The sequence below is a fragment of the Chironomus tepperi genome, unplaced genomic scaffold (genome assembly GCF_022539635.2).
Source record: "Chironomus tepperi strain 1889 unplaced genomic scaffold, CSIRO-AGI_Ctep_v1 contig_93, whole genome shotgun sequence".
Taxonomy (NCBI): Eukaryota; Metazoa; Arthropoda; class Insecta; order Diptera; family Chironomidae; genus Chironomus; species Chironomus tepperi.
Window position 1 is genome coordinate 1890900 of NW_027226215.1, and position 208997 is coordinate 2099896.

At 32.2% G+C, this 208997-nt stretch overlaps 2 protein-coding genes and 1 long non-coding RNA gene across 4 annotated transcripts; 2 read left to right on the forward strand and 1 right to left on the reverse strand.

Moving 5' to 3' along the window:
* Positions 1 to 22848: 22848 nt before the first annotated feature.
* On the reverse strand, positions 22849 to 163770 carry nAChRalpha7 (nicotinic Acetylcholine Receptor alpha7). The gene is made up of 14 exons (XM_070635760.1): positions 163641 to 163770; positions 161706 to 161845; positions 142265 to 142309; positions 138315 to 138424; positions 133881 to 134061; positions 42081 to 42156; positions 37665 to 37709; positions 36694 to 36843; positions 33643 to 33698; positions 32739 to 32769; positions 32106 to 32215; positions 29912 to 30051; positions 28608 to 28878; positions 22849 to 22998 (listed from the first exon to the last, which is right to left on the reverse strand). Exons 1-14 carry the CDS (start codon positions 163762 to 163764, stop codon positions 22849 to 22851), a joined length of 1629 nt encoding a protein of 542 aa, XP_070491861.1. The 5' UTR covers positions 163765 to 163770.
* On the forward strand, positions 90663 to 100646 carry LOC139087067 (uncharacterized). 2 transcript variants are annotated; one of them, XM_070635761.1, is made up of 6 exons: positions 90663 to 90782; positions 97923 to 98138; positions 98284 to 98383; positions 98453 to 98476; positions 98550 to 98831; positions 100392 to 100646. In XM_070635761.1, exons 2-6 carry the CDS (start codon positions 98021 to 98023, stop codon positions 100501 to 100503), a joined length of 636 nt encoding a protein of 211 aa, XP_070491862.1. In that variant the 5' UTR covers positions 90663 to 90782; positions 97923 to 98020; the 3' UTR covers positions 100504 to 100646. The 2 variants fall into 2 exon arrangements, with proteins under 2 accessions (XP_070491862.1, XP_070491863.1); XM_070635762.1 differs by having other exon boundaries at positions 90776 to 90792.
* Positions 163771 to 189619: 25849 nt separating the features above from the next.
* On the forward strand, positions 189620 to 193045 carry LOC139087036 (uncharacterized). The gene is made up of 3 exons (XR_011544097.1): positions 189620 to 189792; positions 191177 to 191300; positions 191404 to 193045. It is a non-coding gene; the product is annotated as an uncharacterized lncRNA (long non-coding RNA).
* The last annotated feature ends 15952 nt before the right edge of the window (positions 193046 to 208997 follow it).

The window sequence follows — 208997 nt, forward strand, 5'->3', positions numbered from 1 at the left end:
AGTAAGGCATCATCATAGCTTAACACACGGAGTTCGTTCTCATAGCATAGTATATAAGATATGAAAAGCGCGCTCCATCTTCAACATCATTTTTTTTATTATATTTAATATACATGGTTGATTTAATGACTATGAATTTGCTGCTTTGGTAGCCATTAATGTCAGCAATACACAGAGAGTTTTGTGCGGAGAGAATGTTTTCGCCATAAATAAGGGATTAAAAAGTCAGTAATTATCATTTCTTGTTGTCGTTTTCTGTTGTTTTCATCCTTATATTAGACGTTTTTTTTATGTATGATGGTAATAAACCTTCCATGTCTGTCTTATGACTTAATTTGCACGGGATTAATTCAGTTTTTTTTTGTGCGTGCTATGGTTTTGGATACGGAATTTGTGAGGCCAGACAATAATGATAAAAACAACATAATTTAGGTCTGAAAATTGTTGTTGAAATGACTTTCTTTGCCTATTAACCCGAGCAGCACATGATTTTCATGGTTGTCATTTGGTAGCTACACAGCGTCGAATTTGCGATTATTGCAGCTATTTGATGACTTTGACAATTTGTGCTGATCGGGCTAGATTTAGTTTCTTTATCTCCCTGGTGTTTTAGGCATTTTAGGATATTTTTTTTGTTATTTACTTAAAAATCTAATAAATTTTAAGGATTTCTTTAACAGTATCACTAGAAAAAGTTTCGACTGTCTCTTTCAGACACAGCTGAAAAGTTACAATTCATCTGGCATTCTTAATTTTACATATTTAAATTTAATTAATTATCCTAATTTTCAATCATTTTTTTATTAATTTATATAAATATTACAGACTATTTTCAACAACTTATCACTTATAATTTAATTTCGCGTAAATTTCCCATAATTTATCATTTCTCGATTTTTTTTCTGTTTATTTGTTATATAAAATATATTTTTTTTCATCTTCATGTTTCTCCTTATTATTTACATTCAATGAACATCTTATTTGCCTTATTAATTACTCTCATTTTAAGGTTAATTATTGCCACGAATCATCATGTTACTCATCAATATTTTTACTATATATATATAAGAGATATAAGGTTCAAGCGATTTCAACTTATGTTGTTATTCCTTGTAGAAAAAGTAATTCTTAATTCTTACGTGCTATGCGATTGTGATGCTTAATTAAGATGACAAATTTTGAGACTTTTTTTAAATGAGATGGAGTTAAGTAAATTAAGCTAATTGTTATGCTTTTAAAAAAAGTTAAGTTAAACATTTATTATACTCATTACGCTCATTATATCATTATGCTTGCTTTCTGTTTCGTCGTTCCTTTATATTCGGTGAACACTTTTTCTTGATAAAGTTTTTATTTCAAGTTTTTTCTTTATTAATTGTAATTAAAAATTCATAAATTTGTTGTGCTAATGAGAATTGTAATTGTTTGAATCATGCAGTTGAGAATGGCGAATGGCTTGCATCTAAGATGCAGAATTAAGTTTTAGGAGATGAGAAGATTGCTTTTGTATTAGAAATTAGAGTTTGTTGTAAAATTAGTTTAGAAGACATAAAACTCGTGAGATACAAATAAAGCAGGCTTTAAGGTTCATAGAACTCTGTCAACGACCCAAAAGAAGTCGCTTGCGCAAGTGAAATTCTTGAATGAAAATGGTTTTTTTGGTTTTTAGTATTGATGCAAAAATTTTAAAATTCCTACCTGGAGCAAAAATCCGAATAAAATTGTTTGCATCAATGATGCGAAAATCATATTCATCTAAGCAGCTCCATGCGTTAAATTCCACTTTTCGCCGTAAAGCCGAGCACAAAACAGCGGTAATTGTGCTGTTAAGGCATGTTTGTGTATTGCCGTTATCGTGGCAATAGAGATGCGATAGCTATTTGAATCAGCTTTACTTTGCATCCTTTGATAGAATCATTTTTAAAATTACTGATGCGAATCTTACAATCTTCAAATTTTCATCATTTTAATGGAAAAATTGCTATTTTAATCATTTTAAAAGAGCTTCAACCATCTCAACCACATGCATACCTCACTTCCAAATTTACCAAATGCATAAAACTTTTTTTCCCATTTAAGGCATTCCTCTCATAATGCGAAATCAAAAATCTTCTGTTAAGAGCTTTCCATCAGAAGTCAACACACATTACAGTAAATTATTGTGGTGTGTCTTTTTATCAAGCCACACAGCCACACTTGAAGCTCGACTGAATATGACATTTATGAAACTATCTGATACTCATTCAGCACATTATCTTAATTGAATTCGTTTTCGTGTTAAAATTTATGTAGAAAATATGTGTGTGTGTTGGAAATGAGGTACTTAAAGAGGAAGCAATTTAGAAAATTAAAATGGTTTTTATTCGTGTCAAGATTGGATAGGATTTATACAGTCAGGAAGTAAACAATATTTAGAAAGTCTAATGTGTGTCATATCATAGATATATGATAGCTTAGTATATTGTTTGAATATTCCGAGAGGGGATATGTTGACACAAAAAATTTTGTGGAGTCTTTCAATTATCGCCATCATTCGTTAAAACTGTCACCATATTGTCTATTGATTTTCATTGATGAATATCTCATACATATCATCATAATTGCATATCTAGACTAATACAATAAAAATGTTAACTTTTTTTCCCCATCATATCGATGTAAAAAATCCAGTAATTGCTACTGCAATCCCTAACTACTATCCATATGTGATAGATATTATTTTTTTTAATTGGCAGTTTCAATGACAATTTTCAATCACCAAACTTCATATCGTCTAAAAAGAGTCTCAATATTCAATCTCTGGATCACATCCGCATAACAATTAAATTCTTTCACTCTATGGCTAAATTTTTACTTTATTATTTTCGTCACGTGGAAATGTTTTTTCTGTGTCAATTTATATGTTATGATTGCTATCCTTAACTCTAGAAAATTCAAAGGACATTGAGGGACGAATGATAGTCACTCATATAAATTTATTATTAACCTATTCCAGTGGTGGACAACCTTTTAATACTTGTTGCACATCTTGATTCTAAGCCTCGATTGAAGCTGCACATGACACATGATTTATGTCATTGTGTCGTGTCACACAGGTTGCACACCACTGACCTATTCTCATATTCTGCTTGAGGGATCCAACATTACTTCCTTAAAATATCCTTTTGAGAATTTTTAATGATGCAATTTAAATATTTTTTTTACCTAGCACAATAAAAAGCTTTTTTACTTCCAATCATTTTCGAAACTTTTCTTTTTTTGAAGGGAAAAAATGAAAATAAAATTTAGTGTCCGGATCTCTCCATTCAATGTTCAATTTTCTCTCTTCTATTCTTCATGTAATTTTTTTTTGTCTTCTTATATAATCTTAGTTTTACAGCCCGCAGATGAGATCATTTTTTACTTCTTTTTTTTCTTATTTTTTTTTTGCTAAATTCTGTTATTAATCTTTTTTTTTGTATAAAAATTTCTTTTCAACTTTCACTGTTAAGTATTTCAATTGAAGATATTGGAATGAGATGAAAAAAGCATTGTTTCTTTTAGAAGTACTTTAATATAAAACTACAGTCAGAGTTGTTATTTTTGGGATTATGCATGTGATGCATACTTCATGCACCAATGTGTCGTTGAATGGTAAACTTACTTAGAATTATAGACACATAAGAATGTCAAAGAATTATAGTACCTTATAAGAAAAGCAAAATTTTGTATAATTCACGTGCTTCTTAAGCTAAGTCCAGAGATAGGCTAACATGTTGCGATACGATTTCAAGGATTAACCGGCAGTATATGTACTAAAAACTCACATTTTAAGATTTTTTTACCTTTCTTAGTCTCAATAAAGGTTATTATTACTTTGGTTGAATTTTGAAGTTCCACGAATTTTCACAAAATTTTAATTTTTCGCCTGCTTAAAAGCATGCGATCTACTGCTCTACAACATGAAATTTAGGAAATTCTTAAGATATTCTGCAAGAAATACTCTTAATTTTGAATCATATGGATGAGAAACGAGAACGAACTCACTTTACAATAAAGGTTTCAAGCGTTGAGTGATATATTTCTCACATTTGTGTATGCCTCATTACGAGAATCAATCTAGCATGCCCAGATTCATTTGATTCTATTCAACAATCATGACATATTGCATTATCTATCATATTCTTAACTTTGAAACTGCAATCAGTCAATCAATATTAAATATGAGATCGTCAATTCAAATCAATGTTCCAATATCTATAATAGTCCACATGCAAATTTTGGTATGGACCAGATTACATAATCCCTTTTACTAATGGGTACTAATGATGTGCAGAAGTTACTAATGGACTTGTACAAAATGTCAAAGAGTCAAGTCACATTCTTAATTTTAACCTTTGTCTTATCATCATCATCAAATTAATCTCAACATCGACTGTATCCCAAAATAACAACTCTATCATGAAAAAATGAGAAGTGAAATTCAATTTTCTTCTTTCTATTAAATTCATCAAGTATAAAAAAACTGTCTCTTTACATCTTTTTTATATGTTGCTCAAAAATTTCTCATTTTTTTCTGCTTACAACAGCAAAAAAAGTATTTTATGTCGTTTTGGCTTTCTTCTGTCTGTTCATTGACATGACATTAAATTGAAGTGAAAATTAATTATCATTAAAATCAATTTTTCAAAAAAAAAGGAACTGCCATTAAATTAATTTAAAGTGAAAAACTGAGGACGGAAAAAAGCATTAAATAAATTTTTATGAATTTATCGTTTGAAGTCTAATGGTTTTTTATGGCCACAAGATTGTCAATTTTTCACATTCATTCATTGAAACTTGTAGATATCAAATGAAAGTTGTCGTGGGTAAGAAAAGGTTGAAAAATTGGAAAATGTTCCTTCATTAATTATATTTGGCACATTTCAGCTAATTTCTTACAGTTATCACCTTTGTTATAAAATTTTTTACAATAAAAGGTATTTCCTTTATAAAAATGGGTCTCAAATAAATCAAACTTTTTTTCTGTTACCGAGATTAAGGGTCAAAAAATAATAATAAAAAGTTTCTAACTCATTAGTTCAAAAAAAGGATTGAGATTCCAAAAACCAAAGAATTTCTATCGAAATAATCCATTAATCTGCCTTTGAGGCCCCATAAAATATGATAAATATTTTACGATCTAAATTGAATTTTCACATCAACACAGGAAAGGTTTGAACAATAAATTAAATGCAATTCTCAAATGAATAATTTTTTAAGCCACTTTAACGATAGGTTTTTCATATCAATATGTTCATCGCTCCTTAGGAGTTACGATTATGCATGAGTGTGTATGAGTGTTTATTTTTTTTGGAAGGAAATAAATGAAATTTATTATCTTCTCTATCTGCATGTGCGTTCATCTCCTGAGTGATATTTTGTAAATTTGAAGAAAGTCATGCGGTAATGCATAGTGATGTTGGACTTAATTTGGTGGAAATGATTTATTGCTTGTTTGAATTCCGGTGGATACTGATTATTAAAATAATTATGCATAGCAATTCTGATCAGTACATATTCGAATATTGTCACCTAGAGGCGCCTAGACGCAAATCGCAAAATGGCGAAAAAGATCGAACTTGTCAATCAATCTCCACTTGTTGCTTAGCACAATTGTCATCTCGGTATCTTAAGGGCAGTATTTGAATGTGTACCAATAGAGATAATGAAATGATCTACTTGATTTTTCTTGAAAATTTGTTTGTAAAACTCACATTAAAAGCTGCAAATTACGATAAATTCATGACAATTCTTGAAAATTACATGCTCAACAAAATCATTGACAATGCCAAGGAAAATTTAAAAGAATTAACTAGAACTGACTCAAAAACAAAGATATTGAGCACCAAAAAAGGCGAATTTTCATACAAAAAAAAAAAGTTCCTATCCTGTTAGCTTCATATTTCCAGCTTTTAGTCAATGACTTATCACTAAAACATTACCTCATGAACATCTTCTCACGTTAAAATATCACCAGATTTAGTTTACCTTATAAAATACTTTTTGAGATGTCTTATTACCTTACAAACTATCTTACATCCTAACCTTAAAATTACAGAAGATTTATATTTATTTTATCGACAAAAGAAATTTGTCAAGGAAGACAAATGCAGAGTTATTCACAAGTCAATGCTTAATCTATTATAATTAAATTACATCTAAAAACTTATTTCTCATATTTTACAAACGACAAACTTTTTTGAGGTTAACCTCAATAATAATTCAAACGTAACCAAATAGGAAAAGAAATGTGGAATGAACAAATGACTTTGGATAGAGAAAGTCAACCTAATTCATTTCCAATATGTCATTCGAATATGAAATGTAATTAATTTAAAATTTAAATTAATTTTCTTCAAACTGAAATGTTGTTATCTACTAAAGTTTTGCCTATATAGTGAATTATGTATATGTGAGGTTACTGGGTAAAGTTATTTCATCTGTTGATTGCTACCGGCATTGCTAATCGATGAGAATTCAATTAGTATGCAGTTATTGATTGTAGATTGTAGGATTTTGTGTTATGCTCTTAATTACTGTTGAATCTTGTTTGTGAATAAAATAATATTGATAGTATAAAGGAATAGTTTTAATCCAAGCAACAAAATGTATTGAAAGTTTTATTAGTTAGATATTAGAATCAAAGTCCTTGATATAGGAGCTTTTTAATTAATTGATGATTTTTTGGAATGCCAGTCGGATTGAAATTTAGATCAGAAAATCAAATATTATTGCTGATTATCTGCTTAGATTCGAATGTGAATTTAATTCAATGTTTAGAACTTGGAAGATTAATTCAAATTGTGTGTGACACAAGGCTACATTTGGCAGTCATTTAAAAACCACACGAAGTTTGGAAAGCATTTAAGTAAATCAGAGTTTGCAAAACCTCATTGTGGAGATGCATCTACTGGAATCCGGACCATCAAAGTTCTGCCAACTCTGATTTAGACTAACCTTCAGTAATTTATGTTGCTTGGCATTAAAACAACTTAAATTCGATTTTCAGGATTCAATTTTTCATTACCTATACCGAATGGTAAAATATATTTCTTAAACTAAAGTTTTCTTAAAAACTACAAATTTATAGCTGCTCTAATTAGGAATTTTTTGCACCGTGCGATGACGAATTTTCCAGAATTGTTTTAATTTTCAAATTTTGACTAATAATAAGCAGAGCTCGAAATCGAATCGGATTTTATATTCAAAAGTCCATATAAAATTAGAATCGACTTCGATCTCTGACAACAAGAAAATTAGAAAATTTTAAAAATTTAACAATTAATTTAGTTAGGGACTTAATTCAATAATTGACAAAGTTTCTTAAAATTAAGAATGAAATGGATGAAATTAGAAATTTTAAAAATGATTGAATTTGCAAAGCTTTAAATTTTTATGGCATAATTTATTGTATGAAGATCTTAATTCATCAATGTTTAATGACAATCACATGATGAAGTTTAAAAAGTCATAAAATTAGCTTGAAGTAATTTTCTTAAGGAATCTGTCAATGAATCTATTATTAAAAATTCAAAAACATTCGAAAATTTTCTTCAAAAGTTAAAACATTCTTAGAATATAATATTTTTAAGCAATTCCAATGAAATTATGAACGCAAATTAACGAAATTGTTTCCTTTGAAAAGCCTGGGGAAGTTTTGAGGAAGTTCTCAAATCTGAATTAATTTTTCTAAGAATCATATTAAATACTTAAATTTAAAGCAGATTGTGATTAAGTACTTTAGACTCCAAAATTTAAATTTTAAATTTTAATAACCTTTTCAAAATAAATTAATATTCAAAAAAATTACAAAAGTCCTCGTGTTATTGATCGAGGGACTTAAGCGCATTTTTGTCCCAGCGATCAGTAATTGATTAATAAGTCACTTCCAGACCTCAAAAACAAGATCCAGTAGGATCCAGGTCACTTCCAGAACTAAGACACAAGATCCAGTAAGATCCAGTTCACTTCCAGAACTAAAACACAAGATCCAGTAAAATCCAGGTCACTTCCAGACCTAAACACCAAGATCCAGGTCACTTCCAGGGCTAAAACCAAGATCCAGTAAGATCCAAGTCACTTCCAGATCTTAAAAACAAGATTTATATAAAACTTCCAAATTTAAGAACTTCATCATTTAACGGATTTTCATAATTCAAACCTCATAACGGTCAAAAAAATTCAAACATTGTTCAGTAAACACTGTAAAAACATCAACAAACATTGAAAAACACTGTAAAACAATGAAAAAACGTGTTGTTGTTTTTGTTGTTGTTGTAAATGAAAATGAAAAACTGTTAATTATAGTATTTATGCGTTGATTTGAAACTTCTAAATGACCGATAACCCAATAACTTGATAGAACGAAGCTATTAAAACAAACCAGAGCTCTCTACGATGTCTAGTTTTCGAGATCTCGCGTTTCAGCCGACCGAAAAAAGTGTCTTATTAAGCTACCTTTTTGAAAAAAATTTCAAAAATGCGCTAAAAATCTCATCTGTACACAAAGGAATGTAATTCTCATCAGAAACCATAAAATGACATTCATACATAAAATCAGTTTCATCCATTTACATCATGCATTATGAAAAAATCCAATCATTGTAATCACGTAAATCCACACGAAAGAGAGACAAAAAAAAAAATTCAATTTTTGATTTTGATCACATGAGTTTTTTATGTATCTGATTCCAATCTCCATTCATGTAATATATTTTATCCACAAGCAGAAATCTTCTTCACATATGCATGCTGAATAAAATGAAGTCCTATATCCTCCTATCTGTATTAATGTTATTACTTCTTTTCCTCCTTCTTTTTCGTCTTTGTCCTTAGTGCTCATATGCACAAAATTTTACATTCTTATTTAACTCTATCCCAACATGAACATGAACAGTCTTTTATTATTTTGTGAGAGACACAAAAAAAAAGCGCAATTGGGAAGAAAATAAAAGTTTGAAGTTGAAACTATATAGAGAAGATATAAAAGACGAAATGGAAATTATCATTATACAACCCGCGCGCGTATTTATATATTGGATTACATTTAAACCATTTTTATGACAATTTTACTCTCGTTCTTTCGTACGCTTTAGTGTTTAGGGGTTCTTAAAGTTTGGAAATGTTTTTGCTTTGGATGTTGACTTGCTTCGTTTGATAGTCTTGTGGGGATTGTAAAATTGTTTTGAAAGGATTTAATTTTGTGGGGAAAACAGGATGGTAGTTGCTCCTAACTGCACGATTATTGCGATATTTTCAAAATTTTCCCTAGAAACTTCTGTCGGAAATCAGATTTTCCTTCCGAAATTCTCGATTTTGTGACCGACCTATTTAAAACTCCTTGATGTAGAACATGGATGAAATAAAGTCAGCTAAATGTAAAGATAGATAAATTGTACAAACTAGATAAAAGAGCCAGCCACAGAATCTGGTGAAAAGCCTTTTGTTGTAATCTAAGTTCCACATAGAACCATGGTTACAGGAAGTACGCTGACTTAGAAATTTAACTCTGCAGTATGGCACTTGGTATTAATAATTGATAATCCATAAATAGCTTAAAACGCCATCTAAATGAGACAATGGACCAAAATTGATCTAAACTTAAGGTGCTTTACTTTAGATTTGAACAATTTATGGAAATGGTGTACTGAAGTATTGATACTACGTAGAAAGTGAGCCAAGAATAGTTTTGACAGCAAAATTTACTCTAATTATCTACTTAATTATATTCTTGACACAGTGTAATTTATTATTTCATTACATCAACCCTTAAATGCTCGAATACATAATCTAGATCAACTCCAAATTCTGTGCTAATTAGGTTACAGAAATCTCATTTCAAATTCAAATAAAAATCGTCCTAAAAAAGCCAAAATCAATATCCATTTAGTCTGTAATTCCTTAATATCGTCTATGACTTGACAAATTGCCAACCATCAATTCCCAAACTGCATTAAAAATTCATTCCAATAACCGAGCATTTATAAATTGTAACCTCAAATCTCAGCTCCATTTGTTTTCCGAACTGAAATATATGTACAATCTACACTTAAATTCTGATTTGTTTTGACAATGGCGGAAACAGCAAATAAAATATTTTTTTTTTAGCATTCTCATCCACAGCTTTTTTCAATGTTACAAATCTATTATCGAGGAGTGTGAGAGCAATAAAAGTTTTTTCTCTCACACTGACTGTTTATATGTTTTCATTCTGAATATTGAAATTTAAAACCCTCACGAAGACTTAGTATGATATGACTGAGGATTTTTAAGTGTAAATTTCATTGCTTTTGTTTTTTTCCTTTTTTCATACAACATAAAAAATGGAAAAAAACGGAGGATATGGATGTGGAAAAAAAAAAGTTTTCGACTATAAGTTAATAATAAAAAGCTAAAATCTCTCGCTTACTAGAGCTGCTGAATATTTTTTTTGTGCTCATCCTACTTTCTCTCTTTTGTTTCAAGTACTGTGAAAAATATTTTTTTAATTTTTGCATAACTATAAAAACATTATTTCTCGACTGAATTGTAATTCATAGCTTTTGTGGTCTCCTTGGCATTTTTTTTTCTTGTTTCTCTATTATTATTTAGTTTCTCGCTGTTTTGCAGCATCTTTTTTTATCTTGGAGGTTATAATTGGAGCAGTTTGGAGAATTGGTGGCAATTTCCCTTGAACTTTAGATGTCTAATTCGACCAATCTGACCTAAATTTCTTAGAATATTCCTGAACAGCACGATGCAATGAATTTTATTTCTCGTCTTAAAAATGCACTGAAATCACCAGCCATGGTTCCTTCACGTTTGTCACGTTTGTTCTTATTCCGGCCACGTATTGATGCTCTGGAAAATAAGTTGTGCTGTTCGCGAGGCAATGCTATGACAATCCTAGTTTTAACCATTTCCTCTGTCATGAAACTGTCTATTGTAAGCAAAGACTTTAGAATATGTAGCTGTAATATGTAACTTTTGAATATGTAGGACCAGGTTGGACATATATGCAATAGCATGACATGTCTAACTAATCCATTACGCAGCTAATCCATTAACCACCTATTTAACCCTAATCACCAATGTCGATGCTTAAATGATACCATGATGAATATCATCGCAGCTTCAACGAACTGGCTCTTCTATGAAAATGCGCTCTAAACCCAACTAAACAACTAACCATCTTTCTCCTCATTCATAACCTTTATAATGTTTTATGCACTAAAAACTTTACTTCCATTTATTTTCTCTTTTTTGTTTCTTTTCCGATTATTTTTTTCCAACATGATTTTAATTTAAATTTCTCTAGTTTTTGCTTGTTTATCGCTACAATTTTTTTCATATATTAAGGAAACAGCAGCACTAACAACAACAACAACAACAACTGCAAGTTTTGTGAACAACTTTTTTTTCATGTCGACGCTACATTCTTCCACGAATTTTTTTCCTATCCTTTTTTTATATGTCTCACATTTTTTGTGTGAAACGATGCGATCCATTTTTTGAAATTCAAATGCAGTCAGTTATAAAAAGAACATGGTACAAAAATTTGTTGGCGAACATGATAGCTTTTTTTCATGTTTTGAGGAATGAAAAGAGACGAAATTTGTCACAAAGGTGTAGTTTTTCGGAAGTTTACTCGTTGAATACGATATGTTAGACGAGAAAAAAAAAATCTGGCATGTTATGTGCTGTGATTGTGAAAGAATTTGACAGCATTGTGAATAAGTGATATGATACCATTGATGGAGATATTGAATTTTTCAGCACCTAAAATTGGAGCTATTGTATTACAAACAAAAGAGGTGCTTATCATTCACTAAACTCTATTCAAGTTCACAATATCCATGATAGATTGTAAATTTTGAAGCTCCCAATGCAGTCATAATTTATGCTAATCAAACCATCATCAATAATTCGTATATTCATTCCCAAAAGCTCTCAATCAATATGATCTGATTGTAATCCCCAAGGAACACAAAAATTAACTCTCATCAATTATTTCCGAAAGCACAAAATCTCAATTCACACATCATAATCTAACATTCAGTCACATCAATTACTTTATTTCTCCAATATTTATATTGATATGACATGGATCCTCATGCAATATTTATCAACCATCTAGTTAATTCAATTTTTGAATTCATCACACTTACTTAACATTCATACTCGATTTTAAAATTCAAATTTATTTATTCGCTTTTCTTTCAATTTTATAAAGAAATTTATTCATTCAGCTTTTATTTAAACATTTGTCAACACCATGAAGGAATTGTTTTCAATTCTCATTTATTTTATGTGCTTTTGAAGATGAGTTGGAATTGCTGGGTAATATGGGATGGAGGCGTATATGAGGTTGTGTGTTTGAAGACTCAATTTGGAAGTTCCAAGAGACAACATATTGAATTTACACGGAGTGAAGTGCCCATTTGGGGTCCATATGAGCTCCTACACTCGGGGTACCAAATGATTTCCTGGGTAGTCAGATCTAGTACCCAAATGTGACTACTAACGTCTATAACAACTTTTGAATTAACTTTTCTTAAATTACCCATCTCTCAACCTCTACATAGCCTCTACCCAGGTCATGACCCCTTTTCTATGCTAAGGATATCATCAACACCATCATTAAGAACATATCACCAGTTTTCAAAGCCTATAACACCCCTAAATCTTACTAATTATTTTTAAAAACCTTCAACAATTACCCAAAAAAACAAACTTTATCAGATCATTAATCTCCATTCCTTAACCCATCCATAAATTTTCTCCATAACAACTCTGAGTGAGAGTGTTGAGTAATGAAAAATTATTTGAACGTTGAAAAAACAGAAGGAAAATGAAGAAAAAAAAGGATGAAATTTCTATTCTTATTTTGTCTCTTACTTTAAAGGTCGATCCTTATTGAGAACATTAAATCAAGAGCAGAACGAAAATTTATTTGGACAACTTCTTGTAGTCGAGGAGGGAACTTATTTCTGTTGTTTATTGATTTAAAAGGTGTAAATATCTATTAATTAATAGACAACAAGGTGCTTAATTTAATTTCTTGTTTAGTAATAATTTAATTGAATGTTTGAATGCCGAAATAGTTGATGAGGTTGAAAAGTTTATGGTGCTTGCTTTCGCGTGCGACACAATCCGGCAAACACGGCAATAAAACGATGGACTAACGACTTTGCTGTGCTGCTCGGGTTATGAATATTAATATACAAATCCCGAGCGTCACTTTGAACACGAATTGCATTTTCTGCCATAATAATGGATCGAAATCAGCAGTCATAGTCCAGTCGGGGCAATTTCGTGTATTGCCGTAAACACTGTGACCTAACGAAGTCCTAGAATCTATAATGTGATGCTCGTGCTTCTTTATTTTAATGTAGCAATTCTGCTTCACGAGCGTTTCGGTTTTGTGGTCGCAACATTACATTTATTCACCATATTATGACAACCAACCAAAGTATTCAGTTCAATTAACCCATAGCAGGCCATATCAGTGATGTTAACCCATGAAAACCAAAAAAAGATCACCGAGGTTGAAATTTATGGCCATCGCTATAAAACAAAAATTTCATTTTGAGAAAATTAATAAAACACAAAAATGACAACTTCCTTTACAAAACTGCCAGTGTACAGTATGTGATTACGACATAAATTATATTAACCATTGCCCCATCCTAAAGAGTTCAACATGAAAAACAGGTCAGATGTCGTTTTGTGCAAATAAATTTTATGTCTCTTTTGTAACATTACAGAATACATAAAACGCAATTAATAACAACAAAAAAAAGTAAGAAAGGGGACGAGGGGATGCGATGTGAAATCTTTTCTTTTCCCAAATGCACTTTTAATTTGATTTCAATCTCAATGGAGAAATTCATCTTCTTTTATCCGCATCCATTTTGCAATTGCTTTTATTTTCTCTCTCTCGCAAAAGCCATGCTTGGAGACAGAACAAAAAGAAAGGAAGTTAAAGCACTTTCATTATAACAATAAAATAAGAGCTTTACACGTTTTTAATGCTCTTCCCAGCATTGCTTTTTTTCTTTAAAGAAAACGAGAGTTGAAAACTTTTTCTGTTCAAGATGAACTTTCCTTCTCGTAAGATGCTGACATGCTGTTAAAAATTCCCCAAACACTCTTACCATTCATATTATGATTCCTGATGAAAATAAATTTCTCTTCTATTTTTTCTCTCGTATGCACATGAATGAGAATTTATGTGAATATAGAATCTTTAAAATGGAAAAAAATACATAACTGTATATTAAAGTTTGGAAAGAATGTGAGATTGAATTTGCGAGTTGTGGAGTTATAGAAGATTCATGAGCTGAGCGTATTTTGAGTAAACTTGTTTTATAGTTTGTAATTCTAATCTATATTAGGATTCGTATCTGAGACTTATACAGGGGTTAGTTCAGACATTAACATTATTTAAGACTGGCTATAGTAAACTCACTAATGCCAAACTAAGGCTCAGTAAATCATTTGAAAATTTAAAAAATTGTACCTGAGACATGAGACAGATGAGCTTTGATCAAAACTGGAAGGGCTTTGTGATTTGGGGCTCTAATGGACTCGCTCTCTAAACAGGTTAGATGAGTTAGTTAGATGAGGGTCTATGGTTTCTTCTTTTCTTCATTGGCCGTTCAAATCAACTATGATCGTAGGCCTTTCTTAGTTGGCGTTTAATGCTGGCTCTATCACTGGCTGTTCTTTGTAATTACAAAAACCTTTGCCAAATATGACTAGGAATAGAAGAAAATTCAAGATTTCAAAAATTTAAAAAAATTTAATATATTTTAATAAAATTCTCTTACCTCTCTCTTGGCACCTCCACTGAAGTCTTGACTCCAGTGGAGGCGCTTTCACATTGGAGTCCTGTTAACTCTTCCTCTGATCATTTAGTAATTTAATTCAAATGATAAATGCTAGTCAGTAATTATGATTTGGGTCTTTGTGTACCCAATCGTGTAAAATATCAGAGCTCAAAGTTCATTCAAATTTTGTATGGAAAAATTGAATCAAGTGTGTTAGATATTATACCGAATTCGAGTCTACTTCGAGTTCGAGTTTAACACTAAGGCTAATTCTTCAAAGTTCATTCTAAAACGACACACAGTACAAGGAAGAATTCAAATGGACACCGAACTATGTATGTAGATGTGTCTTGTGAATGGCTGTCTAATACACCCCTGTATCGTCCAGCAATAATACTCTGTTAGATCCAGAAATTCAGATCAGCAACCTAAACTCTATTAGTTCATTGAAAAGTGATCAATAAAAGTGCAAATGCAGTCTGTCAATTCCTATCTTTTTACTATAAAAATGGTTATTCAAAATTCACTCGAATGCTCTTATTCTATCTACACAAAAAGTGAGTGTAAAGTGCAGCTAATTTATGTATGAAATGATAAACGAAAAGAGCATAACGTATTTAGAGAATAACAAACTTTTCCCATAATCAAGGATAAAAAAAATGAAAAATTTGTAAATATATTTTGTGTGGTGTATTTTTAAGCATTCAACTCGTCGCATTATCGCTTTACAAAAAAATGCGAGCTTATCGAGTTGATTTGCTGTATTTTACGGGTGCTTTTTTGTATTTTTTATGTTTTTTCTTTTGTTTTCATATAAAATTTTTTTGTCTTATATTTTGCTATCTATACTTCTACCATTATTTAGGATTTTCACGCCTAAAAAGTTTTACATCTTTTTCAGTAATTTTTACAGTTTTTTTCTTTGTTTTTATTTTCATTATTATTGTTAAATGGGTTAATATAACATTAACCGCTAAATTTTATATATATATATATGTATATGCATTTTTGTTAATAACTAATTAATGTATATACCTTAAAAATTCTACATTATTTTTATATCCTATTATCATTAATCATAAATTAACATGCATACACACCTAGTGTCGGTCGTATGGATGTGTGGATTTTTGTTTAATAATATTTTCATTTATCTTCGTAATTAATTTCAACAATAAACGATCTTTTTTTTATTAATTAATAAAAACTTTTTTTATTGTTAATAATTTCTCATATATTACAGTTACTCACATGGTTCCGAAAAATTGCGTACGTGAATGCATGAATGTTTATATTTAATGAATTTGTAATTTAATATGTTTGACTTGCAATATTTTATATTATTGCCATTATCTTTTATTTATACAAAAAAAAAATGAGAGTTATGAGACAAGGTGGGGAGAGACAGTGGATGTAATATAATACGCACATATTTGCGACACATTTACATGTTGATGTTTATGTCAATAAAGGAGGAAATAGAAACAAATGTTAACAAAAAGATGATGGAATATGGAGCGGTCATGGTATGTAAAGGAATATCCGGAAAATTTCATTTATTGATGTAAATTAGGGTCAAAATCAGCGGTCGCGTAGCTGTTTCAGTGTACCTTTAAGTCTTGCCGTCAACACGATGACGTAGCGTCTAAGTTACGACTATATTGTGGCTTTAACTCTTTGCAAACCCCAAATGGACGAGTGATCGAGTGGCTGTGTGAATACGGTTTAACAAGTTTTAGACAAGTTAATATCTAGTGACTAGTTCTGAGAATATTTTGTCCACTTAGGACAGAATAAAGCAGGATTCGGCCAAGAACAGACCTACATTTCATCCATTTTAAATGCGTAGGCCTGCAGTTTTCGGTTAAACCTTATAGTTCGTCCGAGGGTGCAAGCCTGTATTTTTGTCTCCAGACCTGCAGTTATGATCGCGACCTAGATTACAGTCCATAGTTATAGTTCCATCCATGATGAAAACTCACAGAACTTTTAATTCAAAACCATAACTTAATGTTAACTTAACAGCAATGCTAGTTTGCTTTACAAAGCATATCGTACGGTCAATAGATTTTTATTTAAATCCCAGCTGAATATGAACAAATAAGAAAGGTAAATGTAGCAATTTTCAATTTATTTAAAAAAAATTGCTGTGAATAATCCATTGTTATCACAAATAACATTTACAATAATGTTCGCAGGTGTGATGCTATTAATATTTATACAAAGGATTTTTGAAATATGTTTAAATTCAGACACTATAATTATGGAATTAAATCGTTGAAAATATATTAATTTTGAAAATTTAAATTTTTGCATTAGGAAGTCTTTTATAGAGAAATCTAACCTTATAGTAGTTATTAAGCTTTCTGGGATCTGGATTTTAGCTCTAATAACTTAATAATATTTAGGAGCTTTTTATAAGCCACATTGAGTTCAGAGTTCATTTGTAATCTACATGGACTTCAACTTTTACTTTTTACTGTTCATGGAAGAGTGAGATTTGAGGCATCAAGCCATATAAAAATGAATCAGCCAGAGTGACAGATAGTAGTCTCTGTGGATAAACAACAGACCAGAAATCTGGAATCAACAGTCTGTTTTTATAAGATAGGGTTTAATATCTAACAGAGGTCAACATTATTACATAATTTGAGAGAATGTTGGGTCTATATTACTATGTGTACCCTAACGATGCTTACGTTAATTAAGATATGTATTAGAGTATTTAAAGCCTCTCATCTAGAAGTTCATTGAATTTGAATCACGAGTTCTCAGACCAAGAGAATCAGACTTTATAAACTAAATGAAAATAAACTTTTGAATTTTCAGAAAAACCAAATATTTTCCACAATTCAACTTTATTTTCAATTACATTAAATCTCGAAACTAAACTAAAACAAGATAAATTTTATGGCTTTTTTATAATAACAATGCATTCAGCCATAGACTAAATAATGCAGAACGTAATGTAAAATTATATTAAATAAGTAAATATGGAAGGCATATCCAATATCACAAAGCATATATATTTCCATAGAATTTGTCATATATGACTTTCATCATATTAACATCATTGAAATTATCTCATTTACTTTATCCATCCATTCCACCCACAATATGCTGCCTATACATTGTTATTGTTGTATGTCGTACAAATAGGAATCTCGTTTTTTTTAAAGCTTTTGCTCCCTTTTGGAATTAGATCACTGTATATATGTGGAACTTTTGTTGTACTTTTTGACGGCATTTTTGTTCTTCCATTCTGCCATTCTCATCACATAAATATCATCATTATTTTTATTTTTTACCGAGCCGCAGAAAATTTTTCTCTTTCTGTGTGCTTTTTTTCTATAAAGCATGCCATAAAAAGAGAGAAAAGAACGCTGTTCTTATTTCAGCATTAAAAGCATTCTTTTGCAAGTCTTCATCACTTTTTAAGCACATAAAAGCATTTTTTTACTGGTTTTATATAAAAAAAATATGAGGAAAAAGAAGAACGTAAAAAAAAATGTGGAACGGCATGAAAAACAATCAACAGAAAAATATTTTCATTATGTGGAAATGACGAATATCATAGATAAGCTAAAAATAGAATACTTGATGATTTTTTTATAAACATATTAAATCTTTAAATTATTATACATATTTTGCCACTGAGATCTTATCACATTTTCTTCGCTCTTCCGTCGCTTCCGTTATTTTTTTTTTTTCACTCTTATGGAATATTCATAATCACGCACGCAATTTTTTTTGTGTCTGTGGGTGTCGAACAAATAAGCTTCATGTTGGAACTTTGTGAGGATTCTTTTTTTTCGTTTTTTCTTTATTTTTAATTAAAATTTTTTTTTGTTCATCATAATATCACCTGTAGTTTTTCTCTTTAAATTTATTCATGATTTTTTATTTAATTTTTTTTAAGTTTATTTTTTTATGGAAAGTGGAAGGTTTTTTTTGGTGTGGATAGTTTTAAGACTTTTTTGACTTTAAAGAGGATCTGATGGAATTTACTCCAACTTGATAGGGACCTACACAGCTGACAGACTTGGACAAGCTTTTGTTTGACGGTATTAAACTAATTGTTCGTTACCTCGAATTGTTTTCGATACAAAATAACCGGTCGACCATGAGCGCTCTTTATCCAAGTCATTCAAGTCTTATTCAATCATAATTTTCAAAAGCCTGTTTCAAGTTCCTTCATAACTACTAATTCAATTTGATTTCATTTCCACTAGCTTTCCCGAATAACACAAATTGATTAATTAATCAAAAGTCTGCATCTAGGCCTTTGTGACTCTGACTTAGTGCTTTATTCGACTAATATTCAGCAACATGTTTGAGTTACGCTGGCCTGAGATTTCCGATCGATTAACCGACTTCTGCTATTCGGTTTTTTATTTGAAATTTTCTACTAGCTTTTAAATAGCTGTTTAAGGCTTTGGTCGCTAGAGATTGTTAATTAGACGATTACTTAATTAGACAGCTCTTGAAATAATTATTTCGAGTTTCAATTAATTTGAAATTTAACGAGATCTGTCACAATGTTGCTCTGTCATTAAATTAATTTACCCACACTATTGCTATGTAGAAATCGATAACGTCATCGAATTATTCATATGAGCCTGATAATTACTCTAGGTATGATTAGACAATTAAGTAATCAGAGATTTAGAAAAAAAAGCCCGAGTGACATAAATGAAGATGGCTTCGTCATGGATATTTTAAATCTCTTGTTGCGGATGCAATTATTAATATCAAATGGTTGGCGTCCAAATGTTCTGTTCGGGTTCATCCTAAAGACCTTCTGAATAGTTTGAAAAGTACTATTTTAGGTGTTTAATGTTACTTTATCACATTTACAGATTTATCACCTTCCCTGTAGCTATTAATCTATAACTCATCATCAGTGAAAAAGGAAATAAAGGTTGGTAATCAAATACTTTCTATCCGTGCCTTTCTACCACTTAATTATAATACTTAAAGTTCTTTTTTTACTTTAATGATGACAGAAATTTACATCATTAGATCATAATCTTATTGATGAGTTCAGAGCAATACCCTTGGACCTTTAACTGACGTTGATATAAGAGTCTCAAATGTCTATTCTAAATTATATTGACATGCTTCAATATTGAACACCATAAAGCCATTATCAACAACTAATGATATATAAATGACAACAAAAATGTTACTTGACACGAGATTTATTTTTGGAAAATTTAGCTCGAGGAAGATTGAATCATTTAATTTTGATTGGAATAATTTTAGAATAGCTCATACTTTTTAATGCTTTAATGTATGAGTTTGTAGCTTTAAAGAAGCTTTAGCTATTTAGATCATTGAAATTTAGAGCTGATGTAGGACGTTTCACAGATAAAGAATGTTTAACAAGTGAGGGTGTGCAAGACCACTGCACTGAGTCAACCTACGGAATTACAACCACTCCATTCATGAAATTACTGCCTGTAAGTCTTTAATGGAAGGCTGTGGAGCCGCGTTTTTACTTTATGTATGTCAGAACTCGAAAGTCGTCTCGATTTCATACAAAATTTGAGTTGACTTCAAACTCTGCTACATATGATTCGAAAAAGAACAATTGAAAAATTTTCCTGTCGAGTCTCGGACTCATGATCTTAGGGTCAATATTGCAATAATTAGGTACCAAAGTACTAAACCATTCCATCGAGTCCCTACGACTCACGACTTTGAGCTTGTAAAATGTTAATATATTCAAGAAAAATTCCAGCAAACTCCAAAAAGTCTCAAATTTCAAAATAATCTCCCCCAAAAAAACATTCCACAATTCCGAATATTTCCGCTATTTTTACTTTTTAAATGTTAATTTAATTAAAATTTCTTTATTTACGTTAGTATATAATTTTTTTTCTTTGATAATTTTTCTTCATTTGTCATTTAATTTCCTAGTGAATCACTTTTTTTATTTCATTTTCACACCTCCATGCGCAAACATGAAAAGTTATTAACTTTTCTCATCATGTTTATCTATGAACATTACATTATGATGATATTAATGTTATGTACTTTATAAAAGATTCTGTTTACATGTTCATCATCATCCCACCCGTCATCTAATTTAATTTTCATTATTTATATTCAGCCACTGAGTGAATTTTTTTACTTTTTTTTTCTTCTTTAATTTTTTACTCATATTTCATGTCTTTAAGTATATCATTTTTTTTGTCTCTAACTTGAACACTTTGAATTCTTCATCATATTATTATTTTCTTTTTTTTTTGTCTTAAATAATGCAGTAATTTAGCCTCTTTTGTCTCCGTATTTTTTGTTTTACCCTAAATTTTTTTATTCGGTATGTAAAATTCGAGAGAAAATTCTTCAAAATGATGTTCTTACGTTGTGCGAGTCGAGAAAAAGGGGGAGAATGTAGTCGTGGGGGAGAAAGAGAGAAATGTAATTGCTTTTATGTGATGTAAGAAGGAAACAAAATTAGAACCCAAAAAAATTTATCGAGCGCCATAAATACATGTGTCAATAATAACAATTTGCCGTTCTCTTTTGTTTCATCTTTTTTGTTTTGTTCTAATTTTATATCGAATATTTTCAGGATTAGAAACTTGAGGGTTTTGTAGCTTAATGAACTCAATTTTTATAAAAACTAGATCTAATTTCATTTTATAATCTGAGCTTTACGACGCGGCAAAATGAATATGCCGCTTTAAAAATAGGCATTCCCTAAAAAGTGCCTCAAATCCCAAAACCAAATGGTGTGATTTCTTAACTTGATTCTGAATTCTACTGAATCTGAACTGGGGCCAGAGTCATTAGGGTCTGTGATCAGATTTTAGTTCAATTCCACGCCTTGTGTCGTTCGGTAGATTATCATCACATCTGGCCGTTACCAAGACAGTGTAGCTCGTACCCTAGCTTCTATGATATGCTGCTCAGGATATTTACTCCCCAGCTGACTAAGATGCTCCGAATTTGCTCCCGAAGAGTTTTGACATAATGTATTGTTAATAATAAGGCCTATGGTCGTCTAATAACTAGGCTTTATGTCTAATTGTCCACTCTGGACGCTTTATTTGTTCAAGATTATTTTCCTATTATATGCAATGATCACCTAATTATATGCATACTACTTTTAAGTTCGAAACTAATCCATTGATATCAAATTATCAATTATTAAATACAGTTGACTCTAATCCTCAATTCTAGTAAGTTTTTGTTCAAATAATTAGAAAATTGTTTTGTGGTTCTATTGGGTTACGAACCCAAGATTAACATTGATTTTGATGAATGTTTGTAGATTCCAATCTTCAACCCACTGACCTACATTTGGTAGATTATTAAAAATGACCAGAATCATTGATATACAATTGAGTGCCATAAGATCTTCTTCAAGTTTCTAACCCTCAAAAATATATATTTTTCACATCAATTTAACGAAAAAGAAATGATTTTTGTGTTTATATGTGTGTTACCGAGAGGGGGAGAGAAAAATTTAGCGGCAGCATTGAGTAAGCAAATATTTAGATGATGAGATTCTTTATTATCTCAATCTCTTTTCCTCCTTTTTTTTCATTGAGAAATATTTCTCTCAAAAATTATTATTTTTTTTTCTTCATTTCTTTTAGCTACAGCTAGATCCTCAATATATATAACAAATCGATACGCTATAGCAATATTATATTAATGACACACAAAAAAAAAGAATGAGAAATGATTTGTTTCGATAGCATTAAGGAGATGGAATTTGATTCGCTATTTCATTTCCATTACATTTCCCGCACAATGAATTTCGATGTAATCGCAATAACGTGAAAAAATGACGCAATTATTTATTTATTTATTTATTTTTTTCCTTACTTTCGCACATATACCTAAGGTATATGTCATTTATGTATATATATATATATATATAGATTTTCTAGTTCTATGCCTTAAAATTGAATTATTGATCATTAATCTTTATTATTGTTATTCTTATATAGCAATAACGTTGACTTGATTTAAAATCACGATGATTAAATGTCGTCAGCGGTTAAAGGATGAAATTTGGTGCACTAAATAAGACTGCTACCGTTGAAATTATTGTAAATAATGTAAATATGATAAGGCACAGTCGGTCAACCACCATTGCTGCAAATTTCCAGTCCTTTGTTATTTCACTTTTCTCATCTTCACTTCGTAGCTGCATTTTTTTTTATTTATTATCAGGTTTTTTTACCATTCATTTTGTAAAGCACAAAAGAATTTTTTTTTTCATTATAATATTTTTTTGCATTACGTATAATAAAGATGAGAAAGAAGATCCCAAAAAGAATGGCATGGCATGAAGCATTGGGGGATGAAAAAGACAAACATATATTTTTTGTTAAAAATATAATTATTTTTTTTTTTTAAAAAAAAATATGCCTTTGTTATTGAAATTGGAAGTGGTGCTGAAATTGGAATTAAATTTTAATTTTGTTTTTTTTTTTTTTTTTGGAAATGTTTTTGTGAATATTGACAGCGAGCTTATGGAGTTGAAATTGTTATTTTTTTTTGGTGAAGTGAAGTGGACTTGAGTTTTTTGAGGTTTTAGTAGCTTTTGTGGTTGAGCTTTTATTTTGAGGCTTCAAAAGCCTGAATTGTATGAGTTAAAAATTGTGATTGTTTTTCCTTAATTTCTGAAAATCCTGAAAGCAATTTGTTTTCAATCCTAGGCGTAAATCAAATGGAAGCTGGAACAACTTGCAAATAAAATGTTAATTCTTGATGAAAAAGTTACGAAACTTCTTTTTGTAAGAGCCTTAAGCATATTATTTAACATTTCACAAAAGCCATACCTGAATAACACAAATCGGGTAATCGATCCAAAATCCGGCACCAATCGTAGTGACTCTGAAATGGAATTGGATCTAAATAGAATCCGGCATCAAGTTAGTGTCCCGGCAGCCTGAAACGGATTTTCGATCGATTAATCAACTTGTGCTATTCGGGATATCTATCGCTAACAGTAACTAGGGTATCATACCGACTTGGTGTAATTCAAACACCGAATCCATTTTTTACATCCACATGATACGAGGTTTTTCAAAATGGATGTATGTAGTTTTCCAACATACAACAGAAAAGTGTCGGACAGTAAAAAATGTGAACTCAAGCAACATAAATGAAGAAGGTTATAACTGTTGAATCTCTTTAACACTAAATGGAAGTCGTCTCTTTTGGCAACCATATGGAAACCACACAGAGCTGGGTTCCATTAGGTGTTAATACAAGAGCTTTAAAGGAGCCTTTTTCACTTGTGTTGCTCGGGTCCGTATAATAAAAATTGGGTTTGGTATATAAATATTGCAGCAACAGCTTCTTACAAAAATTAAGCTCTATTCTATAACAACATGCTACTCTAATCAAAAATCATCGAAAAAATGAATCAAGCCAGTAAAAAAATGTTGACAAAAATCACAAAAACTTCATTACACACAATAGATTCTCAATTATCTTTGCACCGCAATAAATTTCAAGGAAAAAAATCTCAGCAACCTCACAAAATCATCTTTAGTTAGCTCATTCCTTTCGATTCAAAATCACCAATGACATCCAACTCTTTCCATAATATTCGCTTCCATAAATCCAATAAAAAAACTCTTTTTTCCAACGAATGTTAATCTCAATAAATTAAAATCTAATTCCTTGTTGCCATCATCCAAAACAAAAAATAAAAAAAAAAAATTATCAGTAAGGACAGCCAAAACTTCCATTTGATTAATAATTATCTCAGTTTAGTTAGGGGATGTTTACTTATTACGTACGAAGGTTGGGGAGCTTGAAGTTGATTTGGATTTTGTATGGAAAAGTCGACTTGAGTAGACTTGACTTCGAGGTCTAGTCGATTTAAATCGACTCGACTCCAAACAAAATTCGAGTCACCTTCAAGCTCTGTTGGCGACGGAGGGTAAGTGAGATCTAAACAATAGAAATTCCAAGAAATTCCATTTGTTCACTTTCGGAAAAAGTTCATAATTCCATAACGTAACAAGTAAACAGTCCCTAACATTAATTTTTCCTGATTCCTTATGCTTGTTGAAAATAAATCAACTGCCACGCGTAAAGCTGGTAAACAGTGAGATTATTAATTAAATGAATTCAATTTTTATCACATCAGTCAGTAGAAAAAGGGAACGATGAAAAAAGTATCATCATTGAGTCGAATGGAAGAGGAAGCATTTTAAATAACTGTCGTAGCGGGTATCATTAAGGCACAGTGTACTAAAAAAAAAGTATATGAATGAACGCTGCTAAGCAGACGCATTTAGTAATGAAAGGCATATAATAAATGAAAATGTGTAAATCACTGAAAATTATTTTTTTTTTTCATGCAGTAAAGCATGAGAATGGAAGCGAAAGGATGGAACAAGACGGAGTAAGAGAAGAAGAAATTTTTTTTATTTTTTTATTTATAGATGAACGTTAGTCGATGAAAGGAAGGAGCTACATGAAAATAATGACAATGATATAATCTTTAATTTTAGAAGGCAGACCCAAATAGATTCGCTGATGTTGTTAAGGAGCTGATATTTCTTTAATAGAATTTAAAGAAGTTACAGTCTGTATATGTTGAGCAGATGGAAATTTTAGAATGAAGAAGTTTTATTGCCTCAATCTATATCTGCTATTTTTCTTATTTTTTTTTTGAGAAATGGAAAGAAGGAAGAATTTTACATAGTTGCAGTAACAGCAACAGTAGCAGTGGAAAAAAGCAAAGAAAACTAAATTTATAACCTATAAAATATGCAATTTAATAGCTGCAATTTCTGGTTTTTTTTGCAGAAAACTTCCAGTTCCGATTAGTTGAGCTTACAGTAAATAAAAGTAAAAGCATTGGTACGAAGATAGTGGATGTTGTTGAGTGATTTCATAGTTGAATGGGAAGTAAAAAGATATAAATTATTTATGTTGTATGCAGAAAAAAGAAGAAGAAAAGCTTTTAAGCTTCCATCATTTCAGAAATGAGAAGTTTTGTAAAACATTAATCGCTAGTCATTGTGCATTATTGAGATAGAGTTGGTATGTTTACTGACTTGCTGCTGGAAGCTCTTCGTTTTTATGTTGATCGTAAAATTTTCTGGACATTGAATGTAAATTGTAAATTGCAAGTAAAATGTATCTGCTCGATAGGGGCTTTACAGTTATTACTTTAAGAAGGGGAGAGGGGTTGGGGGTGCAGGATTGTTTATTCTATTTGACGTTCGTTCTTCTGTAACGCAATAATTGAACGGCCCTTTGCGAGTTGCTAAGTTTAGTTGAAAAAATCAAATAAATCCCTCCTTCTCTGTTAAGAAGGGAAGAGGGGATAGCGTCTTTTTATATAACACACACTTTGGGGTACTTTTAATATTGAAAACCCCTACAATATTGAAGAATTTCGATCAAAAATTATGTCCACCCCTAAAAACCTCTTCCTAGATAAACCCCAGATTCAACTATTCCTTAAATAGAGCAAGAATATCAACAAACAAATCATTATGCACATTGTATAGGAAAGCTGCATAAACTTTTCATATCTCATTAATGGACTAGTGCTGACGTAAAAATTTATGGAAAATTGACAATGATGCTTCTGTTTGTTCAATATTTTAATGATGATGCTTTTTTCGGTAGAAAGCTTGTAGATTTTGAATTTTTGTCCTAAAAAGTCTCTCATGCATATTATAATTTACTTTTCGAATTATCATCATATTACATTCCATGTTCTCAACTAATGAGGATTTAGTATAAGTCCATCACTCAAAAACATCCACATGGATCGTTAACCTGTGACGTCAAACATTTAGAAAGAGGGATAAGGGACGGCTACGGAAAAGGAATAGAAATGGGAAAGGTTTAACCAGAAATTTTGGATAGGGAGGGACAATTTGTTGGAATGGGATTCTTGTAAAGACCTATCAACGGTATATCGTTTGGAATACAGTTGTAAGAGTAATTCAGAAGATGTATAATTTATATATGGCTTTTTGCCACAAAGTTGAATAACCTCCGATAGCTCAGTGGTAGAAACGTGCAACTGGAAATCGTAAGATGTGGATTTGATCCCCCTGACTGGACAAGACCTACTGAAAAACGATTTTGAGCTACATGATATTCAGCAGAATCATTTTAAGGAACGAAAGGAAGGGAAATTCTAACTTCAATGGACGTCAAAAGTGAACGACTCCAAAAAGCTCTCAACAAAAAAAAAAATTAAAAAATTTGTTTAAAGAGAAAACTTTTCTAGCCGGAAAAGTTGCCTCCGTCTGCATCGTCATAATTTTTTTCAGAGGTAAAAGGCCTTCACAAACTTTTTGATTAGCTTCCCCATAATTTAAACAACAATTTCTTTTCTATCATAAAAAAATTAAGTATATAAAAAAAGAATTTAATTTCTTTAATCCAGCAAGACCTTTTAAAGCATAAAATGGAATATTATTATTTTCCTTTAATCTGTTCTCCATATTTTGCTTCTTATTTCCTCTCGTTTTTCCTCTTCTTCCATCCTCCAACCTATTCTTCTTTTGTTTGAGCGAGAACAAATTTTTTTTTTCCGGAAAAATGTAATTAAATCAATTTTTACCTTTGTAGATTAATAATAAAAAAAATCTCCATACATCCCACATCTTTTTTCATTCATTTATTCCACTTGCTCTTGGAAATAAACCATTACCGCCATTACACGAGTGAGAAAGCAATGAAAATTGTAAAAAAGAATCTCTTTTTTTTCACGCTCCACATAATGAAAGCAATAAAATATTTTGACTTTGGTTAAATAATGCATAAAATTAATGGACATAAGCAAAAGGGAGAAAATGAATATAGAAAAGAAATTGTTGGCAAATAAACTAAATGAAACCCGCACATAAATATATCCTCCACTGACTGGTGTAATAAGCTTTATTTCACGTGTACAAGATAGAGAAATTCATTAACTTTAAGCTGTTTTGACTGTCCCTTAAATTCTCATATTAGCTTCATCATTTGTGGTTAAATTGTTATTTTTGTTATCCCTAAAATGTGTATAATCTATTCCCATGATGTTCTTATTCTACATTGGAAAATTTTTGCATTATCTGCTTAGGGAACAATGTTTGGAAGTGACGTAACGCTTAAATATAGTTTGGTTAGACCATTCGTACCTCCGTTTCTCCGCCTTGCTCCCCTATAAAGCTATAATGAAGGACCAAACATTATAAGCTGGAGCCACTGCAATTCTGTTGTACCACACCCTGACCTTCAGTTTAAAGTGAGATCAGAACCACTTGCAAAGCTTTGAAACAAAATCATAAACTCCTCCTAACCATCACGTAATTTACGAACGTTCCCTTATAACTTTCATTCATTTATTACGTAGCGCTCTTAGGGGTAGGAAGAGCAACGATAATTCAATACGGTGACGAGGGAGGGGTGCGTATTCAAAAATTCGATTGTCACGTTACGTAAATGGACGTCCCTTAATGCGTGTTGTAGCCTTTGAAACAAAGAGTTGAAAGTAGTAGGCGAAATGAAGTGATAGACAATAAGTTAAATCCATCCTTAATCATGGTATCAAGTCAGTAGAGTAAATCATTTAGAAGTGCTCAAGATTGAAAATGACAAGATTCAAATCTTAAAGTTTGAACCTATTTTCAAAAAGTCCCCACCCCTAGACATCACTTCTTATAAAATTCACCTCAACTCAATCAAGATAATCTGCAAAACTTTTCCAAGAAAATCAACCCTCCCCACAAAAAAAGAAGATCTGAAAAATAAAAAAATAATCTTTTTAAAAATCATTAAGCTCACCGCATCCGTTATAACACGAAGCTCTTTTAGTATCAGTGCTAATTCATATTCAGCTGATGAGCTTAGACACGTATGGGAGACAGCTTCATGTAATCGTCCACCGACATTTGGTGGAATTGGAGCGCCACTCATTGGCCCGAGACTAACATCTTCACCTTGTCGAAATACGGTACGATAATATGTTGGATTGTGTGGCAATGTATTGCAACGATGATTGCATCGAAAATCATCGTCAATATCAAGAACATTTGCCAGCAATGACTTTGATGACCTGTGATTGGACAAAATAGACAGATTTCTTTTTAGTGATAATGTGATGAAAATTAAGTAGATGAAGAAGTGAAAATGTGTTGATTGAAAAACAAGTCTGATGATGATGATGCCCATAATACATGACAAAATGATGAGTTCAACTTTAATGAACGAGGCAAAAAGGTAAACACAGACATAAGGACTCTAACAAAAATGTGTATAATATAAATTGGATTTGATTAATGCTTAAGCAATTAGTGTCCATTTCCGACTGAAGCAACTGAGATTCCGCATTCATTTTTATGAATGACTGAGGGCAATGTCTATACAGCACAAAAAAGAAGAGATTCTATTTCTCACATATGGACATACCATGTGTGTGTGGATATTTTTTTTGGTCTGTGCTGTCAGAACATAAAAAACTTTTTACTACATTGGTTGTGGGGTACAATATGATACAGCATGGACAGACACAAAGTTTATTTGTTCAATTGTAAGTCCGGGTGTTAATTTTAAGGGCTTAAACTGATTGTTTTGGAACTTTTTGTCATGAAATTGAGTTTCAAATTAATTGATTGATTTTTGCTGGATGTACTCGAGAATACATCCTATCGGATGCGTGAATTGCCATTCAAGTCATCAATTATGAAGCACAAATTAAGTTTAAAATCCATTAAAATGCTTCAAAAACTGCTCACTGTAAAAATGCGCCTACATAACATCCTCTAACAAATCACAGAGTATTTTACAACCCATACAATTTCCCGTTCATGGACACAAACATAGACGTGTAGAATCAAAACAGGACATATGATGTCGACACATGAAGACAGTGAGGAAGAGGAACAGAGAAGCAAAACAGAAGAGATAAGAGGTGAATGAAATGCGGTAATGTAGACGGAAAAAAGGTAAATGGCACTCATTGCAATGAAATATCGATTGAATGCAATTAAGTTTTTAAGTGAGATTGGGTATATACAGGGTAGAGTGGCAATATCATGATTTTTCAACTGTGAATGAATGAGATGTAAAATTTGTGGTATTTTGTTTACCGTTCTCTTAATTCGACTTCACTCATCTGTTTTGTTTTTTCGTTACTTCCATTTGACGTTGGCGTACAATCGCACGGATCCTGACCTGGACGAGACATACGTAATATACATGGAAGCCAGTAAAGGAATACGACTCGAATCTGTAATGAGAAAAATGGGAATTTACATTAATTAAGTATGGAATGTGATGTGATTGTCCTTATTATAGAGCTATTAATTTCATTTAGTAATCTGATTTGCAACTGATTTGTCGGTTAGTACTTAAGTGCTGTATTGTATTTCGAGGATTGAGTCATTTACAAGGAGGATTGATTGATTATTTGTAGTGCTGGTTGATACAAGCTTACTACAAGAGGCAATCAAGACCAAATTGTGATGTAACCTTTGGTTGATATCTAACCTTTATATATCAACAAGTATGCTCATCTGCATAGACCAGTGTTGTCCAAACTGTTTTGTGTCACAAGACACTTAGAGGATAAGCCTTGATCAAAACCATTGATCACCGATACATTAGCGTACTGCGACACACCGTTTAGATAACACTGGCACGTTACTTACTCCCTTACTGCCCACATTTTAGACAGCACTGGCATACAGCATTCTCTAAAATATACCAAGAAACTCCCAACCATAAAAACTCGTAAGGAAACAAAGAGTCTGTAATTGATTAGATTTCTGCACATTAAATATGCATGGAATAGTGCGGAATGATCAGTATGTCGGGGAATTCTCGTTCACTGACATTTTTATAGAATTAAATTTTTTCACTTGTTCACATTTTCTTATTTCCTTTTTTTTACTGTACAATGAAGAAGCATCGAAGCAATAAATTATGCAACTTTACATCAAGTTTTAACACTTGCGACATGCCATATACAGTCAGTGAGACAGAGGGGATGGTGAATATATGTAAAAGAATTTTTGCTATAGGAGCACAATGTTCTTTAATTAAATTTTCTCTAACGATTTTTAGCATTTTCTACTTGCTCTGTCATGCAATATAACTTGGGGGTCATGTAAATTGTTTCATGTTTTATACAGATTTCTATCTCAAACATTCTCTTGGATGATATAACTTGTATAATTGAATTAAAGTTTAAAAAGTTTTTCATTTTATTGTGCATTTGTTGGGGAGGAAATTCCTATCTTGATGTGATTCGATTTTCAATGAGTGTTGCTTTAAAGATATATGTTAAGAGACCAATTGTCTTTACAAGAAGTGTTTTTATCAATGGTTATTTTTGTGATTCACAAATTGCACTTCGTGACACAAAAATGTGTTGCTGAAATCTCTAGGTGTCTACAATTATTGCAGATATGTACTTTGATGTGTCACATTCAAAAATGATTGAGCATCACTAGAGAAGGGTCTGTTCGATTAATAATCTACTGTACCAAACCTTTTAGATCTGCAGTTTATGATGAGAACCGAATCGTTTACAATCTCTACATATTGAAAGGATACGAATACGTCATAAAACCTAATGTCCCCTACAATATTTCTGGTTACAATTCAGTTACGCAAGAGATTCCACTAAGAAAATCATCTAAATACTGATTAGTTCTAGTTTGCCAAGAAAACATTCTTAGACACTCATTGACCTACTTGCAATAACACATTATGTATCAAAGACCTCAAAACTGCACCTAAGACACAAATCGACCTTATTGACTAAGAACGCAAAAATGGAAGAAGAACTTCGGAAATTAGTCTTGATTGGAAATCGAACCCAGAAACCTTTTACACACTAGGTCAATGTTCTAGCATTTAGGCCACTGATGACATTTCATAGCCAATGTTGTACACACTTAATTTGAACTTGATTTAAACTCCTTTATTTATGTTTCAACTTATAGTTTATAAAATATCATTTAAATTCTAAAATTTTGCATGATATCTCATTTTGTTATTCAATTCGTTCCTACAAAATACTGAATTTACAGTAAATTATTGAATGACTCTTAATTCTTTTGCAATTTAAAAATCTTTTGCTTCCAAAAAATTCCATTCCTGAATACATGAACAATTTTAAAAGCACTCTCATAAAATTTTATCGACAAAAAGGATCCCCACAAATTAATTCATTTAATCCTACAATGACATCACGCTACATATATAGGTGTGAATCTCAGACACAACATACATAATAAATTCAATTTTATCTGCTTATTTTTGCATTAAAATACATACCCATTCTGACATCTCATGTGTATCGGAATTACGATGATGATAATTTAATATTAATATTGTTGAAACTACTGACGACGCAACCATGAACATGATACAATTGAAATACGTTCCTGTGTGTGTGATCAGAGGGAAAAAAAATAGTAAGCAGAAAAAATGTATTATTACTATGAGAACAATTCTTATCTCTCTTGTGGTTATTTGCACATTTACATCAAGTGACATCAACAAAAGAAGAAATAAAAAAAAGTGAAAATAATCTACACATATTCTGAAGACTGATGACAGTAACAATAGACATTAACGTATGTTTTGACTGCACACACATATGTGTGTATAAGATGGATATATATTTCGAGTGTCTAATGCAATATTACGTAAATGAAGATTCATGAAGTGACAAATCTCTCAAGCATTGTCATTACCAATCAAAGTACCATAGTCATACTTGACGTGTAGCATCGTCATCATTGCTTCCTCATGATGAATGAATAAATGTGAAAATTATGGTTTAAAGGTAGAACGTGAATATGTTTTATTATACATCTTATCATAGTCTCATCATTATCTATTCATTCTCAGTGTTTTACCATAATTTCAAGCTATAACAAAAAAAAAGCTGTTGTGTTTACTCACCTAAGAGAGGCACAGCGTCTGAAGTGGCCGGCTATTGAATGATTTATGTAAATATTGAGATAGAATAATTTATTATTCAATTACGAGAACAAGAGCAAAAAAGTAAAGTGAAGTATAGAAGTAAAGTGGATGAAAAAGTAAGCTTATTAAATCATTGAGACAATTGCAATTGTTTGAGTCAAGGTGTGGATGCTTCATGTAGATGAATTAATCTTTGGATAAGTGTTCCTTTATAGAAAAAAAGCTCTGTGGTTCTATAAGTGGTTTTATAGACTTGTTCATAGATTGAGAAGTTGAAAATTTGAAAGACAGTTTTTAGAGAAAATTGATGCTGCAGACTAAGTAAATAGACTTGGAATTAGCCAGATAGGACCAAAAGCAGGAACACTTCACAGAAAAGATGGAAAACAGTATATTTAAGCTGTCTGAAACCACGCTCCAACCACGCAAAGTCTCCAATTTTACCAATCTTCATGCTTGAGTCACCCTGGCTAGGTGACCCAATTTTTTTCTTTTTGAAGCCGTGTATCTTTCGGCCGTACTCAAGTTTAGGATTTTCAATCTCCAGAATTGAATTGTTTGTAACTTCGAGTTCAGTCCCGGAATTCTGATTGCTTTAATATCGGAACATTAGAGGACCGTTAAGTCACCATGTTGTTTTCAATGTCAAAATGACGAAGGTAGTCTATGGTTAGGATCTGAGGCGTTTTTGAGGTCAAAACCATCTCCCCTATTTTCTAGAGTTTACTGAGATCAAAAAATTCAAATCCACCAATCATTCTACCATTGAAACATGTCTGGCTAAGCCCTTTGGCAATATTCATGTTCAAGTATATTACAGGAAGACTTACGCCAATAAAAATCACTATGATCATCTACACCTTGACAATATTAATGCACTTACCATTGTTTCAGCCACCATATTAAGGAAGACGGTAAGAGACAAAAGAATTGTAACTCCTGTAAAACACAGAGATGAAATAAAAGTCAAAATGTATGGTATATAAGTATGCATGTAACCATAAGAACCCTCAAGGAGCCCTCATCATGAGAATAAAGGAGGCAAAGACAAAAAAAAGAGATGAAAATGACGAAGTTGAAGTACAAGAGAAATAGAGAGTGAGAGCAATTAAGAATGATAATTAAAAGCATCACGTTATGTAATATAAAAGGGAAAAAGACGTTAAGCATGCTTTTCATAATAGCACGCACCATAATAGCTTATGAATGACTTTATAATCTCAACAAAAAAGTTTTTTTTCCTTAATTCGAGTGGCTTTCTTTTTTATAAGCAACTGCATTAAGTATTAAGTGCATTTACAGAACGAAGGAAGCAAATTTCTTCTTTTTGTGGATTGTTTGGTGAGGAGCAAAAAAAGGAAGGAGGATAACCGAGATGTTTAAGTAAGTGGAAAATATGAGTAAAGGGCGTTACTGATAAGAGCATCATAATTTTCATTTACGATGATGCTGCAAAGTGAGGATGAGAAATTCACCACACAATAATACACAAATAGCATCGTCATGATGCTCAATTATTTGGAATGAGTTCCTCAGATGCTCTCTGTTTATCGTATGATTCATGATTACTTCCTTTTTGTGAAAACAATTTTTATGCCTTTAAAAGTCATCATTTTTATTTTCAAGCCATACATCAGTGCTGCTCAAACTTTTTTGTGCCGCGGTACAACTTGGTGGTAAGCCTGGACTTGACCTTGACTAGAACCTCATACGGCATTTCCAAAAGTTTACACAGTGTCGCACCACACCGTTTGAGCACCCCTGCCATAAGTCGTATTAAAATAATGGCTGATGATGATCAAGGCATGGTGGTGTCTTTTATGAATTTTCATTTTAAACAAGCACCACCCTGACACTTTGAGTGAAAGATCTACTTTGTAAATTGTTTTTGCTCTCGGGTACGGTACGTGCTGAAAAAAGTTTGGGCGATGAAAAAAAAATTTAATTTATTTTTTTTCTTCCTTAAGTTGATTGATTTTTTACACGTTTAATGGCTGTCTACACAACTCTCATTGCTACCCATGTGCGAGATGGTTTGAAGTTGAAGTAATTAAAGTTTTCTATCTGTTTGTGTTTGTTTTTTTCAATTACTCATGGTATGAAAGTGCGATAAGAAGCTTTTTAATGGATAACCTGAATAAGAATGTGATGACAATTTACCCACAAGATTGATGAGACTTCATTGTAATGAAATGTTGATGATAAATGTGGATGTGCTAGAAAATTGTAATAAGCTTTTCGTGAGAAAGTTAATAAAACTTGAGGAATTCAGAGCTTCTATTTACGGTGTGAATGATAATCGGAGAAAAAGAGCTATTGTGCTTTAGCACGCATTGTTCGATTGTGTCTTTAATGTGATGAAGGAGTAGTTTTTTAAGCATTTAGAATATTAAGAAGGAATATTCATGGTGCACGAAGGAATTTCTCTAGATTGAGCGAGCAGCACATCGAGTTCGCTAGGGCTCCACTATGTCGTCGTATTGACGGCAAGACGCGAAGTTGCTCTGACGGCACTGTGACGGTCCAACTCATTATTACGGCTCAAAAAACGATTTGTCGCGGTTTATTGTTGCTCAAGCATTGTTCCTTAATTTTTTATGAATTTTGAGGGAAACAGAATTCTTAGGTCAATGAACTAAGAATAATAATTTATGTCTAAATCAATTCCGAGCAACACAAATGGAAAAGGCTCCACTTAATGGATGCTAAACTGAAGATGTAACAGAAATTGTATTTGTGATATCGAGACATACGTAGATAAATTTGCAAATGCAAGTGTATGGCTTCTGTGGTCTAGTTGTTAAGCAAGATACCGATCTAATCCGTTCTTTCGTGAGCACATGGGTTCGATTATCATCTAAAGCTGATCTCTCATAGAGTATTGTCGGTATGGCACAAGGATCTAAATATAGCTTCAAATATTAGAATCTTGTATTATGCCCTGCATAGTTAGTGATTTCAGAAAAAGTTCGCTAGACTTTATCAATTAAGTCTGTCTGGATATGCAGTATCAAGTCACCATATACCCGAATCACTTTAGAATCATCAATAACAATGATCGCACGACAAAGCCTTACCAATTATTAAAATTACCTCACAACAATCCAGAAAATTTCATTACCAACCTCAGTATTTTGAAGCAGAAAACATAAAAAAATCCAAGCCTCTATAAACTGAATTAAGCACTTAATTAATTTTCTGCAGTTAAATGTTTTTCATCTCCATCAAAAATTCATGAATAGCAAAAACAAACCATTGTCGGTTTCTGTCATAAAATTTCAATTAACTGCTGTACATCATAAAAATATTTTTTTTTGTGCATCACATGCTGTTTTCCAACCAATTACTTTACGTCAAATTTTATCATATCACATTCCTAACTACCTGTGTGAATAAAATAACATGAAAAATTTTTCTTCATAAATTTTTCAAATAAACAAATTTTTACATTTTTTTCTGTGTTGTGGAGCTTGGGTGAGCAGAACGAGCATCAAGAATGTTGGAATACATTAATTTTGATATCATTGAGATGAATATTTTATAACTTTAAGCGTAATAAGTTGGAACAATAGAAGAAGAAAGATAAACAGTAATTTTTTCTGTGTGCTGCTTCTCCAGCTACAAACAGAAGGTGAATTCATATCGCATAGATATGACAATTCTCATTCCGGTTGTTCTGTGTTGCAAGCAAGTATGCATTTTCATTTTTCATAATAAAGTCATCGCATTATGAGCTCTTGTGAGGTTAACAAAAGGAAATTTCTCGTTAAGATATAAAGTCATTAATCTGTTGACTCATAGCTATGACTATGACTATGCATAGTCTGCTACTATCATGATTCTTTATACAAGCTGCTCATCTCTCATTATAGCGTGAATAAAAGTTTCTCATTTTTTTCTGCATTCTCATGATAATCTATTGTCTTATACTCACCTAAAGATAATTTTTCACCGGAATCAGGCGGCAGGGTGAAGCCCAACAATGCCATCGATGCGATTAAGACACACGGCACAATCAAATTGAAGAAATAGTATAATGTTTTACGACGAATTAATATTGCAAATGTTATGTCAATATAAGGCTCTGTTGGGGATATGAAGAAAATATGAAGAAGAATGTTAATTAGTGAAAGTTTTGAGTAGTTAATGGATGTTATTGAAAGAATTTTGTCAAGTTTGTTCTGTCAATTTTGTTTTGAATTTTATGGATGCCTAAAATTATCAAGGGAGTCATTTTTAATGATAGCTTTTCATTTCATGATTTTAAATTTAATGATTCGAAAGTCAGTGAACTTAGAAATCATAAATGTTGACAATTTAAGACTTTATGACATAAACCAGACCATTCCATTTGACTAATCGATTAATGAAATTTAGGGAGCGTGGAATCGATTCTTCGATAAAGTTCCATTTTGTCTCCATATTAGTTCCCATAGCGATGTCTTAAGAGCCACATGGTAGACCTTTCTTCAATTGCGTTGCACGGGATATAGGGTCAACTCGACTCAAGTTGACTTTTGAGTGCTAAATCTGTATCAACTTTGAGCTCTGAATTAAATGGACTGAACATACAACTAGTCAAATTAAAGTCCATGTTGGCGTAGCTCTGGTCTGTGGTTAGATGTTTCCATGTATTTCTACACCTCGACCCTTCTGAAAAAGCTTTTGCATCTCTGATGCTTAATTACTGTTAAATGTAACTTGACAAAACTTTTCCAAAACTCCAAATGTAAAATTGCAGCCAAAAATTTGCATAAAAACTTTTGACAAATTAAAAACCGGGTCAATTATTGAAAATAAATTAAAACAAAAGCAAAGCTTATGCAACAATTTAAAACACTTGACCCACCTCAAAAAGGAAACTCAAAAAATCCAAAAATTCAAATCATTTGATACTTAACTTACCTGGACAACAGTTATAATAAATTTCGTTACGTGTACCCGGGACGCCTGTTATTATATTCAATTATATTCAGTGCAATAATTCATATGAAATATGAAATTGAAAAACAAAAGAAGTATAAAAGAAAAGATATTAAGATAAATTCAATATTTGATAGTTGCACATTATTCATTTCCATCAAAATATTCCTATAATTGAGCAATATATCGCTCAATATAAATTATGTTGACGTGTAACGAATGTGTATCGGAGATGTATGTGTATCATAAAGTAAAGAATTTAGTATTATAAATGTGTGCTATTAATGAAGACTTTATAGCAAAAGCTCACAAAAAAAGAATGTCTGTAAGTTAACTTTTTATTTGTTTTTCATGTAACTTGTTAAGCTCGTGAGTAACAAGCAGATCTGAGTGAAAGTGATGAGGAAAATTAATGGATTATTGTGAAAGCAATTCTCAAAAAAAAAAAGTATTAGGCAATGCCATGTGTTTGTGGGAACTATGCGAGAAAGGAAATAGAAAGTCATTAAAACTATCAAAGTACTAACAATAAACATAAATAAGTTTATTTCTTCTTATTACAACTAAAGACGATGTTGCTCGTAGCTTCTTTTCTCGCATAGTTGTTTCCTAATTTGCTATCTACGAAATAATAAAGAATTAATAACACACAAGTTAAGGATTGCTGCTCCTGTTGGCCTTGATAACTATCTTTGCACATTTTTTGTGCTCATCTGGGGGATTAATCCTTGTGAAGATTTTTGTCAGATTCCGTCAGATTATTTTGTAGATGTTGATTACAAGTTGGGATCTATTTGGTGCCGTCAGTTCCGTTTGGAGGTGTGATGTATCTGTCTTTGGATACTAATGAAAATTAACCAACTCAAGTAGGTAGTAGTGAATTAGTCATATAAGATGAAAATGCATTTGAAATTCAAAGGTTTTGAAAAAGCTGTCAATAAAGTCAGTATTGCACATAATATTAGATATCGGCAGATGGTGATCAGAAGTAGGCGTCATCTTAGCGACGCCATGGGTCTTAATTGATCCGTATAGCCATCGAAGCATTCTTCTTTGTTAGGGCACAAGTCAAAATGTTATCATTGAATCTAATAAGAAGTTTGTGAGTCCAATTTAGTAAAGAACATTAGTCACCTGTATGAAGTAAGAAGTTTTTCAGAGGGGTGTTTAGGAATATCATGTCAAACATTTATTAAATTGAGTTTTGTCCAGAACAAATCCACAAAGAAGCAGGGGTTTGACCATAATCCACTCTGTAAATGCCCTAAAGTAAGCTTAGTCGAGGATATCTAGACCAGAAGACCTCCCTACACTTCATTAGCACTTAACACAGATAAATCTGGTTCAAATTTAGTATACTTATTATAACTCTAAGGGAGAAGTCCAATATTATCAAGATTCTACTATAATATCCTCATTGTGTCCAGAAAACCATCTACAGAATCTGACAAAAAAGAGTTCACAGCACATTCGATAATCATTATATTGCCTTTCAATTTAATTGAATGTCTACATCATTGCACTTAACAATTTTCTTTCTCTATCATTGTTAAATTGGGAGCAGATATTTTAACTTCAGGTTCATTGATGATATCACATTCCAATTTAATATCACATATGATACACACAATAAAAAAAACGAGAGATAAATGCTTGAATTGAATGGAACTAATACAATAAATAAAAAAAAGAGCGAGCAAGCTCATTCATTACATTTATATAATCATAAATATTTTTGGATGTAACATTAAAAGCCATTTTTTTTGCAACTTTTATGTGTTGTTACTTGGCGTTTCTGATATTTTCAAAACTACCATCTATATCCACCTACAACCTTTTGTGTTTGTGTACATGTCTTCCTCAATTGTTTTCATTTTATATTTTTTTATTTATTTATTTATATTTTTTTTTTTGCACATTCTGGATGTGTTGTAAGTTATTGTTGAAAGTTAAGTTGAGTATTATATTTTTTTATTATACTGGTTATGTGTGGTTGTATTGTATAGTGAATGTTTTGGACTTTTCATTTTATAATCTTATTTTATTGTTGTGGATGCTTCCTGTAGTTGCCTTTTTATAACATTTAATTATTATGGTATCATGATGAACTACCATAAATATTATTTTTTTGTTTTCGAGTATGTTTTGGTCTGGAGGGGATTATTTTCATTTTCATGTGTGATTATGTAAGATGTGTAATAGCTTTGATTATTATTTTGTGGAAATGAATATATTTTAGAATTTAAATACCAATTTAAGCTACTAATTATGCTAGTGATTTGTCATGATTGGGGATTGCATAATGGGAATCGGAAGATGGATGGTCACCACGTTCTAGAACTTGGGGATTTTTGCATTTTTCTTTATTTGAACAATTTTGCAAATTTCATATTTTACCGTATACCTTGGTCTAAAACAGTTTCCAAGTCTTGTTCTAACGACTAGGCTTTCACAATTTCCCGGTTCCGCCTGATTAATAGGACACAAGACAAAATCGAGAAGGGACGGAAAGCTTACTACCGTCTTCATTGTGCTGTTTGGGATTTGTTTGTGAAAATATTGGATCATATCAACTAGGCTTCATAGAAAATATGACTTCGAGCTCTGATTTTATTAGGAATCAAGAAAGAATTTTCGGACAAGCCCTAGAAATTGACGTGAAATTGTCAGTACTGCGGATTCTAAATTGAGCTAGAACTTGGAGTAGCCCCGATCAGCACAAATAGGTTAATCGATCATTAATCCATCCACAGGTTTATGTGACTCTAAATTTGTGCCAAATTTGTTTTAAATCCAATACTTAGCCAGAATCACATTGGCCGGTTCCCTTATCCTCGATCATTTGACCGACTTTAGTCGTTCAGGACCCTTTTATATTTGTACACTCAGACTGTACAATTTTTAATAATGCTGCAATTAAATCTTAAAGCTTTAGATTCTCTGCACTTGATTCTGTCATAAATAAAAATATGTGTCCATAAAAAGCATCATGCAAAAGTCCCACTTTAAATGCCTATAAAAACATACATTTTGCAATCCCCAATCATGTCTACTAAACACATTAAATTTTGATGAATTTTCCCACAAATTAAATGTAGACAGTTGGTCTTGTGGTTTTGGTTAATTGCCTGTCAAAACGCATTGCACTTTGTCGTACTTGCTTGATAATAGTGAATGTCGTAAGCAGATCTTGAAAGCTTTATGTACGAGAATGAAAATGTTGATGTTGATTTGACGCTTTTAAGACAAGTGAGAATGCCGGAAGGCCAATAAATCTACAGAACTTGAAAATTTTGTGTCAAATTTATTTTACAACCGCAATGTCAACAGTTCAGGAAGTTTATGGCAAAAATGGATTATTTATAGCAGTGCAAAGTTCAAAATGAGTGGTTGCTTTTGTGATTTCTTTTAATTGTCTGGTTTGGTGCTTGGATGGCAAATTTTATTGTGAGATGTAAAATGGAACAGGAAGTCGGGCAGACCAGTGATGTGTAATCTGTGGGTCGCTATCGTGCCCAGTTTCGGTCAAAGCTAACAATCAAGATGTCCCGTGAAGGTAGCCACACCACTGGACTAGACAGAAATAATTGTCAATGTTCAAAGGGATTAACAGCTGCATCAGCCGGAACTTAATTTCGTAGAAAAATGGAAATCCTTTTTTTTTGGAATAATTAATAAATTAATATTCATAAAAATGCCATGTGATGAATTAATAATCGACCTGAAATATTAATTTTTTCATCACTTGCCGCCTTTTTGTGTCTTTTCAGTACAAAAAAATCCAATTAATATGATAATCGCTTTGTTAATTAAATATTTGCGATACTTTTTTCGTATCAAATTCCAGACCTTTTAAAATATTGAAAAATAATCATGTTGATTCAGTCGATTCATTAATTAGCCATTGTCAATTAATTAATTCTTGGTATCATTCCGAAAAATAATTATTATTAACACAGAAATCCACTCCTGAATGCGGTTAAGAGAGGCACAGAGAAAAATCGATTCATGATGACTTCATGAGGATGATGACGTAGAACAAAAAAAAAAGGTTATTGACGAGCATCAAGAAGAACATCTCACAAAAATAAATAATATTTTGTTGCTATTGTTGTTGTTGTTGTTGTTGTTGCTGTTCGTTGCTATTTATCACTCACAACATGCACAATACAATACAAATTCACGAGCGATATATAGGGTTTTATATACAATTTTATGGAGAATAAAAGGTCGTAATGGGACATCATGTAATATATTTTTTTTTGATATTCTCGGAGCAATAAAGAAACATTTTTTTTTTCTCAGCCTTCTCTTTTGTTATTCAGAAGAGAAGTGACCAACTTTGAGAAGTACGGTAGGCAAAGGGGTACATAAAAGTACGAAAATATGTTTTTTTACCCAAAAGTTCCCATTCTCCATTTGTTATAAAACTGCTAATATCACCACCAGCTTCATCCTGTAGTTGAACGTCAAGCTGCAAATGAAAAATGAAAAGAAATGACGATTAATTATTGTGTTTTGTAGCTTAGCAAAGCATTATTAAATTACTCGGACCGTTTGTTTCCCTTTTTTTTATTTCATTTACTATGTACACAAGAAACTTTGCTTCTTGTTGTGTACATTGCCTGGTTAATGGAAGAAACAGTTTCATTAAAAAATATTATTAAATTATTTCGTCTCTCATTGCTTTAAGTTATTTCTGTGCTGGATAGTTGCTTTATATTCGCTATTTAGCATGTTTTTTTACTTAAAATGAATTTATTGACTTGCATTTTTGGATAAATTACTGAGTAGAAGTCAAGTAGAAGTATTCACATTTTCCAGTTTTAAAGAAGTTGATAGTGTTCGTCTTAAGTTGATGGCCTGCAGATAAAAAAACACAAACATGCAGTCTTGAATGAATTGTAAGTTATTGTCCAAAACTGCTAGCCTGCACATCTGCACTCCAGATTCTTGGTCGAACCCTAAAATTTTCAGACTCTCTGTAGCATTTTTATGTTTTATTTGAAGGTTTAATAGTTTAGGATCTCGAGTGGTATAGTCGCTAGGGCTTCGCTGCGTTACTTTTTATGGCAAAATGTCAAAATGTCAAAATGACTTGAAAGTGTCCTGACGTATCATGACGGTTCGTAGTTGGTGTCCCTAAATTGCCACAAAACATTTAATTGATCAAAAATTCGACTCCAAAATGCCGTGGCTATGACTTTGATTCGGTTAAAATCTAGCACCATGCAAGAGTCACGCGGGTCTGGTGCTGGATTGATTAACCGACTTGTGGTAATTTGGTTCATATTGCTAGGGTTTTTCCTTACAAAAATCCCTGATTTCTATCATTTTTGAAATTGGTCAGTTCTATACAAATAAGAATTCAACTTATCCCTTTCCTCTTGCTCCTCCTTTGGTTTGAACGAACCCCAGAACCCGAAAAACACAAACATATTAAGTAAACTGCCCTTTTCGCAGTTAATTTAAATTTATTCCATCAAATTTTTCAGCGATCTTACAATTAACAACCACCAAAAACCCACATCATTTTCCATACTTGCTTCATTATTCCCCTCCGTCCTTGCATTGTGTGCAATAAGAAAAATCTTTCATCATTTATTATTGTTGTTTCATTGTTCATGCTCATTTTTTTTAATATTCTTGGCTTTACATGAAGCCATTTTACAGTGCAAACTGGAGCAAGGACTAGATACTGGAAAATCGACAAAAGACTGTCTTTAGAATGAATTTAATGCTCAATGTAAAATTGAAATGCATCAATGGAATTGAAAAAAATTCTTTTAATGAAAATGACAAAAATATTGCAAATTGGTTTTTAGTTTATTGAATTGAATTGGTTCGTTCTGCTGAGATGATGATGCTTGCTTGTAGCAATAAAAGAGATCATTGATAAAATTGAATTTGGTATTTATGAATTTTACAATACAATGTAAAGAAGAAGTATGCAATTCATGTAACAAAGCTTCTTTTTGATTTATTTGGAGATTCATTTATTGCTATATTGATTTCTGTTTGTGAGCCATTTTTGCATCTTTTATATAAGTAATTGTTCAATTTAGTATGAAATTGGATGAAACAATTATTCATTCTTTTGTGCTGATATTTATTGATGTCAATGCAGTTAAACTTCAGAGTAAATGAATCGGGGCGCATAAGAGCTTTTAATATAAGAATTCAACTGTAGAATATAGTGAAATAGATAGGTCTCTAAAGGGAATCGATTCTACTTACTCACAAAAAAGAGTATTGCTTATATCCGGGTCTTGTTGTCTAACAACTTGACAAAGACTTGCTAATATGTTAGAACCAGTGTTTTTTAAACTATATCAAGTGTTCCTCTGTGTGGAATCTATCTAGTTACTAACTGAAGCCTCTTATTTGTGTCTGTCGACACCGACTTCGAGACTCCCCGGTCTTGGTTTCGAGATTTATTTTTGATCTAAAGGAAAAAGTATGATTTCGAATAATGGATACGGAGTAGGGGGACTCGAAACCAACGTTCTACGTTTTTCAGTCGCATACTTCTGCCACTGATCTGTTTTTCCATCTCACTACTTCATTTCCAATGCTATGTAATTGATAGGCTATTAAAAGAGTCCCATTCCAAAATTTTTCATGGCCAAGATCAAGAAACCTTACTTTGAAGTTAATAAACCTTACTTTTCGGGTTAAATATTCACAAAATTTATGACGTGATCAACATTTACTTCCTATAAAGCCATTTAAAAGTTCAAAAACTAATTTTCCTCACCCAAAAACGAATTTTGAATATAAAAGTACCCCACATACATATTAATGATCAATTATTCAAGACACTTTCAAGTCTAAAATTCATTCAAGCAGAACAATGAAAAAAAGTTTAACTACATTTGCAGCTGAATAAGCATTCAATTTCATTTTAAAGGCAATTTGTTGGTGGGAATTATGAGAAGCTAAAAAAATAAAAATTGAAGCATATGAAAGTAGCATGAGTGAAAAATAAGTCAAGAAAAAGTTTTCTTTGCAGGATGAATAGAGGAGGATGAAGACGTGGAGAGACTTTTTTGTGTTGAGAGTGCCAAAAAATGATTTTTTTTCCGCCAGATGAAAAGAAGAAAGGAAAATTTTGTTTAACAAAAGTGGCATATACAATGCTTAAATTATTTCTTCTTATTCCATGCACACATTTTTTCATCCTTGTCGTAAACATTGCGCTGCTGTTTGATAAAGTTTTAGCATAAAGTGTTATTTATAATTCTTTCATATTTCTTCTTATTTTTAGCGCATTTTTAAAAAATCATTGGCTTCACTCATTTCCTTTTCATAAATTCCATTTTAAAAGAAATAAAAATATTATTCTTAATGTTATGAGGGATCGTTTGGATGTTCTGTAACCCTTAACTCAGGGCAACACAGATGAAGAAGGGTCTGCCTTAGAGCTGCCAAATATGGCATTCATGCGGCTGCCAATTAGACCTGGGCTTCATTTGTTGATAATTCGCCGGAGTTGAAATATTGGAACTTGATCGACACAAATGGAAAATGATCCATCAAAGCGAAATAGTCGCTGGCGATTATTTTGTGGTAATGAAAGCAACCTGGATGGAGCCGTATAGAAGCTTTTTCCATTTAAATCGTTCTGGGAAGCTTAAATTAATAGTTTTGAGTCGAGATCGATATATGCTCAGGGTACTTTCGAAGAATAAACAAATTCAAGATATCAGGAGCCTTAACTCTTCTTTTATAAGCTGGTCATCGCTCCTGAATAACCCTCCCTCCTTATCCTCCAAATGAATATTCATAAATATTTTTGAAAGATCCATAAAAAGGAGAAGAAATTACGAAAATGAAAGAATTATGTTTTCACAAACAATTTGCACGCGTCTTATGCATCATTAATTTAATTCTTCTGTTTTTTATGTTTTTACAATTTGATTTCATGATTTTCTTCATCTTATTTTCCTAGAATATTTGTAATACAAAGATAAGAAGTTAGTTGAAAGAGTCAAAAACTTTTTATGAGCTTTTCTTATGAGAAATGAATTTTCTTTATATTTTAAAATTCTTTGTAATTTTGTCTGGCACTAAAAGTTTTACTATGAATAACTTTGGACTTGTTATGTCAATTTGGATTATTATTAGAAATTTACCATATCGATTTTATAAATTGGATTAAAATTAAATTGAAAGTTTTTAGGAATTATAAATTTAATTTGAAGTTTGAAGGATTTATGAAATTGAGAGATATTTACTAGATCTGTGCCAATTTTAATGTTGACCACACGGCATCTAATCTGACAATTTAATTAGAATGTCGTCCGTTTGGTTCTTAACGTTCTGCTTGCTTGGCTGTCGTGGGGACAACACCAAGGAAAATGTCAAAATTTGGACAGAATTGTGCAATTTTTACAACAATTGACTCAGTTTAGTCAGAAATAACAAAATCCTTATGGGCTAACTCCAAATCAGATTCTATCCCCAATACAAAAGCTGCAAGCTACACGACGTAGTATTGACGACATCAATCAATTAATTTTAAAGTGTAATGAATCTTTAATAATTAAACCAACGCCATTGAAAAGTACCGAAATCATTATCTGACATTTTCACAACATTTCCACGTCATCAAACCTTTTAACTTAATTGCATGCTACAAAAAATTTTTGCAACACGAAGCCATATAAAGCACATTGTTTTTTCAGCATTCTGTCATTTATCATGCTGAAAACAAATTGTTTACAAACATAAAGTGATTAAAATAATGGAAAAATTCATCTCATTAACCTCATGTCCAACGAGCTTTTTTTTTCGGAGATCATGTCTGGATAATAAAAAAGTATTGTAATCGCTTCTATTTCAATGAAATGCTGCATCTTTTATTATCCAGATAACAGCTACAAAAAAAGTATTTTTACAGCTTTGAAAATGCAGTCGATGAATGGAACTTCTAAGGTTAATATCTGTTCAAATCTTTATAAGTCAATGAGAAATCTATCCGAATCAATTGTGTGCTTAAAAACTGATTTTCGCTTTATATTTGATTGGATTTCTCTTTTTGTTCTGAAAAAAACTTCTTATTTGAAAATAGAAAAGAAGAAAACTTTTCAATTTACATTCTGCATTGATTGCAGAAAATTTAGTTTCATGCATCATTAAAGAATTTCAAGTTCTTTTCTCAATCATTGATGAATTTTAAATGCTTCATCTTATTTTGCTGAGATTTTCATCTTTTATTGTTCGTTTATTTTTAAAAAATTTAGATGCAAGTAAGAAATGATCATGTCAGTGAAAGATTTGAAAGATTCTAGCATGGGGCTTGATTCGTTCGGTGAAATCTGGCCTAAGTAAAGATTCACGGCTGTCTGGAAGGACTCATGGATTGTGTGACTTTAGTGAATATAGTTAGAACATCAGAGATCTTCATACAGAATGATAGTTTAGACAGCATTGTAAAGCTTGTCCGAATAGCATACCGTGTGCTCTCCAGCACGGCTACGTCACTATATCAACGTTAAGATGCTAAGTTGTCTTGACACCACCGTGACACATAACCTCGACCCATTTTTTCGGCGAAATATACGTTTCGTCTCATTTTTTGTTGGAGTTGAAATCAAACCTTCAATCCTTAATTGACTAAAAGATTCCTCAACAAAGCTACATAAATACAATTTTGAATTCACTCAATAAACTGCACAAAAGTCTTGATTTGTTTAAACATTAATCCCTTAACGAATATAAAAGTAAATTTTCAACTTTTTTACTGAATCTACACTAAACTGCAATCAATTGATGTAAAGTAAATGAATGGGAATGAGAAAACTTTTGAAAAATCGAACGTGTTTCTTCATATCACTTAATATAAAAACTTTTTTCAAAAGTTTTTTAACAAAGTAAAAAGATCCAACAGCAGTTGTAATTGTTAAGAAGTTAAATTGCTTAAAACTAATGAAACAAATTTTTTTTTTTTTTTTTGAAAACTAAAGGCAGCTTGGAAGCTATAATATATTCTAATTGTTATAGTGCACAATGTGCTTTTGATGGAATTTAAGGATACAGAAAGTGGGTTAATGCGTCACTGTATTGCAATGACATTAAGATAATAAATTACAATTAAGATCAAATTTTGTAAGTTTAGGTTTGGGGGATTGTGTTTTGGGGTTGATTTAAGGATCTTCGGATGAGGTGTTTTTGGGTGTATACTATGATAGTGTTGGTTTGAATCCTATGAAATTCAGTTGAGATCACCAAAAAATAAGGAAAAATGATTTATCAATTGGTACAGTTTGCAATACGATAAATAGATCTTCAAAAATGTGAAAAATTGCTAGAATTTAAACTTCCAGACAACAGACTAGTCCTAGACTATACAAAACAACCTGAGTAACACTTTGTTATCTCTAAAGGTCCGCTAAGAAGAACAAGAGGTGTCCTGACGGTGCTATAACGACTATATTTGGTTGTTTTTTACGGTTAACTACGGAATGGCAAAGAAATTTTCTGCAACTAGCAACCCGAGTAGCACAACTCGATTAGTCGATCAACAATCCGGAACCAGATCGATTTGACCAATTTAAGCTATTCGAATCATTGAGATAGTATTCTAATATATTCTATCAAGTCGTGAAAAAGGCCTATAAGATGCCAAAATTCCATCCATGTTAATTTCATCCTAATTTTACTACACCTTATCATAGTCAGTTATGATATATTGATATGATCTAAACACTGTTCACAGAACATTGTCAATATTTTCACGTAAATAAATTAATTACCTCTTAATTAAGCAAATTTGTGGATTAAATGAAACAACAACTGAATATGCTGTTCAAATTAGTCAATTTTCATGTATGTTTAAGTACTTCCATATCTAATTATTGTCTAAATTAAATGCAAATTCATTAATAGCTTATCAAAATAAAGTCCATTGATAGGATCCATATTTGTGCATTGAACCACAAAGAATACAACAAATTATATAAATATTTATTTCAATATGAATAAATTTTATGCTTATGCTATAAATTTATTATGCTCATTAATCAAAGTCTGTTAAAAATGAATGAATTTATTTTAGTAATGGATATTTTCCATCTGTGTTTAATATTTTTTTTCTCTCGTTGTTGTTATTGGACAAATAAATTATGTTAAAGTGAATTTTCTGTATCGTTTGAGAAAAAAAATAATTTAATGGATTGTTGAAAATTGAAATGAGAATCAATTGATGGATGAAAATTCGATTTATTTTGAAAAAAGTTTATTTAATTTGATTATTGAAGGGGCTTATTAAGGAGACAGCAAAGAGCTTAGTCAAACAGATGCGTTGCTAGGGTGGCGGGCTTTTAGAGGCTCTGCATGATTTTCATAGAGTTAAAGAAAACTTAAGTATATAATAAATGTAGTTAAAATCCTGAAAATCCTTTGAGTTGAAAAAATTGAGCCTGCTTCCTTAAATATTTCTGATTTCGTTCCTGGTGGGAGATTCTTACTTACTTACTTACTTACTTACTGCTGGCCGTACAGATCAATAATGATCAATGGCCTTCACTAGATGTCGCCTAAAACTAGCTCTATCGCTGGCTACCAATTTTGCCAATTCCCGATTCCAAGTGCAATTCTGGCTCTATCAATGTTAGTGTCGGATTACAAGTGCATTACTGTCCCTTTCCATGAAAAGGAGATTCATAGATGAAGATAACGGCAGTAGTATCAGGCGTATGGATCGCAAACATTTAAGGTGGGAAGCTGTGATTTTTTTTGACAAATTAAAGAATTTTTCCATAAAAAACGCGGTCTTGCTCTATTTGGATCTCATGCAACCGCTAAGTGGATTGGGTGTCAATAAATGTGTTCGTGATGGTATTATTTCCATTTTTTTGCTCTTTGAATTTGTATTCAATTTGAACTATTTCTATTAAGTATAATATCTTGCCACACTCCTAATCCTTTTGAGAAAATCCAATTCAAATTAAATTCAATTTGCAATCCAAAAATTTTTGAATCAAAATCATCAAGAGAAATCTCATCAACTTATCTGTTCATTGACTTCTTCTAGTCATTGATAAAGTTCACAAATCCAAAGAATTAAATTAATCATTTTGGAATTTGATTCGATAAACAAATGTAGTTTCAATCATAACAGCTTCATGCTTAATTGAGCAATTTAAACAACAGAAAAGTTTCCCCTAAAACATCTCATCTGTCGGCAAATCATTGAATTTCAATTATTTAAACCACAAAATGTTCTCGTTCAAATTTATACACCATACGAAGGGGTTTCCATCTGACTGAGTTTTAAAACTTTAAATTTTGGGTTTTTGGAGAATGAAAATTCACAAAAATGAAACTTTGTGGATGCAATAAGGCAATAACATGCAAAATAGATTAACAAGATGATGTGACATCATTTATAAATAATAATATTAGATAGTTTGGTTCTACAACAGACTTTTGGATTTTATCCGATAAAAAATTTGAAACTTTCTGTTCACAATGTCTTGTGTATACATGTGTACGTGAATTTGCATAAAGACAAACTTTTTTCCTTCCTCTCGATCGAGAAGGATGGAAAATTTTGTGAAACTTCTCGTTCCTCTTTAAAAAAAAAAATGTACATTGTACGTTTCTTATTCACATTAAATGTCAAAAGTTATACTCGCTAAAGAGATACAACAGAAGAACAAGTAGGAAAGGTCAATATTTGTATGATGAAGATGATGAGCATTGACATTCTGGATTTAAGTTAAGATGTATTGAATTGGACTTTAATTCAATCTTTATAATGATGTTTTGTTCAGAGCATGGTCATTGTCTGATGGGGGGATAGAAAGACTATAATTAAAGATTAAAGAAATTGCTTGTATCCGGGGAGGTTTAGGAGCTAGAATTAAGCATTAGCCTGCAAGTTGCAACTGAATAGTTATAACGAATTAACTTGGAATTTAGCACTCAAATATCTATGTGATGAAATCAAATTTTTAATTGGATCTTAGTTACTCAATCTAAAAACTAATATCCAATAGGATTCAAGTCATCTTCCCGACCTAAAACCAAGATACATTAGGAATCAACTCACTTTTCCGACTTATAAAAGCAAGATCTAAAAGACTTCTAGTCTTTTCCTTAGTTACAAAATCAAATATATCCAAGTCTCTTCAAAGTACCAACAAAAGGTTCAGTCAGACAGGATCTAAATGATAAAAGCGCTAAAAATCTCACTCGAGAGAAACAGGCTGATGTCAGTCGATCGTGAGTAGCTAGTATAAGACTATTAGCTACATTATGCTACACAGCGCTTTCTCTCCCTTTCCCTCAGAGCGGATGCAACAATCGTTCTTCGAGCAACACATCATGACGATGACTTAGTCGTATGACAGTCGTCACGAAGTCGTAAATGAATGCTTTTACAATATCATCGTCATGATGTGTTACTCAAGATTTCAAGTTATAAGCATGATGTTCCATGGTAAGCTTCAAAAATATAAAGTATATAACCAGATAAAGAGTCGAGTAATTGCAGTCTGTTCCACTCAAGCTTTGTTTGAGTTAATTAACTTGAGATTGAACTCCAGGTCAAATTTACATAACAGAAGAAACTTTTAGTTCCTAAGATTCTAATGCTAGACTGATATCAATCCAGATCATGTTTCTCGTGCAGCTACTTTTCAGTTGCTCAATACTTTAAATTAAATTTACAGAAAATACAGCAAGTTGCTTAAATAATAAAGTTCTTCATCCATAAACTACGAGAATTTGAAATGCGATATTAATATTTTCTTTACATGTGCTGTCTCTTTAATCCACTATCTCTGTCAAATTTTCTAAATCACCAAAACGTACACATTGCTCTCTCGTATTTCATACAAGCTTAACTTGCTAGAAATACTTTTACTTGCACATGATATTATTTAACCATGCATTGTAGCTTAAAAAAGTTTCCATCATTTGCACCCCACCCACAAGATACTTTTTTTAAGATATGTAGATGCAAACATTGTCGTTGCTACAATTCTTATATGTGTCTATGGGTGCTGTACCACAATTCACTTTTCACGTACTCTCCTTGTGCTAAAAAGCATTTCACGATGAAAAATGATACACTGAAGGGGATAAGAAAAGAGCACACAAAAAAAAGTACAGCATAAGGCGCGCAGCACAAAAAAAAAGTTTTTAAAATTTAAATAAATTGCATACATTCTGCAATGAATATGTGGGGATGAAACATTTCATGACATGAGAAAAAAAAGGTCGCGTAAGTATTGAGATAAGTTATATCATTGAGGAGAACGCAAGACAATTTGAATGCAGCAGTTCTTTTTGTTAAGTTGAGGACGGAAACAATTGTGCATTTTAGAAGCAGCAAAAAAAAAAACGGAATCGAGATGAAAATGTGATAAATTGCACTGTAACAACATCAAACACCATTTATCACAATTAAGAGAGTTGCAATCTGCATTAAGAAAATTGAGAATAATTTTATGCAGCAAAAGATCGAAATTAAAATAAACATGTGGCATTGGATATAAAGTCTCAAGTGGTATGTGTTGAATGACAATCATTTATAACATTTAGAAAGCGATTTTCTTATTTTAAAGCTTTTTTTCTATCCTTCATGCCAGAAAAAAGGCCTTAATTTGACAATAATCTTGCAGATATGTAGACATAAAAAATCCCATTGAAATAAAATAAATGCTGCAATTTGTTTTCGTTCATGTCTTTTGTCTTTTGTCTCACTCAAAACTTTTCTGTTTTTATTTTTCAAGTGATGCTTTTAAGGACTTTAAGCGAATAGTGAGATGGGAAATAAGCATAAACAAGTAGAAAAGGACATCGTTTAATGTGATTGATTGTGAAGCACGTCGCTGCATGAAACAGCTTGATGCTATAACTTAGTAGTTAAATGTCGATAAGGTATTAAGTGTTTGATGCTGTTATACTATAGGAAATGACATTTGTCATGTATCAGGCGCAGTGTTTTGAGATTTTTAAAGGCATTCGGATATTTCTTTGCTTGTTTTATAGTCGATCATATCAAGTTATTGATGTCTTTGTTGCAAAGAGTATCAATATTGCTATGGATATAACAAAATTGTGTCGTGACACTTCCAAACTTGACTATTCAAATTTTTATGAATTCCCCTAATGAACAAAAATCCGAAATTGAGATTCCAGTGATTGGTTATTGTAACAACCTGTCAACTGTATATTAATGGAAATGCTGAAGTAAAAAGGATTGAGAAAATCATAATAACAATTTATATATGCCACTTTGTCGCATCGTCGAATTCCTTTCGATAGCTCAGTGGTAGTCAATTGGTAAGAGCATTCGAATGAAATCCAGAGTATGAAGGTACGAGTTCTACTCGATAATGAACTATTCAGATTTAGGACTTTTTTTTATGGTCAATGAAAGCTTGACTAATGAAAGCTCGTCAAACCACCGCACTCAAGCCTAGATCTACAATTTCTTGTGGGATGTAAACCACTTCTTTGATGACATAACTGCCTTTATCCTACAAAGGGATGGATTTGAGCCATGTTTGCACAACATATGACCGAACCATTTCGACTCACACGATAATTCCTATAATTTCTAGCATAGACCTAGCTCATTGTTGGTTAAGGCTTGGTTAAGGCTCCATAAAAAATGTTTAAAAATTCACAAGAATCTAGACAGCATTTTTAGTCAGTCAGTCAGAAATCTCTACGATCAAAGTCATCCACGACTCCTATTTCAGTCATAAAAAATGAATAGAAAAGCTTATTCCATTTTCATTTCCTTCCCACACAACAAACACTCAAAAAGAGAGCAAAAAAAAAAGAGGAAATTTGCCACTCAACTAGAGAAATGAAAATTATCTTGTTTGACATTTTTCAAATATGCATTGAGCAGCATGTCTTAACGAGATATGCTGAAAAATACCCAAAAGAACTATAAAATTTAGTCCATCAATGTCATACCCGAGTGATATAGTATAGGAGAAGTTTATATGAAGGTGAAATAGAATGCAAGCTTCATGTGACTGCTAAATGGAGCCCTGTACAGCACAGGATGTTCCCCCCATGTGACACAATTTTGATTTTAAAAAGTAAAGATTTCAATTTTTTTCTGACAATTTTTGTACAGTTGTATCCGACAAGTGGATGGACTATTGAGGGTCTGCAGTTGAATTTCAAAAGTTTCAATATTTTTTCAACCACAAAATGTGGTTATGCAGTAAATTGGAACTGTAAAGGTAGTAATATCAATGAAATGAAAAACTTTACAACTCACTGCATTAAATAAGAGGAAATAAAGCATAGGCAAAACTTTTTTTGTGCTTGTTAAATCTCCCCAGATGGAAATCATCATAAAAAATTGTTTCGGACGCTGAATTTCTTGAAATTGGATTAGACTAATTTATTAATTAAGGACGGGAAAAGATTGATGTAATCATTATCGAATTATGAGTGATTTATTAACAATATCCGCTGACTAATGAGCTTTGGAATTTTTTTTTTTTTTGACGATGGATTAAATTCTCTTTTTTTGTCAGCTTTATTGACAATTTTGCTTCTGCTGCTTTTTGTCAAGGGAGAAAACTTTTAGAGTCAAGTGACATTTAGTGCTGTTTTCTTGATCTTTTTTGCATCGTTTGAATCTGAATTAAAATCAAGCAGCGATAAATCAAATTGAATGTAATAAATCACATTTTTGTTTCAATAAGTAAATTTTTTTTGCGATAGAAACGTGAGGAATTTTCCCATTGGGAAATAAATTACCTTTCAATAAAAGTCAGACGGTGTAATTTTGTTCAATATTTTTTTATTTCTTAGGGTTTTTTGAACTTTTCAACATTTGTTAAGTGTATTTTATTAGATTGCTGTTAATGATTTTTGTATTAATTTGATTAATTGTGAGGATTGATCTTTGTAATTTCTCCAACTTCTAGAGTGACACAAACAAATGAAATGTGGCTTCGCCACGTATCCGAATAGCCCAAGTCAATAAATCGATTCAAATTTTGTCACTAAGTTAGCATAATTCTGACAGAGTATTGGATTTAGTTTAGATCCGTTAACACGCTTACTCTGATTATGACTTTTACTTAATCCGACACCAAGTCAGAGCTATACAGCCTTGGGAATAAATTTTTAATTGGTTAACCGATTTGTGCTATTCGGTTGAGTTTTTAAGACTCTACTAAAGTTCTTCTATTGACACCAATCGAACTCGCCACAATGCTACATCCATATGACTACCAAATAAAGGCGGTATATCATCGAACTCGATCAAATCAGGGGTTTTGGGTTAAGCTATGTCGGTTTTTTTCGACACTAAAATTCTCGAATAACATAGTGAGTTGCTAGGGCACCGCTAAGTCACAGTTAGGGATTTCAATCCTGGGATTAAAATTTTGGACCCGTATAGAAATCTCTAGTCAATGTTTTAACAGTAAGATACGAAGTTGACCTGAAGTTATATATACAATGCTTGAAGGGCCCAGCGGTATGAGCCAGATGCACTGCGATTTAAATCTGTTGTACCACACCCTTTACTCCTGCAGTTTATAGTGGGATCCGAATCACTTGACCTGAAGGCAACGAATGATTTCGACCAATTTTTAAAGAGAATCTCTATCAATTTCAAAAGTCTGCAAAATAAATTGCCTCAAAACCTCAATAATCCTCAAAATATCTCTTCAAAATCTAATTTAATAAAAAGTTTATCAATTAAATCGATCCCTTATCAAATCAGATACAAAAATTCAATAAACATCAAATTCAAAAGCTTTACAAAATCTATATTTATCGTCACTTCATGGATACCTGTAGTATGTTGTACATTACAAAATCACATCACGTAAGCACTTACTACAAAGTAACAAGATAAAAATAACATATTTGGGTCAAAGTTACAAAACAAAATAATGTTTTTGATTTTAAATTGTATTTTTATCCTCGATTTGCTATCAAAAAAAGCTAATTTCATTGAGCTTTATTCTTGTGATTCTTCAATGGAAAAACTTTCGAGATTATTTTTTCCTTAAAGTTCAAAAAAAGCTCATTAAACTGCAATTGACATGATTACTAAGCAGTACTTAATACTTTTACAATTTCTCGAAGCTTAAAAACAATGTTAAGTATCAACAAATAATCTCTAATATATCTAAAACTTTTTCATTCTTAACATCTAGAATTGCAGCACGTTGTGGAGTTTTTCCCAAATATATCATTATCATTGACCATAAGTAACTGTAAGAAAGGATTTATTCGAGAATAACTCTTTTTTTTCGGTTTGATAAGAAGAAACTGAGAAAGTTTTGGAAAGAAGGAAAAACTTTTCATTGCAAATAATTCATGAATTAAAAAATAGAAGAAGAAACTAAGGCGGAATGTTTGAAAATGACGGGTGTTGCAGAATAGAATATTTAACTTGAGGGGCAACAAGCTGCAGCAAATTTCATTTTCGTATGGCGCAATTCTCGTGGTTCGGATTCGAATATAAACTGTAGGTGGAGGTTTTTGCGAGAGATCTGGTGAATCCTCGCTCGTTAATCCATCAATAGTCATGAAACGCATATAAACGCACAATTATGGACCTTAAGGTCAGTGAACAGCTAATTTATGGGAACATTCCAAAATAACTGCCATGGCGCTATCAGTGATACTTCATGACATGCTGTTAAGGCGGTGACATAGAGAATGTTTTGGAACTGATCAAGCACATTTTCATCAATTTTGATAATTTTTAGTCAATTTTTGAGCATTTTGATTAAATCTAAGTTTAAAGGTGAATAATGCTGATCTAACAGAAAAAGTACAATTGCGAACAAGATATCCCGACTGAGACTCGAACCCACGTTCTACAATTTCTGGTTGCGTGCTCCTACTATTGTGCTTTCTCCGGTAGCATGCTCTTATCACTGAGCTATCGGAGGTTATTCGTCTTTGTAACTAAATGTCATTTATAAATTATACATTATCTGTATCTCTCTTACTACTGCACTTCCTAATGAAATACCACTACAGGAATCACATTCCAACAGATACTCTAACGACTACATTGTGTTAATCGAAAATATATTCTTGCAACGTTTGAATCACAACAATTCATCCTAAATGCCATACAGCCTTAGATTCCATCTAAATACTAGACATAACTTATAAACAATTCCCAAGTATTATGTGAACGGAAATGAAACTCTCAAGGAAGTAATTTTTTTCTCGCTTTTTTTTTTTATTCCAGATGTGTAAATTATCGCAGCACTAACTCACTTGAAAGATAATTACTGAGGAAAAATATTTGCAGTCATAGTACTTGAAGAAATACTAGTTTTTTTTTCGTTAAATGACGGAAGACAAATTCAATGATGTGAAAAGTAATCAAGAGTTTCAATGTGTTGTTGACAGTTTTTCAAACAAAAGGAGATGAGAGATAGCGGAAGTAAGAGTTTGTTGTTTCTCAAATGATAGTTATGTGAAATGGGTGTGGAATGGAATGTATGAAAATTAGAAGCTTAAATATGCAGGAGTAATCACAAATATATATACAATAATCACATTTAATTTACATTATTAATTATGCAGAACATGAGCAACATCTCAATTTTACCAATAACAAATTTAATTGCATATCTACAGAATGAAATCTTATTATTTGTTGAATTATGTCTCATTATCGGAATGCAATTGGAACCGCACTCAAGACGAGTGAATACACATGCTTGATATTCCATTTGGTATTATTAAGGATGCACTTTAGCATACAATTACTTAATGCACACTTCAAATTTCTCCATAACAATACTGTTTTTGATGCATAATAATAATGCAAATGATATTTTATGTATTTGCATTGCATGGAGAAGTTTGGATTGCTATTTAGTGTCAGATTCCTGCTTTGGATGTTATAACGTACATTTGAGATTTGAATAATGTTTATTGTACATAGTTGATTACCCCTTTTCATACAAAAGTTCAGTTTGTTGTTAAACTCCGAAGAATAAACATCGAATATTTGACAAAAGTTTAAAATTATCTATTTTCTGAGCATTTTACAAGTTGGTAGTGTATTGAATACATAACTTTAAGCAATAATCTATCAAAAGATTGCAAATATAGCAAGCAACTTTGTAAATGAAAGCTTGATTTTGAAAATAACAGGTTCTAAACAAAGATTTGAATTTTTGAAAGATTTTTAACTAACAAATTTACTTTTGAAAGCTTTAAGAATAGTCTGTGCTTTGTTCAAATTGAATGCAACGTGTGTTTCATTCAAAACTATTATTTTTAACTTCCATTAGAATATTAATTTTCCAACAATTATCATTAAGAATCTTTACAATAGTTTATTGTTATACAATAGTTCACTTGCGGGTGGAAAAAAGAGAGTTCCTTATTTATTTTAATTGAAAATATCAAGGAAAGAATAGGAAGAAAATGTCATAAAAGAAACCAAAACGGGGAATTAAATAGAATAGAATAGGATGGTTGCAATCAAATGATTGTTCAACCGTAAGAATAGACGAGCCAAGCAACAATAAAAAATTCTCTTTTTGAATGAAGGATACTTTAAAGGAAGCACAAAAACTGCACCATTACAAAAGTTAAAAAGATTCAATGATTTGAAAAAGAAATGGCAGCAACTTTAAATTGGAATTCTTATGATTTGAAGATTTTTTTAAAAAGGGGAAAAAAGTTCCAATTTGATGATGATGGGAGAAGCCATTTGTGGAACATGCTATGGAATAATAGTTTGAATTTTTTATTTTTATTCAGTTTGACTTGAAATTTAGTTTGTCTTTTGAAAGTTTTGACTGAATCTTAATCTTAGTCACGAATGACAATAGAACTTAAAGTTTGTACAAGTCATTTGTAAAAAGCTTAGTTTGTTGGACACAAATGAATAGTTTATGAGGAATGCTGAGATTTATGATAACTAACATTGTAAAATGAACTAAAGTGAACAGACTTTGATTGGCTGGACAAGTAATTAGAAAAACTGATGAATTTTCGTTATATCAGGTCGTGAAACCTGAATTTATAGATCACAAAAGATCACGAGGGCAGTCAAAGACCTCATGGAAAGAATCTGTGGATAAAGATGATATTGAAACTTGAGTAATCAATGGAATCAGCTTCAAGTGTCATCTTTTCAGCGACATCATGGCAATTTTTTAAAATTTTGTAACTAAATTTTCGATTCTTAATATGAAATTTGAACCAATATGATTACGTGTCTAAAGTAAATGATTCTTATGAAGTTAAGATCTTTTTAAGTTGAACTTTATTCATTGTAGACGTTTAAATACATTACAAATTGTAAGATCTCATCCTATTTGATCCTTTAAATTCCATAGAGTTCACAAGACTTATAGAAACAATTGTTCAATACAATACATTCACTAATTTCTCGATTCAAGTCACACATTACTGACATCCACATCGAGCAAATACACTTTTACTCCATTTCTCATCCGTACTAATTCCAAAATCATCAAAAAGTGCACAATCTCAAAAAAATGCTAGAAAAATTCACCAAACAAAAAATTTCATTTAATTTCAACTTCCTGCTTACAGAAAAATGTTTCTGCGATGGAGTGGCACACAAAAAGATCTGGAAATGGAATGAATGTTATGCAACATCTTTAACATTCTTTATTTTTTTTTCATATGCTACATAAAAAATAAAGATTCATTCATACATGAATTTCTATATAGTGCAAAAAAGAAAAAAAGAGGAATCGAGAATGTTGGAGGAGGATTATAAAAACTGCTGCTGCAATATTGTACGTGCATATGAATTCTTAAATAAATATCAGAGTATAGAAATGTGAGGAAGAATGTTGATTTTCAGATGCAGAGTCAGTCGTAGATGTATATCGTATAGATTCATATAAAAAGTGAGTTTTGAATAGACTCGAAAAAAAAGAGAAGGAAGAAAAGGAAGCAAAAAAAAGTCTCTGAATAAACTTAAACTTTTTCTTGTTATTCTTCCTTCTCATCTCTTTTCTTTCTTCTTTATTCCTGTGTTGCATATCCAAATAACAGATGGAACTCTATGTGCTTCATTTATCATCTTGAGCATGAACGGCAGGAAGCTTTCATTGCAGATCACGTCATCGGAAAGTTTAGATAGAAAACTGAGAGTTATTTGATTGACAGATAAGCTATTGGGAGGTATCGATGGGACTTTTTTTAAGGATCTTTTTTTAATTAAATGCTATTGGCTTTAGGACTTGAAAGCTTAGAATGTTGTGCCAAGCAAATGATTAGCTTTCATTGTGTGTGGAATTTTAAATATTGAGGTTATCTTAGTTGGATAGTCAGGTGTCAATACTTGATATTATTGGCATATTTGTCTGAAGATAGATATTTTATGGGTCATAAGAGTGTTGTTTGAGATTCTTGATGCATGAGCATGTGTATTTAGATGCTGTCTATCAAAAACTTCAATTCTTGCTTCGTGACTTCTTCGTTAAGATTTAAAATTTATTCCTCGACTTAATTTGACCTGACTTGGTGATATGAAATAGCTCGAAGTCGACTTTTATCGTATTGCATCGTATCATGGGTCGATATTGTACTCAACGTGAACTTAATTTTTCTGGTCAAGTGCTAACAACCCTCCACAAACACCTACTGACTCTTTGAATTTGACTGGAATTTTAAATGAATTCGAGTCAACTTGAATCTTTTTAATACACAATCCTAATCGACGTCGAGCTCTGTTAGGCATTCTTGCAAAGTAAAGCCAATCTTGAACAACACTTCATAGCCATGAGCTTGGTTTTCTATCAACAGCCTCAAAATCTTCATTTGTAAACTTGGGATCCATAAAAAGCATCAAGAGACTCATTCCCGATCGGCACATATTGAAATGTTGCCACCACGGCGACGACTCGGTCGTATACTTAAAGCCAAGTGGCTGCCACATGGCGAAAACAACCGAATTTGCCAAGTGGCAGCCACTTGGCTTTAAGTATACGACCGAGTCGTCGCCGTGGTGGCAACATTTCAATTTGTGCCGATCGGGATTCAATCATATATGTATAATTTCAATCAGCTTGACATAAATTCACTAAACCTTTCAACTCTCGGCAGTAAAAATCTCACCACATAATCGTCCTTTTGAACTGAAAACCTCAAAAAAAAAAAAAAAACTCATCATTGAGCCAAATTCATTGAAATAAAAAAAAATCCCCACAAATCAATGATATTAAATCAAAGGAAAAAAAATATTTATTTATAGTCCGATAGTCGTAAAAAAGAATATTCCATTCATCTGGTCTCAATCTGATCTCATGAAAAATTCTTGCAAAAAAAGGAACATAAATCTTTGTGAAATTCAAACAGAAAAAAACGGTTGAATTGATTCCATTCAGCATGTTCCTTCAAATGCTCTTTTTTTTGAAGTATTCTCCAGTCAGACATAGATGTCGATAAATTTTACACAAAAAGTTCGCCTTAATGCAACTTTTTTTTTTGCTTTGATATGAAAGGCATCAAAATACTTTTTAATATCCATTTTTTAATTTTATTTTTCAACTTTTTATTTCGTTCTTAAAGAATCATCGCTGCTTTTTATATCTCATGATTATGATCCAAGCTGCAAAGCTACAAAAAAATGTTAAAATGGAAATAAAAAGAGAAATTTTAAAGGCTTTTACTGGACATTTGAGATGTTCAGATGAAGGAAAATATGTGTTTTTGCAGCATGGATTAAAAAAGTATTGTCGTATTTTTCGGGATTTGATGGTGCACTGAGAAAGTTTTTGGTAATGTCATAGAAAGAGATCAAGAAGTCTTGTTTGGTTGAATGAAATAGTTTAAGTTGGTGGCGGTCAATGTTATTTATGAGTATTGAACTTAAAAACCAGTCAAAACATCCAACAGATAAAATTTGAATTTTTAGTGAATGCCATAGTTCCAGTAATGAAATAATGTCAGCTCAACGTACTGACAGAGAATTTGTACAAAATAGTTGCCAACAAAAGAGTCAGACGTAATGCCTTTTGTTGTAACCTAAGCTCCACATAGGAACATGGTTGCAGTACAAAGTTCTTTTCCTTCATTTTTTTAATGATAAATCCAGTCTGTCACTCTTCTTAGTGAACAGCATTGAATGGACATTAAAGAAATTGTGGAGCATTATATCCAATCGAACCACAAACTCTTGAGATTTCTGAGATTTAGAAACTGACAGATAAAGCAGACAGACAGCTTAAACTGACGAGTAAGCATCTGTACGGCAAGTCAAATAAGTAAGTAAGTATATCAAATTGATGTTAAGTTGAAAGTTCCACTATTCATATATGGTTATGGAACGGAAAAGTCAACCGGAGTGCTGGTAAAAGGTCTCTCCAACCACTCTATTAAGGTCCTACGATTTACAGTGGATCAATAGTAACTAATTATCTTTATAATTAGTTGCATAATTCAAGGGATTTAAGTAACCGAAGCTCAATCGAACCGCTACTTAAAAAAGCGGTTTTTGTTCCTCCGAATTTGCTTTTCCACTGACCGAAAAATCCCATAAATATTCTTGCTGCTGTTCACATAAACCATTGTTATTCTAATTCCTCCTCCAACTTCTTTTAAATAAATTTAAAAATGCTCTATTATTTTTCTAAACTTAAAGCACTTTAAATTCAATTCCATCATACTCCCACATGCACCATTATCTTCACTACAATGTCAATCTAGTTCAAAACTCAAAACTGTAAAAAATATTCCATATCTATGATATTCTTCAAGATCTCACGTTTTATCACCTCACAATTCTCATCATCAACAATACAACACGTCATTCCTGACATTTATCTACTTATCAATAACATTTTCAAATTTAGTTTCAGGTGGAATCTCTTGTCTTATCTAAAGCATTTCTGCTTTATCTAAATATAAAGTTTCTACTTTGCAAATTGAAATTCACATTCAAGATTTTCGAGAGAATGGGGTGGAAGGAGATGGGATTAGATAAGAAGAATTCTTTCACACTTTCTTGTCGGAAAAATGAAAATTGTTATGTAAACTTTCTAAAGGAATTTAGGGTTTCCGGTACCGAGAAATTCTGGAAATGAAAATTGAATCAGAATTTGTGATGGCATAGGAAGCTGTTGGATGGGGTGAAGGTTAAGAAAAAGGTTTAATAAAATCTTGATATTTAATATTTTAGGTTATGTAAATCAGATTTCAGCATAGCCCTAAAAATCTTCATCAAGACAAACTTTCTCATCCTTAAAAGAAATTTTTCTTATGAAGTATTTAAGCATGCATGTATGTAAATCCATCCAATGATGCTTAAGACATGAGTTTAAATAAATTAACATTTGCGGTAGTGCTGGCTTTTGTAAAAAAAGAAATTTATTGACATAAGTAAAGTTGAGCACCAGATCGGGTATTAAAAACTTTCTCCTTTCCTCCAATTTCCTCCTTCATTCATTTATTACAGACTCATATTCATTGCGGTTTCGTTTTTGTGTATGCGGTTCAAAAAATAACAAGTTGGTGCTGCTTTTTCTTTGGGATATTTTCACGAAGCAGTAAGAATGAATTTGTTCAGTAAAAGAAAACCAATTCCACAAATTTACCAACATCGTATTACGATTTTTCTCTTGTTTCCCTTTAACCTTTCACAATTGGAAAGGATGAAAAGAAATTGTGTATTAAAGTCGATGAAATATTTTTTTCTCTCACCTGCCGTTACCTCTCCTCTGTCGTCGTCTACACACCAGCCACAAAAAGGGAATTGGAGTATTGTTGAGCAAGTAAGAAATTTGTTTGTGTGAAGTTTTGAACAGAGTTAAAATTTATTTGACCAGAAATTTATGACTTGAAAGATTTTTTAGATGTTATTTTAATGGCTGAAGTCAGAAGATGAAAGGTTGCCACAGGAAGGGACAATAGGAAGAAGAGGTTACATTTAAGTTATCTCTAAGTAGAGCTCGAAGTGGACTCGGATGGATTTTGGTCGGAAATGCAGACTTGAGTTGACTTGACTCCATATAAAATTTAAGTCGTTTGTCTGCTTCTAACAAACAATCGTTACATTGATTATACGCGTTAGAATGACAGTACACTTGAGACTGCTCAGGAATGTGAGTAAGTTGTTCTTTCAAAATTTGTTCAAATTTCATTCAAAATTCTAATATTTGTTTTAAGATCTCTACCATTTTCTTTAAATCAGGACATTTTAAGGCTTCGTTGGAATACAGCAGCATGGGAAAAATGTACAGTAGTGTCCTGGCTAAAATACTGCAGATGGTAACATTACTGTTAAGGCTAGGTTTTAGGTTTCTAATGAGAATTGACAAAAGTCTTTAAAAAAACTGGCAGGATTCAAAGTCCATTGATTATTAGGAATGTATCCAAAAGATACAATTTGAGTCCAAATTGAGCTTAGCTGAGTCTGACCCCAAGATACACTACCCAAGATACTGTGCTCTATCTAAAATAGAATTAAAAACTAATTTTTGACATTTCTTCTTATTTTCATAATATTTGTAAGCAGCACATTGTGCTAATTTCTATTTCCCGACAAAAAATGACAAAAAACAACTAACAAATTGCCATCAGAGCATCTTTGCGTCATTTTGACTTTATACCATCAATACAGTAACGTAGCCAGGACCTAGCGACTATGCTGTGCCATTCAAGATTGACAAGACCATCAGCCTAAACATAATTTAAAATGACTTTAAATGCATAACCTCATTATGTAATTACAACAGCATTCACGAATTTTCCACTCAAGTACTTAACAGTTCCAGCAGTAATCTACAAAAAAAATCGTCAAACTGAGCAAACTTCTTCCATAAGTAGCTTCAAAAATCATGCTCAAAAGCACACATAAACAGGAGCAGAAAAGGAGAGAAAAAAATTAATAAGTTTACCTTTAGACTGAAAGCGTAAAACTTTGCCGCAAGTTGTAATGTTTGTAAAATAAAATATAAAAAAATGGGGGAGGAAGAGTCGTAAGTGAATGAAAAGGAATAACAAGAAGAAGAGAAGACAGGAAATAAATCGTGAATGTCAATGACTGCGGAAAGTGGAAAAGGTAAATGAAAATGAAAATTTTATAAGCAGTAATGGGTTAAAGGTAGGTTTGTGAGAATTGTGAGTAGACTGAACGTGTTCGCATATAAAAATAATGTTAAATATCTCAAAGATTAATTAGAAAATTCCTTTTGACATAAAAAATTTCTCTGCTTGTTGAGCATTAAAAATGGGAGAAAAAAGGTAAATGGTGTTGATGTGTTTTTTAATGATGTCACATAGAAATCTTTTGCTACTTTTCCTATTTGTTAATTACATTTTTATGCTTAAAGTCATTAGTTTTTTGATGAGAATGATAGTAAATTTTAGTGCCAAAAACTTTAAATTTTTATATCTAACCCGAGCGATACAAATGAAGAAGACTTTGTCAAGAATCCGTTACTGAACTGCTAAGGCTCCGTTAAGGAACTGCTAAGGGGGTCCGTTAAAGAACTCCCAAGGGCCCGTTAAAGAATTGCTAAGGATCCGTTATGGAGTCCTGCAAAGTCTCCGTTACGGAACACGGCAAAGGCGTTAAGATCATTTTTAATGCTCCGCTAAGGCTCTTTTATTAACACCAAATGGAAGCCATATAAATGTAGCATCCAAATGACCTTAAAATCTCCGTTGAGGACCCTTCTTCATTTGTGTTGCTCGGGTTAATCTATAAAATGCTGTAAAACTTCCATAAAATCTACAAAAATTCAACTATTCATTCTTAATTTTATCGTTTCTCCTTCAAAATTAAAGCTTCTGATTCGTAAAATATATATTTTGAAGGCTGAAGCATTCAAGCACATTCAGCTCATGCTACTATACAACAACTTCCGACTCAAGCTTCCTTGAGTTCCTTTTTTTTTTTTTTTTTTTTTAAAATAAACTTTTTATTCATTAAATTTTTAACTTAATTATGTACAAAGTTTGGATACATTTTATTTGTATTTAAATTTTTAAGGATTCTGGCTTATCGCATTCATCACTTAGTTTTTGATTTTATTTTGAAATTGTTTTGCTTTAATTTATGTTGTGGTTTATTCGGTGTTTCGCGACGCAAGACGAGTGTTGAAATTCGCTTGCAACTTTCCGACGTAGTCCTCAATAAGGGTATTTTTGCTTCAGTATGTAGATCTGATATTCTTTCATATCTTGTTTTGTTGAGAACAATTCTCAAGAATTTGTTTTGTAGTACTTGTAGTTTTTGTAGATGTGTTTTTGCCATCCGTTCAAATGCTGGACAGCCGTATGTGAAGATGGGTCTCACGGCTAGCTTATAGATGAGAAGTTTGTTTCGAACGTCGAGATGTGAGTTCCTGCTGATGAGGGGATAAAGTAGTCTTAGTGCAGTGTGAGCTCTGTTGGTCACATATTCTACATGCTGCTTTAATGTCACTCTCTTGTCGATTATCATTCCCAGATATTTAGCTTCGGTTTCCCATTTGATGTTTTCGTTGAGGAATTTGATGCTTCCTTGAGTTCCGTATAATAAGAAAATGTTGAACAATAAGAAAAGTTGAAGCTGACAATGCTTGTTGTAGCTTTTCTTGTGAAGATATCAATATTTTATGTTTTTTTTTGAGAGCAATAAATAGTGGGTTTGTATTTGGAATCTTAAGCTAGATGTATCTGGCCCAATTAGTCCGATTTGAACGAAGTAGTAGGAGGATGAGTCCATATAAAATCCAAATGCTCGAGCAATCAAGCTTGATACTCAATTAAATTGATGGACAATACTTATGAGCACTCTTATTTAGTTGCGTGTGATTATTATCTGTTAGGGATCGACCCCGATCTCAACATGGCTTCTAAGTTGCTTTCAAATTGAGCGAGTCATGTGTTCTTCGGATAGTCGACTGCTAGATACAAAGTACACCCGAAAAGTACAGAGCAAAGGCCCTAGGCTGACTTAAAGCCAGATTTTACGAAATTTGTCACTCTGTAAGGATTCAAGACAGCCTCAAATAGCTCAGCAGAGATTCACGACTACCTTATGTCAGACAACTCACTTGTCAAAGTGACACAATAGTGATAGAAGTGATGAAAATGACAAAAACGCCGAACCTTATCACTTGAGTTGCCTGCTCCCTAATCTCATTTAAATTCCATTATTTATAAAAACAAGCCACAATTAAGAAAATACGGGAAGCTACCCCAGCTTCTTAATAAACAACAAATTCAAAAACAATCTCATCATAAACAAGTTTGTGTTGTAAAATTTACCCACGGCACAAACGAAACTTTTCTAAAAAATAAGGGACTTGATTTCTTATAAAAAGATGAATGTAAATAAAGAGATAATCCTTGTTTTTTGTTGGATGTAAATAAAAAAAGTATTTCGAAGAAAATATAATACAGGCACAAAGTGACGACAACAAAGTTGGCGGGAGTAAATAAATTTTTCGAGTTCATTTTTTGAGATTATTTTTTTATTAGCTTTTTGAAGAACTTTGAAGTATTTGCAGACGAATTTAAAATTGGATAAATTTATTTGATGTCGGAGACTTTTTATTTCTTTGATGATGATGATGATGAGGAGGTGATTATGGTACTCAATAAATGTCACGTAAGAGTTAAATATCATTTAGAGTTAAATGCTTTGATGTGCTTTGACTATGTTAAAAGATTTCCACAAAGAACAGTTTTTGGACATTATTGATTTCATTAAGGTCAAAGGCATATTATAGAGCAGTGATGATCAACCTTTTATTTTTCGTGACACACCTTTGTGGTAAGTCTGGATCAAAAATACACACAGCATACGGTTTATGATACTTCCAAAAATATTTGGCGACACACTAGCGTGCCGTGACTCATAGGTTTCCCACCACGATAATTTAGAGGATTTTAAATGATACAATAGATCCTTGAACGTCTTGTCAATCACAAATCCAACAAATATACCAAACAATATTTAAAAATAAATTTCAATTATAATTGACTAAGCCGTAGATTTTCACAAAAGTATGATTTTAATATTAATCTTCTCTTCAACTAATATTTTTGGAGGATATTTTCTTCGAAATTGATACTTATCTTCTTCCGAGAATTGAGAAATATTTTTTATGACAACGGAAATTGAGTTTTGATTTTTTTAAGGCTTCTTACTTTAAATTTGTTTTCGGGTGATTTGTATTGTATACTGAGTGACAAAAAGTAGTAGAAGTATCAAAAATATTCAAATTACTGGTCAGCATTCCGAATAGCACGAACAATCGAATAGCCGAATAGTCGAACCAGGCAGGCGACTTGGTGCTAAACTCGGGCTAAATCCGGCTACAGTCTGATATGTCTATTACTATTTCATGGTATGACGGTAGTACCAGTCATGTCAGATTTGTGTTGGAGCTTTGATAAGCTTTAATTAGGCTTCTTAAAAGTTTTTTTTACATTTTCACATTTTGCACATTTTATTGATCCAATCAATTTGAGTCTATTAGCTTAAATCAGTGTTGTTCAAACACTTTTGCGCCACGACACACTTTGATGGTAAGCCTCGACCGAAACCGCACAGTATACGGTTGATGGCATTTCACCAGTGTGCCACGGTACAAAGTTCGGGTCACATTGCCTTAAATCATTCAATTACTTCAAAGGTGGACAACCTCTGGGACGCGGGAAATTAGTGTCCTGCGAATTTTATTGAAAATGCCATAAACTGTATACGATATATAGGCTCGATCGAGACTTAGCACCAATGTGTGCCTTGAAAAACAAAAGGTTCCCTACCTCTGATTCACTTACTTAGTCTAATGTGTCAGTTGATATATGCACATTGGGAAAAGAAAAAGTTTTAATAACTTTTTAAAGTCATCCATTTTTCTCCGTGTTCTCCTTCACTCTTACTAAGGATTGGCAGTTACTCAAAGAATGAAAATAAGGAAGGAGAAACTTTTTTCAAGTTAAACATTTTTTATGTGTGAGTTTTTTTTTCTGTATGTATCTTGACATACGCGTACATAAATTTGTACATTGATAAATATCTACACACTGAACCATAAAATAGCTTTTCTGCGTGTATGCTCAATAAATAAACATTCTTCATTCTATTCCAACCCTCCACAGTGTAGATGCTCCACACAAAAAAAGGAAGAAGAAGTGAAAAACTTTTAATTTTGGCCAAATTTCAAATGTTTATATCGTCAGCACATTTTTCTTTCCGTTTTCATTTTTCATCCCTACTCACATGTTTAGCATGTATATGGGATTATGTGCCTGTGTTAAATCTACACTCATAAGTTATTCACCGAGATTTACAATAAAAAACAATTTTCTTCTTTCGTTCCGTTTGTGTGAGAATTTTTCTGATCAAGATTTTGGGATTTAGAAATCGATTAATGCCAGATACGGGAGAGATGAAAATGTACAATGATATGGAAGGGACCAGGAGAGCAAACTGGATAGCAAAAGTTGAAAATCGGGTTCTAGACTGACTTGTCTTTGGCTTAAGGGCGAGTTTCATCGAACCTAACCTAAGGCCAAAGTCAAGCTGTCCAAGAACTTGATTTTTGTCTAAAAGACAATTCGAAAGGGCCACTGGGTAGACAGCAGCTGAAAATCCAGCTCTAGGCCAACTTAAATTTTGTTTAAGGCCAGATTTCATCGGATCTGACCTGGAACTATTGTCTTGCTGACTAGGGGCTGAATTTTTGGCAATTTCTTTATCGTGGAGTTTCCGGGTTAGCTTAATCTAAATAAAAGTAACTTTTTCAGCTTCTTAATTTTCCCGGGCAGCACAATGCAGTTGCTATTACGCCTAGACATCGTCGTGCTTGCTGTGTGATGTGATGGTGCCCTGATGGTACCATGATGTCTATTTTGACTCACATTCCAGTGAAAAATGGAATTATCTACAGCATAAAATGGAAGCCAACTCATATTGAGTTTTAGAGCATCGAAAGTAGGAAGAACAACTAACAATTTTATAAATTCACGTTAATTTCCATTAAACTTTCAGTTTAAATTAAACTTTTGATTTGTATTCTTCTCACTTCCGTAAATTATCATTGAGCATTCTTATTCGCATCGCAATTTTAGAAATAAGCTCCAAAAGCCAACAATATAGTCTAGAAATCTTAAGCACATTTATCTGAATTAACGAATTTTATTGCTCTAAAACTAATCGTGCGAATATTTTTCGACAATTGCAAAAATTTCTTATTCTATTGTATTTATTTTAAATTGAGAGGAAGAAATTCTCGCATTTGTTATTCCTTTCAACATTAAATATTTATGTGAAATAAATTTCAATCGACCACTTGAAAATAATTTGCCGGAAATGAAATTTAACTATGCATATTTGCTCCATAAAATCATTAAAAATTGCTATATTTAGGATTGAAATTTAATTCCCAAAAAACCGTTAAAACATCCAGCACAAAACCACTAATGACAATATCAATCCATTTCCATTTAAATGTTGTAATAAAGCAATTGAATTGAATATAAATTATCCACAAAAGTCACAAGATGGCTTTAAAATGAATCCAAAAAAGGCCATTTCCATTCCCCATTTCATATTTTATCAGCATCATTAAGTAAATGGATGTTCAAAGGCACATCACACTCAGTTCAATCAACTTCGTCTTAGACTTGTGATTTTTCAAATGGAAATAACTTCTTTAAATCATCGCCTCTCGTCTATGTCATTTCCAGTTAGGATTATGTTATGTTGAAATGTATCTATATTCTAAAAAGTGACAAGTCTCCCCGACAAGCATGTGTGCAAAGTAACAAAACTAATCAATTTATTTCTTCATCATTTAATAATAAACAAGAATGTTCTTTCCTTCATTCATAGACTAAAAGGATATGAAAAGATTGACTGAAAGTAATGCAGTATAAAGATGAAGAAAGACAGGAGATGGAGAGTAAATAAGAAGTAAGGGAGAAAAAAATGAGATGGGGATTAAGGATATAATACAAAAAATCTCCAAGATTCGCATTAAGCGTGAAAAAAAAAAATCGATTGTGTAATCTGTGAAATAAGCAATGTGGAATGTATGCTTACGATTATGATGCCAACAAATGGATGAAGAGAATGGAAGGATTTAACTTGAAAGAATGGATTTGAAGGCAAGGGAAATGAAGTAGTTTTTTTTTTGGCCAAAATTTTTGTTTGGTATTTGCGAATTTAAATGCTAATGAAATTGAGACGTTTTTTATGATCGTCTTCTGGGTTTTATGGCTTGCAAAGACTTTTTGGGGATAAGAACTGGATTTTAGTTTGGATATGGTTGTGAGATTGAAAAAAGGATTGGGGAATAAAAATGTGAAAAGGATGCAAATGATTTGTTTGAATGGAAATAGGAAGTAAAATTTGCATGATGGGACTGGGAACTTGCGAAAAACTGCTGAATGGCATATCTGTCAATTGTGGGCTATTGGTTGCAGATGAGGGACGGTATCTAAAATGGTAATTTATCATTTGCCATCATTAATTCATACTTAATTGTAGTCAGCTGAAGTAAAGTTAGTATTTAATGAACAAATGTTGAAAAATCCTGTCAAAACAGTGATCAGTAGTCAGTGACCTAAGAATCTTAATAGCGGGAGCTTTTAGAGATGAGGGTTTGGTATTTCTGTTTCGTGTCAGATTTGTGCTGTATTCTAATACAACCATAAGAGTTGTACATTGCGCTCTGGATAGTTAAAGATCGTTTAAGTGTGCTTTGTGCCACTCTTCCTATTGGCCCCTTGTAAGCTCAATAGTAGGATCGAGCAATACTAGATGTTGGTATGAGTTTGTCGAAAAGGGGCTTTTATTGGAACGGACCTGGATACTCCATAATCACTTGATAATCCGGACGAGAGCTTTACATGAACACTGGCTCTAAAGTTCTGTCTAAATGTTTGACAAATGCTACACAACTCATTCCTATTTTAATAATTTTTGCCCACACATCCATGTTCCCATCCATTGAATAAAACAGCAAGTAAAAAAAGTTTGCACTTCCATTCTAGATCCCCCTACCATGTCAATTTGTAAATTGAAATTAAAGCTGAGCGAGGAAGACTCAGAATTCTTCTTTTTTCATTCACTTGTGTGAATATCTGCAGAAATGATATGAAAGCATTAAGAGTACATAAGATATATCTCATAAAAAGAACGTTTTATTCTTCTTACTATTGTTGGAAATCCTATCTGAAAAGACTTTCTTTTTTTCTGGTTGTACATTGCGGTAATTGTGTCCTCATACTTTATGTGTTATTATTCATGAGATTAAAAGGCATCGCAATGTGACAAATTTTAAGCTATAAGTGTCTTGTATAGGAATTAATAAATTTCCTATTCATGCAAAATTAATGTATGGAAGAGGAAGAGTTGCTCATGGCATTAAAAAGAGGATTTAATACCTTCCTTTTTGTGTGCCATCCAAATTTGAATTGCTAAAATTTTTTTGTACTAAAACATGATAAAAAATTAGCATTTTATTTAAAAAGATAGCTTAAAGTCTCAAATGTACTGCAAATAATTTCATCAAGTTTCACATGCCTTTTGATGTTGACTTATTCCCAAATCTCACAACTTTCACTGAGACTACTCGTCTGCTGTTTAATATTTAAAGACTTCATCTTGATTGGAGTATGCACTTGAAATAGGAAAAAAAGCAGCAGTAAAGTGGAAAGTAGAAGCACAAAAAAATTCTCTTGTGATCTTGACTTTCATCTGCATCATGTCGATAAGGTATAAAAGTACCGAAGTAAAATCATTTCATTTTCCTGTCATAGTGTGTAAATGAATCATTCAGTATGCAAAACGTTTCAAGCACAACCATCCCATTCATTTCATTTCTCATCCCAATGACTTCCTTCTTAATTCTCTCTTTTTTTTCATCCAACCCATCAATGGCTTTAATATCCATTGAGTATTTTTCAATGTGTGTGCTCTGCAAATGGATGCAAATGCACTTCAATAAAATATGAAATGAGCTGAGCTGAACATCCATTGAGAATTACTTTGACTGACTCGAAATTGGTTTTTTTGAACCTTTTTACAAAGCATAAATTCGGTAGGGAAATTATTGAGGACATTCATTGTTCTGTAAATGGTTTGAATTACATTGGGCTGTGAATTATGATTTATTGCTTAGTGATTTGAAGTTTGGTTAGCAATAGAATATTACTGAAAAATGTTAGAGGTGAAGGATTAGTAAAGAAGGTCATAAAACCCTTCCGATTTCAAAATTAATGTTCTTTTGACTAATAGTACTGAAATCACCAGAGCACATGGTTTTATATCTTATGTTAAATTGAGGAACTGACCTTAGGGGTCGTCTGTCTACATAGATATATTTTCCATCTAGATTCTAGATATAAAGGGATTCTAACTGCTTTTCTTTTACCACAATTTATTCTCTAAGACACTGCAACGGCAAGACCTGGAGGTACTCTCGACCAAAGTGAACTGAACGTGTACAAACATTTTAATTCGCTGTGACTTGTTGCTCGGGTTAAAAGTTTGCAGTATTTACTACATATATGTAGTTTATAACAGCTCAGTTGATGTCTGGTTGATACAAATTTTGGTCTACTTGGATTAGCATTGAAATTCCTAGGTTACAGCCTTCTCAGGGAGCTCACTGTGCAGAAATGTCCAAAAACCAGACCCCAGACTGATTTAACTTAAACTTGACTACATCGAATCTGATTTAGGCTCAGAGTCACTTTGGTATGGGATTGGATTTTCAGCTTTTCTTACGATGAGTTACATCCATACATTAAGCTACAATGAAAGCTATTATGTTGCTAGAGAAGATTTTGATCTTGGTATTATTGACATGGACTCGAAAAACTTGAGGATTTGCTTAATAGCAAAATTGGCATTTGAATCGATGTACAGTTATACCATCCCAAAGCCTCTATAAAATTCCCTATGTCCTTCATGAAACCAACAATATCCGTAATAACAATTAAATCAACAAATAATGCGCTTTGATCCATCCATAAACCTAATAAATTTGCATATATTTCGTACCTGAAAAACCTTTTGTGTCTATTCACAATTCAACATTTTGACTTTTTGAGGTAAATGGCAATGGGTAAAATGAAACGTAAATATGAAATGAATAACAGTACGTTATGTATGAATATGTACATATATGAAAAATAATCATAAATCACATACAGAAATAAAAGAATTTTTTTTGCCTCTTTTCAGATATTAAAATAGAAAGTCTCTGAATTGTAGATGGGGTAAAGAGGGGGTAACAAAATGAAATATGTTCCTCTGCATAATAGATGTCAAAGAAGGAAAAAAAAAATACGACAAAGCAAATGTGAAGGAGATGAAGGTGAAAATATCGCGTTCAGCACAAAAAATAACAATCTCTTTTGCAAAAATATAATAAAAAATAAGCAGAATAATTCTTTATGTTTTGTTTAAACGACTGAATATATAGGTGAAGGATGCTTTGGCTTTGTTACATTCCCCTGCGTAATTTCAGCCTTTCAGTTTTGTAAATGAAAATTAAAAAAAAGGAAAAAAGAGGCACAACAAATGAACTTTTATGACAATTTTGCTTGCAGTAATGTGAAACCGTGCTTTGATATGGCAAATCAAGGAAGGATTTTAGCTTATTTTTTGAACAATATTAATTCTTTTTGTTAGGCTGGTTGGTTGGAGCACAGATTCGAGTTCTCAATAAGCGAGATCTTAGAAATCAGATATCATAGAAAGCTCAAAATTGTCTAAATAATGATTGTACTTAAATTTAGTGTCATGGAAGAGTCACGCAGGTCTTGTGCCGGATTTTGTATCGATCAACAGACTTAAGCTATTTGTATTGATGAATTAGCTCTGAACCGTCGAGTATCTTATAGATTCATATAAGAGCTGCAAACCAGGTCTTGCATCAGATTTGACAAGACTTTGAGGAAAAGTGAGCTTTTTCTAAGTTCGGACTCTAGTGGACGAACAAAAATGGAATCTTGCAAATTGTGTCTTAAATGGTTGCTCTAAATTTATGAATTAATTCAAAACTTTGAAGATCCTTAAATTACAAAATCTTTTAATTGTTTAAGGGGTTCGCTCAAGAACTTCAGGGTTAAATATGCTTCATTCTAGATTCGCAGATCTGTATTTTTCGACTGCAACTTATAGTTTGTCCAACGCTACAGCCCTGTCATTTTGGACAAACCCTTATTTTTTTAAAACATGAGTAGCTTCATTTATTAACTAGCTACTTATTTACTGAACGCTAAGCAATAATGCGCTTTAGTCACGAGATCATTCAACATTTTTTTTGCAACAAAAAGAAGATTTATGTAATTTGCAATTAAGAATGAAAAATCATTGCTTAAGCGACATTTGAGAATTTTATTCTAATGATTTCTAATTAAAAAATCTTGTAGGAAGTTATAGAATGTTTTATAAAAAAGCAGTGCGTGTGAGTGGATCAAATACTTGTATCTCATAGTTACGGCTAATGAAATTTCTATGGTGTCATTTAATTAAGAATATCCTAATAATGAATTAATGCACAAGAGTTGAAGTTGAAACATAAGCCATAAAAACTCTTCAGGTCAATATTGTGCCTTAAAAGAGCTTTCAAAAAAGCTCAACGGCATGATTTTGGAATTAAGATCGATTCACCGACTTGTGCTATTAGAAATCATGATATGTCACTGCTATTAAAATCTAGTTCCAACATCATTTCTATTTTGACTGAATTTTATAATTTAACTCCTTATATCCATCATAAAAGCTTACTCTTTCCTCATTTTATTGATTTTACTTCTATGATTTTACGATCCAACCTAAAGCAAGCATCCAACTCATTAAAGTTATTCTGCACATCATGATTAATCCATTTTTTACGTCTTTTATTTTTACTATCTTTAGTTTCGACATCACGATCAAAAAATCGTAAAATATTGTCTTCCTCATTCACAACGAAACTTATTCCCGAAAAAAAAAGAAGTTAAAAAATTGTCAAAAAAACTTTTTCCATTCATCTACTTTACAGGCAGAAGAGACCATGAAAAAAAAGAAGAGAATTTTCATCATAAAATTTAATTTACCTTTGTACGATAACGAGGATTTAAGGAACTAAGAGGAAGAAAAGTTTTCTATCCTCTCACTCTAGTTTTTCCATTTCATTCAGTAAGCACCCAACAATGTGGCGATGATGAGATTAAGATTATGGAAAATGAAGAGATAAGATGAATATTAAAATTGATGAAGTGGAAGAGAGAAATGGAAATTTGTAAGGAATTAAATGAGAAAATCTAGCAAAAGAGAGGTTTAATAATTTTTTTTTTTACAAAATCTTATTAATTCAATAATTCATGCACATACACTGTGGGGACACACTCTCCACTTTCTTGGCTACATTCGAAGACAGTATGACGCAACACCAAACATGAGTCGGAGATTTCTATCCTTCCTTCCTTCCTTCTTTTATACGAGTAGATACAAGTTTTTATTTACTTAGTTTGTCAGGGGTGTATGAAGGGGGGAAGGGGCTGAAGAGTGAAGGGGTAGCTTTTTAGGCTTATAACAAGCTTATAGCCAAAAGTGCAATCACATTTTGATCAATTTAATTAGTTTCACTTCTCTTATCCTCTATTCCCGCTTCTACATAGCACTAATCGGTTAATCAATTAAAAACCATGTTTCAAGTCGAAGTGACTCCAACATTGTGCCTAATTCGGTTTGAATATGGCATCATGCCAGAGTAGGGCTAACCTGGTCCCGTATTTAGGATCGATTTTTATCGATTTTCGCTATTTGGAACCTCTAGGAAGGCATTCAGTGCAGAAATGTTTGAAAATTCAATTCCAGGCCAGCATAACGTTTGCGTCAGCCTAGATTTGATGAATCCGGCCTCAGCTTAGAGTCAAGCTGGTCTGTGGTTGGATTTTTGCTCATTTTTGTACTTCCCGGCCCTCTAATTCGACAAAATTCTTCATTTTGCAAGCCTTTTCAAATTAAATAACAAAATATCAAAACCACCATCTGGCTTCACCCCTGCTCCCGCTTCCCCAATCTTATCTACTCTATATTATTTTCCATTTAAATAACATCACCATTTGCCAACATTTTTTCAATTTGGATTTACATCTTTCGACTGTTTTGCTTCCCCCCTTCCTATCCCCCCATCTCACATAAAAAATGTAGATGATCTTTTTAACAGAAATAGGAAAAAGGAAAGGAATCGAGTGTTGCAAAAAAAATTTTCTCTTTGGTCCACTTTGTAAGCCATAAATAAATCTTTTAAAGAAGCCAGCAGAGGATTTTTTAGCGAAATCTAATAAAATGAAATTATTGCCGATGCGATTGATGACCATTTGTAGAATTGAAATTGCTATGAGATGCTTTGGGGATACAACTGATGGTCATCAGAGTTATAAGATTGATATGAATTTGTTTCTTATGTTCATTACTTATTGACTTTTTGAGAGTTTCTGATGGAAAATAAGTATCGGATGATTTTATTGGTACTTTGTGAAATTGATGTAATTTTTGAGTGGATGTGTCGTTGGATTTTAAAGAATTACGGCATGTGGAGGGATAATTTAAGAATTTTGAGGCATTTTTTAAATAATACTGATGGAAATGTAAATAATATTGGGAAAATCTTGCTTATATCAATAAATTGGTACAGAAATGCATTAGAGTTGCATAAGGTCACATAGAATAAGCATCAAGGATGCAAACAAAACTGCTTCAAAAGATTCAACGAAGACTGTATCCTAGACACAAAGGAATTAGCAAGGCTTCGAGATTGATTTTTGAGAAATTAGCCAAATTTTATAAAATTTTGCATCGAATGAAGCAAAGAGACACAAAATCTTTTGAATTTTGCATCATTTGAAGCAAATATGCAGAAATTATAGTGAATTTGCATCAAATGAAGCGAACTTATTTATTTTTTTAGTTAACTCCGCATCAATTAGAGCAAAGATGCACAAATTCTTGAAGACGTTGCGTTAAAAGAAGCAAAATTTCTCAATTTTTAGTAAGTTTCGCATCAAATGAAGCAAAGATTCACAAAATCCAGTAAATTTCCTATCAATTGAAGCCATTAAATTGTCATTATCTAAACAATAGAAACAAATTACTATAAAAATTTACAATTTCCCCATTTTATCATCTACAAATTCGTCTATTCTAACCAAACATATTGAACAGCATTTCCTAAATTATCAGTAATCTCTTTCATGATGAGAAAAGCGAATCTTTTCATTCCAACATAAACACATTTATGTAATTGAGTATCGAAGAAAGAGAAAAAAAATTCGATAAAAATGAAGCAACAACAACAAAAGAATGAGAAGTTTACTGAAAGCGATAGCCATGGTCAGTTCTTGAGAAGAATTTGCTAGACAACAAAACATTCAAAGTCATACAGCATCTCTGCTTAGTGTATCTATTTCTTCGCTAATGTATGATAAATATTTCCCTTCAAAATAACCAGAAATGAGTGAAATAAACACAAAAAAAACTGAACTTTGCTTACAGCATCAACTCATAAAAAGATAAGCAGAAAAGTTTTTTTTTCCCTATGCCTTGGGCCTCCTTACGATAGCAGCAGCAGCAAAAAACATAATGAAATCAAATCGACAACATGAAAATATTTCGGTTTTCTTCATTTACGTATGTTTTACGTCCATAACCATTGGCAGAAAAAAGAATTAGGTTTTGCATCATCTGCTCAATCATTGATATGTACTGTAGCAATGTCCAACATTAATGCTAACCAACTTTGAAAGTAGAAAAGAAGCAAATGTAATTTGAAGCATATGATGAGTGACTTTTGGCTATCGACTTAAGGACGACATGTGATGAATTCAGCTGCTACTTATTTATGAATTCTGTGAAGCGTACTGGCAATTTTCTTGGTATGTGACTGAAAAAGCTTGGATCTTGATGAAATAAAGCATGGATGTCATGCATTTTGGATATAAATTAAGTGAATTTCAGCATAATTTATGGGAATTAAAGCTGTAAATTTCATGAGATATTGTCCAGACAGGGTGGACCCTCTAGCTGCATCTCCTCACTTGCACATGATCCTGACTCATATTCTAAGCAACCTGAAGCTTTATCCTTGATTCCTGTCTCAATCACATACCAGCCACAGACATAAACCATTAAAAATTCCCAAAAATGCGCTCCATGTCCATAAAACACAAATCACCAAAACTCACATAATGTCATCCATTAGCAGCAAAAAAGAATCTTTTCCGCCATATGTCATGAGCAATTAATTTTCATTATTGTATCCTTAAAAAAAATTATTTTCTATTGAGGCATGAATGCAATTCATGTATTTTGCGGAGACCTACACATGTCACTTAACTATGTGAACAACTTGATGTCATAAAATGTCGACGGGGCAATGATGATAATGATAATGTGACAGTAGAATTGTATAGGTGAATGCCATAAGATTATAGATAGATGTTATGTTGGTGGGATGCTGACAAAGCTGTTGGATACTTTTAACTTTTTGATGTGTTGGATGAGCTTGATGGAGCTTTGGAGTTGGTGTGATTTTTTATGGGTTGATGTCAGAGTGACTGTTGAAAAAGGCATTGTATTAGGTTTGATTGAATAATTCTGAAGATGTAACGGTTTTTAAGTAGAAATTTGAAATTGGTCTGAAAATTCCTGTTTTTTGTACATTTCAAGAAATTGTAAATTTAAGGCTTATTTGGCATTTTCCAATCACATGTCATGCTGAATACATCACTTTGAGCTTTGAACTAACAAAAGATCGATAATATGACAAGCAGTTATGTCCAAAAAGTCTAAATTTTGACAAATAAACAGATTGTAAACAAATATTTATATTTTGAGCTTTCAAGCTTTTTTGAAAATTTTTTTAACGGACAAATTTGTTCTTCAATCACACTTTAATGATAGAAATCCAGCAATAATCAAGATTTGGACCAAACTTGGATCAAAATCAAATTTTCCCTCAATTTCTGACATCCTTTAACATTCACAAAAGTTAATCATCCATAATGTACTAATAAATCCAAATTTGTACCAAATGATGAACATTCAGTCCTAAATTCCTACAAAAAGTTACCAATAATTCACTCACCAATCCGATAAACAATAAGAAGAATTGAAAACAAAGAAAAACTACAAAAACAACGTCAATAACGATGACGACAAGTATAAAGTCATTTAGTAAATAGAGAATAGAAGCCAATAAGTATTAAAGGAACCAATTTCATTTGGAAAGAACATCAATCTTTTATCGTCTTTTTTTCTTCTCCATTCGATGAAGCTTATTTACTTTACTTACTATAGTTTTTCCATAAAAACGGAATCAAGGCATAGTAGTCTACACATATTTATCTTCTTATTGACTCGCGTCGCGTACACATCATGTCACATGTCAAGTCATTGAATCATGTAATAATGTTGACGTAAACTGTGCTTTCAAGCAACACATAAGTATATATGAATGGATGAGAGAAGTAGAAGAAAAACGGAAAATGGTAAAAGTTGGAGTGAGTGAGTGAGAAAGAAAGAGACAGAATTTATGTGACATTAATAATTTGCCAAGGCCAATTGTGTAGCATGAACATAAGAAATAACAAGAACTACCGAAGAATGCCGTGGAAAACATTATGCAGTGACATGAAGATGAAACAGCTCACAAATGTTGCGGATGAAAATGCTTTTACAATACATCCATCAAGGGTAATAAAGAGCGAACTTTTGTCACTTGCTATCGTCATCATTGCACCATAACCATTATCGTAACTGGAGGAAAGAAAATTATTTTTTTTTCAGTCATTCTTTTGTGATACGAAAAATGTGTTATTGACTAGGATGTCCATCAAGAGTGTTTTTTTCATAAAAAAAAGTTTGGCATTTTTATAATGACTGTGGGAAAAAAGTTGTGAGTTCGGCAACATATTTGGATATAAGAAAAAATTCATTGGCGAAAAGTTTTTGGACGAAAATGTGTGCTTGAGTGACTGTTGTTCTTGTTAATATTATTGGTTTTGAAGACTTTGGTTTCGTAATAAATTTTGATAAATTTTTCACACATTTTCGCGAATTTTCATAAATTTTTTATAGATGCTAAGGTATTAGTGTCTTCTACGAAACAGAATATTTCCTTAAGTTTCGGTTCAAACGAATTTTTGAGATCAAGAACAAATCCGAGACCAAGATCGAGACTACACGGGAATATTTCGAAGTCTAACTCTTCACAAATCTCGTTATCAAGACTGGGCTGTCTTGATATACTTTAGAGAACCGGAACAAAGAGCTATTTTAGGGTACCACACCAACCCAATCTTCTGTTTCAGCTCTAGAATAATATCGGAACAATGAATAAGACAGTTATGACAAAGGAGATGGAGTACTCAAAGAGAATCCCTCTTTACCCGGTAGGGTAAGGTAGGATATCCCGAATTGTCCTAGAAACCGGTCCAGAGCTGAGAAACTGGCCACTTTGACTGTACAATTTCATTGACAATAACGTTTGCACAGATTTCTCCAGTATTCAGGTATTTTTGCTTAGTCTAAGTAGTGTTATGATCTGCTGAAGAGTACACTTGCATATTAAGTTCATCGACAATTCCCTCAAAATCTATGCAAAACTAATTCACAACAAAAATTCATCATATCCTCAAAAAAATCTCAATTTTTCTCCTAAAAATCTCATCTTTTAGTCTCAAAATCCCAGCAATAATAAATTCTAGCTAAACAGCCACTCAATATCATCATCCAGATGAGCACCCGAGAACCATTATTATGTTCATCATGATTAGAGTACTCGCTACTGGAGCTGGATGTTGACAATATATAAAATAAAGCATGAAAAAAAAAATCAATGACAAGAAAAATTATCCCTATGGCAACAACGTCTGCTGCTGCTACTGCTAATGATGATTTTTGATATTGTTTTAAATCATTCATCAAATTGTTTCTTAATTGTTGGGGACAGAAGGCACGTATACTGCATTTTGATGACAGATTTGGGGATGATTGAAGAGACTTTGAGTATCCTGTGACTTGTGATTTTTAAAGCAATTTAAGTGAAAATCCTCTAAATCTGACAAATAATTCCCATGGTACTGCTTAAAGTCCCTTAAATATCCAACAGCCATCATCATCATCGTTATCATTAAATTCTTTAATGCTCTATTTAGGTATAATAATAAAATAAAATAAAGTAAGCAATGAACAATAAAGAATAAAAATGGAAATTTGCCATTTTTCTGTTTGCGACACATTGCACATTGAAAGTACCTTTTTGCCTTTTTTTTGTTCTCTCTTAAAATCTACAATCAAGAAATTTTCTTTTTTCGTTCACAATTTTCATCCACCCACAAAACAATAAAATAATGAAAAATTGGAAGTGCCCTAACCAGCATTTATAATCGACATTTGATATTAGTTTTTATGAAAAGTGAATGGATGGAAGATTTTTGGTAGTTTTCTCACTTTGTCTGGATGTTATTGGGAATATCGTTTTGGGGAATAGGAACTACAACTGAGTAAGCATGATTTGGTGCATGCTTACATGCCCGATCGGCACATATTGAAATGTTGCAACCACGGCGACGAGGTGGGAGTATACTTAGAACCAAGTGGCATCCACTTGAAAACAACCAAATTTGCCAAGTGGCTACTTCTAAGTACTAGAGAAGGTTAGCAGTGGAGGTTGTGCTCGATCAGATCATGATATTTACCTATTTCAAAACATCAATTGGGTAGTATAAAAGTCTTTTACATCCATCTTCATTAATAGAAGTATCTGGAGAATCAAGATTTGTCCTAACGGCATGATGCGGTATATTGCGGTAATTTCTGGAATGTTGGATACTGAAAACTGAGCTTTCAAAGAATTTTGATGTCATTTTCAAGTTTTGCCTGCAATACAGTGGGATTTCAGCGTCCTATCACCTGTAGAAGCTTAATTTATTATTTTTCTAACCAGGATGCCGCAAAACTAGTCAGTAACAGCAATTTAATGTTATTATCGTCTGGTTTCTATTAGATTTCTCAGTCTAAGGTTTTCATGTTTGGCTATTATAATTGACAATATAATATAAAGATCATGTGGGTGGACAAAGAACTCATGGCAAGAAACTGTTGATAGAGATAGTAGTGCATTTGAGTATGGACAAGCGAGCGATAGAACTGGCTTCCAGCGATTTATGCAGGAACTCTATTTCTTCTGTCTTAGCTGGTAGTTGTTTGGACGTCCACGGGCTCTTTTACCGTCCAGAAAGTCAGCTTTGAAGATCTTAATATTCCAGGAACTCATGATTCACAAAACGACCAATAAAGTAATTGAATTTTTTTGAAGAGTCAACGTCTAGAATTTCAATGCATACATTTTACTTCATATCATTCACTAAGCATAAGCAACACCTTTCAATATAAGTACACAGTAATTTCATTCAAAGCATCAGTAGCATTAAAACCGAATTATCTCACATAAAATGCGCTGCATTCATGTCCAATCAATTGAATGTCATTCATTCCTTCTTCTTCCATCCGATCTCACTGCATGTGTGTATTTTATTGTATCTCATTCCAACTGCTATCATTTTCTCTAAATTACCTTTTTTTTCATTCAACTCAATTCGCTCTCTTTTTTTATTTTATTGCTGCTGTGTATCTCTCATTTTTATTCTCCATGCAAAAAGCAGAATTGGCGTTATATGCGGTCACATTAAGCATTCTCCAACACACTATCTGTGCATTATATGCTGCTTCACGAGGGCATTATCGAAGCTAGTTTCGTCATTTAATGACGTAATTGAATCAAATCAAATTGACATACGCTAAATAATTCAAGCATAAGTAGACGAAGAGAATAAACTAATAATAATAAATTTTTTATATAGTTCTGTCAAGTTCAGTCTCGGTTTGTAAGTTGAACGAATGAATTGTGTATTTGTTGGATGCAACTAGTTGTGAAAAGAAGAAGATTTTAATTTTTATTTTCACCGTCTGTCCATTTTTATTGGATTGTGTGAGACGAGAAATCTTTTGAGACAGCAACGAGACGTGTTATAGCTACAATTTTAGGTTTGTGATGCAGCATTTTTTATCCACATTAATTAAACTTAAAATCACGTTTTGCTTAATGACGACAATTATGCGAACGCACATACATTTAATAATGAGACGAAATAAAAACTGCAAAATTGTCTATTGGGGGACGTTTGCAAGTTACGTCACGTATATGCTTTAAAACGGTGTTGTCCAACCTTTTATTATTGACGGCACTAGTCCATAGTGGGCTAGCAGCAAAAAAGTGACAATGGTCTACTTGGTTAGAAATTCGGGTAGTCGACTCAAAGGTTCAGGGTTTGATTGCAGGGAAAGTTTAGTTGGTTATTAGAAAGTTTAGTTGGCCCCAGGGTTTAGTCGAATTTCGGGTGATTTTTCGCTATTCTAATCGCACCAGCTAGGTTTATGTATTCGAGACATAAAAATTGTCTCTAGGTACGTTGCATTGATATACTCTGGATCATGCAGTGTGCAGGTTGTCCACGACTGCTTTAGAGTCTGTCTCCTCTCCCCCACCTTTGCTGCTAAATGCCCATATTCAATACAAAATAAGGGGGTCTATCAAAATCGGAGCTCCTGCCTAAAACCCGAACGTAACAACTGAACAACCCCCATCATTGAGGTATAGCAATGATAACTTTTTCTGCATGAAAATCCTCAACGAAAGTGATGAAAATTATCTTCGTTCTAAGTTGTTTCATTAATTACCGTTGTTGCCATGTACAACTCAAATGAGCATCGCTATACGTTTTTTTTTTGAGATGATTATTATTATTATCATCAACATTATTGTTATTAAGTGCTTTTAGTGCTCATTCTCTACGTTTTTTTTGCTTAATGGCATGAAATTTCTTTTTTTTAGCGAGGATTTTTAGATATGAGTAATCGCTTTGTTGAATGATTTCAAAATTGAACTATGACATAAAGGATGCTTGAATTTGGAGAGAGTGAGAGAGAAAATTGAATTGAGTGACAACAATGATTTTTTTGTGATTCGGTTTATAAGATGCAGCTGTTATTTAAAGCTTTTGAAAGTATTTATTTTGTGGTGCGTCAGGTTTCAGAAGCTCTTTATGGACCACAAAGTATTCTAAAAGTGTGAATTTTTAAATGCAGTTTAGAATATTTTCTGAAGATTTCTTCTGCATGCAAAGATTTATCTTTAGTGAATTGGCATCTGTAGCCAAAGTGCTAGAGTGCTCGTCTTATCCAAAAGTCTGAGTTAGATACTAGGTCATGCATAACTTAGAGATCTAGTAACGAAGCTCGATTTATGTGTAATGCAATAATTGGCACTAACTGTATCTCCTGTATTAAGAATCAAACTCAGAACAACACTTCTCATTAAGAGATAATCGCGCTTTAGTACTTACATAAATGAGAGTTTTTAAGAAATACAAACAATTCAAAACAAACATTAACACTGAATTTACAAATGTTTTTCCTTCCTTCTCTCCATGTTTTATTATTTACAAAACCCTTAATTTCTTCATTTTGAGGAATGATTTTAAATGGGAGGATATTGTTGCAATTGGTATTTTGCAATGAAGACAATAAAATACGCTTACTCGAGCGGAATAATGTAGCTAACCGAATTTTTCACCTTAAATGAGTCAAAATTAGCCATTACGGTATCGTCAGTTCAGCTTCACACCTTGCCGTTGAAACTGCTATGTAACAGTGATCTAGATAACAAATTGTGATCTTAGAGATTGTAATTCAGAATATTAGGAATCGGATACGGATTTAACAAGTTAGGGTGTACCAGACCTATGGACTAGTATGCCTAATATTCATAGTGAGATTAGAACCACTTCGTTGATGGCATTCCTATATGTAAGGGTGTATTTCTACTGTTTACTACATACGTATGATTTTGAAAAAGGAAAAGTGTGAATTTCTCAGTTTGAGTCTGAAATTCATGATCGTAGGTTCGGGAATTTCAATAATTAGGTATCAAAGTACCAAACAATTTATCCCCGAGCCATTGTGACTCAGATTTGGCTGCTTGCTAAATAAATGGGTGTGTCTTCATATTTAGTGTAATATGATTCAAATTTATGATTCTAATACAACTGTATCCTCATTAAAAAGCAATTAACAGCAAAAATTCATAATTTTCTAAATTCTAAACAATTATTCCAATATAATTAGAAAATATTCAAACCTAAAAAGTTCAACAATTTGTCTCACAAAGTTAAAACCGCGCTCATAATTCTCAACATAAATTTCAACTAAACACTTTTTGTGTTAATTTAAGTATTGCTTTTTTTTTCACTCGAAACAGCGCGACGAGAATGAATTAAATGAGAGCAGACACAAAAAAAAAGATTCTCTCGATGGGGAATCATCGTTATTATCATCATGCACACATACAGCTACCATCTTTAAAAGTGGCTTTTTATCATGTCAATGAGCGGTGAAAATTGAAATCATTCTCATTCACTCTCCCCGTCGCTTTTGCAGTTTTTATTGCTCCTCCGTGATATTCGCGATAATTAGATGTATTTTTAGATGAAAAAAGCTGTTGACTAAAATTTTATCAGCCTTGCCTTGTGATTCGTGAGAAAAAACGCGTACGATGATAACGAGAGACTTCCAACTTTTGATAAGATGCTCACAAAGTGATTTTTACAAGCGATTAGAAATAATTCATTTTTTATTGATCCCCAGACAGGCTTTATATTTTCATTTAAGTATCATCAAAAGCTGAATCATCACAACTCGGCATGACGATGTTTCATACTCAATTTTTTCTGTAAAGTTTATCGCGTGGAAAAACTAAATTTTTGGATGTATATGAATGAAAATTAAATTCTCATGTTATGATGAATCTTCACTGACAATGCAATAAGCACTGTTCAAGGTTGTATGATGTTCATGAAATATGAATTATTAGATTTGATTGAAAGTGTGCTTAAAATATTTCACATCAGTTATTGTTAAGTATTTGGAAGTACAGTTTTTGCGCTGTTGGCGCTGTTGGCGGAAGAGTTAGGAACATTAACCCAGACCCAGACTTAGTTAGCCCTCAAATGACTATTACGCCAATTACAAAGTGGAGGAAGTGACGAAAAAGTCTACTTTTCATGTCACCTAACCAGTAAACGACCTACCCGAAGATATTGTCACGAAAACATTAGAAAAAGTAATAACACTGCTGTATAGAATTTTAAAACACTTCAAACTCAAATTCGACGAGACAATTGTAACTTGATTATAATTCAGTACTTGTCATGATCACTTATTATGACACGTCTGATTCTCAATTTTCACGAGTCATTTCTGCTTTTTATCTATAAATGCTGTTGAGGGTAATATTGAAATTATTGAATGGTCATGGTTTAGGTTAATGTATGAAAGAATTGTCGGTGATCTGAAAAGCTTTAAAGCTTTTTCGAATAATAAAAGTTGGTTAATTGATCCAAAATTAGGCACCGGGCTGGCATGACTCAAGCATGGTATTGGATTTAAACCGAATTCACACCAAGCTAGAGTCAAGCCGGTCTGGATTTAATCCGATTCCAGCTCCAAGTCAAATGTCACGACAGTCTGTATTTAATCCGAATCTGGTATGGTATCATACTCACGCCGGCTTGTAGCCAGATTATTGATCGATAAACCGATTTGAGATATTCGTGTTTAACGGATTTATACCTAGCCAAATACAAGTCATGAGCACAATTTTTAATTAACTCGAATTTTGTGTAATGCCAACTCGAATTTTCAAAAACAAAATTCAAATTCAAATTGAAGTCAACTAGTCGAATGTACAATTAACAAAAATCTTGGTATTCTCGGACAAGTCTCAAAAATTTCAAGTTTACTACCAGACATAAGGTCGACTAGATACAGTTTGTTCCACTTGTACATGAATTTAGCCGTTCTATTTTGATAACAATCCAGTCTTAATCCCGGTTTATCTATTATTTCTCGCTCCATCTCCACCAAAAAGTGTTTATGATTTTGATCTTAGAATTCAGACCATCTCCTCCCTAAAACAACCTGTTTTTATCCTACCCCTCAAAAAGATAATCCATTTCTTCCCAAAAGCCATTATCACAATCCTCCCTCAAAACGACAAAGCAAGTCCTGAAATTGATTTAATGAAAAATTACCACTCGTTAAGCCTTAAAATTATAGGCAATTTGTGGACGCAATCAAGTGATTCCTGCATCTAATTTAAAAGCTATTTATTACAATATGTACAGACATAAACTTGTATTACTATGGATGATATGCTTCAAAATCCGCCCAGAAGGTTAGTAAAAGAAGCAAGTTTTATGCTAAAAACTTTCACTTTTACAAATATGTTCAGGGTTGAGCATATGTAATATTTATGATACCATTTGGATACTTTCAACATATAATGTAAAAGAAAATGAAGACTTAAAGACTTAAATATTCATTGAAGAGTCTTTGAAGGTTAATATTCATGTCATTAAAGTCTCAAAGGGTAAAAATTTCAAGGTATTAATGTTACTTCTGTCATGAATAATTAAGACTTGAAAATTTAAAATTCAATCTTGTGAATTTTTAATAATAATGTGATATCCAGCATGTGTTGTATAAGGAAGGAAAAGTTTTTTGTTGAGCTGAACTTGAGTTATTGACAGATGTCAAGGAAGTACCGAGAAAATGTTGAAGAGGGAAAGAAAATTAAGAATTGACACATTTTATAACGGAATTTCTGGAGGAATCAATCTTAATAGGATTGATATTGAGCAGCATAGTTACTTACTTGCTTAACTGAGGCGCACGAAGGCTCATTGCCGCATAGACAGCTCTATCATTCGAAACCTTCTGCCAGTTCGGGATATTAAGGACTCCAGCGAACTTTTCGACACATCCAATCCAGGTTTGCAAAGGATGGTGACGCGCAATGCAGCTGTTCACCGCCCTTCAGCTTCTCCTGCCCAAGTACCTACTCCACCTCCCCGTGGTGCATTCCTGGCTATACCAAACCGCCAAGATGGTACGGTACTAATGGAGCAGGCTAAATTTGAGTTTGAGGCCTGGCTAGTCCAATCTCGTTAAACAAAAAGAAGCCACGAATCGCATAGAGAAAAACCAATGAACGGATTTCTTAAATTTAACAGCCACAAGTCAATATTCTCATGAAAATTTAGGTTAACAGCTATAAAATCAAAAACTAGTAATATCCAATTTGAAATCATATCAAATCCCATTAAAAAGCTTGATATTCAGCACAAAGCATAATCTCAATCTGCTGTAATTTCATCTCACACTCTTTCTAAATTGGTTCTATAATTTTTTGTAAGCATCCCTTATGCATAAAAACTAACAACAAAATTCTTGTTCATCGTTACTTTAAAACGACTATTCTATTATGATACTATTATTTTCACATCCAGCTATGATATTACAATCGTTAATGTTTGCTCTGAACTATCAAATTATTTTCCATGCTTTTCTTCCTTTTTTGTGTAGAAAGTTAACACCTACAAGTGTTCACAATATCGGTGACATTTTTATTATATTTATGTGCTCGAGAGAGTACGAAGCATAGTCAAAATTTTAAACATTATGCTTATTGCGTTATAATTATCTATTAGAGAATAATTGGAAGCAGTTTATAGTTAAGTATGAGTTTGCTAATGAGATAACATTTGCTGGAAATAATTTAGTTTGAGTAATAAGCGGAAATAAGCTTTTTGTTAAAATTGCTCTGGAGTCCCAAGAGAATTGGTTGTTTTTAATGCGGCTTTTCTCATTCTCAAGAAAGCCATGATTTGCAATTGGTCTGTCCACAGGTCTTTACGGTCAGCGAAATAAGTAATGCAAATTTTCAAACTTCCAGGTGTTTGGTTACATACAAATTATGAGTCGATTTCTAACGCTGACTCTTTACTTTAAGCATTTTGAAGCCATTTCGCCTGGCAGTCGCTTACTTCACTGTCGATTACTTCACTGCCAGTACAAATCATCTGGCATCAACAGATCCCTTCAGCTGGTGCCTTAAACTGGCTCTATCGCAGGCTGTCCTTAAGCTCATTACCAATATCACATCCTTTATTGCCTCTCTTTAAAAGATCTTTGGCCACCCTTGTGCTCTTTTGTCATCGAAAAATCAGATTTAAAGACTTCATTAATGACTCTACATAATAATAGCTTTTGAGCTGTAGGTCAACTTGTTTAAAATCCATTGTGACGTACCTACAGTTTAAATTTAAGTTCGAACAGGTTTTAATAGAAATTGGAAAACCCCGTCCAAATTCTAAAGCATTCTTTTTTATTTAGCACAGTGGTAAGCAACCTGTGTGCCACAGCAGACTAATGAAACGCCAAGTTTTTCGGAAATTTCATGAATCGTTTGTCGTGTGAGTTTTTGATCGAGGCATGCCGACATGGTGTGCCGTGAAAAATAAAAGGTTGTCCATCATTGATTTAGAATAGTATACCGAAGGTTGCAGTGCTGTCCTTAACACACTCGGCTAGAGTTTGGTGACTTTATATGAAAACAATCTTTTAAGGTAAACAAACTCTGTGTCAGAGTGGCATTTAGTAAATACTTCAAAATAGGCCAAAAACTCATCAAATAAATTACATAATTCCAAACTGATAAGATAACAGCCAAAAACATCATACAAAGTAGCTTTATTGCTTTTTATTTACATTTCAAGTTCATCGTGCACTCCAAGTTCTCAGAGAATACACAAAACTGTAACTCACACTTGAGCTTAAACTGAGAGAACCGAATAAAGTTAAATAAAAACTTTTGTATAACTCGATTATAACTTATCTGGACAACAATATGAAAAGTGCTGAGATCAGCAATTAGCTGGATAATTTTAATTAAAAACCATGTAAATATAACTTTTTTCCCCTTCTGTGCTTTTTCATCCATCCGTGTAGTAAAGAAGCAGCAAAGAACTCAACAAATGAGAAATAAAATTTGCACACGTACCTAAAGTGGTTGGCTGCTCATTTCTTGTTTTTCTGTCTACGCTCAAAGCATTTTTTTCTCACATTACAAAAAAAAAAAAAAAAATAAAGTTCTTTCAATGCCTTCTTTTTTTTTGTGTATATCAACAACATTTATATTTTTTTTGTAGCAGTTTAGTTAAGTGGCAGCATTTAGAGTGAGTAGAAGTAAATATAATTTTGTTTAATAAGCTCAATTTTCAAACGTGTGCTGAGTGGCTCTTTCTTTTGTTATCTCTTTGAGAATTTTTTATGCTTGTATATTACGCTCAAAAAAGCAGTAAAGGATCTTTGTTATGGCAACAAATAGGATTAGGATATAGAGAAGTTTATCGAGTTATAATGAACATTTTTTGATCATTTATTTTGAGTTGCGATGTGAAATAAATGTTTAATTTTGATGAATTGTCGATTAGAGGATGATTTGAAGTGTGCAGGGCGTATTCAGGGGGGATGTTGAAGATTTATGTCAGTGGTGAGCAACTTTTTATTTTTCGCGACCAATATTTTTGGTAAACCTCGACTGAAACCGAATACGGTTCATGGCAATCCCAAAAACTAGTGTGCCGCGGCACACATGTTGTCCACCACTGGTTTTGAGGGTCAAAACCACCGTTTCTCTCTTTTTGTTTCAAAATTCTTCAATTTGCCAGCATTTTTGACAAAAATCCTATTCTTGAACCCCTGCCTTCTCCTTCTGCTTCTAAATCCAACTCTGTGCCTGTCAATTAATGGCAAATGTTATCACATTAGAATTAAAATTATCAGTACAATATTTTTGAAATTATCTCAAAAAGCAGTCAATTAACGAGCAGGTGTTATCATGATGAATTTCTAAATGAGTGATGTTTCCATCAAGTTTGTATAGAATATTCTGGAAGAAAGTTATTACAATTTTTAGAAGTCAATTATCTTTGGGGTCATTCACAAGTTTTGTTTTCATTTTGAAGTACCTGCTTCGTGTAGATTGAAATTTTGTGATATTTTTGGAAGGTAAACAGTTTTGCGATAAGAGAAAAGGAGGTCAGTCAAATAATACATTTTTGTTGCTTTGAACCAGTGGTGGACAACCTGTGTGCCGTGAAAAATGTCAGGGGTGATACAAAGCCTTCTCAAAATACCTAAAAGGTGACGATTTATGGAACAGTTCAAAAAAATTTGTTTTGTATGAAATGCAATTGGGTGTCGTGCCACAAAAAAGGTTGTCCATCACTGCTTTAAAAATAGTCACTTAGACCACTTTTAAGGTTTGATATGACTTATGTTGTATATGTTGTAATTCTTTTTTTTTATGTCTCGTTATGCCGACAAATTGGCTAGACTGATTTTTTTTAAAAGATATACAAATGCATTAAATGCATTTTCTTGCTTAAGTGCTTCATGACTACATTGGAAACTAGAAGTCATTTAATTTTTAGACCGGTTTTGTGTTGCATTACAAGTTCTCGAATAAAATATTTATTTTAAAGTGACTCATTCAATGTTAATTTGACATTGAAGAAGTTGAAGCTGATGATAATTCTGATAAGTAGTTTAGAATTCAAGTTGTCATATAGGGGCCGTACTAAGTAAGGGGCCGTTCACTCATTACGTTCGCTTTTTAGCGGGGAGGGGGGTCTACGATTTTGTAACAGCCTAAGGGGGTCTAGAAATTCGTTTTTTTGCATACGAATAAGTGAACGGCCCCTAAACGTAAAGCTTATTTTGGGGAAGGAGGATGAAGGGCTGAGGGATTTGGTGTTTTATTTCGGAGACAGTAACGAGTAGGGATCAAAAAGTTGACATTTCGCATTATATAAGAAGTAAAGAATCCCAAAGATTTGGAGTTTTCCGAGCGACTCAAATGAAACAGTCAGGAATTCATATGACTGTCAGATAGAAGCACCTCAAATTTAAATTCAATAAATCTATTCCTGATGACGTCTTTTCTATTATTGCTGCTTAGTATTAAGTGTTATTAATGAACAATTTTAAATTTCATTCCTTTAAACATTGAAAAATCCAGCATATACTTAAATAATTTGTAAAAAAATCTCATACATTCCCAAGAGTACGCTATAATCCAGACTTGCAAAAAAAACTCTCTTAAAACCAATAAAATATCAATTCACAGTATATACTCTCGAGAGCATAATAGACTCCAATCAAGTAAATTTCTCTACCTTCTTTTTCAGAAGGAAGTAGAAGAAGTAAAAAAAACTTGAAAAATTCTTCTTACGGTTCGATTGAGGTTGACACGTTTAAAAATCCAATTGTGTTACATGAAAATAAATCCACTCTCATTTCGAAAGTAAAATGAAAATCGATTTGCTATAAATCTATCCTTTCTTGCTCATTACATCCGAAAGCAACAAACGGTTTCCAAAAAAAAAAGTAAAGTAATGGCAAAAGGATGACTTTTTATGTGTGTGCGAGCACATGTATCGATAGATAGTGTGAAGAAGTCAAGTAAGAAGTTAGAAATTTATATATGCGGTATTTCCTTTACCCTTAAAAAACTTTCTTTCTTCTGCAGTCAGGTGGTGAAATGATAAATTGAATCCGTGACCTACATACAAAATAACTATTTCATACAAATGTTGCGGAAAAGTAACTACTTCCATTATTAAAGTAGAAGCATAATATGGCAGCAGCTTGTGGTATTCAGCAAATATCTTCTTATCCCAACCCAAACAAAAAAAAAAAGTTCATTAAGAAGATTTTAATTAATGATTAATTGTGTGTGTTTCAAATGAGAATTTGTAGAATACTTAAATATGCTCATAAGGCTTTCCAATTCGAGTCTAGCATAAAAATATTTTTTTTTACGCAATGTGTTGATTGTGCTTTTTTCTCATTCACTCACTTTTATTTCATTTATGACCTGCCTCAAGGATTGCGAACAACATTGTGATTGAGTGGGAAATGTGCGAGTAAATTATTGCAAATAAATTAAGGAAAAAAAAAGTTTTTGATGTGTGGGATTTGGATTGAAATTCACGTGATTTAACCAGATTATGGTTGTTGAAAAGTTGGAAGGAATTTTGGATTTGTGGAAATATTTAGATGTCTAAATTTGGTATTAATTTATTCAGAAAGTTCTCGATTGCTTCATGTGTGGTGTCTTGAATGAAACATTAGGCTCCATTTGGCAGCAATTTAGACGAGATTTTGCAAGTTCTTAACTGAATTGTTCTGATTCCCAGAAAAGCACATGACATGGAAATGGTTCAAAATTTGGACAAATCTCTAACCAGCTTAACATTCCAGGCATGTGGCCGTATTTGTCATATTTGTGGATTTTCGGCTGGTCTCAGATCTGGGGTCACTGTTGGACTGGTCTGGGCTTTATTCGGATATTTAACCATTTGTACGCCTTATGCTTTCCGAGTTCTTCAAATAATAAGACTCAAAAAAGTACATTAAGACCAGTGATGTCCAAACTGTATGCCGTGGTACAGTAATGGATTTTTAACAGATTTGGTATTGGCTTAACAACAATTTGTGCCGTGGCACAAACAAGTTTGGACAACACCGTTAAAAACCTTTAAAATTGCCTCTACCTACTACCTAATTTGTTACTCTTCAAAATTCAATAAACAGAGGTTAATAACGTATTATTAATGGATGTTAAAATTGGATTAACCGAATAAAAAGTGCTTGACATTTTCACAACAATCGTCAGCAAAAAAAAAAAATCCAGTCAAACACTTTTTAATGACATTTATTTTTTCATTAAAACGCAATAACAAATGTTTTCAATAGCAATTACTTATTTCACATGGTTTTTTAACCGGTTGTAATCACGTGAAACTTGTTCAAATAAACATCGTGATTGTCGGTTTTTAAGCGGCTTACTTATCGAATGTTCGAGATGTATTAACCTGTAATTTTTCGAAATATTATTTTTTTTGGGGATTTCCTAAAGGTTGACAATTAGGTACCGGTTTTAATGTGAATATGGTGAATTGTAAAATTTTGGTTTTGGTAAATGACTTGTGGCTTTGGTATTAGATTTTGCTAAGAGGGTCAAACATTAAGTGGCACTTGACCTGAACGGCACAATGTAAATATTCAATAGAGCAACTATTTTACTGTTAATACGGCGTCATAGCGGTGCTCTAGTAAACACTGTGTGCTGGTCGGATGAGTTCAAATCCAGCTTTCTGGAAGTCAATTAAATCATCAAATGCAAAACTAGAAACTCCTTAAGAATTCTATAGTCATGAAATTAAAAACATCATCTTTCCACAAACATTCATATTTCCCATGCTTAATACCTAAAAATTGTAGAGGTCATGTCTCATATTACGTCTTTTTAAACAATAAATTCTCACAAAGCAAAACTTGTTTTTGTTTTTAATGGAATGACAATTGTGAAAAAATTCAAAACATCAAAAGTGAAGCTATATCTACACATATGCTGAATGACTTCATTATCTGTGTTTGTCATTGTTTTTAAAATCATTCTAGAAACGAGTTTTCAATTTTTCTAAACGAAGATTGTTCTCTAATTACGGAACCCAATTGGTAGAAAAAGGGGGAGGGGAGTAGGTGCTAGAATCTGAGCAAGAATGTAGCATTTACGAGGGCTTTTGGGAATAGTTCTAATCATACGATGAGCATACTCAACTATAAGGTTCTCATGAGTATATTCAATCAATTCAATTTAATTGAGTTTGATGCTCATGGTTCGTTTCAGACCGCCCAACTGATACGTCCCATTCCAAATTTGTTCCCCCTCCCTCTCCTTATTCTCTCCCATTCTCTAACCGTCGCATAATTCCCAAACATTCCCTAAACGAACGATCCAGAACATCGACTGAAAAATTAATTAAGTAACTCAACACCGAGATTCCTTTTAAATCTCATCAAAAAATAATCAAAGCACATGACAAAAATATATTTTTCTTTCATTTTTTTTACGAGCAACAGCAGTAGCTAAATCTTTGCATTGACTTATTCATTCTGTCAATCGATAATTTGTGTAAACAATCTTATTCACTCCGATTTATTCTACATCAAGTGCTATTCAACGCACAAGTTGCTGTTATTTTATTCTCTATGCTTACATCTTTTTTTCTTGACATTCCTTTCTCTCTCTCTGTTACTGTCTTGAGTGTTTACATTGAACACTGAGATCATGATGTAAGTAACTGAGAATAAAAAAAAGAAGGTAATAAGATAGAAGAGAATAAGAGACATGGTATAGGAAGGGCAATTTATATACATGACATAACAAACAAGCATCGAGTCATTGAGTCAAGAAAATGAATTATTAATAAAATATCAACTTTGCTCAATTTTGTTTTCATTGCGATTTATAAATTACATGCGTATGTCTATCAATCTACATAATACTCGATATGCTTTATATAATCAATGCTGCAAATAAAAATTGTTCAATTTAGTAAATGAGTGAGCATTTTTTACTGACATGCCCGGGCAGCCCAATGCGGGGAACGGGCAAATTAAGTTGACACCAGCCGTTACTTTATCACTAGGACAGCTTCGCGTCTTTCCGCAATTACGGCAGTATAGCAGTTCTCTTGTGACATATTATGCTACTCGGGACATAAGATGCTATACTGGAGGTCTTAGTAATTGAAATTTTGTACGACTAAGGTCAAAATAACTGTTACTTATGAGTCTATTTCATTTGATATGGATATCCGTTATAGGATTAATGAAAGCATATGTTATATAAATTGAGTTGGATAAAAGCTCTCGAATAGACATTTTTTTATGAAATATTCTGAAGCTTTTCATAAGTTATTTATTCAGCTTTTGATTCAGACGAGAAGGTCATGAAATGAAGAAAAAAAATTTGTAATGAAAAACGGGAAAAATTAAAACGTCGTCTCTGTTTGTCTTTATATTAATGCATTTGCTTGAGGCTGTATTATGAGGTTTACAAATTTATGAATTATTAAGTATGCAGACTATGGAAGTGAAAGGTCAATGATCAGTCATGAGTGTTTGTCTTTCTTAAGAGAATGTTTTGAGCTCTGGATGAATACAACATGCTGAAAATGGTTTGTTCTATGCTCTTAAAAGTTATTGATGTGTTGGAATGAGTTATGATTTGATATTCTGTTCATGTGGTACGATTCATTCAGGTCTATTCTATCAATATATCATTCGTAAGATAATCTTGTAGTTCTTGCTTTTATTTTACCAACTATACTTCATGTTCGTGACTTGTTCCATATTCTAATGTTGTGCAAAGCTCTAATTTCGTATCTTGATCTTAAATATTAAGCAATTGAAGTATTTTAACATCCACAAAATCATGATTTGAAAATAGAATGATTAGAACTAACATCTTCCGAAGTACTACATCAAATTCGAACCAAAAGCCTAGTCCATGACACAACGGAGGCCTATTTAGTGTATATCATTAGACTAGACATGAATATTTCGTATGTCATGATTAAATGCCTTAGATCAGAGCATCTAAAGGTGGACTTTCCAACACCGGGTTATACAAAGAGCTAAAATAACTTGAGCATTTATATATTGCCATCGACTGCACCCGGCAACCGGTGCTCAGTGGTTACTTCTGGTATATTTGCCAGGGGTCAGAGAGACGGACAATTCAGGTGACAAAGCTTCTAATTTTTGTCACTTGTATCTTAAATTCTTTGATTTCTTTGAAAAAGACTTTGATCAATAACAGCTGAACCTTTGACAATAATTAAAGGAAAATGGCACTCATAAAAATTTCTTTAAAAATCAACTTTCCATATGTCTCTAGTTAATGTCTTGTTATAACCAAATCAAAAATCGAATCTAAACTCTGTGTATATTAAATTTCATTTAATTAATTTTATCGCCTTATCAATTCCCTCCACTTCAAACTTCTCAAGTATCATCTCAAACACATTCAATTTAAAACTCAGCACAAAAAAGAGAGAAAATCTCCCTAAAAAATTTTACTAAGTCATCAATTTCCGGAATCTGATACAGTTTGATTGAAATCCTTAAAAATATTTTCTCAAGGATATCTCGAGTATCTTTTTTCATATCCCCAAGTCTCTCATTCTAAACTGCTCTCATATTTTTCATTGAAAAAATGCCTCTCATGCCACACATATCTGTCGTTTATAAATATTTATTTACCTATAAAAATGCGTTTCAAGATCTCACATCAGCATAACAACGACCTTTTAGTTTATATTTATTTTTATATACATTTTCCTCACAGCTCTAAAAAGACCCCACAATGAGCTTTTTAGAGAAAGGAAAAAAAAAATTGCTATTTTAGAGTGGGAAATAAAATAGTCTGACAAAAAATTCAATATCCTAATCTATTCCAGATCAGTTTCAATCGTTACATTGAGCTCTAACGACCAGCACATCATAGTGAAGTAATAATATTGTAGCTAAGAAGCAAGCAAGCAAAAAGACAACAAATATGAAGTCCTTAGTCATCGGTTTTGTAATTTGTCTTTTCACAACTATCGTTTATGGTGATGATGTGAAGCCAGCAAAAGCAATTGCTGTACTTTCACTATCCGAGAAAGTAAATGGAAGTGAGTATGTGTGGAACATCTCTTAGACATAATCCATGTTAAATCTCAAAGTGGCAGTAAAATTAGATGAACAATATCAACCCTTTTTATCTCCTGTGCTGCTTCTGCTCTGTATGACTTGTTATTATTTTATTTCATTTTATAGCCATTACATTCTCACAACCATCATGCACGGAAGCTGTTCTCGTTCAAGTAGAAATTGTTGGACTTTCACCGGGTAAACACGGTTTCCATATCCATGAAAAGTAAGTGGTCATTTAATATGCTGTATTTATGGAAGGAACTAAAATACTGTACATTATTGAATATTACAGAGGTGACTTATCAAGTGGATGCGCGTAAGTATAAAATCTCAATATTCTTATAATAATAATCCTCAAATTTCTCTATTATACACACTCACACATGTAGGAGTACTGGAAGTCATTATAATCCAGATCGTTTGAATCATGGTGCACGTGAAGCACAAGTTCGTCACGTAGGTGATTTAGGAAATGTGATTGCTGATGAGAATGGACGCGTCTCAACATCATTCTCTGATAGTATCCTAACACTTTATGGTGCTCGTAGTATTATTGGTCGTGCTGTTGTTGTTCATAATGATGAAGATGACTATGGACTTACTGATCATCCAGATTCACACAAAACTGGCAATGCTGGTGGACGTGTTGCATGTGGAATCGTTGGAATCTTGTAAATATTTTTTTTTCTTTTGATTTTTTTTAATTGCTAATCTGTCCTCTATCTTGCTCATCTTGTGCTTTATTGTTTGTATTTTTTCAATTTTTCATTTGAAAGTGTCTTTTTTTGTAAGTTTTGTGTTTGGTTCTCGAAGAAAAAAACAGAATAAAAATCTTAATTGTCATGTGTTCATTTGACCCTTGAAAATATTTAATGTGAAATTGTGTATTGCTTGATAATCAGAGATGGTAATTGAAAGGGAATTGTGATTGTTATGGCAGTGATAATGTGCAAATTAAGAAGAAAGCTTTAGAAAATTGAGATTTAGATTGTGTGATAAAGATGGTAGGCACACGGTAAAAAAGGCATAGAAATGTGGCTTCAGGTTGGTGTAGCTGTGAGGTAGGGATGCATTCAGTGAATTAAATCAAGTTTTGCATTGAATTAAATAATTAGAAACAGTAAAACGCATCTTAAAATAGAAGATCAAGGCAATCAAGGAAAAACGTTTGTTGTGTATACAGTAAATTGTAGTTCGTCAAGTAGATTCTAAGCTCACATTCACTAATTAATCACTTTAAACATCGTTCACTTATTTTTTTTAGTTTCAATGAATTTCATAATTTGGACTTTATTTGAAGTCTATGTGGTTTATGTATGGAAACTGACTCAAGTCTACTCGATTTCATATCAAATTCTAGACAACCCTAACAGGCTAAGAGCATGCTTTCATGGTACAAAAATACCATTGCGGTCTATTTGCCTGTTAGAGCAAGTTTGAGCTCGAAGTATATGTGAGTCATGCGTAGTGTAATATTTTGAACAAGTTATAATAAGTCTTCTGCTTGTCTAGTTAAAAACTTCAAATTTGTGTGACTTGCCATGAAATGTGAAGTATGTCACTAGGCACATTTGATCCACAAAAACTATTCATGGCAAGTGATAAATGCCATGTTAACAGCTTTACAATTTGCCATTTGGATGCCGTGTTGCCGCCATCTGGCAAACCATGAAAAAATATCATCGATTTGGTTTTGGTAAATCAATTGAATCCTGTTTCACTCGAGAAACTGTCTTTGCATCCTAAAAAAGTTCTAACTATGCACATAAGTCAGCTAAAGCTCTCCACAATTGCATACCAATTAGCACAATGCCACAAGAAGTCTTCAAAAAATATTAAAATTATAACACAATAGATTCCCATCAATTATCACCTCTGCAAACTATTATTTTTAATCCTCTTATTTAGTTACACAGCTTGAACTTCCAACATATACTCTCTCAAAATCACTCATTGTTTTATGACCAGAGAGAGGAAAATATGTTCTACATTAGCAAATCACACATCAAACATATATGTAACAATTCAATTAAGATCAAGGTGAAGGTTATTGCTATGGATTTTTTGCACAATCATTTTTCATCATATGACACACAGAGCACTTTTTATAGACAACAAGTATTGATATTCATGCGTTAAAAAAAAGTATTAAGTGACTGGGCTATACACAAACATTGTCCTTTATGACAAACTGTTGTTCGGTGATTTATTATCCAAAATTATCATTTTAGCGAGCCATCAGACGGAGATTGGCCATGCACAAGTGGATCATCATCAGCACAAAAGGGATTATTATCAATTGTGTCTATTCTAGTTGTCGCCGTAATTAGCTACAATATCTGAAAAATGATTTTTGTTGATATTTCTCATGTAAATATACAGATGATGGATGATTCTTGCGACTTGTGTCATATTGTTGAGAAATTTTTAATGATAGTCTAATTTGTATAATAAATTATTTATTTATTTTCACTTTTGTTACTGAATTATTTTGTTGTTGGGGAGGTTAGTAAGGGGGTCAGGGGGATGATTCATTTTATTGGCAGTAAAGTTTTGAAGAATGCACAGAAAGCTACTAAAAAGGCACACTGGGTAGAAAAAGTGAACAATCCGTCTTTAACCGAAGAGGCATCAGAATTAAGCTGGTATATGTCATTCAATCGTTGAATAAGATAGGACCAGCGCTTGGATTAAGAGCAACCGAATGACTCTCTTATTTTAAACCCTATGACCCCCTCTTAAACCCTTCTAAGAGCGTTACGTAATAACTTATTACTGATAAGTGAACGGTTGATTAAGATTAGTTAGGCTTCTTAGCTTTAATTCAAATACACTTCAATTCTACGCCCTACTTCAAACTAAAATGGATAAGAATATCAAATTTAAATGGTTTGAAATTTACTGATTTTATTGAAAACTACGCATGAAAGCAGTTATATTTCCTAGAATTGTAAGTTAAGTACATTTCAGGGTGCATTTGCATTATAAATTTATTGACGAAAATTATTAGAATATTCATTGTCTGGAACATTTGATTAAATTGAAATACATGCATAATATCAAATTTCAATATGTAGATTGCTCAGGCAGTTCAATTATTTAAGCTACAAATAAGAACTTTTCAGACATTTCCAAGACTTTTTGTTCTTAAATAATCTTCAATTTGCATAAATAAGAAGTATTTTACTAGATTTCTAGTAAAACCCAAATATGCACACGGCGTAGAAAAGGTTGTGAAAATAATCAGTGTCTCCAAATCGGCATATCTCTGTCCTTGAGCCAGATTCAGTAAAATCCAGTCGGCTTTCTACGCAGTGTGGCTTTCAAGAAAGATTTAAAAACAATTTACACATTTTCATTAAATTAGCCTAAAGCAAGATTGAATTCACACGGATTTTGCACGGATTAGCTGTTGTTCTTTTACTAAGAAGAACACAAAGTCATTAATTTAATATGCAAGAATACACTGTCAACTTGATACTAACTTTTCATCATCTTGTCTAATGAACACGTTCTTGAAATTTCATATATTTAGTAATTAGCAAAGATGGTAATTAGAATGTATTTTTATGTCTGGCTGATTGGAATTGTCTTGTGCTAATTTAAAGCTGTGGCTTAAATTCAAAACAAATATGACTCAGCCTTAGATTATTTTGGATCATTTGAATAAATTTGTTAGCAAAAAGTTTGACTGATGAAACAGAAATTACAGTAAATTATCAGTAAGTGGAGTAAATTATTGAATCCATTAATGAAATCACCAGATCATTAAAGTGATTATGAGGGAAATTGGTCTGTTTTCTTGTTTATTGATATTCATCACGAAAAGCAGTGTTGAATCGAGGAGGAACTAGTGAATATTAAGTTTAAAATGGATTCAGAATTAACATCGAATTCATCGTGTCTTCCACAAATAAAACTTTGTGTCGTTCGGGTGAGTTGACTGCCTCGAAGGATCACTGAGCCTCGGAGGTTTACTAATACATAATGAAAGCCGCGTACATTTAGGTACCAAATAGAAGCGTCCATTTGGCTGCCAATGCAGGTATTGACGGAGTCTTAAAAGCAAGCGGAGCCGCTCGAACAACAAACTCACTCATACGAACCAGACTCCATTTGTGGAAGACACTCGAAGACTCCAAAGTGAAGACTTCTTCATTTTTGATGTTCTGGATTGTAAAACAATGAAGCTTTGAATAGATATTAAGGCTTACAGAAGCTTAATTTTCAGTACGGATATCGTAAGAATTTCCAAACCGACTACATCCGCCAGAGTTTGCCTCTTTTCCCAACCATTCAGTTAGACAATTTCTTCAATCTGCAATCTAGTTTATCCAAACAAAACTCTCAATTTCAGATACACTTCCTAAGTCTTGCTACGCTTCTGTATTTTTTATGAAACTTTTATTCAATTCTGATTCAATTATTGAACCACTTATAATGCAGATATTCAACACTGACAGCAAATATTCCACGTTTTCCTACCTCAATTTTCGTTCATTTCCTCAATCTTTTTTTAGAAAAATGATCCGACAATTTCGTTTCATCAAAAGCATGAAGAAAGAATGGGAAGCAAAAAAAAAAATTCTCTTCACTTTTATATTTATTGTACAAAAGATTGATGATCTCAAGAAATGAACAATGTTCTTTAAGCCCCAAAGGATGAGAAAAATTGAAAAATTTTTTTTGTGTGAGTTACGGCAAGAAAAAAAAAAAATGAAAAACCATAAAAAGCATCAAAAATGTCCTTTCTTCACCATCTTCCTTAATCTTCTACATTCATATTCTGATTTATTTTTGTCGCTGTCTGTGAATTAAATCAGCAGCATGAAAGATAACCAGAAAAAAGCATGACATTCACAACCGAATCCCTTTTTTTTTCATCATCTATTGCTTCCTCTGCATTTCTTGTCCCCTGCCTTATTTTTTTTACAGATATCAGCATATGTTGGAATCTCCATTCTTCCTCACATGTCACATCTGTGTCTAGTAGTTGTTGGTATGTGTGGCATGTGATAGACCCAAACATCAGCATTAAGTAAAGTGAAACAAGATGAAGAGTTATTATTTTATTAAATGAGATGTGGGCGCATTTATGTGGGTTATTGAAGAGTTAGTAAAGGAAAGAAAAAAAAAAGACAATCAGATGGATTACGTATGGCATTTTTTTATGATGACTAAGGAAAGATGAAGACTCTTTTTGATAAGTTTATTTCATGATGATGATATTGAAGGTAAGAAGAGATTTTTTTTTTCTGGGAGAGTGTGTTACTTTATGAACTGGTAAGACTGTGTATATTGTTAGGAATTTCGTAGGGAGAACTTAAAGGTTATTAACTATGCTGATAGTTCTTTACAAGTAGGGTTCGAAGAAGAAATGAATTAGAGCTCGACGACAAGTATGTTGTGCTGACGGTTTTTTGTCCAATCGACGTTTTGCCTTTCTTCCAACTCTGCATACCTAGCCACAATTTTTGTGTAAGACGCCAAGTACGATTTTGTATAGAAAAGTCGAATCAACTTCGAGCAATAGAAATCAGCAATCAGTGAGCAGACAAGGCAACTTAGCACCTCAACGCTAATATGGCGACTTAGCAGAGCCTTAGTGAACATATTGTGCTGTTCAGACTGATGAGTACTCAAAGCTGTCACGTCTAAATCACTAATATGATTCCTCTCGATTAAACCTACTCACATCTCATCAGACACCTTATCGACATTCTCTCAATTCCTATCCAAATTTGCATAAAACAAGCCACTTCAACAAATTTTTTTTTTTATAGTATAAGATCACCAACATTATAGACATACGCACAAAAAATATATCGAAAAAAACTAAATCCTTAGAGAACATTTTATTTTTATTCATTTCTAATCAATCATCAACATCCATAGAATTTTATTTCTGTCTTCCTTTTTTTATTGCCATGAAAAGCACCTCATATATCTCATGTGGACCTTACTCAAACCGAATATAATGGAACTTTTGCGAAAATAATAGCAAGAAATATTTTTTTTTTTGTTATCAATTTTTCACTTGCATATTGAGTAGCACTTACTATCAGAATAGGAGAAATGGAGATAGTAAACTACTTATGGACATAAATAAATATTTCTCACTAAGAATAGATATGAAAATAAAAGCGCTAAATCAGCAATAAATGGCTCATACTCATAATAATATTATATTTTTCACAAATCGGTCTACATAAAGTAAATTTTCAGGCATGAATTCTTGTTACTAAGACATGGTATGTAAGTAGGAAAGGGTAAGTAAATAACGCAAATTTATGACCACAAAAAATAATTTTTTTAGATCTGTATTATAGTTTTTTACGTCCCTATGTCGACACATATAATACATATATATCCAAACAGTAAGTAAAGTAAGTGGAAAAATGATAGGGGAGAGAGAATGGAACTTGAGATATTTCACAAATATAGCTTGCTCCATACATATCTCATTGCATGTAGTCAGGGGTGTAGGATGATAATTTTGTTGGAAAGTCGTTCTTTCCGATAAGTTGATCTCGGAATAGCATAAGTAAATCTCCTCCATCCTAAGTGAACAATCTCCATCCTTCAAATCTCATCCTTACTAAGTGAACAACCTCAGGAAAGTCCCTGGGAATCCAAATCTCATTCCCATTAAGTGAATGATCATGGAAATGTGCTAGGGAGCCCAAATTTCCTACCTATTAACGATCACAGAAAGGAGTCTGAGAGTCCAAATCTCCTTTCCTCAAGGTTAACGGCCTCAGAAAGGCACCCAAGAATTCAAATCTTATACCTCTATAAGTGAGCAGCTTTGTAAAGGGCCTCTGCTCAGTTATGGGCCCCGGCCTCTGAAACGACCCCGGAAACAAGAATATCCTTCCCCCTAAGTAAACAAATTCGAAAAGGCCTCAGAAATCCAAATATTTCCCATTCTAAGTGAACAACTTCAAAAAGGGACCCCGGAATCTAAATCTCCTCTCACCTAATTAATCGGCTTCAGAAATGGAATCAAACATCTAAATGTACCCCTAGAGTCCCCTCCACTCCTAGATACACCCCTGCATACAGTCTTGGCACTGCTTTATGTCTTATGTTCCTCTCCCTTCCAACAAAAGCATTAGTCTACATATATGTTTGTATACATAATATATGCTTAGGCAAAATATGTTTATTCAAGACGAAAAGTTGCTTCGCACGATTAAACCAGAAAGAACATCAAGCTTCCCCTCACTTAAGCATCTACAGAAGACTTTTCCTTCTTTTGTGTTGAATAATGATCGTTGGAAATAACTTTTTTTTTATGCATGCGTTTGTGAAAATTATGGTCTTTAAAAAATTAATGAAATTAAAGGAAATACCAACAGTTTTCATGCTGTGTAAATTATTGATTAAATAAAAGATTTTCAATTTTTTCGAGAAAAAACCAATTTTCAGCACTCATGCTGGGGACTTCCAATTTATTGATTATTTCTTTGTTTAAATTTCATTTTAATGGCTTTGGGGCTGAACATTTTTTGAAGATTTTTCGAAAAAAAGGCTTTTGAGGTTTTGATTGTACAACAGAACAAGAATCAGAATAGATACACAGTGGTTTGGAACAGAAGCAATTATAGTACATGAATTTAGGAATTTTTGGAAGCTTAATTGAATTTAAGTATTTAGAATAAAATTGTTAGTTGGTTAGGAATTCCAGCTGTAGTTATGGATTTTCAATAGAATCGGAAATAATGTTGTCTATTTTTGCAATTTTTACAAGATTTTTATTGATTTTATAGCTTTTAATAATAAAGATCTCGGGGCGATTCTTAATACTTGGAAGCCAATGTGGCATGAAAGTGGGACATTTGACCGCAATGGTTTAAGTCATGTAAAATACAAGAAGTCTTTGCCAAAAAGATAAAAAAAATCGCAAAAATTAATTTTTTACCAGAAATTCAACATAACGTAGACAGACTCTTGACAATGCTTCAAAATTTCATCTCAAATCGAAATATTTTTAATGTTTACTGGCAGACGTTGTCTGCAGATGCAACTTAATTTATTTTTTTTCTTTTGAGCGTACAGACTAATTATAATTAGTCCCTGTATCATATATGATACATGGCATCCCATTGATCTCACGTAGTCAAAATGTTCAATATGTATCAAACTAACATTCCTAAGGAATATCAATGTAATACTAATTTTGCAGTTAATATCTAAATGGCATTTAGATGCTGTATGGTCGCCATGAATAACTTGTGTCGATTTGAAATGTATGTGAATAGATTTAAATAAACGATATCATTTATTGCTCATCAAATTAACTGCATTACTGATTGTTGACTTCATTCCAAACTTTAGTCAATCAGGAAACCTCACTTTATCATCAAACAGAAATCAATTCCAAAAAACACAAATCAAGTCAAATAAATCATCAATCTTTTAAAAATAAAATCAAATAAAACTATCAAACCTTTTGATCTAAAAAATGCATACAAATGCCAAGCCACGAAGCAAATATGTAGCAAATCTAAACTCTCTTTGTTCCTTATAAAAGTCACGGATTATTCTTTATATATATTTGTTCGAGTTTTATTTGATGTTTGCATCAAACAAATCAAAGTTTTTCAAAATGCAAATTTTCTATTATTCTGTGCTTCATTAAGAGTGCCTACATTCCAAACACTAGAATGTTTTTATTCTTTGATATTTAAGTTCCAACTGAACAAAAGCACTAAAAGAATTTCAAATGAAAAGAGAAAAATTTCCACTCGTATCCATTAAGAATCGTAAAAAATATTGTAGAGTTTTCATTTTGAAGGCAGAGAGAGAAAGGCATGCAGTAACTATAAAATTTAACAATTTCCGTCATTGTTCATGTCATTCAACAGAAAAAAATAAGAAAGAAATTTGTAAACGAAAATGATGAACAATGATGATGAAGCTTATAACATAAAAAAGAATGTGCGGGAAGCCCTAAAAAATATGAGACGTCACATACGAGGAGTATGTACTGTTGTAAAGTATGTATCGTAACATTTGCAGTCACTCTTATCGTTATCAGGGCATCCGCAGCAGCATTCTTTTATTTTTTTTACTTTGTAAAACTTTCAATCATTCTTGTAAGCATTACAGTAAGACTTACAATAAGTACTGTACGTATAGGAAGTATCGCATAAGCAATAAAAAATCCTAAATGGTTGGGGACAATGAAATGTAAGAGCAGAAAGGGAAAAAAATACTCGATTTTCTTTTATTACATTAAAGCTAAAATAAAATACCTTAAAATTAGAGTCTGAATGTTCAAGTCAGTGTACTTCGTTTTTTACGCCAAAGCGAGAAGAAAGAAGAGCTGCATGTGATAAATTTTTATTATATACGTGAGAGAATTCAACGTAAAAATGCTTTGAATGGAGAAAGAGGCGAAAGGTCTGTATTGATGATAAAGTGTTGCTGAATATTCATAAAAGGAAAATCATTGGAGGGCAAAGAAGACAAATAAATGGTTGAGTTTAAAACGTTTTTGGTGCATTGGAGAGACATAAAAGCGCATTTGATTGGTGATTATGCATTTGAATGTATTAGAGCTTGCTTACTTGCTCTTGATCGTACGTTCTGTATACTTAATTGATTGTTGTTACCCTCAAATGATTTGGGGAGTAGGAATGACTTTCAAGATGGGTATTTCTAATATCCGATGGACTAAAACAGTCGCTAAAAGATCAAACCACCCCGCCAAACCAGCCACATACATGACTTCTAAATAACCACCAAAAAAACTGACTCAAAATGAGAAATGATGTGGAAAAGAGATGAAGAGAAAATAAAAACATCATTCATAAAAAGGGATGAAATGAAATAAATTATGAATGGTCGTGTCAAATAAATAGGCGAAAGAGAGGAGAAATAAATTCATTTATAAAAATTCAGTATGCTGAAAATGAAGTCATAATATATATTCTGATGTTATTTTTATTTATTGTTAGTTTGGATCATTTTGAATATTCTCAACACATTCGGCCATAATGAAATGTATGTTTAGGGGGTTTCAATAGCATTTTCGTGGAATTTCGAGATTGTTAAAGTTTTGAGGTTTTGGTATGGTTGTGAATTGAAGTTAATTAAGATCAGTAAAGAACAGTTCAGGTCTCCTAAAGGTGGCGAACGTACACGATATGTGGTTTTAGCTTCACCTAGCTTAACGCCACATTTTAGCGGGATAGACCAACAATCCAAGCCACATACTAAGGTAGAGTCGAGCGAGGTTATAGTCAATATAGGACTAGCAAACCGCCATCTTTAACTAAATGCTAAGAAACCAAATTATGGGAGGTTATGGATCACAATCAATCTGTGCATCCAGAGAAGTACCTCTTCCTTTACTTACTTCCTTGGCTGAGCGCGTGGGCGCGGCGCTAATTGCCGCGTTTAAAGATCGTCTGTAGACAGCTCTATCTTTCGATAATTTCTGCCAATTCTGGATATTAAGAACTCAACCTCAACACATCCAATCCAGAACATTTCCGGTCTTGATCACAACCAGCAAAGTAAGTAACTAAATACAGCCCTGTCTATGAATTTTGAGAACTTAAATATTGTTGTTGCAAAAAAACCCATCAAAGTTTTATCGATTCCGATAAAAAAATTCAGTCAACATAGACACCCTAACACACTCATCTACATATGAAATTCATACTCAACTAACAGTCTATAAATAAAAATGAGAATAATACAAAACAAGAAAATTGAAATGCTGAAATGTCATCGAATGAGAATAACAAATTCTTTTGTATTTCTTTCCATCTCCTTTACACAGTTCAAAAAGGATCAACTGGCCAATAAAAGAAAGAAAGAAAAGTTTTTCTTTCCATAATAAACAAAAGAAAAAGTCCATATGAGTCCATTCATCTTGAAAAATAGAATGTCAGACATAAAATACTTAAGATGTAAGATGAAAGAATAAGAATAAGAAAAATGGAAGAAGCAATGCGACGCGCGTTATAATTTATGACTGCATATATATTTGTATTTATTTGCTCCAGTTTCTTTTTGCTGCTTCACTCGTATGCTTACTGGTATGAGAATTCAAATTTAAAAAATTTCATGACATTTACATGGGGTTGCTTTAGTTAAGATACAGCTGATGAACATTTCGAGGTTATAGTATGATGTATTTGGTGAGTTATAGACATAACAGTTGGTTATTGATTTGGTGCAATGAAATGTATTTTTTGATGATAAGTATTGAGTTATGATTGGTCGAATATGATACCATGAAGAGAAAATTACTCACAACCTTGACATCCTCACTGTTAATGGCATCCTTGAAAAGCAAAAATGGAGAAAATTCGACATTCAATTTTAGAAGATTTAGATTTGTCATATAAGCGTCACCATTTCATAGCAGTTGAATAGGATTGCAGTGTCTTCAACTTAACGCATTCCTTCAACTCTACTTCTTCAATACTTTCAACAAGTAATTGTCTCTTTACTACGTTATTGCTAGAAGCAGTAGCATTTGGTATTTGTAATCGCCAAAGAGCAGCTAGCGGTAGAACCAGCTTCAGACACCATCTAAGAGAGGGTATGAATCACAGTTAATCTGTATGGCCAGCGTAATAAGTAAATAAGTACCTACACGTTTCAGTTTATTGAGTAACAGAATCAGACTTTGTGGATGGCAAAAGATCTTGAAGAAAACAGAAATATTCCTGAATTGGATTCTTAGAGGAGGATCCTCTAGTCTTTAATATCCAAAATTGGTAGAAATATTCAAAAGATAGAGTCTGCTTTAGATGCTCTCTTCGTTCAGTAATGGACTCATGACATGTGTGCTATAGCCAAAGAAGTAAGCTAGTATATCAGCACTTCACTGGATCCAAGCAACATTTTTAAGTCTTTCTAATATCATGTGCCATCCAGGCAAGAGTGTGTCCAGAAGTTTTTTTAAAAGAGTTTGGATTAGATGTTAGATGCTCATAAAACTTGAAATAATCAAACAGAACTCTCTATAAAATTGTGGTTGTGGCTCAAAGAACTGCCATAAAACTAGATCACTAAATATGATAATGAACTTCAATCAATAAACTGACAAGTAAGTCACTTTCAATACCAAAAGAACCTTTTATTCCACAGAATAATCCAGAAAAAATAACTTTTTTTCAAATGAAAATCACAAGAATCTCTTGAAAAAAAAAGAATCGACATGCATGCATAATCATATGCGTAAATTACCATAAGATGAATAAAAAAAAGTGAAAACAATCTTTGCCATTATTAACATAATTTTATTTTATTTCTTATACATTCTCATTCTGTTAACCATAATCGCACACATGGTATGCTTCTTGCATAAGTAAGAATACTTTCAAGCACTGAAACATAACATGAATAAGACGAAGAAATAAGCCAACGTCATCAGAAATTCCTTCCGTTAAAATTTTTTCTCTGTTACATTATATGTAGCTTTTTGGTGACGATGGAAATGATATGGAACAAGACGAGCTAAATTTTTTCCCAATAAATGTCGAAGGGGAAATTGAATTGATGTGAATGGAATGAGAGAGAATCGGTTGTGAATGAAGCGAATTTAATGAAGCCGATATTTTATCGCTTTTACGGGAAATTACGGTTCCTTCTTTTGTTTTTCTTTCGTTCTTGTTAAGCCACAAAATTCCATTTCTTCCAATAATAGAAAAATTTCAGTCATGGTTCAGATTTATCATAATTTCACTTTTATAAAAAAAATTCGAGAATGAAGATGTGGATACGTGCCGGAGCTTTATCACTCGCCACAAAACTTTTTCGATTATAATTTTTTTATAGTTTCTCGCTTTTTGCCTTTTTTTTGTGCTATATCCATTACTATGTGCTGTGGTGAATGTGTGTAGAAAATACTCTCAATGTTTGTGCATAAAGACTGAATTTTTTTTTTGTGGAAGTTGAAACAATAGAAGCAGAATATATACATAAAAAAATTGAATTATATCCTCTACAAATATTTATGGCATTTGGCACACACAAAAAAAAAAGAGTCACAAACGAGATGGAATTTTTTTTTTCTTGTTCAATTTCCCCTTTTAGAATTTTGTTCCTTGCCACATCACGAGCGGCATTGCAACTTTTTAAATTCGATTTTTAATATTAGAATAATTTATATACTCCAATCATTTGATCAAAATCTAGTACTTGATGTTATATTTGTTTGTATTTCTGGAAAAGTGTTTAATGCGCATTTAAGGTTGTATTGGCGTTTTCAGGAATATATCCAGCGAGAGGGAGTAAGGAGCCAAACTTCCACATCCTCTTTGATCAAATGCTTCAATTTGCTAAGGTTTTGTAGATAAAAATTCCCAAAACTCTATGAAAACTTTCAAATATCCTCATCAAACAACCAGCTACGCCTCTGAGGTGTATCAAGTTATGAATATTGAAATAAGATGAAGTTAGAGGTTGACACAACTGAATTCGACTCTAGTTGACTCGAATAGTCTCAATCCATGTCGACATCATCTTCTTAATTTGACTCAACAAGGCTTCTAGTTACAGCACAATATGAAGAAAATATAAAACTATGTACAAGCGAACTTGATCGGCTCAAATGCCTGGTATGTATATCTTGACAATATCTAGGTATCTGAGGCTAATATGGCTGAAATTTAAACTCTGGAGTCGATTATGTGCTCTGGTCATGGCCTCGAATAGCACAAATCTGTTAATCTACCGAAAATCAATTCCCAAGCCATCTTGGTCGCCAGGTTCAGTTTAAATCTGAAGTCTAGAGTCATGAGGTCCTAGTGTTGAGTTTTAGGTCAATTCACTGTCGTGTGCTATTCAGGAATAATGTTAATAGCTAGATCAAGTGTATGTACCCATTTCTAAGTCATTGACACCTCAACACTAGATTTTTGTTCTCAGCATCCACAGTAAATCTTATCAATATCATTATAACAACACTGCAGCATGCCATGCTGGATGCCAAACGAGATAAAAATACTGTTAGATACCCACAAATTAACTCAGAGCTCTCCAACTATTCAGCTTAAGAATTAAAAATCATTTATCTATCCAACGACCCATTATGACTTAATAAATCACATCTTATCCTTAAAAAAAAGTTGCGCCAAAATGCTCAAGCGTGAATTTATGTTATCGGAAAAATGAAATTGAATTAAATAAACGGAAGGAATAAATTCATAAGAGTTTGTGCGGGAAAAACTAGTTAAGGATAAGTTTTTTTTTTGTTATAAATTTTATTTGGAAACAAAGCACAGAAAAAAATAAAAAAATAATTAAATAGTTATTTTTTTTAATTTTCAGAACAGAGGGATAAGTTGAATTGTTTTAGGGACGAAAAAAGGAATAAATGATGAATCATGAGTTTTTATGCCAAATGAATTTTGAAATTTATACAGATTTATTTCTGGGGGATTTATTCATGCTTTAACCTAGATTTCATTCTTATTTTAATCTCAAGACTTGATACTCAAGGCGACTTATTGATAATAAGGAATAAATGAGAAAAATAAGGGAATAAATGGGATATTTTTTAATTTAATTCGTTGAGTCCGGGAAATTGAAATTTTTGAGGGTATCGCATTCGTGTGCAGGTATAATTTAACAATTTTTTCAACACCATTTTCTAATTTTATGGCATTTGCGCTCAATCAAAATTTAATTAAATACTTTTCAATGTTTTTATGGACACAATTTGTTTTTATTAAATTCTAACAGGAAATAGAGGCCGAAATCAAATAAAATCAAGTCAAGTTGATTTTGACTGACTGACGTTGAGGCTGGTCGAGCTCTAATTGAAACCAAATGTAACACAAAATTCTATGAACAATAAAATCACAAAATACGAAGAATTTCAAAATCTAAACATAAAATCGCATCTCACAAATGCGACACTAATGAAAAAGGGTCCTACGCGTAGCTTTTCAGCAGAGTTTAAAATCTGTTTAATTTTTATATGGAATCGAGTCGACTTTTTCATACAAAATTCGAGTCGACTACGAGAACTGCATTTAATTCCTTGCTATAATTCTTGGCAGCAACATGTGTTTTAGTAATAGTGTTTTGACTGAACCTTAAAAGCTCTGTGGCAGACGTTTCTAAATTTTGCTTTGCTCGGGTTGGAGTCTTATTCGTTAAACTTTATGTGCCATTTAGAAATGGTAATAATAAGACACTCGTGATTATGAAAATTATCGAACAGCACAACATGATCGCTAGGGCACCGCTACAACACCGTTTTAACGATAACCTACAAAGTTGGACTCAAGGCATCGTAATGGTAATGAAAAATCTGGTTGACTGCGTTGTGATGCTGGGAATTATTCGTGATTTTCAAATTTCGTGGCATCCTGACATGTGCTACAGTTGTCTTTAAATTCTCAACTATATCCGACTATATCCAAATTTCTAACTTTATTGTAAATAAATATTCCAGAATTTGCTATCATTATAAACAGAACTAAATTTATTCAGACTCAAATTTTTGCAATAAAATTACTATACCCACACCGAGTCAGCAAAATTAAAATGCAATGAACTTTTTTATTAAGCACCCAGACAATATTTATTCACAATGTTCAACATTTTCACAACCAGCGTAAAATTAATTGCTAAAATTGCAATTTTCATTATTTACAAACATTCTCGCTGATTATTCGGGGTGAATTTTTTGTACCCCATTATTTTTCCCAGCCAATGAAAAACGAGAATAAAAATTTATTACATCTAAACTTTTTCATCCTCTCATTTTCAATTTATTTATCATAATATTATGAGTTCATAGCGATGATTGAGTTCTAGAGTTTGAAAACTAGTTGAATAATCACAATGTGGATGCTTTGAGTTGATTGTGGAGCTTATTTACTTCTTTAAACTGATTTATTGCAATTTTATTAAAAAATCAGCACATAATAAAGTTTTAAATGAAAATGCAATAGAAAATTTTCTATAATGGGGAGATCCAGCCATCACGTGCCATACCGTCAGGTCATCATGACGTTTTGTCATCAATCTAGCGACATACGTCAACCTCTTTGAGACAATATTGTGTTACTCGCCCCAGCGACTTTAAAGATTTCGAAAAATCTCTTTTATTTACATAAATTGGAAGCTGTCTATTTTGGTAGCCATATGGACGCCAAACGGAAGCGGCTTTAAGTTGGTGTTAATAAAAGTGATTTAGCGGAGTCTTAAAAGGTCGAGACTCTCCGCTCCGAGTGCCTTCTTCATTTGTGACAGTCGAAAACGAAAACAACTTCGCTATGTCAGCATCCTAGCAACAACATTGCGTTGCTTGGAAACGACTCTCACTTCATCTTTAATTGACTCTAAAAACTGGTTAAAAGCCATGTTTGAGACGTTATTTAAGAAAGAAGCCTTACTAAAACTTAACAGTTACTTCAAAATCAGTCTCTAATCTCAATACACAAATCACAAATACGTGCTGAAAATTCAAGATAATCCCAAAACAAACAACATCATAAATATGGACAAAATGACATTTTTGGCCAATAATTTATCACAATAAACTTTCAGCACTACGCTAGAAAACAATAACAATAAGTAAATGGAAAGACGAGAAATTTCCTTTATTTATCCTTCCTTCATATTTAGTATCAAGAGCAAAGCGACACAGAGCATAGTGCTGCTAAGCCAGCAATCATTTCACTTGCCAAGAATATCTGGTTCCACTCACATCTCGAAAATTTTTGTCTCTCGATTCGCCTTACAGCGCCAGCCCAACAGAAGAACAATAACTTGAAAAATCTGTAATGCCTTAATGTTTTGCTGCTACAATAGCATGAAAACTATGCCATGCCATTGTCGTTAACAGAAGGAGAAGAAAAAGAAATAAGAGAAATGGCAAATCTGTATATGGATATACTGTAAAAATCTGTACAGAATGAGGAAAAAAAATAAAATGGAAATTGCAATTTGCAACAGCCATAACTTTTCAATTACACAACCATTTGTAATATTTTTTTTACCCCATGCTTTTTCTCAGTTCCTTCATTGTATTTGATGAAATATGAATGCATATTTGCATTCCTTACCCATTTTTTTTGATTCTTCCTTATTTTGAATCTTTGCCACCCACAAAATTTTCAAGCTGTTTCAGAAAATGTCCTTCAAATATTATTTTATCATCTTCTGTGTATTGTGTGGCTTTATAAAAGAAGATTTTATTGCTATTGAACTTCCTAGTTGGTATTGATTTATATTCGAGTAATATTTTAGATGAAAAATGAAAAAGGAACGAAAATGCAAATTGGAAAAGTTCTGTACACATTTTCTATGTAAGTGCGCATTGTAAAAATATCGAGTTGTTAGCCAAACAGTTTCTCTTACAGATTGAAGAAAATTTTGATTTGACTGGCAGTGATGTTGATTTTCAGCGAATGGAAAATATATATTTGAGATTCTGAGAATTTGTAATAAATTATCACATCATGCATGTTCATCATCATATTCCACAAGTATAGGAACAACTTGTTAGTTTAGATTATTAATTTTACTTTCGAGGATCCCATTTCATAGTCTATGGCTGTAAGGTACCTACAGGAAGTAAAATTAGAATAGTTTTATTTAACACAACATCGCATCAGATTCGCTAAATACAGCTTCGTCACCGTATTAACGGTAAGACGCAACTAAACTGCGAAACGTAGTGTTAATTAACGTTATGATGCCATCAGGGGTAACTTTTCGTCTTACCGTTAAAACTAAGGCATAGCGGTACCCAATCACAAACGTTGTGCTGTTGGGGATATTCTTTATGCAGAACTGCTTGGAAAATCAAGAATTAACCAAAATTAGTTCTAATTTAGTTCTAATTTTGCCTTGATTTCGTTTAATTTTAAGCTAGAATTGGAAGAATTCTATTGGAATCTTAGTTTGTGGTCTGTTTGGAGTCCAGAGGAGTCTGACTTCAAGAGCACAACCGAATTTTAAATTAATTTTTTCATGTATCTTAACTCTGAAACCGACAACCTTCGAGTTACCAAACCAAATTTGAGATAAGCGCCTTATTGACTACTCCACAGCGACACTTGACTGCTTAGTATTAAGTATGACTAAAGTATCGATTCTTAATTTAAATATACAAATATGCTCTTATACAAACTTCTAAACCAACTAAATAATGCGCTCAATTCATCTTCCATCCCAACAAGTCCCTTAAAAAAATCCAACATTCTATTATTTTTCCTCTCAAATTTATGCGGTGAATGAAATGTAAAAGGCAACAAAAGGAAAAAAAAAATAAGAAAAGCAATGGAAAGAGAAAGATTTATGATGATGTTTCTAAAACAATAAACGAATGTAAAAATGTAATAAATTCCTTTACGATCATTTCTGATTTTTTTTCTTTCCTTTTTTCCATTTTTTTTCCAAAAAAAGAGAAAAACTTTTGTCAGCTTGTGGCAGGAAATGAAATGAAATTCAATTTTTTTAGCTTTCGCTTTAAAAGGAAACATTTCAATAGCTATAACAGCTTTGACTGTTTGCAATTCGAACATATCTGATATATTTGATATGAAACGTTCCACGAACATCCAAAAAAATATTTTTTTATGAATTTTATATTTTTACTGTTGATTTGAAGCTTTTTAGAAAACCTCAGTTGAATGATCTAAAGCGTAGGATGTTACATCCACAAAAACTAAATCCACGTACTAAAAGTTAGAGTCGAAATAAAAAGTTTGGACTTCGGTTTGTTTAGAACTTCTCGGAAGGAACAAAGCTCTTATATTGATACGAATTACTGAAGAATAAACCATAAATTGATTCGAATTGATGACATGCTTTATCAATTTGATAGTAATGATATTGTGGGCAGTGTGAAGAACTTAATTCTCAGAAATCCATGTTCATACTTCAAATATGGTTTTGTGGTGATCCGTGGTGATAAGATTATTGCTATGAAATCAGCTATCGATGCGTTAACTTTTTAAGGCTAATGTCAATGGCAATTACGTGTTAACAATGAGGATGTCAAAGTTATGCCTTTGGAAAGACACATCTGGTAATAAATCTTGTATTATGGAATCTGTGGAAAAGCTTAGATTATCTTAAACTAGATGGTCCTGGACTAGGTTGAGCCTCGACATACTCAGTGAATAGACAGCTATCTTGCTTGTTACGGTTTACTTGATGTCTAGACAAAGGTCTCAGTTACTATGATACAGCTAGGCAACTTATGAAACCTATCTGAAAACGCTGATAAGGAGCTAGTGTTATAGTTTAGTATTGACTTTACCCGAGTGGACAACTAGGAATGACGTCCAGTTAATAACTAAACCTGCGGATGACTAATGACATTTTGTACCAAAAGTTCATAAAAACATGTCATTTGCTGACAATATGCCTAGTTATCCACTACTAGACACTAGACATTATGTTGAGCAAAGACTACAAACTGCCATAAATCTTATAAACTAATTTAATATTAATTAAATTACTAGAATCTAGTCTTGTTCAGTAAATACCAAATGCTTTAGATTTTCATGTCCAATTCTGAATATTTTCTGATTTTATTAAAATTTATTCATTTTCTAATATATTTACTGTAAATATCCACATTACATAACATTCATTGACCATATGTGACCATGAAAAGAATATTTGTATATTCATGCCTTGCAACATCACACAAAAAAACTTGATCTAATACCCAATATCTTCCCTCCTTTTATTCACTTCTCACATCGTGTGAAGCAACAGTAAAAATCCTCATCGATTGTCTTGTATTATATAGGATATTTATTTAGTAACAAAGATTCAAACGTTATCTTGACATCGAGTGGGTCGAGAAGTTATGTTCGTAGATCGATAATTGAATTTAATGCCGAATTAGGTCTATTGTGTTATCTAACTTTTTCTCCTCAGGGCTAAAATTGATAGTAAAACAAACATTTCTAGACATCCTGAGTAAAATGGGACTATATTGGCTGTTAAGTAGATTTACTGAGTTTATGTCATTAGGGTTAATGAAAATTTGTGGTTATTTTGATAGATATTAAGGTATTTATTGCTTTTATAGTAAAATTTATTAATAATGATTGGAAAATTGATAGTTTTTGATGCTTTAAATATCTTATCATGCTTGCTATTATTAGGATCATATTAATAATCATCGATTCTTCTCAATCTACCCCAACTACAATTTCCTCATCACAATAAATTTTCAGACAAAAAAATAACCTTTTCTAGTCAACTTGTGTCAGACTTCAGACTCATGTCATTCATTTAATAATTTTTATGTGAAAATATTTCAGTTTATTTAAGCATCTTTTCCGTCATCAAATTCAATCAACCCTCATTGAGATTCATGCATAAAACTGATAAGAATAAGATGAAGACAAATGTAGCACAAAAGGGTTTATTCAGTCATGATGTCAAGCATATTTTGGTGGATAGGAAATGGGTGGATGAAGGGATTGTGGTTTGAAATGAAAGGTTTAATATTGAGACTTAGAGATCACTTAGAGATCCATTGAAGAGACATGAAGTTCGAAGTCAACTTGGACTCCATATGAACTACTCCTGCCTCTTTTTTTGTGTCACTCGGATTGTTTTAGGCACTTTGTATGCAAACTGTGTTCAACGAGAGTCAGGAATAAATAGCAGTGCTTTGATGATAGCAAGTTCGCACTCAAAGCATAAGACACACCAGTAACAAGAATTGTTAAAAGAAAGCTGTAACTAGGAAAAATAAAGGCTTAAAAGTGACTGAAAACCCATCCACAGGCCGGATTGAATCTGGTCTGAAGCCCGATTTCATTATGATCATGCTAGTCTAACACCAGATTTTGGGATATTTCTATACTGAGTGCCTTCTAGGTTAGCTAGTCTATATGAATTTGTCCTTGTCTTGCTGTAACTTTATTTTTTCCGACTTTTGGAGACACGAGTAACTTTTTTATGATAAGAAGTTCGAGGTACTATCACACATTATTTATAATCGACCACAAGAATCGATTCAAAATAAAAATTATTGTGCATGGAAAGACAAAGTAAAATTTAACAATTTATATGCAAAATATATTGACTTTACTGACGTAGAAGAAAATAGAAAAGAGAATAAAATATGAAGATAGAATGGCAATAAATAAATTCAAGTTAATTCAAGTTCGCGTACAATAAATTCATTCCATTTTTTCTATCACATTCAATTGTCAATTGGTAAGCGTCAGATCGACGTGGTGCTAAATCATTTTTTTTTTCTTTCATTCCATCCATTCTTGTCGTACGATCAATTTTGATGAGGATTTCTCATTTCCGAATGAAATTTTTTCTTTCTTTTCCTTCTGCTTAATATTATTATGATATTTTCTCTTTCTGTGCCTGCGATGGCAATAAAAAAAAGGATAGTGGAAAAAGACAAAAGAGAGAATTTGCTTCGCATTGAAAAGATAATCGAGCAGCAATCGAATGATAGTAATTTCATTTTTAGCGACGACCATATCGTTCATCGTAAGTTGAAACAATAAAATTAATGACATTCAAGAACTCGAGCATTCTACCCCCAATGTTGTATACAAGCAAAAGATAATGATTTATATCGTAGACGTGATTTTTTTGTTCCTTCTTCTTTTCCTTTTGTCAGCGACAACAGCGCTTTTTGGTCGATGGGGACTAAAACAGATGTTTTCACAAATAAAAGAAGCTCGCCCATAAATTATGTCATTACAAAAATCATATTCTTGTATCTACATGCTACAAAAGTTGAGAAAAAAAGGAAAAAGCATGTAAGGATTTTATGTCATCAAGTTGAGAGCGTAAAAAAAGGGGAAAAAAGTATTTTTTTCCTTCATTTGTGTCACACGCTTGTCGCTTTTCCTTCATCTCACTCGCATTATATATTCCGATGTGTGACCCTCTCCTCACTATTGTGAGATCAGAGCACCAGCAGCACAAACAGCTTTGAAAAATTAATGACGCGTGGCTTGATTAAATTTTTATCAATTGGATAGGATTACGTGCAAATGACTTCAATTTTGATGGCTATTGATTCCTAATTCAGGACGAAATTCTTTTTACTGTAAAGTTTTCAAGTTTGCCGTAGAATAAATTGATGGCATAACGCGCTCTCAACTTTTATGACATTTTTTTTTCCTTCCGTGGAAAAACTAACGAAGAAAATATTTGAGGTGGGTATGGATGGAATGTATTATTAATATTTAATGTTATCAAGTGTCGCGCTGTTTGAATATGATATTAATCTCAATTTTTTGAAAAAATGGAAGGAATTGCTTGTAGCGACTGGGAATATGTATTGGATCTGAATTAAAAGTGACTTTTATCAATTGAAGTTTTATTGCAGTCAATTTTAAATCCAATTTATGTCCTTTTTTGGGGAATATGTACGAGATTAAAATAAATTCTCGAGCAGTACATAATACAATGTTAGAAAGTGTCAAAATTAGTCGACACGATACCGTCAGTGCAACTTCAAGTCTTAATACGGTGATATATTAATGCCTTAGCGAAAACGTTGCGCTATTCATAATTGGAGCTCCAGGCAACCAAGATCTCTAGGCAACTAAGGTACTTGGTGGATCAAAATCAGTTCATTGATAGAACCTGAACTTTTAAAGAAACAAATCAGTTTAATAGCTCACTCAGTCAGGATCTGATTCACAAAAGTCGATTTTGAGTTTAAACTCACAGGTTCGAATCCTGTGAGATGTAAGATCAGATCATGAGTGGTATCGTAATGGTACGAAAGCAGTAAAAATTCAGCAAGGAAGACTTTAACTGGAAAAGAAAGGAATATGTAGTAACTTATTGAATTATTGGAACATAAGATGACATAAACAATGGGTATGAGCTCTAAATAGGGTTTAAAATTGACAGTTGAACACACAAGTGCTTTAAGAAAACAATACGCTGAATACATGACATAACTAACACAGCTTTGCAATTCATTGCTACACAAACATAAAAATTCCCCTTCAAAATATATCAATTTTGACAAACTGAACTCCCATAACATCCCCCAATTTTGTTAAACTCCTAATTTTCCAAGCACCTCAAAAATTAGTTCCGAAAAATTCAATTTTACAGTTATGTCTTATGATGATTACAATTTAAATGATCAGTAATGAATGTTTAAGAGAAGAGCGACATTACATTTTTCCGAAATGACATTTAAATTCAGATCATTTACTATGAAATTGCTCTTCGCTTCTCATTTCCAATAACTTATGAACGATTTGTGCTTCCATAGTAATTGATAGAGAGAGTGGTGGATAGCCTGTGTATCGCGGGATGCTGGAAATGCTATGAATTGAATGCGGCGAGTGTTTTAAGTCGTGGATTAATAATAAAATGTGCGGTGAATAGTAAAAGGTTGCCCACCACTGTGCTAGAGTAACGAACTTTTAGGAATAAGTTTAAATGAATTGTATAGGATATAATGCTTTGTTATTTTTATTTCTCTGACCCAAATTTTTTTTCTTTTTCTTCCGGCTTTTCATTCTTATGTACCATACTTTTTTGAGTGTGAAAAATTACTCGAAAGAGACGAAACGAAAAAAGGAAAAGAAGAAAATTGAAATTTTCATTAAAAAAAAGTCACTTCAAGCCAAAATTTTGTTCTGTCTTTATTGACTTGGGGGGTGGAAATTTTGAGAAAAATAATAACTTTTTCTTCTTTTTGTGCCTGCAAATATTTGTGGGAATTTTTTTTAAATAAAGAATTTTCAATCAGTAAATTGTTTGAGTTCAAAATTGATATCAAATTGCTCGAAGTTGTGTCAACTTTCAAAGTTTTTTAATGGTCGGAAAATTGTTTGTAAATATTCATGAGAAACATTGCATAATAGATGACATCCCATACCAGTTATTCTTATTGTTTCGAATCATTCACAGTAAATATTTCAGGATTTAAATTCAAATTTTATTGGATGTTGTACATGGCTTGAAAATCAAATAAATCAATGAACTGCTTGTTAAACTCATGCTGCATAAGTGATGCAGATAAATTCGTTTGCTTCGATTTAAGGATATAATAATGATGTAAATTGACAATAGCATCAAATCCATATCACAAAATTGCATCCCGTATGTGTCAATAAAATGCATTACAAGCTCTAAAAGTTGCAGTAAGTGAAGTTTAAGCCACTAATAGTTTCATAAATTTTGTATGGTGGGTCATTCATGAATGATGTCATGCTGATGTCAAGTTGGGACTTAAATATACAATTTTAACAAATATCTGACAAAACTGCTGACCATTTAGACTAATAGCCTTAAATTTTAATTGCATTTAAATTAGGTTCCAATTTCAGGAATTAGGGTTCGTTTCAGTCATAGAGCTCGACACTCTTACTCTTAACCGCCTCGAATCTAATAGCTAGACATCATATGCAAATAGCATCTAACATAAATCCACACATTCTGCATTAAAAATCCCGAATAATCTCCTGCATCACACAAAATTTCATTATCCATTATCATCTCATTACTTCCCTTTATTAAAGTCAGCAAATAATAGAATTAATTTTTTTTCCTTATCAAAATCAATAAAACTCACATTTTAGTCCTTTGTAAAATAATAATTGACGTCCATCCACAAGCTCAGCGAGAAAGATTAAATTTTTGTGTGCAGCATTCTCATCATCAATTAACTCACGTCATCTCAAAATGACAATAAAAACTGATGTGTTCATTTGACCCGACCTCAAAAGCCTTTTTTTTTATCCAGCACAGATTCATATATGTGTACAAAAGCCTCTCATGTTCCATATCCATAATTTATTTTATTATCAATTTCAACTGTCGTATGCACGTCATTTTTGGTCACATATCGAAGTCTTGTTAGTATGCGTATGAATGTGAGCCATCCATACATATTTTATGGACATTAAAAAAATATCTTTTCATATTTAATAAAATGTAAATTTGACGTAACGCTTATCCTTTGAACATATGCACATATTTTAATACCTTTTCATAAAATATAATAAAAAAAGTAGCACAACAGGCAGAGCTTGTTGTGTGAATATTGAAAATGCAGATTAATTTCAATAAACATAACCAATGGCTTTTTCCTGACATGGATTTGACAATTTAATCTTGATGTATTACTTTGATGCTTTCGGACCGAACTATTAGTTCCTCCTTATTTCACATTTAATTTCCTATGCTGTTATGTTACATGACATCCTTTGAGGATTGCACAACGCCATTTCTACCCCAAAAAATGAGAGGAATTTAATTTACAAGAAAAACCATAAAAGCCAAACAATTTTGGGTTGATATTTATTGATTTTAACAAAGCATTTGACTGCATTCATTTATACTCGATACCATATTTGCTTCTCATTCCTTTATATCCCGATGGGAATTTCTTCAATGGACCAGAAAAACCAACAGATACGTTTTCTGGGTCAGCACTATTGCTATCCATTAATTAAAATATTTTTTGTCTTTCATTTAGAATTTTTATAAAAAAAATTATTTATGCCAAAGTTGTGAGCTTTTTTTATTTTGGGTACGATGAGAGATTTTACTGGAGATATGTAATTTTTGTAGTTTGTTCAGCTGGGATTATTGGGGTATAGTTGAAGGTATTGGAAATTTTAATTGTTTGCTCGATTGACACAGCTTGTAATTTTGTTACTATAGCATTATCCCGAATGTATTGCTGAAAGCCAAATGCTGCAACTGAAAAAGTGAATTGAAGTTGTGGACACCAAAGAGACGGAATTGAACAAATAGTTTAAAATTCTTTATGAATGGATTAAGGATCATTCACATATCACGTAACGCAATTAGAAGGAATCATAGGACATTTATGCTTCAAATAGAGTTTCTCAAAGTCTATATAAGTGAATGGTTTTATTCTAAGACTTAGCAGAGCCTTGAGAGATTACTTATCTTAAACATACTAGATGAGCATGCTCTTGAGCGTTGCTTTCAGCTTACATTGCTCTTTAGAACACTTTTTGTACCAGGAGACATTACTCAGAAAGCACATAACCTATAAATGCCAAATAACGACCTTAGTTGACATGATTCTGATGTGGGAGCAGATTTTACTAAATTTTGCACCAAGCCATTGTCTCGCCGGCTTGAAGTCATATTTTTCCTCTGTTCTATGCGATTTTGTTAATGACATCTATCATGAGTATAAGAACTCAGTAAACAGGAGCACATAGAGCAAATTCCCACAAAATGTCAAACAGTCACAGACCCCTCATGTTCCAAAAAAATGACAACAAAATTAACACCCCAATATCTTTATTTATTTTCACAAATTCTCAGCATCTAACAAATAATTGCATATTTTTTTCCGCTGACAATTTATTTCCACCAAAAAGAAGCGCGAATGAGGAAAAAGAGAAAAATTTAATTTTATTATCTCGATGAATATCTTTCAGCCTCCACACCTCACTCCATTATGTCAAATAATAAATAAAAAAAAAGTTAACTTTCTTCTTTTTCCTCCATTTCCGCTGATTCTCTTGTTCACGGAAGGCAAATTTTTATTTTATTTATTTTCTACCATATTATTTGTTATGTCGCAAACGATTATTAAATTATATGCTTAAGCAAATGACGGAATGGGGTAGATGGAAATTCTTTTTGTGAAAATTTTAAAAATTCATTTTCATGACGAGACGGGTGGCTGCTGTGAGTGATCAAAAACGAATACAAATATTGTGACGAAAAAAAATATTGAAATCGAATCGCGATTTATTGGAACTGTATGTGCGGAAAATCACAGCATAATGAAATAAACGTATGGGAGAGAAACAAAAAAATATTTAAAAAAGTATAAATTGGATTTTGGATGTCCCTAAATGTGCGCCTTTTTGTGGTTAGTTCCACAAATGTTTGGGGCTTTTAACTAGACATTGGCTTGACTCTCGCAGTTTTTATCACTTCTGAGTATCTGAGGAGAGTAGAGTCTTTAATATCAAGCCTTTTATAGACGAATCTGTCAATGCAGGAGTGAAGCCTTTGTGGTCGAATGGTTAGGCAACATACCGGAAATCTGCATTACTCTTTTTTGAGTATGTGAGTTCGATTCTCAACAAAATACTAAACATAGCTTGAACAACTCGACTAAAATTTGACTTGAAGTCGAGTCGACCTGAGGTGACTTTTACATTTAAAATTCGAGTCTTCTTCGAGAACTGGAATTAAAAAGGAATAACTATTGATTGATTTGCACGAACAAATGATGGATGGGAGTAGAATAGCAAGCCCTCTATGCACCTCTACTTGAAGTCGATTTTCATTTGGAAGTGAAAGAGCCTTGGGGAATCCCAAAAGTTTCACGGCGGAGCATTCTTCATTTGTGTCGCTCGGGAGGAGTTGTGCACTGAGTTCAGGATTGAGCTTTTAGTATTAAGTAACTAAACACAAATTTCTCGAGCCTAACTCCTGGAGAAACATTCAATTCAAATAGATAACAGCTCTAATTATTCCATCACGTAAACTACATTTTTTTATATACCAAATGGGGTACTTTATGACCACATAAAATACTAATTGTTTCAAAAAAACTATCATTACACTTATTCCTTCGGACAATTAATTTACCTCATAACTGACGACCAAAGCAATTAATTCCGTAAAGTTTTAATTAGAAAAAATTATCTCAATTTACAGTTAAATATTAATTGTGTCACATGCTCCCAACCACAGACAATAACCTTCATTAAGAAAACTCACTTTATATGATTTATGTGACAAAATGAGGATCATATTCCTATGTCGAACTTGTAGAAAATGTGCTTAAAAAAAGCCAGAGAACAATTAATGAAACAAAGCTTTTATTAAATTAAAAGATTTTTCATCAGTGTGCTCTTTGTGATTATACATTTATAAAAAAGGTTTAAATAGAGGAACAAAAAAAATTTTTCCACCCGTATCAAAGGAAACAAACACTTTAATCGGAATCGAATGAGCTAGCGAGAGATGAAAATAATAAAAATTCACAAAAAAAAAAGGAAAATTCTTTCACATTCTCGTTAAATTCAACAAACATATCTAAACGTTTCATTTATGCGAATGAGAGAGAAGCAAAAAAGAGACACTGCGATGTGGATTGTTCTGAATAGGCAAAAAAAAAAAAAATAACAAAAATCCAATGTTAAATTTACCTTGCCGCCGCCGTCAAAAAAAAGTGATAACAGCATAGAACAAAATACAGTGGGGGGAAAATAGCTGTGTGCGACATTTTTTGAATATACTTTTGGGATGCTCAGCAGAATAGCCAGAAGTACGGGTGCAAACAAATTGATGAAGAAATGCTAATTTGTCCAATAGCGCTGGACGAGTCTTCTCGAGTTGCACAACGTATTAGCTAAGGTACAACTGTTGCGGATGAGAATTTGATGAGAATTCAATTAGTAGTTTTAAGTGCAAAGCAGAGGAATTTAAATTCGAGTCCTGGTGCAAGGTTCTAAGAATTATATAAAGACAAATGAAATATACTTAAGCTTGCAATTTTAGAAGAGAATGGAATATGTGCTATCAAGCCATATTCATTTGCTTATAAGGTGACAAATTTGTCAATACAAGAATAAAGCCTCTGGGGTCGAATGCTCAGTCAACACCTAGAAATCAATAATCTCCTCTTATGTGATGACATAAGTCCGATTCCCATCACAGATTAATTTCCTTAACAAAATAGAGGTTGTAGACACATCTGCTCGAGGCAGACCCAAAAGCTCATTGGATTATTGTGCGAACAACGATGCAAAAGTGCTGGGAATTAGAAACTGGCAAAAAATCATCTTAAGACAGATCAAGTTTACAACGAACTTTAAATCAACTTTAAATGTGGGTATCGGCCCTCGTGCGCCTTCGCCAATAGTAAGTAAGTAAGATACATCTGATCTTGCAGACAGTTAGCATGCTCAACTAAATGTGCGTGTGTTTATGCATATACATTCAATATTAGTGAACATAGAGCTCACAGTCTGTTTGGGATAACAACATTACGTATTTCAGGAACAATGCAGAATTATACCAGTGAAGCTGATCACGACGAATCAAAATCAACAAACTTCGTTAGACCAGGTTACATTGTTACATTGTACAAGCTTCCAATAACACGACAAGACATTACAAAAAGGATGTAAAATTTTACACAAAGCTATTTTTCCCCTTGACAAAATACTACACAGGTATTATGTAATGGAATTTCAACAATTTTAAAGCATCATTCTTTTTTCCTACAACAGAACATCCTCCTTCTATTTCTAAATCGTTGATGATAAAAAGGCGAATAACATGAAACGCTCGAGTAGGCAAACAAATGAGGTGCTTCAAATTTCACAATTTTTTTTTTGATCATTTGAGAATTTATCTTGCTTTTCTATCACAAGAGGCATTAATTGCTTTCAAAGCTCTAATTTGCCACCATTTTTTTTCCAGGTATACGATGAATTTGAATTGAATATTTGATGAAAAATCGTATTTCAATTGATGAATAAAATACACATCTGACGATCGTTATTGAATGTGAATTGTGAGCGCTATTTTTCTTAGAAATGAGTCTTTTCATGTTATTAATCCCTTGCGCACAATATAAAGTTTTATGTCCTACGTAAACGCACAAATGTTCTTTAATAATGAAATTTTTTGTTCAGAAAGGTAATCAAAATTTATGTCCTTTGACGTCTTTTGCCTTTGTCTTTAAATTTGTTTGAAAATTGAATTTTTCTTTGCTGTTGGGCAATAATAGATGTCTCCCACTATGCTAACAACCTATGACTAACTTTATTAAAATATTAATATGTTCAGAATATTTTAGATTGCTTCTAGAAGAATTTTTTGGATTTTTTGGATATTCTAAAGAATATTCAAAAGAATATTTGTTGGAAAAATGAAGTTTTCATTAGATTTTTATGAGTTGCATGTATCAAATGGTCATTATGAGACTTATAAGGTCTCCTATGGATGGCTTCAATCTATTTTAACAAGTTCTAAAAGTAGGGATGATTCCTGAATATAATTTTTGAGAGGTCTTATAAACTTATCCAAAAAACCAAAGCAACTCAAAGAATTTTGTCCAAAATGGACAGGGGCTTTGACCCCTTTCCCCGAATACATCCTTGCAGAATCATCTAATTTGAAAGATTTTGATGGAAAATTGTGAGAAAATCCCACCATTGTTGTGTACCCTAGAAGGCAAAGAACTTGCAAAGAACATTCTTTCAAGAGCTTAGCTACCTCAAACATACTAGATGAGTATGCACGTGAGCGTTGCTCTAAACTTACTCTGCTTTTGATAACACATTATATGTGCTGTTAAACACAATTTCCGGTCAATTTTCCTAACAAATCTCTTCAAAATCTATTCCAAGTTGCTACAAGAACCAAGAGGTCATTTACACATTCGCGAAGAATTCAGCGAAGATAAAGTTGAAGGAATGGTATTTAAATTAATTCAAGAAACTGACTAGATGAATATTAATTTGAGAATTTTTAAAGAAGAAAACTTTGCTTCCGCTGCTACTTTTCGGAATTCTTTTAAGGCACTGAACCTTCAGTTTGAATAATTCAGTAATTAATTCTTTTTTTCGCTTATCCTTTCATTTTTATTTCAATTATCAATGAAAGCTTAAATTTTATTCATTATTTAGAGATTGTTGAGTAGGAGATGGGGTGTCTGGTTCATAATTAAACCCATTATTCACGGATCTGATTACGGTCCAGAAAATTATTCAAATTCAAAACTAAATGAAGCAATTTTTTAAGAAGCAACTGCATTTTAATATCAAATAAAAGCAATTCAGCTGAATTTGAATCCCACATAGATTGAAAATTGACTTTAAAATTTTACGAGCCTGATGCTAAGCTTACTTAAAGTTTCAAAGCACGTTAAAGCTCTTCAAATATTCTTCTTGAATTTAATTTTCAGCGCATTTTGAAGCATCAACATCTCAATTCTACTTAACCTTCTATTTTTATCATCTCGTCGAATAAATAGAACAGATGAAAAAGTTGAAAAAATCCACCAAATAAAAATGGAAACTTTGTTGGATGATTTCTTTGGAAATGAAAATCAAGAACAAGGAAAAGGAAAGTAAAACAATGAGAAGAAGAAAATTTTCACTTCTTGTTGAAGTGTCGCGTGTTGCTACACTTTTAATTATGAAAATATCTACCTGCCATCAACAGACGATGTCGACGATACTCACAAATGTCATTTTTATGATTTTCCTTCTCACTCTCTGCTTTTGAGAAAAATATTTTTCTTGGCTTTATTTTTAGAGATTAAATAAGGAAGTTTTTATGAAAGTTTTGGTTTTTGAGTGATTTTATTAATGAAGAGGAATTATTTCTTGGAAATTCTTGCCAAAATAATGTTTAAGACTAGTTTGTTCTAAAAATAAATGGATTTCGTACCTCATCCTTATCTCTTTGCTTCAATATTTCGAATTATGAATAATTTTTAGCTCAACAGTGTAGATACTCTCACTCTTTCCACAAAAAGGAGGGTTTCTTGAAGGATCGATGAATTTTCGAGACCGAGAGTGAGACTGAGACCGAGACTGGGACCGAGTACGAAACTGGAACCGAGGACGAGAACAAGACTGGGGTCGAGAAAGAGTCCAAAACTGAATTTTCAGCAAACGATTTGGATTTGAGGGTTGATGAATGACACAAAAGACACGAATTCATCTTGACGATTTTTATTCGAAAATGATATTAACAGCAGTATGCTGGTCGGGCTAAGTCGATATGAGCTATAATTTTGATAGATACGACCTCAAAATATAGCAAGTTGTCCTGTAAAATCTCTAATTTCGTGAGGCACATAGATTCATTTTTCAGCCATTTGGAAGTCGAGTAGAGCTCGTGTAGACACCCTATAGACTTCTACAATTACATTGTCCCTAACTATTCTGATCCACCAAAGTGCTCTCAAGACACCTCAGCTTAGAGTTAATCAAACTAAGTCAAATTCTGCGTATTCACAACAAGGCCAACAACATCATAACTTGTAATTTCCTAATAATAGTCGGAATTTCTGAGAGCAGATAAAGAAAAGAAAAACTTCCTCCTCATTATAAGCTAAAAGACTTTCAAGTAAAGGAAATGAAGAAGAAAGACAAAGGCATGAAGAAAGACACAAGAAAAAAATGAATAGAATAAATATCGCAAGTAGACAGGCGTACACATAAGATAGGCATAAGAAGGGAAGAAAATTAGTGAGGATGAAGGAATAAAGTCAAATGAGATTTTCATCTTATTTCTCCTTTAATTTCAATTGCTTGACATGAGTCATGCGAATGTTTTTGAAAATGGCAAATTGTGTAGACATGGAGTGAAGGCAGTTTTTTTGATAAAATAATTTAATTTCATGTAAGGCAATTTATTATGTCCTGACACTTTTTTTCTATTTGTCATGTTATTATCCTGTCTCGTTTCTAAATAGCACACAGACATATACAGTCAGACAGTGATTTAAATAAATTTTTGTTAAATTCGCCTCCAATTTTACTCAAAATATAATACAATAAATTTCATTTGAAATCAACATTTTCAGTGGTTTCATCTGTGAATTAACGGAAGTATTATGTGTACGTGTATTTGCATATGTTGAGGTCAATGCAATTATCATCAGTATGGTCAAAAATCGAATTTTCAGTTAAACAAAAAAATAAATTAAACAAAAACAACTTTTTTTGTGTGGGTGGAAATTGAGTTAACGCTGGTTAAAAATGTGCATGATTTGATGAAATGTTTGTTCGGGAATTGACAGAAGGCGTTGTTTGAAGTTTCTGAGAAGGATGGATGGTGGTCGGCAGAAGAGTATTCAGTGGGATTTTGGGTCATCTTTTGCTTCTTGCTTTTCTGACAAAATTCTGCAATTTGCTGGGGTTTTCCGAGATAAAAATCCACAATACTAACCCTCCTCAGGCCTGAGCAAAGAGGCTTGCAATCAAAAAATGGCAATTTTACAAATTTACAGCCCAGCCTAACTCATTGCTGAGCCAGCATAAGCTTAAAAAGCTGTATGGCGGTTTTTGTCCGAGAATTTGTACAAATTAGGCGACAAAGTTAGCAACAGAGTCAAATGAATAGTCTTTTGTTGTAACCTAACCTCCCATAATAATATAACATAGAATCATGATTACAGTTAGTAAATAAATTAACATTTAGACACCCTTCCGCACAATATAAAGTGACCAGCGACACAATAGAGCTCATTACACTAAACAGCCCTACTGCAATTAATAACCAACACAATAAAACTTCATAAAATCATAACAAATAGTTCCAAAATACGCGAAAATATTCAATTATTCATAACGAAATTATAAAAAAATCAACTTCAGCCACAATTTTCACTAACATCGATCCATTGTGAATGAAACAAGAGAAAAAAAGCTAATAAAATATAGTGTAAACATCAACAGCCAGCGAGTAGTTCATTGAGCTTCCTTTCCATTCACACTCATGCACCTCCATTTAGTCGAATGGCATATTCAGCAAAAAATATATGTTTGTCTATCTATGCTGTCTCAACATACAAACAAATTCATTGTTTTATTGATGACGATATTGAATATGCAATGCATGTATGTAGTCGAAATTGTATGTATTAAAATTTTAAATCGATATTCTCAATATCACAACTGGATGCAAAATGCAAAATAAAGAGTCGTAGACTCAGAGATGTTGTATGCGTTTATTTTATAAAATTAATAATACTCAAACTCATTTGTACAGTATGTACTCCATACATACACAAACATGAAATATTTCGGATTTTACCGATAATTGAAAATAAATAAATTATCAGGAAAATTGTATTTTATGATAAATTTTTGTATTTTTTGCGAAATGCAAACGATTTTAAATACGATAATTAGTTTGAGGATAAAAGCTTCAATAAAGTGTCATGTCCTCATGACACAACAAGGTGGCATTTCTTTGGTCAATGGCCTGAATATATGAATTATATTTTATATCAAACGTAAGTCCATCATTTCTCGAAATTTATCATTGTTTTTATCAATTTGTAGGTCTTTTAAGGCTCATACACACGTACAAACAAAGCATAAATATTTTAATATAATATTTATGATAAATGAGAGGCAACAAAACAAAAAAAAATATGAAAATATTGACATGAAATGGTGGAAAAATAAATCAATAATCCTGCTGCCTGCAGATGATAATATAGTCGCAATAAAATATAGATTTATGAGAAATTTTCGCTCTTTTCTTCTTCATTCATTTTGATTTTGATAACTGGCTATATTTGCTGTATTATGAAATTTTATTTTTCTTATTCTTTCTATTTTCATTCAGTTGAATGTTGATATTTTTATGATACAACAACAACATCCAACGACATGGGAATCGTTATAGTTTTATGAAGTCTGTACGGATGTCTCTGTATAGCAATAGCTTTATCTCACACAAGTGGACTTTAGAATTATTCGTTTATTGATGATTATCAATGTGGAACTGAGAAGCTAATTAGCTTTTGTTTCCCACTTCATTCGGAGGTATAATATGTGAAATGATAATCAGCATAGTCACTCATTGATGGAGATTATCCGATTTTAAGCTACATAATTCAAATGATTTGCTGATTATTGCCGATTGAGTGGTGTTTAATATGATTAAATGAGTGAAAATTTCAATGCAAATGGAAATTATTAGTAATGGATATTTACTGGTAATAGGTAGTCAATCAATGGATATAGAAATGTAAATTGTAAAATACAAATATGCCATTAACACTATGCGCCGTCAATTTTCATAGGCCATATGCAATTATTGTTGTTTGTTTGATGAAGCTCTAAATTTAGTGTACATGAGAACAAAGGATGCACTTTACAGTAGTCGGTTTCTTTATCTACTCGGGAAACCCTACTTTTCAGGTCATACAAGCGAACCTAGAGCACCTTAGTCTTATTCTAGCCTTACTTCATCCCTAGATTGTCTAAGACCAGGTAGGGAAACCCGATAGTTTTAGGAAAGAGATCTCATGAGTAATCATGCGTATACAGCCCACCTTGATGAGCTAGGTGCACTGAAGTTGCCATGGCGATACGTACGGCCATAAATACATTTTAATATTCCTTATTCCTTAAAATCCCGAAAATCCTCGCTACGCCTCTAACTGTGATTAAAAAAGTTAGAAATTAAAATAAAATTAAAAACCACATTTTGAGGTGGAATCTGGTAGAATTCAAACCACTTCCGATTGCGTAGTTTGATGCGTCTTGCCGAAGAGACACTCTGAAATTATTGGTAATTAATATCTCTTCTAAATCGTTCAATTTGCTTCCATACAATTTAATATACAACAATTGTATGTATCTGCTACAATCCAATTGATTCAACTGACTACATTCTTGATTTTCAAACAATATTCCTGACAATATCATTCAATTCAATTAAATTTACTTTTTCCATTTCAAAAAGTTCAAAGAATTCGAGTATTTATTTTACAAAAAAAAAGTAAACAGCAAATTCCAACTGAATAGGACAAAACATTCTTTACTAATTACATTGGACTCTTCTTTTTCCCATACATCAGTTAATTTTAAAATCGATTCTATTGAATGTCAACATTGACATTTACCTATGCTTTTGAAAACATAAGTCGTATACCATTACGTAAAGCATATGGGAGAGAATTCACATCCGATAAAATAAAAAAATAGTTATTTGTATTTTTTTCCATTAACCAGGCATAAGGAAATGCAATTTTTTTTCTCATTTTGTTTACTCACCTGAAATCCATCGTATGTCCAACTACCGAATTTCATTTCACAACGTTGATCATCAAAAGGAAACCACGTAATATCGATTTTACATGTAGATTTAAAAATTCCTGGTGGCACATATAGACACGATCCATTATTACGAACGACAACATTTGTTGGATACGTTCCATCGAAGCCCTCATCCGCGCTGTATTTGTAAAAAAGAGAGAGAATAAATAGTAAATAATGAAAAAAGTTTGAAAATAGTTTGAACTACAAAAAAAAATGAAAACTTTTCATTCGATTGGATTTAATTGGATGTTACTTATGGGTTGTATCTTCTGCATTTTCTCTCCTCTATTTAAGTGGTTTTCAACTTTCAAAGTTTCAAGTTTTATTTATATTGTAAAGTTTTGTCGTAAATTAAAAAAGAGATTAGGATGTGCTGTGAGTGGGAGCTATGTGAAATATGTTTGGTAAAATGAAATGCAGCTCTTAGACCTTCTCAACTTTTTTTTTCGTGTTTATTATTTTACCTTCAGGATATAAGGAACAGCACAAAAAAAGGACTGAGTCATTAAAAAGCTGTTAACTTTTATAATCACTTGGATTGTAAAATCAACTCAGATGGTACTTGAGATGAGATTTGTGAGTTTTTGGAATTGTCATACGAAAGAAATACATCTGAGATGCTTAACTGTGATTTTGAGGAGGGGATTTAAAGGATTTTATGGGGATTTTCATGAACGTATATCATAATTTTTTGATATTCTGATGTATCTTGTTTATTGTGTTTACATGAAGTTAGATTGTTGGGATAAGGAAGGATGGAGATTTTGAATTTTGACTGTAAGATGAAAATTTGTCAGGCATTAAAGAAGTAAAAGGCAATAAACAGGCCCTATATTTATTTTTTACATATATTTCGATTCATAAAATATAGAATATTCAGAAATTGTCGAATTTTATATGAAAATATTGTCGAAATCTCGATCTTGAGGATATCCGATTTGAAAATATTGTAAAATAACCAATTTTAAAATTTAGTGCAAATATACAAATAAAGTAAGCTCCCACACCAATACCAAAATCTCTTGATTTTTCCCCCAGCCGTCAAAATGAGTGAAGCAGCCATCAAGGTACCTTAAGGACATCAATACGTCATCTTAACGTATTCCTGTCAATACGAAAACGTGCAACAATCCTGAACTGCTCAAGTCGAGTAATTAATCCAAAATCTGTCATTAGATCTAAGTGACTCTTATTTGGACCGGATTTAAATCGAATCCAGCAGCAAGTCTGACTCAAAAATGACTTAAGACGGACTTTTGCCGAATTTTTGTTCGATCAACTGATAAGTGTTATCCGAAATAGCCTGGTTTTATCTCAAAAGTTAAATGATATTGAAATGACAAGAAACTGTGACCTCATGTCGGCGTGAATCTTGTTTGAGGCCGGACATTTCGGAATTTCACTTATTAACGAATCCTAATCCATGTCAGAATAAAGTCAGCTTTAAGAAACTAATTTTTACCATTTCTACATTATGTAGCTAGTTTCTATGCTGAACAGCCTAATGATATTAATAATCTGAACAGAATTTCCTAGAAAAAATCAATAGCTCCTCAATTTTAAAGCAACACATCCCATTCCATAAGTTTCATTTATTAAAATTAAACCAGCTGTGACTTTTCCTACCTTTAAGTTTCATTCTTTAAATTCCGCAAAACTTTTATTCTTAAAATTACTCCTCCACAAAACCAGAAAAAGCTTAAAGACATACAACCTATAATCTCCAACTGTGACAAAGCTTTCAGAAAATTAGAAAAAAATCTTGTCGCATTTACATGATTTCTATAGAACTAGATATAAGGCTATATTAATACAAACGTGTTGTTTGTGTTTTCATTTTCAATCAGACAAGTATGTAAATATTCAGTTCCATACATCACTAATTTAGAAAGCGGATTATCGAATTTGTTTTTGTGTTTTTTCTTTCAGTAATTTCACATGGCACACAAGAAGAAAATTGGGAAAAAGCCCCAAAAAGAGGAAAATATTTTTTGTTATGCTTTACAAAATAGAGCATCTATAAACATAAACATTTTCAAGGGGAATGCCATGTTTTCAAATTTGTATAGAACTAGTGCGCTACAGCATGTCGCATAAATGAAAATTGCTTTTATGATGAAAAAAATGAAGGCATTCATTTTTAAATTAAATTGCTCTTTTAGGGAAAAATTTTGTCATATTTTCTTTTGATATTAAAATTGATGATGATGCTTTTTGAGGGAAATTGTGAAGGGTTGTAGATGGAAGATTTGAATGCAATATAAAAGTGGTGTAGCGAAGATTTAAAGCCTTTTAAAAAAGAAAATCGGAATCGTTTTATGTTTCTTTGCTGAACAGGTCAAATAGACCAGTTATATGTTTATTGCAAAGGATGACGATTGCTCGAGTTGACACAAAAATACGTTATGACTAGTTAAAGTCAAGTAAATGATCAAGTTTTGTATCAATTTTTATTGAAGACGCGTCCTAAAGGTGCTTCATTCTTGTCACGCTACTGATAATGCATATTGTAGCTGCACAAACTGTAAATTTGATTTCATTTTTTTTATCTGTCAAGCTTAATTTTAGTAGCAGCAGAAACAGTTATCTCAGATTCGAATGCAACTTCGAAGCTCCAATCATTCAATTCCATTTTGAAAACCATTTGAAAGACACGTGGAGTTCGAAGACTGTTTGGAATCCAATTAATCTCCATATTGACTACTTTGGACTGCTCACGATTATACCTTAGGTCTAGGATCAATAGGTCACGTAGTGTTATACTAAAAACTCGAGCGACACAAATGAAGTAGGCTGCTATAGCGATTTAAGGCTTCACTTGGGCTTCACCAGACCTATTTCAACAACCATATAGAAGCCACACAGAGACTGTTTTCATTGATTGTTCATAAAAGAATTTTGACTGAACCTTCTTCATTTGAGTCACTCGAGAAACATTATTAAAGTTCTAAAAACTTTAAAACATTTCCCTTTAACTTCATTTTAGTACCCAACGACTAGTCCTCAAACTTAATAATAATTTGAGTTGTGGTTTTTAACCCAAATAATTTGTTTCCTCAAAAAGAATTCTCAACCAAAATTGTCATTGGTTATGTAATTTATCCACATCCTCAAAGCTTAGGATTCAGAAAAATAAAATCATTCCATTAAATTTTGCGGTGAAAGTTTTAAGCCTAAATATTTAAAGTTTTTTACTTTGAGTTAGTTCCTTTGAATATTTATCTTTGTAATTTAGAAATAAAAGCACATCAACTAACTACAAATCCTCGTTACAGTTAAATCCTTAACTAAGAGTATCATTGTACACAACAACTACAAAAAATATTCACAAAGAGATTATAAAATTAGTTCTTTTTATTTCCCTCATCTTCCAGGATTCTCGCTTGCTTCTTCATAAAAACTTACTCTTCATGTAAGCTGAAGTTTACACGAATAAAGAAACTTTTTTTTATGGTGCACAGAAAATGCAGACGAGAAAAAAAGAGAAGTACTTGAATGAGTAGCGGTTTTGTGTGTTTTGTACATAAATATTGAAAATTTATGGTCTATAAAGAAAAAGTTCCTTTTTTTTTTTTGCTCGCTAGTTTTCTTTACAATCTGCAAACAACTGCAGACTATGTCCTTGTGGTAGATACTTTTCGAAAACAGAAACGATTTTTATCTGCTTAACCCGAGCAACATCAATGTTGAAGGCTTTGCTAAGCTTCTTTTATACTAATAATACCAAATGTAGGGCGCTTCTGTTTGTTCTCCTTACTAACTTATTTACTTCTCTGGCCGGACAGTGATCCTTGGCCTCCCTCAGATGACGTCTAAAACTAGCTCTTTTGCTGGCTTCTGCCTGCCAATTGCCAATACAAAATGCAGCACTGTCTCTATCTCCTTCTAGAAGTTCTTTAATCTACCACGAGCTCTTTTATTATCCACAAAGTCAGATCTAAAGACCTTATTTGATAGAATTTCTAGCGTTTTTCTAATAACATGTCTAGCTAATCTAAGCCTGTTAACTCTAACTCTTCTCATAGAGTTGATACAGTTCTGAGTTATTCCTACAATTGTTTATTTGTTTAGGCTTCATTTGGTGGTAAAGAAAGAGGCTTAGCAGAGTATTAAAAGCTCCATAACGGAGTCTTCTTCATTTGTGTCACTCGGGTTCCAAAACTCATACTCAAATAGAATTTGCAAAAGAATTTTCACATCCAAAAAAAACCCACATTCTCAGAATTTTTAAACAAAAATTTTCTACAAGGATATACCGATAGCATCAGTGTATGTTTTTGAAATGTTTGTTTGCATTTCAGCATCACACACCAAAAAAAAAGAATTGGGAACAAAAGAGAGACTGAAAAAATAGAAAATAAAAAGGATGAAGTAGGATAAAAAACATACCTATTATACATAAGAACATCTGGTTTCCATATTCGATGTGGCGGTATTCTCAAATCCTTTACGCCACCGAAGTCACTTGAATTCCATCTTAAATTCATGTCGTTCCATTCCTGTAGAATAATATTAAAAGAGAGAAAAAGCATGAAAATTACGATAATAAAAAGGAGAATAAGAGAAAAAATTCATAAACGTTATACACAGCATAGCTGACAAAAAAATATGATATAAGAAGGAATCTAATAATAACGAAAAATGAACAGCATTAATGATAAATTCATTAAGAGGGAGTAAAGGAACTAGCAGAAAAGGTTATATAAGTGTGAAATAAGGTGCATATTTTGGTATGGCTAAGGTATGGTTCTGGATATCAAGCTTTACAAAATGTCCTTATGTAAATCTAGAGCTCGAAGTCGACTCAAGTATGATTTATATTTGTTCATATAAAATCCGAATCGACTTCGAGCCCTGCCTAAACTAAATCTAATTTTAAGATGATTACCATCTTAAACTCAATGCAATTCAACAGACTACATCCTTTTCTCACAAAAAACCGCTCCCCAAGTGGAATAAATTTAAAAATCCACAGCATTAGTGACAAAAAATTATTCATTACAGCTTGCGGTTTGTAAAATATTATACGGGTAATTATAATATTTTAGTAGGTTAATGGCAAGAAATTTGTCCTCAACTATCATTTGGTGTTTGTTTAAACGAAAGACGATGAGATGAGGCGGCAGTTAAAAGAAAACTTATGAAAATGTAAACATGAAACTTTTCTCCCCTATTGAGACTCTACACTACACTACAAAATATCTCTGTATATATGTAAATTACATATTTTTGTAACAACATAGATTCTAATGTTTACACTGATCCCCATGTTAATTAATGTAAAAACATAAACATTTTTTTTTTGTTCATAAATTTTCTTTTTATCTATTTTAATTTTGCTTTTTTGTAGGAAATTACGTGAGCAATAAGGAAGCTGCTCTTTTTTGTTTGTCATTTAAAATTACGAGAATTTAGATACATTTGGGATCTTATTGGTAAAATGAGAATTGAAATGAATGATGGACTAAAATGGATGGACTTGTCATTCAGAGTGAGTGGTGATGCTTTAAGATAAATTAACAATGAATATGCAGAAATTTACTTGTATAGAAATGAATTACTTAGCATATTTATGAAAAATATACATTTGAGATTACATAGAAATTGCTTTAAAGGAACATTTTGTGGTTATATGAATGGATATAAAGCATTTTTTCTGCGAATGGTTTTTTAATTAAACCAGTTAGCTTCAATCTGATAAAAAAGCATGGACAGCATTTTAGAGGGTTTAATTCAAAATTTCTTGTTGTCATAGACTTGGCAATGCAGAGTAGCTCAGTATTTTTCAATCGCAACATAGTAACACACGTAAATAGTGTGAATTTAGGAGCTTGAACTCCACTTGAATTTCATGTGGAATCGAGCCATATTTTCCGAGCAAAATCCGATTTGATATCGAATTTCGGTGATATTGATGTCTACCATACTTGTTACGACAAAACTACATGGTGAAACATTTGTACAGTGTCAGGTACAGTGTTGGACAAACTGTGTATTAATACACTGATGAATTATGGAGGATACTATGGCGTGTCTCCATAGTTGTCTACCACTTAATTAATGTGTTAATGTTTGGGCTCAACTAAAACTGTTGGTTTGCAGCCTTGGATGAATTATATAAGGTATAACCGAAAACTGAAGGTCCACGCATCTAAAATGCTTGACTTGAGTTGGTCAAAATAAAGTACAATTCAAGAAGCATAATTGTAAGTCCAAAACTGAATAAATAATTACAATCCTTCGTTTAATTCAAGTGAAAATAATGGCAATAAGTGTCGACTGATACTAATCAAATCACAAAGTACAATCCCAATCTTCTTTATATCCATCTTTCTGTGCTTCCATTACTTAGTCGCAAGATAATTTTGAATAGGATTGCTTAATGGTTTGTAAATAAATTATCAACATGCAAGCTGTTTTTGCAGAGAACGAAAAATCTTCCTCGCAATTTCCTTAATAAAAGTACTTAATGACGGCAATCATTTTGCTAATTTTCTAAATAAACTCTAAGAGAAAAAAAAATGCTCGTATTTCAAATAAACATAAAATAAAGCCACCTAATCCATGGAAAAAAAGAACGGCAAAGTTTTAAGCTTACTTATTTTTATGCATTAATTAGTGATGCTAAACCAATTACAATTTTGTGCTTATTGCTTGCCATAAAAGTTAATCATAATGAAAATATCATCACAATTTTTTATATGAATTTAAATTAAACTCAAACGTAATTAAAATTTTTGTCTATTTGGATTTCAGACTTGGATATTTATGAAATTCACAAATAAATAAGCATTGCTGTTTGCATTATATTTAAGTGTCATTCTGTCATGTTCAAAGCAGCTCCTCGTATCGATTAATATGAAAAATTCGATTCTCACTTGAAAGAAGTCATCATTTGACAATGTATGAGAGTATGAGAGTTGGCTTGACTCTGTGCAATCCGAAGTTCAGTGAAGACGCATACATTTCGAGGAGACCTGCTAACTCTGGCGTTCATTTCGTGGGTGTCTGCACTGGAATCTCAACTCTTTGGAGTGTTGCCAACTCTTGTTCTAATGTTGATCTGACAGAAAAAGGATATTCCTCAACAATGAGTCGCGAATGGTATTCGAATCTACGTCCTACGATTGACAGTTTGAATGCTCCTGCCATTGAACTATTGGGGATAATAGCATATGAAAAATGACAAAATGTCATAAGTAACAAAGTCTTCTGTAGTATCACCTTTACTCCTACAATGATATGCTGTTGATTCACTATTACAGAAATCTCATTCCAACTAGCTAATGCAAATCACCAACTCATTATATCATCTAGTCAAGCTTTAATTAATACCATAATTTAATAAGATACTAAACCAGCCGAAAATTCACCCCAAATCAACCAGCATACAACATTGTTCCTAGACAATTCAGAATTAAAAGGACAACGAGGCAACAAAAACTGTCACGAAAGAGAAAAAAACCGATTTCATATTTTTCCTTTCATTCTGTTAACAGCACGCCTGTAAGCCTATCTATTGCTAGTTTAGACTTGCTTTATCATTTTATTTAGGCATCTTATGGTATCTTATTGTGAAAAATTTGTTCCCCATCTTACAAGAACAGCAGAAAATGTCTTTCAATTATAACTCAATAAATAATCTTGTTAATTTAAGCAGTAAATTATATTAAATGACATTAACGGAAATTAATGAAGAAAGCATAGAAACAAGACATGAAAAAATTTGTAAGATAGGCTTAGAAGGACAACGGAGAAATGGCTGAGCTTTGCTGTAAATGACTGTGTGATTGCTATACAATCATAAATTGGAATAAAGTCACCATTTGCTATAAAGTTTAGGGGATTGAAATGTTACAGTATGGGCCAGTGGTGGGCAACTTGTGTGCCGCGGTAGAAAAATATTTAAAAATATCATGAATCGTTAGCCCTGTGCGGTTTTGGTCAAGGCTTAAGATCAAAATGTGCTGCAAGAATCTAAAGGTTGTCCACCACTGAAATAGACCATAATGGATATAAAGGGAATCATAAGTGATTGCTCTATGCTTTTATTTAATCACTCGTTTGAGATAGATAAGTCCAAAGACTTAATTTCACTGGACATGATTTTGTTATTAAAAAAGATTCTTTTAGGATAGACAAAAAAAAAAGAAATCCCAATTTATGCTGCTATGGAAGTGAAATTTCGTGTATCCATTTTGATGTACCATAAAATTAAAAAATTTGAAACAAGACAAAAAAAAAATCATGTTTAAGCCTAAAAAGCTTTTCTAGTTTTTCACTTAATCGTATAAAATAGTTCATGCATATGAGATTTATGATTTGAGTATAAAACTTACCAATTTCAGCCATATATTAGTGATGAGCAGTTGATTTTTCTCATCCTATAAAAAAAAAGAAGATAAATAGATAGATGAGTAAGCTTATTTATGCTATATGTGCCTTCAAAATCGGACATTATAAACTATCCAACCTAAATAATATTAATGCACAGCATAGACAGGACAGGGAAAAAAATTGCAAGTTTAATTTATGGTATGAAAATTCCGCCCTTTCTTTCGAGTATTTATGAAAGGCAATAAACATCTCATCCTCAACAAAATCTCACGCTTCATTTCCTATTAACATAAAATTCCAATTATCACACGGGTGAGCAGGAAACAACGAGTTTTCTTCATCCTTCAAGGCCAATTTTAATGGGAAATTTTTTATTTTCGAGAAATATGAACAGAGATTTATGTTAATATTTTTGGCTCTCGAATCTGGGTTGTATACAGGATTACTGATGAAGAAAACGGTAGTTTGGGAAATTGATGATTAAATATTTCGACTCATTTGGCAATAAAAGTAGTTGCTAGGTGCTGTTATTTAGTATCTGATTTAAGAAGATTATTGTTTTTAAGATGATGAAATACTTCTTTTTATTTTTTTGAGCTATAAGTACTGAGTAGAATTATTGAAGGTCTTTGCTAAGACTGTTCAAGTGACTGGCCTTCATTGAGTATGCTTCAATTTTGAAATGTGATAGTGTCTACTCAATTGAGGATTAGAATTCTTCTTTTAGAGCAAAATCATTGCCGATTAATTTAAATTTAAAAATTTTGATGCTTTTAAGTTTCGTGATATTTATTTAAGAATGTTTCATTTGAAGGATAAAATAGATTGAGGATGAATACCCTAAATTTAAGAATTTTTGGCAGATCTTCGAAATTGGGTAGCCTTAGAATTGTAATAATGATGATGAAGAAGGGTTCCAGCGATAGGTAACTAAACAAAGTAAAGAACTGGATGCAATAATCATCTTCGTTCACGTTTCAATACATCAATTGAAATCTCAATTTTTGTGAAATCAGTCAAATTCAAACGTAAGAGACTCCAAAGCATTGCACAATTCTTTTCATATAACATATACATAAGTACAGTACATATTGTAAGGATTCAAGTAAGGATTGTAAAAAACTTCCAAAGTATTGTACAATACATTTGGAGAATCTGATTCTTGGAAAATTTTGAATTCATCTCATGATATGGTATGTGCGCTTCTACCAAATAACTACGTATGAAGGATATTCATTCCACAAAACAATAAAGCATGTCATTGCTGGACCGAAATATACGTGTTTTGATAGAATATGCATGGAAAATGGCATCCTGGAGCTACTATGCATGTCTATATCAATAGTGATCGAAAACAGATAATTCTTAAAAACTGAGTCTATCAATCTTTGGGTTATTGGATAATCCGAAATCTGGTTCCGAAGCTGACTGTACCTTATCACCTTGTCTAGAGAGTGCCAACCACACAATTAGAATGGGTATAGCCAACTGACCATTTCCGAAATCAACTTGTTCAAAGAAAACAACATAACCAAGTGACAGATTCGAAAACAGATGCTGATGAGTTTTCCATTTTTTTATGACTAATCTCAACATAAGAAGATGATTATAGTAAGTAAGTTATCCAAGTGTTAAAATCTACAAGCACAGAACTTTGACTCTAATACTTTCCAACAAATTTAAAAACATTTTAGAAATCCAAACAAATGAATTACACAATTTAATTCAGTAAATTGTATTTAGAAAATCTGTTGCTCATTAAATCTTTTTTTCTCCGTGTATAAATTTCTCATATAAATCATCTTTCTATCATGACTTCTCTACCTATTTCCTCTCTTCTTTATGCCGCATTAACCTTTTTTTTCTTAGCAAAAATATGAACATCTTCCGCAATAAATTATATTAAAAAAAAATTTCAATGATAGGAACGAGAAGGAGGAAGGGGGAATTTAATCGTAAGTGATAAGGGGATGGACTATATATGCCGCAAATCGATTAAGACAAGAAGTAAAGATAATAATATAAAAAAAGTTTTTCTCCTTATCCCCATGAGATGAGATAAGACCACATTGAAAGAATAAGAAGAATGAAGGGGGGATAACAGGCCACAAATACTTTATACGTGTATACATAAATAAATCTGTGTCTATATACCAACATTGCAGTAGTGTCCGAAGCTTAAGAGGATCATTCTTCATTCCTCATGACTTTCTATAAATCTTTTTTTTTTTTTGTGTGATAAATATGTGCGGCGGAAGAGATTTACCGTCAACGAGACTGGAAAAATATATATAAAAACAAAACAGGAATGCATTGAAGCGACTTTCCATTCGGAAGCTGTATTAATATGATGTCTTAACACACATAATACCATACAAATGATTATGGTAAATATGCTGAGTTTATAACTCTTTTGGAGAGCTTCATACACACATATAATGTGGAATGGATATCGTATTGTGTATGTGAATCTACATAAATTCATATCCCTCAAGATTTAGATTAAGATTACGTCAGTTTAGTTTTTATGAAGAATATGAAAAAAATGGATATAAGCAAAAAAATATGCTTCTGTGGTAAAAAAAAAATATTTCAGAGTCTAAATATTATTATTGAATTGATAAAGGCAAGATTTTACTGCTTTTTATGGTCGATTAGTATGGAATTTTGAAAGAATTTACATTTTGACTGTGGAAGGAAATTCTGAGAAAAATGATCCGAGTGATAAAAATGGCAAAAGACTCTGTTATGAAGAGATTTATTAGGATATAAAATTCACAAAAATTTAACAGATAATAGTAGGGTTCAACCAAGAACCAAAGGTCTGCATTTCATGCATTTTAGATGTACAGGCTTGTGGTTTTGGGATGCAACTTATAGTTCGTTCAAACTTACAAGCCAGCAATTTAAACTGAACACTAGATATTAGCTAATGCACCCTTATCACCCCATTCAAATACAAAATCATGAATCATAATTTATACAACGAAGTAACTAAGCTACTACCTTCCGTTCCCTAATATCAAATGAATGACGCATCGATTTGGCGTCATTTAGATTCTACAGCGAGGCGACTTCCATTTGGTGATAATTAGATCTCGAAGTCGACTCGGATTTTGTATGGGAAGTCTTCATTTCATACAAAATTTGAGTCTTTCCTAGATTTGGAGTTAATAGATCAATCCAATAATCCGCGATGAAGATCAAACCTCCATGTCGAGGCTCTCTCGATTTTTATCACTCGGGCTGGAATTTGGGTATTTGCCCCCTAGTAAAGCTGAACTCAGAAAGCTCACAACAAAAAAATTCCAAGAATAATTTTTTCACTTGTCAGAAAGCAACTTGATATAATTTAACAAGAATGCTCTCAAGATAATTCAAATATTTGTTAAAAATTATGATGGAAACATTTTTCAGCATCCTTCAAATAAATTCAAAATTGAGAGAAATTTTGTTTTGAAAAGCTTTAAATATTTGCTTTAATTTTTCAAAAGCGATTCGGAATTTCATGATTATTAAAGAATTCTGGGGAGCATTATGGGATGATGGATTGGATTAACCTGTAAGACACACGGCATCGACATCTATGTGAGGTCATGATTCAGCGAAGTAATCAAATTCTAACCTCAAAGTCAAATTTCAATAAACAAAATCCACAAAAAGATAAAATGTTTATAACCTCAAAAAATATGTCACGCATGCTTTTATGTCCCCTTTAAACTCTCAAATGCGTTCATATTTGTTTCTGTCTATATTAAAGCACACTTATCTGCTAAAGAAACTTCAAACCTTTGCTCTTATGCTTATAGATTTTAGATTACAATGTCGTTATTCGAGTCTCTCTTTCATACACAAAAAATATAAAGTATAGAAACAACAGAAGGAGTGGAACAGATGAAGAACGAAGATGTTTGTTTTTTATGTAGATATTTATGGTAAATAAGGTGCCGTTAAAGTCTGTGCCAGGTTCCAAAATGAATTTGAAAGTGGGAAATAAAAGAGATTGTGCAATAAATTTTCTCACGCAATTTGTATGCATGAGCTTTACAATAAAGGAAGACAGAACTGTTGTGTGTGCGTATGAATGTTTATATCTACGGGTATATACGCTATGGGGAAATATGAATAAAAACGAACTCCCTTAAATGTCTTTTAAATCCTTGTGCTATGTCGGATATCATGTTCATTTATCAGACGACTTGTAGGGGAGACTGTGGAGGGTGGCAGGCATCTTAAAATGGAATGAAGTAATTTTGACTGCTTGTGCTTAAGAAATGTACTTTTCTTCGAATTCCGAAAATGTTTTACAAGACTAATGTTGATGGGATTCGTTTACATTCATTTTTATAGGGTTAGAAAATTGAATTGGATTTTAATTTACCTTTTTAACGGCTGTGTATCATCATAATAATGATCATAATGTTAAATAAAACAAAGATAATGTGCCTTTTCTTGAAATTTTCTAATTTCCTTCTCAATGATGGGAATTTTTTACCAGATCTACAAACTGATTAAAATTTGAATATTGCTGATTTGTACATGAAATGTGCTGAATATGCTCTAAATATAAGCTTTTAAGGGTTCAATAGAATTTTATTTCTATTACAATAATGAATGGCTCCCCTTTTTTTTGCATCCATTTTGTGTTGAAGAAAGGCAAGAAAAATTAAATCGGAAGAGTTTAATGTCGATGTAAATGAGATAATTAATTAATGGAAATCTTAGACGTGAACTAATCTCCATTATTGAATGTTTTTTGGACTATTTATAGACAATATCGAAGAATGCTTTTAATGGTGATTTCTTGTCTTAAAGAAATACAATATTTTGCAAATAAGTATCTCTTGAATTGACTGAAAGAGAGCAGTATATTTTTGGAATAGAATTGATTTGTGCATTATCTGTGAATGTTCTGGTATTGGCAACGGAGTTTTTGATATTTTGCTGCTTTTTTTTTGAGGTTTCTAATAATATACTCGTAGCTGAGCGTAGGCGTAATAACGATTCTCAATTTAGAACATTTAATTATTTGAAATTTAACGGCTTTAAGAAATTTGAATTAATTTATTGAATATTTAGACGCTTCTTCATTTTTGCGGAAATTCATTCTTGTTAAACATACATAGTTAATTTAGTCATCATATGAAGGGCCGTTAATTATTAGGTCACGATACCTAACCAAGGTCCTTACCGCAACAATGTTTCTATATGGAGCTAAGATTACAACAGAGAGAAACATCTGACTCTGTTGCTGACTCTGTCAGCTAGTTTGTACAAATTAACCAAGGGTCAGACACTTCAATGTGCTATACTTGTTGAATTTATATGAAAGTACAGTAAGTACAGTATTGTACTTTTGTAGTGTCTGTTTCTCCAAAGACATTTGAAACCTAAACTGTAGCTTGTTTCAAAAATTGCATGCTTATCTTTACAACCAGATTCATCCCTAAAAAATTCAGCTCAATTTCATACTTCAATTTGCTCTACAACCTTATTCTTAGAAAAATTCCATAAGACGCATCCATTAAAGTATGAAAATCATTGAGCATCTTTCCGCATTAATTTCCTAACAAGCTTTAATTTCCCCTGCAGCACGAAAATGTGTTCCTTTTTCTAAACTAATAAAACAAAAGGAATTTTCCGCATGGTCACCACTACTGAATATGGATTACTAGCCACAACTATCTTCTGTTTATTTCTAATCGCATGGTTTCATATATAAAAAAATTTCTTTTTCTTTACAGTTGAATGATTTATATGTTTCAATTATCGATCGTCTGAATCGCGCCTCAAAATTATGGCTTGTTCGATATGAGTATTATGGAAGTTAAGGGTATAATAAAATTGGATAGAAATAGATAAAAGCTTCATGTCTATCAAGTCATGAGGATACAATATATAGTTCAGAAGGAGAAGAGTGAAAAAAAAAACTATCGACTAACAAATACAATCTGTTGCTTATTACTTTCTCTCATCCGTATATAATATCGTAAAAATATAATAAGAAGAGATGGAAAAAATATCCAACTTTTCATGTTAAAAGAATTAAACTTGTTACAATGCAACAATGAGGATAGGTATGGGAAACCGAGCGACACATATGAAGAAAACTCCGAAATGGATCTTTTAAGGCTTTGCTAAAATGTAATTTGCGTTCATGTGGCATCCAAATGACTGTTATACGGCATACTTGTGACATCTAAATGACTTCCTTATGACATCTTTGTGACATCCAAATGATTGACATATGACATCCATTTTACTTTCAAATGTCTTCCGTATGACATCTATGTGATATTCTAATGATTGCCATGTGACATACAAACGACTGTCATATGATATTTATTTATTTTCCAAATGGCTACCATATGACATCTTTTAAACATTCTAATGACTGTTATGTGACATCCATGTGACATTCGAAAGACTCCCATGTGACATCCATGTGACATTAATATTTCTTTCGTATGACATCAATGAAGTATCTTCGTATGACATGTGTGACACTATAATGACTACCATATGACATTCAAATGACTGCCACATCCAAATAGAAACTTCCTTCATTTGTGTAGTTCGGGTTAGAAACTTTTAGAAAAAAATATTTTAAAAAACTTTTCAAATCTAGTTGAAATTATGAAAATTGTTCATGGAATGTGAAAAAGTTTAATTAGGATATTTAGTCGTAATAGTTAAATGATTTTGAAAACACAGGCCAGTGTTGTCTAAACTTTTTATGCCACAGCATGCCTTGGCAGTAAGCCACAATCGAATCACATACAACATGAGATTCCTGTCATCTACATGTGTGTCGTGACACACAGTTTGCCAACAACTGACCTAAGATGACAGTGAAATGAGATGTAAAGACACAAAGAGTCATTAAAATGTAAAACGAACTAATGACAATTCAGAAACAGAAACAGAAACTTTTCTCATTAACTTAAATATTTATAAACATAATCATTGTAAGCATAGAAGAATGAATATGTACAAGAACTACTTAAATTCACTTATCGTTTACTTGCATTTGCCATGATTCGGTTTTAGGTGAATAGTTAGAAAAGTTGGTGGGAAAAAGTTTCATTTTATGTCTATTCAAAAATTCTGTACATGTCATATGAAAGCCTTTTGTGATTATATATATATTATAAAGTTACTGAGTTATATGGTGTTAATTATAAATGGTGAAACTTTTAGCAAAATTAAACTTCAATAATGTCATAAAAAGTAAGTAAGAAATTTAACTGAATTTCAAGGTTTCTCGAAGTCTAGAACTCACCGAATTGTGACTTCGACCAAGAGCGAGACCAAGACCGAGACCAAGTCCGAGACCAAAACTGAGAAAAAGACTGAGACAAAGACTGAGACGAAGACTGAGACCAAGACCGAGACCAATACCGAAACCAAGAACGAGACCAAAACCGGAACTGAAAAAACAAGGAAATTTCCGAATTATTTGCCTTGACAAATCTGGAGACTGATATTAGAAGGTCTTAGTCTCAGCATCGAAAACCCTCAAAAACCTATTTCAAAATATTGTGGCTACATTCTTGTGATGATCAAACTAGCAAGAAGCCCTCAAAACTATTTATAATCCATTCTATTTATTCTTGCCTTTTTCCTGATTATCATAATTCAGCTACTAAACTCACATAAAAAATATCATAGCTTCACATGTTAGCATTAATCTTTCCTTTATAGTAGTTACACACAATTTCTAAAACCACTACAATGTGGGCGAATTCTCCCAAGAAACCATGTAACTGCCAAAAATATCATATGATCTGATTACAGCTCAGACGTATATAGTCTGAAAAAAAGCTCTTAAACTTTCAATACACTGCACGTAAACCATCTCCAAAATGTACTAATCTGCCTACGTTACAACACCTTTCAATCTTCTATCGTCATAGGAAATGTATCAAAAAAGAAGAATTTCTGCACATGAGATTGAAATTCCATGTAACATGACATGGAAGCTAGAAAAAATTAATTCAATTATCTTCTTTTTTTAAGGCTGTAAAGCCTCACATTATGACATTTCCTTGTTCCTGCTCCCAAATTTCTAAGAAAAGGAAGTAAAATACGATTAAAGATATGTTTGCGTACGGATAAGCCTATTCACCTTCAATCATACCACAATTGCCTTTGATGGAACATGAACAATGAGGATAGAAACACAATTCAATTCTCGATCAATCCTCCCAAAAGACAAATCAAATAAATGAAAAAAAAAAATATGAATGAGATTGAAGAGTCAATTTTGAGCAACAACAACAACAACAAACGATTTATTCATCTTCAATGAAGTATAGAATTTTTCCCACTGGAATGTAAGTGATTCAATTCGTTTTTATTCAATCAATATAGTCGAGAAGGAATCTCACTCTCTCCAATTTTTTGCTGTTGGAACCGAATGTGCATACATCTATGAAATTTGATTGATCCATATCGAATTGAAATTTGATTTTATAAATCAATGGGAAGAGACACATATAGACAGACACACACTCTGAGAGAATTCACATGGAATGAATTGATTTCTTTTTTTGGTTCAATATGAATCATCATCGATGAAGAGCAGAGAATGAAGGGGAGAATAATGAGAAGAAATTGTAAATGTTATGACTTATTTTCTTCATTTTCTTCTTCTTTATCATTTCTCATTTATTTTTGTGGGTATTGATAATGAACACAATGGGTTATTGTTGAGGTTTATTAAGTACATTTGTAAGGAAATTGTTAGTTTGGATATTGTTGTTGGATGATGGTAGAAAATTATTATTATTATAACTACTGTAAAGATAGACTGGAGACATTGTGGATGGATGAGGTGAAAATTGGAAAATTTGAGTTTAACGAACTCTGGACAGAATAGTAATGGAAATAGTTTTAGTCCTTGTAGTGATTTGGAATGAATTTTTAGAGGGAAACAGGTTGACATTTGTTTTTAAACTGCACGATCAAGCCGTCGCAGAAAGCTTATTTTGGAAGAATTTGAGAGGAAAATAAGCCGGAAAATGCCCTTAACTCCACGACAACGGTCGGAACTTCCATTAAAATTTTCAAAATTTTGCCATTATCGTGCAATTAAGAGCTATTTCCGGCTTTTTTTGTTACGAATTCCTTAAAAATTCCTCCTGCCTAAATGTGTGCTTAACTGCATGACAATGGCAAAATTTCGAAAGAATTCCGGCAGTTTTCTTTCGAAAAATTTCAACCCACATTCATTTCTCCAATTTTACGAAGTATCTTGTAAGGAATTCAGGTCGAGAATTTTCTTACACAATATTGTGCCAACTCTTAACTGTACAGATGAAGGTTCCTTCACAGAGCATTTAAGACATTATCCACGTAGCTTTTAATGGGCAGAGCTTTTCAAGAACAGTGCTTTTGAGGCTCTGCTAAAGCTCTTTTATGTTTGGCTGCTTCATGTAGCTTTCATATGCCTTCCGCTTCTATTTGTCAGCTATTAGCCGCTTCTAGTTGAAAGCCACACGAAGGTTTTCAAACAAAAACAGCCTCCATTTTCTATTGATAACTGAGCTTTACAGGGCGGCCATCTGCCGTATTTTTGCCGGGACGCTGTTGTACTTTTCTACCTAGCTGCTGTGTCCCAACAAAGCCTCAAAATGTCCCAATTTTTCAACAAATCGAAAACTCCATACAAATACTGGGTTCAAGCCCAGAACTGAAAATATTTTTTTCAGAATTTCAATTATTGTCTGCACTTTTTTGCAAGTTTCGTACGAAATTTAAGTAGTTCTTTGAATATTAAGACTTAAAATAGTCCAAAAGAACCCCAAAAGTGCCAAACTTAGAAATGTACCGATTTTTCTCAAAAGTTTCCAGATATTTTGCATAAATCCTCTGGTCACCCTAGCTAAGATTTGTCAAACAGCAATTAAAACTACCCAATCTACGATAAAATATATGTAAGCAATCAAAAAAAGGAACTAACTCCACATTAAAATCATAAACATAATGAGTCCCCACTTCCATCCATTAAATCTAAATTCTCATTAGTAAAATTTATTGCCATAATAATGGAATAATTTGTAAATTTATGTAAACAATTCCACGGTAATTGAAATTTCATTATTGGCAACAAGGAAATAAGGCTTCCAAAATAGTTAATTTTATTTAATAGAGTAATTTTGTTGAGAGAAAAAAAAGGAAAATCTTTTCCAGCAATTTCATATCGTTCCGAATCATGTATTCAGTTTCTTTATAGCCATACATTACAGCTACGTCTATTCCCTTAAGTGCTTCCCCCTTTTTTCTCCTTTCTTTTCTCTTTAATAAACAAACAGAAAGCAATGAGAGTGAAATGGAGACTATTTTCTGTTTCTATTGATCAAAAATTTATAAAAACATTGAGTCGTGGATATCTATAGCCATAGCCATCAAACACATTTCCATTTTTCGAGTATGTAATAAAAAAGGGGCCATTGTGTGATCAAAAAATAGACTGAATGAAGAAGCATGGTCCATGTCCTGTTATCTTTTGTTCTTCAACTGTTACTGATACTGAATATTGTTGCTTTGAGATGCCTTCGGGAAATGTTGTGTTGTAATTCAGGTCTTATATTATTGTGCATACATTTTTAATATGATGAAGCTAATGAGAATTTATAATACGAGCTGCTAAAGTTTTCTGCTATTTTAGCACACGCGTGCTTTTGGATGTGATTTTTGGATGAATATTGAAGATAGAATGTGGCGAGAAAAAACAGCGTTAATGCGTTGTATCTATTGATATTGGCAATTTCTATTATTATTCTTCTCAGAAAATTTTCGTATCTATTCAATTGTGGATAAGTATGGCGCTATACAAGTGCTATGTATAAATATCTTGCAAAATAACATTTATGTTTCAATAAATTCCTTTTTGAAGCTTTGAGTCGTTCTGAATCAGTTAACTGATCAATAATCAGACCCAGAACGACGTGACTCTGACTTGATACCGAAAAAACCTTTAAGTATTCTGACAATCGCGACCTAGGACTAAACTAGGACGATTAACGGCTAATGAATGAGGGATGCACCAAACCAGACAAAGAGGATGCTTTCATAGTCCAAAAAGACTACTATGGTATCTACATGTCGTCTCTTTGCCTGATAGAGAGACCTTTGAACAAAATAGGCCTACAGTGGGAATCAGAACAACTCCTTTGATGATATTACTGCCTGTAGTCTATAAAGCAAGGCTGTGAGCTGCGTATCTAGTGGATATGATTCGAAAAATGACAAGTGTCTCAATCTCTTCAGCCGAGTTTCTTAATAATTATGTACCAAATTACTAAACCATTCCACCATCGAGCCACTTTGATCTGATGCTGGATTCGGTTTAATTCCGACTTTCTATCTTGTCTAGGATAACAGAACGTAATGTAATTCATGTGGATTAAAGCTTTTATCTTATTTTATCATCGTAAAATCAGAAAAACAGCTACTTTTCGAATTTTAAAATTGTCTTTTTCCTCAAAACTTTTTATTCATCCTGTCTTCTACAGCGAATTTCAAAAATTCCCTCTCTTTTTCATTCCTAGAAGGCATCAGACACCTAAATACATTGAATTGATGAGACAGGATTTGAAATTTCCAAGAAGAACAAATGCTTCATTTCACAAATTTATTTTCCCAATGCGGAAGTCAAAAAAACAGTAAACACTTCTAGGAACTGAACATCAACAAAATTTGATTAGTATAGATCTGACGGAGTTAAAAAATATTTCATTACATTAATGCTGTGGATCATCATTTTCATCCTCCAAGGTCGTTATTAAAGCAATTTACGACTTTTTAATAATAAAAATAACCAAACATTTTCATCCCCATCCGTACACAAGTTATTGAATTAAAGCCATAAAATTTCATCTTTGCAATTTAATAATCTTCATGAAGGTAAATCAGGTAAGATCTGTGCTGCTCAACAATAAAAGAGAACAATGAAGGGAAGACAGAAAATTAAATTTAATGTCAGAATCTGTTTACATAATCGGCAGACCAAAAAAAGGCGAGATGAAGGTCCTTTCCAACCTATCCTTCTGTCATAACAATAGCATCCATAGTAAAGAATAAGAAGAACCGAAAAACCATAAAAAAAAGTTTTACAAATGCAAAAAGTAGAACAATGTAAAAGACGGAAGCTTCTGTCTATGCGTGGGTGTATATTTTGGGGTGTGATTAATAAGAGATAGTAAGTTGTTTAATTATTTCCACTAAATGATCACAGGATATGTTGTTAGATTTCTTGTGGATGTTGTGGATTTTTTGACACAAAAGGTTGGGTTTTCTTGTCATCACTGCAATTCTATGAGGATTGAATGAGTTACTTACTCATTTTCTTACTCATCTTCTAAGATTAATGTCTGTGAAAAGAGGTTGGAATGTTGACTGTAAGTTAGCAATTTATGTCTTTTTATTCAGTGTTTAATGAATGATTATTAAATTAAGTAAGAAGAAGGAGCTCAGTGACGGAATGGTAAAGTACTTCGGTCTAATTATTGTAATAGTCCCGACTGATCGAGGGTCATGGGTTCGAAATTCGGCAGAAGATATTTTATGTGCTATAATTCCAAAATTAAACAATTTGTTCAATTTTCAGAGTGCTTGAGCCTTGCTTTGAGGCGTCAAAGCCTTCGTTTGTAGACAACAGACAACAATGTCATCAAAGAAATGGCTCTGATCCCAGTTTGAACTGAAGGGTCTACTTAGTTTATCCTAACAGACAAAGAGATTGTCTTTAGGTTTCGAAGTAGTATTTCTGTCTCATAAAATCATGCTCTTTGCCTGTTGAGGGTCCGTGCTCTATCCATTAAACAACCACTAGCCGCAAGACGTCCTAGTTTAGCCTTAGATCTGATTGATTTGAAAAGTTTAAGACTTTGTTTAACGGTTCATAATATTTGTCGATACAACAGTATAAATCATAGCTATCTCACTTAATATAGCAGTTAAGGTGTTCTGTGTACAGACTCTGTACCTTCCAGCTACCCCTTTACAAAAATCACTGATGCAAAAGAAAAAAGACTAAAAGAAACAATTCAAAAGACAAGAACCACAAAATTTCCACATAAAAAGCAGCTTCAATGAAGCCATTCAATAACTTGTCTTTCAATACATGAAAAGTCGCATCCGACTTCAGCAAAATCATAAACCCCTCCTTTTCTCGGTCAAATTTTTTCCAATCACTTGATCATCAAATAAAGGAACAAGCCCAAAAATGATTGCGACAAAAAGGGTCTGCCATCGTGATGTCTTATATTGTCACATTCTCTCCATTGTCGGAATGGAAATAGAAAAATTTGGTTAAATGAATTTTTAATAACATTGAGACTTCTTCTTTTGGTTCCTTTTACTTTAATTTTTGCTCGTATCCATTGCTTTTACCACAATTTTTTTTTTGTGTGTGTAAATGTCTTTTTTATGTAAAATAGAAACCCCAATTTAAATGTGAGATGTATTGATTGAGCTACTTTTTGAGACGAGAAAATGGGATTGTTTCTGAGGTTCATTGAATCTCCTTTATAGCAAACAAAAGAGGAGTTTGATTGAAGCTGTAAATGGTTGTTAAGGTTAATTTTCAATTTGATTGGTTTCATCCTGCATACCTTTATTGTAAGCTATTTCTGAGAGTCGATAAAAGTGTATTGGAACCGACACAATGCCGAATTACATCATGCTCTACAACTCGTTTCGTGAACCACTTGAAATGAGCAGTTCTGAATGTTTCAGTCCATTCCTTGAGGGGTTTTAAGCCGTAAGAAATTTACTAGTTTATTTAGTGTGAATATCTTGTTAGACTTTAAAAGATAGACCTAGTTTCAGACATTTCCATTGATGTAGTATGGGGATGGTGATTTTCTGTCTCTCCGGACGTCTTTCAGTGACGCATATTTCTATATTGAAGCCAACTCAAATCAACAATGAGAAGGTCCAGATACAGAAATACGGATACATTCACTTCAAAAGAAAAATACCAGACAGTATACCATGGCTGTGACAGATACACATGATTCTTATCGTCGGGATGCTTTCCCACCGGGTCTAAAAATGTTTATTATGTCATTGAATATTCCTGACATGTGAAAATGGATATACTTCAACAGCTATCACGATAGTAAATAATCCAAATTTAGAAATTCAATATAAAAACTTGACTTCCTGATGAGGAACCGAAGACTTGCAATTTCAGTATTTTAGATGCCCAGGATTGTAATTTTTGGCTGTACATCAAAGTTAGTCCATGACTGTAAGACTGCGCTTGTATCTATAAGCCTGAATTTTTGGATGAATCTTCCTTGAACCTTACTTAGAACTATGTGACAGCGACTTGATGAAAACAAATAAATCTGTCAATTAACTGCCACTTCTAAGAATACTGACGCCTCGCTATCATGATTGCAACATTACAATGTATGTCGATCGAGATTAAGCGATTTAGAAACAAATTTCATGCTAAATATTCCTAATAAAAATGGCAAAACAATGGAAAAACAAAACCTTTAACATTCCATCCCTTTCGAAATCCGAGTCTCAAAAAAAGTGCTTAAACGTGAATTTTTCTCCCTAAAGCTTCTTTCTGTCCTTAAATACAGCTTCTCTATGCTCGAATCGCTGCCTTCTATGCCTTACACAATGAGAATGTAAATAATATAAAATTATATTTTGTCCCACACCATCTCAAATTCTCACTGAATATGTTTGTTTTTGCATTATACGCACCTACGGTACATTTAACAATATAAAGATCATAGGAAGAAGAGGGGATGATATGAGTTAAATATTTGCCAAACACATAATGAAAATATATTTCGGTAACAATGTTTGAATGCTACGTCAAATATTTATATAGCAACTAATCGAGCATGTGCCATATTCCCACTTTTTTTTTTGGATGTTGTTTTGTTCATAAGTATATTAGAATTGCTCATACATTCAATTTACTTCCTTGGGCCTTACCTAGTCCAATTCATTGAAGTCCTTTTTACTGTGGTTTTATATGAAAAAATTGCATACATGAATGTCGGGCAGCAAAAAGACATGTGAAATTTTCTAATCTTTATCCCTTCTTTTTTTTGTCTATCCATTCGTATACATGCCTCCTTATCTCTCATTGTTGATGCAAACAAAGCCTTTTTACCATACATGTATGTATGTACATGCTTGCCTCCTTTTCTCATTCTTAATTCTAAAAATAGCTTTTATTCTATTTGTCACTGCAGTATCTAGTGCTTTAATATTATAGCTTGAAGCAAATGAGAAAATAATTTTTATTTTTCTCCTACTCATGCATGCCACTTATGCATAAACATATTCATTTTACGGATTCATGATGCACTGATTAGTTTTGTCTCTTTTTTTTTTATTGGACGACTCAGTATGAATTAAAGGAAGGCATTCATGAAATTAATGAATTTTTTTTTGTACACGATTGATTTAAAAAAGTTTTCTAATTGGGATGATGACAGGCATAATGTCAGAGAAAATTATTTTGTTGCTCATCTGCCAGAAAATAGAAATCACTTAAAGTTTTTAAATTGGCCTTTGTGTCGGTCATTTTAAGGATTGAGTCCTGAGGCATTGTGAACACTTTGTGGAAAGTTTTTGATGCTAATTAAATCAAGAGCTGTGAGATAAATTGCTTTGTAAAGATATCTAGATGGTTTGCTGTATCATATAAGGCGTTGAAACTCATTCCATGAAGTTGAATGATTTATATAGGCTGGATGAAATGGAATGAAATTTTACAGTCTCAATACATTGGTTTCATGAAGAGCTCGAAGTCGACTCAAGTTATGTATGGATTCAAGTCGATTTTTTCATAAAAATCAGAATTGACTTTTATATACGGGTTCATGGAAGCTTTTGCTTTTATCTAGCCATACAAGTATTAATCAGCATGACTGAATATTTAATTTCTAAGAGTCTTTGAGACAAAACCATCAAACCAGGGTTTACAGGACTGCAATCTAAAGACGCCCTCAGTAAAGTCCAGTTTTTTGTTTGTAGATAGAGCATGCAATTACCATATTGAATTGTAAACAGCATTTAAACTTTAATATTTAATTTACATTTAATTTAAAACTGCTGATTCAGTGTAAATTTTTACAATTTTCATTGAAAAATCCACAACCAAAAAAAAAAATAATTTTTCCCTCAAATATTGTTAAATTAAAATTCAGACGACCACACATTTAATGTGTTACAAATAATTGAAAAGGAAAACAAATTATTCATTCATTATCAACGGTAAAAATAGTTAGTTTAACAGAACTCAAATGAAAAAAACTGGCCAATGTTATTTGTATAAAATTAAATACAATTGAAAGAACATTTTTCAGTGGTAAAATATGCACCCATTCCCATTCCCAAAATTCCCACCCCTTAACCATATTGCATTTGTGCATTTTACTACCACCAGGAGGAATTTTAATGTATTTTTGTTGGTTATTTGCAGTGGTAAAGTACGAAAAAAAAAGTTTTTGTTTTTCATTTAATTTTTGATACTCGAGAAAAACCTCGGAAAATGAAAATGCTACTCCGAACTATGTGTTGAAAATAAATTTTGAAATTTTAATGCATTTGAAAGAATAGGGGGAGGGGGCATTATGTCTGTTAGTTACCCGAGCGATACAAATTAAGAAGACTCCGCGAAACCTCTTTTCACAACACTCTACGTAAGCCGATTGATGCCGTTTGGTGTCTAATTCGGAGGCAGGTTCCATCATATCGACGCCAAACGGAGACGGCTTATATTAAATGGACGTCAAACCGAGACAGCTTACATCCTATGGGGACGCCAAACGAAGGCAGCAAAAAAGCAGCAGAAGCGTTCCAAGGACGTTTCAGAAGACGATCCGCGTTCGATCCTAGGGAAACTCTATTGGGATTCAGGTGCTTTTTTGCTGTTTCTACTCACAGTAACTCGGTTTGTGTATTCGCGACACATTAGGTTGTGTGACTAGGTACATTGCATTGATATACCCTGGGCCATGGAACTGTGCAGAATTTGGATAAAACGAAACGTCAGCCTGCTTCATTTGTTTCGCTCGGGTCAATTTAAATGTCACAAATTTTAATTATTTTGTGTGTACTTTTCGACAATATAATTGCAAAATAAGAGTTCATTATTACTGCGTTATGTTGACCATTTGCACATTTGTTTAATTACAACTTCAACTTGAGAGATGAAATTAATTTACTGAAGATAATTAATGGAATAATTTCGTGGATGGGATGAAAGGAATTCTAATTGAATTATTTTTTCAGCTTTGGGAGATTTTTGTATTAAAACTTTATTTACTTTAAAAGTTGTTAAAATTACTGTCGGGTGAAAAACTTTTCACATTTTTTGCTGCAATTCTAAAATTAAAGTAACGTAGTTTAAATAAATTTTCAAAAAGAATACAATAGAGGATGCTTAAGAGCCTTCAATGTATTCATTTAACCTACCCACAGAAAACTTGAAGCTATTCTAAATTTTTTCTCATCTTTTTCTCAGTCAAAATCATCATTTTAAAAACTCCGCCTCTAAAAGGCTGCATTAAAATGAAGAAGCTAGAAGTTTTTGTTTATACTAGAGTCTGGTGTAGTCAAGCATGAAGGTTTTTTTATGTGATAAATATTGACATAGAGTCGATTTAAAGAGGTTTTTACTGACTTTGTTCAAAGTATATCTTGTTTTTAGATGGGAAATAAAAACATCAGTTACGATTTGAATATCAGGTGACAATTTACGTGGATTTTCGTGATCTATGTCTATTTCTGAGAACAAACAATGAATGCGAATGGGTTTTAAGAAATTTATGTATCAAACGCACAAATTAGAAGAGAATTTTGGATTTTTGATCCGGTAAATCCCAAAAAAGAAGAATTTGTTCCAAATAGGGGAGATCTTCCTTACTTACAATTTGTGTGTCGGGTCAATTTAAATGTCACAAATTTTAATTATTTTGTGTGTACTTTTCGACAATATAATTGCAAAATAAGAGTTCATTATTACTGCGTTATGTTGACCATTTGCTGTTTAATTACAACTTCAACTTGAGAGATGAAATTAATTTACTGAAGATAATTAATGGAATAATTTCGTGGATGGGATGAAAGGAATTCTAATTGAATTATTTTTTCAGCTTTGGGAGATTTTTGTATTAAAACTTTAAAAGTTGTTAAAATTACTGTCGGGTGAAAAACTTTTCACATTTTTTGCTGCAATTCTAAAATTAAAGTAATTTTAAAGCAATTTGCCTCAAAAAGAATACAACAGAGGATGCTTAAGAGCCTTCAATGTATTCATTTAACCTCCCACAGAAAACTTTTGCTATTCTAAATTTTTTCTCATCTTTTTCTCAGTCAAAATCATCATTTTAAAAAACTCCGCCTCAGAAACTGCATTAAAATGAAGAAGCTAGAAGTTTTTGTTTATACTAGAGTCTGGTGTAGTCAAGCATGAAGGTTTTTTTATGTGATAAATATTGACATAGAGTCGATTTAAAGAGATTTTTGTTGCCTTTTTTTGAAGCAAAGCTAGGTATTAGAAGAGGAGAAATAACAATAGCAGTTAAAATTCAAATATTAGATGACAATTAGCATGGAAATTCATGATCAACGTCTAGTTCTAAGGACAAAAAATAGATGCGAATGAATATTAAGGAAATTATGTATCAAACGCATAAATTGGAACGGATTTTTGGATTTTTGATTCGATAAACCCCAACAAATTAAAGAATTTGTTCCAAAAAGAGAGTTCTTCCTGTACTTAGCTACAAATTGTGTTTCGCGAATACACAAATTGATTTAAAATGACTATAACAGTGAAAAGCAGTCGATTCTGACAATAATTGAGCTTAAAGAGCCAAAAGATCGAACCGAGATAACTTAGTCGACACTAAGTACTAAGATAGATGTGGTTGAAGTTAGTCGGCATTATGATTTGAATCAAAATGAAGCTTTTACCATTTTTAAGTCAAATTATCGTCAAGTTGGAACAATAATCCCTAAATTTCATAAAATTACACTTGCTTAGCTATAGCATTTGCCGTTTGGGACAATTTAGCCAAAGTACTTCAATTCGTATATTTTTTCAAAATTCTAAACAGCACCTCACTAAACTAATACCAAAAATTCGCTATCATCATCATTAATATGCTCTATTTTCTACACGATGATTTAGCGAAACTCCCTAATCCCACCTTAAGGAATCGCCAAAACTAATTTTGAAAATTATATTTATATCCGCATCATTAATAATGTTCATCACCGAAAGGCGAAATTTATCTTTAGCTTCCGAAATTTTCTCCAAAACAGTTTTCCTTAGCTCAACTTTAATCTTTAAAAATATTCAGCATATGATGAATAAAATTCAATAAAATTAAACTTGCAAAATTCTTCATCCGAAATTCAAATTAAAAAATTGGATATAAAAATACTCACAACGTCAATAATCTGCATCAAAGTTAATCCAAAACTAAGCTGTAACGGATCCGATTCATTCTGAACCGGTCGTTCTAGTACGTTATATGAATCCAATAATGAATGTAACAAACGCTTCTCTTGTGAGCCAGCATGAGTGCCTGTGGAAATATGAAAAAAAAGAAGGAACATTAATTAAAGTCGTCGCTTTTTTATGAATTATATCGGATGGAAGGATAATCGCTTTAAAATGCAAACAATGAAATGCGATAAAAATAAATTGTGGTGAAGAAAAGGAGTCGAGGAACAGTGCTTAAACATAAATTATAAAAGATTTTCATTCTTTTAACATAAATGGATGTAAAAATGAGGATTGAGGAGGCAGAGCATTAAATGTCTTTAAGTTGCAAGTACCAATGTTCTCTCTCTTGTCTTCTTCCCATGTAGGACGGAAAGACTTTTTTTTTATGTTCCGGTAATAAAAATGAAAGTTTGGGTTACAAAGGAAGGTATGAGTGTATGCTTTTGACAGTATATATGGACTTAATTGTGTAATCTGTAGATTATGTTTGAATTAAAAGTATGAGGACTTTTAACTGTACACTTCAATTGCCCAAACTTTTTGGACATACTTTAAATTTATGGCTGCTTGAAAATGTTCTGTTTTTGAATGATTTGGTTTTTGGAGCATTAAGTTTTGTCGATGCTACCTATTATCAATGCTCAATGATTTGTAAATTTTAAATGGTTTTTTATGGAGTTTTTAAGGTGAGCTGGTGAGGTGATGGTAATGTTTTTATTTTTAAAGATTATCCGGAAAGCACACGATATAGAAGTTGCGAAAAATCTGGCGCCAAGTCAGTTTGACTCTGGGTTAGGGTCAATTTTGGGACACAACCCAAACTCACGCCGGCCTTGTGTCAGATTATTCGCGTTTTGTTTGTGCGAGTGTCTTTTGGAATGTAAACGTTCAAAAACTCACATATTTAATCAAGTTTGGATCTAAAATAGTTTGAGCTAGACTGGCCATCTTTTATCTTCAATTCAAATTTGGCAAAAATTAAAATTATGTGAAATTATTTAAAAGCTAACTTGGTTTTTGTTTATTTTAAAAGGATTTCAATTTCTTGAATTATGAACGGTTGGCTCGAGTAGTTTCTAGCTTTTCACTTTTTGAAAGTGACAGTCAATTTATGAATTGAACGCATATCATTACATAGCTATTGTGATGAGTCCAAAACAGCCATCACGGAGCATTAGGACACTTTCATATTTCGCCTTGAACGCCGTTATGGTGCGGTGCCTTAGTAACTATATTGTGATGCTTGGTGTGACTTTTAACATTCCTACATAAAAGTACATTCATCCCAACTGTTCAATTACTTTAATTTCATCACCAAATACATTACACCGTCCTTCATCATAAAGAATCAAATACTTCCATTTCCCATGAAGCCAATTGTATTTTTAATCATAAGTCCACCTTTTTTGACACACAAAACCATTCCACTTTAGGATTTCCAATTAAATTTATCCTTTCCTTTAAACATCCAGCATTGAAAGCAGATGACAACATTCTAAATTTAGCATCGTAGTTAGCTTGTAATTACCTCCATTAAATTTTAATCACAAAAGTGTGTTACACAAAATTTATTTAAACTTTATAGCCCACTGCCCACTTCCTACATACACAGCTGAACGAATGTGATTTTTCATTTCGATACTTAAAGTTAAAATCCTCAATCGTAGTGACATTATAAACCTCAAAATCTACATCTATATCATTGAGCAATCACAACCACTTGCTACTTTACATTATATGACACTTAACATGAGCTCTGACATGAGCAACATAAGAAAATGTCGGTGCAAAAAAAAAGGGAAAATAAAATAAATGTGAATTTAAAAAAAAGCAGAAAAATTTAAAGGCACAAAAAAATATATTGCGGAACTTACCAACAGGAAAAGTAGACAGCAATAAACTTAGTCCATAAAAAAGCGATGTAAGAAAGGTTGAAGGTATTGCGGGCATGTTTTTAACTTTATAGACTGCAATTATGAGTGTCAGAAAAAGTAGCATGGCCTTTTATGCCTCACGGGATATTTTTACTACTCTTAAAAATTTTTTTTACTTTTTTTTATGTTTAATTTTATAAATTTTTAGTATTCACTTGATATATTTTATATTTTTTTCATATACATCCACACATGTACATTAATTATGAAGCACAAGACCCCTCAGATGCGTGAATTGAGTGAAAAATGAAGAGGAAAGTATGGAAAGAAAGTTTGGGTAGCCAAAATAATCCAGATGAGTAAGAGAATAAGAGAAACTTTTTTTTGTGTGTTGGCAGTAACTATTTTCCACTATTCACCATGAGTTGCTGCTTCTCTGTCCATTCGAGAGAATTTTTCCTTATTTTGTTTATTTTTTAGCATGAGAAAAAATTTTTTTTTTAATTAATTTTTTATGTTTTGTGTCAGAGCAGACGGAAAAAAGTGATAAGCACTGACTCGACTCTTTTCCTCTTCCTACTCTTTTTTTAAGCACAGAACCAAACAAAAATATTGGCAAAATTTGTTTTTTTTTTCTATTTTTTAATTTTCATCCAAAAAAGCACTTTTTCGACATTGTTTAAAGTTTTTTTTTCACTTCCTCCTGATTATTTTTTTTTCTGTTTGTGGTTACCTCACACCCCTTTCTATCTCTCTATCTCTCTCACTCACACAACAAAATTTTGTTCAATATTTAACTAGAAAAAAAGGAAGAAGAAATAAGAAAAGTTTTATGAGTTTTTACAAATATCTACAGAGTTCATGGATAAGTGAGATTTTGAGTGAAGGAAGCTGATCAACATTGTAATCGGATAACATGACGTTAGACAGGCTGATATATTTTTATATATATGTGGAGAAAATCAATTTTTTTGATACTTTTTAAAGAGTTTTTGAGACAGTTTTTGAAGAGATTTTGATTTATTTATGGAGATATTGACTAAGTATTGATATTAAATCGTCCAGAAGAGGGACTAGGGCCAGACTTGTGGACCATAGCCATCTCTACATCAGTCATCAATATAGTACTGCTATAAACTGGCTTGACGTAAAAAATCTCAAAAAAGGTTGCCCACCATTGTTTTACAGCAGTTATTTTTAACGACACGACTTGGTGGTAAGCCTCGACCGAAGCCACACAAAGTGTATGGTTCATACCATTTCCAAAATTTTTTGGTGGCAAGCAGGTTGACCATAACTGATTTACAGCAAAATGTATTCAATTTTGAGATAAAATCAATAAAATCATTAATATGGTCCTTACTCAATCGAATGATATCCCCCTACCCCCCATCTTAAGTTCCTAAACCTTACATATTCCTTAAATAGAGTACAACAACCACCTGACAATAAGGTAAGTTGGTATTAAATCAAACTTCGATATCAACTCTCATCTAAGCTTCTTCTTTCTCATCAAATTTTTTAAGCACGTGATTTCTGCTGTATTTTAATCTTTTTTATTTTGTCAATTTCTAAATGAAGAAAAAAAAAAAGGTTGAAACCACATCTAAGTTTAGAAACGTAGGTAGGCAATTCTGAATCTAACCATAATGAATAATTGAAAGTTAATTTAAGAATGAATTTATAATTTTTTTATTTTGTTAATTTATTTACTTTCGGAAGTAAATATTTAATGGTTTCAAAGACAAAGTTCAGTTGCTATGGGGAAATTTTGTGATGGAGATTGATTTGGTGATGAAAGAGATTTATTTAGTAGTGGAAGTAATTAATAATATAAAAATAGGTATTGAGGATTTTTCTGAAAAAAATATTACTTGAGAATTGTTTTGGAATCATTTTCTGAAGTTATGGACAAACTTTTTGTATTAGAGGGCCTTTGGGATGCTTGGTATATCCTCCAAAAATTGGAAAATCGTTTTTACATCAATTGCATCTCTACATGGCATAATTAGATTTTGGATTAAATTTGTGGTACACGAATAAACTATATCTGATTATAATAATATTGACCGAGCATTCTACACTGAATTGAAGTGGCTTGGTGGCAGGCTTGATGGGATAGTGGTTTCGTTCCTTTGCATTTAATCATTGCACATCAACTCAGCGATCATGAGTTCGAGACTCGTCATGAGTAACATTTTAAATATCCTTTTTCGAATCATATGGTCTGAAACTAAACGTCTATCCTCCTTTTGTAAACTAAAGGCAGTAATGACAATAAAGAATTAATTTCAAATCACACTGGTTAGCTGGTAGAAACAGTGTAGTTATTGGATATAGAAAATTAAGTTGCAAAAGGGCCAGGCGCCAACCAAGGGCTCATTAATCACAATTGATCGAAAAGGCCAACAAAATATCATAATTGGCCATTCATTTAAAATGCCAAGGACAAAAAGGAAGAGTGTGCCTGAATATTCTAACTGATTGACCAGAGGTTTCGTGAAAATACCTCAAAATCTAATTTTACCAGACATTATTTGCAAATACCCCAAAAGTCTATAAAAAATTGATCAAAAATCTCATCAAAGACTTTTGGAGTTTAATTAATTTAAAATTGAACTTTCCAGTAACATGATACTTTATGTTGTTAGTAACTCTCTCAGAAATACCGAAAAATGCCTTCCATGAACCCATTTGATTATTTTATTTTTTCGATCACAATATTGCTTAAATAAATACTTGCTAAATTTAATTGAGGTCAAAACTTTGTGATTTTATTGAACATTCCAAGAAGAAAATTTTCTTCTAAATTGCCTCGATCGTATATTTTTACAATGAATATTTATAGAGGTTGTTGATTTTCCACCCTCTTATTTTTTTCCAAATTTTCCAATAACATTTAATGTCCCTTAATTATTTCCATTTGTATAACTTTTGTTTGTCGATAGATTTTTTTGCTTTTGTGTTGCTCCGAAAATGAATGTGACAAAGTATATCTCTTGTCAAGAAAAGTTATAATAGAACTTTACAGTAAACATCCTACATAGCTCAATAAGCTTTTAAAAAAGTATTTTTTTGTGAAATAAAATATTGACATTGAAAGGTTTTGTCAATTAACATTTTTAAAAATGTTTAAAAAGTTTCAAAAGTAATTAACAGAAGCTTTTAGTCGTGGATGTTAGTCAAAGTCGGGTCGGTGGCGGAATAGATTAGTACTTTGGTATCTAATTATTGCAGTACACCGACCATTGGATCATCAATTCGAGACTCGGTACAAGAAATGTTTTATTTGTCAATTTTTGAATCATATGCACTGGAATCGCGGCTTACAGCTTTAACTTGCAGGTTTCAAGCAGAAGTTTCGAGACAAGAGTGGTTTGAATTCCACTGTAAACTGTAGGTCTACTGAATATGGAGGCCTGACGCAACCTCACTCGTTAAAAGACTGTTAGCCACAAAACTCTAGATTCTAAGCTCTTAATCGACATGGTTCAATCCTTTTGGTTGCTTCATTGTTTTTCAAGTAACTCTTGCTATTGGAAATTTGCAAAGAGCAGTAAGCAATAGAACTTATTTTAGTCACCAAATGAGAAAGATCATGGATCGCAGCGGATCTGTATTGCCAGCGAAGTTAGTGTTTACTTTAAAGAAGGGCTTTAATAGGGTTTTACTTTGTTAACATCTCAAATGATGTATCCAAAACTTTTGATTTCAATGTGAAATTGATTCTTTAATTTTAACTGAAGGAGTAGAAAGGGAACTTAACTTATTATTTACTTTCAATCGAACCATTCTTTAATTATGTTGGACCCAGACAGATCAAATAGCTGTTTTTTAAAAAGTAAATAAGAACACAAATAAGTGGAAAAGTTCGAAAATTAATAGTCCACCAGTCTGTCTAGTTTTTGTGATTTTAATGAAGTCAACTGAGTGATTTTTTGTAGATTCTTACAATTTCATTCATTTCGAAAACCTTTCTTATGATTTCCACAACTTTTAAGTATAGTATAAATAAGTTTATAAATTTTGAATTGAAACAGAGTTGGCAAGACTCTATTGTGGAGGCCTGTATAGATGTCCGGACTCTGGTGGAGGCGTCTTCAAATACTTTTGTATAGAAGTTCGGCCTGTCAACTTTGAATTGATATAATACCAAATACCAAGAACATACTTTGCATGTAGAAGTTTCAAAACAATTTTTAAAGACTCAATGAATTTAAAATGCTCTCCGATTTGTTGAAACTCGAGGAAAGCTATTGTGCCGCTTAAATTTGGACATGTCATGAACGGTCTACCGTGTGTAGTCTCGATTGAGGCTTATCAGCTAGGTGTGCTGCGAAAAATAAAAGATTGTCCGCCACTGCTTTAATGGAATTGAAAATTCTTTCTAACACAGAATTTAGATATCTCCAGACTGTCTGAATCCCAATTCAATCTCGATTTGACAAACTCGAGACATCTAGAATCCTTAGGGAATCCTTACTAAAAATCAACTAAACACGAAGGTTTAAAAACAAACATTTAATAAGAAGATTTGTTTCAATCAATTTAAATAATTTAATTCCAAACTGAATTTCAAGCTAAATCTATTTATCTTAATTTCAAGACCGTCTTTGAAGTTATTTTCGAGTCAGACAAATTCTGACAAATTTCTTTTTTGCACGAAATTAAGAACAAAAAGACGAATAGAAATTAAATTTGATGTTCAAAAAAATAAGAAGAAATAAAAACTAATTTTATGCTTCCTTGGGTTTTTCTCCACTTAAATTCACTCTATCCACCCACTTATCGTCATTTCTGTTGGATATATATCTACCTATATCAGATAAAAATATTCTCTCCCCTCCGTCTGTCTTGAACTTTTCAATATACAGACATGTACAGATAGAGATATTTTATTCACATCTATATATGTAGTTCGTGTTTATATTTTTAGTATCAGTGAACGACGAGAGTAGGAAACTTTCTCATTGTGTTGAGAACTTTTAGCATCCACAAGAAGGAGCAAAAAAAAAATTATTTCTTTCCTCACTCTTTTATTTCTTTTATTGTATTCATCCACAATATTAAATTCCCTCGTGTAACGTGATGTAATGATGATGTTGTCTTATTCACTATTTTTTGCTCTCTTTCTCTGATTGACTTTTTGTCTTAAAACAACGTTTCTTTTTTGAGTTTTTGATATACAGGAGAAATAGCTGAAGCTGCTATAGCAACAAACTTTCGAGCTGCTTTCTTCTTTTTATATTATGTCACGAACTTAATCTGTTTCATTGAAAATTATTACATGAGTAGAAAGAAAGGAAGAGAAAAAAAAATGTAGCAACAAAGGAATGAAGAGGAGCGGAAAAATTGAGAAGATTTCATGTCGGGTCTTCTGATTACAATTTTCATCGTCAATGAGCAAAAATATGAAGATGAAGACAAGAAAAGGCGCGCGGAAGGAGGGAAAAAAAAGTTTCTTTTCTTGCTTGCTCTTTTATCGACGTCTTTACTTCCGTCATTAGCATAAGAAAAAAAAAATTTTTGTTAGTGAACGAAGCAAAAAACTACATTAATAGATAGAAAAAGAAGTAAAAACAATGAAATGAGCCGAAAAGTATCCACAAAATATCGTCGAATGTCCTAATTCAGGGTTGTTAATCAGGTGAAGGGATTTGGGCAGTTGTGGTAATGATGTTATGAATATTGTCTGAAAATAGACTATTAATTCTATGAATGAATACTTAAAAGTTAATTGACTGGATTGTGCCTAGCAGAATGAGAAGTCAGCAATTCTTGAAATGAATAAAATCTGTAGCAATTTTTGGAACCAAGTGACGGATGTAACTGATCGGAAATTTCAGGTTTTTAATTCAAATGTGTAGGTTCGAATTCTGAATTGTAAAATTTTTACTAGGAATCATAAGAAAGTAGAAGGTTTCTTGAGTGGATATCATTAAAAATGACTAAGAACAATAAGGTTTTACGACGAATAAAATCTCCAAATGGACAACTTTACATAATATTTTGTTAATAAATGGACACATTTGTGGCCATGAAAATTTTAAGAAACGTCCCAAAAATTTAACTATTCGATAGAGACACTATTGCACTTAGTATTGAATATTGGCTGATGAAAGCCACAGAAAGAGCTTCTCAAAGAACATCAGATAAAGCAGAAGCCAGCATTAGGCGCAATTTAATGCTGGATATGACCATTTGGTTATAAATCACAATTGATTTTTACGATTAGCGATTTAACACGATTAGCGTGTTAAATTGTCCATTTTGAATCGCATCACACTGAGATTAATTGTATTTTTATAACTAGACATACACTTAGTGACATAAAACCTTTTCGTTTAGAAAAGAACTTAGAATTCCAAAATCACTTTCTTATGCATATCCCACAGGCACTAGTGATTAAAAATCTATGAAATAATGGGATATCTATCAAAATTCCTTTTTTAGAACAGCATTGAAAAATAGCATATTATTATTTTTGAGCCAAAAAATTGCCAAATCACAGTCACATCATTGTTATCACCCCTGAATCCTCTTCCTCCTTCCGCATCATTTACGAATTTCCATGTGGATAAGATGTAAAAAAAAAGTTCAAAAAAAAATCGTGGTCATGAATTTTTATTCAAACAAATTTGATAGGAATTGAATAATAAAAAAGGAATTCATTGATTTTTTTTCTCTTTGTGCTTCCTTCCCTTTTTTCACGACCGAATGGTTATGTGGATATTATTATTATTTTCTTTTTTCTTATGTCTGAGGGAATCCACAACTCAATGATGTAGAACAAAAAGTCATCAATAAAAATATTTCAATTCACAATTATATTAACAAGCGCACTATAAAGAGAGGCAGGCAAGAGAGACACGACCAAAAAAAAAATACACAATTTTCACTTTCACACGCGACAAATTATTGCGGCTGGAAGGAATCACAAAACTGAATATAAAAAAAAAGTTTTTCACGAATTAATTTTCACTAGCTCCGGCATGAGATGCTGTATATTTTTTTTAATAATCACCCAAAAGTGATGAGAATTTTTTTTTTTGTTATTTTGATTTCCTTCCTTCAGTCGTCTTGAGTCCTACGACAAGTTTTTTTTATTATATTCTATCTCTCTCAGTTCTTTATATTGTGATGATAATAATCTTTTTGGATATTCTTTTTATTCACGTCTTATTTTGCTCCTTAATCGCGGTAAGACTACGGAAATAATTTTTCATATAAGACTGGAGGGAAAAAAAAATGAAGAAGGAACAGAAATTAATTCACACGACTTTTAAGACCGTCCAAAAAATTCACGTAGACATTAAGGGAAATCCAAAAAAAATTCGACACTCGCAAAGGAGAAAAAAAATAAATTCGAGAAAAATTAATTTTTCACAGTCAGGAAAAATCTTCTCGAGTTATTGAATTTTTTTTTCTTCCTTCCGAAATGTCTCCTCTGTTCCTTAATATTAATATTTATTTATTATTATTTTTTTTTTCAAATTATTTTCACCCGACTTGAGTTGGATCAAACGCGTCCGACAATTTCACTGATACTGAATCGAGATGTGAATCATCATTGTGCTTTTATGAATTTCTTGTTCCTGTTTCTCTTTTTTTTTTCTTTCTCTACCATGCAGGCACAGAATGCAACTTATTTTCGCCGAAAAAAACACAGTTTTTCCTATTTTCATTGAGAAAAAAACTCTCAGCTGAGCATAAATTCTCTCAATAATGCACAAAATGTTCCTTCTCTTTCGGTCTCATTGCGAGAGCAGTCGGAGCGAGCTTTTATAATCCTCAAAGAACTGCAGTTTTTGAAAAGCTTCGCGCAGCATCCTTGATCCTCTCAATTCTCTCAATGCCTTACTCTCTTTCGCTCTTTTTTTGGTGAACTACTGAACAGGAAAAATAAGAAGCACTATAAAATTTAATGCCATTGAGGAACTAAAAGATGATAAAAATGAATGAAAATTTTTCTTCCTACATGCTGAGGCACAAAATAAACAGAAAGAGAGAAGAGAAAATAAAATACAAAAAAATCAAAATTGCAGTTTATTGCGCAAAGAAATAAGAAGTATATAAATATGTTCATGCATGCATAACTAGAAAGGTGTGAGAAAGTAAGAAACGGAAGCTCATTTCTATGTGTTTGCTTTCTTAAGGGAGCATTGTGAATGATATTTATTTTAGCTTTTATACATTCGTAACTAAATTATGAGGAAAGTATATTTATTTTACTTCCATTTGCCGCACTCAGTCGGTGGGTGTCTCATGCATGAGATATTCCCCCGAAAAAGCTTAGCAGGGGTGTATTCAGGGAGGGTTCTGGCTGAAAGCTTGCTGTGCTTGAAAACATGCAGCGCAATTTTTCGGCATCTAACTGACGTTCCTTCATTACCGTCCTCAGTCGTTTTGCTTTTAGAACATCAGGACGCCTTTTCCCTTTTGGATTCCACCCAAGGACGGGAAAACAATGTTTTTCTCCCCAGCTACAACACTATTGTTGAAAAGGTCAAGTCAGCAGCTTTCTACACTAACAGTCAAATATCAAGCTTACATGGTGCAGAAAGACCACTACGGTAACTAAAAGCGGTCTATTTCTCTATCAGTTCTCCTATTACCAAACATGACTGACTGATACCTAGCCATGCTCCAAATCAAACATCCCAAAAAGCAACAACCCAACCCCCACACCCTAAAACTCCTGCACATACCCCTGAAGCTCTCACATTTTTTGCATGCTCTCACTCTTACATATCCAACAATATACATTAAATTATTGCATTCACAAACATCAACAATGATATTTTATTGTTATTTGCCATACGTACAGCATAAGAAGAAATGTTTTTGATTGAAGGAAATAAGATTCTTTTCTGTTCTGTGCCTTATTCTTCCTCCTCATACTACTCTTATATATTTTTTATGTGTCTCTATGCATATGTATCTATTTGCCTATAAATACGTATATCCATTGAACAAACGTGTGGGAACTGGCGTGAAAAAATATTGAAATGCATTTACAATCGATATATTAAATATTAAATAAATTTGATTTATGAACTTTGTATTGTTGCATAATTGAATTCGATGAGAATTGCAGTGTTTGTGAAATGTTAATAAAGATTTACAATTTTTGTGCACCGGAAAATGACAACATGAAGTTTACTCTTTTGATGATTTATTGTATTGATGATTCTGATTTTTATTCAATTTAATTGAGATTTAACAAGTTTTAATGCATTAAATTAAATGTTCACGATAGTGTGAATTTTCAACTTTTATAGTGATTTATGTCGTTTGGATTAACTCAGTAAGTCTGAGCTTACCATTTATTTCTTCGGATTTTAAACAAACAAACTAGTCAAGACACTGTCACTCAAAGTCGACTCGAAGAATCTCTTCGTACATATAACTTAATCCGAAAACAAAGTTAAGTAATTGAAAATAACGTTCAAAACTGAACAAAACTTTATAAAAGTTGGGAGGGAAAATCATATTAATTTCCATTGTTTTGAACTCAACGTCATCTTTTATCAGTTCTATTTTGACGGGGATTTTGATTCCCTATAATTCTAGATTAACTAGACGTATACATCAAGAGTGAAACTAGGAGAGGAGGCCATTTAGATGGGCCCTAGTATCGTAAATAACGGTATTTCACAAATTTTGGCAGTTTTTCCTCTGCTAATTTTGAAGTCCAATCAGTGTCCATTGGACTGTAAATGATCCAGTGGTCCCCATTTCGGAGATTTCTCACTCTTGCTTAGATTACTTCTAAAATAACTCACCAAATGTTTTTCGTAAGTTCATAATTTCTGTGAGTAATGCAATGAACAATTTAACATGAAGATTAATTCAGCAAAATAGTGGAATCATCAGCGAGATTAGCAATTTTCTTCTTTCTACTTAAAAGAGCGAGATCTTAATTTTAGGGACCAGAATCAACGAACAAAACCTGAACGCGGCCAGACTTTCTCTGGGAGCGAGCCTGGGTCGGTTACCACTACGTCACTGCTCCTTGTGCTGCTAAAGTCGTTTTGTCGTGTTACATAAAAAGTAAATAGTTGCTATAATATTTTCGAAAGACAAACGGCGTGATCAAGTCAAAAAATAGTGTCTATAGGCAAAATTTCTCTCGAAAGAGACCACAAAGGTTTGAAGAAAAGGAGTTCAAATTTTGTTTAAAACCAAACAAATATCTATTCGTTTTTCATATAACTGCAAGAAAATATTTAATATCCAAAAAAGAAATTAAATCTCTTGTAACAATTTAATCTTCTTTTTTTATGCTTCACATATTTACGAAGGAAACATTATTGCATTAAAATTTTTCATCATATTTTTATTATTCCTGAAAATTTTCATCTTCCGTCTATGAAAAAAAAAATTTCAATGAAATCCTTTAAAAAATGCAATATTTATCTTTCAAAAATGGAAAATTATAATTTTAAATGAAAAAGCATTTCCTCTCGAAATAAAATATAAAAAATTCCATTGCATTTCATTTTCTTCATTCACATTTTGGTAAAAATATTTTGCATCATCATCATCAGCAGCAGTAGAATTTGAAAAAAAGTATATAAAATGCAGGTTATGAGAGTAAGTCAAGAGGCTCAAAGCTTTTTGTATATGCTGCATGAGATAATGATTTCAGTTAGAAAACAATTGTTTAAGCCAAAAGCTCGTTATAGTCATCGAAAAGTTTCCTTTTCTTTCCACCCATCCTCAATTGTTTTTGTTGAGTGCTGACAATAGCTGGCTGTTGAAATCGGCAAAAAAAGAGTGGAAAAATGAGGCAATTGAATCAAGCCGCACTTGAGCTTTAAATGAAAAAAAGCAGTGCAAAAAAAAATAATAATAATTTTTTCTTTTCACAAATGCTTCACATTGTGCATTGTACCATTGTGGATGTGAAAATAAAAATTGCCATGAGAGATGATTTATTTCAATGTGAAGCATTCTCTTATATCCCAATTAAATATTATTGACAAAATATGATGCTCCAATGTTTTTGACACGAAACGAGAGGAAGAAAGGAGATGAAAGTAGGAAAATAACAAAAAAAAGCATTCCATTCAGTCTGTAAAATGGCTTAATACAAAAGCTCGTGCAATATATTTTCATTCTGCCTGAGTCATTTCTCATTCTTTTATTAACGTCAGATAAATACATTTTTGGGATTCTTTTTTTCCTTTCTGTGGTATGATGTGGTTCTGGACTTTTTAATTTTCACAATTGTCGCTTTAAAGCAGTGGTGGACAATCTGTTTGTAGCCAAAAATTTTTGAAAATGCTATGAACCGTACGTCATTGTGGTTTGATTCGAGCCTTACCATCAAGGTGTGCCAAATTGGTATAAGGTTTCCCACAACTGCTTTAAAGTTTTAACTTTAAATTGACACTGGTATTTTCATTTTTTCTTCATTGAATGACTTTCAATTGAGAATATTTTAATTGTTTTATGTTAAATACTTTAGTGTTTACATTAATTTAAGTGATTTAAGATTGCATGCATTTTGATTTAGAAACACGAATTTTAAAATATATGATTAATGATGATGAAAACACCTGCTCGGATACATTTCAGATTACCAGTACTTTTGTGGTCTGCATATGATAATTTAAAGCTTTTCTGAGGTCATCTGCTTAGAATATTTGACAATGTAGTGTATAGAGCTATAACCTGGTTAGTTTATATCTTTAATCTATACCAGAAATAAAGTCCTTAGTCATACTACCAAGGTAACTTTCGTTTAAAGCCCTTGGAAATTGCATGTAACTTGGTTGATTTTAGGGAAAATCATCTTAGTTTATCCTAGGTAAGTTGCTTAAATATGATTAAGTGTGTAGGGATTGTGTGCATTAGAAGGACTCCCAATCTGCCCCCTACTTTTAAAAATTATTCAATTTGCTTTTTTTGCGGAAAAAATCCCAAAACCCTTCAAAAATTTTGGTGATATTTACCTGCATATCCATCTGTCCATATCCATATCAGTTTGTCTGCAATTTAATTCACCTTCTCATGAAAATACATCGCTGATGATCAAACTGTGCTCCGGGGTTCGTACATCAAAGGATAGAATTATCCTAAATACGTCGTCTTTAGGATCGCAACCCAACAATTGTGCTAGGGATGTTAGAGCTTATAAACGACATCTTCCGATATCAACTTTTACAAAGAAGTTAAGAAAGTTAAATGTAAACTCAGTATATGTAACTAGTTTACAGAAATTTACAATGAACATGCAAACAACGTTGATTTGAGATGACAAATGCATTTGGAAGCCATTTAAATGGCTTCCAACTTAAGTTTAAACATCATACTCACTACTTTGTCGTACAAAACTGATTTGTTTGTTTACAGCACAATTTTGACTTCTCAGCAACAAACATTTTTCAAAATTTTACTTCTAGCCTGACTTCCAGTCTATTATGAACAGTAAATCTGATGCAAAGTTTCTTGCAAAATTCTGTATGTCACAAGAAGTTAAATATGAAGAATAAGGACATCATTCCAAAAATTCCGCATGAGCTTTAATGTACACATCTCATGAATATTTTTTCATTGTAAGAGCTTTTCATCGCTTTTACATTCACCAAAAGTTAACAAAATTTATTTTAAAAACATTAAAATTTTTTCATCTCAAATATTTCACAGTCAAAATGCTTTTAGCATAAATAACGACCAGAATGCCTGACAAAAATTTATAATTTACAGCCAAATATAGAAAAAAAATGTCGTTTTGTCATTAAAATATTATATATATTTTTTTTTTGTTCAAAAAACATTCTGTTGCTGAACAAGCCATTCCATTCTCTTTCATTTCCATCATGATTCACACTTAAGTAATAAATTTTCCAATTCAAACTGTTTTGTGGAACAGCTTCATATCTGAAATTAAATAACAAAAGGAAGAAATGAAATCTAAACTTTTTTTTTCGAAAAAAAAGTTAAAGCCGTGACTAAAGGAACTAAATGTCTAAGTTATGTTGACAATGATGATGATATCGTTAGTGGAAGGAAAGTTAACAGCAGATAATGGATAATCGCAACTTATTGCTGAAACAACAAACACGTGAAGGCACTCATGGAAGGATCAAAAAAATGTCTGAAAGCAATTTCTCATGAACTTTTTTTTATTCCCGGCAGCAAGTTTTTTTGACAAATAAATGTGACTTGTGGATTGAGTTTGACTTGATATAAGATTGAATGGCTTGATGGGTTATATATATTTTTTTTGGGAATATTAAAGGATGTTAGATTGTTTCATGTTCATAGTATATTGCTCCCATATGTAGTCCATCATTACATAAAGTATGTCTCTATCCATTTTACGTGGAATAAAGTGCAATTTAGATATTCATAAAAATAAAGCTCCATAGCCCTAAATTTGCTTTTCAAACGTCAGTTTGTGGTGATTTTCATGCTGGATTCATTTAGTTTGATGAGGGGTTTGATGAAAATTTATTCTGAGAAAATAGCCGACCATATGTCTAGTTATGAACTTAGCATTTTTGGAGCTAGCTATATAATATCAAGTTTATATCTCGATATAATGGTCGACGTATTTTAGCTTGTTCTACTTTCGAGACTACGGGTTAGTTTTATGTATAAAGTACATAGTACAATATTTTACACTGAAATTATAAATAGTGATCAGTAGCCTGCTGGAGATAAGATGATTAAAGTCATCCATTTCTCACTTTCTTAGTCTTAGCTCTAGAATTTTTTGAGATTCTAAAAACAAAAATTCCTGAATTTGCCCTAAATTTTTGTATTCCGTATAAAATGTTACTGGTTACATACTTACTTATTTGCTTATTTCGCTAGCATTTCAGCACAATTATGATTCACGATCTTTTATAGGTGTCGCTTAAAGCTAGCTCTGTCGAAGGCTACCGCTTCCCAATTCATGACTCCAAATGCAATACTGTCTCAAAAGATAGCTTCTATTTATTAATATTTAGATCGTCTACAAGATCATTTGCCATCTACAAAATCAGACTTAAGAACTTTAATTAATATAGCTTCTTCAGGTATTCTAATATCATGTCCAACCCACCGAAGCCTGTTCACTTTTAATCATTTTACAAGGATTCTGCTTCTAATAGTTACTTACTTCTCTGATCGTACAGATCAATTGTAATCCATGACCTCCATCAGATGGCACCTCAAAATTACCCTATCGCTTGATTCCGCTTGTCAATTTCTGAAACAAAATCAGGAGCCAATAATTTTTAAGTCAAATTTCAGAAATTTGGCCAGAAAAAGCAAGTTTTTCCTTTTATTTACCATTAAATGATTTGATACCAAAACTCAATTCAAATGAATCCTTCCAACTCATATTGAGTATTTTAATAAAATAAACCTTCATACAAAAAAATCAATACAAACCATACTCTCAATAAAAGCTTAAAGAGCAGAACAATAATGGCTAAATAAAATTGCCATACAACAGAACAAAAAAAGCTTTAAATGTCCTTATCCATTTCTTTCAATAATTTTCCTACTAGCATTTCCTCTATTTAGTTACTTAACCAATTCAGACACAGTAAACGAAAAAGAGTCGAAAGAAGAATCAACTAACTTTATTCAGTATTCAGAACATTTCTCGCATTTGTTACTTGTTTAGCTAATGCCATTGATACGAGCATAGCGTAAAAGAGGAAAGGCAAAAGCTGTTGCCGAAAAAAAAATAGACGAACAAAAAACTATTGCTATCGAAAAAAAATCACGTAATTTATCGATGAGCATCACATTGTTACTACCGAATATGGAATACAAGTAGTGAGTGGATGGGATGAGGAGGAAGGGCCAGAAGGTTTTGTTGAGAACGAAAAATGCGGTGATATTGCTAGTGCTACAAATTGACGATAGACGCGCGAATATCGAACAGAATCGAGAAATCCATTTACATTAAAAAAAATCATCACCGCAACAGCAGCCGACTTGAATCGTATATGAACAGTGTAACAGCAATAGGGAATACATAATTTATCGAAAAATCATAAATAACGCAAGAGCACTGAAATGGAATTGAAAGGAAGAGGATGAAAAAGAGAGAGACATTCTAAAAGCTGTTGAAATATGCCAAATGCATACAATAAACGATGTCGATGATGATGATGATAGTATCATTGGAATGGGTTATGGACAGGGTTGTTAAATTGGTATCTGAAATTTAATATTTATTGCTAATTTATTGTTTGAGCTGTGTTGTCATGAACATATAACCCCAACAGACAAAGAGCATGCTTTCATGGTTCATTAAGGCCACTACGGTACTTAAAAGCGGTCTCTTTGCCTGTTAAAGTAACATATAATATGATGAATATGTAACACATACTGACTATGGCTGCACAAGAAAGAAGTCATCTGAGCTCGAATAAATTGGGTGGTATCGTCAGCAACAGAGTCAGATGGAAGACTTTCTGCTGTAGCCTAACCTCTATAAGACTCCATAAGGTTGACAGTTAAAAGCGATATGTAAGTATGACTGTATCGCTTGACCACCTGACTTGCGAACCGTTGCTTTAATCAAACCTCAGAATATAGTTGACTGGATATCAAGCTACTTGGTCGTCAAATCTTGTCTTGCAAAAATGATTTGGTCAGAAAGACATTAATCAAGAATTACCAAAGCAAAAGTATGACTGAATAGGCTCTGAGATTGAATTTCGAAAACGAAGCTCTAAAGGAAGTGCCGTCAGTAGGATGGAAACACAATCTTATTTCACTGCTCTTAGTAGGAATCCACAAGAGAAAAGATGTCCTGCAGCTTCAATACCAACATGGCGTAGAACAGAAATGCAAAAATATCAGCAAGATGTTAAAAACAGAGAATTTGTATAATTTATGCGATTTGGCAGGCAATAGAGTTGAATTGAAAGTCTAAAGACTAACTTCATTGGAGGGCAACCTGCGTGCTGCGGTACAAATGCCATGAACAGAATGACGTGTTCGGTCTCAATCGGGGCTTACCATCAAGGTGTACCACGAAAGAAAAGGCTGCCTGCCATAGCTTTAGTTGATTCATATGCAGACTCCTAGTCGGAACATGATTACAGGACAAATACCGCTTTACAGTCGCTCACCTGTACATCAACCCTGTCTACGGGTGAGTGAATAAACAAGTGAAGGGAGAAAATTTTTAGAATTTATGGAAAATAGTTTAAAATTAGTAAATGTTAGAGATACAGTAATGTAAAGAGGTTCCTTTCATCGCATCAATATTCAAAATTGGCAATACATAAATAACAGTTTTGTGGAAAGTTATTGCCTCACATTCCTAGTAAACAATATTTTTCACTATAAAGCAAAGACTTACAGCATATGCATCCATAAAGAGAAACTTTTCTAACCAACACTTGCAGCAAGAAAATTTTGTAAACTTTTATTCTATGTGTGTTTTGTTGAATGAACATCAAAACATGGATGTAAGGAAGCTGATAGGTGTAATAAATGTTTAGTCTGCTATTGAAAAACAATTTATTATAAATTTGCATCTCATGAGAAACTTCTCCAGCTTTTTCTAAGAGAATGGATGGAAGAATTTTATGAAAATTGTTTCTTAATTAGTTTTCCATTTTTTTAGTTGTTGAGATGAAAGGATGAGCAAGTTTTTTCAACATTGGTTTGCTGCTTGATCGTTGAAATAAATAATTTTTTGGAAATGAAAAACTTTTTATTGCATCTCCTTGAATTACTTGGAACTATTTTTCCTGATCTTGATACACATTTTTTGGGTGAGAATTTTAAGGACTTAAGAATGAAGTTTTGATATCAGATTTTGCAATGACAAAGTCCGACAAACTTAGTTATATAGAAGATTGTCTCCGACTTTGTATATCTTGGATGAATTTATGTGATGTAAGTCATGGCGACTCTTAAGGAATCAAAAGTATTTTAAATAAAATCTACCACAAACAGGCTAAAAACATGCTTTTACAGGAAAACTACACTTTCTTACCTACTTTCTTTGCTAGGGCGCACGAAGACCCATCGCCGCCTTTGAAACACACCCACACCTAGGCCTTTGAAACACACGCCGTAAGAAATGTTTAAAGACAGCTATATCTTTCGAATCCTTTTTCCAGTTCGGGAATACTAACAACTCCTCTTAGCGTCTTTTTCAACACATCCAATCCAGAAACACCATAACGGTACCAAAAATCGGCTGTTTGCTTGTTAGGGTATCCGACCAGCATAAATTGGTTAATAGATCAAAAATCGGATTCAGACTCTTCAGATTATTCGTTTGTTTCTAAAAGGTACTCAAATAAAATTTTTTCATCCAGAAAATTCTTTTAAATTGCTGTCAATCCGTCGTCCAAACAGGAATAATTGGTTACATTTTCGTAATTTATGGACATTGATGTTACCCTCTATGAAATATCAAGTTAATTAAGAGACCAATGATTGAATAATCGGGGCTTACTACTCGACTAATTGGAGCTTACTCCTCGACTAGCACATTGTAATCGCTACAACACCGCGTTAACGTCAAGAAGTGAAGTTGTCCTGACAGGACCAATAAGCAGACAAGAAATTAATTTTGCATTATCAGTTAGCACGAGTTCCACTCAATTTTGGATTGTATCATACCTACTTACTTTACTAACTGTACATAGATTGTGATTCAATGTTTCCTTCATCATAAAATTTATTCATCCAGCCATGTGAGCACACATGTCAAATTTACAATATTTTATAAATAATGATGAAGAAGGAATCCATCGATATGATGTGCACCCACATCCAAGACCTAATTGCACTGAAATCCTGATCGATAATAGAATCTATTGTATCCTATACAAATTCAAGAAAGATTCCATTCCATTTTTTAGCATGATCAATGCCCCCAAAATTTACACATTTTAATTAGTCAGTCTGATTTCATTTATAACCTACAAAAATGATTGGAAATATTGGTTGATATCAATTAAGGACATGTCTCTAAGGGCTTATAAACAAGCAATACAGCACACATTTCATAAAACTAGTTTGTGTGTCCTAGTTCCAATACCGAAAAATCTATAGGAACACAAAATAATTTATTTAAAAAATAGAGCTTTTTCGCGAATGAAATGTCGTTTTGTGATTGGAATTAACAAGGAATTATGTGAAGCTTTTCTAATTTTGTCATGAAACTTCATGCCCTTGAAAATAAATTTACAACCAAAAGCTTACAAAATTCAAAGCACACAACATGAAAAGTTAAGGAATTAATTCACAAAAAAATCTCAATTTTATTAGCATGCTACTGAGTGCCTTAAAATATGAGGGAAATAAAAGTATTCAGTTACGATCAATAAAAAGAAAAAATCTTTACTGATAAACTTGACTCTCAATTTGTCATTTCCTTATATTTTTTTTTCTTTTTCATAAAATACCCAACTTTCTGTCATGTCTACGAGATGAATTGATTTGTATGTTGAGCATCTTTCACAAGTGTACACATACAAACATTAAAATGTGAAAGACATTGTAGATGAATTGCTACTGCGGGACTGATTATGCAATCAAAAACTCTTATGTCACATACTTGTCTATTCTCGTCATATAACGTAGATAAATATAAACAGACTCTTCACATTCGATGCCTTTTTTAGCATTCAAAAGGATATTTGACTGTGTGTGATGTAGTTAAATGTTCTTCTTATTACCCTATTTTTGTGTCTTATGGGGATGTGCACTTATTACGTGAAGGAAGGAGGGAGATGGGAGGAAAGTTGATCTCCCGATCGGCACATATTGAAATGTTGAAACCATGGCGACCAGGTGGCATTTTCCAAGAGGTTGTAACTTGGTTATAAGCATACTGCCTCCTAGTCGCCGTGTTGGCAACATATATATATGTGCTGATCGGGAGATCAACTACTCCTCTTTAATCAATCAACCACTACTCGCAAATTGTTTGTTTTTGCCAAGCGGATGCAATAGAAATTCCGAGAATAGTTTCGTTCGTTTTTGAGCGTAATTCTGTAACATAATAACTGCATTTTCCCTCATGTTATGCATCTTTTCCGGCTGGCTTTGGAAAGAAAATTTTTATACTTGCTTCAATTTTTACAGCATCAAATTAAAGACCAACGACTCTTCAGACACAAAGGACAGAGATCTACACAGATGCGAGGCTATATGGAGTCTTGAGGTGGCTGGTGCCTTCCCTAGTCGACTGAATTCTTCGACTACACCCCTGCACATCTGCACATGAGAATTTTAATTTATTATGCTAATATCAATAAAAGTTTTAAAGGATATTGTAAAACTAAGTGACAGAGTAAATTTTAATTAAATTAAGAAGAAGAAAATATCCGAAAACAGCAGCATGTGTGCTTGCTAATGAATTCATGAGCTCCACTGTGTAAATGATCTCGTATTTATTTATCCACAAATCTTATTAATTATTCATAAATTTTAAACTGAATAAGCCAACAACCAATATTATGCGGTCGCGTTGTATAAACGTGATGCGAATAGGATAGGTGCGATGCTGTACACAAAAAAAAAGCCCATTAAAGTGCCGTAAAATGCAATAAAAGCAATTTTCCTGACCATCTCTGGTGTCTTCTTATGTTCACATTTGTTTTTCGTACAACAGATTTTGAATTTTAACATTTTATGTAGGAAGTGTGGGAGGAAGAAACCCCAAAAGATTTCTCTGTGGTTACTTGAGAGGATTTCTTGTTGTTTCCGTACTTTAAAGTCTATGAGGAAGCAAAAATACATTTAAAACTTACCTGCATGCGGAATAATGCTGATGGATTTTGAATGTTTATAGCATATCATTAGACAGGCATTATTTTCTATTTTTTAAGCTGACATTCGATTTCGTACATTAATACTTACCTACTGGACTATTGGAAAACAATAAATCACGAGACATTTAGATAGACAGTAAATTCGAAATCGCAAAAAAATAGGAATAAAACTCTTGAGAATAATATCATTTAAAGCTGTATGACTTGAGAGCTATGGGTTGTAATTTGTTAGAGTTGGAATCAAGATGCTTGAATTTAAACTCAAGTCTGATTGACAAATGTTGAATTGTTGCATCCACAGCGAAGAGGCAGCTGTGTACTTCGGTCCAATTTTTCACTAATTAGCAAATTTTGTTGTTTTCTTCTAGTAGTGACAACAGTTCGATCTGTGCCAATAAAGTCAGAGCTCCTTTTCAACTCAAATTTGCATATAAAAGTCGATTCGACTTCATACAAAATTAGAATCGACGAAAACAAATTTGAGCAATTTTGACATGATTTGGATTAGCATAACTTTAAATGTAACTTTTTCGAGGATCAATGAAAGGGAATTGAGTATAGATCAAGTGTAGAGTATGAATTCAATTTCAATCCTAGACCATTGTCACTTTAGTTGTTAGCCCCGTTCCCACCAGTTTTTTCAACTCTGGACATCACATAAAAACTAGAAATAAATGATAAATTCTTCTTCTATCATGGCAAAGCAGGCATAAAATATTAAGCAAGCAAGTCAGCAATTTGCGGATTGCCAAGTCCAATTTCGAATAATTATGGCAAATTTTGTCAAAAAAAAATTACCGGTTCTTTTATAATAATAATGGTATCTTATAAGATTGAAATGCAGAAGAAAACTGTCAAGCATTTCTAATGTTCTGATCATCGATCAGCTTTCATAATAGATAATCGGACCAATTTGAAGCAATTTTGGGTGACCGTGTGCCTCAAATAATAAGTATTTTAAAAATTTCATTGCTAAATCCAAGGGGTGAGAGCTCCTCAAAAAGTGCAAAAATTTGCAGCAAAGTGCAACAAAGTGCAGCAAAGTGCAATAAAGTGCAATAAAGTGCAATAAAGTGCAACGAAGTGCAACAAAGTAGAGAAAAGTGCAACAAAGTAGAGAAAAGTGCAACAAAGTGCAATAAAGTGCAACAAAGTGCAATCAAGTGCAACAAAGTGCAGTAAAGTGCAGTAAAGTGCACTAAGTGCAATAAAGTGCAGTAAAATGCAAAAAAGTGCATCAAGTGCAACTAAAGTGCATTGAAGTGCAGCAAGTGCAGATGTTTCAGACTAAAGTGCAACCAATTTTAAACTTATTTTTAAAATTTTGAAATGTTATAAAACATTTTTTTACACTCAAATATTCATAGTATATGTCACAAAAATAAAAATTTTGTACAAATTTAAAAATTATACTTCAGAAAAATTTTACATTATTTTGAAACATCTGCACTTAGAGCACTTTACAGAACTTTAACTGCACTTGATTGCACTTCCTGTACATTATTGCACTTTGCACTTGATTGCACTTTACTGCACTGCCGCACTTTACTGCACTTTACTGCACTTTGCTGTACTTTGTAGCACTTTACTGCACTTTGCTGCACTTTATTGCACTTTACTGCACTTTACTGCACTTTGCTGTACTTTGCTGTACTTTGTTGCACTTTACTGCACTTTGTTGCACTTTATTGCACTTTACTGTACTTTGTTGCACTTTACTGCACTTTATTGGACTTAACTGCACTTTGCTGTACTTTATTGTTCTTCACTGCACTTTACTTTACTTTATTGCATTTAACTGCATTTTGTTGTATTTTACTACACTTTACGATAATTTACTGCACTGTACATGCTTTATATTTGAATAACCTTCCAAAAAGCAAAATTTTTCCTCATATTTCTTATTTTTGGGTAAAAAAATCTCAGAAAACCTGTATTTGGCCTAAATTTTGCAATATTAGAGTAAAAAACCTTTAAAAAAAACCAAATTTCTCCTATATCATGTTGAAAAATCCTCGAAAAAGCCAAATTTTGCCATTATTTTCCTATGTTATGGTGAAAAACCTTAAGAAATTTCTAATTCCGTCTCAATTTTTCTATATTAGGGTGACAAACATTTGGAAAAGTCAAATTATGCCTCAATTTTTCTATAATGGGGTGAGAACCCTCGGAAATGACTATTTTCGTATAGCTTTCCGTTCTCCAGAAAGAAAAACTACCGGAAAACGCTATTTCCCACCTTGGTTTCCCAATATTAGAAAGAAAAAATCTTAGAAAATACAATACCGCCATATACCGCCGATACCGCTTGGTTTCTCTGCCAGGGACGAAGTGCAATAAAATGCAACAAAGTAGAATAAAGTGCAACAAAGTAAAGCAAAGTACAACAAAATTGAGAAAAGTGCAACAAAGTAGAGAAAAGTAGAGAAATGTGCAATAAAGTGCAACAAAGTAGAGAAAAGTGCAACAAAGTGCAATAAAGTGCAACAAAGTGCAATAAAGTGCAACAAAGTGCAACAAAGTGCAACAAAGTGCAATGAAGTGCAACAAAGTGCAATAAAGTGCAGCAAAGTGCAACAAAGTGCAATGAAGTGCAACAAAGTGCAATAAAGTGCAACAAAGTGCAATAAAGTGCAACAAAGTGCAATAAAGTGCAACAAAGTGCAATAAAGTGCAATAAATTTCGCTAAAGTAGAGAAAAGTGCTGAATTTGCAATAAAGTGCAGTGAAATCACGGTCAAGTGCAATAAATTGCAATGAGTAGAGTAGAGCTCTCACCCCTTGGCTAAATCATAATTACAGTACTTATTATTGAATGATGCCCAACTTTCTTAGGTGAGGGACATTTTCAACTGTGTATTTATCTTCTTCTGACTGAGTTGCTGGTTTTAGAGATATGACATTTTGATCAGAGTTCGGCTTTAATAATCTCTAATCCTAATTGGAAGCCTTTTGATGCATTCTAAACTCAACAGACTTGCAGTAAGCTACTATCTACCCACTCTAAAGTTTTATGACATTTTTTAAACTCTGGAATATAATCTACAAAATTTTAACCATTTGGAATTCCATGGACATGTGTTCAACTGTATCCATTTCTCAAGTTAACAATCAAAATAAAACGTCCATCTTCATCACTTCTGTAGCAAATGAAACATATCTTCTCAAAACTCTGAGTAGGGTTACCTGAAACCTTTTCTATTTAAAATGATAGTCATCAATGAAAAATGAAGACTTACTGTCTAAATGTCCATCACATGTGTAATAAATACGCAATGTGATAATAAGTATTGATTGTGGATATCAGGAAAATTCATCGGAATATCCACAACCATTAGCATATATTTCCCAACAAAAGCCTAAACACAAAGAGCAATTCATCAATGGAGTTTGAACAATAAGACCGCGACCCTATAGAAACAAAGCATCAAAAAAAATGCTAAAAATATTTTTATAGATGTATAATGTAAATATCGTCAGCAGCATCAGCAGTGGCATTTGAAAAAGTTCAATGTGATGTGCTTTTTCGATATGAATGAAGTAGCCGAAAAAAGGATGAGAAAGAACAAAAAAAAATCGATGCAGATTTTGAAGCATGCGTTGCAAAAACGAGAGAAATAATTCATGAAAGAGGAAAAACCACGTGGACGATGCGAGTAGAAGGGGATGAAAAAGAGGAGAATTGAGAGAAAATGAGAGAATTATCCGTGAGAGGAACAGACAAAAGTGCATTGTGAAGTATTTTTTGTGAAAAGCTTTACTGCAGTGGAGTTGAGAAAAGCGCACTCAATGAAGCATAAATGTGAGGAACATAAAAAAAAAATTGTGTCAACGGATAATCGTTGCTGAATGCTGATGCAAACTTTCTTTTCATCTCGATTTCCTTTTTTTCTTCATTCGCTCTCTTTTGTGTAAATGTAAAACTTGTTAAAGTTCCAAAGGTCATTGCGGTATTTAGAGTGAATTGAAATGTAAGTCAAGATAAGAGATTTGGACAAATTACAAATATGTTGATGACAGTAGCTCGTTCTACAACTAAAAGTTTTTTTTTTTGTTAATCAGTTTAAGTGGGAATTGAAATATGAAGAAAAAAAAAATTAATGTAATATGCACAGTTAGTGCTGGCATTTTTGTAATTAAGATAAAGTTTTGAATAAAATGACTTTTGAATCATTTGCAAATGAGTTATGTAGCTGCAATAGTTTTGACATCCTTTAGATTAGCTGAATTATGATGTTTATTGGAGTTGTTCAGGGACAAAAGCGCATCATCTGAGGTGGAATTCGGGATCAAACTGCTCTTGATAGCATTACTTCTTCAATTTTCAAGGATTTTCGAGAGATGAAATCTAAAAAATCCTTGTTAAAAACATAAAAAGCTCATGAACAAGAAAGTCACTCGATCAAGGGAATGGGTTGGATATTGATTGGATATTTGGCCATCCATCAAAATTTAAGGCTGTATTTGAGGCTTTTTCACAATAAACCCTTGCAAATTGGGTTGATGTTGAACTCCAGCTTTTTTATGCATATTTAATCCATTTAAGTCTTATTTTGAACTTTCTCGAATTTTATAAAGAAATTTCTTTGATGTTCCACATTTCTTGATATATCAAACTTCGTCATCAGATTAGAATCGTAATTAGAACAATTTTTGGAAACAAACTGTTTTCAAGCTGAAAATTCATAGAAAAATATATTTCCGTTAAACATGTGAACACTGACAACCAAAAACCTCACAAATGTTTTATGAAAATCTTTTGAGAGGTTTCAAAGAAAAATATCGAATTTACTTGAATTCTATATTTTTTCGATGTTTTTCAAATGAATCAAGCTGACTTTGCAAAAATCTCTTGACTAATATGTTACATAGAATTTAAATATATGCTTGTTTTATTAATTTTAAAACTTTTTTTTTAGAATCTGACATTTTAAGATTTTTACAATATTTTTTTCTATCAGAATTTTTAAAATTGTATAGGGAATAAATTACAAAAACAATTAATTTTTTTATAATCTTATTCCTATAATTGCAAACAAAATCATTCATATTATTAACAAAATATATAAATGTCACAGTATTTGTTTCTATTTCATACTGTCAAGGCAAATATTAAGAATCCAAAGCATTGATTAAACATCTGCTATTTTACTATATTGTAGGTAACATAAATTTTTTCAGCAAGTTCCATATGATATGAGTCGCTTAACTACAAAGCATGAGTTCCTACAAGCATATGCATCTATTAATATAGTTCTTATTATTCCAAAATCAGAACATTGTTTTAAGGAATTTAAAAAATAAGTCTATAAAAATAATTTTGTATTTTGTTCAGATGTATTTAGAAATTTTCCGGATTTTTCACAACGTATGCATTAATAAAGGAAATTTTCTTTATCGTGCTGTTCGGGAATATGCTCCAAAAATCTTGAGTTTCTGAACTTCAATTGCACCAAAACTGTTTTCACAATTTCAAATTTTTTTTAGAGCAATTAAAATGTAATTTCTGATGCCAACATCACGGATCTCCCTATCAAAACATGATATCATTAAAATTGACCACTGATCAAATCATCAAAAACATTAAAAATTTATTTCTCTACCTAAGCTTCTAATTATATCACAACCACAGCTTCTGTCTATCAAGAACATAAAAATTAAGGTCATTAATACAAAAATAAATCATAAAGGTCATTATCATAATGCAAAACAAATTAATGCTTGTCAAAACTTAAGTTTCTTCTTCATCAAGTCAATAAATTTTCCCACAGAATCATAGCTCGATATGTTGCAACAAAGCCCTAATTTATCTCGACCATTGACTGCTCAATGTGAAAACTATTTTTCCACTGAACTGAACTCACAAATTGGGAATGTTCATTTGCTTCCGACGATGAATATTAGCGAAGTGATTGAGAAATTTTTTCACTGCCCCTCAAATAATATATTGAAAATTATGTTTGTTTTTACATTTTTTACTGATTATTTCGATCGAAAAATAAGGCCCGCATAAGTTTACAGACTCTCAAGTACTTAGAAGTCGACCGATCCGAACTAAAAAACTTACGGATTCATCACTAAAAAATCACATAAATCTGGACCTGTTTTATGATGATTTCATAATTGCTTATGTCTGGATTTCAATATTTTTTTTTCTAGAAGAAGCTTCAAATTTTACTCTGAGAGAGGCACGAGAGTCATCAATTGGAGTTCGAACGTGATAGTAAAATTGGGAAAAATTGTTGTGAAAATTTTATATTATTTTTTTACAAATTTTGTTAATGGTGAAAAATAGTAATAATAAAGTCATGGTGCAGAACACGCATCATCCAGTTGTGCATGAAAATGCTTCGACGAAAACTCCGCTGTCGATTGTGAAGTTTCTTGAATTGGTGAGGATGGGAAATTGCGAATTTTTGGGGTTATTATCCTAATAGGCAAAGATCATGCCTTTGTTGTACGGAATAAGCATTACGATACCTAATGGCATTCTCCAACCTCTTTGCCTCTTAGAGATAATTTGTGAAATAGTGAATTTTTAGTAAAAATTTGATGAAATTGTGCAAAAAATTGAATAAAATACTTTTGACCTACCTTAGAATTTTGTGACACAAAAGCTTCAAATAGAAATCAAGTGTCAATATAAAAACAGTCAATCACAAGCCAACAAGCAATCTTTACGACCCCTTTGTGACTTGAGACAAATAAAATTGCCACAAAACAATTTAACTGCACATAAAATTCTCGTTAATTTGGACATAATGATTTCAATATAAAGATTTTTGCAATAAAATTTTAATTAATTAGAATTTTTAATGATAGGAAATCAAATTGATACTCATGAGGGTTAAACTCATGAAAATTTAATAATCTTTTTTTAGAAGTGTGCATTAATAAATTAATGAATTTTCATCAAAATTTTGAAAATAATCTGTGCAAAATGATTAATGAAGTGAAGAAAATTGTTCAAGATTGGTATGCAAAATGAGCAGTTCATTTGAATTTCATGGCAATATTGGGGATTTTTTTGGGGATTTATGAATTGTACTTAAATGGACGTGATTAAGAATATTCTAAATCAATATAATTGAACAAACTTAATATTGCATGCAGGAGGACGCAATATTGTGAGCATACCCATGGCTCATGAGCATCCTACTTGTCTCTTTGGGAAACACTCACTTACTTAGCGATTCGTTTAAATAAATTGTGATTTACGACTTGCCATAATTGTCGCCTGAAAATGGCTCTATCGCTCTAATTTAAAATGCCAAGTGCAACACAATTTCTAAGAACAACTTCCTTCTGAGAGTTCTGGTGTCGGATTCGAATGAGGCTCTAGAGCGTTGGTTAAGCAAGTGCACTGAGTCACCTTTAAAGAGCATTCACTGATTGCGTAAGACTCTTACGAAGGAAAGGTTGAGATTTTGAACTCATGACGTAATAAGTGAACGTCATTTTGGTCGTGTATTGATTTAAGCAAATAATCAGATTGAGTTAAAGAGATGAGCAAAACCTTAATTTTTTATTAAAACGTGATAAAGCCAATTTTCATCCTTCCAAATCCTTCACATCTCAAATTTATCAGAATCAAAGCAAATGTCTTCTTCATCCAATCTCACATCCCAATAAAACTATTCCGTTTCCTATAAAACCCCCAAAAAAATCACAGTGCATGACATTTGATCAGTTAATTTGCATAGCAAAATATCACCTTGAGCAATCAAAACAAATTTTCCATTTTCTTCTTCTATTTTCTACCATCTACAATTTCAGTGTCTAGCAATGTGCTGTACATATTTCCACTTTTACTCCTTCAGCGATGACGACCTAGTTACAGAATTCATAGCGACAGGAACATTTTGTGGATATTGCATAATATTATTCGCCGTAATGGCAGGTAAGAGAATAAATTACAAAGCACACAGACATGCTGTGTTCAGCAACTACTGCTTTTTTTTTGATGAAGTCAAAAATCGTATTCAATAAAGATTGGATTGCAGGATATTTGATGAAAGCAACGATAAACAAGAGAATAATGCTGTTCTACAGTTTATTGGGCACGGCACTCTTCCTTACATCAGGTGTGTTCATCATTCAATCATGGGAGCGAGCGTTTCGTACACGTACGAGAGACTTGGCTATGACAAAAGGCGTCGTTTCCATCATTAACGGTGTTATTTTTCTTATGGATACAATTTTTACATTCCGACAAAAGAAATAGCCATTAATGTATGAGTCTCAGGACGATATGGATGTCGATGTGTCAACGCCAACTGCACCATTACCATGCTACTTTTTCGCATTTAAAATTACATATCTGGAGACTCATAAGAATAAGAAGGAAGTTGAGACGCCACGATATTCATGTACACATACATAGCAAGTGGCCTTCATTTGTCGTCTTCATGGATTATGCTCTCATGCACAAACTCTCTTATTATTATTCATCTTATACTTATTTACTTACTCGATACATTTTTACTCTATGTTCTGTTGTGTGTAGCATAAAATTTTAAAGACTCTTTCTTCCCCTTTTTTTCATGTTCTTTAACTTTATTCCATAAGCAAATTCATTCTATTCACTTTTTTTGTTTGTTGTATGTTTAATTTCGTAATAATATCAAGATTATTTCAAGGGCAATGAATTTTAAAATTTTCTTGTTTTGATTCTTCTTTTAAAGTGTTTTTCATTATTTCTGTGCCTTTTAAAATCTCTTTTAATTTTTTTTGTTTGAATATGGGTTGTTCATTAGATGATGTAGATCATATTCCTGAGCAACATAAATGAATAAGGGGTCTGATATAGATACATTTATCAAAATGAATTAGAACCTATTTCTATTTGGCTTCTTAATTGAGGCAATTTTAATTTAGTGTTAATTAGGGTTCATTCATAAGGGACATTCTAAAAATGCAAGTTTGTTCGTCTAAAATGCAGAAAATGCAGACTTGAGCAACTAAAATGTAGGAATTGCAGATCTGCGGTTCTTGTCCGAGTGCTTGTTTTGAAAAGTGTATTTGTACAGAAGACTTGAAGGATCTTTTGTAAAGCCCTCTTTATCTGTGTCGCTCGGGTTTAGAGACAGAGACATGATCTCGGGTGTTCAAGAGTTCGAGAAGGAATACCGATAGTATATTATAATCGAGAATTTCTTTAGATTCTTAGTTCGAGTTCGGGAACAGGAGTTTGACTCGAGGAATCTTGAGTGATCTACTTGAAATTTAAGAATTAGTTTAAAATAGAGCTCAATGTCAGCTGAAATTAGACTCGAATTGGCTTAAACCTCTGGTATAAAGAAGTCTGCCTTAAGATTCCATGAAGAGTATATGGATAAATCTATGGACAAAACAATACATAGAGCTCAAAGTCAGCTGAAATTTTATGAAGTTTTATCTACTCGAATCTAATTATATTTGGAAAATTCGAATTGACTAAATGATCTAACAATTCATGAGCATCAGACTTGCTTATGATCAACTTTTGATAGATATCATTTGTGAATGACCCAACAGGAAAATCAAATTTTTTTTTTGCAATGCAAGTTTTTTGAAAAGGAAATTGAATAGAAAGAAGATCAATGAAAAAACTTGAAATTTGTTTCATTAAAAGTATAAATTTCATTAGGTACCTTTTTTGATACTTCATGCTCTAATGATCTTGTATCTAATTTCACTTCCACATTATTTTTGTCTTTACTTGCCTAAATTTCTCATTCTTATGATTTTAAACTATTTTCTTTGTTATGAGTAAGAATTTCATGTTGATAATTGTTAATTCACTAATTTGTAAATTTTTAAAGTATAATAAACAAAATTAATTTAATTCAAAAATATTTTGACTTCTTTGTTTCTCATGCTGCTGATTGCAGTGTAGAAAGTCATTGTTATTTATCAAATTTTCAGCTTCTGACTTGAGAATTTGTTTGTTATAGTTCTATGATTTTTGGTATATTTTGTCTGTGGCTCAATTAGGGGTCAAGATACTGTAGAAGTGTGATTATTTTATAGATAACACAATTGTCATCAACATCTGTTTTTCTTCAATCAAAGCATCAATGTCTTCTACTTTTAAGATCAAAAATGAGTCATGTCTAATGATACACATTCGACAACTGCATCACTGATACTGTTCGTATGAAATAAATTGGTGAAAGAATTTTAATTGCAATTAACTTATTTGACAAATTTGCTAAGAAAACGCTGATAATCATCTTAAACATGTCTTAAACGAAATTTTTCATGACTGAAAATTATTTCTCAAGACACGAACATTGTTCTTATTTTGTCAAATTTGTGATATGAGAGTTTGAATGAATTAAGTTTCACGAAAGCTGGATTCGATTTAAATGCGGCACAAGGAACCAAACTGATTTGTGTCTGGTATGGTGCCATGTGAGAGAAACGTGGACCTGTTGTCGGATTCTGTATAAATTCAGCGACTTGTAATATTCGGCGCTTAATTTCATAATCAATTCCTCATGTAAGTTTAAATATGCACAAAATGACATCTTTAACAGCAAATTACAAAACACTTTTCAACAAAATATTTTAATTAATACAAAATCGCTGCTGTAATTGAGTCATTGTATTACAATAGTGAAATAATCACTTCATTAATTAACATGACGCTATCAATAAAGTCTTGAATATATTCCTCATATTAAATGCATAACTCCATAAATATAATACATTTTTAAATACATGTATTAATATTTTATTTACTTACTTCTCTGACCGCTTAGATCAATTTTGATGCATTACATCCAATATACATCGTCAAAAAAGCTAGTTCTAAAGGTTGCTACCTTTACTTGATTCCAATACCAAGTGCCATGCCATACTATCTCTATCCACAGATTCTTTTCAGGCGTTTTTCGGTCACTTATGTAGTCTCCTGGTGCTTCAAAAACCTGGTTTTACGATTTTCTAGAAAATGTTGAAGGAAGCAATCAACCGATCGAGTATTAACGCACATTTACTCCACAACAATCCATGGTCGTTTAAAAATTACGTTCTACTTTTAACAAGGAGAATTGTATGATTTGTGAAACTGCGTATAGTTCCTATAATAAGGCAGCCTTAAATCATCTTCCTAATTAACGTATTTTTTTGAAAGACCTATCCATTAAAATGCGATTTTCATTCATACTTCACAATATTTTTTTATTCATTTGCAAAATCTTCATTTATATAATTAATCACAAAAGAGAAATAAAAGTTAATGAAAGAGCCAATGACTGTTATTAATAAAAAAAATTAGTTCTGTTTCACAAACACAACTGTAGTTAACCTCATATTGAGTTTATTATAAAGGTGAATTTCTCGAGGTTTAAGTGAGCTTAAGAAACGTGCTTAAAGATTTCACAATGTTATGGCTCTGAATATTCGCGAATTCCTTACTAAGTATCTATTTTAATCTACACACATCATTAAAATCAACAAAAACAGTATTACTCAGAATGTAATATTCAATACCAGTATACTTGACAATTGTTGGACAATTCGTCATATGGGAATGATCGAGTATTACGTAATGCGTAAGTAGGATGGCCATCTCCCTTGACATCAACTGAACATCAACTTGCCATTCTGGTCTGCTGTATTTTAACTGAGACGCTGCTGTACATTTCATTATTGCTGTTGTATCCCAACCATTGCTAACTTACGCTTAGGTGGCATGAGGTCCACAGTTTTGGTATGAAGCAGAATTTTTGGCTTGTGATTTTGAAGGAAACTTACAACTCTGTCACTTTTGCCTCTATTTTTTAACATTTTTGTGTCTTCTCTCAACAGTTTTGTCACTTTTTTCAACAATATTACCACATTTTTGTGACTTATCTCATGTTGTCCATTCAATGGTCAAATGTCCTAAACCTGAAACAAAGTGCTAAGAAAGCAAGCAGAGAGGAAGAAGTTTAAAAATCAGAGCTCGAAGTCGACTTGAGTTGTGTATGGAAAAGTTGACTTAAATTGACTTCACTCCATACAAAATTCGAGTCGACTTCGAGCTCTGCTAAAAATGCTATTTACAGCATTACCTAATTTCCAAACGTTCCTAATAATCACCATTTTTTCCAGTCATCAATGACGCCATATAGGAAATAGTTCAATAATTTTTCATATTATAAAAATAAATTTCATTACTCAGCTCTCAATTCTCGAAAAGAATATAAATTCATATCACATCAACAGCTCACAATGGAAACAACAAAAGCTTCGCAAGAATCATACGATAAATAGAATATTTCCCCAAATAACAAAGCAATGTTCATTCAGTCGAATAGTTTACTGTGTGATGTAATCTTCAATTTTTTTGTAAAATAATAATAATAATAGCAATAATAAGCAACAAGTCAGCAACAAGTCAGCCTTATCCAGTAAAGAATATCATGTAAATCGGAGTAGAATTTTGGCCACAAAGAAGAACTGAATTCGTTGAGATTAAAAACAAACGCGTTCGTTTTACTCCACTTATGTCACGATTTCAGAATTTTATTGTTGCTAAAATTCATGCTGTATTTAATTCATGACCTCATAACCTTCCACATACACACACAATATTTAATTAAATTTTGCATCTGACGCTATTAAATGATTTCATTAAGTTAACTTTAAAAATATGTTGAATAGCACTATAATTAATGACATCATGATCAAGCCGGTAGAATATTGTTATTATTGTCAGGCATCTCACACCGGGTTGCATTTGTGTAAGTACACGACCTATACAGGCAACAAGTTACACGATTTATATAATAAAAATGAATTTAATATTCCTTTGTGTACATCATCGTCGAAGACGCTTTGGATTATACGTTTTTTACTATATACAAACGCAAATAAATGCACAGTCGAGTTTCGATATTCAACACGTTCGGACGCATCTGAAAAAGCTTCATCTCAAGTTTTGTGTGACAACAAGTGTCTTTGTATACAAAATAAAATTATTTTTTAATTGTTCATTTTCAAATAAAATTCAGCAAAAATGGGTTTGAGCAGATTATCAATCATCAAGTTCTTGGAATTGGTAAGTTAATTATAGTGAAAAAATAATTATAATTATAGCTTTGAATTGACTTAGTTTGTGCAGTTGGTGGTTTTATTTGAAAATATTTTGTGTAGGTTTTATGAATATTAAAGTAAATATTTTTGAAAAAATGTTTGAAAATTCAAAGAAGAAAATTTTTAAATAATTTTATTGGCAATTGCAAAAATAATTAAGTTTAGTGAAGGATGTGATGAGGAATTAAATTTTACTGTTCTCTTTGAAAAATAAGCTGTGATTTTTATTTTGAGTAGTTTGAAACAGAGCTTGACTTCGACTTGGATTTTGTATGGAGCTTTGGTAATTAGTTTAAAAGTCAAGATAAAAATTGAAATTTTTTCAATTCAAAAATTAGCAAAGTTGCAATTTCGTAAAAAAATCACAACTTTTCTTAAAAGTATCGTCTGATTCTGGATAAAACATTGTTTATTACTTTTGACACCTTTAAACAATCAATTTTGTATTCCAAAGATTTTTAAAGCCTTTTAAGGTAATCGTTCATATAATTTAGGTTTTAATTTTGTCCCTGAAAATTAAGTATTAGTAATTTTTTCCGCTACCTACAGCTTCTAAGAATCGTCGATGCTGTCGGCTAATTTTAGGTATGATGTTTTCAAGATTTCTTCAAACATTTTTAACACATAAAAAAATAGATTTTGCTTAAAGGTTAAATAAAGGCGTTTGAATTACCAAGAATTGGTAAAACACAAAAAATTAATGTGATTTATGTCACATACTAAACATTATGCAATTTATTAAAAAGGCTCTATAGAACGAGTTTCAGTTTAATACCAAAGAATGATCAAAATTCAACAATTTTTGATGTTTCGTTTGAACTACGGATTTTCGAAATCTGGGATTTGACTACTTTTTGAAATCAAGGGCCTCAATTTGAACTCTTGATATCTTAAAGTTACTCGTCCAGAATTTGATTTTTTTGGACCATATGCCTGGTGGGTCAGTCTCTACCAAAACTTGACGTAGTATTCAAACTATTTGCACCTATGATATTTTTTGATAATTTAATCAGTAAGTTTTCCATGCTTATGTCCAATACCAATGTGTGTCGTGAAAATCAAAAATTAGCCACCACTGATCAAGTCAAATTAAAAATATTGATTTTGAGAACTTTAATTACAATAAATTCTTTAAAAAACACACGTTTTAGATTACCTTATCAGTGTAATGAAAGTGTCATTCCCTTATGAGCAGTCATAAAATTTTATTGGCATTATCAATAGTGTAAATACTCATGCGATACGAAATTAGAAAATATTCTCAAAAAATACAATTTTTTTGAATTGTTTAAGGCAAGAATTTAATTATAGCTAATATGAACAATTGGACGTAGATGTTAGGTTTGTTGAAATTTTGATTCGAGGTTGTTCAGGTTTGATGGTGTCTCTAACATGCGTTCATAGTACTTTATTTCTCCTTTAGTACCATAAAAGCATGCTCTTTGTGTATCTTAGTGGTTGCGGTAAAGCTATACCATTCCAAAGTGTTACACTCAATGTGATCCTACCGAACCATATCAATACCAGACATATCGACTCCAGATGCCGCATCATTTCAATTATTATAATTTATTGTTCCAAAAATTCCTCTGGATTTTAATTCTTTAAATAAATAAAGCCTGACCTTGGCTAAGCCAAATACACGGAACAGATTTTCGCAAATACTTCAATCCATCAATTCTTCAACAGTGTGCTTCCAAGTGCCTAACGCAATTCTTCCACACGTGCTGTGTATTTAAACGAAGCAATTCATTTAATGCGTCGCAATAACAATATTCACCCTTAAATGTATTTTTATAGCATAAAAGTCGTCGAAAGATATTTTAACGTCCCTAACATCGCATTTTCATCAACAAAACTCTCACTCTCACTTTTACTATAGATATAATAGTAATGAATAAGGAAAATCGTAATATAAATGCAGAATATGCGGAGCCGTCTGGCTTTGCAAATTAAAAATCAATTTTTTTCTCATCCAACTTCAATTCCATTCCTTTTTTTATGGCTTTTCCATATAATTTGAGATATCTGTTCTTTAAATCCAATCGCTGGGAAATTTGAGATATATGATCTGATGTTTATTTTGAGCATGATTTGTGGTTTAAGAAGAAAAACTTTTGAAAAATTGCAATCTTCTGAAAATTTATTGACTTTTTTCTTCTGGATTTTGTCATTGAGTCATTGGTTGGATATTGACTGTCGATGGTACTAGAGGATGAGATTCGGTAGTTGACTCAAAACTCGAAGTTGACTTGAATGTTGCATGGAGTTTAGTCAACTCTAGTCAACTTCCACATAAAAACCTCAAATCAACTTCAACCTCTGCAATTCCACAACCTTTAAAGCTACAACATTCAAACACCTTATCCATACCATTCATGACCATCACCCAACACCTCATTACGTTACATCCTCTCATGTTTACATTCATAATTGGATCTAAACCTTTCAATAAAGGAAACTATATTTAATGCAAATTTTCTATACAATTAAATACTAACCATCCGGTGGAAATGTAAACACCAGTGTCGACTATATAAATTCAGAAAAGGCGCGAATAAACTGACATCATCGCCGTCAACAACACTTTTTTTTCTCGTTTCTCAGAAAATTTCGGTAGTTCATTCGATATTTTTGTTTTGCTTTCATTCTTTGCTGTATTTTGAGAATGTGTATGTAAATGAGTTTAAGTAACACAAATGTTGGCTTGGTTCCCGACCAGCACAATATGATGAATTGCATTTGTTGCTGTAAAATTGGATCTAAATCCACAATCACAGTATCGTTAGGGCAACATTGTGTCTTTAGTTAAAAAGTCATTGTAGCGGTTCCCTTGTCCAACACATTGTGCTGTTCGGGACGTTAACTTAAAAATAAACAGTAAGAAGCTGAAAATTGATATCGTGAATAAAAAGAAATGTAAAGGACGGGTAAACAGCGCATATAAAATTACCATTTAGACCTATTGAATTTTCAATTAATGTTAAAAACTTTATGATTCAAAATAATTTTCACGCCTTTTTGTGTTCGATTTCTATAAAGTAATTGAAGTCTTGTTGATTCTATCAAAAAATATCTGTTTGTTAGTGAATTCGTGAGGAACTTACATACATACATTAAATGTAAAATGTTCTTTAAATAGAAATGAAAAGAAAATTGAAAAAAAAAACCTTTGAGTTGCCTGTAATTTGATGATGAATGCTGGCTATTTACTCTACTTCTTTTCTATTAGTCAATATTTTTGGATGTCATGAGAAATGTTTGGGATAGTTGATATGGAAAGGAGATGAATTTTATTAAGTTTTCAGAATAGATGAATCAGATTTGGGTTATTTTGGATTTGATATCTAATTCTTTTTGGAAACTGTTCCTATTTATATGACACTCCCCAAAATTACTCAGAATATGAAAACTAAGCAAGCAGAATAATAGAGTCAACAGGACATAACTACTTCGAATGAACCACAACCCGTTAGATGCAGTCATTAACTGGACCTTAACTTACTTTTAACTAGTTATATTGCGTTTCTGACTACTCGCTCTCCGTCGCTTTATTGATTGCAAGACATCAGGGTGCCCAGACGGATATGTGATGGCTTAGTTGAGCCCATTTGTACAGTGAGAAATGATATTCCGATCATAATCTATAAATAACCTGGGTCAACCGAATCTCAGCACATCAGGACACAAATTATTGTCAAAAAATTAAATTACTAGATTTGTGAAATTTTAGTTTGAATCCCAAGTGACACAACATGACTAAGACTATGTAAAAGCATTCTTCACGATATTTTGATGACTAAATATATTATGATGAGTTTTAAAATGTTGTGAAGTAGTTTTGTCAGTCATCTAGACGTGGTGACGAAAGCTTTCACAATCTCATTTTGATGATGTGTTACTCGGATTAACAAGCTGTATTTTTCATCCAGTTACACATTTTTCGCTAACTATTTGCACTAAACCAGACAGCATTGCTTCCAAATTGTCTATTTCAATCACTCCCATAATCAAATAACTGATTACAACAATATTTTTTATCTCTATTGCCAGTTTTGTAATTGATTGTGTCAAAAATAATATTTACAATCAAGAATCATCAAAAAATGTCTTGTCAAATATTTGTCTAAAAGGCAGTGCGGCATGTAAGATGTACTAACAATCAGTTCCCTATATCTAACATGAATTGAATACACAACATGGGTGGGAATTCTTTTCAAAAATATGCGATAAATTATTTTTTGCTGATCGTCAAGGTCGACAGATGTTTGAGATCTGATGAGAAAATGAAGTTACATAATAGCTTTATAAATAGTAAATTGGGTCATCATGTGTTAATTGTTATGAATAAAGCTTCTTGCTAGATACAAAAGCTGCTGAACATCGCATTCCAGGCACGACATAAAGTAATTTATTTCGATTCCATTTTTTTTACGTAGTCGTGTACTTCCTTTACGTTCTATAATTTTAAGAATTGACAATAAATGTAATTTGTTCTTCTTCATTTGATGTTGTTGTTGTCGACAAATTGAACAGCACTTCTTATCATACTTAATCATATTAATAAAGCAATATGAACGATAAAAAGTATTTTACTGATAAGACTATTCGATCATTCTCGTGAGACTACAAAGAAAATGTTTTTATGAAATGAGTTTTTTTTTGATGCCATAAATTTTTGTGTTCATTACTATCATTGTGGCTTATGTGGACTGGGAAGAATTGTAAATTTATGGGAATAAATGGGTTAAATCTTAGAATTACAGATTATAAATATTGAAATAGCTGCCAATGATGGAATTATTTAGAATAGTTTTATTTGTAAGAATGCACGTGTGCTGCATTTTTTATTGCATTCCTTGTTGCAAAATATGAAATATTATGAGCAGCTTTCTTGTACTTCGGCACACATCTGCTCTAGAAATGTATGCATCACGTTCCAAACAGGAATATTCCTTCAGGATGTTTTTGAAGATCAAATCCCCTCATAATCCATTCTAGAGTGTGGCATGCAAAACAGGTTGCCGCGATTACATCACTGCCATAGCAATGAAATTAGAAAAATTCTGGATATGGAATGCACATTGCGATATATAGATTATAGTGTCTGTGCATTTCATATGTGATCAGAATTCTATTTTGAATTGTTAATTACAGAGTGTGGTCTTCTCAAAAATGACTGTTAATTTTTTCAAAAAAAATATTTTTGTCGATAAAATTCAAAAATTTTTTGACCGTTACTCAAGATTTACTTCGTAACGTAAATTTTTATTTCAAAATAAGTTGAGTACGAATAGTTCGAATTTCTTCGACAATCAAATGTCGAAGAATTCGAATTTGAGACGGCCTCTCTGGTTAATTATTTGAATTGTTTGTAATGCACTAAAATCGACTCCACGCTTATCAAACAACTCATACTTTTCATTATATCGTAAACATTGTGATTATTTTCGATGTTTGAGATTTTTTTCCGATCGGCACAGATTTTTTAAGGCTGTCAAGTGGCGATCGGGTGATATCCAAGTAATGGCTATTATGGCAATAAACATGAAAACTGCAACTTGGACACCATTTGACAGCCTGACATGAAAAATGAGTACTGATCGGTTTTCAATTTAAATTGAAAGCATTGGAAATCGTAACAAGTCAACTAAATTTATAATTTATACGATAGTGTTTGAGCCTTGCTTCCAGTCTATCAAAATTTTATAGTTTGTCCCCACAACTGCTCAATTAATCTAGAGAAATAATTTAATCAAATGTTGTGTGTCTAGCAGATCAACAAGCATCTTCAACTCTATTTTTAGAACAAGATGATGATTTCATATTCATACGAAATGCATGTTATAATTTGAAACACTTTTCATTCAATATAACTGGTTGTTATCACACTGCATTGGCTGTCATGAGCTTAAAATAAAATCATGATGATTTTTGCGAAAAATACACTGACTTGTGTGATAACATTGCACTTAAAATTGTGGAATTTAGCGGAAATAATTGAAGTAAATTGAGATAATTTTTAAAGGCTGTAAATAATTGCTCTTGAATGATTCACAGGCTTGTTATTTTGTTTACTGAATAGTTTGAGACTATTTACACATTATCGATCAATTATTGTAGACCTTTTGAAATAAATCAACTAGGAAATCAAGCAATTATGAAAAATTGAATTAATATTTTTTGATCGTTTAATTTGGCTTGTTAGTGTTTGTACAGACAATTAATCAATTCAGACGCGTTGGTGCCTGACCGTGGTAATAAAATACTTTCATTTGTCTAAAATATCCCGAGCGACACGAATGAAAAAGACTCCGTCTTAGAGCTTTCAAGGTTTCTCCAAAATTCTTTATTAACACCAAAAAGAAACAGCCTCTATTTGGCAGCCATTAGGATGCTACATACAGAAGCCACGTGACAAAGCCTAACAATCATCAGCCTGTCGGTACAGTCAAGCCCAACAAAACCCACAATCATTTTTCACACTCAAAATTCTACAACAATTTGTCAACAAAACATTCGGAAATATTTAATTTATTTGAGCATTTTTAACGTAATTCCTAGTAGCATTCCAAGAAGATGTTATACTGCCGCATGACTCATATTCCGCCAAAAGGTATTTTACTTCACACAACAAATTTTATGTGATTTTAGCGGCGTAGTATTTTTAACTGTTTATACAATACTCGAAACTGAATGAATTAACACAATTAGAGTAATTTTCATTGGCAGTAGAGATGTTAAAAAACGCGTATTTCGGAAGCATGTACCTTGACATTGACATTCTCAAAGAGATTTTTTGCCATGTTTTTTTTGAAGATTCTTGAAATCATAAGCTTATTATTTATCAAAACATACATAAATTAAGTGAGAAGGTTGGAGTTGTATTGTTCTTTATAAATATAGTTCCTTCTTGCCTCAAATGCCTGGGTACTTTAATCATAATAATTATAAAATCAAATTAATTTCAAATTCATATTTTCTTATAAGAGGGCCTGCAAGTAGAAATGAGATGTAAGCATTTTGACTTCTTTTAGCTATATTTCTTATATCTTACATTATTAATATAACATATTATATATTTTCGGAAAGGTCTTAAGTTGTACTATCCAAAAAATTTAACTATAGTTTGACATAATATCCAGGGTTGGAACATGAGTGCTTTGAATATGATGAAAACCATACTTTTTCAATGGAACTTTTCATTTAGTTCCAACTATGCAAAAAATATTCTTTTGTGGTTTTTAGATGCACAAAGCAACGAACTAAAACGCAATGTAAAGAAATTTTGAAATTAACTCTGGAGTTCTGAAATATGAATTTTTCAACTCTGTCTACTTTTATATAGGATTTTCACAAAAATAGCCATAACTTTTCACTGGATGCAAATTTTCTAATGATTTAAACATCGTTTGATATCTATTTTTAAGCATAATTTTGTTAGCAAAAAACTTTTTCGGTTGCATAAAATTTAAATTTTTAAAACCCGTTAAACCACTTTTTCATGTTTTTTACTGAAAATTATCTTAAAATTAATTTTTCTTGATTTATGACTTCTGAAATAAGTTTGTAGATTTATTATGGGTATTAAAGTATTTAAAACTTTTCTTAAAAGTCAAAAATCAAGAAAAATTAATTTTAAGATAATTTTCAGTAAAAAACATGAAAAAGTGGTTTAACGGTTTTTAAAAATTTGAATTTTATGCAACCGAAAAAAGTTTTATGCTAACAAAATTATGCTTAAAAATAGATATCAAACGATGTTTAAATCATTAGAAAATATGCTTCCAGTGAAAAGTTATGGCTGTTTTTGTGAAAATCCCATATAAAAGTAGACAGAGTTGAAAAATTCATATTTCAGAACTCCAGAGTTGATTTCAAAATTTCTTTACATTGCGTTTTAGTTCGTTGCTTTTGCATCTAAAATCCGCAAAAGAATATTTTTTGCATAGTTGGAACTAAATGAAAAGTTCCACTGAAAAAGTATGGTTTTCATCACATTCAAAGCACTCATGTTCCAACCCTGGATATTATGTCAAACTATAGTTAAATTTTTTGGATAGTACAACTTAAGACCTTTCCGAAAATATATAATATGTCATATTAATAATGTAAGATAAGAAATTTAGCTAAAAGAAGTCAAAATGCTTACATCTCATTTCTACTTGCAGGCCCTCATATACCTCCATACTTTGCTGGAAATACAGATTAATTGTGATCTATGGCCTTTCGCAGATGCTTCCTGAAACAGGCCCTTTTGCTGGCTTCCGCTTGCAAAGTTCCAGTATCAAATGCAATTTTGTCTCTGTTATTAGCTTCCTTTAATTATCAATGTTATACATATAAACACTTTTTAGGTAAAATAAATTCCATCCATCTATATTCATCTCAAATTTTTGCATTAATCATCAGACGTAGTTTATTTTAAGGAATTATAAAGCAAATAAATGAATTGAATATAATGAGAAATGATGTCATTTTTTGCTAAATGATATTACATATTTGAACAGCAGTAATGTATATTTTTAATACAATGAATGAATCAAAATATGTGAATTGTCAGATTAGGGAATATTTCTGAGGATTTAACGTTTAGGGAGGAGGAAAGTTTAAAATTTGGCTAATTGCCGTTAATTGGTGTACATTTTGGTGTGTCTATTTGTTACAAAACGTTATAGTATGGAAAGGACAGGCGGAGGGGTTCAAAACACTATATCCAACTGTTACGTAATTTTCGAACGTCCCCATAACTGAAAAAATTATGAATTTAGATAAACTTTAATTATGATGAATTCTAAAATGATATGTCACTTAAGTCCAGTCACTAACCCACTATACACTCTTTTTTATGCCTAATTTTCATTACTGTACCAAAACAAAGCATTCAGAAAATATTAAATCTATGTTTTTTCATTTATCAGCGACACTGAAATTTCTGCTTACTTATATTAAATTCAAAAAACATGTAAACTTGCAGTATTTATTGCAAAAAGCACTGACAATGGAATAAAATGTCAGTATTGATGTTGTGAATAATAAATTTAATTGCTTTCTATTTGTTACCATGAATAATCAATACAATAATTATTAGCCTGGGTGAAAGTGCATTACAGTCGCAATGAATCACTGATAAATAAAAAAATGGGTAGTGATAAGTAATAGTCTTTATCATAACTGAGTAGCATATTTGGTTGATTGGTGCAATTGATAATGAATTTGCTGATAGTGATTCAGTCGTGGGCAACTTCTGTGTCTCCAAAAATGTGAAATCACGACATCAAATGTATGCCATATGCGGTTTCGATCGAGGCATACAACCCAGGTGTGCCACGAAAGATAAAAGGTTGCCCACCACTGCACTAATCAGTGGCTTTGGTTACTCAACACCTAAGTGGTTTGGATTGAATCAATTAATATCTAAAAAGCACTTGAGAGCTACATCATCGAGAGCTACTTGATAAAAATAATCAAATTTGTCAATTAACTGCTACTTTCCCTAACAGACAATGAGCATATTAACCTAAATGAATGATTTCATCTCAATATTCGGCTATAATCACTCTTGGCTGGTTAAACAGATCAATTGTGATCCATGACTTCCCTCAGGTGTTACCTAGCAATGGCTCTATCGCTGGCGTACATTTGCCAATTTTCAATTCCAGGTGCAACACTACCTCAATCGACAACTTCCTTCAAAGAGTTCTTTTGTAGTCCTTGAGCTCTTTTACCATCCAGATAGCGGCTAAAGTCAATCAATAGAAACAAGTATACTCCATTTTGTGAGTATTCTCATGAACATGCTCCTTGTTCGTTCAGATAAACTTAAAGTACCACTTGGTGCCACCTCGTCATCTTAATGACATCATTTAAATATGTTCCGACCGAGACAAAGCAGCGTCAATATTTTGATTATTAATTTTTTGCATGCATTCAGTTCTGTTAATGATTAACGATACATTGACTCAAATTTCATTAATTCCCAACAGATGTGAGAATTTTTTATTTGTGATTAATTCTTTTTTTGACAAATATCCGCTTCCAATATTCCATGATCCATGTGCATTCACAAAAAATTCTCATGCTTATTTTTTATGAATGAACTTAACACTTAACAAAAAATTTTAATTTAATGTTTTCGTCACGAACTCATATACGGCAAGGATGAAGTCGTCACTTTTTTTGCTGCCGGCATCGTATATTACAAACAATTAATCATTTTTGTGAGAATATCGCATCTCGAAAAAGGCCAATCAAACAATTAATTCCGATAATTGAATGCCGTCTTTATATGGCAATGGAATCATAAAAGTGCATGGAACTTTTGCTTTCGATCAAAACTATATTTTTTGTGTATGTACGGAAGAAGAAGTTCATTGAAAAAACAGTCTATTCTTCAGGTATAAAAATGAGGAAATTTTATGCGATTTTATAGGCCATCGTGGCTACAAATACAATTGAGATTGAGTCATCGCACATTGAAGCTTACGAAAACACACAATATTCATTCTATAAAGGCACTCGAGGACGCAAAATATAAAATCAACAAGAATGAGATCATTATTTAAGTTTTATTAATAGACTTAATTCTACTTTGTGTGGTGATTAATTATTCACAATAAATTTCACATCATGATATGTGGTGTCATCGAAAAAGAGGCAAGACCTCGCCCAATGTGTGAAGTATATAGTTTATTTATTCCAATTTGGTAGAATGTTAAAATGGAATTTTAATGGCAGAGAATTGTAGTTTTGAAGCAGGGGTTGAAGTTGATCACATTTTTTCAATAAATTTCTTGATCGATTAAAAAAATTCAATGAAAAATTTGTCGATCAAAAATCGATAAAAAATTTATCGTAAAAATTTATCGATAAATTTATCGAAACATTTTTTTTTATCGAAAAATTTATTTTTTAGGGTAAAAAATATAATTTCTTGCGTTATATAATTTCTTGCGCGAACAAATTCTCCAAAAAATAATTTTTTTTCTGACGTGACATTTTGAAATCCTTATATCTTCTAAACGGTAAACTCTGCTGACACCAAAATCGTTTAAAAAAAATACGAATTTCGTGAATTTTCAGATTCAGTGAAAAAAATATTTTTAGGATGCTCCATTGCTTCAAAAATCGATCATTTATACTGAATATAATTTCTTGCGCAAAAAAATATAATTTCTTGCGCAATTTTGGACAAGTAGGCGATTAATTTTGACGACACAAAACTTCAATTTTTTGATTATTTACCCTCTTTTACGACACTGTCTTCCTTCCAAACGGTTTAAGGATGCTTCTTGATCATTTTAAAATATTTCTGAGGTTGAAAATGCGAAAAAATTATCACAACAAAATTTTTTTGTGTTAGCCTACTTGTTCAAAATTGCACACAAAAATTTCAAAATTTTGTTTTGGTAATTTTTTTTCGTTTTCAACCTCTGAAATATTTTTAAAATAATCAAGAAGCATCCTCAAACCATTTGGAAGCAAAACAACGTCAGAAAGAAGGGTAAATCGTCCGAAAATTGAAGTTTTGTGTCGTCAAAATCAATCGCCTACTTGTCCAAAATTGCGCAAGAAATTATATTTTTTTGCGCAAGAAATTATATTTTTTGCGCAAGAAATTATATACAGTATAAATGATCGATTTTTGAAGCAATGGAGCATCCTAAAAATATTTTTTTCACTGAATCTGAAAATTCACTGAATTCGTATTTTTTTAAAACATTGTTTGGTAAAATTAATGCTTCCGTTCAAAAGTTATGAGCATTTAAAAATTTCAACTGCATTTTGCGCAAGAAATTATATTTTTTACCCTACAGAAAAATTTCTTTGTTTACAATTTTTTACGAAAAAATTATTTTAATTAAATTAAATCAAAAGTTTAGTTAATTTGGACATAAAAGAAGACTCAGGAACCTTACTAGAACAATATTAATGGAAACAATTGAGAAGTAATAAGGAAAACATGAAGTTTATTAGAATTTTATGGAAAAAAGGGAAAATTTGCTGATTTGGAGAATTCGTACTGTAATTAAAGGCTGAAGATGGAATGAAACAGGCTAAGTAAGCATCATTAATTGAAAAATACAAGACCTTATCAAAATAAAAGTGATTTTGTGCGGAAATTCTGCCATTTTGTAATATCTGTTGGGCTGTATTTAATTTATAATTTAACTAAAGCCAAAAAACTACTCCAAAAAAGATGTAGCCTTGTAAAATTCTCCATTTCATGTTCATACAGTTGAAAAATTTTCAGTAAATTCTTTGTCGATCAATAAATTTTTCATGTAAATTTTAATCGACAAATTTTCAACTTGGATTGTTGATGAAAAATTTGTCGAAAAAATTTTCAACGAATATTTTTGATCGATAAATTTTTCGGTAATTTTTTTTTCAAATTTTAACCGTTATTTTTTATCGATCAAGTCGACTTCAATCCCTGTTTTGAAGGTTCATAAACAATAAACTGAATTTGAATATTTTTAATTAAATTTGTTGAGAATGTTTTAAAAAATTGAATTTTAATTGAAAGGGT

Excerpts from the sequence above, each read along its gene's own strand:
- LOC139087067 (XM_070635761.1), top strand. The coding sequence starts at position 98,021 with ATGAAGTCCTTAGTCATCGGTTTTGTAATTTGTCTTTTCACAACTATC. Across the intron at positions 98,139-98,283 it reads ATCCGAGAAAGTAAATGGAA|CCATTACATTCTCACAACCA; the intron begins GTGAGTATGTGT and ends TTCATTTTATAG. Across the intron at positions 98,832-100,391 it reads TGTGGAATCGTTGGAATCTT|CGAGCCATCAGACGGAGATT; the intron begins GTAAATATTTTT and ends TTATCATTTTAG.
- nAChRalpha7 (XM_070635760.1), bottom strand. The coding sequence starts at position 163,764 with ATGCTACTTTTTCTGACACTCATAATTGCAGTCTATAAAGTTAAAAAC. Across the intron at positions 142,310-161,705 it reads TGATGCAGATTATTGACGTT|GATGAGAAAAATCAACTGCT; the intron begins GTGAGTATTTTT and ends TTTTTTTTATAG. Across the intron at positions 30,052-32,105 it reads CACATGAGATGTCAGAATGG|ATTCGAGTCGTATTCCTTTA; the intron begins GTATGTATTTTA and ends TTCTCATTACAG.